Source organism: Cebidichthys violaceus, unplaced genomic scaffold (genome assembly GCF_023349555.1).
Source record: "Cebidichthys violaceus isolate CVI_PGR_0920_01 unplaced genomic scaffold, fCebVio1.0.p SCAF_15, whole genome shotgun sequence".
Classification (NCBI taxonomy): domain Eukaryota; kingdom Metazoa; phylum Chordata; class Actinopteri; order Perciformes; family Stichaeidae; genus Cebidichthys; species Cebidichthys violaceus.
Window position 1 is genome coordinate 11,528,061 of NW_027176318.1, and position 288,358 is coordinate 11,816,418.

At 43.4% G+C, this 288,358-nt stretch overlaps 15 protein-coding genes and 1 non-coding gene across 24 annotated transcripts; 10 read left to right on the forward strand and 6 right to left on the reverse strand.

Moving 5' to 3' along the window:
* Positions 1-1,409: 1,409 nt before the first annotated feature.
* On the reverse strand, positions 1,410-64,991 carry LOC137871938 (uncharacterized). Of its 4 annotated transcripts, none has more exons than XM_068710056.1 (11): positions 64,902-64,991; positions 61,998-62,195; positions 57,995-58,087; positions 56,116-56,297; positions 16,322-16,440; positions 11,549-11,638; positions 8,069-8,207; positions 7,719-7,852; positions 6,441-6,649; positions 3,482-4,550; positions 1,410-2,916 (listed from the first exon to the last, which is right to left on the reverse strand). In XM_068710056.1, exons 2-11 carry the CDS (start codon positions 62,180-62,182, stop codon positions 2,836-2,838), a joined length of 2,301 nt encoding a protein of 766 aa, XP_068566157.1. In that variant the 5' UTR covers positions 62,183-62,195; positions 64,902-64,991; the 3' UTR covers positions 1,410-2,835. The 4 variants fall into 4 exon arrangements, with proteins under 4 accessions (XP_068566157.1, XP_068566158.1, XP_068566160.1 ...); XM_068710057.1 differs by lacking the exon at positions 64,902-64,991 and adding an exon at positions 63,777-63,868; XM_068710059.1 differs by lacking the exons at positions 61,998-62,195; positions 64,902-64,991 and adding an exon at positions 63,777-63,868.
* Positions 64,992-66,058: 1,067 nt separating this feature from the next.
* On the reverse strand, positions 66,059-74,141 carry LOC137871939 (ankyrin repeat and SAM domain-containing protein 6-like). Of its 2 annotated transcripts, none has more exons than XM_068710061.1 (18): positions 73,537-74,141; positions 72,667-72,885; positions 72,348-72,546; positions 71,975-72,125; positions 71,287-71,331; positions 70,910-71,114; positions 70,710-70,816; positions 70,086-70,237; positions 69,717-69,954; positions 69,324-69,373; positions 69,026-69,220; positions 68,752-68,914; positions 68,436-68,656; positions 68,138-68,330; positions 67,865-67,932; positions 67,508-67,624; positions 67,160-67,244; positions 66,059-66,968 (listed from the first exon to the last, which is right to left on the reverse strand). In XM_068710061.1, exons 1-18 carry the CDS (start codon positions 73,863-73,865, stop codon positions 66,919-66,921), a joined length of 2,787 nt encoding a protein of 928 aa, XP_068566162.1. In that variant the 5' UTR covers positions 73,866-74,141; the 3' UTR covers positions 66,059-66,918. The 2 variants fall into 2 exon arrangements, with proteins under 2 accessions (XP_068566162.1, XP_068566161.1); XM_068710060.1 differs by having other exon boundaries at positions 67,148-67,244.
* A 688-nt stretch (positions 74,142-74,829) lies between these two features.
* Positions 74,830-76,690, forward strand: rps20 (ribosomal protein S20). Its single transcript, XM_068710062.1, has 4 exons — positions 74,830-74,939; positions 75,880-75,979; positions 76,157-76,230; positions 76,466-76,690. Exons 1-4 carry the CDS (start codon positions 74,937-74,939, stop codon positions 76,646-76,648), a joined length of 360 nt encoding a protein of 119 aa, XP_068566163.1. The 5' UTR covers positions 74,830-74,936; the 3' UTR covers positions 76,649-76,690.
* LOC137872115 (small nucleolar RNA U54) lies at positions 76,019-76,087 on the forward strand. The gene has a single exon (XR_011102855.1). It is a non-coding gene; the product is annotated as a small nucleolar RNA U54 (small nucleolar RNA).
* A 1,457-nt stretch (positions 76,691-78,147) lies between the features above and the next one.
* zgc:56231 (uncharacterized protein LOC406257 homolog) lies at positions 78,148-84,662 on the forward strand. The gene is made up of 18 exons (XM_068709516.1): positions 78,148-78,362; positions 78,535-78,630; positions 79,202-79,321; positions 79,428-79,566; positions 79,658-79,842; positions 79,945-80,020; positions 80,202-80,378; positions 80,474-80,585; positions 80,662-80,724; positions 81,023-81,169; positions 81,325-81,490; positions 81,580-81,753; positions 82,618-82,757; positions 83,126-83,291; positions 83,510-83,633; positions 83,884-83,954; positions 84,044-84,163; positions 84,258-84,662. Exons 1-18 carry the CDS (start codon positions 78,261-78,263, stop codon positions 84,471-84,473), a joined length of 2,394 nt encoding a protein of 797 aa, XP_068565617.1. The 5' UTR covers positions 78,148-78,260; the 3' UTR covers positions 84,474-84,662.
* A 912-nt stretch (positions 84,663-85,574) lies between these two features.
* rgs9bp (regulator of G protein signaling 9 binding protein) lies at positions 85,575-88,278 on the forward strand. Its single transcript, XM_068709518.1, has 3 exons — positions 85,575-85,670; positions 87,230-87,536; positions 87,902-88,278. Exons 1-3 carry the CDS (start codon positions 85,575-85,577, stop codon positions 88,276-88,278), a joined length of 780 nt encoding a protein of 259 aa, XP_068565619.1.
* A 1,096-nt stretch (positions 88,279-89,374) lies between these two features.
* On the forward strand, positions 89,375-93,531 carry mcur1 (mitochondrial calcium uniporter regulator 1). The gene is made up of 9 exons (XM_068709519.1): positions 89,375-89,698; positions 90,742-90,855; positions 90,964-91,067; positions 91,600-91,701; positions 91,948-91,989; positions 92,131-92,202; positions 92,308-92,361; positions 92,640-92,754; positions 93,081-93,531. Exons 1-9 carry the CDS (start codon positions 89,551-89,553, stop codon positions 93,134-93,136), a joined length of 807 nt encoding a protein of 268 aa, XP_068565620.1. The 5' UTR covers positions 89,375-89,550; the 3' UTR covers positions 93,137-93,531.
* Positions 93,532-93,883: 352 nt separating this feature from the next.
* Positions 93,884-97,117, forward strand: dph2 (diphthamide biosynthesis 2). Its single transcript, XM_068710065.1, has 7 exons — positions 93,884-93,990; positions 94,330-94,496; positions 94,678-94,790; positions 95,063-95,283; positions 95,481-96,170; positions 96,576-96,755; positions 96,888-97,117. Exons 2-7 carry the CDS (start codon positions 94,347-94,349, stop codon positions 97,013-97,015), a joined length of 1,482 nt encoding a protein of 493 aa, XP_068566166.1. The 5' UTR covers positions 93,884-93,990; positions 94,330-94,346; the 3' UTR covers positions 97,016-97,117.
* Positions 96,796-101,683, reverse strand: ncf2 (neutrophil cytosolic factor 2). Its single transcript, XM_068710063.1, has 15 exons — positions 101,480-101,683; positions 101,183-101,265; positions 100,802-100,910; positions 100,339-100,473; positions 99,825-99,932; positions 99,598-99,657; positions 99,419-99,462; positions 99,059-99,200; positions 98,854-98,919; positions 98,545-98,605; positions 98,408-98,451; positions 98,118-98,263; positions 97,915-98,026; positions 97,535-97,652; positions 96,796-97,443 (listed from the first exon to the last, which is right to left on the reverse strand). Exons 1-15 carry the CDS (start codon positions 101,651-101,653, stop codon positions 97,343-97,345), a joined length of 1,503 nt encoding a protein of 500 aa, XP_068566164.1. The 5' UTR covers positions 101,654-101,683; the 3' UTR covers positions 96,796-97,342.
* Positions 101,684-102,150: 467 nt separating this feature from the next.
* garem (GRB2 associated, regulator of MAPK1) lies at positions 102,151-109,970 on the forward strand. 2 transcript variants are annotated; one of them, XM_068710066.1, is made up of 6 exons: positions 102,151-102,522; positions 103,639-103,779; positions 104,063-104,193; positions 104,611-105,810; positions 106,507-106,661; positions 106,903-109,970. In XM_068710066.1, exons 1-6 carry the CDS (start codon positions 102,402-102,404, stop codon positions 107,744-107,746), a joined length of 2,592 nt encoding a protein of 863 aa, XP_068566167.1. In that variant the 5' UTR covers positions 102,151-102,401; the 3' UTR covers positions 107,747-109,970. The 2 variants fall into 2 exon arrangements, with proteins under 2 accessions (XP_068566167.1, XP_068566168.1); XM_068710067.1 differs by having other exon boundaries at positions 106,906-109,970.
* A 1,197-nt stretch (positions 109,971-111,167) lies between these two features.
* On the forward strand, positions 111,168-113,711 carry LOC137871648 (uncharacterized). The gene is made up of 2 exons (XM_068709520.1): positions 111,168-111,227; positions 111,709-113,711. The coding sequence occupies exon 2, from the start codon at positions 111,711-111,713 to the stop codon at positions 113,406-113,408; it is 1,698 nt and encodes a 565-aa protein (XP_068565621.1). The 5' UTR covers positions 111,168-111,227; positions 111,709-111,710; the 3' UTR covers positions 113,409-113,711.
* A 1,144-nt stretch (positions 113,712-114,855) lies between these two features.
* Positions 114,856-142,018, reverse strand: prkdc (protein kinase, DNA-activated, catalytic subunit). Its single transcript, XM_068710068.1, has 86 exons — positions 141,819-142,018; positions 141,019-141,095; positions 140,836-140,940; positions 140,455-140,529; positions 140,220-140,328; positions 140,022-140,134; positions 139,822-139,921; positions 139,651-139,706; positions 139,492-139,522; positions 139,258-139,415; positions 139,004-139,150; positions 138,596-138,760; positions 138,320-138,488; positions 138,041-138,090; positions 137,841-137,948; positions 137,449-137,598; positions 137,134-137,243; positions 136,775-136,934; positions 136,533-136,619; positions 136,309-136,428; positions 135,764-135,920; positions 135,559-135,668; positions 135,003-135,090; positions 134,717-134,880; positions 134,452-134,604; positions 133,995-134,102; positions 133,650-133,876; positions 133,406-133,500; positions 133,052-133,154; positions 132,739-132,872; positions 132,351-132,581; positions 132,012-132,238; positions 131,711-131,919; positions 131,326-131,458; positions 131,021-131,179; positions 130,728-130,931; positions 130,420-130,608; positions 130,115-130,219; positions 129,844-130,011; positions 129,562-129,689; positions 129,226-129,433; positions 128,838-129,016; positions 128,580-128,748; positions 128,349-128,414; positions 128,195-128,258; positions 127,807-127,955; positions 127,559-127,702; positions 127,309-127,428; positions 127,025-127,168; positions 126,648-126,799; positions 126,333-126,464; positions 126,021-126,132; positions 125,675-125,799; positions 125,373-125,522; positions 125,033-125,206; positions 124,816-124,914; positions 124,491-124,701; positions 124,200-124,374; positions 123,893-124,096; positions 123,673-123,788; positions 123,406-123,537; positions 123,138-123,317; positions 122,639-122,850; positions 122,381-122,519; positions 122,081-122,269; positions 121,593-121,817; positions 121,328-121,436; positions 121,150-121,252; positions 120,891-121,053; positions 120,630-120,804; positions 120,238-120,431; positions 119,951-120,134; positions 119,704-119,864; positions 119,069-119,280; positions 118,861-118,948; positions 118,633-118,776; positions 118,321-118,528; positions 117,816-117,883; positions 117,485-117,705; positions 117,144-117,236; positions 116,959-117,039; positions 116,709-116,780; positions 116,414-116,615; positions 115,989-116,177; positions 115,621-115,760; positions 114,856-115,448 (listed from the first exon to the last, which is right to left on the reverse strand). The coding sequence occupies exons 1-86, from the start codon at positions 141,979-141,981 to the stop codon at positions 115,244-115,246; spliced, it is 12,327 nt and encodes a 4,108-aa protein (XP_068566169.1). The 5' UTR covers positions 141,982-142,018; the 3' UTR covers positions 114,856-115,243.
* Positions 142,019-144,744: 2,726 nt separating this feature from the next.
* On the forward strand, positions 144,745-175,415 carry arhgap29a (Rho GTPase activating protein 29a). 3 transcript variants are annotated; one of them, XM_068710072.1, is made up of 23 exons: positions 144,745-144,995; positions 146,168-146,598; positions 158,807-158,950; positions 161,753-161,849; positions 162,582-162,654; positions 163,131-163,191; positions 163,469-163,615; positions 164,850-164,914; positions 165,011-165,121; positions 165,244-165,324; positions 165,481-165,663; positions 166,370-166,507; positions 166,644-166,834; positions 168,476-168,645; positions 169,252-169,380; positions 170,337-170,435; positions 170,537-170,700; positions 171,498-171,686; positions 172,134-172,271; positions 172,570-172,805; positions 172,948-173,251; positions 173,347-173,452; positions 173,585-175,415. In XM_068710072.1, the coding sequence occupies exons 2-23, from the start codon at positions 146,268-146,270 to the stop codon at positions 174,532-174,534; spliced, it is 4,107 nt and encodes a 1,368-aa protein (XP_068566173.1). In that variant the 5' UTR covers positions 144,745-144,995; positions 146,168-146,267; the 3' UTR covers positions 174,535-175,415. The 3 variants fall into 3 exon arrangements, with proteins under 3 accessions (XP_068566173.1, XP_068566172.1, XP_068566174.1); XM_068710071.1 differs by having other exon boundaries at positions 144,746-144,995; positions 173,344-173,452; XM_068710073.1 differs by lacking the exons at positions 144,745-144,995; positions 146,168-146,598; positions 158,807-158,950 and adding an exon at positions 158,964-160,870 and having other exon boundaries at positions 173,344-173,452.
* An 853-nt stretch (positions 175,416-176,268) lies between these two features.
* Positions 176,269-206,455, forward strand: abca4a (ATP-binding cassette, sub-family A (ABC1), member 4a). Of its 2 annotated transcripts, XM_068710069.1 has the most exons (50): positions 176,269-176,334; positions 176,769-176,862; positions 176,975-177,116; positions 177,339-177,478; positions 179,295-179,422; positions 180,393-180,590; positions 183,066-183,155; positions 184,274-184,508; positions 185,602-185,741; positions 187,434-187,550; positions 188,267-188,464; positions 190,224-190,429; positions 190,509-190,685; positions 190,889-191,111; positions 192,197-192,418; positions 192,807-193,011; positions 193,104-193,181; positions 193,328-193,552; positions 194,094-194,271; positions 194,361-194,492; positions 194,583-194,722; positions 194,864-195,001; positions 195,609-195,787; positions 195,931-196,033; positions 196,613-196,818; positions 197,207-197,261; positions 197,404-197,484; positions 198,425-198,600; positions 198,716-198,840; positions 198,969-199,067; positions 199,162-199,351; positions 199,597-199,691; positions 200,005-200,037; positions 200,229-200,334; positions 200,442-200,516; positions 200,649-200,818; positions 200,988-201,165; positions 201,267-201,382; positions 201,753-201,900; positions 201,988-202,111; positions 202,459-202,588; positions 202,719-202,839; positions 202,942-203,004; positions 203,167-203,273; positions 203,393-203,534; positions 203,835-203,969; positions 204,077-204,180; positions 204,259-204,351; positions 204,508-204,757; positions 205,429-206,455. In XM_068710069.1, exons 1-50 carry the CDS (start codon positions 176,269-176,271, stop codon positions 205,546-205,548), a joined length of 6,996 nt encoding a protein of 2,331 aa, XP_068566170.1. In that variant the 3' UTR covers positions 205,549-206,455. The 2 variants fall into 2 exon arrangements, with proteins under 2 accessions (XP_068566170.1, XP_068566171.1); XM_068710070.1 differs by lacking the exon at positions 197,404-197,484.
* Positions 206,456-206,585: 130 nt separating this feature from the next.
* Positions 206,586-214,937, reverse strand: tecrl2a (trans-2,3-enoyl-CoA reductase-like 2a). Its single transcript, XM_068709521.1, is given in 13 exon segments — positions 206,586-207,440; positions 207,526-207,571; positions 207,670-207,758; positions 208,053-208,107; positions 208,199-208,242; positions 208,328-208,400; positions 208,730-208,835; positions 209,762-209,877; positions 210,259-210,362; positions 211,762-211,806; positions 212,393-212,444; positions 212,749-212,799; positions 214,857-214,937. Coding segments are annotated over 13 exon segments (990 nt in total). The 3' UTR covers positions 206,586-207,312.
* A 37,324-nt stretch (positions 214,938-252,261) lies between these two features.
* olfm3a (olfactomedin 3a) lies at positions 252,262-271,064 on the reverse strand. Its single transcript, XM_068709522.1, has 6 exons — positions 270,764-271,064; positions 258,130-258,273; positions 255,824-255,979; positions 254,434-254,653; positions 253,751-253,857; positions 252,262-253,491 (listed from the first exon to the last, which is right to left on the reverse strand). Exons 1-6 carry the CDS (start codon positions 270,881-270,883, stop codon positions 252,814-252,816), a joined length of 1,425 nt encoding a protein of 474 aa, XP_068565623.1. The 5' UTR covers positions 270,884-271,064; the 3' UTR covers positions 252,262-252,813.
* Between the last annotated feature and the right edge of the window lie 17,294 nt (positions 271,065-288,358).

Below are 288,358 nucleotides of genomic sequence, written 5' to 3' on the forward strand. Positions count from 1 at the left end.
ATTGTGGTCATTTAAAGAGCAATTATTGAGTGTGTGATTGTGTTTCCTGGTGTTACAGTTGCATTAAAGCAAAATAGAAAGATTCACAGCGTCGTATAAGCTGAGGCTTTGGATGTGGCCGCCGTGCCGAATAGTGCTGCACAAGAGAACACTCCTCCTGTTTCTCATATTAATGCATACGTTTCCATGTTCCAGTGTTGTAATTATAGGTCGCCCACCATTTGCTTTATATTTTGTGCTCTACTATCTGCAACCGCATCACCCGAGAAGTTTCCTTTGACCCACTTTACATCTAATAGAAGCAAGTCAGATGTCACTGACTTTAGGAAAGGAAAGTATTATTTGTTGATGAGTGATGTTTTGTGGGGCTTTTAGAGCCAATATAATCCACAGTATTTAATGCACGTAATGATGAATGATCGGATCCTCTCTTTGATATGAAAGATGAGCTGCTCCTCTGTCCAGAGCGAGGAGCACTGGGTAAAGTAGACAGTGAATGTTCCAAGTGAACACAATGAACTACCTACAGGATAGAATTCCCTGGACCAGGACTTAACCACGGCTCTCAGGCCACGTCTCTGCCTCCTCTCGCTCCGCTCTCGCCCTACACCTCTCCGTGGATGCCAACATTCCCCTGGCTGTAGCGCTCGTCCTAGACAGCGGTGAGAGACCGGTGTTGAGTTCCTCAGATCGTGTGAAGGAGCTGTCATGCCAACTTTACAGCACATTAATCATACAGCCAATGTGGCTAGAGATACTCAGTATCCTGTTCTGCTGAGTATTCATTATTAATAGAGACACAAATCTGAAGGATGAGACCACATTTGGTGTGCGTGAAAAATTCAAAAGCTGCTAAAGAGACACGGCTGTTCACTGAACCGTAGAATTTGGCAATTTTTTTAATTCTGGAGAGCGTTAATGAGAGCAGGAAACCATAATGTTATTTCACATTACATGATTTGAGCTCCATGCTTTTCATTTGGCATTGTGAAGGAAATATCATGTATATTTGTACTATGAAGACATTGTACCATCTTCTGCAGAGGACCGTTTCGTTCACTCATCTATTGTAAATCCTAAAAGATTAGTGAGCTTGTCATTCACAGCTGTGTAATATTCACACAGGCCGTTCTCAGCAAGAGAAGCACAGGTGTCACTAACGATGAGAGTGAGGCGGCACACAGCACAAACCTGAACTCACAGCCGTCATTCATTATATTTACACCAAGTCAAAATGTCTTCTGTGAAAAAGGTCTAAGTGACTAACTATGTGTAATCTGATTACTGTGGCTTTAGTCCAGAATGCCGGCCGTGTTGATGTTACTCGCCCACCATGCTAGCAGTGATCGATCCGCCTCAAAAGAACAACGCTTCACTCAGAGTTTACATATAAAGAGAAAGTCTTTTAATAGAGAAGCCCCATTTGCAAAAACACGTAGAAACATTGGAAGACATTGCATATGTACACTGTGTTCGCTACCTTGCAGCTACCTCCTCCATGAGACAAGTATGACTTTTATAACAATTATCAAAAAAAGATAGCAAGAAAAACAAAAAGGCATATTTATTTACCTTAGTGAAACAGAAAAGCCTTCAAAACTGTAGTTTTTTTAAATTATACACGTTTGCCTCTTACAATAAATACGAATTATCAAACATTTATTGAAATGAACACACACAAAGAGAAACAGACAAAGTCCAAACAGTGACACCGTGTACAGTTGTGCGTGTTGACTCAAACAGCTGTCTGGGTAGGCGGAGCTTCAACTGAACTACTCCCAGCAGTGCAATGTAGAAACTACAACAGTAGCTCCACAGAACTGAGACTCTAACAGCCAATCAATTTGGTGCTTTTTAATTCATCTTGTGCAAAAACATTGATTGTGGCGAAAAGGTCGGATGTGTTGGGACTCAAACGACGACGTGAAAAGTGAATATTCATTTCAAAAGGAAATGTGTGAGACAGGCTGTGGAGTTGAAATGCTGAGCTTGCCATAAACACTAATCCAAACTGTACAACATTAGCTATGACATAAATTAATTCATTATTTGTATGCTCAACAGGTTGCATGACTTAATATGCTAAAAACGATTGTGTGCGTTGGAAGAATAATCAACATCAAAACCTATTCACAAAAGACTTCTTTTCCTTCAGTTCAAACACTTCCACCTCGTCCACAGTGACCTTCACTGATTCATTGTGGGTCACGTAAGCGGTGCAGACCGTCGTTCTTAGGTCCGAGTTCACCTCAGGTCCTGCAACTTAAAAGGTCAATTCAAGTGTGATCGTTTATCTCGGAGCCAAGGATCGTTTGACCCACAGGTGGTGGAGCTTCATCCGCCCCCTTATGTATTCAGTTTCTAGTTTAATAAACAGATGTAGTGAATATACCTAAAGCTTTGGCCAATAGTTCTACATGTTTCTGTCTGTGAACTAAAACGTTTCCAAAGCTTTCTGCATTTGCAAAGAGAAACATTTGTTGTTGTTGAACTGTCCTCTGTGGCGTGTTCATGGGCGCTCTGACAGAAGCTTTGTACGCTATGATCCTGGAAAATCAAATTCAGGACATGAATCTTGAGTGAACAAAGTGGTTGTGAATACGATGTCAATCTGGTTGTCATGCATTGAAAAAAACTGCTTTTCTGTAGCTGCAGGAATGCATGAATGAGGAGGAACCAAACTTTGTTTTTTTTACTGAAATTGATGAAGTTTAAGTCTCTGCGAGTTGATTTAAGTCTAAAATGCATAGAAACCACTAGATTCCATTCAAACGGCACTGGGGGCCTTCATGAAAAAGGTTTATAGTCGAAGCACTAACACATGCAGACCCACCATCACAGCGGATCATCCTGTAAGTCGTCACTGACTGTGTGCCATCTCCCGTGATGAGCCCAGCAGCAGGTGGAAGTCATCTCCTGTGCACAACGTTTAACAAACAAAAGTCTCTTTTTACAGCAAAATCTTTGTTCCTCCCACAAAAGCCAGGTGCACACAACACATACGACAAAATTAACTGGTGTCTCTAGACAAAAATTGTCTCACTGTCACTAAATCCAAAAGTGCTAGGAAGCAACTACAAAATGTGTCCCTTAAAAACTACATCGCCGATCCACGAACTGGATTCAAGGATTGACTTCTGATTGTCACAACACGAACACTAGAACCTGAGCCTGGTTTGAGACCTCTTCATCGAACTGAAGAAGAAGTCATTTAAATGTTAACATCCTGGGAATCCTGTTGTAATGCTGGTGCATTTGGCGCAAAACAAAGTACTTTAAGGTTAATGCACACTGATTGTGTGTGTGTGTGTGTGTGTGTGTGTGTGTGTGTGTGTGTGTGTGTGTGTGAGTGTGTGTGAGAGAGAGAGAGAGAAATGATCTGCCGTGTTTGCTCCAATCACTCTTATGGCATATAAATGTAGGGACTGGACTTGTGGTGACCCGTGCTCATAACACATGGCATAATGTTCCTTGGACCAACCATCATGGCCTGGCTTATGTTGTGAGCGTTCTCAGACCACGGCGGGGAGTCCATGGGCTCCCGCTTGATGGAATGGACCAGGCCGTGACCTTTGAACTCGTAAGTGCCGTGCTTGTTGTAGTCCGGGTGCATGTAGGCCTTGTGAGGGTCCTGTGGGTAGACGTGTGAGTCCATGAGGTTGACCGATTGGTTGCTGCATAGAGAGTCAGAGTGAGAGAGTCTCTGAGGACTGAACTGGCTGTTGTCGTTGTGATTGCCCAAGTCTTTGTCACATTTTAACAGACGTCCGGTTGCGTTGCCGCCGTTGTTGACTGCATAGTTCTGATAGTTGCCGTTGTTGTACGGTGGGCTGATTCCTGCTTTCCCTCGCTGGCAGGGCGAGTACTGCGGATCGTAGTATTCCGCCTCCGATTTGAGATGGAGGCCCGAGCTCTGGTCGTACACCCCGTTGCCGTAGCGGCGGTCGATGGCCTCTGGGTCGCGGCACGCCCAGGGTCGCCCGTAGGCATCGCAGCCGTTCTCGGAGTCCGAGTCGTGCTCCACCTTGATGGGCTGCATTTCGGGCATCAGGTGGCCATCGTAGCACTCCCCGTAGCCGTTCTCGTTCTTCACCAGGTCCACGCAGTACGCATCCGGGTCTGTGGGGATCTGGACGTTCCCGTAGAGCTTAGAGACAAACACCTCGCCGCCTCTGCCGCTGTGGCAGCTCGGGGAAAGGCGGTACGGCTTCCCGTACTGGCCGGCCTTGTTCATGCGGTTAGAGGGGATGTAGCTGACGCCCTGGCCCGCTCTGAGGGGACCGGAGTTCGGCCGCAGGGGCCAGCCGCAGCCCAGGCCTGGGCTAACACCTTTATGGGACGCCATGGTGGACTTGCAGTAGTTGAGGGGCTCCTCCTGGTTGTAGTAACCCTCAGGGCGGTACTTGAGGTTGTCTTTGGAGAGCGGGGTCCAGGGAGTGTGGTGACCCCGCTGGGTTGCGCCAGGAGTAGGACAGGGGAGGAGGACGGGGTCTGCTATGTCGCCCATTCCTCCGCCGAAGGAATGCCTCCGGAGGTGTTCCCCTCGCTCACTGCGAGGGAGAGGAGAGAACAGAGGGGTGGGGAGGAGAGAGGGATGAAAGAAGGAGATCATTAGTCACGAAACAAGATGACAAACCAATTAGAGTAGATCATACAACGTTTCTGTAGTCCTTGAGGGCATTCAAGAAGAGGTGGTCTCTTGAAATATCACTGATCCGCCCAGAAATCCTTATGGGTTCGTCCACAAACCGACTGTTTATTCCACTGATTGATGAGTGACTCAAAGCCCAAATATCTAGGTTTGGTTCACTCAAGTTCACGAGAGAATCATTCCAAAAGTGACTCATCTTTTCCAGGATTCATCTCGTCTGAAAATTGAGAACAGAGTGAACATCCATAGCCCAACGATCAGTGATGGCCCGCAATCCAAGTGAACAGGCAGGACAACGCAGTACATCTGCATTTCCTCTTAAAACAGAGTATTCAGCGAATACAACCTAGAAACACACTACGTTTCTGATCTTACAAATCAACTTTGTTAGCGATGAGACATCCATCAGTGGTGTCTGCTGATTATTGTAGAAGAAGAAGAAGACATTTTTCAGCAACGTGACCGAACCTGTTGCTGAGGTCATCGACGCTTTCTGATCACTACATGTTAGGAAATACTATACTGCTTGATATGGAGAAATGTCCATTTCAAACGTCTGATTATAACGGCAAACATTTGACTTTAAAACATGTTTTTTCTTTCACGAACCAGACTCTGACTGTCTTCTCTCAACAGGAGCGGTTCGCAGCGGGGCAGACACAGGTGTAACTGATCAAAGTGATTATGCCCTCGTTCTATTTAGTGTGTCACAGCATGCACAGCACCAGGGCTCTGGCCCACCTGAATGGAACAGGGCCATAATTGATTAAACACACCTGTGTTTACCCTGCAGTTACATGTCGAAACTAAATGATTGCTGTGAAACGGGCCAACTGGATCACATACCGCTGCGATGATAAAGATAAGGCAGTGGAGTAGTAGTACCTCTTTGGACCCGGGCAGCACACATCTTCTATACACGTTTTCATATGAGAAGATGCTCTTCATAGTAGCTAACCTGCGATACTTTTCCTTTAAATCAGCTGCTATGTATTCACACTGAAGACCCGACCCTGTGAGCTGCACGGCCTTGTGATCCAGCCAACACGCCGTCCACTCAGAAGTAATTGGTCTGTTTCTCAAGAAACCTGGATGATGCTTAGAAGGAATGAACAGCAGAGGGGGTGGTGGGGCTCTGCTCCCTGACTACAGCTCAACTCTTGGCCTCTCTGCCTCCCAACGTTGTTAATGATGCGTGAAGCGCAGAGGGCCTCATCCAAGCTGGGACATGTATTTGCTCCTAATTGGCCACAGGTAAGGCATCCAGCACTCGTATGGTTTGGTGTCAGAGCCCGCTGGGCGTGGAAAGGGCTTATGTCTGTGTTCATGCAGCTGTTGCTGGGCAATACGCTGGTATATCTTGAAAATAAATTGAAGAATGAATAACACACAACGACTGATGCCCGTTTTCCATCAGAGTGTTTGAATATGTTTGTGTTCCGTTGCCTCGTGGATCTTACTCAAGGCAGTCACAAAGTTTTTACATATTTACCAAAGTAAACATATTGGCCCTTATGAATTATGTTTCAAGGCCTTTCAAGGTTTGTAGTTTTGACCTTTACTTCTAGCGCCCCCATCAGGCAAATCAGTGTAATCTCAAGAGGAGATAACAAGCTGCCAAAATGCACCAAAGGTGTCTGAGACATCAAGTTTGTGTTAAAAAGCTTGACCTTTAATTAGAGTCTAGCGCCGCCATTAAAACAATCAGAGGCTTTACACTAAGACAGTGTGAACATTCAGCATCCCTCTAACTGTGGTTAACGCTCACGGACTGTACGGGTTCTCTCACCCATGCTCCAGTGCAGAGATCATCCCTCCACCTCCTCCCTTGTTCTTTCCCCGCATTAACATGTTCTTCATTTTCATCTCAGTGATGGAGGGCAGTAGGAGGGGTACACCTATGCAGAATAAAGCCAGCTGGGGAGGCACCAGAGCCCCGGAGGCGGACTTCTTTTTCTGACCGTGGAGGAACTTCAACCGACCCTGGAACTGCATAGTCTGTGAGAGAAGAGAAGCGGAGTTTACTGGTTTGAACACGTGATCTTCAGGCTGTGCTCCTCCAGACGTCTTGCATGTTGTTTGTCTGTGCGTGTCCACACATGCATTAAAATAGAACTGAGTTAGAGGCAATTAGTTTTTTCTTTATTCATGTCTTCTTTTGCATTTTTGATTTATATTTGTATTTAAACATTAGGATGTGTCAACTTGTCCTGAACCACAGTGTACTATACAGTCGGGACACTGTGTCTTTATGTCGTATTTAATAAAAAGACACACACACACACACACACACACACACACACACACACACACACACACACACACACACACACACACACACACACACACACAAGACTAAGCTTTGAGCTAAATGCAAACCTCATCATGCTAACATGTTTAGCACATAATTGGCCTATTTAGCAGATCATTTAAGATCTTTCAGTCTGGACCAGAGACTCACCGCCATCTATTAAGCTCCTGTGGCTTCTGTAGCTTTTCAATAAAGCTCATTTATTTTCCTTCTTTTAACAGGAAAGGAAGATTCTCTGGCATACATTACGTTCATATTTTTTTGTGCCTGATCAGGAAAGCGTCTCACCAGTATTTGCTCACTACTTGGCTATTAGGGCTTCCAGAATAAAACGGCTTGGTGACAGTGAACTTTAATGACCTTGATGAAATGGTCCAAACCCGAATGCTTATTGCTCTGTCACCAAGGCCCTGAACTTTTCCACCGCTGGTCTCCAAACCGCTCTAGTCACAGCCATGAGGGATGAACCAGGCTGCCATTCTGCTGCTGTGTCCAGGCACCCAATTACCTCATAACGCATTGCAATACAACTATAAATAACTGTACGCACTACAATTAAAAAAAAAAATACGTTTAGCTGTACCGACGGGGTTGTAACACTTTTTATAGGCCTGGTTCTTCTCCCAGAAAGTGGGCATCATTTACTCCATGGTTTAATTTTTATTGCATCTCTGCACTTTTCTACGTGAACGTTAATGCATTTCAAACTAATGTCGCCGTTCAAGTTCAGCTGGCAGTTTAATTCCGACCACTCACCAAGAATCCGGAGGTGCTGTCCAAGAGGCATCGCACTCTGGCAATGAAACACCTGTTGAGAAAGCAGGAGAGCTCAGGAGGAATTCCCCCTGCCTCCGGAGAATGGAACAGGCTGCTCACTACGAAGTCCTCTCCTGAAATGTAAGGGAGAGAGACGGAGGAGGTGAAGAAGAATAATTTTAATTTCAACTGCAAATTTTGTGGCAAACCGACAATGTGAGATAGATGTACTCTAGATCTCAAGAGTAACTAGCAGAACAAAGAACATCTGTGATCAAACCCACATCCACATTTCAATCAAACAGTCTCCCCAAGGGACCTGGTTCATCCCTTCCCAGTAAGCTACCCACCGGTCCCTGCAGCTAGCTGGCTGTCCTGGTGTGCCGAATTCCCCTGGGGTGGACACATGGCCCAGTGGAGCTGGCGCCTGAACTCCTGGCGGTCGTCTACGTGGATGTAGTCAAACACATTCTGGTGCATCACGTCAGTCTGCCGGGGAAAATTGAGCGCCATTTAGTACGTCTTCAGGAACATGAGAGTGCAGCAGACTGACTTTGGACTGCGTTGTGCAGCTGGTGGACGCTGTTTAGACAGGGGATTCCTGCTATTGCTGCTCCGATACACTCATAAGGACCATACTGCACACACACAAAGTCTACAGAAACATACAATACATGCACACTGCATCAATAGATATGTGTGTTGCACACACACACACACACACACACACACACACACACACACACACACACACACACACACACACACACACACACACACACACACACACAGGAGCGTTTACTTGGTACTGTAACAGTCTAAAGGCTGCTGTAGGGCCAGCGAGGGCAGCTGTGTTTGTCAAACATCGCGTGACACCGGCTCTCCAAGAGCAGGCCAACTTGCCCTCCCCATCCACACACACACATAAACACACTCTCTCTCACACACACACACACACACACACACACACACACACACACACACACACACACACACAGAGTGAGCGGGGTTCCAGCCCACTCTCGTCATGCCTCTCGCTCTTTTCCAGCAATAGCTTTGCTTTCTGTCATTCCATGACAGATTCCTCACTAAAACGTTCAACCTTCTCCTCTTCCCTCCTCCCTGCACTCTCTCCATAATTTCCACACTGGTGGCACGCGAGGGTTTTTGATCGCCTGCCTCTGAAAACACAATCTGTTCCCACCATCTTCGGCGGGCTCTTCGTCCTGCGGTTTTGGTTCCCTACCGGCATTCAGGCAGACAGACGGATCGAGTGACTATTGTTTATGTTTCTCGTAAAAAAGCGCAGGGAGGAAAAGAAGAGGGGGAAAAGAAAAGAGAAGAAGTGATATTTTCGCTGACCTTCAAAGGCTAACAAATGGGATCAAAGGCCAGTGGAGGTTTCTGCGCTCCTCTCCGGGGCTTTCTTGTGGTGCTACTTAGTGAAGCGTTCTCGGTTCCTTTTTTCCTGTGGTATATTAAGGATAAGTGTCCTTCTGACTACAATTGTGGGCTCAAAATTATGTGACATGTTGTCAAGGCCCTAGAGGCAAACTATGTGACTTAAAAACAACCAACAGCTAATTTGCGAGAAATGTGGGAAAGACTAAGAGAATGTTTTGGGGACAGTCTCTGAATAACAACACGGTGATTTTTGAGTACTTCTTTTATGTACTGTCAACCACTCATTCATGCTTAGGTTTCTCATATAGAACAGTCACCTGTATCCTGGCCCATAGTTCTCAATGTTAACAGAGAACTACATGATTTGAATTTGATGTACAGATAAACAGTGACCGTCTGCCTCTGGTCAAACATCACCGTATCACACAAACTGCTTCGGCTCTTTCTCTTGAGCATGTAAAGGATGTTTCTGCATTTGTCGACTCAAAAACATTGATGAACAATAGGCAGTATGACCAGAACTTACATTACCGTCGCTGCTCTGTTCTGTAAAATAAAAGGACATTGTGTGGTTGTGTTGGCGTGCTTAAGGTGAATTTGATTGTTTGGTTCACACCGAAATATCTCAAGAAATATTGGATGGATGGATTGCCATGAAATTTTGTACATAAATAAAAAAAAATTTCATCCAGCACCACCAGCTCAGAACTTCACTTCGTCCAGTACCTCCAGATTTATAACACAGCCTCAGCTGTACTTAGCATGCTAACACGCTGCACTAAGATGGTGAACACTGTAAACACTTGACCTGCTTATCTTCACCATGTTAGCATTGCCATTGGGAGCATGTTAGCATGCTGATGTTAGCGTTTAGCTCAAAGCCCAGCTGTGCCCGTGTGCAGCCTCGCAGAGCCGTTAGCACAGGTCAGCTCGTAGTCTTGTATGTATGAAGTATATTGATATTTTTACACATGCATACACACACATATTATGCACTTTACAGTTTTAATTTCCTTTGTCTGTCTCCACTTGCTCCCGTGCCACCCTGCACACACACACACACACACACACACACACACACACACACACACACACACACACACACACACACACACACACACACACACACACACACACACACACACGTGTGCACAGACACACGCTGTGGCAGGATCTTTCAGACCACTGTGGTTCGCATGTCGATTTCATGGCGCTGGGTTGCTGCCCCTGTCTGCTTGTAAGCCAAGTGGGAGCGCTGTAGCAGAATGATTTCCACCCCCAAAGTGTCAATGTATCGTGTGTGTGTGTGTATGTGTGTGTGTGTGTGTGTGTGTGTGTGTGAGCAGAAACGAGGGCGAAGGAGGGATTTTAACAGTGAAAAGCACTTTATGCATGGTTTTGAAGGAGGAAGATGATTTTAGCATCGCAGTACAGGCAAGCCTGTGTTGATATCATCCATAATTAATGACTGGCTGGGTATAGCCGCCGGAGAGGAAGGAAGCTAAACCGTTGGTGACTTATCAGTGCCCGCACACACACCGACACCCACAGTGTGCATCTCAGGGTGAAACGGAGGTCTTCACCTTCCTGTGGCCCCTTAGCTGTGACTTAGCGGGTTCAGTCTGCCCCTCTAGATAGACTGAACGAGAGACCTTTACTCTGACTCATTAGCCGTAGCATGGGAAGGAAAGAAAGTAGAACGGGATGATGGAAGAGAAAACAGAAATGGTAAACCCTCTGAATGATGGCGGAGACCTCTGACACTTGTTGACTCTGAGAAGGGGCGACGTCAGAGGCTTCCCAGCAGTGGATTTATTAGCTTGCCTTTGGAAAAATGGATATAAATAGGTGTTCTCATCTCCAATATAATGTAAATGACGACACCATGAAGCTAGCAGCTGCTTAGCTTAGCTTAAAGACTTGAAACATGTGGAAACATTAAAATCCACCTACCAGCACCTCTGAAGCTCACTAATGAACATGTAGTGTCTCATGTGTTTTATCTGCACAAAAACACAACTATTTGACATTTTACGGTAATGTGCCGGACAGAACATCTCTTTGAGGGGAGCAGTAACTTCCTGTCCAAACAGCAAAGGTTGAAATACAATATATTCATTTGTATGATTATTATATCAATATTACCTGAACTGTATATTCATCAGCAACAAGAAATAGATCATTCATACTGGCTGTGTTTGCTGTCAGGTGCCTAAATTCCTGAAATAGTTTCATGGATTCAGGTAACCTCGGCCTCAGGCGGGAGGACGTCGGATGACTGACGATTAGTCAAAAACATGAGAAGTTCGACTCGTAAATGCCACCGGCTGAGTGCAGACGGAGGAACAACACACAACACTCATTCAGTTGACACACGTTCTGTTCAGCTTTGTATGTGTAAGATATATTTGAGATGTTCAACTCACCTGATGAAATCCCAGATAGTCCACAATGGTTGAAGAGGCATAAAACACCATCCCATCACTGCTCACCACCAAGGCGAAGCCTGTAAGAGACTACACACACACACACACACACACACACACACACACACACACACACACACACACACACACACACACACACACACACACACACACACACACACACACACACAGAGAGACAGGAATAAGCAGTGACTCAGGGCAACTCATGCAGCAAATAAACTCAAGTGCAACAAATACATAATTGACAAACACAAACAACTGGATTTAATCGTTGCCGTCTTTGCAAAGCTAGCTTTAGATGGCGTGATTGCACCCAGCAGAAGCACAGTGCAACACAGTCAAATGATTTTTATTTACCATTACTGTACATTCATTTTACGCAGCCAGAGTTTGACTCTAGCCAGACTTTTTATAGCACATTTATATCATTCTTTCCATAATTATCAGAACAGCAAATCACAGTAAAAATGGAACAAAAGACTGAATAATACTGGAGCAGGAATGAAAGACAGATGGCTGTGGATGTGAGTGGGCCAAATAAAACGTGCTGATTTGCAATGCAAAATATTGCTTTTGATAGAGTTTTTAGAATATTTTCTGGCGGTATTTCAATTCATGGTATTTTTAAAGCAGTCAACTTGAGGATGACATACACACCAATTTGCTCCCCTTTTAAATTTATGTATTTCATCAGAAACTTTGATAATTAAGTCTGTTTGACTGCTAACATGCTTTGATTTGTGATACCAAACACGTTGATTAAAAGCAGAGAAACTCCAGACACACACACACACACACACACACACACACACACACACACACACACAGACACACAGACACACACACACAAGCACAAATAATGTGTTTGGCCAGCACAGCAAAGTGTTGATTAAAGAGAAAATTTCAATAAATACATAACTGGCTTCAGTCAAACGAGGAGGGGAGGACAGACGGAGCTGGAGAGGGAAGAAAAAGAAGGAAAACAAGGGAAGGAGACGAGGAAGAGTCTTTCAGTGTGCATGTGTGTTGTGCACAGCTGTGATAGCGTGACAACTGCAAGGCTACTTGACTTGCGTGACTGCTGCTGCCAGAGTCTGTCATCTCTATTTTACTGCGAGACTATGCAGGTCTTCCCCTTGTGTGTGTGTGTGTGTGTGTGTGTGTGTGTGTGTGTGTGTGTGTGTGTGTGTGTTCTATGTGGCATATCTCCCTGTGGCCTCTACATTCACACTCACTCCCTCACTTTCTCCTAACATTGATCCGATTGCCTTAGCGAGCAGAGCAATGCTCAGCTCACTGCATGCACGCTCCATCACAACCGCACAGCAGACTGAGATACCTGTCCGTCAGTCTGTCCACGAGGTATCTGAGTCAAAGCGTGACGAAGCCGCGCTGTGACAGAACGATATCTGGACTATGATACGACAATATGTGGAAAGCATATATGATGGGGAGGCAGAGACAGGAGGATGACTCAGGGTCTTGGTGGTGTAGATGCAGATGTTGTTTGACAAGTTCAACTGGCACATGTTCATAACATCCAGGGGAGGGGGGGGGGTCAGATAGACACACAGCTCTCTGCAGCAAGCACTCAAACACAAATGACGCTGCCACTTGAGTGACAAAAATATAATAACAAGCACTTTTCCTTTCCTGATTTTTTTAATCTGACTCAGCACTTGCTAAGCATGATTCGTCTATCAAAGATCTGTGTGTAAAATAAACACAGCTCAATATAGCTCAATATAGTTTCCAAAATGGACATGAATATAGTCGGATGTGACGTTGGTCAACATTTACATGTTGCGTTCGCCTTCCTACATTCCTCGTCAAAGCCATTGAAATGCCACAGTCAATTTCTGCAACACATTTTCTTTCCAAAGAAAAAACAAACCTTGGACTTGAAACCTGACTGGCAAATATATTATAGATAAATACAGAGCACTTATTTTTCACATGCCCAATACATGCTGTACTATGAACAAGTGTCTTGCTCAAGACATGAGAAGATTAGGGTAGGAGCTGGGGATCGAACCACCAACTCTCTGATTGAAAGGCAGCCCTGCTTGCCACTTAGCCACGGACACCCCAGACACAACCATATGTTGAAAAAAGTCATAGGATAGTATGCTGAAAAAAAGTCATAGTATAGCATGTCTAAAAAAAGTCATAATATAGCATGTCTAAAAAAAGTCATAGTATAGTATGTTGAAAAAAGTCATAGTATAGTATGTCTAAAAAAAGTCATAGTATAGCATGTCTGAAAAAAGTCATAGTATAGTATGTCTGAAAAAAAGTCATGTATAGCATGTCTAAAAAAAGTCATAGTATAGTATGTTGAAAAAGTCATAGTATAGTACATTACATTACAGTCATTTAGACTATTTTATCCTATTATGGGAACTCCCATCATTTATGTTGGAATAAGATGTAATTTACAAGCTTAAATAATCATTATTCTAATTTCTTTTATGAAAAACAACCAAGCTAAAGACCAAGAGGGAGACCTTACATCTCTATTTTGAAATAAGAAAATAGTTATACTGAAGAAAGAAGCGCTGTACTCGTACTCATGCTGTTTGTGTGTTTTCTACATTCACATTTCCCTCACTTCCTCCATGCTGAAGCTTTTAGGTAATGGAAACAGGCACCTGCTGCTGGCCTGCTCCGCCACATATCTGCAACTACGACGCCCCCGGCTCCCGTAACCGCCCCAGGGAGACTAAAAGCTTTGACTTACAAATCATAAGAGGCGCTTTGCACGCAGAGCCCAAAATAAAATATTAGTTCACTGGATTTGGAAGCAAAGGAGAGGAGGGGAGGAGGCGGTGGTGATGGCGGTGGGGTTCCTTTGGTTGTTCCTTCTGTCCCGCCGTCACAGCCAGATGAAAGCAGTGACGATGAGGTCATGACAAACATGCAGACCTTCTGCCATCAGGAAGCCACATCCTTCACACACGTACGAAGGTTAGCATAATACGGGGTTCTGATATATTGAATGATGTCTGGAAAAAAAACATGCTGGATATCAGCCAATGAGTGAGACCGCAGTCACACATCAGAAACACATTACAGCTAGCTGTGTGGCTCTGTAAGGCAGATATCGCAACGAGCACCGCGTGAACTGCCGTGGAAATTGGTAGAAATGCGTATGGTCCCCAGAGGATGATCCCTCCTGACTTTGGTGATTCCCTGACTTCTCCTCTAGCGCCACAATGAGGCTGACATGTTTGGTTCTGACTTAAATGTCTCGACAACTATTAGATGGATTGCATCAGTTAGTTGGCTCTTGAAATTTAGATATTCAACATTTTATATAACATATATTGTATAAACATAAAAAATACAATGTTCTAAATACAATATAGGCAATACAACATACGGTATGATGTATGTTTTTATGAGAATCAACCTCCAAAATGCATACGCGTGCAACATGCATAAGCATGACAAAATGTACGTGTCAAACAAATATATACCGAAGGACACGTCCTCACACACACAAAGACGTGCGATCCCACTAACCAAACACACACAAACACACACAAACACACACACACATATCCGCCCAGCCCTCTCTTGGGATCCCATCCCTGAAACAACTAATGCACAGTTTGCTGTGAGGCCCCGGTGCAGGTCGAGTCACGCAACGGGAGGCGGCGCATCGCTACGGTCAATCTATCCTTTTGTTTACCGCCCCATTGAGACAACCCAACACGTTAACAGAAGCATCAGTGGATCGGCTCGCCCCTGTGCGTGTGCGCACGCAGTTGTTGGCCGGCGATCAGTGTGGTTTGTTGTTCGACAGATAGCCATTAAGGTATCGAGTGCGTAGCAATGATCTGATGCTGAATGAAACTCCCACGTAGCGTGCTGCTGCGTGCGTCCGACTACGACATCCCGTCTGCTCGGATACCTTCAAGAGAAACATTCGCCTCTCTAGGAAACAACGTATCTTCAACTTCTATATAAAATACATTCAAAACATGCACCGTGTGCGTTATTGGTCATCGACAAGTTTGACTGGGTGTCCTGGGATCATCTAAAAAAAAACAAGACATGCCGTGTCATAGCCTGAAATATATGCACGTATGATAATCTCATTCTGTCTGATTAAAGGTCTGAGGTCAACTGACAAAAAACAAATCTCTGATTTGCTCTGATTAATGTTGACAGGCTTGGTGTGTTCTTCTCACTCTCTTCTGCTCACTTTCACACACGACTACATGCATCCAGACAGAGATGCACTCACGCACACACACACACACACACACACACACACACACACACACACACACACACACACACACACACACACACACACACACACACACACACACACACACACACACACACTTGACTGGCTGCTAAAGCCGCCAGCATGTGTGAGTCCCCACCTCCTTCATCAGCTCTGACACTGCCGCCTCACCCGTATGTCACGCAACACCACAGCTCTGCAAAGGAGGTCAGGGCAAAGGGCGAAGGGCACACACGCATGCACACACAAAAGAAAAGACCCCCCCCCCCCCCCCCCCCTCCCCAACTCACACCCACTCAGTCACACTCAGACACAAATGCTCTCCTGACTGATGCGAACGCAAGCTAGCGAGTATTTAATCGCGGGTACAACGGTTTGAAGGCAGCGTGGTGAAAAGTGATATCATTCAAATATACTTAGGACGCCATACGTACGCACACGTAATACTTCCTGTTCACAGAGTTACTCCACACATACAGACAACGGTTTCTTACTTCCAGGAGCAGGCTGCTTTCATTGACTGTGGTGGCCAGTGGAAGGCTCTCTTTCCTGGGTTCAGGGTTTGAGGATGCTGTGCTGATGCTCTGCTTCCTGGAGGGCTTCTCATGGTTTGCTGTGAAAAAGACAAAGAAAAGGGTCAGTTGGCTGGAACCAGGGGCATACTTATGTTGAAACAACAAAAGCTAAAAGCAAACCCGTTGGTTTAAGGAATGTAAAATGCTAATAAAGGTGTGTTAACTCAACAAAACCAGTCCTTCATTTCATTAACCTTATACATGCAGGGACATGTGCTCATATCTGCTGCGTTCAAGGTCTGGAAAATGAAATCAAGCACACGTCTAACTCTTGACTTTCCATGTCAACACAGGAAAAGTTGAGGACGATAACAACAACGATTGCAGTTTCTAAAGCTTCTAAATCCTCCAAAAAGCCCGTCTGATGCGGCAGCGATAAGACTTGGACCGGCACGCAGACATGTGGCCGACACATTAACTGCATCAGTCTCCTCTTGCACTGCGCGATCGCCAGGTATTAGTCTGTGCGGCGGGGCCGTCTAACGAGGCTAAACAGAGGATTTCATGACTTTACAGGATTCTTCTCACACGATACGGCCGCACGCACACGCAGAGGCTCACTGGCACACTGAGCGTGAGGCAGAGCGCGGCATTTAGTGCTTTTGGGACGTCTGGTGGATTTCAAAATGGACTGAAACAAGGCTGTGAGATGTTCTTTATTCGGTACAAAGCTCATCAAAAAAGTAGGAACATCTACTTAAGTTATAAAAATATCACAAGTGAGTCACGCTCCATCAATCGCTGTACGCATGCTCTCTCCGCTGCAGAGTGAAGGCCTACCTACTGCCATGCCAGAGTGTGTACACATGCAATTAGCCTACACGGCTGTGGCGTGCAGAAATGTCACATGTGCATCGGTGACGTGTGCGTTGCGTGTCGGAGGCATGTTTGCGTGTTTCTCTTATGGGCGTGCTGTCAGTGGGCATGTGGCTCACTCCAAGAGATCAGCCCTTCGCTCCGTCACTCATTGTAGCAGGCACAGATTAGTCACGCAACACACACACATACACACACACACACACACACACACACACACACACACACACACACACCCCATAGCCTCATTACAAAAAACTATCTAAGTATGTATGTATGTATCTTCCGATGCTTCGTACAGTCCCCACCCCCACCGAATAAGCCCATCACGGCTTCCATTCCTCCCCCTTTAACCTTCTACCGTCTCCTGTCCTCTGTCCATCCCTCCCCCATGAACCCCCTTCCTCCTCCTCCTTCTCCTCCTCCTCATCTCTCCACCCTTTCTTTGTTCAACTCGGCATCGCAGGCGATCGACAACCGATTTCGTGATGCTGAAAGAGTTCCCCTTCTCTTAATTCCACCCAGAAGCACGCAACGCTAATGCGCCCGTTTCTTCTTCCATCTATACATTTTGAATGGATTAACTTCTTTCATTCGTTCAATCATTCATTCCCTCCGGTTTCAACATGAGGTTTAATAAAGGCCGCAATGTGAATGCTGGAAATCAGTGAAGCGCTGATGACTGCATTGACAGTCGCTCAGTAAACTCATAAATGCCAGTAATAAGTAAGTAAGTATTTTGTCATCACCTCCTTCAGGTGCAAACACACACAAACAAACAGACTCAGACAGCCACACACACACACACACACACACACACACACACACACACACACCATTCTCTTCAATCATCGCAATATCATCCAACCGGTGGAAACTAGCAGAGGGAAATGGATCTAATAAGCCTCTTTATTTCCCTCCTTCAGCGCCTCATGTGTTTTTGTTTTCTCTCTTACGGCAGCTTTTGGAGAGGATGCAGCGTCAGGAAAGACAAACACGCGGGATGATTAATTAACGGCACAGGCACTTCCTCTGCGGACAATACGGGCTTTATTCACCGCCGCTCGTGTCTTCGGGTTTGCTTTTCTTTGCCTCCATTTTCTCCCCAGCATATGAAGGAAAACAGAGCGGGTAATGGCGAGGCGTTTACGTGCTCTGTGTGAGGACGGGTTGTCAAGTAAAAAGTGACAAGTAGCGGGATGTCGATGCTGCCAAGGGGCGAGGCTGAAAGTGTCTCGCTCCTCTAGTCGGCCCCGGTCTGTCTTTCCACTTCCACTGAGTACACAAAACGTTAAGACCACCCGCCAGACATCAAGCTACATTGAGATTCAATTTGCACAATTCGAGTCACGACTGTCTCGGAGGACACCTTCTATGATTTGTTGAAATGAAAAAATAATCAGATTTTAGGAACAGGGGCTGTGATAGAAAGAGATGCTGAAAGTGAGAACAGACTTGTAAAATGTGATGTGATTTAGACTGCTGCGTAGTGTGTGTATGTGTGAGTTTAGGACACAGTCCACATCAATCAGGTGCTTCTGCACCCTCTAGGGGGCGAGGGGAGTCTGGCCGTGGGGCAGCAAAGTCTCGGTTTGTTCTTCTGTATTCTCCTCTACAGTCACTTCCTCCCACACTGCCAATAACAGCCGACACAAAAAGAAATACGAAGAGGAAGCAGAGGAGAGAAAGAAGAGGGGGGGGTGTGGATGTCTCTGTGGACCCATAGTGTCACCGACATGCTCTTATTCTGGAGATAATGGAGGTCAAACACAAAGGAATGTCTCGCAAAATGACGAGAAATGCAGCGATGAATATTTCAATGCGGTGCTGTGCATTAGATTCATGGCATGACATCATGCTGGAGAGGGTCACACGACTCAAAGCGCTTCACAAATCCCGAGTACAAGAGCGGCGTGTGCGCTTTGAACTGAATGGTAGGCGATACGCCGGCTCACGCTGCCATCCAGAGCAATATGCAGCGAGGAGCAGGTAAGTGTTCATACATGGCTGCTCATAGACACAACACCAGCTGCCGCACGGCTTTAACCTGGGACCCACGAGCTGCATGCACGCCGCTCCAAACCCAGTCCAACAGGTGGCTACTGCTGCTTCTTTGGGTGTTCTTTAGACATTTCATCACTTTGTACTCAGCTTAATGCCAGTTTAGTTCATATGTAATAAGTAGTGGAGGACCGTCCTGAACATTCATTCGACAGCTATAGTTACTGTGATGTATCATATATAACATATGACGTTATAGACTAAACTCAGTGTGTAAAATACTTTAAATTATTGGTAGAATGCTCCTTAAACATTAATGCAGTCATCGCAGATGTGATATTTTCCCCACCACTGGTAAGATGTAATCTTAACTTATTTGTGTTTTTTCTCTGTCAGAGGGTTGATGTTTTGCTAATATATGAGTGAGGCCCCACCACATCCACTACCTATGTCTGCATGCCTCTCTCATCCGGGTGCCATCTCTTGGCAGCCGATACTCTGCTGTGGTTTTTGGCTCGTAAAAGAAGAGCTCCGGACCTGAACATGCGGAACGCTGTGCTGCACAGCAGTCCCTCCCCTTCCACAAGGCTTGCGTGAGTAGAGAGAACCGTGCGCGCGTGTGTGTGTGCGTGTGTGTGTGTGCGTTGAGGTCGGGTTGGCTTACAGCCACTTCCTTTGCCTATTCCCGCCCCCTTCCCTCAGCGCTCTTCTTCTCTCTCTCTCTCTCTCTCTCTCTCTCTCCGCAGGCACAGGAAATCCACAGCAGAGAGAGCACCAACACACACACACACACACACACACACACAGAGAGGGAGAGAGAGAGAAGTTGGCCGATCAAGGGCTGGTTGTCACGCGAGCGAGCCGTCTGTCAATCTCCCCCCCTCCTCCTGACAGGGGGCTGGCGGCCGGCCAAGGCCTTGCGTGCAAGCCGGCGAGCCACATTAGCCCATAAAGAATTTCATAATAGCAACAGCTGTTAAATATTGATGACTGCTGGCAAGCGCTCAATGGTGCTCCGCAAAAAGGTTAAGCCTGCGCTGTAATGGAAGCTAATACTTCATTATGCCACAGATCAGATGTCCGGATCTCGGCCTGTCCAAATCCAACCCTTACCATTTCAGCTTTTTGGTTTCTTGTTGTTTTGCATTGTGGCAAAGAGAAGAAAAGTGACAGAACGTTTTTGGCGCTTTCATATATTTCTGAAGATAAACAGCAGCTTTCTCCACAGTTCCACTTGATGGATAGAAACAGTATGCATTCACATTTCAATCACCCTTGATACCAGTATTCATTTTGGATTGAGGTCTCTAATCTTCCCCGATACTGTTTTGGATGACAGTGTTTTCCGCTGTGACATGTAAGATTACAGTTGGAGGGAGGGACTGCCAGGATTTAAAGCAGTTCCCTTTTGTTCACAAAACCACATTTACAAAACGGACTTTTCTCGTCGGCCCGTCGTGAATCACAAAAATGCATCTTTTAGGGGCGATCGTAACGCGAGGGAGAAATTTTTGAGAGTAGTGAGCACGTCTATCTCTGAGGAAGGAGGAAATCAATAAAAAATAGACATAAACAACAGCCTAGACGCTGAAGTCTAAGTCTAATCCTGACCGAGGATCACACAGATTGGAGGTTGGGATGCAAAACTCAATTGTTTCCACTTCTCTGTTTCGGTTGGCAAACAAACACTCGACTGTTGTACAGGAGTGATCCGTCTCCACGCACGAGCCCTCGGGCAGACTCGTATGGCAACTGTGTGTAGTGCTACTGTATGTGGCTTGTATACACGGGCGCATCATAAAAACTGGCGCCACACATGCTCCACACACACACACACTGCTTCTATAAATAGAGAACATGACTGATTGTGGCGCACATGTTTTATGTGAGCGTGGTGTTTGTCAGCGGAGAACTTTTTCTTTTCTTCTGATGAAGCCATTGAAAGAGCGGCACACGAATGTGTTGCCGGCTACAGTGCCGTCTAAACACTCCTAAATCTGCACCACAACATAAGGCCAACGTGGTACAATATTTATACAAACAATTAGAAAAACTAACAGGATGCAAATGGATGAAGGCCCGGGGAGAATGTGCCTCAGCGTGAAATTATGTGCTCTCCTCTCTCACACACACGCACGCACGCACGCACGCACACACACACACACACACACACACACACACACACACACACACACACACACACACACACACACACACACACACACACACACACACACACACACACACACACACAGGCTGCATTCAGGCATGTGTTGCGTGAGATGAGCCAGTTACGCAGGAAAGCTTTTAATTTGACTGTACCCAAATGAATGCAACAGTGTAGTTTTTAATTGAAGACAACAAGACGCTACAGTTTGCCTGCCGTTGCCAGGGATCCGGACCAAGCATCGGCCCCGGCCTTCAGTCTGCTCAGCGGGGGTGAACTCAGGATACGGACTCCCTCGTGAGTCACACACACACACACACATCGGAGCAGCAATCCGGCCCGGAGGTCGAATGACAACACACGTGCACAATCACATTTACAGTTCAAACAAGACAAACACAAGGGAGTCAGGGGGGGGGGACTCCATTGTTAGGCCTATTCTCCACTCTCCTGTGTGTCTATATTTATCACAAACTTCCTCTGATTGGCTCATTCAAACAGAGATAGAATTAACCTCTGTGTCCAGGCAACTATTGACGCGCTTTCTACCAAGCTAAAGCCCAAAGAGCATCGTTCTTCTTCTTCTTCTGGTCAGCCAGCTGTACAACTGATAGAAGGAACTGATGCATTTCTCAAGCAGAAAGGTGACAAAATGATGAAATCTCTGTGCCATGTGTGCACATCTGAGACACACACTGCATCATGTGTGTGCGTGTGTTTGGCGTGGTTACTCTATAAATAGCTTTTCTTGTGGATTCCTGTTTTGATGAGGATGGCTGTTGCTCTCTCAAGGAGCTGGCGGTTCATAAACTCTGCATTCAGGAACTCCACCTGGCCACAATAAAGCACAAGCCTTCTATTTCTGTGCTCGCACACAATCTCCATTTTCACGAGCGGCCTGAGATTCGAGGGCTGGACGTGAATGCGCAGCGCGTCTCTTCTCAAACTGTAACGTTTATGTGAACATTCGCTGCTTGCTGTCAAGCCCATCTTCCACATTTTGAGTTTAACTAGAGATGCATTTGAAAGGAAAACCTCTCGTGCTTCATGAACAAACAAGGAGCATGGAAACAGATGTGCCATGAGAGGTGAATTCAACATGCTTTTGAATTAGTTAAATATGATTGGAATTGAAGAGTGAGAAAGAGGAGGAGTGAAAGAGAGAAAAGGCATCAAGTAAAACAAAAAGTCTACTTCATCAAAATCTAGACTGGAACAAAGGTACTGCAGAGCATACACAATGTATAGAATAAACTACCATAAAGTGTTTATTATAAGCTCACTCATTCCACACTGAGTTCTTCATAAACGCACCAGTGCCTCTGCTAATTCATACGGAACAAGGGAATTCTTAACAACAACTCAGGGAATAATTATGAGTTCTCCAGCCCTGTACTTCAGTCTGCATTCCTGCATGAGAGGGGAGGAGGGCAAAAGAAAGACGGAGCGCAGAGCGAAGGTTTCAGTCTGCAGCTCTGCTGGTTCCTTGTGTTGCGTGCCAACTAGTGTCACTGGCATTATTCACAATAACAGGGAGAGAGAAGCGCCACCAGCCTTAGATTATCCCCTCGTATTCTCCTCCCCGCTGGCCAGTCCAAAGCAATCATCACTCGCTTTGCGGTCTTCAACAAGTCCTCTGAAGAACCACACCTTTCATTATTTCATTTTTGATCCTGTTAGCGTTTTTATTCTTTTTTGTTTTTAATCCATGCAGCCTCTCCATAACTAGAAGGTAATCTGTTAAAAAGATTATGGCGCTGTTTCGCCCCATTGAGGCAAATAATAATGGACAGATGGTCCCTCAGGCTGAATCCATATGGGCAGGGAAACTACGCTAATGCTGCTGCAGCACGCAATGCTAAACGAATGCTAACCACGGAGCACTTTTACGACATCAACAAGTTGTGCTCATTTGCTGGGCTTGAACTCAAGAGAGGCTTTGTTTTAGTGGAGGAAACGTGAGTACAAAGTGGCTGACATAATGCACTAATGAGGACAGTTGTACTGAGTTAAATACACGGACGGAAAGAAAAGAGTATAAAAGTTATTTTATGGCACTTTGCTGAAACTCTGCGGGAGCTAAATGTAGCTGTCCCTAGAAAAAAAAACATTGTCTTTTAAGCTTCGTGACAATACATTTTAACGACAACAATGAGATGTTAAATGCTTCATTTAGTCTGAGAGGAAGCAGAAGTTTCTCAACCCATGAAGCGACACGCAATCCTTCCGTGAAACAAATCAAAAACACACAATGTGACGATACGAGATTTCTCCTTCAACGGGAACAATAAGGTAAAAGATGTACATACTGACACACTGGATACTACAAGTGTGAACAGTGTGTCGCTTGCAGAGCCCTCACCAAAACGCCACACACACATGCGCCAACACACAGGAAGGAACCGATGTGTAATTAAATTGATGTGAGGTGGTTAATTAATGTGTGCAGGGGTCAAGTGATAGCCACGATGCCGACCATGCTTTATGCATGAAAGCCATTAACTGTCAGTATGTCGACACTATCAGAGGTGTTCAGTATCCGAGTGTGAGTGTGTGCGTGTGAGTGTGTGTGTGTGTGTGTGTGTGTGTGTGTGAGACCAGGGCCAATCTGTGAGGCAGGTAATCTAGATCAATAGCATAATGCAGTATTTAATGTCTCTCTCTCCACATACAAACAGTCGCATTTCACTTTAAGGTCGTCGCCTCACCAAAAGCTGATTTTTCAGTAATAAAAATAAAAATCCAAAGACAGTATTTTTGGTAGAGTTTCTGCCTGATTTGATCTTCCATCAGCTTCGCTTTAATGTGAGTGACCCGTCTCCTGCGTCTCTCACCGACAATATCACACAACAATTTGGCCTCCGACAGAGCTGATTCATTAAGCGACACGCTAACCCAACAGTAATCTGATTATCCTTCTCCTAACACCTCGTCCCTGGGTTGCAGGGTATTAGATCCGGGGCGGCAGGCAAACACCGGCCCAGAGGCATCTCAGCATCAACACATCACACACGATGACAATAGACAACAATGTGAGTACAGATTTATAACCACGTACAGCAAAAACATCCGTCATAAGTAGCGTTAATATCGTCTTTTAATACTCGTGTGTAAAAGTACCGAACAAGAGGACAAAGTGTCAGCTACTGGCAACATCAGCTTTCCAAAAAGTCAGACGTGCGCTCTGGGAGCAGTCTAGAAGAAGGCGAGGTGAGCACAGCGAGATGTCCTCGGTCAGGTCTGGACGTATCGTGACTGTCCACTTCACATCCTCCCATCTGTGCCCCTTGCATGTCACCACAACACTCTAATCTAAGCTTGTTTATACTAACAGCGTTTGCTCCGATCACTTCATTTGGCTCAGGGAGGGAGAGGACACATACCCCCCCCCGCGCTATCGCCCAGCAGGCGATATACTCGTGTTTGTGTGTGAGGGCAGGATACAGAGGGGGGCGGGGGGGGCATGATGTGGGAGTGATGGTGGGATCACGCAAGCTTGCTAAAAGAGGAAAAGTCAGAAGAGAGTCACGCATGGCGGGGCTTTGCTGTGGATGCCACTCAGTCGCCACTGTACTTCCTGGCATCTGGTGTTGGCGTGATGCTACGAGTGTATGTATGTATGTGTGTGTGTGTGTGTGTGTGTGTGTGTGTGTGTGTGTGTGTGTGTGTGTGTGTGTGTGTGTGTTGTGTTTAATTCCCAAACAACCGACGCGATTTTCTAGGGGTAAACAAACACCGACTTGTCTGCCCTCTCCAAACTCTGAATAGCTCTGAATAGGAAGACTATTTTTCTCACTTTGCACGCAGAGCTGCCGACTGAAGCCCCCCCCCCCACACACACACACACACACTTGAGGAAATATTCAACACGCTGCTCAACCTGTAAAACAGTTACTTCTGGAGGAGAAAACCCTGATGATGTCACAGTGATGACAAAAAGCCTGCATTCCATACTGGAGGAGTAGATTTGGACGGACGGGCCTATGTGAGAAAGGTCTCACAAAAAGATGCAATTCAACTGCATTATGGGAAATGTAGGACTCGGTGTTGTGAAGCTTGACGCACTGATTGACCCAATTGTGTCTTTAAATGTGTCTCTTCAGAGTGCCTGAGTTCCTGTAATCAGAATGGTTGGTGTGGTTTGGTGAGTCCTCATTTGTGTCAAAGGTGGTCCAGCCTTTTTTTCTTTTTGAGCTGATGACACATCTTTGTTTGTGTGTTTCACCCTGGAGATGATCTCATCAACATGTGTTTAAAGACGGGACTCTGCTTGTCACGGCAGCAAAGTCGGAAGCAGCGGTCAGTCCAATTTACATATATAACCTTCGGTTTTGGCCACTTTCATGGAAAATAAAGGTTCCTGCTTCTTCTAACGTCTGATTGCTGCAGGACACTCGATGTTAACTTTGCAGAAAGCTGCAGATGGTGAAGAGCAACACTGTGATGCCGAGGCGAGGCGAGGGATAAATGTGGAAAAAGTTTCAGGGGAAGATTCGCAGGCTAATTTGATTTATGTAAATAGTAGGTACCATCCAGTCATTTTGTAATTTGATTTGTTAGGATTTAGGTTACCGACAAAGACAGCTGCTTACAAAAAGCATGGATGAAATGCAAGATGAGATCATGTGCATCTGATATTTGTTTTCAAGCTGGAGATAGAAATGTAATCAAACAGGAACGCATGCATGTATCCGTCAACTCTTCAGAACCAGCAGCGGTTAGAGTCCTGATGTGACTAATGGAGGTTTTCTTCTGCAGGATATTCAGTTTAACAAGCGAGGGAATCTAAAAGGACCAGGTTCACAAAGGCTTTAGGCTGAACACCAGGGCCTAACGCGCGGCACACTTCTCAAACTACCCAGCGCAATTATCGGCTCCACGCTAATGAACCTCACATTACACCGTGTGTCAGTAAACCACCATTTGGGCCTAGCAGCATATAAACTTCCACTTGGGCTCTTGTATCGCCCTGCAGCTGAGACCTGTGGGCAACACCGCTGGACCCGGGCCCAGAGCCGCAGATCTGAGCCTCCAGCTCTGTTTCCATGCTGACACTTCATTTAAAGCGTCACTCTGCATCTAAGAAGGTCTCTTTCCCCTCAAGTGCCCTGACATTAAACTAGAATCGAGGCTGTTTCATATAACACCGTTTTACTTTAGTAGTGGAGAAGTATCTCTACGACTTGTGCACCTAACAAAGTGGCATCTGCTTCCAAACATCTACTCGGGTGTTTGTATTTGATCTCTTCCGATTCTCTGATGCTGCAATGACCAGATTAAAATCCTCAAAGTTTCATCTAATCACATCTAACTGCTGCGTTGTGTGAGACGTGAGGTGGCAGCTTTTACGTGACGGAGACACCTCAAACCAAACGCGTCTGAGGTAGAAGAGCAGAACATGTGTTCCTGGAGCTGCGCTGTGTTCCACTATGCAGGCCAGTCCTCCAGTACTTTCTGCTTGCAGCCGGAGTCTGATTTATGAGCGGGACCACAGAAATTCCTCCGCAATAGCTTCAGGATGTCTCCGGAATAACAGTAATATCTCTGATTTGGGAAAGTATGAGCAGCTCAAAAACACTGCTGTGTCACTGTGAGCGACTCACGCGAGGCGAGGCGTGCCTCTTCCCCTCTGTTGCATAAGGGCTTCTAAACTGTGGCTCGTGTTCTGTTGTTCTGCTCAACGGTTCTGTTGAGCAGAATCGCGGTGGGATGACATTCCAGCTGAATAAACAAAACCATGACCAGAAGTTGCATGATGTATCAATTTAAAAATTACACATTATTAATATATCATTTGAATTGATTCTAAAAGGATAAAAAGTAAGAGTGACTGATTCTTTATGTTGTTTCTTATGCAAAGAGTTGCTGATCCTGATCCACTTACAGTTAAGAATGCGCACACGCACACGCACACACACACACACACACACAAAAACACAAGGTAAAAACATGGAGACATATCCAATTTAGTCAGTGAGCGATGTGGTGTCTTGCTCAAGGACACTCCAACAGGACACACAGCTGCTGCTGGTTTTGGACCGTCCATTTGAGGGCCAGTCTCCCGTTACACACACTCTGCGTGCGCACACACACACACACACACACACACACACACACACACACACACACACACACACACACACACACACACACACACACACACACACAAAATAAACACAGCAAATACCCACATCCTCCTCACCCGACAACAGTGCTGCAACTGTTCCTCATGTGACAGAAGGGGGGTGAGCTGCTGAGCCGAGGGAGTGGCGAGGAATAGCGTGCGAAGACCTAATACGATGTTTCAACCCCAGATGGGTCACATCAGTAGCCCGCAATCAACCAATTTAACCCTGCCAAGTTTACACGCCGTACATGTCAGAAGGGACGGGACGGGGGAAAGAGAGAAACCTGTTTCTTCTCCCCCCCCCCCCCCCTTTATTGCCTGCCACAGCTTATAATTATTAATTACTGTGACTGTTTTTTCCGTTGTGGAGGAGAAGAGGAGAGGAGGGAAAAGGAGAGGAGACAAAGGAGAGGAAGAGAGAAGAGAAAAAAGGATGTTAAGGACAACAGGGACAGAAAAGTGGAACCCAGCGGTGTGAATGCAGAACATAACAGAGCTGGTTCCTGACACCAGGGCATTTCATGGAAACTCAGGTTAACTGCAGAGATGTTCAGGGTCATGGGACACCCTCAAGCTTTGTCTTCCCTCCCAATCCACATTTCAGTACAGCGGGAAGCGCTCTGCAAAAGCACCGCGATGAGCCGATTCATTTCCTCTCTGACACCACCGATTATAAACCAGCACCACAGAGCCATTCGGGGGCCGGCGGGACACCGTCGTCTCCGCCCAAAGAGGTCAGGACGAGCCGAGGGGACACCTGGAGAGCGACTTTACACGGGGAGCTCCTCTAACGCGTTCACAGCAGGGACGTTTAAATGAGGCTGATGATATCAATGTCTCTGGAGAAGTAAAGCTCCAGATGACACGAGTTTCAGCATTCTGCGCCAAATTATCAGCGGCAAATCACACACACAGTACCAGGCATACCCTTGTATAAGAGATAGCTATCTCTCACACACACACACACACACACACACACACACACACACACACACACACACACACACACACACACACACACACACACACACACACAGAGCTTTCCCATGGCAGTGTGTGGTCTTGTCATTCAGGCTTTGTTTCCACCGTGGCCTCTCATCTTTAAATAGCCTGCTATAATCTGTCCATTCTACTTTCAGACCAAATTTTTACAGAGCGCTGTGCAGTTTGGAATCAGAGCAGACAGTAAGATCTGAGCCCAGATCGGCTGCAGGGTTGTGCACACGATGACGGAGGCTTAACATCGGTGGAAAGGGAGCCAAGTGGTGTGAAAGTATATCGAAAAGGTTTCCACTGTTTCCTAAAAGATCAACAGCAATATAATGAAAGATCTCAAATGGACTGGTGTCAGCATGATGAAGGAATACCGCCTTCAGCTTCACACTTTAGCTTTGTGTGTTGTGGCTCAGAGCAGAATGCTTTCAATTGATGCTACTCACGCATAATGACTTGACTAACAGTCATCATCAACTTGTTTAAAGAAGGACACAGAGTTTGAACTTAAGGTGGCTCTATATGGTGTTCAAGCACCGATTCCCAGGCGACTGTCTCAAACGCTCACTAACAAAGAAGAGGTGGGAGGAAAAAAAAAGAATGGAATCCTTTTTGCACGTTAAAAAAAAAAAAAAAAAAAAAGGCAGAAAGAGAGGAAAAGATAAAGAGAGGCCGGGGTGGGAACTGTCATAAAATGAACAGAGAATGAGATTCAAAGTCTTTTTTCCCACCGGACAATAAAACATGAACAAGTACGTGTTAGGAGGATGGAGAAATGCTTCCCTGGCTCCGCTGTGCTGTGAAGGAGAGTCAGAGAGCGCTCCAGATGTGTCTCAAACATGCCTCGAGTTTCACTGTGATACTTAGTGGGTCTTAGTGAAGCGGACCCGGGGTTTTGTATTAAAGTCTGGCCCAACACCAGGGCCAGATGGTTAGCACATGAGAGATAGAGAGCAACAGCTTTGACCTTCACTGTACAGTTATCTTTAAGGTGGTTGCACACAGCACCCACCAAATGACTTCATAGTTTTGGTTTATTTAACACCATTCCTCTGCAGCAGCACCACTCTCTGGACTGATCCACCTGGAGTGCTTGGGGCCTCTTTGGAGGCTTTGAGTCCTCATCATTGCTGCATGTTTAAGAGTGATAATCACATGGACTTTGTGCTGTGCCTGCAGGCTTTGTCTTGCACTTTTTTTCGGGTTACCTGCAGGTGCGGATCCTGAAAAGGAAAAAGCTGGTGTTGTGTGTATTTGTTTGCTATATGATAGTGCCATTTAGGTACATGTATATTTGAGGAAGAAACGGTTATGACAAATGCAAAGGATATTATAACATCTGCCTCATTTCAACATTGAGGTGATAAGTCACGGCTGACATCACCTTTCCTTTCCTGTCACTTCCCCTTGCTCTACGGTCACCACTTCTCTATGCATTTATGCTAATCATGCCACAACGGAGAAATTGTCCTCCAATCACCAGCGGTGAATCACTGGGGAGATAAAGAAAGACAGCGGTGAGACCGTGTTGGTGCTATTTCTGGGGGAGAATGTTGACTAATCACTGCCGATTTTAAAAATCAAAATCAGTGTTTCCATCTTTAGAAAATGACAATCCATCGCAACCCAAATCACACCAGGCCTTCCTGATCATCTTTATTGCCATTTATGCATCATTGTACGTCATCTTGAATATAAACCAGAATAGATTTTATTTTACGTGGGTGTTATTGAAAACAATCTCATTTTAATACATCCTTAGACTTAAGATAGACGACACTAAACGCAGTTCAGACTTCATCTCTTTAGATTCATATTCTACTAATTGTTTCTCTGGTGTGTCAAACATTTGCTTCAAGGAGCTCGACAGTTAGATGGAAGCGCTGCTATAGCTAACATGCCACACCGGCTTTCTGCATCTCAAATTCATATTTTCTTGACTCGGAGCCAAACAAGCTGGTTGATATGCTGCCAACTGGAACATAAACTGTTATGCTTCTGGCTTCTTTCATGTAGTATTTGTTTTGGTTTTCTTATTACTCTACATATGAGCCGAGTGTACATTTTGAACCTGGCGTCATGAGCTCCAGTGTTTTCATGAAGAGCAGAATAAAAGAGCACAGGAGGAGGTGAAGCCCTGCGTCTGATTGGCCGGTTCAGGTGCAGATTTGTGCGAGCATTTCTGTGGACTGGCGGTCGTTGAGTGTGATCTCATCTGATCAGTGTCAGGTATGACAGCTCAGCATCCTGAAGGCGTTTGGGGGAAGCGTGTGCACGTGTGCAGCACGAGTGTCGCGTTCACGTGTGTGACTGCACAGCATCAGTGCTTTGTATCCAAGTGGTGTGTGTGTGTGTGTGTGTGTGTGTGTGTGTGTGTGTGTGTGTGTGTGTGCGCATGAAAACCATTTTTATGAGTGATTCCACCTGATCAGTGTTAACTATGTCAGCTCTATATCCTAAAGGTGTGTGTGTGTGTGTGTGTGTGTGTGGGAGGGAGAGAGCTGGGATTCCCTAAAGCGTGTTTAGTAAATCCTCAACCGGCACGATTCCCAGGCATCGCGTGCAGCAGGGTGGGACTCCCGAGCTAAACCACGCCTCTGCACACATACATACACACACGTACACACTCTCTCTCACACACTCACACTCACACACACACACACACACACACACACACACACACACACACACACACACACACACACACAGTAGACAACAGCTCCTAGCTGAGGCCAGTGTAATGTTAGGTGCAGGGCTTAAGCTGGTGTCGTGGGAGGGTTAATGGATTTCAACCATTTATTCACCTGTCATCCCCATTAAATCCATAGCTGGTCCTTCCGTGACCAAATGAGACCTCTTATCTCCATAACAACCCTCATCTGGTTAACCTCAACCCCGCTTGCTCTCCACGGTGTGTGTGTGTGTGTATGTCAGTGGAAATGCACATCCCCTGTATGCTCGCGGCAGCACTAGTGGAAACACAGAATGATACTTATCTCATGTAAATAGGAAAGCGATGATCCAACGTACCTTCAGATTAACCCTCGGCGTGTCCGTGCTCTTTGCCACGGCTGCCACACCTTGAGACATGTGCGGTTTTGAAGTTAAAGAGCAGGTTTGTCCGATGGGTCTCACGTGTCGATGAGGTTTCGGTCTCACTGTGGGTGGTCAGTGCACAGTAGATCAGAGCGCTGATTGCTGCTGACTGGTTGTGTGTGCGTGTGTCGTGGTGGTGGATGCGTTCGAGGGAGAGCGCAGCTTATTATGGTCGACTGGGCCCAAAACATGTCTTTGTTGAGAAGTGGTTGGCTCTCCACCGCCAAACTATTTTCAGTGAAACGCTTTTCATTTTGAACATTATTGTAATTATACTGTAAAAGTGCAGAGAAACAAAGTCTGCCTGCTCCTTGGATTGCTGAAATATTTACAGGTGATTTGGAGAGTGTTCAGATTTGAATCCCAGTAAGAGTGTTTTTGGTGGGAGTGGTCCTGTGCGTGGGTGGACTATTTGGCATCAAGGTGACCTATACTGTGTAGAAGAACCATCTTTCAACAGGGGGACAATGAAACCCTACAAGCTCCAGCTTTACTGGGCGAGACGTCTGATCAGCAGCTCGTTGTGCTTTTGGCACAAAGAATACAGTCGCTCACAAATGTTGCTTTGCTCATTGGAGTCAGGCAAGTCTCAAGCACAAGCACACTCCCAAATCTAGAAGATCCCAACTACACAAATGCACCACTTGCTGGTCTTCGCCTCAGGTTGTAAATCTCGACGAACATGGCAGCTGTTCTGGAAACAAGCCTTTAAATGTCAACATATTTCTTGTCATGTCTGAAATACTGTGGTTGAGCATTTCTTTTTTTGGGATGGGTCACTCGGACCAACTGATGACAGTCCCCTGAGAAACATTATGACTGATCTCTGGTGTATAACACCTGAACAAGAGCTCCAGATCAGCGACCTGGCATTTATACTGATTCCAATTCAGGCCCGATGTCAATTTATCATGTGAAAACCTTCAGAATAAAAGCCCTTCTGTTGTGCAGTAGCTGTGTTACAAACCAGAGAGCTTGTAATCTGGCGACCTGTACCCTTAAAATGTGGATGTATAACGTGGTGGACATACTCCCTTATCTGTTCAACTACACAGTAACAGGAAGAAGTCTCTGGACAGATTGACTACCTCATGTAGAAGCTTGTTTTGCTCTGCAGTTCACAGTCAGTGAACTGCTGAAGTGGAACATCTCAGAGATGTTTAGTTGATCGCTTTGACTGATTCGGTAACCAGTAAGTGTCGAAGAACTCCCGCTTGGAAATGAACTCTATTAAGGAAAAATAAATGATGCTGTTTACAGCTCGCAACCAGCCTCTTTTCAGTGTGTGCACACAAGTGTACAGCGCATACGGGCTAATGCGTGTCCATGTGTGCAGCCTTGATGCGTAAACCTGACACCATTACAACATGTGATGCACACCACCTGTGCAAACAGCACTACAAAGACTTCCCTGTTTTCATGGACTGGCCCTTTAATTGGCCTTTAATTGGGCCAGAGCCTCGCACAGTTAGGACAGTGAGACAGAACCAGACAGCTGTGGAACGAACAGGAGCAGAGGACGGGAGATTAACTACGGCTGGAAAATGACTTTTCCCGACATCAACCGGTCGGTAATCTGTTATTTTCAATGGTGTGATCAGCAGCTCTGACAACGGCGCGCATTATGACGCAGGATCTTTTATTAATAAAGGATATTTACATGAAGATAAATAAGGTTAAGCTGTTAGGTAAGGTGGCTGTCAGCACACACACACACACACACACACACACACACACACACACACACACACACACACACACACCTCTATAGCCCAAAAATACTTGGTGATTTACAAACCACATCTGAGGAGTTATGCAATGTTCAAACATGTGGCCAGTTCTGAAAAAACAAACCATGGCACGCAACGGCAGCGAGGTCATTTTCTACACTGGAGAGTCTTACTCTGTGCTCTCTCTCCTCTCTCTGAGGCTCTCTCAACCCCTCTCCCTTACTCCCAAAGGAGCACTTGTGAAGCTAACAGGGAAAGCGGTCAGACATTATTAGCTCAGCAACATGCCACTGAGTCTTTCCTGACATAGGTTGAAGCCCTTAAATAGACTTCACACTGCAGCAGGGACACGCAATGTCTTCTACCGTCAGAGCCGTCGATCCTGAAGCGGGTCGGGATGAACTGGAACCGAGAATGACAACGTAACAAAACAAAATGACGGGGTGATGATCCGAGACGAGTCAACTAAAGCGTGTACTTGACGCTTGATAAGAAACATGTGACGGCTTCTTTGAGGTACCGCGTGATCTGTAATTTTCATGTAACCGTTACCACGCCGGAGTGGCAGGAAGCCAGACAGAAGGTTGACTTGCACATTTTATAACCTCCCCATCATCAACCGATGGGACTTCAGACAGAGACAACAATGTCTTTGTCCAAAGTCATCTTTAGACATGCACAAATCCCCCCCCCCCAAATATTATTTACCAATAACGTGCCAAAATACATCATATTTAAGCACCTGTACTGTTTACTGTTAAGTACGGTTAAAAACCCGGAACAAAGAGCTGTTTATAGTGAAAATGTGTTTCCATGATTTGATTACACTAATCTTAGGAATCCAGTACCGTGATGTAGTTCAGGTTTTATAGGTCTTACTTCTTGAATGTGGCCGGAATGACGACACTAAAATACCCAGAAGACGGTAACTAGAAGAATAAGGTGTGAAGTTTGGTTCTGGGATGGGATGATTCAGAGTGAAATAAATACGTATCGAGTAAAGTGTAAAACTCACTGAATGGAGGTCATATGGAAACACTTTGAAATGTCTATAAAGTACAGGAAGAACAAAAACTGGAGCAGATACGAACATATTGGAGATGAAAGAAGTGTGAAGACACTGTGAAAAGCCAAGATTCCTCCTCTTGTGTGCCATATCGTGATTCAACAGGTGATCGGATCTTCTTTCTACAAGAAGACTCAGCAGTTGTAAATCAACTGAAGGCAGCGCGTGTGGATCCGCTGTTCTTTGTTCGTTTATGTGTGTATTGCACATGTCTGTTGATGTAGGCAGCATCCTGTGAAGAAGCGGAGGGAAATCATGCCATTGTGTTGGTGTATGTCGACACCTCCTTCCTACTACCCCCCCGCCTCACCAGCCCTTCGACTGAAACAGACGCACAGCAATAGAGAGTGGGTTCTCTTTTGAAGGCCTATGCTCTGTAATGCTCATATAATGTTCAAAATAGTTCATTTAAAGTATTAACTGTTCAAAATAAGTAGCTAAACGTTATAAATGGCAGAAAGAGTTAAAAAGCTAGAAGTAGCAGATAAATGGTGAAACTAGTAAGCTAGAGGAAATAGAGAAACGGTCGAAATTGTTTGCTAAAATGAAGTATAAGTAATAAATGATGAAATAGTTAGCTTGATGTAATCGATATGTGGTGGAAATAGTTAACTAAAAGTGATAAATGGTCGTAATAGTTAGGTAAAATGACGTGCAGGCATCACAATGCCAGGTGTTCCTAATGTTAAATGTTGGATATTTTTCTTTGGAGCCAAATTCATCTCAGGCGACTTTCATATGTATTCTTCTACAAAACCCAGGGAGAAAATCTACAAAAGGTGCAACTGCATCAGGTCTGGTCACCAGATCCACTCACTGTCGTGCAAGACATGGAACACAAGAATCCTCTTTGGAAAAGCATGAGTGGGGAACTGAACATCCTCTAGGAAGCCCCAGGACATGAGAGAAACGCATATATGTACATAACGGATGACACGCCCTTAAAGTCACATTTACCAACATTCAAACTGGATGCAACAGCTGTGTGGAGAATGAATTACTACATGTAGTACTAGCACGAGAGATGGTGAGACGGAGGGGAAGATACGCATATGGAGAGAGGGATGAAGTGGCACGAGTTGCCTGTAATGTATTGCTTCCACAGGATGCCCTGCACGCTAAAGGAAGCCATGATTGGCCTTGATCACGCTCAGCCATTGAGACATATAGTACATGTGACTGGCAGTGGAGAGATAGGGAGAGAGAGATAGGGGGAGAGGGAGAGATAGGGGGAGAGAGAGAGAGAGGGAGAGAGAGGGAGAGAGGAAAGGGGAGATGGTAAGGCAGTGTGACAGAGTGATTTTTCAGAAGAGGATGAACTGTAAATATTGACCCTGCAGAGGAGGACAATATGTGTGTGCAAGATGCGTGTGTGATATTGTTTCCCTGCTGGTGCACAGAAATGATATCACGATAGCGACTAACTCACACTCACACACACACACACACACACACACACACACACACACACACACACACACACACACAATTCAAGTTCTTCACTGGTCTGGAAAATGCAGTAGCTATGAATCTTATTGAGACGAGATGAATTGTTCCAGTGGTTTACGTGTATAGTTTTAGAACTGGGAACTTTTTAAACGTGGAAGATTCTCTCAAGACGTTACAGTACAAACCCTTAAACCACACGCGAGAAGGTGAGATGTTTTTTGTTCCTCATCATATGACGTAGGAGAGTTTAAAATTCTTCTCCTAAGCCGTCCAATGCACAGTGTTTATGAAAATGCGGCTGCTCACCTGAAAGAACTTCTTAGCCCCAAATCTCCCAAACTCCACAGAGTGAAATCAGATGACCCCTTGCCCCTTTGCACCCCGTGACTAATCCTCACAGCAGACCGGGCCTTCAGCTCAACTACCCCCCATCTTTGGAATGCACTTCCCCACCATCTACGAGCGCTGCAAACCTCCGTGTCCTTCAAAAGAGGCCTCAAAACCTTTTAGCTCGGGAAGGCTTTCATTCATTCATCTTTTTAAATTGTAGCACTTTACCTTTTGGTGAAATGTATGATAAAATGAATTAGTACAATCTGTATCGACTATGTATTTATAGTGAGTTATCGGTTATTACTTTTTTTATTTGCCAAGATACTCACAGCTGCCCAGGATTTAACGAGCGCTGAGCTACTTTTCACTTCACTCACAAATTCATCATGAAGCAATTTATACTGTAAGGGTTCATGAACAGGGTCTGTATTTTTCATTACAGATCCTGGGATAGGGTTTTAACTTTTATTTATTTATATATATATATATATATATATATATATATATATATATATATATATATATATATATATATATATGTGTGTGTGTGTATTTATGTGTGCATTTATGTGTTTTTACTATACGCTGCTTGAAACCTGCAAGCTACGAAAAAGAATAATAGAATGTTTTTTCACAGCCCAGCTTTGCTTTTACACTGTCCTTGATTGTAGACCGGTACGCGGAGCCTCGGACTGTGGGACAGAGCGTAAAAGCAAGTATCTCACGCCAAAAGCGTGAGAGCTGGCAACCCTGCTCACAACAAAGATCACAATTGTCATGACAGACTCGCTCGCCCTTCTTCTCTCCCTCTTCCTGCATCTCTCTCCCGGCCCTTGTCCTGGTATGCCCTCCCTCCCTCCCTCCCTCCGTCACGCCGCTGTCCCTGTTGAGCGACTCATGCATGGATACAATGTGCTCCACTGTGCTCTTTGAAGGCTAGCATTACTGTTCACACGCAATCTGCACCGAACACCGATATGTTTCTCCCTCTTTCTCGCTTTGTTGTTTTCCTCTCTTCCCTTCTTTATTTTTCTGTTTCAAGACACAGCTGGGGAAACTGGTAAACCGTCAGACATATTTAGGATCGTATCGCAAATTCCCACTTTTACTCAAGTGAAGGTAATAGCAAATTCCCTTAGTGTAACAAATTAAACTCATCGCGTAATATTTTTTACAGATTCACACATTCTCAGGCACATTTACCCTCATTTACCCTGAAAGCTCGGATCCCAAAATACGCAGTATCTGCTGAAAATTAACAGCTTGCATCTTTCTTCGATTACAGCTTCACAAACAGCCACTGGTCTCACCACAATCGCATTATGGAAACTAACTGACGCTCTTCCTCTAATTATTTCAAGTGCACCAGAAACTTAAATCACGTTACGTCTGTAGAAAAACAAAAGTTGAACCTTTAAATGAACGTGATGTAGGTTCACAATTACTGTGTCCTAGCAATTACATTTACATTCATTTGTATAAAGATGTTGATGACCGAGTTATTCATTTCAAGAAGAAATATTCAAACATACAGGCTATCAATAAGTACTTCAAAAGTAAGCTCTGAGTCCTTCCTCTCATCTGTCAATTGTTTCCATGTGCTCGACCTCAGGAATCTCTCCTGGATATTCAGAGCATGCCGGAGGGAATATGATACCTGACTTTCTTTCTCCACCTCTCCCCTTGTTTTCCCCACTCTGAGTCTCAGTGGCAAAAATATTCCCTCTCTCTCTTTTTTATCTCACCTCCTGCTCCCCTGTGTGGACTGACTGTTAGTGCTCAGCTATAAGCACAGTACGGTGTGTGTGAGATTTAATGTATGTGCATTGAATACCTTCAGGAATATGTGTGTGTGGCAGGTCTCCAGTGTCATTCAGTGATAGCGTAGTATAGGAAGTAAATTAACTCATTGCTGCAGGGCTGCTCTCCCCTTTCCTCTCTCTCTCTCTCTCTCTGACAGATCATTTTCATAACCACTTTTCTGAGGTCACAGCCTCGTCTGCAGTAGTCACGCAACCCCTCGCCTGCTCAGTCAGCTTTACATGCGCGCGCGCACGCACACACACACACACACACACACACACACACACACACACAGTAAATGTACACGTATGCACACATGTGCACACACATTACTACAGCAATACTACACTACACAAAAGCCCGTCTTAAAGAGACAGCGGCTCTCTCCCGGCAGCCACAACATGTTAGAGACTCTGCGTTTAAAGGGTCAGCGTGTCTATTTTTGGCTCTCTGCGCTCAAAGCATTCCTCCACGGCTGGCGACACACATGCAACCTGTGGCTGCGGAGTGGTAATGCAACACGAGCTGAAGCTGATTTTTAGATTAACATCTTGACTTTTGGAAAATTTCAAAATTGTAACCATATTTTTACTGGGCAGAAAACATAAACAGGGAATTAATGGCGGTGATGCTCCTGTTGTTCTTGCAGCATTCTGCTTCTGGGGATTCATAAGAACGATCTCTTTATGCGGTCGGTGCATACATAGGAAGCAATCGCTTTACCTCACATGTGACTCAATGATGCCAGTTGCTAGTGCAGGTGAGAGTCAACTCCTCAGTGATAATGTCTCTCTATCCTTGACGGTCTCTGTCTCTGAGTGGAAGACTTCCTTCTCTGTGTGAAGCAATGAGATGGAACCTCACTGTCCTGTCCTGACCGGGTGTATCCGTCCGTCTGTCTCCTCCTCTCCATCCTCTTGTTTCTGTCTCGCTGCCTCTCCCAACACCTCTCCATCCTCTCATCACCTCTCTACCACCAGGATAGCCCACGGAGGACTATACGGTAACTGGGGATGACAGCGAACCAAAGACGGCGAGCAGGGATGAAAGTGAGTGCCAGTGATTGGACCGGGTTCAGTGAAGACGGTGAAACAAAGGGATCGTTCATATAGCCGGCCCCCTAACATACATGTAGATTCCTACAAAGGTCTGGTTTGTTGGACGAAGGATGTGTCTGAGACCGGATACCAATATTAACTAACAAGGATGTTGAAAAGATGCGCACAAAAATAACATTGCATCCCTTTTACATTCACACGCTTTTGTGATTTAATCAAATAGAGGCGTCTCCTCAAACATTCGTCAAGATGGTACTTGTCTTTCCATTGCTCAGCCAAACTGTCAAGTACGTCAGAGGTGTTTGTACATACGTTCAGAGTCTCTCGCTACCGAGGGCTTCTTGACATTTGCCGCCAGCCGTCCTCATCACTTGAACATATGTCGGGGTGATTAGGAAGACACAAATGAACAGCGGTAGACTTTTAATCCATTATTCTGCTGCCAGGCCCCCTTCGTTACTGCTGCTAAGCCTGTTAAGCTTTCTGTTCCTGCACGACGCATGTAGTTCACAATGACGGTCCTAGCTTTGTCTTAAAGGCTCAGCGTTCACTTGAAGCACACGAGCGTATATATATGCCTGAATGTACTGTAAATATGTGCGAGCACACACACAAACCTAGCTGCTCTCAAATAGTATTACCTGCGCTCTAGCTGCATAACCAAAGTGGACATTTTGACATTTAGGCTACACAGAGAGGATAATAATTCTTTACAAGCTGAAATGAGATTTTCTAGCTCATCAAATCTCAGTTTGTGTTTTTTTGTCATGACATCACCAGCAGGGGAGGGGAGGCCGTGAAACAGCCTCAATAAGGCCTGGAAATTGACTGAGAATTTGGCTGGGAGAGGTTGCATGAGAAGGAGAAGGACTTGAAGTAGCAGGGAGGAGAGGCCTGCCAACAGTAAAGGCTCAGGCCTGAAGGCTTTTGGCAGGTGTTTTGACTCTGCTATCCATCCAGCTGCTGACTTAAAACATGGGAATCTATTAGCCGTACAGACAGCCTGTAATCTCCGCAATCTTCTGTGCTTTTACTAATTTCTAAGAATCCTGCAAATGTACAAAAAACGCTTCTCTGACTAGTAGATGAAGAGATATGCAATCGTGCAACAAGATGACTATTTTTCTGGAAAATCTGAATCATAGTTAATTGTCTACCACAGCAGCCTCAGCCTCACCAACCATCATATGGGTCTGCCAATTAGGTCAAGGTCTGAGCGTTTTCTACATGAATTGGCCCATCTGACATTTTAACAAAGATGCTGGTCCAAGGATGGATGGATGGAGAATTGGTATTGTGATGGCCCAATGAATTATGCAATAGGGTTCCTCTCCTTTTATTTTACGCCTCCCTTCTGCCTTTTTGCAACCCCCATCCAGCCCTCTCGAACACGGGCCTGTGTTGTAAAATCATTCATTCATCATCTCTCGCGACACGTTGACCTCATTGTCAAAGCCTTCTGATTGAGCAGCGGCAACCCTCATCTCCATCGAGTCTAAGCCGCGGTCAGGGTGAAGGGACAGGTGAGAGCAACAAAAGTAAAGAATCGACGGCCTTAGTCACAAAAGGCGAAAACAATGAAAAGTGAGTGAGTGTGGGAGGCGGGCCAAAGCCGCACCAGCAGGCAGACAGGTTGAGGTTGTGCAGGCCTCCAGGCAAAGGAGTGGTGGCACCACAAGAGAGGAAGGATTAAATGGAAGATTAACAAAGCAGAGGACAAAGAAGACAGCTGCCTTGACGTAGGAATAAAATGACAATGAAAGTGATACGTCAAGAAAATCATGTACGATAAAAGGAGCCCCAATGATTTAAGGGGCATTAAATAAATACGTCTACACTACTGCTATATATTCAACACCACCAGTGTAAACTCACTGAGGGAGGCTGCCCTGTTGTGACTTTTACATTTTTCTGTAGTTAGTTCTTTGGACTCGTTTCCCAGAAGAAGCCACAGATAACTCCTTTGTTTTAAGCCAACGCCAAAGACAAAGGATTTAAAATATGAGCAGATGGTGGATGATCTGCTCACTTTTACAGAGATCCAAACGGCACATCTGATCGAGCAAGAACACCACTGACAGGCACAGGACGATCTGCGTCCGCCGCTCCTGTGTGTGTGCATGAGAGCGGATATTTATAAAACTATCACCACATTATCATGCCCGAGACATGTGAGCGGGTGCGGCATCTTCATCCTTAACTCGTTTAGGACATATTGAGGTCATTTTCCCCGGGTTTACACAACATTGCGTGAGAAGGGAAGGGTATCCGGTGGATCCAATTGCCCTCTGTGAGGGCGGCAGCGCCTCTATGAATGTGGCCTTTGAGTGGCGAGAGGCCAGTAGACATGCAGACAGCCTGTACTTACTGTAACTGGGAAATAGGCCTGATGCGACTTCAAACAGCCACAATGATGTTATTATGGTCCCCCCCCCCCCCACCCCACCCCCCCTGCTCCTTCCCAAGCCTGTCTCTCTCTACTTTCTGAGAACTTGTTGCTCATGAGTCACAAGGAAGGAGTCTCCAGCGATCTGTTGTTTACCCTCACATTACCCACGGTAGAACAAATCACTGAGCTTTTTGTTATCACCCCCTCTAAGAGAGACTGAAGTGGATTTATCCAAAAGCTGTCATCATCTCCATTTACCCCGGAGAAACTGAAGCGGACAAAAGTGCTTTCACACTTCTAACTTAAATTTATTGAGCAAAAGAAGGACAAGAACGTTGGACGGCATGCAGTAACAGAAGAGGAAAAACAAGGATATTATTTTAATAACTTGTAACGGAGGTCAAAGAGGATCATTCTGATGACTCTTCCACTATAGTGATAAGCAATGCACTAATATAACTTCTGAAGTGACAATGCTACACTGACTTTGCTCCTAGCTTTGGGCAAACAAGGACCACACACTCCTTCCTTCCTTCTAAACTGGGTTATCCATGTCTTTAAGCCGAGATTTGCTGTTTTCCCCCCCGAAAAATCAAACGAGGCCTCCCAGCAGACGTTTGACAGGCAAGAGGTAGAAAAGTTCAACATCATCCCAAGCAAAGCAACAATATGATGGCATACAGTAGCAAGTGAAAACAGCTTCAACTCATATCAGACAGATATGGAAGTCCTGGTTTCACAAAATGACGCAGGTGGAAGCGACGGACGGCGAGTGGATGTGACTCAGTGTTGACTTTGGTGCTATATTTACCCGTTCTTTCAACGCTGGTGGAGGCTGTCATATCAGCATCTCCTCAGTGTCACCGTGTTTGCTGGGCCTGGCTAACTTTTGATGGTGAGAAACTGGGTTAGACTTCAGAGTGACAATTCTATCACATTTAATTCGTCATAAGTCACCCCTTAAAAAAAAATCACAATAACACAAACTTTGTTCTGAGAGTTTTTGTAATGCAAATGGAGGTTGTGGTACTTTATTCTGCTCCAAGTTAACACTATCACACTGTATCGACGCTAATGGTAGATATATAAATATACACCTTATACATTCTTAAAAACAGGTGAAAGTGCATTTAAAATAAAAACTATTTTATCTCGTTCTGCTGATTTTGTTTTCAGTAAATAAAGATGTATAAGAATCAATAATATACTAAAAGCCTTTGTGGTACCTTGAAGTCTAAAGGGCTGAATATGTGAACGCTCTATATTTCAGGCTGTATAGTCAATATTTAAACATGGTCCCTCTTTAATCTCCCTGCTCTCAAGCTAATTGTTATCCCGCGGTGTGAAAAGCTCTTGCATGTGTTAATCTGGAGGCAGAGCCAGGGAAAGCACTGAGATCCATTACAGGGCAAGAAATACTGCGTAGGAAATAAAGAATGATTGAAAAATGATGGGAGTGGTTTATGAAAAATAAACATGGGTGGAAGCCACTTCCATCTCTTCATTTGACACATGACACTGTACGAAAACAGGGATTAGACTGTCAATGCTCTGACTGGATAAATGTGGGTATGTGTGTGTGTGTGTGTGTGTGTGTGTGTGTGTGTGTGTGTGCGTGTGTGTGCGTGCGTTTGCGTGCGTGATGCATATTTAAAACATTTGCAATTTGATGACGAAAACAAACCCTGGCACATTAGCATGGAGAATTTCCCAGCTCCGCACGCAAACCTAGAGATGGGGAGGGCCCCGGAGTGTGTGTGCGTTGCTGTGGGTGAAGCCGGCAGCTGTTTAAATTCAGTCTGCAGTCTTACAGCGCACCATGCCAATTTAAACACGATCCTCAGGGACAGAAACAGAGTCAGACACTTCTCTCCACCACCTCTTTCTGTCTCTCCCTCCTTCTTCTTTCTTTCTTTAACAACCACCACGATATCTACGACCCCGGCCTGCCGTGCACTCAGACCTCACTTATCTCGCTGCATTAGCCATTAGCTCCTGCACCTTATACGATGATCCTACTTGATCCCTTTGCTCTCTGTCATGTACCATCTTGGAGGGGTCGTGTCATCGCTGCCTGATGAATAAGTCATTAGATCAACGCTGTGCTCATCCTGAAAGGTCCAGAAGCTTGGTGCCCGTGGCTCCATTTCAAATGAGGTCACAAAAACAAAGGAACCTCCGTGACAGACAACAGCTCTGCCACAATCGAATAAAACTGAAACACTGTGGAAGATAAAAATGTCACACGCTACGAGAAAAGGAACCATTTTATGCTCTTGCCGGTGATATTCTGCAACTGAAACGTTTTATTTGAAATTTCTGACGTCAAAATGCAAATACTGAAAGAAGTTGAACTGTAAATTTAGCGCCGAGTGAAGTTTAAGCGCCGAAGGGAGTTAAAAAAAAGCCAGCCGAGGTGTACGGGATGAAGTCAAAGTGAACGCCTAAACAGAGACTAGTGCCAGCTCCAGTCTATAAATTGAAAGATGATGTCAGTTGAAATGTTAGCGCTGGATGTGTCAGTTAAAGTGAAAGCCTAAAGACAGATAGTGCCCGCTAAAGCGTGTACATTGAAAGATGATGCCAGTTGAAGTGTAAGCCCCCACTAAGGCCTGAAAGCAGTTGCACTAAATCTGCAAACAATCTAAGAGCAGTGCAAGGGTTAATAGCGTCGGTCCGAGTGTGTAAGGAGTTAACGTGTCCGTAGAGAAGAGAAGAGAGGACGCAATCAAAGTGGACATGTTGGTGGTACAAGCAGTTCAAATAAGAGATAAAACAGGAGAAATGAAACTCTAATTACAGATTACCAACTGCTTCTCACCAACACTATGTCAAACCCAAACTAGTGCAACTCTGACAGCCTTTACAAGTGTGTGTGTGTGTGTGTGTGTGTGTGTGTGTGTGTGTGTGTGTGTGTGTCAATTAGGGCTGCAGCAGGAACGACTTTTCTTTCATTTGATCAGATTAGATAACCTTTGATCCACTGATAGTAGCTATGAACTACTACGATGCATTCATAGCTGCTGCTCTGAATGTAGATTAGTACGATGCTTCATAATGGAACAGTTACATTTCCTATTTCCAAGATGTGTGATTTCAACAATCCAAAGAATGTCATGAACGGAAAAAAACAACCTGCAACACAACGTTTAAAAATAGCATTCTTCTCCTCTATTATTCACTCACTACTTCTTTCACTCCTTTTTTCTTCCCTTCTTCAGTTGAAATTACAGTTTAAGGAACTCAGAAAGCCTCAGAGAGCTTTCACCATAAACTCCCCCAGTGGGGCCTGAGTGTCGGAGATGTTAGTGAAACCAGCATTCAGACACACACACACACACACACACACACACACACACACACACACACACACACACACACACACACACACACACACAGAAAAACAACAGGAAAACTTAGCTGGTTTCAAGTTTTTCAGTAGAATTAACAATTGATAACACACATTTATAAATAAAGGAAACGCTTCTAAAATAAGAGTCTTGAGTCAATAGCATGTTTTTGTAGTGCGTAAGTGTGTGTGTACACGTCTGTGATTATGCTAAATCATCACTTCCCACTGGAGCTTTTCCTCATTGGCTTTAACAGCGTGAGGACATTTCAAGTGAGGTTGATAAACGATCGGACACCAGATGAAATCCTTTGCCCTGCCCGTCATTCTTTTTTTTCTTTTTTTTTTGCAGCGCACACATGCACAAACACACACACACACACATCTCAAATAAATCCCAGTGAGCTTTCGGGCCTCTCCACGGCTCTGTTTACTGTTGAACACTTAAGATATACCCTTCTTTCTCCGAGCTAACAAATAACGCCTGGGGGGCTGGAGGGCTGAGCCAAGCACAAGTCACGCAACTGCCTCGCTCTGTCTGTCTCTCTCAGTCACACACACACACACACACACACACACACACACACACTCTGGCCATCCTGACTCACTGGATACCTGGCTGCCTGGGTGAGACATTTGCCCCTGCAGATCTGTCCCTCTTTAACAACGCGCCTGGACGCTGTCAAGTCAGAGACCATCCCGCTGCCGCTAACTGATGTTTGACTTCACCTTGTCTTCCTTTGCGGCGCCCAAGTGAAAGTGTACGTGTGTGTGTGTGTGTGTGTGTGTGTGCGTGTGTGATGAGATTGTCTTCATCCGCTGCTCCTCCAGCTGTACCCTCTGCTTGCGTCTCTCTCCACCCTAAAAATATTTTGTCAGGCTCACTCATTCGGTCATAATTCAGCAGAGAGCAGGAGTTCATGCAGAGTTCAGACTGCTATGGGTGCACAGAGTGCAGCGGAGGCCTGCCAGCCAACAACAACAAAAAAAACACAAGCACAAACCCTTTTAAACATCCTCGTGCATCGCATTCTTCACCTTCAAATAGCCCTCAATGTGGCCATTTCTCACTGAAATACATGTTTTTCCATGTACAGGATGCACAGCAATATGTCCTGGTTCAGTGTCAGTTACATTGTGTGTGGTGGGCTTACAACACACTCAAAAAACGCTATTCCCCACCGAAGCTTCTCCAAGTGACCCTAACTTTACATGACATGATCTGAAGGACTATTTTTACTCGGGCGAGTTACGTGCTCCTGTTTTCCCGTATCAGATGCTGATGAAAGGGGACCTCATCTGGCTGATGGTAGTTAGCGTATGGAGCTGTACCGGGTCAGATGCCACCTTTGCTTAGTGATCTTTCCAACCGCATGGAAACATATCGATTTACATTAGGGAACAACAGCAGGGACCGGGCCACTGTTGCACACTGAAGCATGCTTCAATTAAGATAAATGGAGGTGACAGACAAAACAAACGGTCTGGTGTACAGTGCGCCCGGGCACAACCTGGTGACATGTAGTACTTGTGGAAGTCATGCCACGCGAGTCTTCAGAGAACAAACGCAGCAGGTGACTCTGCTTATAACAGGCTTACGCTTTGGTTTTCCTTTGCATTAATTCCATCACTCGACTAAGCGTTGGCGTTTACACTGAATGTATGCAGGTTTAAGCCATCGTGTCTTCAGGATTTAACAAGCTGACAGTGTCACAGTCCAGGATCAGGATGCATTCAGGTGAGGGTTGCAGAACGTAGACACAAATGTGACGCAGTTTGTGAAATTCATACAGCACTTTCCTGTGATTTCTCCCTTTCGCACCACTTGGCTGCGCCACGGCGTCGTCCCTGTGAGACGTTGATCAGCGTCGTGCCAGAGCCGCGGTGTCGCCGAGTTCACTCATCAGCCACTGTGAATAGACTCTCCATCCGCTCGGTTTAGCTATCAACAGATCGCATTACTGACACCAGTGAGCTTTTTATGCGGGTGGCCATGTTAAATTGGTTGTGCTGCAGCTAATAGGCCTTTGGTGTTCACTCGGAGGCATCGGGGGAGTGAATCTATGTCGTGTCATCAATCAGTTCATTGTGGACTGCCTCCGAAGCATGCGAACGGGACAACAGAGGGACACAGACAAGCTCGGCAATAACAAAATCCGATTCTTGGATTCTACTATTGATTTGGTTACTTGTACAATTGTAATCCCAATTAAGGCCACAAGTAGGCCTTTTTTTATTTGGTCATATTAGGCATTCCAGCAGAATTGATTCAGTTTTCAAATTCAGTCGTCTTACAATAAACAGTCACAAAACTTTGTTCCCTAAACGCAGGAAGCGGTTTCTGAGCAGAAGTGCTCCCATGCCACAACAAATAAGAAAAGGACTGTTCCGAGGCTTAATGACTTATCAAATCTCTCAAAGCTCTCAAGATGTGGCTTTGGGTGGGGCCGAATCTGTTCGCCATATTGCATGTTTGCATGGAAATCAACAAAGTCTATTTGTTTGCTGTGTGGGGGATGAATATAAATTGGCAATGTGAAATGAGTTAATCTAAGCCAAAAGGGCTGTAGTTGGGGTTACGCATGCTAGAGTGGCGTGCCTACAAAAATAGAACAGAGTCGCTGCAAACCAACAGCAGAACAAATTTTTGCGATAAGAAATGCGTCTACCAATAACAGGCCGAGGACTAACTACAGTCTGCACACCCTACGAACTTAAAAATATACTCGCAGCATGTGAGCTTTCTAATTGAATGCCATGATATAATAAACCATGTAAGACAACAGCTGGGATTTGTCAGCTTGTTTGTAGCGCCGCTGCATGCTTAAAATGCTTCCATAATATAATTATCAAGCGGAGCTCCGGGGGCTTTCGGTGCGCTGGTTGCTTCCCTCCTTGTCCCTCTGAGCCGTCCTTGCTCAGGCAGAGCGGCGCGCTAGGCGGTAGCTGTGGCAGTAATTACACAAGACAGCTTCCAACAATAGTGTTGGGCCAACAAAGGCTTCTGCTCACTCTGCATGAGTCCTGGCTGTCTATTCACACTCACTCAAACTCAAACACACACTCTACCCGTCTGTTTGCACACACACACACACACACACACACACACACACACACACACACACACACACACACACACACACACACACACACACACACACACACACACACACACACACACACTCGCACTCGCACAAAAACACACCTCCCACTGCTGCACGGCCGCCACTAGCTGTTACAGTTCTCGTCTAACGGGGGGCCCCCCCTCGGCACTGATTTGAGTAATTCACTTATGGCCTTTTGTGATCCCAGGGGGCTCCGTTGGGCCCCCCCAGGACCACAGAGCCCAGCTCCACTCAAGCGAGTTCAGTGTCTGTGGCACGAGAGGCCAGGCAGGGACAAAGCCAGTGTCATGCCTTTGATTCAAGCAACTAATGAGTTAGCTGTGAGGATCCTAAACGCATAAGGCGGCTTCTCCATTCACGGTTCTCGACACATACAAGGGATTAGCGTGGCTGGCCTGTCGCACTAGTTAACAGCTATTGTGTGGCTGATTACTGCAGAGCGGGCAAACATACATGCAAGAGGGTGGGAGAGTGAGCCGACATGCAACTGATGTGCAATTTAGCATGGAACCATTGGGCGGGTAATGACTATATGTTAGCCGCAAGAAAGGAAATAAATATACATATGGTCAAAGCTCAAATTGTATCTTAAAACTATATATATATAAATATATATATATATATATATATATATATATATATATATATATTATTATTATTATATATGTTGTATAACATATATATTGTACCAAATCACAGGTATGAAAATGGCCAAATTATTAATTAAAGTGTTGCACAAAAATGTTTCTGTATCTAAATGTTATTTGTCATTATTGTAAGTATATTACTTTAGCATATAAACCTATTTCTGTGTCACACTCACAACAAATGAACAGGGCTTTAGCATGCCAAAATAAAGGACAGGAATGATAAGACCCTGAGCACTGATATTAGGTTAGTCATAACAGTGAGAACACGTTAACATTTACACTGGGAACGTAATAAGTGGCCATACATCTACGCTTGTGTATAGAACCCGTAGCACGGAATTACAGACATCGCATGTGGAGGAAAGAGGAAGGAGAAAAGCCTGAGCACTGGCATTTAGCCTGATCACGCACTCCTCACCAAGCACATGGAGATGAGAGGTGATTTTCTTTCACAGAGGTCAGTGAAACAAACAGAAGAGCAGAAGCCCATAGGGAGTGAAAGGAGGAGAAGAGAGACACAGGAGCGTTAGTCACAGGAAGAAGGAGAGAGAATCGACACGTAATGAATGAAACACAGTAGACAGAAATGGGGTGACAGGGTGAATCTGTTCCCCAATCTGATGATGATAATCACACGTAAGAGCAAATCGTCTCTGCTTCAACAGCAGATGAGGATGTGGTTATCTATTATCAACCTGGACGCTCTTAATCAATACACATCACGAGGTCTTATGAGGGTTTAGTGACGTGAAGCTCCATTAAATGATCTAATGAACTGCTGGCAGTAATGCTGCTTTAGAAAAAGAATATCACGAGAGCTCAAATACCTCCTTTTTGTCCGCTTAGCATCACCTTTCATTGCTCATAATGTAAAAGGGTTGTAATGTACCAGCCCCGGGTGAACTGGAGATATCGTGCCACCACCAGAACAGCGCTGGCCAGTCTACTTGTGTCTGTCTTCAAGCTTGTTGTGACATGTGACATTCAACTGATATGATGGGCTGACGGGTTAAAGTCCTCGCATCCTTTGGGCTTTGAAGCGTTGCGTGTTGGAGGACTCAAACGCGCAATCGCCCTACGCAACTACGGCATCGAGAAATCTGCACGTCAGCATCGACTCGCAGCTCGTCAAGTTGATACCAATTACCCAAGAAGTCCAACTGATTCCCGGTGTCATCTCTCTCCTAATCCCTCCAGAACAGTGTGATCGGGTCAAACAACGGGGGAGAATGAAGAGGTCAATGGCTTTGGCCTTCAGTGAGTTTGAGTGTTCACTTCAAAAAAGGTATGGACAGATGTAACAAATGGGTTAATGAGCTGTGCACTCGCAACCTGAGAGCGCATGATACTAGTGCTACAGGTCAACCGAACAGGTCGCTTGCAAGTTAAATTATTCGGATTCTCGTGAAATGGTCGGTAAACAAGTGTCTACAGCCACGTTAAAGAAAAGAAGAAATCATTCTTCATTTCACAAAAAGCAATGTACACAAATATTTAAACAGTGAATCTTAGATTTACGGCGATGGACCCATCCAAGGTGTTGTACATGCTGGGTCGGCTGCATGCCAACGTAACACTGAGAGCGTGTACTCTCAGTGGAGAACGAAAATGAAACGAATAGTTTCACATTTTGGAAAATAACCGTATTTGTTTTGTTAATTGGCTAACTCTCTGTCCCGTACGTACAATGCAGCTAGTTAGCTCATCTTAGTTTAGTATATAAGTAACTAGATCTGCCTACTAGCACCTCTAAAACTCACTCATTAACATGTTGTATCTCATTTGAATACCCATATGAAAACATAAGTGTAAATACGTCTTTGTGCTAAGCTAAGCTAACTGGCTGCTGCATGAAGCCTGTGATATGTGGTATTAATCTACTCTTCTAACTCTCAGTGAGGAGGTGAATAACCCTATTTTTTTTAAATGTTTAACTACAGTATTGTTTTAATGATCAAACAACATGTGTCTGGCTCAAGCATGAATTGTGGTAATAACATGCACAAATCTCAGATCTGTACTGGAACAGACGTAAAGAGTCTAAGAGAAGGTGAACAAGCGGCAATATTTAGCAATGCGAACAACCGCGGGTTGCAGTCTACGACTCACCAGAGATTTCCAGAGCTGAGCTTTTTGTTTGAAGAACGAGAAACAACAGTGAACTGACCACATCCTGACCTTTCTAGTGCTGAACCTTTTCACTTCATTTCTTGTCCACGCGGCTTGCCGATTTGTCTCGGCCTCTGGCCGACAGTCTCGTCTGCCTTTGGGTTAGGGAAGGAAAAAGTGGGGGGTCACCGAGAGTTTAGTAAACACGAAGTCCGTCCATAATGTGACCTGATACACATTTCACCCCCTGAGCAAAGACTCAGAAACAGCACATCACGCTGCAGCACTTCCCTTTTTGGGAAAAGCGGATGATGTGCACACGTATTGACTGGATTTGACACAGATTCGACATGGAAAAGGATTAACACACATTTGAGGGGCCGTGCGACCGTGATATTCTCTTAAAATTGGTAGATGGATCCAGACCGATTGCTTTGTCTTGTTCCCTCCTTCCTCTATTGCACGATGGCGGGCCGGTTACAAAACCGTGTCCTGTCTGCTGGCTGACGTCACAAGTGGCTTGTGCCTGCCGTGAGTCTGCGGGCTCTGTGGGCTTCCTCTTCCTCTTTTATAAAAGCTCACCCAGCATTTAGAGGCAGACGTACACACGTACCGAAACTCACTGCCACGCGTTCCAGAGACTGTAGCGACACAGAAACACGCCGCAGATCTGAACGCTGTATGGATTTCATGTAGCAGTGAGGCGATCACCATGCCAAGCTACCAAACTTGGTATTGATGGGTATACTCGAGTCGCTCATCAAATGTTGTGTGGCTATGTGTGTGTGTGTGTGTGTGTGTGTCTGTGTGTGTGTGTGTGTGTGTGTGTGTGTGTGTGTGTGTTTCCATACCCTGTTAACACCCAGACTGGACTGACAGCTATGAGGGAAGGTGGGGCTTTAATTGCGTGGGCTTCCAGACACACACACACACACACACACACACACACACACACACTTATAAATACACCTTGCTGTGATGTGGATACATTTACACCACAGGCATTTATATTTGGGCATGAAATTGTTTTGGTGGTAACTTCAGGGGTTGTTGTGATGTAGTGCAAGACAGTAATGGTTTTCAGGGCGGATCATTGACTGAAAGCAGAGGAGCAGCCCTGGAGTCAAACCGACTGTTTAACAGGTTGTGTGTGTCACTGAGGTCAGTGTGTAGGTCTACTGTGAGATTTAAAAAATACAAAAATAAACATGCAGGAGAGAGTATAAATGAAGGGAAAAACAGTGGATATTTGAGTCTGTTGTGGAATGATTTGGGTTCATGTATTATTTTGCAGTGGATGCATAGGATGGATTTTAGCTACAGTACAGGAAATACAGCAAAGGAAGGCCACACAGTGATTGCTGCTATCAGATATCAGTACCACGAGGGTCAAGAGCTCGGATGGTGACAGACGGAGTCAAAATAAAAGTCTATCACACTTCATCGCACACAGTCACAACAACCGCCACGTTCACACGTCTAACACATTGTCCGGGGTTCCACGTCAACGTGAAGCCGCGCTCTGCTCCGAAAACAAACAGCGGAAACCGTTCCGGCCATTCCGGGGATATGAACCTCTGATCGTCTTGGTCACAAGCTTACATGCTTCACAATCTGCTTTTCCTCAAAGATTTCTTGTTTGAAAGTGCTCTGCGTTATCAGAGACACGGGGAGTGTGTCTGTGACCACATTACACACACACACACACACACACACACACACACACACACACAACCTACGACAGGAGCGCCAACATCGCGTTAGATCTCATGAGATGCATATCATGCCAGCAGCTAACATTAATGCATTGGCATGGGTTACATTAGCTGATCTCAAGCCTAGAGCAGTGCAACACACTAGGCTGAACGTTAGGGAAGAGGGCCTGTCCTTTATTATGTGGTCTCCAGGTCCTCCCATCTGATTCTCATCACAAGCCCCGTTGACTTCTGCTCTCTCTGTTAGAGTCACTTTCACTTCATATTAGTGCACACAGGAAAAGAGAGGGACGGAAGGAGTAAAGGTGCACTTCTTTGACAAACTCATGATTGTTTTTATGCCACTGAAATAAAAAAAAAGTCATAACAGTAATACAAATTAATTAAAAAGGAAAGATTTTGCCTTTAGTTACCTGATCCCTTCTGAAAGTACGGCCGCAACCTGAATAAATATTCAAAACAAAGCAAAATTAAAATAATGAGGGAAAAAAAAGGAGCCAAACAGAGTGGAGGAGAATTAAAGACAAAGGAGGAGGGATAGATAATCCTTAGGGTAAATATTTAACAAACTCAGCAATTACAGAGACCGAACATGGAAGAGAAGGGAACTGCAGCCTGCTGACTGTCAACACACACACACACACACACACACACACACACACACACACACACACACACACACACACACACACACACACACACACACACACACACACACACACGATCCTACTCGCTTGGGCATCTGCCTAGAAATGCTGAGAATAAAGATTCCCTGACCTAAAATGAAAATTAAACAAAAAAACATGGGACAAAGCCCGTAGGCTATGAACTGATGATTTGGATTCTTTAAAATGATTTATTTGTTTGAAGGGGCCCCTGGACTTGTGGCCCACTTCTTCAACTGGGGATAACTGAGGCAGCTGCATCACTATACACTAATAATGGACGAATGTTTGTCCAGGCTGTCCATTAAAAGTCAGCTTTAATGTTAAAGTGTATGACCGTTTGAAGCTGAACCCTAGAGTTGTGGAATATAAATATCTTTTTATAGCCAAATATATCCGTCACACATCCTCGTGACACGGGTATTTTACGAGTGGACATTTGCGCCCTGCAGGCAGAATAAACAAAATTCCATTCAAAAATAAAAAGGGAAATTACATTTTATTAATCAATGTGAAAGTGCATGAAATAGAAATAGCACAGGGAGTTCGTCTCAGGTCCCGTATCTCATTGTGCCCGTAAGCACATCGCAGCTGAATCTCATGGAATATGATGAATAAGGGAAACTGGATGAAGTGATTCTCTGTCTGCTGTCGCTGTTTATTTACTCACACACACACACACACACACACACACACACACACACACACACACACACAGCCTGGAGGTGTATTTGCATGAAGTGCATAGGTACATACTGTTCACTTTGCTCCACCCTTGAGCAGTCACGCAACAGAGACGACCGGTAGAATCTCAGTGTGCTCCTGAAACCACCTGCCACACGACTCTCTTCTTCTCCTCTGTCTGTAAACCTTCAACCGTCTCACAATGCAGTCGATCAAGTCAGTGAATCTATGTTTTAAAATGAGAAGAACAAATGACACCGTCCCGACATGCAGCCACTCGATCACCACTAACTGAACCAAACATCAGCGATGACTGGGTAGCAGCTTCCCACAGTCCCCCCGGTGGACAGAAAGGAGAACTGCATCAGTGTGAGCAGGAGAATCTTCATTCCTCCTCTATGAAAGAGTTTGTCAATGCAAACAAAACTCAAGGCGGTTTCACCGCGTGTTTTCAGTGAGTGACTCAGTGTTTGAAAGAGAAGGGGAATAAAGAGGTTATGGCTGTTGTTCCAAGCCACAGGAAGGATGTGGATATGTACTTGTTGCTCATCTTAGATTCATCTGGAGGAGCTCTGGCCACGCTCCATGTTGAAATATCAGCGGACAAAGCTGCGGCTCTGAGAGTCCAGTGAGAGAGGGAGGGCAGAGCTGCATACAGAACCAAAGCCATCGTGTTCCACTCTGATTAATCTCATTAGTGCAGCATTAAAAGCCAGCTAAGCTGCTCACTACTGCCGCTGATAACAAGGCACCCAGCAGTGTTGGAGCAAACAAACAGAGGCTTTTGCTCTAATGCATGTTCACAGAGTTCGGAATATAAATAATTCCTGATAAATGCCGCCTTCGCCACAAATGCTGGTGCCGTCACCGCTTCGGAAGATGAGCACAGAAAGCTATTAGCAGGCAAATACGCACACGACTCATTCACAACACACCTTTCAACACTTTCCACACACGTGACTGAACCGCCTCCGTTCTCTCTCGCGCGCTCCTGCGGTTGTGGTCTTTATCTCTGCGTGATCTCTTATCCGGGAAAGGCACCCTTGATAAGTCCAATTAGCACCTGTACTGAAACTTTGCGTGATGGCTAAGCTACATGAGCATTCGGGGTAAAACAAGTAACTGTGTGTGTGTGTGTGTGTGTGTGTAAAGTTACATGACTCTGGCCAACAGGATGCCAGTTGTTGGGTGCCATGCCAAACCAAGGCAGCAGATGATGGAGATTAAGGGCGCCGCAAGGATCAGAGGAGCAGAAGGTGAAAGAGGAGAGCCGCATGTGTCGAAGAGGTGATGGCTGAAAAACTTTCAGCTGGTCAGAACTGTACAAAGCCCTTCCCATGAGGACTTTCATTCCGGACCAGGACCAGGAACACAGTGAGCCTGACAGGACCTCTCTATGCTGCCTCCTCTCCTCTGCCCTACGCTTCCCTTCATCCTCCGTCTACTTTGTCACGAGCATTTTCCCTTTCAATACAGAGGGACGATGCTTATTCTTTGCTCTTTATGTATAAAAGGCTACCCCTTGTCTTAGAGCTGTCGCATCCAGCTGTGGCAGCAGCCTCTGAGTTGATATGGCAGTCGCCGAGGCCACCGGCAACGGAATGCGTTCTGAAGCGGCCCATGAATATTTGAAGTGGATTGTGGAGCGACACGAGGAGAGGACGGGAGGCATTCGGTGGAGGGTGGGGAAACGAGAGTGTGTCTCAATATACCGTTTAATTACATGCTGCGACAACACACACGAAGGGTTGACGGGGATTTGGGGAAAACGATGCATCTATGGAGACGCTGCCTTCCTCAAATCATCAGAAATCATCCTCGCTACGTCAGCACGGGAGGATGAGACAACACAAGAGACGCGTTCTCTGTCTGTTAACGCATGACATGACGTGTTTCCTAAAAGACAACGCAGAACAGAACAGCTCCTAATGCAGAGGCCGAGGGGCTTCTTCCCCACTCAGCACACGTGTTTCACTAATATGGTTTGGGGTTAAGGAATATATTTTTTTAATCTTTATAAGGCAATATTTATTAAATGATACAGAATATCTTTAAAGTGACATTTTCCATAATTTTACAAAAATAGTATTTATATTTATTTTCCACTGAAACCAGGATAGTATTATATAATAATAATAATAATAATAATAATAATAATTTTCTAACAGTATAGATGTTTATGTATCATTTGTTTGTGGGTCAGTTGTATAATAAAAATGTATCAGAGGTGAACAACATTGACCCATATGCCAATATGCAAATATGACATTATTAACCCCGTGAATCCAATCACAACTCCCTCTGAACCCAGAGACAGACACACGAGAACCACACACCCCGGCCCCTCCACCTGCCGCTGCACAAACGTCGTTTTTCAACCTCCTTTACCTTGGAAGCAGCTCTTGACGCGGAGGTAGGAGACCGCAAGGCGCAGCACGGACAGCTTGTCCAGCTTGGAGATGACGTCCGGGGGGAACGGCAGCAGGCTGGCCAGCCGGTCCAGCTCGGCGTTCAGCCTGTCTCTGTGCCGCTTGGACGGGTTGGTTTTCTCATTGGCAGAGGACGGCTTCCTGATGGTGAGACGGACAGAGGGGAGAGAGGGAGACGGGGTTAAATGGGCATCGGGGACTCGTGTGGGGACGGACCCGAAACCAACCAAACGTCACGCTGAAAAATAACAACAGCTTCCACTAAATCACGTTGGGACAAACTTGAAAATCTTTACACAAACAAAAACAAGTGGAGCGATGCCTGACTCGTGAAAAACAGGGCACCAAACCATTAAAGGGAGCATTGGAATGAATGTATTTTTAAGAAATGCTTTCTGGCATTTACTGTTTAATATTCCTTCCTCCGTATAATCACTGCACAGCAAGTAGAGCCATATGATCAAATGAACCACACTAGTCTGCACACGTCTGTCTCTTAACTGTATTTCCTTTAGAATCAGTCCACAATGATTTGTGTTTACTCAAATGACAAGTGTCTTAATTTGGCAGTAAAATGTGTTTCCTTACAAATGAGTTGTGTTTCTCTATCTCTCCACGCTGACATAAATCCTGTGGGTCTACTTTATAGTAATATATCTGTATTTACCTAAATCCACTGTGGCTCTTCCACTCTTCAAATCAACTCCTGATGTTAAAGGTTTTGGACTTATTGCACTATTCCTCTCGGTGCCGCACAGCGCATGAAATGCTCCTTAGGCACAGAGTTATTTGTGTGTTCTAGGATGGGGTGCCGCGGCGCTACGAGCCGAGCTTCACACGATCCGCGTATGTAATGGTCAGCTGACAGTTTCTGATCAGACGGACGGAGTAATGTTACATGAATGCCTGGACTCTGTTTCATTCTGGCGGATGAATATAAAAATCACACACCCTCCACGAGGTCCTATCGGAATCTATACAGAAGAACACGAGAATGTGCCGTTTTGATCGTGTTATTCAACCAAACTTAAGTTTACTTCACTGCTCACTTGTGAGTTCTACAATATTCATGAGGAACTAAAAGAACCAAAACAGCCTTATTATTTCAATATTAAACAAAGTCCTAAAATACCTTGTGGCATGACTAGCAGACTACACATTCAAGTGTAGTTCTGTCCAGTGCACAAACAGTATTGATTTGATGTGGCAAAGACTTCCTCTCAAATCAGCAGCAGAGGCAGAGCAAAACATGAAAACTTTATAAATGCCACAGGCCTTGTTAAATTACCACTTCCCTCCTCTAAAACTTATATAACCTACTCACTATTCATGACATCAGCTGACAAGATGGCCCAAAAACTACTGTCCTCTGCATTTAAAAAGCCAGGACACCTAAAGCACACGATTGACTCCTCTGCCTGTGGGTAACAGACACGCTGCATTTAAAGCAAGAAAGAAAACACTATATATTATGAATCTTACTCCACTCACAATAATTAGGATTCAAAACGGACGCAAATACTTATAGACTTGGAATATTAAGCTATATGAGTATAAGAGGCTTATAATTAAATGACCACGGTGTAATAAGTGCTTTATTATTAATATTATGCGTGCTATGATCGCTAGTCTGCTAGTTATGTGATTAATACATGTCATTCCGCGCTACAACGATATAAAAAAATACCAACAGCAGCTGAAGCTGAAAATACATGTACACCTCCGTGGTGTTGCTGCTCTGTAACTTCCGAATCATAAGAGTGACGCCACCCTGCACGTTAGCAGGAAAGTGCACCAACAAAATGTTATTGTCACAATATTCGAGCTTGCTCCTTAACTGTTTCTGGACGGGCTTCCTCCTCTTTCTGCCCGCGTACATGCAGTCTCCCGGAGGTATCATGATCTCGCGCTCCGTGGAGGTAACAGGTGCGCTGCGGAGGAGACAGAGAGGACGTTAACTTAACTTAACAGGTGACACAGTTAGAATTAAGGGAAATGCAGTGAATCCCGGCATGCATACAAATAAAGCATATTAAATCAATTTAAGCTGTAAAACCTAAATGTGTTAATTAGCGCCGCAATATTTGTAGCAGATGAACGGTTAATAGCGCACTAACAATTGCTTTATAGTTAACTACAACACACCGGTGCAACTCGTGCAATCAATATTTAGCAAAGTCAGATCCTTAAAAATAAAGAGTAAAATAAAAACGCTTTGAAGGAAAGTAAAATCATGCAAGAGACGTGCAAGAATAAAAGCACTGACCCCAAATCCCTCGGGATATCGGTTAATTCCAGTATAGTGATGGCTGGGGAGTCACATTCACTTAAAGTGCAGAAAAGAGGAGACGCGTCTCCCTGGGTGCACCGACTCGGTAACGCCAAATGATAAATCCAAGAGAAATGAAATGAGTCGGAGAGGTCCTGTGTGAGCTCCGAGCTGATGTTTTCATCAGCTTTGCACTGCTCGGGGCAGATGTTGGCTGATGCTTTATACCCAATTGAGTCGCCTTCACTTCCTCGCGTTTCAGGTGGCGGATTCCTCTGAATGACATGTCGAGCTCTTCGCACGCAACTCTGTGCCTCACAAACAGAGCGCGAGAACACACACACATACGTGCGCGCACATACACACGCGAGGCTTAGCCTGCGCCGCTTTCAGGGACTGTCTGCATATGTGAAGTACGAGCTTTCAATCTTTATATGGCCTCCTATATTTGTGGCAATCGCTTTTATATATACATATATATAATATATAATATATAAAACCTGAATGACTATTTTTGTTCTCACGGTGGCTATTCATCTGTGCATACTTTAGTAAGAAGGTTAGCGTCCTATGCAACATTAAGAAGTAGTGGCTACAAGTATTTTCTCTTTATTCTGTGGCCACAAATTATTTGGTTTAGGCTACTAAAATCATTTTAAAACGCCACCGACAATACCACTTTGCTCTCTGTATTAAATTGTGTTTATTTTCGACTTAAATACGTGTTAATGCGTGTACAGTTTGCATATTTACGAGGAGCACGTGAAAGCAGCAGCGGTCCAACCCGACCCGAGCCTGTAGCCGCGCGCAGCGCACACACATCTCCAGAGCAGCGCGAGGGGAGGGATCACACGCGAGGGGCAGCGGCAGAAGCGCGAATCTTCAGATTCACGCGGAAGCTAACCGGGGATAGACGGCGGTTACGGACCGGAGGGTTTTGCTACAGCGGCCCATTAAAGACAAACACACATTTTTTTACTTGACTATAACACTACGTTGGATGGGACTGGTCTTCTTTTAACGAATAATGAATTCAGAGGACGTAGCTTTCAGGGTCAAGGCTCTCCGGGATTGATTTGGCAGCTGCGTCAGGTTTACACCGGAAATAAGATGACTACACCTTCAAAAGAAAAGCATTACTGTGTCACGGATGTGACAGTGTAGTGGGGTTCACCTGTAGAGTCTCAGCTACCACTTTGCGCGTGAAAGGACTGATCGCGTGCATTATTATGTAATTTTGAGTGTCGCTGGGCCAGATAGAAATGACTGTAACGTCTCACGATGTATATCTGTATGTACGGCTTTATTATTACCGGAAGTGCTCCTACAATCTGCTCGTCTTCACAGCGGATCAATGTATGTCCGTTTTGGATTCGGGATTTAATTATTAATTGATCTATAAAACGATGAGTCAGTCCAAAAGACACGGGCCACGAGGGAGGCTTGTGGGCTTAATATTTCTAAATCTCTGGTGTCCTAGAAGAAGCTCTTGTCACGCCATGGCAGGATTCCCTTCACGTGGTCACATGACCACACGTGTGGTGTTGTAATTAAAGGATGCCTGACGTGTAAAACCAGCTGCATTTAGAGGAGAGAAATGAGCAACCATCACAACTGAGTTTCAGTCTGTAAAGGAATTATTTGTATTAAATGTTGATTTTTGTTTTCATGGTTGCTTGTAACACTTTACCCAAATAAAGTATATGCCACTGTCTTATGTCATGTGTTGTCACTGACAGAAACAAAAGCAGGGATAGTCAGAATGATTGCAGCATGTAGTTTGTGTGTCCGTCTACTGTGCTGCACCCTAGTGTACAAAGTCATACACCGCTGGAGCACACGCTGCTTTTTGTGTATTTATGTGGAGTAAATCATGCAAGCTTCTCACTGAGATACACGTTTAGTCTTTAAATAAAGATGACATAGAGGAGGATCCCCGTGGTGGTGTTGTGCCACATGTGATCACACATACGAGTATAGGGAGGCGGGGGGAGGGGGGGACTGTTCACATACATTTATTCTTCTGCTGATTGAGTTGTTGCCTGACAAACAAACAATAAGAGTAACTAATACTAATAATACTACTGACAGTAATATCTAGAAGGGCTGCATTAGGACTGAATGGTCAAAGGTAAACTTGATCTTGCATTAAATTCAATTCTGATCATATCTAGCATTGCAATTTTACAGACTATACGTTAAGATGCAACGCCTGGATGAATAAAAAACGTTTTCCTTAATTTGACAAATCACATTCAGCATATATCTGTAAAATGTATATATTCAAAGATAGCAGGACAGTCTAAAGTCACATGGTGAGAGGTAAATTATCCATGTAGCCATCAGGGGTGATGTTTTATTTGTTGTGACAGGTGGAACTGGGGATCTGAAGAGGTCCTAAGGTCCTATTACCACTCTCAGTGGCTGCCATTGAAGCTACAGGGAGCTTTAGTATCAATGCAAATCCACTATCCAACACTATCCAAGCTGCCTTCCAGATTAGCTCAGGCTTAAAGCTCTGTTGATGCTGCTGGGACAGACCTCTGCACGCGACAGTGTGTGTGTGTGTGTGTGTGTGTGTGTGTGTGTGTGTGTGTGTGTGTGTGTGTGTGTGTGTGAGTGAACGCATGTATGTGTGCGTGTGTGTGTGTGGTTTAATACACATTTCAGAACAATGACCACAGAGACAAATAGGACTTACTGAAAGCCATCTGCCAGCTGCAGTAGTGTATCTTTCATTGATTAAGATGTCTGCATTAGCATCACCGTGGGACTCCAGGAGACATGCAGAGCTGTGACATGACAAGTCTGATCGTAATGGACATCCATAATTGATGGGACGGTCGATATCGGAAAGACAACTCAAAGCGTAATTAACACACAGCCCAGCTGACAATTCTAATTAGTGGAAATAAGTTTGAAATAGGCGGTTGTACTCTTGTGAGAAGACTATCTGACAAAATATGGTGGAATTTGTCGCTCTAAGTTTTGTTCATTTGTTCCAGCGGGAGGGGCCAACAAAGGTGACGACCTCAGCCACGGAAGACCCCGAACTGAGCGCAGGAGGAAGAGTTCACGGTCTGACAACTGCTGTCCCAAAGCTGGAACGGTGTTGTCAGGATTTGTGGAGCCAGAGTTTAATCCATGACAGCAGATAATTGTTAATGGACATGACCAGCTCAAGAGGTCCTGTTAGGTTAAACAGGACGCATGTTCTGACCCTTACTGTGCAGATATCCATGCACACACACACACACACACACACACACACACACACACACACACACACACACACACACACACACACACACACACACACACACACACGCGTATTCCATCATGCAAAAACATTAGTGCAGTTTCAACTCTTTGAATCCATTCACTTTCACTAATGCTGGACTAAACAATCACACACTGACCTCAAAGTGTTTAATACCACATTTGAACGGATGGAAGGCTTTTTGGGGACAAGGAGTGGATCTGCTTTGATCTCATGAGGCCATGAAATTGAAATTAGTCACTTGACTTGAAATGCCTGAGATGCCCCAAATCATTTGACAAAATAGAACTACCATAAAAGTGTAGAAATGCACGACTTATCGTCCGGGAAGCATCTCGGGTGTCGGAGTAGATCTCGTGAATGATCCGGCGGTGACGCAGCTGTGACATTCTGACACCGAACGGGCTGAAAGGCGTGGAGCTCAAAGAACTTCTCAGCTGAACTTGTGCCAACGGGAAGCCAAATGTGACGCACCATTGTGTGCACACTCCTAGAAGCAAATCAAGCAACAAACAAACCGTGACACTTTCAAATACAATTGCTGTGAGACTCCTCTTCAGTAACATAAATTATGTATTCACACTCTGGATGGTAATGAGGTTGTATGTCATGCAGGTACAAATCAAGACTCCATTCATTTCCTGATCATATTAGCTTCATTCCATTCGAGCTTACGGTAACATCAAAGAGTGTGGAGTTACATTTCAGCGTTTTTGAGCATTTACGTGTTTTGCTGGTGAAACACCAACCAGGCAACGTCACCCAGTGGAGCCGAAAGCCACAAAAAAGAACTTCAAACTCGTGCTTTGGCGTCACATGTGCGTCAGTCCGCGCATCAAGAGCCGTGTCAATCGGGTTGAGAGGCAGGACTGTGTTACGGGACTCTGTGGGGATAATCTTTTGTTGACATTTGGATTTGGATTCTGCAAAGTTCATTCCATGGTCAGAACAAGGGTCAGATGGAGGGAGGCTGCGTTGCTTCTCCGCTCTTCGTAATCTGCTCCGCCCTGGTTCTGTGGATCTGTTTTCTGTCTGCGTGTGTGAGGTGCACAGAAACAGAGGGGGGGGGGGGGGGGTCGTGCGACGCCTAGGATGCTGGGAGTTACTCGGAGCAAAATGAGTTCGCAGGGATGAATGTTGACAGTGGACCGCTCATGTGAAGTCAGGCAGCCCACTGTTCGCTCGGACAAACAATAGACGAGGCCTGTGACCGCTGCTTATTGGATGAACTCTCACGTTGATTAACAATGTTTAAACGGAGCTCCAGAGGCCTCAATCCTGAAATCCCTGTTCACCACTAAATCACAGAGTCTGAGGGACCAATCATCTCACACTCACACACACACACACACACACACACACACACACACACACACACACACACAGAGTGTAGTAAAGCAATTGCCCTAGGTGATGCACATATAAAAACCGCACTGGCTTGTACAGCCAGAGGCCGATGGCCACAAAGAGAATTTCATAGTAATGGGACCCAAGCTTTTAAAGAAGACCCCCCCCCCCCCCACCCCCCCACCCCAAACGCCTAGAAACTGTCTATATCTGGCAACTTGTGCAAAATGTGTCACTGCTGGCAGAGAGCAAGTCACTTCTTTTACATTTCTCCACGCGCTCACTAGGTTTAGTACTCAATCTAAACATCGTGTGGTTCTTTCTACAGGTGACATGGATTGGGAGTTTGCTTGTTTCTGTATTCTACTTTGTACGAGGATAATTTCATTTGTTCCAGTACTTTTAAAAACAGATGAAATGACGGTTTTTATGTAAATCATCTAAAGCAACTGACTTGTCAATATCTCTGCATTTGTGAGATGTTTCTTAATATTTGACAGTATTGACAATATAATAAATGTTATTATTTCTTTCATTAAGACTAACTCCTGAGTATAATATGTCTTATAACCACATATCATTAGTTTTATATGAGGACAGTCGTGCAGACTGTCCTCACATAAAACTAATGATGATGATGTGATAGGGAAGCTGCTGGCACTTTCAAAATAAAAGAACAAAAATAAGGAAAAACATAAAATGTATGTTTTCTGTGGATCTTAACCTCTGCTTTCCTTCAGTCAGCCCGCTTTACCACAGACAGGGGAACACGTTCAGCCGATGAGGCAGACATCGTGTCTCAGGCTGTGGATAGTGAAAAATAGAAGTCAATGTGAAAGAACTTCATGTATTCATCACAGAAATCATCTTCTACCTCACCTCTACAACGCACCAGTGACCCGTGTCCGCTGTGCCCCGCACTACTGCATGACTACTGTGCTGACATCTACAAACAGCTTTATTAAATGGTATTCAATCAAATCAAATCCGTATGCGAATTAAATCAATTGGGAGGAAATTGAATGAGTCACTCCATTTGCTGCGCACATGCCACAGCGACGTTAATATATTCCAAATGGACTTTTCTCTGCTAGTCTCTGAACACTGAGTGATGCTTTTCATTAAACTACAGGAACCCCGTCGCCTGCCTGTCGGGCCGGTCTCCATCCAGCTCATAAATCAGGGTTTCAACAGCGGGACAGCGTGGTGCTGTTTGGTCGTGTTTTGGGGACGGCCTGCTTCTGGACTTTGGGTGAAAGTGATTTGAACCACTCGTCATTTTAAACCGACACATTTCTCAGCTGATCTCGCTCACATGGTAACGGAAGCTTTAAGAAACAAAACACTACAGCGAACGTGGACGATGGTGTGTTATGATGAACACGTATTTCATTAAAGTGGATGTTTGAGCATCACTGCAGAACGTGTCGACACTAAAGGGACCAAACGACACTTCTTATGTATCGCTTCAATTGACTACATTTACCATCACAACCTATTCGACATCGACATTAAGTTTAACATGTGTACTTACGATGGTGATTATGTGACGTCATAAAGTTTTTGGTCCAGTACCAGTGACGTGCGGTGAGGTTCGTGGCTGGTGAGGCACTGACACTACATACGTCAGATTTATAAATATATGAACCCAATAGAGCAGCTTAAATCACCATTCAATTAGCAGCCTGCACATTGACTACTGGTTGTTTTACATATCTCTCTCTCACTCACTCACACACACACACACACACACACACACGAGCGCTTCAGAAGCGGAGCCCGCGAATCCGTGATTGTAACAACCACGGATGAATAAAGAGAAGAACAAACACATAAAAGGTTACTTTACCTGTCCGACGTTGAATTGCTGTTGATTTGGTCACATTTCTGTTTGTTGAGACATTTTTAAGCTTAGATATTGAATCTTACATGTTTGCGGTCAAAGCAAAATATAAGAAGAAGAAAAGTGTAGAAGAAGAGCAACGACAGAACAAGCATCAACCCGACCCGTGGGCTCTCGCTCGCCCCCTTCAGTGAGGCAGAGGTACTGTTTGCCTCTCTGTGTTTTTTCACTGCAGTTTAATGTCAGATCAACGACACTAAACATGTTCTACACAGACGTGAAATACATTACCTATTCTATGTAAAGAAAGGACATCTAATAAAAGAGTCTACAGATATTACAGTGGTGACAAACAATGAGAAAGAAAAAGACACGTTAGTGAGGATTCAGTCTGAGGTGAGGAACAGCTCGTCACTGCCTCACCTCACTGTCTCCTCTGTTTGAACAGGACATGCGCTGATTCAGAGATTCTGATTATAACAATGATTGAAATGATTGGAATCATACAGGAATTACATTTATAGCACAGATCAGTAGAGAAATATTAATATTTATTTTATCATTATTTGTTTTTTACTTTTCATGATGTCAGGTGACCTCCCCTGATCGCACGTCCCTGTCCAGTACGCAACTTCAAACCTCCAATGCAGATACACAGAGGAGAGATGTATCAGTAGGCGACATCATGTGTCCAGTAGTATATTTGCATATTTATATATCTGGATTTTTTAATGAAGAAAGAGTTTACAATAATACCATTCAAGACTCAAGTTATGCTTGAAAGTGGAGTAGTTGTCAGTGTCTTAAACTTATCTGGAGGGGGTCTTTGAGTTGTAAGAAACATATGTTGAGCTCCTAGAGTCTAGGACCTCGACAGACCACCTGAAGCTACTGGTCCTGCCAGACCAGGTGAGGCTGGAGAAGCGAAGTTTTACTGCTGATCTAAGGTTGCTATAATGTGACTGCTAAAGCTCAGAATCAGAGAGCTAAACTTCACGGAACAGTTCATTCCAGCTGGAGAAGAACCTCTGATCATGTATCGCACCAATGGAAGGTCACTGCCATCTTGTGGAGGGACGATCAGCTTTCATTTGGTCTGAGTAAAGATTTTACACAAGCAAAGCTATTAAACCCGAGCACCGATGAATAGAGTTTGTATTCAGTTTATTTTTCGTTTTGATTTTATTCATGTTTTTCATTGATTTGATTCATCGTACAGTATGTTCCCTTCGCTGCCAGACGCAGTGCATCAGTGAACAGGATATGATGTCTGAAGCTTTTGGATAACAGACATGGATCAAAAGTACCTCATATTTAGGAATGATAGAGCACTCCATCAGACCAACTGTATTCACGGAGCCAGACTCAATGGAAAATATGAATGTATGCGGCTCATAAAATGCTCCCAAATGTACATAAACATAAAAAAATCATTGTGATGTTTATTTATTCATGATGGCACGTTCGTATAATGTCCCTTTCTCTCTCATATTCTCTCCTCGTCTGCTCCTTCTTGGTCATTACTGCTGTGAAGTCTCAGTATCACTGGATAATACCTGTTTTATTGCATTTTATTGTCGCTCTCTTTTCTCCTGACTTACCGTGGCATCTCTACAATACATCATGCTGTATGCTTCACATTAGTTTGGCTATAATAACAATCTCTCCCTGCGCTGTGTATTTGATCTCCTCGTCTTTTAGACCCTCTGCGCTCTAACCTCTCACGCCACGCGCTTCGTCAAACTGCAGCAGGGCACCGGACTCAGCCGGCCCCGTCACCCCTCTCCTGCTTTAGGATCCACGGGAGGAACACTTATAATGCCGTTTGATCCTGGAGGGTTCTACAAAGGCAGGTCATCAGGGTCTATTTGGTGGTTTTGCTGCAGCATCGCCGCTAGTGGTCTGGAACACCGGCGTCCAGTAGACTCCTTATTATTGGTGCCGTGGCTAGAGCTCACCGGCATTATTACTCTCATCTGAAGTACCTTTGGTGTACTTCCTGGCTGGCGTCAGGGCTGCTGGGTTATCTTTTGTTGGAGGAACGAACCTGGTGTCTCATCCAACCCGTTGGTGCTGATAAAGAAAGGGGGAGAGAGGGAGAGGGACAGGGAGAGAGACACAGAGAGAGAGACAGACACAGAGAGAGAGAGAGAGAGAGAGAAATGGATAAAGAGAAAGAGAGACAGATTATGATGTTGTCTTTGTGTTAATAGTGCTCCAGTTCAAGTTCCTGTTCAGGTTTTGACACTCACAGCGTGGTTCACCTGGCTGTCTCTGGTTACTGGCGCTGCTGCCAAAGGACGACTGGAAGTTGTGGATGGTCTCTTGAAGGATCTGCCTCTCTCGGCCCTAATGACAGCCGACAATGGCCCCAATAAATCAGTTAACATTGTCAGGCAAAGAGGACATAGCTCTCGCTGGACTTTCACATATCTCGTCCCTCTGGTACCAAATGTAAGCAGCTCCCTTTAGCACTTCTACCTATCTCTGCTGGCCCACAGTGTTGACAACTAGAAGTGGAAACAAATGTAACCTAAGCCCCGAGAGATCCCTGGATACACACATGTGGAAGGTTCCTTAGAGATGCGTAACGTATGTTCAATCACATGCACCTTTCCAGCATTGAGCTCCGATATGGCCGCTAAGATCTGCTGTCTGGGTCCGTCCGTTTTAATGCCAAGCTCCCTCAGGTCTCCATCGGTGAGAGTCAGGAAAGCCTCCATATCCACCTAGAAGAAGAGAAAGGAGAAACACGATTGAAAACACCGTATAAAACATATTAAATTAAACGTATACAATTGTGTTTTCTAATACGAGTACAGAACTGTGCTATTCTCTCAAGCGATGCAGTGATGCAGTGATGGGAAAGCAGCTTCCATCACATTGAGAACTCGTGAATTGAAAAGACAGACAATATGTCTGAAGGAAGATGTTTTGGGGACTCCCTTTTGACGTAAAAGATGGAATACCTCCTGCTCCTCAAAAATTGGCTGGTATTTCTCGAGGGACAGTTTCTTCAATATACCAGACAGCTCATCTGAAACAGACACCAGCAACACATTGTGTGAAGACACTCACGGCCCAGTAGATCTAGTTTGTATGATTTCATGTGTGTCGATTACAATAACACCAATCGTTGTATTAATAATTACTACAGTCAATAATTGTGGATTTGATGCTCGTGAACACTGTAGTGTAGGGAAGAAGGTTTTCACTTTGTGAATAGATCAACACGTCATCACCTTCATCGGTTATGGTTCCGCTGCTGGAGCCCCCGCTGCTCTTGGAGCGAGGATGGGAAGAGGCTGAGGACAGAGAGTCTCCCGGCCCGGCGGGAGGCTTCGGCGTCGGGGAAGGAGACGGAGTCAGAGTGGGCGACGTGCTCTTGGATGTGGAAGAATTCCCCGACTGAGGTCTCTTCTTCAACTCCATCGTCTACAAACAGAATGAGGAGCGCCAGTTCACTGACGTTAGAGGAGGCACTACCTTTACGTTGGCTGTGTTACACAGCAACCACAAAAAGGGAAGCACAACACGGACCCTTCTGGAGTGGACGTCGGGAGCCACCAGGCTGGGGTGGGAGTGGATCTCCGGAAGGTTAATATCAGGAAGCGGCATGCCGGGTGCTGAGGGTGGCAGAGATGGTGGACTCTGAGTCTGGCTGGGCTGCTTCTCTGGAGCCGGGGCCTTCGGGTCCATCAGGCCTGCTGCTCTCTTCCTTTGGGCCGCTATCTGGGAGAGAACGCTGTCTGCACTGCCCCCTGGTGGAAGAAAGAGGCAAGAGCGGGTAATTTGGTTTGCTTGCATTCCCATTGTGACGGTGTATGTTCGTATCGGTCTGTGGTTTTGCGTGAACCTGAACGGTTATGAGAGTCCCGGTTGATCCCTGCCACTCCGTTGGAGCCTCCTGAGGAGTGGGGGGAGTGGTAGTGACCGGAGTTTGAAGGAGAGGAGGAGGAGGGCCCCTTGGGGATGCTGGGAAACTTAATAGACCTGCTAACCACGCGACTGATAGATGTCTGACATTCAGAGGAGAGAGAAGGAGAGAAAACAGCAAAAGACTTGTGAATGATGACGAACATGCAGAAAGGGTTTCACCAGCACCGCACCTCTCGCCCTCAAACACTCACGATGTCGGAGTTTCCACTGCTGTTCAGCTTCCTCTGGGGCGGCATGGGCAGGCGGGGCGCTTCGCTCTTTCCTTCCCCGAGGAGACGCGAGCGGTCCGAGTTCCACGGTTCAAAGTTGGACGGAGGAAGGAAGGGAGGGATCACCGCCTTCAGCTTGTCATTGGGCAGCCGGGTCAGGGGCGCACCGCTTCTGAGCTGGAGGACACGGAAGTACATACGGACTACTACAAACAACAACAAGCGTATACTTTGTGAATACAGCTGTCATTACAAGCTAGTTCACATCAAACACTCCTACCATCGTGGTTATAAGGAAGTCCTCCTTTTCTGAGTTCGTCCTGCAAAGACCTGCAAAAGGAACATCAGTCACATTGACACGTTCCCTCATCACACACTCTCATGCATTACATCTTTCTAAATTCAAGGATCGACATGCACACATGTATGGACAGTAACTAAGTACATTTACTCAAGCGCTGTACTTAAGTACAGTAGGACTTGTACTTAAATAGTATACTCTGGTATTGCTTGGTAGTGGTACTTCCCACTCACACATGCAGTAGCACTCCCCTGAAACATGTGTACACAGACTGGTAGGAGTTCCCCTTTAATCTACAGATCTCATGTATCACTGACTGCAGTAATATTGCTCCAACAATGACAATGAAACAATGTCATTGCTGAGTCTCACCGGTATCGTTGCTCTTGCCGGCCCAGGCGGTGCTGATGTCATTCCCCCCCGGGCCAGGAGCCGGTGCCAGTGCTCCATTAGACCCGGCAGCCGGCTTCCTGTTTGCCTTCATCGTGGCGTCCAATGACGTTTCAGCGTCGTCTGGAAATGGAGCCAGGCGGTTGGACGAGAGGCCGTGTCTCAGGGTGTGAGTCAACTTCAGCCGTCGGAACCGATTGGACATCCGACTCCACCAGGACTGGACGGGGGGGGGTGGAGAGTTATAATATTTATGACATCCAGTTATTTTATTAATAATAATAATTGATCAAAACAACACGATATGGGTTCATAACAGAACATTAAAAAGGAACAGGGCTTCTCCTTCACCTTGAGGCCTCCCTTGTCGTCGGGCGGCACCGGGACGTTGTTGAGCGACTGGCGGCTCTTGGAGCGGGTCAGCGAGGCTCTGCTGCGCTGCTTCGACTTGTCCTTGTCTACTTGCATGCACACCGACGCCAACAGACGCACCAGCTCAGTGTCTGTGAAAGTCCAGAGTAGACGCGTAGAAAATGAAACAATGATGAACAAACATCGTGGAAACTACCTCGCGTGGTCTGTGTCGAGAGCTACTTACTCAGACATAACTTCACTTCAATATGCATTCAGCTTTAAAGCTGATGTTAGCAGGCATCTCTCATAACATTCCACAAACACAATATCCTTTGACAATAAGGACCAACAGTCCAAAAGCCAAAGATATCACTTACTATTGAAGAACACTATGAAAACATTATTAAACATCAGCCAGACTGTCAGCTGAGAAGACCATGAGATGCAGTTGAAAGCTAGGAAGTGGACCTTGAGTTGTTATTTCCACTATTTTCACAAATGGTGTAAACCTGACTTTATTAATCCTGCTATTGATCACAGTTTATTAAGGAGGAGTCGTTCGTTTAGCCTGAGCACATTCTCCCAAAGGGCTTTAAAACAAAGAGACGGTAGTGCGGGTACCTGGGTCGTTCAGCAGCATCACCAAATCAAACGCCGTGTATCCATTCTTAGCTCGGAGGTTGACGTCGGCCCCTTGACTCAACAGGTACTTGACGATGTCTTTATTACTGAAAGAAGGAGACAGAAACCTAAAGAAAGGGTCGACGACAGCGCCAACGTTCACGGCGCATGTCAACGCTACACCAGCATGTCCTCCTTACCCGTGATAGGTGGCCTGCATCAAAGCGGTCCACCCATGGACCGCATCTTGCTTGTCTATGTCGGCATTCTTCTCCACCATCAGCTGCACCACTTCCAGCTGACCGCTCACTGCCGCGATCATGAGAGGTGACGCTCCCTCCTGATTGGATGAATTCACCTGAGTGGGATCCTCCTCCAAGATCTCCTTGACTAGCTGGGAGTTTCCTGAGAACACACACACACACACACACACACACACACACACACACACACACATACATAAATAAGCAAATCGATCGACTCTGTTGTGTTTCTTTGCATCACCTGTTAATCTAACAACCTAAATGCAGTTTACTTGTAGTTTCGCTGCATCTTTAAAGTATTCAGTTGAACTCACCTAACTTGAGGGCACTGAACACGTCCGGTCTTCTCCTTTCATCGTCTGTGGAGAAAAGAGCGCCGCTGAGAACAGGAGAAGGTTCTGATGTACTCTGAAACAACAGCAGTACTTCACCATACAACAGCAGTAGTACTTCACCATACTCCACGAAGCTCAGCGTCACCTGCTGATGCCGGGGTGGAGGAGGTTTATGTAAAGAAATACTTATCACTGCTGGATTCACACTCACACAAATTAAAGTGAACTTCAACAACAAGAAAAAAAAAAACAAGTCAAACTACAGATACGTAAATAGAATACGTCTTCTGTAACTGGAACACACTGAATGCTTCCAAAAGTTCAGCTAAAATGATTTTAAAAATCACACACTTGCCTGTATTTCAGCCCAGAAAATGGCCACATAGAACATCACTGGCTCATCATTCATGCATGAGCTGGATTTATCGTAACACATTGATCAAACGTTGTCACCGCAACTGAGCTCTGGTTTGAGGTTTAGGTTTGACTTCAGAAGTTCAGGTCACATGAAATGTTCTGTACAGGAAAACTGAGCTACTGGTGAGGAGAGCGATCAGACACCAAAGACTCTGAGAGCTACCACTGCTCTCACATCCGTGTTAACTGCAGTTCAAGACAGCAACACACACACACACACACACACACACACACACACTGATTGCCTCACCGGTCTGGGGTCGGACGGTGGTGATGGAGTCCAGGTAGGCCTTGATGTCTCTCTGTTTCAACTGCATGGCTAGTTCAAAGGCCGTCTTGGACAGAACATTAACCCTGTCTGGGTCAGCGCCGCGCTCCACCAGCTGCTGAGTCACAGCCACCTTCAAAACACAACCACGTCATCGGTCAGCTGCTCCAGTTACTCAAAACAAAGACAGCTACAACTTCACAAGCATCCGTGCTGCAACTGTGTTTTAAACAAAGTCACATGTATGAAGATGTAAACACAGCTCAAGCGGCACATGCTATAAAAGACAACACATGACGTGTTGTCCGTCCATCTCGTCTATCTATCCGACCAGCCATCGATCCGTTGAACCCACCTTCCCACCCAGGGTGGCCACCATGAGGGGTCCCCAGCCAGTGGTCTTCTGGGAAAAGTTGACATCAGAGCCCCATTCTAGCAGCAGGCGCACCGAGGCCTCGTGGCCATGCTGAGACGCCACCATCAGGGCGATGATGTCCATGAATTCTCTGCCGCCGGCTCCTGGACAGCCTTCCCCACCTCCGAAACCAGCCGCGCTGTGGAGACAGAAAGAGCCGCTCAGAGGATGAACAGCAGCTGGACTACAGGTGTCACTCTACAGGTAAACTGAACTGAGCTGTGTTTCAGCGGTAGCCTGACAGAATAAGAGCCCACACCTGCAGCTGTTGTTGTTGTTGCCGTTGGACACCCCCTCCGCAGCAACAGCCAGGTGATCGTAGTCGTCGACGTAGGCCCCGCTCTCCAGGAGCAGCTTCACTACGTGAGCGTGTCCCCCGCGGGCCGCCATAGTAAGAACACTCGCACCCAGCCTGTTGCGTCCGTTGATCTCTGCCCCGTTCTCCAACAGGATGTGGGCGACGGTCAGGTGACCAAACCTGGGGGAATGAGATAGAGAGCGTGACGTAACGATCTGTAGCGCCTTAAGTTTAAGAAAGCTCCTCAGACGATGGCCCTTTTCTCTGAGCTGAATCAACTTGGGATGGGAGGGCGTGTCCAAGATATGTCACACTTAATGATTCCTTTGGGGAAGTCCTCCTAAAGTTGATACCTAATGTAATAAAGTCTACAGAAACAGGCCCCAGGCAGGTGTTGAAGTCCAGACCCTTGCTGTGACCTTCCTCCCCACCTGTGTGGTCGATCATCTGAGTGGAGGTCGCATCACAATCAGTGTTAGTAGATGCTTTTGTGGATTATTGTGGAATGTCCAAAGCACAAGCCAGTGATTGTCATCAAATTAATGATTTCTCAAAAGTTATTTGTCAAAGTTTCAAGACACTTATACCATATTTTAATTAAATAAACATGAATACACCTACATCAATATGAACCCATGAAGCTGGTTTCTCCACCAAACTCCATGCTAGAATGTGCATGTAACTGGCAAGACTAAACAAAGGAGTAAAGCACTTTTATAAAAGTCTCTCAATGATGCTCTTAAAATAATCACCATCACCGACATGTACTGTCACATAACGATGTTTTAATGGAGTTTGCATTCTCTTTATACTTTAGAACATGAGCCCCACCTCGCAGCCTGCATCAGCGGGGTCCAGCCGTAGTTGTTGCGGCTGTCCACCGAGGTCCCCTTTCGTAACAAAAACCGGACCAGGTTCTCGTGACCACTGGCCGACGCAAACTGCAAGGCGGTGTTCCCCTCCTCGTCCGTGGAGTCCACCGGTACCAGAGACAACATGTCCGCGGTGTTGCACTCGGACCCCGCTTCTGACCGCAGCCTGCTCTGCCGCCCCGACTCCTTCGGGGCACCGGGCTCCAGGATCCCCCGGGCGGTTTCATAGTCCCCCTCGTCGCAGGCGCGGAAAAGCAGCAGCGAATTAGCGGGGACGCCGAAATTCATCTCCTCACTAACAGTCAGTCCGTCTCCATTCAGCTGCAGTCAAGTCTCATCGTCAGTAGCTGTTCCTCTGTCACTCGGCGGCCTGTGGGTGAGAATCATGACGCACACAAAATATAACGTAGTCTCCAATAATGAACTTCTATTGTTCTTCTCAAACACTACAACAATGGAATCATCTTCTACCACCGGGACACATCCGTAGCATCCTAACGGGTTTCGACAAAACAACTTTTTGGCAACCGGGCCGGTCCCGTTACTTGTTTAGGAACCTGACTAGCATGAACGACACTGCACTTCCGCTTTCACCTTTCAAAATAAAACGAGTGTTCTCTGCACTCGAGTTGGTTGTCACATACGGGAACTCACACTACCCTCACTCTATTGCAATAATATGGATATTAATCGTGATCATTCTTGTTTTTTATGGTTACATCATGTTTGTATTTGTGTTTCCGTTTTGTACTCATGTTAATATATTTGTTTTATTCTTTCTAAATACTTGCCGGATGTCATAGTATGTTATCGTGTGTACTGGTGGAGCGGGTAGTACTACCCCCGGTGGTCACATGTCTCTGTATTCTTCACAGGCATCATACTTCTGAATAGTATTAATAGTATTAATTTTCAGATGTGTGATGTACCAGTAGTGGTATTCATTATCATGCGTGTACTTGTCATACATACAATTACCAGTATAAATATAATAACCAAACAATATGAACGTCTTTTCCATCAAATTTGAGTAAATTGAATACATCTCTGCAAAAATACAATGTCCATGAGATCTTTTTGATAGTTAAATGTATTGTATTTGTTTACATTGTTGTCAGGTGTCTACGGTGTTGTGTGAACGTGTTTTCAATTAGCAGCGTAGCCACGAGATGACGCTGTTGAGGTAGCCTAAACACCAACGAAGAAGTATTAGAGACCCGGATGAGCGGTACATAACCCGGAAACGGGCCTTCGCTCGCTCTCTTTTTCTCAACAGCTAACCACGTTGGTAGCTACTCTTCCTGGCTCACCGCTGTTCGCTTGAATTTTTCCCGAATAAGTCGGTCAGGGACAATTGAAATGGTACGTGTCGCTTGAATGTAACTGTTACTCATGTAATGAAGTTTATTCTGTTGTGATTTTGTAATTTAATAGCTTTACTCTGACGGAGTCTGTTGGCTAACGGTAGCGCCCACAGCTCATGTCGTGTGAATTAACGTTAATGTCCCGCCAGAAAGCATTCACAAACTGGACTCTTAAATCATACCATGCATATTTACAAAGTTATAAACCTTTCAGTTTATGCACTTTATATTTATAAAGTCCTATAGATACTATTTATAATTCGGCATACTTTAAAGTGAACTAACAGCCTTTGTTTGAAGGGGAAGCGTTAAGATAGTCTCTTGCTCCTAGTGCGTCTTCAGTAGTCGCGTAACGTAAGGTAGTTCTTAAAGTGAAATCAGACAAACTTGTGAGCTTTGGATGCTTTACAGTGATGTTAGACGGGACACATTTGCCAATGCGCCAAAACGATAACTTCACCGTAATTTGCTCTATTTATAAAACTATCATCGAGCAGATAGACGGCTGTCCAACATCAGCTGACGGCGTTTAAATTGCAAATTTGACAGATTACGTGGAGACACTTTTCTGTTGTGAAGCCGGTTCATTTCAACACTAGCCGCTCCACGTGCTAACTCAGCTCAAGCTATCCAGCTAGTGCTGGGTTCAAGTGCTCCCCGGAAAACTCCAGCGTGTCGGACGTTCAATCCATAAATGAGATTACTATCCTTTACTTTCAGTTCGAAACGTACAATTGAAATCATTTTTTTTTGAACGGCATCGCAGAGTGGGCTTCTTTAGTTTAGGGATAGTATTAAATGACTACATTTATATCATATTGATGTGACGTAACGGTAAACAGTGTTTCAGGTGATGTAAGCAGAGAGGGTTGTGTTACTGTGTAATCCAGGAGAAGTAGTTTATATCATGTTGATGACTGTTGGTTCCAAACTTGCAGGCTTTCAAGGACACTGGCAAGGCACCCGTTGAGACCGAGGTCGCCATTCACCGCATTCGCATCACGCTCACCAGCCGCAATGTGAAATCTCTGGAGAAAGGTAACGATGCTCAAAGTGGTTCATCTTGTGAATAGAATGTGAGCAATGAGGACAATTTCCATCTGATAAACAGTGACGACTGGATATACGCTATTCTGAGCCACAGCTTTTTAAGTGTCATGAAGTAACTGCTGGTTGCTTGTGGTCTTAAACATTTTGTCTCTTTATGATCCTCAGTCTGCGCAGACTTGATCCGTGGGGCTAAGGAGAAGAACCTCAAGGTGAAGGGACCGGTCCGCATGCCAACCAAGGTACAGTAGTCCATGAGCTAGATTTAAGGTTTAAAATGTGGCTTTGCTCTTATGTGCATTGAGGACAGACAGGAACCCATCGTGCTCATGCGATGCACTCTGTAAAAGATGTTGATGGAGAATAGACATGACATTAACCGTATAGTGTCTGCCATGCCAAGAGTCCTGGTAGGATAAGTTGGATGTGGTGTTCTTGGTTTGGTCAAGCTAAATCATTTTTTTCTGCCCTTTCCAGACTCTGCGTATCACTACCAGGAAAACTCCCTGTGGTGAAGGATCCAAAACCTGGGATCGCTTCCAGATGAGGATCCACAAGCGCCTGATCGATCTGCACAGCCCATCTGAAATCGTCAAGCAGATCACCTCCATCAGCATCGAACCCGGTGTAGAGGTCGAAGTCACCATCGCGGATGCGTAAACGATGCCAATCGTTCAATAAAGAAATGAATAAGGAAACTGATGTGGTGTTGGTGTGTGCTCTTTGTCTGAAGAAGTGTGGAACAAGGATCATACATTTACCATGAACCAGCAAACTTCTTTATGTGATATTTCCTCAAGGCTAAAAGGAGTAGTGTGGTAGCAGTGCATGTCTCCTACAGCAGAGGACATAACTGAAGGAAAATCATTCATAGAGGTGATGACTGGAGCACTGAGGCAACACTACACTCTAGTTGATAAACTTGGTTTTAGGTAATGCTTGCTGCTAAACATTGAGTTTTTTTCTGGAGCAGTTCAATAACTATTCAGATGTGACACATTCACATAGAGCCAAAATCATCTCACTGGAGACGGTATATATTTTAATCTATGGTGCTGTTTTTAGCCGATCACAGCAACGTAAAGATGGTTTGTGTTGAGATGGATGACAGTTGTAGACTGTGCAGTCTTTTAAAGTAGTTAAAAATCATTTGGAGTTTGTCTACTTTGAAGCTACTCCAGAAAACTAAAATTACATAAATGTAGTCAGGCATGCTTTATAAAACTAATTTAAATAAATGGACTTATTTATACCCATCCGTTTCAAATGGGTATCTAAACTCATTTACCCGCGCAATCTTCACTTAAACAATTAAGGGCTCATTTACTTTTTTTTTGGTGACTTGGTACCTACCCAGAAACACTGAATTGACTTTAAAGAAATAAAACTTCACTTTAGAAACCACTGAGTTACAGGATGATGGTGAACACCAAAACATGATGTAATGTCAGTTACAGTCAAACCTATCTTTAGTTCAAATGAGTCGAGCTTCTGGTCCTTTTATGAGATCAAGTAAAGATGTAAACAAAACACCTGAGTCTATGGAGCACACCTTTCACACAGCGGACTGACTTGTCATAGATGGTAAAGCACAGTTATTCATAACACTAATGCCGTGTTACATCAGGACTGACGGTCAGCCAGCATGCACGATACCACCTGATATTAGAGCAGCTAAGTGGAACCCAGCCATCATTCATTTCATTATTTACACCTGTGTATTTACACCTGTGCTTTCTAAGTCTGAATGTCCTCCATGGAAAAGGATGATTAAACAAGGATATGTTTTAATGGGTTTAAATGTAACTCAGAGGAATGTTATTTCAGCGTTTCATACTCTGTCTTTCTGATCCTCTTTACAAACAGTCTACAAACAGCTGTGACTGATGGAAAACAAGTCTTGGTATTGTTTTGGTATCAAATAAAAAAAGAAAAGCTAAGGCCTCTACATTTACTCTTTAGTAGTATTATAACTTTAAATATGAGGCGACTGATCCTCAGACAGTGGTTTTATAAGTCTCTGTTGAAGCTCTCAGCTGGTTGGTGGTTCCTGGTGATTTGCTTGACTTCACGCCTGCTTTCAATTAATACAAATTACAAACTCCCTCAGTGGAGAACATCGTCAGACTCACGGTCAGCGGAAACAAGTCATTCTTCAGGCCACGCTCTCTTGTGACTTGTCTTCCACAGAGTCAGGGGACTGTAAGATCTCCATTTACCAAGGCTTTGTTTAATGCATGTCGTGAATGAACACATTAATTGATAGATCGACATGAGTACAGTTAAACTGACGGGTGAAGACAGCATCAACATGCAGCTTGTTGACATGGACATGACTTGTAACGTTTCCCCTGCCGGCACTTCATCCCAGCAGGTAATGTGTTTTAATGGAACAGTACTACAGTCCAGATTCTCTTTCACTTTGAGTTTTATCAACTCTGACCACGGATGCCTGTTCCTTGGCCAGACGGACTGAAATAAACCCGAGGACTCTGCTTGTCTGCATGAGGTTTAGTTCCTGGTCTGACTGTCTTCTTTGCTTGTAGACTGAGCTGCCAGGTGGTGCTGAGCAGCAGACCATGAGAGTTTACCTCAGAGTCCGGCCCTTCTCTAAAGAGGAACTCTGTGACCAGGAGGATCAGGTACAGTGCAGAGCCGGCTGTAAACGGTGTCAACCGGTCTGCCTCGTGCTCCATACGGTAGATAATAATCATGTCAATGAATGTGACCAGAAGGGAGCACTAGTCCATCATGCTACACAGACCATGTTTACATGTAATGAAGCTGAGACATTACTCTGTAGCCTAATTTATTATTCCTGCAAGTGTTGCAGATCATTCATATTATGTGTCTGCTTTCCACTGAGGTACGGAAATTATTTAAATATCGATATTAATTTGATGTAAAATCAAGATCCTCCCCAACATTATTGGCTTAAGTGTAATGTACTTCACCAGTGTCCCTGTCTTCATTTAAATGCACTAACATTATATAATGGGTTAACTTGATGTAACGCATTTTAGGTTTTTGCAGTGCTTTCTATGTTAATACAGAATAAAGTGGAGGTGTGAGCTGAGAGATGATTGCTCCATTACTAATTATAACGATCCATGTGTTTCTCAAACATGACATATTGACTAGACTGTAGTCGTCTGCACAAACACACCTTCTGTGAGCCATGGCCCACATGAATGAACCGTGTCTTCTCCTCAGGGCTGTGTAGTGATTGAAAACAACCAGACGGTGACCCTGAAGGCACCAAAGGGTTCTGCCACCATGAAGAGCAGTGAGAAAGGCGTCGGCACGTCGCTCCACAAATTCTCCTTCTCACAGGTCTGTGATATTGGAGATTGGAGCGCTGTTCACACATCTGCCTGAAATATATTGTGGATGAGCTTTGAGCTGTGTCAGACCAACCATCTTTCTGTTGGCTTTCTAGATTTTTGGACAAGAGATGACACAGTCTGACCTTTATGAGGACACCGTCAAAAGCCAAATGTCTGGTTTCTTGGACGGGAAGAATGCACTGATATTTAGCTATGGGGTAACCAACGCAGGGAAAACTTACACAATCCAAGGTAAAGATGGAAGCTCAGCAGCTTCTGAATGAGCGTTAGTCCCCCTTAGAAGTTGTTCTGCCCGTCTTGAGTGCGTTGTGAAATGTTTTAGGAACTCCAAAAGAGCCGGGCATACTCCCTCGAGTGCTGGACGCCACCTTTCACTACATCGGAGGCCGTCTGTATGAGGGGATGGACCTGAAGCCCTACCTCAGGACCGACGCACAGCATCTGGATCCTGACCAAGTCAAGCAGGAGAGAAGCGCTAAAGCTTCCATCTTAGCTTCAGTCAAAGATGTGAGAGGATTCTCGTCAACTTGAGATGTTTTCTTCAGAAATATCACTGCGAATGTTTTGATTGATAAATAACCATAATGCTCTCCATTTGCTCCCCTCTAGGAGTGTGATCCTATCAGAGCCAGTGGTCGTTTGTCTTCTTCTTCTACCCGTTTCTCTTTGTCCTACAATCAAACCGGTAGCTCTCACAAACCAAACTCTACACACAACATACAGTATATTGCATTTAAAGAAACAGTTTGAGCTTGAACATGAAGTGATGAAGTGTCACTACACTCAGGATGTCATCATGTCTGATCCTTAGATGTTTCTGCTTCACTCTATGTATTCATCTCTTTTTTTTATTTTTTATTTTTTAGTGTTGGCAAGCGACCCAACCAAAGCAGGCAGCGGCCAGTTCGCCTTATGGGTGGCATTCTTTGAAATCTACAACGAGTGTGTGTACGATTTGCTTCAACCTTCTTTTTGCTCAAAGTCTAAGAAACGTGCTGCTCTTCGAGTTTGTGACGACGGTGCTGGAAATGCTTATGTTAAAGGTGAGCGTGACTTCACCAGGTGTTCTCCAGGTGGTAGAAATAAGCGGCAGTAGTCTTCACGTTGCTCAAGGCTTATGTGTGCTTTTGACATTCAGATCTCAGGTGGATTAACATCCAGACCGTGGGAGAAGCCTCTAAACTGCTTCAGTTTGGAAACAAAAACCGAAGCGCTGCTGCCACAAAGATGAACCAGTCGTCGAGCAGAAGGCAAACTTTTCCTTTCATCGTATCTGTGCTTGGTGCCATTTTCTCTTTTCAAAACTCAACCCTGCTTTCCTTACAGCCACAGCACATTCACCATGAAGTTACTGAAGATCGATGGCAGCACAGTTGAAAGGATCTCAGAGTATGTATCTGCCAGAGACGTCATGAACATCCAAACAATGCTTGTGTTTCTGTGTGGCCGCAGTTGTGAGAGGAATCGTAGGCTCATCTACTTACGATACAAATAAGAAAGCAGACAATTTAAACTCTTAAGATGCATCCAAAGAGGTAGGAATAAACGCAAGACTGAGACAGATGACTGGATCAGAGCCTTGTTGCTTAGGAGTTATTGGACCAGATTTTAAGTTTGTACTTTATTTGTCTCTCTCCAGCACCATGAAAGGAGCTACTTAATACATAACTTTATTTGGGTTTCTCAGGTTTTCTTTGTGTGACCTGGCCGGCTCAGAACGATGCAACAAAACCAAGACATTCGGGGAGAGGCTGAAGGAGGCCGGGAACATCAACAACTCCCTGCTCATTCTGGGGAAGTGCATCAGTGCCCTACGGAACCATCAGACCGACAGGTGCAGTTGGTTCTTAATGTGTCACCAGCTACAAAAACCTGTTTAACAAGTGAAGCAATGACTCTAAATCATTTGGATATTGTTGCATTGTTAAAACCCTGCAGCATGTGCTTTAGCTTTGTTAAAGTCTGTTCTTCTTCTGTGCCGTTTACTAGAATGAAGAGCAGCTACATTCCTTTCAGGGAGAGTAAGCTCACCAAGCTCTTCCAGGCTGTTTTCTGCGGCAAAGGAAAAGCGTCGATGATCGTCAACATCAACCAGTGTGCTTCCACCTACGATGAGACTCTCCATGTTATGAAATTCTCTGCTGTTGCCAAACAGGTTAGTCTTGAGTACCAAATGGTGTGAGAGGAAGCGGCGCAGTGAGGCGGACCTTAAAACGCCTCTGCTCTTGCCTGTGCCGTCTGTAGGTGGTGCAGCTGATCCCAGACAAGTCTCTGGAGTCTCCTTGTTTGGTCGGCCGTGACGGCAAGCCTCTGGTGAGGAACGGGGCGATCGCCGGCCGGGCCCTGGAGAGCTACCTGTCTGAGGAGGAGCTGCTGGATGAGGAAGACGAGGCGGACATGTCTTTGCTGCCACAGGATGTAAAACTGCTTCTCCATGTCACAGTCCTTGTTTCAAAAATGTACCAGAGATGGTTTGTTCTCCAATTGTGTTTTTGGTATCAGAATCGGTCCCATGTATCTAGTGCCTTCAGGTTTTTATGTCAGAAAGCTCTTTCTTCCAGAAGTCTCTTAGGTTAAGGCAGCAAACATGCTTGGTTAGACAAGAGGTCGTGGTTTGTGTTGAAGACAAACTTCTCCCGTATATAGAAATATACTATTTTTGGTTTGTGCAGACATTCATGGTCCCTGCAGGATATAGCCTACTGACTGTAGTGGTCCCCTGTCTTTTCCTCAAGCGCCATCACAAAGTTCAAATTTTTTGCTTTTAGTGAAATGTCTCAATAAGTATTGAATCGGTTGCTGTGACATTTTGTGCCGACATTCATTGTGCCGAGAGGATGAATCTTAAAGACTCCCTGACCTTTCCTGTAGCGCCACCATGAGGTTGACACTTGTTTTTCGCTATGGGATGGATTGCCATCTGGAACACGTGTTCACGTTCCCCAAAGGATGAATTGTAATAACTTTATTTTTCATCTAGCTTCATCATCAGGTCACGTCAGCTTTACTCCCCGTTTAGTGCGACTTGGCAAACATTAGCGAGCTAACACGCTAAACTAAGATGAAGGCCGTATCACCTGCTGAATACCAGCATGTTGTCATTGTGAACGTGTTGACGTTGGCATTTAGCTCAAAGCACTGCTGTGCCCAAATACTGTAGTCGACCGTAGATTCTAAACGTTTTGTCAAATGCAGCAGTTGGGGAATATTTAACTTCAGTCATTCTAAGATTAACTGCAGATCAAAGTTTTCTCCACTAATGTTTTACTCTCACCCTCCTAGGACCTTGTGAATATAATCGAGAGCCTGCGAACAAAACTCCTGGCAGAGCGAAGAAGAAACCTGGTTCAGGAAATGGAGATCCGGAAGGAAATGGGAGATGCCATGTTACAACAGCTCATGGAGAGCGAAGAACTCCGCATGCAAGTTACTCTTTGTTTTGCAAGAGGAGGCTAGTCATGCAGATCTTTGCTATTGTATGCCTGCAGTCTTCATTTTTGTTATTTCTAATTAATTATTTTTATGAATATTGGCACTTGACGCATAACCTTAATATATATATTGTACATAGTCGTTAAATGTGTATGCTTCCATCTGTTCTGCTCTTTTGTTGTCCTTGTCCTGTCTTTATTTTTAAAACACTGGGGTCAAATTCCTTGTATGCATACACGGCCAATAATGCTGATTCTGATAAAGATTTTTAACAAAGGTTTTAGTTCGGGATGTTGTTGCTGACCCCTAGCTAAACCCATTGTTAAAAATCTAAATGACGTTTGCGTTGACTGTTTAGTCGACAGATAGCAGAGCAGAAGGAGAGCAACCAGGAAAAGCTGGAGAACACCTTTGAGATGTACAAGGATGCTATCAAAGAGCACGCCTACCAGTGTGCTATGAACAATCTGGAGGATGACTACGTACCTCTTGACGAGTTCATTGCTGAACAGGAGAAGGTGGAGGTCTGTCATTTGATCAGCTAACAAAACCCATTCAAACCTCTTTTAAAATGTTTATGTCTCACTGAAATGTTCTGCAGTAACACACTGTTCAAATCCCCATTGCTATCTTCAGTTGTTGAATTGTGAATAGCCAAATTGGCTTCACAGTAATCTGTTAAGCTACCAAACCAAGCAGTCAGACCACTGGTTCGTCATTAAAACGTAACGTCTGTGTGAAGGCCCTGAAACGTAAAGTGTCAGAGTTGGACACCTTAACGTCCAGTGTTGGCCGGGTATTGTGTGCAGTTCTAACAGTGGACCAGTCGTGCCAGACTCAACCATCCGAAGCGACAGAAGCAGCAGGTTGGAATGCACGCGGCTGAGCAGCTTCCTCTTTCCTCTTGGTTGAATGTAGATAACTTGGTTTTAAATGGGAGTGGTTTAAGAGAAGTACACTCCATGAAAGTTTAAGATGCATATTTATAGTTTGTTTCCTTCTTTGAATTCAGTGTATTTTTTATCAGTATATTCTCCTTTCAGTCGTGTTTCATCGAGCTCACCAGCTTCTGTTATAATGGCTATAAACGTCACTCGGCTCACTTCCTCCCCACAGGGGAAGATCGCTGCAAACGGCTGAACAAAGAGAAATGTGCCATAGAGAAGATGTGTGAGGATAAACAACAGGTAACGAGGGCAACATTTAAATTCTGTAGTTCAATTAAACTTTGGTTATGCGACCACTTGCTCAGTTTTACATTTAATGTTGGGTTCAGTTGATTTTGTCCCTGGAGAAAAGGCTGATGGAGCTCAGCGAAACGCTTCAGAAGATCAGAGACGGCTTCCTGGAGAAATCTGCTGATCTGGAGGTTTTACAGAGGAAGTGGGACGATCAGGTGAGATAATGCAAAGTGGGACAGATCATACTCATAATGGCTTTAATAAATAATACAATTTGAGCTGTTTGACCTGATGACCTCACCTGTATAGACACAATCTATGGACGACATCCTACGGCAGAGCGTCGAAAAGGACCGGGAGATTGCGTCACTGAAGGCAGAACTTGCCAAGCACTCCCAGAAGTCTCCTGTGCAGCCCAAAACCAAGCGAGGCCTGCTGGCTAACATCAGGGAAGCGGTGACTTCTCCACGGAATAGTTCTCCTGGACGAAAGCTGAGGAAGACGGTGAAGACTGCACACAACTGAACAGCATCTGGAAGAAAGGAGACAGATTCCTTATGTGTTTTAACAACTTAGACATGGACAGTTTTAGCGTGCCTGTAAATGAAAGCGCAATTGTGACTTATTCTTTATTCTATTCAGGTGTAGTGTTTCTTATGATGGCATTTCCTGTGTTTTTGTGTTTTTAATCAAATTAAATTGCTCAAACATCTAGCTGTGAAGTCATTTCTCTTGATCATTTACAGTATCGATAGTTCATTTGTGGATAACTCAAATGTAAAGCGTCATTCGTATGATGCATTTGATGGCCACATGCACACAGTTTCATTGTGTGCTGTATACACAAAGAAGCTCACGCACGCTTCTATAGAACTATCACGCGGGGGAATAAATGCTTTGAACACGCTGACCCTTGTATCAATCTGGTCAAACAAGCCCATCCATTATCTAGAGCCCGAGGAGAAGCGGACCACAAAAGACCGTGATCGGACAAAGACGCCGTGTACAATGTTCAATTCCTTAAGTGCATCGATATTTAATTTGTTCTTTGCACCCAACCACTGAGATCCCTTCATTCTTAACCAATTCAATACAAGAAACGTGACTAATATTCCACCATGCTAATAGAAATGTGTTGTGTATTGATGTTTACAGTTGAGTGACTGAGGTACAGAGTGCAGGCTCCTCAGTCAGTGAAAGGACCGCTGTGGTAGACGGCCAGCTGCTCGTCTGTCTCTCTGGTCTCAGTGGTGGTTAATGAGATTAGCTGTTCGTCTTGGCCTGCGTCAGTCCAAAGGGGTCAATCACAGGATTAGCACCTTGCTGAGGAGTTACATCAGTTTATTACACTTTTTTTTTTTTTCCTCATTACTTTAGACTTTCTTTTTAGACACTTCTGGCTCTTTGTGAGATATTCTTTGACCCACCAAAGCATGTTTGGCACCCGTAATTACAATTTAGTCATTGGAGTGGAATTTTGCAATGCGTCGTGCGGCTCTGGGACCGAGTCCGTCTCAACCCTCAGCCACTGAATGAAGCATCTTCCAGGGGAAGAAGAGGAGCAGGGGCAGCCAGAAAAGTGAAGGGCAGCTGGGCAGAGTCTGAGACTCTGGACAAGTCCTCCTCATGCCACTGGTAAATAACAAAGTAGGTGATGACTGCACAGTTGGCACGGACGAGGCTTTGGCTGACGGAAAGGCTCTGGTGGAGTCTTTGATTAAGGTAAGCTGCTTCAAGTTTTACGCTTCCTTTATTTATGCCATGACCATTTAGGAATTAAAAGAATGTGGTGTAATACTAACATATAGATATTATAGTGTCAGTCTGTTTATTTCACAATTGAACAAGCAGAAAGAAGAAATGTCAGAAAATGAGGTTGATTTAAATATTTTCACACAGCATTTTATGTGACAAAAAGTTGCTTTGTTTGTCATCAGCAATTATTCCATCTTCACTATCATTTTTTAAATATATTTATATCAGTATTTCAAAGACTAAACTTACACAATACATCCAAGCATCATTTCCCCCCGTGGCTAAAGAAGCACTCTCACTGAAAAGGGTTTCTTGGTCCACTGCGTCTTTGTTAGATATGTCTTTGTTAGGTAATGTCACTGCCTTGCCTGGCATTCAGTCTGTTGTTGACATGCATGTAGTTGTATTAACCATCATTTACTATCATATTGTTGCTGTTTATGGCATGTAGTTCATTTATATAATGGAAATATTTGTTGCGCAGTGAGAAAAAATGTGTCCGATCCTAAATTTATCTCCTCAGCGAATATTTGCTCGATATGCAGTTGATGTATTTCTTAATACTTGGAGCGTTCACTTACAGTAAACGTACTGTGTAAAACGTGCTGGAATAGTTTAATAAAACATAGTTTAAAGCTCTGCGTGCATTGAGACAATGTGAGCAAACACACTTTATATGGTAAAAGAAAATGAACTACTGGAACATTACTAAGGTTTAAGTTTAATCAAATACTGTATGGAGAGGCAGACATGCCAATGAATTCATACAGGAAAAAAAATCTAAAAAATAACACAGCATATGTGTTGATCATTGCTTTATTCCCTCTCATCTATCCGCGCTCTGAATGCACAAGGTTGTTTTGGCTTATCTAGAAATAGATCAGTGATAATGAGATTAATTGTAATATTTTTCATTGAAACCTGCTAATCCTCTGCGGCTAAGCTAATGCCTATTAATAAAACATCGTGTTGGGATATGATTGAGATCATAAAAGAGGAATTGTCCCATTTGACACAGTTATTGTTCAAGCTTCAGATAACTAAAGGATGTTTATCAGAATTGTTTCTTACCAATCCAAAGACCAGTATTTATCTCCCTCATGAAGCACTGACTTTACCCAATGTGTCTTATAACACTGAACATATTTGTATTTAGGATATTAATGTGTTCACTAGAGGAGGGCTGTTATAATATCTATCTATAACAAGGATCAGTGATCTACTGTACACTGGGTCGGTTGATGTGCACAGCTGGAGCGTGTATTGATAGAAAGCACGTTGGACGTTGCTGTTTTAAACTTTGAGTTGCAGGAGGAACTGAGTATCAGACAGTTTTCAGGTCTGAGTTGTTGAAGTCCAGCAGCCCCAGAATACCAGGAAGTAATCACACTATGAAACACATTCTCTCCGAGCATCTACAGCGGTGTGCTGGTTGGTAGCACACACCTTCAGGTTCCCCTAATTTCCCACCAAGGCTTGCATATCAATTAGCACATTAAAATCTGTATTTCTTTTTCTCCACACAGGTGGTGGCATGTTACCGGCACTTGGCCTCGTGTGTCGGTGGGTGCACCGACAGCCTGCAGCTGCGGGATGAGTTGCGACAAACGCGAGAAAAAGCCCAAATGTTGGCCGTGTCCGCCTGCAGTCATCTGACCTCGCATCTCCGAAACAAGAGCCTGCCTGAGGGGCAGCGCAAGGAGATGGAGCTCCTCTGGGTGGCCTTCTCCTCCAGCCTAGAGCTCCTCCATGTTGACATGTGCAAAGTTTTCAACGTGGCTGAAATCTTCTCTCTGGCCAACACCGACACCCTGGTGCAAACTGGCCTACAAGGTAAACTACAGCCCTGCACCTCTTACTGTAGATGTGAGTAGTACTTCAGAGATTAGTCAAGGGCAGCACATCGGCTACATTATGTAACACAAGATTTAACCAGGGACTACATTTAGGAAATAATTACAACAAATATTATTATAATATTCAAAATCATTTCAGAGATAAATAGGAGCAAAATGAACATTTGTGTTAAAATGTTGTAGTGATTCTAATTCTGATGATATGAATGGTAGTAAATGATAGAAACACTTGAAAATTGTAACCTCCACGAGGTTAAAAGGTATTGCGGGACTGTTGCAGGCTGCATTAGAATCACTTAAATCATGTTTGACTGGATACAAAGCTTCATTTGACTAATGCAGGAGGAGGCAGCGAGGTGGCAGCCCGGGCCCTCAGTCTGCCAGACCTGAACCAAGCTCAGAGTCCAACGCTCACTGCCGGGCTAGAGAGCCAGGAGCGCAGCACCATGGAGCAGGACATCAGCCAAATTGATCACATGATCGATGACATGGAGATGAAGGTCAACGTGATGCGCTGGATGGTGGAGCCCCACGGGCCACAGTACGCAGACCCGCTCAGCAGCACCGACAGCGCCTCCCTGGCTCTGGTCTCCGTCGACGAGGAGCAGCCTGGACGCCAGCCTCTATGCCAGCGCAGTCAAGTCTTTGTGCTCTTATTGATGTTCGCTGTTGTTTTGGTGGCAGCCACTTTATCCGTCTGTATTGTCTTTTTCTCATGAGCAAAACCTTAATGCACTCAACGTATTATATTTCTTTAATGCTCAGTAACTCTGTCCATACTTAAACATAGCAGCTACATGACCTACTAATGCATCAGATGACTTGTCTAAAGATACACTGAAATAAATCTGGATGCAAACCGGTTTGCCATTTACTGCGGTGAATCTAACGTAATGCATATACTTTAAACTGTCCTTGTTCAGCAAAGTGACAATACAAATACATGGTTACCAGTTAGAACTGGTTTAAAAAAAAATAACGGATACAATATAGGACAGGTGATCAACTTTACTTCACCTAATTGTAAAAATGATAGAGCTTATATCTCCCATTGTTCTGTACAGTACATTGTCCTTTCCTAAAACAAAACATCAGAGAGACACTTGTCACATTTTATTCCTCGTTGCCATTGAGAAGACATAGGTGCTGATGCTTTGTAGTTAATATACTGTAATAGGCTGAAGATTCACTTCCAATGAGTGTTACTGATTATGTACATCATCTTTGCAGTATAGTTATGCATTGTAGAAGTATCAACTTTGATATGCCACTGTGTTGTTTTCCATTCATTTCACTGACTAGCACCTTGGTGAAGCACCACAGACTTGTATGCAAAGCAACAGGAAATGTACAGAATTCAAACGGCATTAAATTACACATTCTACTATTGTTTCTGTTCTGTTGTTTTTTTACTTTGAAAAAGGTGAATACAATACAAACACAGCAGAGTGTACAGAAGTGTGTGACGCTTATACTGTAACTGTGGGACTTATTATGAAGAAACAGAATGTATTATGGTGAGATGAATACAAACTGACCCATCAAATGCAATAACACAGACATCATTAAAGACTCTAGTTACTATTTTATGATATTATGCAAAAACAAAATGTACACCAAGGGTCTGACTCTACAGTTAAAACTCTAAATGAATAGATGATAGAGAGCCTTTAACATTTAAACCAGCCACTGTAACTTCTGCTGCCGCCCCAACACAATAAACATACAAGTAACGCATTTACGACACACGTGAGCTTTATTTTGAAGGGTGTGACCGGACATGGGGACGTTTCTTGTCTAAGGTGACAATCGCGCGCCAGTAAGTGGGTGAAAAGTTTCAACTCAGTCTCAACAGAGGGCAGGTCCAGAGCAGGTCCACGCTTGGGACTTCCGCGAGCCTCGACACTGGCGCTCTAGCGGCGTCCTCCTCGACTCAACCATCTGTTAACCAGAAACCTTTTAATCACAACACAGCGACCATTTCCCCAAACATGTCGGCTATGACAGCTGTCAACAGGTCTCCGCGTGTCCGGTGCGTCGTCCTTCCGCCTCTGAGGAGCTCTGAGAAGCCGCTCTGGAGAGGGAGACGAGCCGGTCTGAAGATGGACCACGTCTCTGCAGTGACGCAGACCTCCAGAGGTAACGACGTTCGGTTGCTCTCTTTAGCAGAAGCGTAAATGAAGCTAACGTTAGTTGTAATCGTCAGATAGCTCCGCTCTAAACCCGCTCACAGACTGATGTCACAGCCCCAGTGTGTGCGTGAATGACCTTAAACGACACTTTGTTGCATCTATAGACAGTGACGTGCCCTTTCTGATCCCTCACGCGACACAAACCTGTCCTAAATTCGTGACTTTTTGGTTGAGTGTCAAAATAAAAGTCCTCTAATTGCACTGATTTCATGGATAAGATGTAAAAACATTGTAACCGAGTGATTGTTTTCTAGATATCTAAAGCCACACCCTGATGCTACATCTGCAGTGCTTTCAGTAGAAACATCCCCACGCTGTATTTACACAACATGCCACATGGTGGCATCAGGTGCGTCACCAGCACAGACTGCTGAGTGTGGTGTTTTTAAACTTTTTATATAAATGCTTCATCGATGAACTATCGTCACATTTGGTAAGAACAATAAGAATTTGGTCCAACCTGGTTATTGTTGTTGTAATGGACGTAATACAACAATACAATAAGTGACAGAGAATGTATCATGGGAACAATAGCACAGCACAATGACAACATATATAAAATATGCAAATTAAACAGCTATCAATTCTTTCACATACGAATAAGTGCTGGAGTATTCAACATGTTCTTCATCCAATATGAAACACTGAATGTGAACTCTGGGCTATAAGATGATACACATGATGCTGCATAATATGAAATAAAATGACCGATTTTAAGTAAATGTGTAATCCATTATATGTGCTGTTCATAATGTGAATAGGCACAATCTGTCTTAAGAACACGTTGTGTTATTAGTGTTATTGCCTACATAATATGTGGAACATGTTCTGTTTACGTTGCTTCATTAAAAAGCTTCAGGTGGAAGTTGCATGAATACAAAGACCTGTGTAGTGTTAAAACATGCAGTGATGTACAGTGTCTGATACAGTTGTGGTATCCGGTGATGCTTCATTTCCCGTCTAATCACTTCTTCATGTCATTGATTTCAGAGATGAGTACCTCCATCAAAGGCCCCCAGTATCTGAGGCAAGACGTTCCAAAGTCTGAGGGCGGGAAGCTGTTTTTCGATACCCATGCGGTGGTGCGAATCTTTGAGGAAAACGGTTCGGCTTTATTTGTCACTTTCCAAAAAAACCCCGTCACAATGTTACTCTGCTTCGTCACAAACCAGCTGCTGACTTTCCTCGTGAACACACACTTTGGTTGAACAGGCTTCACGACTCAGCAGGCCGAGGTGATGGTGGGAGTGCTGGTGAGGATGACCAACTCTAACATGGACGTCATCTATAATGACATGGTGACCAAAGTGCACCAGGTGAGACTGGAGGAGGTTGTGTCTTGAACCTTTACTGTAAACACAGACGTAAACACGACGTCACCGTCTGTTTGGTTCTGCTCTGATGGATCACTGAAGAAGCCTCAAGTCCCGTAAAGGTCTCTGAACCAGGACCATTGTGTTCATCTTCCACAGCGCGTTCATTAAATCCAAACACATGGTTCCTTTAGGAGTTCAATGTGTGCTTGTTCATGTCAAAGTGTAATGGAGTAGAAACACCTGCATAGAGAGTTCATATTTCCTCTTTTTTGAAAGAAACCAGAACAATATGTTACACATGGCTAGGTAGCTTATCATTGCAATTAAGTTAAAATATATTCTCTGTATTTTTATTGAAAAAGCCCATCAATAACCTGGAAAACTGTGAATCTTTTGCTTGCAAATCCATAGCAGGATGTTAGAACGATAAAAACAACGATATGATCACATGTTTGAATATGATCATATATTTGAATATGACTCAGTGCGATTATTTTTTTTCGTTTTTAACTTTTGCCGCACATTGTGGCAGGAGATCATGCTGCAGCGCGTGATGTCTCAAATAGCGTCGGTGAAGAAGGACATGATAATCCTGGAGAAGAGCGAGTTCACTACTCTGCTGGCGGAGAACGAGGTACGTGTGTTTATTAGCGAGGGATTGGTTGCACTGCGCCTGTGAAGATGGAATGTATTCATGTTGGACAATTGAAGGGTCAAATCAATAATCTGAATTAACAATAGAAAGCACAACAATAAGAATTTAAATATATGACAATCAGTTATGCCAGCTAATAACGTACGTTGACATGAATAGCTCTGTGTACAGTGTGTATGTTCTGATTCGTATGATTTAAGATTCTCTGTTTCACATTTATTCCAGAAACTCAAGATCCAGTTGTTGCAGCTCAAGGTCCAGCTGGCTGTAAGTGGTCGTTCTGATTTACTCTGATCACTTGATGTCTGATGTTTGATGGTAGAAACATTCATTTCATCATCTTTTCTCTTCAAGATGTCTGTATTTACGTTTAGATGTGACTTTGTGTCTCTCCACTGCCCCCCGCAGGATGTCATGAATAAAGTGCGCTCTGACTCTATCATGGACATGAATTTGGAGAAAAGTCGTGCAAAAGAATTGGTAAGTGCTTGAGAGCATTAAAGATGCGTTTGGAGATCGCGTGCCGAGTGCCTTTTTTCGTCTTTCTATTTCTCTTCTAAATACACCATTGTTTATCATTTTCAGAAAGTAGAGCATGAGAAGATGCTTCTAGAAACGAGAACTGAGATTATGGAAATGGTTTGTATATGTGCACTACACCGTCCGTACACGTTCACGCCTATCTTAAATTCATGGTTATCTCCATAACGGACGACCCGGTCAGACGATGAGACAGTAGACGGTGTCGGGTACACTTATGACACTTACACGTGTTCTTAGATAAACGACAGCCTACATAGCCTAATATACTAACAGCTTTTACAATGTAGGTCTTTGGTCTTTAATGTTCACGTCTTATCTGTAATGTTCACGTCTTATCTTTAATGTTCACGTCTTATCTGCTCTCCTTTTTACAGACAGCAGAGCAAGATCGTCATTTAACTCAGACCAACATGAAAATAGACACCGAAGTGGCCGGTTTGAAAACCATGTTAGAATCTCATAAGCTGGATACTATAAAATACCTTGCAGGTAGGACATTGTGCATTGTTGTTATGTGGAATCAGAGATCGTAGCATTGAGAGCTTGGGCTGTGAAATAATTCATATTTAATGGAAACTGTTCAGAGTCTGTATTGCAGTGGGGAAGAAACAGTCTTGTAATGTAGCTACAACTATTGCAATTTAAACATTAAGCGTTATTCATTTAAAACATATTCAACACAATAAAGTGCTCTTTTTGAGTGTCTAAGCTTAAAGTTCCTGGAAACAGAGTTTTCAATGTAAACCGTTTGGCAGAATAAAGATGAAGTAAATGACTGTGACTTAATGGTTGACCGATGCTTTCTTCTCTGTTAGGTTCAGTGTTCACCTGTCTCACGGTGGTCTTGGGTTTCTATCGTATTTGGATGTAAACAGGTATATGATTATGATTTTTAACTTTCAAATCCCCTGAGTCTACCAAATGTCTTTTATGATAGAAGGTTTGCATTCATTGGTGCAATCTTATTCTTTTTTTTTTTTTTTTTATAATAATGAAATGTTGACTCTTATTATTGATTAGTAACCCCCTCAGAGACGATGATGCTTTAACTATACCGTGGTCATCTTATTGTTTTTTGAAATGGTTTTATTTATTTTGTATGTATATATCCATCTGTATAAAGAAGATTAGAAGAAGAATGGGTCACTGTGACTCTATATTATCACAGATATATAACCTCTATCTTTATGGTTTGTGGTCTCAGAATTGTTTTAACATGATTGATTATTTTAATAAAATGAATTGTCAATAAACGTAAACTTTTTGCCAACAAATAAAGTGTTTCTTTTAATTAAATTTTGTGTAGGGATGTATTTGATGGTGCTGTTGTTGGGTAACTGGCTTTAACATAAGACTCAAGTCTTCTGTAAACACGTTGATTTACTGTCTTCTGTGTTTTAATTGATTATTGTTATATTGATCATCCTTACAGTGACCGAACATGTGATATGTGTGTACTGCAACTCCGTAATCTGGAATAGTGAGCAAATTTTAGTAGTGGTAGTAATACTTCTTTAATGAGGGGTGAGCTTGATAATGACAGGAAAATACACAGCTGACAAGGGACGTCATTGTCAGTGTACCCTGTCTCTTATTTTGAAAAACGTGTGAACCGGAAGTGCTTTTCCTCGAGGAACTGCGTAATGAAAGAAGTGTTCCCCACTGCCGACACGTGTGTAGACGTCAAAGACCGGCCGTCAACAAATGCCCACATGACATGAACATGTAAGTTTACATGAATGCGATGTAAATGTAACTTGTGAATGAAAGTAGTGACTCGTAGTTTAGAGACAGACCAGCTAGCGGCTAAGTTAGCGGCTAAGCTAGCAGGCGGAACCAAAGGAACGCCATAACTGGCAGGTGACGGGTGGTTTGTGTACATTTTGCACGAGTGGGTTAACGTAACTATAACGTTACTTTACTCCACTTTAGTTCACTACTTTCGCTGGCACAGTAAACCTTAAGGATTTAGGAAATGTTAGTTCTATTTTCAACAGCTTGGCTGCTTTGTCACCAACTGATGTGATGCATTATGGGTTATTGTGGTGGTTTTTTTTTTTACAGATGTTTCCTATGCAGCAATGGCTGACGCGTTTAGCAGCAGCTCGGAAACCGTAATCCAGCGTGCGGTGGACGTTACGGTGAAGACCAGTACGCCTCTGGAGAAACTTGAAGAGCTGTATCAGATTAAGGACACGTGCGACTTCATCACTGAGCATCAGTTTGAAAAAGTGAGGACATGCCTTCTACATTTAGTCAATAAATGAGCTCAATTGTGTATAAAAGCATGACAGGACAACACCATTCTAGTTAAACACCTGTGTAATGTTTTCACTTCAACAGCTGAGTCACTTGCAGGAATGCCAGATGCACGTTTTCGAGGCTTATTTGTCTGAATGGTTTACGTCACAGGTTGCACTGCAGTTCCCTGATGAGCTGCTGGTGGACTCGGTGGCAGTAGCTGTGGAGATCGAGAGGAGCAGTAACGCCAAGACGTTCATTTTGGGAGACACATCCTATGGCAGGTACCTCACCAGGTTTAGCTGAGACGAGTCTCACTTGGTTCAGTTATGCATTGCCTGCACACTGCTTATGTCATTGTTAGTGCTTTGATTCTTCATGCTAAGGGAAGAGAACAAGCAGTGACCAGTTTTACCTTTACTGTGTATCTGCAAAAGACACTTTAAGCTTTACAACTTTTGATCCAAATTGGCTTGTTGAGCTTTTTCATCTGCTCTACTGTGAGTGTAAATGAGTCGAACGCTGTGATGAAGGTGTCTGATTCTCTCTCGAGCAGCTGCTGTGTGGACGAGGTGGCTGCGGAACACGTCGGAGCCGACTGCATCGTGCACTACGGCGGCGCCTGCCTCAGCCCGTCTGAGAGGCTGCCGCTGATGTACGTCTTTGAGCGGAGACCGGTGGATCTTGAGAAGTGCACCTCCGCCTTCAGAGAGCTCCACCCTGACGCCCAGAGTCACATCGTCATCCTCTATGATGTCAACTATGTTCATGCTAGAAGTAAGTATCTGATGTATGGAAGGGAGAATTTATATTGAGTAGATATTCATGTTTATCTAACCAGTCATCTTTCAAATCCTGATGTGTAATTCTTTAAGGAAATAGGACAGCTTTTAGAAGAAGATGAATAGTAGGACAGTTTTCATTCATATAACTATCAGCGTCCTCAAAAACTGAATATCGTTTACATTTTTCAGATGATCTTCTGACACTGCTGTCGCCAGAGTATCCAAACGTAGTCGTTTCAGAGCTAGTTGTGGAAGGGGAGCAGTGCTACAGTCACGGCCGGATTAAGAGACAACGTGACGACTCCCGTCCGTCGGAGCTAGACACCAGCCGGGTTGTTTGTCAGTTTGGAAGGCGGTTCTCCTTGAAAGGCGGTTCAAGCGTCACGGATTACAGAATGTTCTATGTCGGCCAAGAGGGAGCGACGCTGACAAACTTCATGATGACGTGGAACCGCTGCTCGTTTACTTCTTTTGACCCCATGAAAGGAACGGGCCGGACTGAGTCGGTGAGTGTCAACCGCGCTCTGATGAAGCGATATTACGCTATAGAAAGGGCCAAAGATGCCGATGTGGTCGGCATCCTAGTTGGCACGCTCGGGGTGGCCGACTACCTCGGCATCATCCAGCAGCTGAAGGAGACCGTCAAGGGAGCGGGCAAGAAGAGCTACGTGTTCGCCATGGGGAAGCTGAACGTGCCCAAACTAGCAAACTTTCTTGAAATTGACATTTTTGTTTTAATTGCGTGTCCCGAGAACTCCCTGCTAGACTCCAGTGAGTTCTATAAACCGGTAGTAACGCCATTTGAGATGGAGGTGGCCTGCAACAAGAAGAGGGAGTGGTCGGAGGAATACGTCACGGACTTCAGATGTCTCCTGCCAGGTGAGATCACGATCTGTCTTCGATCCACTCCTCTGTTAAAGAGCCTGATTATTGTGATGAAATGTTGGATATATGTATGCGTATGTTTGCCTGTTATAATTCAGGTTCAGTCTTTTATAGAGGCTTTATTTAATAATAGATGTGAACTTTCTAATTCCTCTTGTAAAATGTGTATTGGTGACTACAGTTATTATTATTCCATTAATATGTTGGGTTTTTTTTAGGGGGAGGATTTTGCATTTTGTCTAAATCAAGAACTAAAAATATCAAAGTTAAACACAAAAGTCTGCCTCCTCTCATAATATGAACACCGGTCTATATCTTTATTATCCAGACATGTGATCACCAGTAGCCCAGTGAAGGCTGTAGCAGTATTTATTCTTTTTTATTTCAAACTTTCACCAGGTGGACAGAGCCACGTTCCTCTGTCCGACCAGCAGCAGGACGATGAAACGGACGTGTCTTTAATCACAGGAGCTCTGCGGAGCCACAGTCTGCTGAGCAGCGAGCCTGCAGCGTCTTCATTCGGCTCCTCCGTGGTCCTCAGGAACCAGACGCTGACCGTGGCCAACGCAAACTCAGCTGGTACGAGGCGGTCACAAAGTCTGCTGCACACAAGACACCGTTTGATTTCCATACATCTGAGTTTATTGAAGAGTTCTGCACACATACAGTAATTGTTCAATCAGTCAAAGACATTTTGCGTTCTCTTTTCAGCCTCGTTTCTGGCAGAACGAAGCTGGCGTGGCTTAGAGAAGAAGCTGGGAGAGACGCCTGTGGTGAAGGCAGTAGAGGGCAGGAGAGGAATAGCTATAGCCTATGAAGAGGAAGGAGCGCCTCCGTGAACATCATTTAATCATGCCTGCAGATATCAAATGTACATTGTTTTTAATTACTGGAAGCTGTAAGTAATGATCAAGTTTTCATAAAACCAGTATCAGATATCACTCTTTGTTTGTATCTCATTACTGAATCACAGAATGTATCCTATGATTATGCTTCACACTGTACAATGTATTCATTGTGAAACGGATTTCATTTACTGAAAGTGTTGAAAGGTTGCATTAATGAACTTGTGGACCCCGATTAATCAAATGTAGTTGGTTCTGAAATGGTTCTGGTAGGGGTTCCACGTCACTGTATTACTGGTTCTAGTATCCGTTCACATGCATTCATATTAATGACTGGCCATTGACAGGAACTTCTTCCACAAAGGAGGCAGGAAATATACCAGTGTTCCCATTACATCGCCCTTCCAACCAGTCCTGATTAACTAAAACAAAAAGAAGAAATTGTGGATTAAAATCCTGTTTCTCAGACAGATCCCATATTTTTTAAGATTTTTAAGATATTTGGAGCCTCACCTCTAGAGAGTAATGTGATGGTGTCTCCTTCATGGAAGCTGAGGTCCTCTGGGTTTGACGACTCGTAGGAATGAAGTGCCACCAAGGGAAGCTCGCTCCGTGGGTTTCCATCAGTTTGCTGAAAACACAAATTGCATATAGATAATTTGCTGCTCAATTTCATAATAACTGAAGTGGAAAATTACAATCTTGTTTTGCACTGGCTTCATGATGCATGGTAGAATTTTCACTTAGTGGATACAGGAAGATATAGTGGCCCATAACCTAATATGGAGAATGAAATGCTCCTATGATACATTCATATATAACATATAAAAACTAAAATGAACTGCTCAGAACCACCATGAGAACAGGAGGCACAGCCATGGGCCACTACTCGCCTCTTTGGCGTGACACCACAAGGTGATGCGTTGACCTCTGGCTCGACGCCACACACTCTCCATATCTGTGCCGGAGGTGATGACACTTTGTTCCGTTAACTCGGAGCTCAAACTAAATCACACAAGAAAGAATTGAATTTAGCGCTCTATCAGTAATGACATGTTTCAATTGAACTGGAAGATCTTTTAAATGTGCACCTTACCTCAAAGTGACGGCAGCAGTCGGGAGATTCAGTTTCTTGCTGATTTTCTCGATCAGTACTGCATAGGGAGACCCAAGAGGTACTGACACAGCAAAGTTGAATGTGAAATGGACTTTGACAATACACAAGTTGTCAGACGGTTCATCCTGGCAAATAACGAAAGGGCACATTGATGGTATTAAATCAACCTGAAACACTTGAATCCTTCCCTTGTTGCCCCATTGTTTGGTCTACAGGTGCATCCTACTCATGGGCAGGTCTGGACAAGTCAAGGATTTGACTCGGCGTACCTTTTGTTGTGTGCCTCCACTGCTTCTACCACTAGGAGTCAGACCTTAAACACAGAGGAGGAGTTGGTCAAAGGGAATGATATCCAGCACCAATCAGAGAATGGTGCCTGTCGTTATTAACGTTTACTGTAGTTCACCTTGCTTCCTCTCAGGTCTGGTGGGGGGTTCTCGAGGTGGAGGCTGAGATATTCCCTGTCCCTGATTGATACCATCCAAATAATACCATTCAAAGGAGAAAATAAATAAAGAAAACATGAACAAACACCACGTTTGCACCATTTGCCACTATAGTAAACTTCAGAGTAAGTAAAACTAGACGACCGATGATGTATTTAACAAACACTTAAAGTCTCAGAGCAAACCGTTTGACTATTAGAGACTACACGGCTTTTAAAAACAATAAGCAATCTACGAAACAAGAAACGATCCTCTGAAAAATGTCTCACCTCGTTCTGTTTGGAAGACAAGGAGATCTCCAACCGCTCCAGGTAATTGTAAGGAACGAGTCCTCTCTGTAATTGACATGATAATGATGAATAGAAAGTGACATGAAGAATGGTTTCATGTGCATATTTCATGAAACCAGAGGTATTGAGGGACACACTAGCACAGTGGCTGCAGACGTAGAGATTCTGCACGTAGTGGCCTTACTCTTTCGTTGAAGATCACAGATGCCCAGTTGTCGGCACCCTTCTGCAGTACAAACACAATATTGCCCGGCACTACGGCCAACTCATCACTGGTCTCAGGAACAAACTTGAAGAGGACGGTGTGGGGCTCTCCTTCTAAAGCCCTGTGAAGACAGCAGACATCCACATGGCTTCAAGAGCTCTGCTGGAACACGGTCTTCAGTTGACGGAACAACGACACAGTTCTATCACAAATACACAATGAGGTCATCTGCAATCCTGCAACAAGGCTGAACTGGAACAACTGTAAACAAATCATATCTTTAAATATTAAAATGAATTAACATATTTTAAATATGTGTCCTTATGTGGACTGTTGTACCTCAAAACTTCAGGTTCTTTTGGACGAGTTGGACCATCTTCAACCTGTCAGAGGTAAACAAAAACACAGCATCCAATCAGTAGAGCTCGAGGCTCTGTAACATAAGCTTATAGTAACCAATCTCTATGTCATAAGATTGTATTGAATCTGTTTTCTTTTTATGGCCATATATATGTCACCTGTGGCTGTAAGGGGGCAAATCCAGAGAAGGCATCCTGAGGAACGACTGAGGCAACAACCTGAAGATATCAGAGGAGAAACGTAGGTTATGTATGGAAAACATTTGTAGTTTTAAGTGATTAAAGTGATTTAAAGACATTTCAGTGACTTAGACGAGCTGCTCTCAGGTGACGTTTAATGGAGCTGATATCACATTGAATGTGAATGATGGAGCACCAACTGTTACCTTTGCTTTGCCCAGGTAGTCCTTCTTCTCCAGCTCAGCAACATAGTGCTTATTCGGTTTAAACAGCACTTTTGATGGGAACTCGACTGGCTTGAAAAGTTTCTGCTTCTGTTGGTTGCAATGGAGACGATAACATCCGTGAAGTATTTCTGACATGACAGAAAATTCTGATTCAACAGAGTATCACTTTGAGCAACACCGATCTAAGCTAATAGCACCCTCCATGCCTCATCGTTGACTCATATTAATGTACATTCATTTGCAAATACACTGGATGATATAGGGCTTTTATTAGTAAATGTTCACTGGCAAGAGAATGTGAAGCAAAGCCTCTTTAAAAAGCCTCGTCTGATTTGTGGGCAGGTGCATCACATTGCCATCTCACCCAGAGACTTGATAAATCTGGGTTTGTTTTAATCTGAACCAGTCTGACAGCTGAATACACATCATTCTTTGTCATGAATATGATCACATATAGAGATATCGACTAACTGGCTATTGCATGTTAACTGACCAGGGTGGAGTCCAGAGCTCTGTCGATGATGGTGAGCTTGGTGTCTGTCTTGTAGTTCAGAGCCTTCACAAGGTGTTCGTGGGCTTTGTCCCAGTGACCCAGCTGGGCCTCAGACAGAGCCATATTGAGGAGAACCTGTGGCGGGAAACATTGATATCGTATTAGATGTTTATATTTATTGTCACTGTTTTAATTTGAAACATTTGAAATCCACTCGTCATGAAGGAGTGAAAGTGTGTCAAACTGTACTTTGACAGAATGACAACAGTGTCAGATGAAAGCAGACAAACTATCCAGCCTATAATATAAGTATATTATACAAGCCATCAGGGCAGGTTAGAAAATGAATGCACTGTTTGACAGTAGTAGACCGAATAGAGAAGAACAGTCTAATGTTACATTTATATAATAATGAGGCTTTACAAGAACATATCAGAATGATTGGATGATTTTTAATACTTACCTCACATGCATATAGTTTGTATCTGAGACCAAGTGCTTTGTAGTCTATCAGCTGGTTGCCTCTTAGTGCTTTGAAGGCTTGCTGGAAATCAGCTAAACTCTCTTCGAACCTTTGAATACAAACAATGCAGTTCATTGATTTAGCATGTAATAAACCACAAAAAGATATTTAAAAGAATAGAGTAGTGACTAAGAAATGTCATGATCGTCAAAGCATACTGTGTTTGGTATTCTTTAAATGACAATGTTATGAATGAAGAATGAATGTGGTCGTTGTCTTGTAGGTGACTGGTGCGTCTTGTAGGTGACTGGTGTGTCTTGTAGGTGACTGGTGTGTCTTGTAGGTGACTGGTGCGTCTTGTAGGTGACTGGTGCGTCTTGCCTCTTCTTTCTGTAAAACGTCATTCCTCTTTGAAAGAAGGCAACAGCAAGATGTTCATCCTTTCCTATGCTGCAATCAAAGGCCTGAGAAACACAAGACAACAGTAACTTCCTCAAGAAGAAAAGAGAAATGGTGAACTCCACTTCTTCTTTCTGAGTGACTCGTGCTTTCAGACTGCAAATACATCAAAGCATTTCATCTCGGCTTTATCAGCTTTATCAGAAACTAGATTGCGCTGTTTGATGAATAAAGTGATGTTTTTTGTCTCTCATTTCACCAACACAACGTCACACGTACCTTCTCAGCAGCATCCAGGTCTTGGTTCAGAAGATGGAGACAGCCAATGTCAAAATAAATTTTGGAGTTCGGCTCCTGGATAGCCAGGAAGATCCTGAGCGCCTCCGTCAAATCCTGACTGTCAACGCAAGTGACAGCCTTGTCCCACTGGCGCAAAGTGTCCACGAAAGTCATCGCGGCTGGTTTGGAGTCCACTGAGCTGTAGAGCAAATTCAGGAAGCTCTTCTGATTTGTACCAACTGGTTCAGGAAGTGTGATGAAATGTTAGTGCATTTGCATCTGCACCTGCACCACTACCAGTGGTTGCTGTCATGACTTTGACATATATTTACGAGTGTCATTATTAGTACACAGACAAAGATTAGGTGAACTGTTGTCCTTCATTGTGATTTAAAAGCCCTACATCTGATCCCCTATGTGGAGCTTTATTTTTGGATTCTTTGTTCTTTCTTTTATTTTAGTTATCAACGTCAGTGTCAAAACTATAACTTCTGGGAAAGAACTTAAAAATACATCGCTCGTGAAAGCAATTAAACAATTCCGCTGAGAAAGGACGGGACGTGTTGAGTGTTGTTGCCCGTGTTCACTCTCTCGCGTGTCCCAAATGTAAACGGTGCTTTTATTTTTAAAAGAATAAAAACGTATTTCCGTTATTCGTCGGTCTAGCTTGACACCAGTTGCCGTGATGCAGTCGTTGCGAGCTAAACAAACATGTCTCTGCAACATAATGAGACGACGGACCTCAATGATACGTAGGCCAATGCAAAGAGGAATATGCGACGATTTATAAGAAACGCGCCAGACATTGAGCTGTAGATGGCGAGTCGATCTACTCTTCAGTGGGTTAGCTTCGTGTAGCCCTTTGTGACCGTGTTTACACATTGCTAGCTAGCTCCACAGTTGGCTAATGTAAGCTAGCAACATGGACCTTGGAACAATGTTGTACAACAAATTAAAAGATGTTACGTGGAGCACGACGTCTCTGCCATTAGATCAACTGGTCAGCGCTTATAGGTTGCCTCAAATTGCCAAGCTGGATAACGGTTAGTAACCCGCTGTCACTACTAAGCTTTCTTTTGCTAGCTGCTAGTCGCTAGTTAGCAGCTAAGGTAAACTAACGTGCGTTAAAGCTAAACTCAACCAACTTTTTCAGAGGCTGATTTTGTCAGCGTGTCGTATTACTTCCCAGCAAAAGTGTCACGTTAACGTTGGTTAACGATTGCGGTTGCGTCACTGTATCTGAACCCTTGTATCTGTCGTGGAAATCTCACCAAATATTCACGTTTGGTGAGTTAGTGAGTGTTGGCTCGCTGCTTTCTCTCTGTAGCCATGTCAGTCACAATACAACCAACTGCTGCTGTAATAGTATTTCTAGTCAGGGACAACACACTGAGGGAACAGAAGACTGTTGATATGTGCATATCATTGTACTGTAAAGGCGCATGTGCAGTGTGTCCTGGTTCAATGAAAGACTCATTTAGGCAAAACCAGATGATGCAGTGAACTCACATGAAGGTAGAACGACCCTACAGATCAGGGAATTTACCTCTCCATCAGTTGTGTAATAACACAAACATGTGTGTTGTGTTATGTACTATGAAGTGAAGCTATTATGAGACCATCAACATGTATTTGATCTCTATGGTGGTGGTGTATTGTGCTTCTTAAATTGGAGTGCTTGTTTCTAGAGGTGTGGATTGAGGCGTTTGTCATCGTCTGTAGAGGACTTCAGTGTGCTGAGTAATCCAGAGGAGCAGCCTGAGGGAGTAATCATTTCTCAGGATACTGACTTCATTGTTTGGGATACTCATTAAAGTTTGTGTCAACCATGGATGGTAAAAGAGTGATCTTGCTGCTGTGACCCACATTAATCAGGCCGATTCATTCATAAGTGCTGAAACACAGTGACATCAGTGTCTGAGTCATCATACTTTATATTTTAACATGTTACTGTTTGCAGGTGTAATGACGGAACGTGTTACATGACGGTTATGTTTTATGAGTTCAGATTTTGATTTTGCAGTGAGTACATCAGACGTTACTGACGGTTACATTTAGTGATGTACAGTTTGATGTTTTCTCCACTGTACCGTGCGGTGTTACAATATTTCTTTGAAAGGTGAAATCTGTGTTCTGCTTGTTGTTTTTCGTTCCTCCAGGCCAGCTGGTTGACGGGCTCAGAGACAGCGACTACCTCTTGATTCATTCCTGCCGTCAGTGGACGACTATTACTGCTCACAGTCTGGAGGAGGGACACTATGTCATTGGGCCCAAAATAGAGATCCCAGTACACTATGAAGGTGAGCTACAGCTGCATGGACGCTCAATGCTCGTGACATTATCTTCTCATGATGTCTCTTTGTATATATTAAAACAAAAGGTGCTTACACTGACAGCATGGTGTTCCTCTAATAATGAGTCAAATCTGTGATCTCTGTGCTGCAGCGCTAGATAACACAGAAGACATGTTGAGAGGAGTTTTGGTGTATCATCATAGGAACAATGTGACATTCTTTTTATTGATTCTTGCACAATCTATGCTCGACCCCGTCCGTTGCATTGAGACCTCTTTTCCTGCTTCAGGTCAGTTTAAGCTCCTGGAGCAGGACCGAGATGTCAAGGAACCTGTGCAGTACTTCAACAGCGTGGAGGAGGTGGCCAAAGCGTTCCCTGAGAGGGTCTACGTCATGGAAGAAATCACTTTCAATGTTAAGGTACGTCAAACGTGTTATCGGGATTATTAGGGTTGCTCCTGGATTCTGTAGCGCTAAGTAACATTTGTATATTTATACCATGTTATATATCTGACTTCAGACTCATTTGATAAACTAAGAGCTCCATTAAAGACTAGATATACTTTTTTCCCGTAAATTTAGCTCCACAAAGTAGATTTAAGTTAGGACACCATTAATATTCATAAAGGTTTATTACATGATCTTTGTTGTGGTCAATGTCTACTTTGATGTTTCTTGATACGACCACACTAATAAGTAATATTAAGGGAAACAAAGCCATTATTTATAAATTGCTTGTATAACCTAATATAACCTAATGTCTACTGACGGGATGTTACTTGAAACATGCTCTCGTTCAGTTCTTCAGTACTTACGCCATGTGTTGTCTTTTCACAGATGGCTTCAGGAGAATGCAATGAAGACACTGAAGTGTATAACATAACACTCAGCACCGGTGATGAACTGACATTAATGGGCCAGGCTGAGATCCTATACGCCAAGACCTCCAAAGAAAAATCGAGGTTCAACACAATTTTTAAGAAGATTGGGAAGCTGAACTCCATCAGCAAGATCGGTCGAAGCAAGATGCCCTGCTTGATCTGCATGAACCATCGCACCAACGAGAGCATCAGCCTGCCTTTCCAGTGCAAAGGCAGGTTCAGCACCTGCAGTCCGCTGGAGCTCCAGATGCAGGACGGCGAGCACATCATCAGGAACATCGTGGAGAAAACCCGTCTCCCCGTCAATGTCACAGTACCCAGCAGTCCACCCCGCAACCAGCATGACCTCCACCTCATCCGGGAGGGACACCGCTACAAGCTGGTCAACATTCAGACGAAGACGGTGGTCGTGTGCTGCGTCCTGCGAAGCAACAAAATTATCCCCATCCATTTTCCCTTTCATATGGCCATGCCTAGATTTATTATCCCAGAAGAACTGCTGCAAGGAGAGTTGTGGCTAGAAACTATGGTGCATCGCTGGTTCTCCTTCTGCCAGGAGCAGTTTGACATAGACGACTATTCTCGCGCCGTCCGGGATGTGCGGACCGACTGGAACGACGATGGGAAGAGCCCGAAGAAAAGCAGTGGCAACGGCAGTTGCAGCGGAAGCAGCGGCAGCTCCAACGGTTGTCCCAACCACATGCAGATTCCCAGCTCTCTGACTTACGCCCGGGAGGAGCTCACCCAGTCCTTCCACCGACTCTCTGTGTGCGTGTACGGCAGCAACTTGCACGGCAACAGCGAGGTCAATTTGCAGGGCTGCATGACGCTATGTGGAGACTGGGCCCTTCTTCCCTCTGACAGCATCCCTTCAGACTCGGGAGAAAATGAACACTTTTTCCCCGAACTGATGGACAGCACAAGCCAGCAGCCAGCCCTCAACAAGTCGGACGTTCCCTATGAGGAGCTGTGGTTGGATCACCTGAGAGGTCAGATCCCAAAACCTTCTGTCAGCGAAGGAACTCGAGGCGTCAACAACGGCTGCTGTACCGCTACAGCAGCAGCCCTGTCATACCCGGTGACCTGTCCTCTTGGTGCAACACCTGGTTTAGATGCGTCTCTTACTCCACCACCAGTTCCACCTAAGTCTGAAGCTGTGAGTATAATCTACCAGACTTAAAGTTGATTCTGTGACTCCCAGAGTTACTGTGGGAACGGCAAGTGCAGTTTAACAGTAGCGTCTTTGTCAGAAATGCAACTGAGACAGCTGCTGTATTAGATTACGGTGCAGCTACACAAACTCACATTGTTAGAAAGAAGTCATTCAAAATGTAATAATGATTTCATGATTTCTGATAAAAGGTTGCCATGTGTGCCATGTTGCCAGGTTGCCGTGTAGCATTGATTGTGGTGACGGATGCATTGTTTCCTGTGGCTGCTTCACAATAAAAGTGACCCCGTTGAAAGCTTTTCTCATGAAGCAGTAGGATGTTCAGTTTGTGACTCAACACAGCGCTGAGAGAGTTCTAAAGAGGGACTGTGAGGCTGCTGCCAACGAGGTTAGAGTGCTCTGGATTTCACGGAGACGTCGTTCCCTTTAGATGTCTCGTGCTTAGGAAGGCAATCTGATCTAATCTCTGCCACTACCAATGAAAACTCCAGAATTACTCAATGTAAATACATGAATGGCAATTGCAGATCAACTGCAGACCATGAATAGTAAAACACAGGGTTTGATTTCATGCTATTTTAAGGATTGTAATTCAAAGCGGTGTCTGACCCCTTTCAGCTCTACAGAAATGAATGAATGAGTTGAATTTGTCGTCAGTTTGAAAGTTCCTTTCCTCTCCAGGTGAAGGAAGAATGCCGTCTTTTGAACGCTCCGCCAATTCCTCCACGAAGTTTGAAACAGATGCCGTCTGTGCCCATCCCGTCTAAACCACGGCAGCAGGAGACTCGGTCTCCAAGTCCGACCCTCTCCTATTATTCCTCTGGTCTCCACAACATGTGAGAATTATCAACGTTTAAACATTTAAAAAAAGCACATTTCATAGTGCTAGAGAACAATGTTGTGATGTTATTTTTATTTCTGAAATCCATCTAGATCTGAGTAATGATGTTGTATATTTAGCTGTTATAACACACTTCTTTCTTTACTCCAGTCAGTCGGTAACAGACTGAAATGTTAAATACATGATGAGGTCTCCTTGCTCTTATACCACACATTAATTTTCTACTTTTCCATCAGTAGTGGAGCATCCGAGCAAGAGGCGGCCGACCCTCATGAGCCGAGCCGGGTGTGCTACCCCTGTACCTGGGTTAAATCCCACAGCACTGAGCCAAATGCTGCCTTGCCCAGCAGCAGCCTGCCTTCAGACGGGATGTCCTCCAGGTTGTCGTGGCCGAATAATTTCAGTGGAGGACAGTCGCACAGCATGGAGGAATTTCAACCGGCCAGCTGTCGAAGTTACTACAGTTACCCCAGAAAAAGATCCCCGAGCGCCCCGAAAACCTGCACAACCAGCCTGGTGGACTTTGACGGCCGAGAGCACGCACGCGGCAGGAAGAACTCCGGGTCGCAGACGGCTTCTCTGAATCAGTTCTGCTCCAAATCTTCAAGTTTCAACTCAGAGATGTACAGAGACAAGCCCATAGAAGAGTCTAACACCAAGCAGAGCCTCTCCTGCCCCATCCTACCGCCGAGGACACCAAAGGCGAACGCCGCGCAGAAGAGCGCGGATTTACCGTCGGACTCCGTCTGTGACAGCGAGCGGGAAACCTCCGACTGCTCACTCGCTCACCATGAGCAGACCACAAACGACTCGTTAACCCCCATCTGTCCATCCTCCCCCCCCACCGCGCAGTGGCAGCCCCCGGCCAGTCTGGCTGGCCTTTGTATTGAGGAGGTGTCCAGATCTCTGAGGTTCATCGGCCTGCCGGAGGACGTCGTTTCTCTTTTCGTGTCCGAGAAGATTGACGGGAATCTACTCCTGCAGCTCACCGAGGAGATTCTGTCAGAGGACTTCAAGCTAAGCAAACTGCAGGTAAAGAAACTCATGCAGTTCATTAACGGGTGGAGGCCCAAGATATAACGAACAGTGTACGACACTACGCTCTGTCACAAAGCAGAGTCATGCCTTCAGTATATATGCTATGCACACAAAGAGGTTCTTTTTGTATGATATGAATTTATGTCTTTGTTACTTTATTGCGGGGAAAGACTTAAAGTCTGTGACTGCTCTTTGCTAACTGATGAAACCATTTGGCACTTTCATGGAGACATTTCCGCGTCGGCTACTTTTGCCCACAGCCTACTAGTGGACATGTCGTCACATGAATCCTAATTCAAGCCAACAGATGTAGAAGAAGACACCGACGTGATGAGAGATCAATGAGGACGTTGTACCGCTCTGTCCTTAAAGTGGAATATCACAAGCTGTGAATCAATCAAGGGTTTATAAAAGAGCACAGAGGACGATGGTACATGTCGCTTATTTACCATATTCAAAAACATTTTGTAGGTGATAGTAAATTGGACATTTGGCTGAATTTGGTAACCGCCAAAAAAAGCTCGCTTTCCAAACTTGCAGTTCTATAGTTATGAGGTGTTTTTACGAGGTCAGGGATGTGACGGAGGATTGTGTTTAAGTGCACTTCTAAACATCCAGAACAGTGGATTTAATACGACCCGCCCTCTGCTAACAGGTACTAAGAAGTACGTGAGTCTGTGCATGGATCTGGTCTCAGGTGGTGTTGGCTTCCTGTCTAGTTTTAGGAGACAAAGTTGACCCTAACCCCTAATCACGTCTGCATTCTTGGTGTGATATTCTACTTTACTGAACTATGAGTCAAATCAAATGATTATGATCATTCATGTGCAACAACATGTCCCATCTATGAACTCTCCTCATGCAAGCTCTTATTAATACTTTCTTCATTTAAAGTTGTATTCAACTATATTGCTAATTGCTTTGAATTTAAACACCTCTGCTAAAAAAAAATACTTTTTAGAGATTATCTATTGCAGAAGAAGACTGACAAACAACATGTCATTCTATACAAAATGATATCCTTCCTCTAAAACGTACATGGAAATAACAGATGCGATGACGTCCTACACAAAATACAAATTATGCATCATGCACTTTGGTGGATTTCAGCCTTATTAATTGCAGTTAAGGTCATTAAATATAAACTATGAAAGAAAAGAGTGAATGCACTACACGCTTTTTCAACACTAATGGTACTTCTCTTTGGTCTCGTTGTATTGTAAGTGTGCTCTAGTGCTAGAAACTATTACATGTTAGCTTGTCTGCGCCTTAACCCATAGACCTTAAAATACATCATGTTTCTCTTCGTCGTGACGTTTTCCTTCAGTCTCGTTGAGAATAGACGTCTCGACATGAACATGTGGAGCATGTGGAGCATGTGTTCCCATGCCCTGAGAGGCTGAAGCTGAACATGAGCAGCCTAAATGAAACATTGGTTTCTATTGGTACCAAACCTTTTGTCTGTAGCCTTAAATCAGAGTTGATTTATTTATGCAGTATTTAACATAATGCAGAATATGCAGATAGTTATTTTCAGACTGTTGGTGTGTCTGATGTATGAAGGCGCCTCAGCAGCAGCAGCTGTTCATTTCTTCCCCTGACACTTCCTGCAGTGTGTTGTTACATATTCTACTTGATATATTGTTTATGTAAATGCAAATTTAATGTGATTTTTTTTTTTTCTTTCTTTTTTTTTTAAGAAAGTTATTACTAATGTTGAAATGATTGTTATTAAGAAAAACAGCTCATGTTCAAATCTCTATTTTTGTTTAACATTGTGTTAATAAATCCATGAATGGTCAGGAGGTGAGAGGAGCCTCGGTCACACTACAGAGACAGTTCTAATGTTAATAAGACGTGCTCAGGTCACTTTACATATCGGCCCAGTGTCCACGTCTTTCATGCTGTGATACGCTGATATGTCCTCTGCAGCAGACGTGGCGATCCAAAGAGACCACGAGGAAGAACAACTCCGAGTGATAGAGAAGCGTTCTGCACGTTGAAATGACCACAAATAGAAAAGAGTGCATGCCAAAGGAATCTTTAATTCAGTGACTCTACATGGATACCTCTGAGATCTGAACTGTGAACGCACAACGACATGACTTCACCGTCAACACCGGTGACGTCTGTCAACCCGCGTTAACAATCAGCATCTGTGTGACTGTGACACTGGGTCTGATCGCGTTATTGAAATCTTGACTTGTGGACATCTTTCAGTTAACTTTTGTTTCTTTTTGATGGTATTAAAAACGGATTAACTGGTGTTTGTGTTTTATCTTTTCTTGTAGCAGTTCAGGGCTGTTCATGTGAAATCAGGAATAAGGTCAAGTTTTCACATTGAATAAGTTGCACAACAATGTCACAAGAGGTCTGTAGTTCAGCAACATGATACAACAGGTGATGGAAATGATTAACCCGAACATGTTTCAATGTAGCAAGACGCACAGATCAGAGATGAACATGAGGTCTTCGGGCACTCGGTGGCAGGTGGTCGAATATGGTTAGTACTGCCCCACTAGTTTAGTTATTAGGTGTATATGTGTACTCTGTAGATTCATTGATTTAATATAGTTGCATTCCAAATGACCCTGAAATATTACAAAACCAGTCAGCAAATTGCAGAAGTCCTCAGTAGAGGTTTGCAGATCCAATCTGAAGCATTTTGGGAACCAGTAAGTGTTTCATCAGTTCTGCTTCAGTGAGACCTTGTGGTCCGTTTCTTGCCTTACATCACAGGTTAACATCTCAGTTCAAAGGGAACTGCACTTCTGCTTTTTATGCCTCAATATATATTTATAATTATTATTTTAAAAAGCCAGTATGTGTTCCAGTGATTAGATGTTTGAATATCATCTCTGAGGACACAAGTATCATTTAATACTTTATAATCAAGGTCATATCACTTGGACACAAACAAATGGAGGAAAATGTAGATTTAAAAAAAAACAAAAACTACCACCAACAATAAATAAAAAGTGAATACAAATGTTATTTTGCAGCTCAGTTTTAGTTTAAGTGTCGAAGCCCGAACCTAACTTTAGTCTGAACATTCAGCTGCTGAACTGAACCATAAGACGTTTTGATCAACGTTGACCTGCAATCGTTTTTATTGTTATTATACATAATCTGTCATTGTGAGGGCATGTCTTCTGTCGGTTACCCTGACATGATTCGATGTCCTGTAGCTCATAAAGCAGGTGTTTATTAGATTGTAACCCAGACACACTTTAGTCTAACCCCCTTACTGTAACCAACCAACCAGGATGCTCTGGGTCTTTAGTCTCCACTCTACAAGGTGAAGCCACCCCTCCAACTCTGTGAGGCCAAATATGGATGAAAAGTCCACTATCAAGTAGGTGGGCCGAGTCGGCTTTTTATAAAGCCTCCAGATATGAAACGTTCTCCAAGACTCAATTCAGCTGAACTCTGCTCTCTGACCAGTTCAAGGGCCGGACGCCGGACCAGCCCACCAGCCTCCTGAGCCTCCACGGGCAGGTCAGCTCTCCAGGTCTGCCTCCAGGTCTGCTGTCTCAGTTGATAGATTTAATGGAGATGCACTTATGACTTCTGGTGACTAGTAGTTTTCTTGAATACTTATGTTGAATGCACTTATTGTAAGTTGCTTTGGATGAAAGCATCTGCTAGATGACTGTAATGTAATGTAACTATGGGCAACTTTTTTGGGGGTTGGAGAAAGACAATGAATAAACCAAACTATCAGTGAGCGGTGCATTTGTTCCCAGATTCCCACCCTCCATTACTGTACATTTCATTGCAGTTTATATCTATATAGGATTATGGTGCAATAAGATACCAAATGAACATATTCCCATTTATGGTAGCTCTACCAACGGAACATCCAGCGAATGATTGCACAACACATAACAAGTATCCACCACACACTGTGGTAACAAACCAGCCTTTCTTCACCTGGATGTGTTTGGTAAACTGCTCTACTGTGAGTGTAAAGTGAGTAACTGTGATGTTGTGTGTGTTGTCAGTCATGTCGACTCCAGGCCTGCTGCTCCTGCTGTTCATGTCCTCCTGCCTTTCAGTCTTAAGCGCTCCGGGAGGCACTTCGATGGGGACTTCTGAGGAGGGACAACTGAAGCACGAAAATCATGAACATCCAATTTATTCCTTCCTTAAGAAAAATCGTTGGGTGATTGCAGGGTTAGTTGCTGAAAATATTGGCTACATACCAAAAGCTGGGCCATACCTTGCTGGAATTTCGAAAAACCTGCTACTGCTAAAGCCAGAATCAGAGGCACTGGAAGCTATCAGCTCTGAAATTAAAGGTCTTGATTTTAAGATTGATGACTTTCGTGCAGAAATGAAATGGGATGCCTGGGCAGCCGGTGCCTACCAAGTTACAGTGAACAACATAGAGAGAGCCTGGATTAAATACACAGAGCTAGAGCGTAGTTATCCTAAAAGCACTAACACAGAAAACGAGGCACTCAAAAATCTTTTTTTCACATTCTACAGCCAGTATGTCGACAGCACCTTAGTCCTGCACCAATTCTTGACCGCTAAACCAGCATCTATAACACAGAACCTCGGAGACGTGCTGGCAGCTAGATTAAGATGTCATGAAAAAGATGTCAAAGAACAGTTTTTATATTTGAATAAACTTATGTGTAAAGGCAACGTACTCAATGAAAAGTACTACGAATTCAAAGGCACAAACACTCACGCCAGCGTTAACACCGCCGTACAGATCGCGTCCCAATCTGCCTCAGCTTTGATAAAATCACACCAGAGATGCTTATCTCACAGCTCTGCGTACATAGAGAGGGACATTTTTGAGCGCATTGATGACACCAAAAAACATAGAGAAATAGAAGACAGTGTCAGGGAGTTTTTGGTCAAAACATATGACCGGTATGACTGGATGGTTGTTGCATTTACAACCAAATACTCAAAGCGTGACCTACCATTCCTAAACTTGCATACTTTTTCAGGGTTTACTGAGGTACAGAGAGGAACAGTGACAGTGGCTGCAGCCAAACAGGTGAAAGGGCATCACACCAAGGCTGCTGCTGTTAAAAGAGCTGTTAAGAAGTGTTTACCGGAGGAGGCTAAATGCTGTTTAAATGTAGTAAAGAAACTAGAGAAATGTCAGGAGACCATTTTTGGAAAACCCTTGTTTCAGACATTCACAGCAGTGCATGGCTATAAATTGAAAAATCACGCTTCCACCAATGATGTGGAAGCACCAGATGATTACGACTTTCCAGAAAGTTCATCTCTCCCCTTTCTCTTTATGGGGAAATGTGGGGTTCTCTCGAAGTACATGGTCTTTATTAAGAGTGACGAAGAGCTGAGGGGCAAAGAGCATCTCTGCTCCAATGTAAACTGTGGGGAAAATGGCAAGTGTGTTGTTGTGCCAGAAACGTTCATAGCAATGTGTGAGTGCCGGTACCCATACTTTGGTGAGCGCTGTGACATGAGCTTAGAGAGTTATAAGAGACTCCTCCAGCAAGAACCAAAGCGCAGAACCCAAACCCCAGAACAATTTCGCAAAAGCAAATCAGTGCCTCCTGCTAATCGTAGATCCAAGTGTTCTAGTCGTAGACCTCTACAGAAGGCCTTCATACTTCCTGCTTACCGCAGGACCCCAGAGCGCCCTGCACAAGGACATAACATCAGGTCGTTGTGTGGTTCTCTGTGCAAAGATGCAACCACTAAATCTCACTAATGTTTTCTGTCTCCCTAAAACACCACAACTTAGTCTACAGCCATGCTAACACTGCACATGCTTTGAGCTAAATGCAGCATTTCTTCAATGACTGAACGTTAACATGCTGATGTATGATCACCACGCTAACCATGCTAACAGTTAACAATGATAAAGGTTTAGAGCTAAATGCACATGTGTGCTATTGACACGTGTAAACCCTTTTGATTATTCACTTCTACAATGTAATAGAAAGTGTACACTTTTGTGTGACATCACCTATTGTTCATGAAAATATTGTCCAGCCTCGACCTTTGAGGCATAAGTTGCTACGCTAATAAAATGTTCTTTCAAAGTAACTGCTGTCTCTGCTTCTTTAAAATAAATGCTTTAAAGATAAAAGGTTCAAGTATTTGCTACAATGAAGAAAGAATGATTTGAATCAATGGGACTGGATACGTCTCAGTGACATACTGTACATGTACACACCGCTCATATTATTGTTTCTAGGATAGTGACCCCCACTGGTCTGTCTGGGCGCCTGCATGCACAACAGCTTCCCAATGAAGCTATCACAGTTCACACTTCATGCTCACCATAGTGTAGCATGTCTAGCATGTCTTCATGCTAGCATGTGCAAACAGAGCTAAACACAAAGAACAGCTGAGGCTGATGTTAAGTCAAAGTGGGACAAATCGTACAAATGAATGAAATGTTAGAGGATGACCAAAGTTATTACACATCATTCTCTAATTAAAATATATATCGGTTCCAAATTTCACGGCAATCCATCCGCCAAGTATAGAGATATTATTCTACAAATGGAGACGTCAGAACCAGAACCGCTAAAGGAAAAGTCAGACCATCACTGAAGCCATTCAGATCTATCCTCTGAGGACCATGAATGTGTCTACGGGCCAAAGTGATGGACTGACGCTACCACACCTTGAGCTGCTAGTGTGGCTTCAAACTGATGTTTGTAATTTTTAAGTCAAATAACAAGTCTGCACGTTTCATATGAAATTGGGTAATATTACAGGATAGAACAAACTCAAACAGCTCAGAGCCCGAATGTGATCCATGCTTCAGCAGAATATAATAAACTGATAATGAAAGTAATCATTGGTTGATGAGGTGGCTTGTTTAAGTCAGCCATGTACACAGAAACTACAAATGTATAATACATCACAGTATTATCACAACAGCGGTTCAATATGCAAAACTCCTGCATCCATGTGGACATGAATCAGCTGACCACAGCGGTGGGGATCGGTGGAGGATCTCTGTATTGAGGCAAGATTTGCCATCTCTGCGTCATAGTGGACAACTTACATATTTAAATTATTTCATTTTTTAAAGAGATCTGATTCTAAAAAGTGATCTTTAAATGAAACTCCCCCTCTCCTTCATTTGGCTTTGAGTCAACGGATATTTCAAAAACAATGAATTTGTGCAAAGTGGCAATAAGTCAAAGTGTTCATACCATCAGCCTCTCAAGCGTCTTTATTTCAAACTGAAGTTACAAGACATTAATAAATGATGGGAGCAGTTCTCTTCAAGTAGAATCTAAATATTTTCACCAAAGATGCTTCCAGACTTAAGACTTCTTGATTTTAAGTGAACTATGAGATAATCTGCTGATCCTGCCCTACAAACTCTGCCATAACACGATATATGAAAATGATCTGTCACATCTAACATTACAGGGAACTTCTTAACACCACTAAAACACACATCTTCTCAAACGTATCTTCCCTTTCTTCACATTTCCCGACCCACGGCTGCTCACCTTTGATACGATTTCTTTCCCAGTTATTGTGAATGACTATTTTAGAAATAGTTCACATATCAAAGAATCAGAACCATGGTTCCCAGCCCACCCAAGCTCTGCCAAGCACATTTGGATCCATGGCTTGGTCAAGCAGACAGTCCACCTGCTTCTCCACCGACAAGCCGGAAGCCGGAAGCTTAGCACGAACGTTGTGCTCCTCGGTGCCCAGAGCCACAGACTGCATCCCCGCGAAGGCAGCGTCTTTCTCAAAGCCCAGCTTCAGCTCCTCACTGACCAACACAGAGCAGCATCCAATCACACGCAAGAACAATTCAGACAATGCCAATGAAGACCAGGTACAGTGTTTCAGATTGAAACTGACAGCTGATTGTAAACTCCTCAGTGTGGTGTGACATGAATGAAATCCTGTTGGTTGGTCGGCCATGAGATTTGACGACATACCTGGTTATAGTCGCTGGATTTGCTCCTTCTAGTTTTCTTCTGGCAAAGTTCACCTTCTGAAGGGGATACCAGTTGATTTCTTTGGTGTCTACGCTGTCCGTCCACGTGCCTCCTTTCTTCATCTGTTTCAGCTCAAAGTTCTGTTCAGAGCAATGGGAAACATCGTCATACAGTTTATTGACAGTTTACCGGAGAGCGAAGGTCTTAGCTTCAAGCTACCGTCACGCATTTGAAAAACCCTGAAGACGAATCAGATTCACACATGACATTCTGCAACACATTTAAAACCTCTTTTATCTGTAGTTCAAACACCGACAGTCACACATTCAATGTTAAGTGGGATCTCTGCTGCAGGAGCGATTGGTTACCTTCCAATCCAACGAGGGCTCCTTGACGAACACGTCCATGGTGTTCAGCAAGAGGTCCGGCTCGGCACTGTAAGCTCGGAGGGAGTGGACCATGATGCTCTGGATCAAACCAGACTCCCTCAAGGGTTGCATTAGATTCACAAACTGCTGGGTCAGCCGGAAAGGCATGAGCTCAGGCACAGGGAGGAACTGTGAGGAAGCACAAGAGTGAACGGAGAGGGAAGTATTTACACAAGTGACGGTAACAGTAACACCTAAGAACCTCACGGTCTTCTGTCTGCTACATTTCATCCATGCTAGAGGAACGTCTCTATGGACGCCGACGTCGGTCTGTCCATCGGTCAGACCACCACGTTGGTCCGGACTGAATTATCTCAACATTTAGTTAAAACACAGAGTTTTCACTGTAAACAAGCACGACCAACCTGTGTGGCTGAGCCGAACGCATGACCGAAGTCGATGCCAATCATGCCTCCCGTTTCCATGTTGATCATGAAGTTGGAGAGATGGCGGTCACCGATTCCGAGAATCCACTGGCTGACACACAGCAAGGCATGGGAGCTGATGAAGTGGGAGCGCAGGGAGAGAAAAGCCTCAGGGCTGTTGCACATCTTCAGAAAAGCTCTCCTAGACATTGAAAGAAAAAAAGAAGAGAAGAAGTCGTTTCACTGCAAGTGTTGACCTTCATCAGCAGTTTGATAATACAGAGATCCAACTCACTTCAGGAGATCACTGGGCACATGCTGCAGCACTTTAGAAAAGTTGTTGACCGTCTCGGTACGTTCCGCTTTCCTGGAAAAGGATAAACACGCTGTAACTCACATTTTACTAAACAGTAGTTCCCCCTGTGGCATTGCCTAATGTTAAAACAGACTAGAACAGATCATAAATGCTGTGAATATTAAACTACAATCAACAAAAGTCAGCTGAAACAGTTAAAAGGAACAAAAAGGAACATTCATAGACTTACTGGTAAGCCCATCCGTACAGAGCAAAGCCCTTGAGCTTTGTGGTCAACTTTTGGAGCCAGTTGTTGTGGTCTTCAGCACACCTTTAAGAAAGAAATCCATGTTTACAGACAGCGCTTTCACTAGCTCTGAAGAGGACATAACCTCACCACTGGACAGTGGGCTGACACATGAACATGAACTGTACCTCCCTGCCCTTTGCCGTTCCTCGTCAGTCATTGTGTTGTTCAGGAACTCCTTCAGTGTGCAGGTGTTCTCCATCCATTCAATCAGACCGATTCTGTAAAGGCAGTGAAAGTGGTCAACTATGTTACCTTACAGTCTATCATCCCCAATCCCTAACAACTCATTTAAAGAATGAATAATAATCAAATCATGATCATAAAACAAGAATCTGTGTGGTGTTTTACATCTTATTTGCTGGATGCTAAGACGACAGGAAACACGTGTGTTGTAGTTCCACTTGGACTCGTGTAATCAGTGCATGCATTAGGTTTAACTGGAGGACATAATGATGGCTGGACAGACCTCGTGGTTATGGGAATGACTTGATAGGTGCGCAGCTGCATGCCTCTGTGTGTGCATGCGGCGTCATGACTCAGCACAATGTTCATGACAGCAAAGAGCTGCTCAATGCGCTGGTCCTGGCGGAGGTCCTCTCCACCCTTCACCAGGAAGGGGTGGTCCCGTTCATCGTCCCCGCGGATGATCAGACGTTTGGGCCGACGGATAGACGACATCACCTTCACCTGCGGAGCACGAATCCACACCAATATACTGAGCAGCCCACAGCGGGATCTCACACGTACATAGGGCTGCTACTAGAACATCTAAATGACAGTAAACAATAAAAACAAACCCTCTCATCGAAGCCCGTTATCTTTGCATGATATTCTGGCAAAGGTTTGGATCTGCCATCATATTGTCCTACGAGAGGAAGGAAAACACCTTCAACACCTTCATATACACACACACACACGTATGTATATATACACACATACATATATATATACATATATATATATATATATATATACATATATATATACATATATATATACATATATATATACATATATATATACATATATATATATATATATATATATATACACACACATATATATATATATATATATATATATATATATATATATATATACATATACATATATATATATATATATATACATATATATATATATATACATATATATATACATATATATATATATATATATATATATATATATATATATATATATATTTTTAATTTCAAATTAGTTGAGCTACTCTTGATGCCTATAAAGAATTGATCAAAACCAGCAATGTGCAACATCTAAAGAGTGTCCAGCCGCGCTGACCTGGGATCTCCAGCTCGTTGCCGAATGCGTCTGCTTTAAATCCACTCAGCCAGGGCGAGTACTCCTTAAGGTTCCCTGGTTCCTTCTGAAACCCACGCATGGATGTTGCCAGTTCATCCACCTGCCGCACAAAGCTTTTCTCTTTCCTCTTGTCAAACAGCTTGCTGCCTTTAGACCCCAGCAGTTTCTCCACATCTTTAGCGAACTTCTGTTAAATACAATAGAAAGAAAAAAGTAGATTGAGAAGTGACGTTCTTTTTGTACATGACACATGCATTTGCAATAAAACAAGCATAAAAGCAAACTACAAACTTTGATGAATTTCTTGCGAAACATCCCATGACCGGCTGTGTTACTATCCCCAAGAGAAGAGAGCATCTCCTTGTACACAGCGCCCATCCGCGTCTTGTCAAAGCCTGGTTTCTCCATTTCATTCTTCACACAATCCCACCAATCCTGTGTGGCCCAAACGACAACAATCAATGCCAGGCCAGTAACCAGAGAGCTGCAGCGTGGTTAATTCACGGCTGAACTTATTACCTTGAAAAGCATTTCAGGGTTCGTCAGCTGCTGCAGTGCATCCACAAAGTTCTTCACAGGTCCTCCCTTATCCAGCATGCTCCTGAGCCTGTTGAAGCACACAATACAATCACTTTCTATCTATCTATCTATCTATCTATCTATCTATCTATCTATCTCTCATGTTGTCATTTTCCTTTCCTCCCAAAGGAGACATTAGGCAGTTTACCTGTTGACAAATTCCTGCTGCTGGTGGCCTGTAGCAGAGTCCTCAAACTGGTAGCTCTCGTTGCTGATCATGAGAGCGTAAACCAGAGCTTGAGGGTAGCGCTCCGCTATCTGCTCAACGCAGCGCTGTACGGCCACAGCTTCCGGCTTGTCCAGGAGGGCGACCATTTGACTGATCCAGCCAATCAGCAGCCAGCAGGGAACTGACACCATCTACAGGAACGGCACGACACACACTTTTGATGTAGTGCTTCACTTCCAAAGCTTGTACCTGTTGTTCAGTTTTACATTGTTGTGTAATTATTTTCAGTCACAGCAGGGAGAATGGATGGATGGAACTGATGGAAGTGCGATAAACTGTATTAATGTGGCCTTAGCTTCCACAACAGCCACGGCCTTCACGGGGTGACCGTGGCTAAGTGGGGAGCCGCTTTTCAATCAGAGGGTCGGCGGTTCGATCCCCGGTTCCTGCTCTACTAGTCTCATGTCAATGTGTCCTTGAGCAAGACACTTAACCCCAAAATTGCTCCCGTAGCTGCGTCTACGGTGTGTAGATAGATACTGAATTGTAAGTCGCTTTGGATAAAAGCGTCTGCTAAATGACCGTTATGTAATGTAATGTCTTCACACACTAACCTCTTTGATCATGAGGTCCAGTGTCTCAGAGGGGTACAACTCAATGATCTGCAGCAGACGAGGGAACTTGAGGCGAGCTTCCTCCGAGTTCATCTTCAGTGCTTTAAACATGCTCTCTAACACATGAACAGGCATCGCCGACAGCTCTGGAAATTGGTTTTCTGTAACAAAACGCGCAAGGCATCAAGTTAGATCACCGGGTTTCTGGTGCAACAAAGGCCCACAGTCGGTCAGTGTGGTTACTCACCAGCATCACTCTGCTCCTCCTCTCGCAGCCGTTTGTCACAGAAGTTGGCCAGAGTCATGTACGTCTCAATGACGCTGCTGCTTTCCACGAAGTCCTGAGTATAAGACTGGAGCTCTTCATCAGCCTTTCTGGTAGCGTCGCACAGCAACGCCAATGCTTTCAGCTGCAGCCCCACTTCCACTTTCTGCAGGAAAAGAGATCCCTCATTTACAGAGACCGTTTGCACATGCTCCAGAACACTATGCAGTATTTCATAAATGACTTTGAAAGTAATACAACTAGAGTACCTTTGGATTTTCATCGGGCCAAGCAGCTCCAGACAGCTTTGCAACTCTCTCTGCTTTCTCAGCGTCAATGGTTCCCAGGACCGAGGGGCTCCGGCCTACAGCTGTGGACAGGATGTGGAAGGACGAACCCTGCAGGATCTGTTGGTTTCTGAATACTTTAGCTGTGGCACTCTGACAGTCAGCCTGAAGGTCCTCTGCAGAGAGATGAGAGCCGACATGAAACACCTCAACAGCAGACAAGAGCAGCTGAACTCACACTTATCTGTGATGATCTGTAATGATCACCTGATACCTAAAGAGGATTTTACTTAAGCTTCACATTATTACAGTAATCAGTGAGGCCGTCTATCATTCCCTGTCTTGTAATCCTCAAGAGTCTCTCCCCTGCTTACCCAGGAGTGGGATAGTCTTCAGCATGGCACTGACTTGATCAACGGGACTCTGGGTCTGGCTGCGTTTCTGGTTGTAGCGGCTAAAAGTGTGGACCCACCGCAGCAGCCAGCCTCGGTTTGTTTTGGCTTCTTTGTGAAGTTCCTTCAGCAGCTTGGTGGCCACAGGAAAGTTATTCTGAAAACAACATTTGTGTTCCGAGGTGAGTTTGTGGTCGACGTGGGACAGCACAAAATAAGTAACTTCCACGGCTGTTTCTTCACCTGCTTCCAAGCGCTGTCGGCCATTTGTAGCTTCATGTTGAACTTGCAGTCATTTACTAATGAGTCAATGTCTCCCGCTGGCTCTTCTGAGTTGTCCACCTCCATGCTGTCAGTGGGAGCGTGGCCTCTTAGCTTCACTCTGATCTTGTCCAAGAAGAAACATCTGGAACGTAGAGATCAAACATGACACCGCATCACAATTTGTTATGTGATCATTTAAAAGATTTGTAAGAAGCATATTCTATAGATTTATTCTGACCGAGATGTGATGATGTCATCCCATATATTCACCGGATCCGCTTTAGCGTCAGGATACCGCTCGGTCCATAGTCTGATGAGCCGCCGGAGCGAGCTCACAGACACTAGTGAATGAAACACAATGAAAGTCACTAAATGTTGTGTTTGTAGTATTACACAAAGACAACGTCAGTGCTCACCCTCTCCTTTCATGAACAGCAGGAAGTCTTGGATTTCAGTCAAGGCCTGCACCGACTGCAGGATGGTCAGTCGACTTTGAGTCAACAACGTGTCCACACTGGAGTAGTTCTATGAGGCAAGAACAGTACGAGTGCAAGCTGGAGTTGATTAGCAGGATGAATATAATTATGTCTACTTTTATATGCACAACATACTACACATTCACTGTTGTTTGCTTTTAAAGTAAGAAAGAATGAATAACGATCTTTGATGTTTACAGCAGACCTGCATAAAGAGCTGCATGGCATAGTTGGTGTAGTACGTCGCGCGGTCATAGTCCTCCTGCAGGATGTAGAGCAAGCTGAGCTCTTGGCTGTAATGACTTTCCAGCAGCTTCTTGCGCTCCTCCACCCTCATGGCTTTGTCAATGAAGCTGAGAAGAGTTTGGTCCACCTCACCCAGCTGCAGCTGCTTCAGCATGCTGCGAATCATGTGCTGCAGGTACATTTCCTGGCACAAATGCAAAAGACTGGCGTGAGAAAAGCACTACAATCACAATAGGACTTATATCAGGCTATGACATGCTACACCATTCTTTAACTTTTTGGTCCAATTTAAGCGAAAATGAAAAGGTGACTGAAGAGTCTGGGAGGGGCGTTTGCATGCCATGGTGGCCTGGGATAATGTTCACTCAACACAACATGAAGAATGTGGAATCAGAACCTGCGGGACATCAGTTCTCCCTGGTGCATGAGAAAGGTGAGATCTAGTACCTGGTAGAGCGGCTCCGACCACATCCTCTCGAGGTCGGGAGGGGAGTTTTCATCTATGTTCACGGTGGAGCAGTACTGAAGAGACTTCCACTCAGTCAGATGACTGTAGGCCTCCATGGCAGCTATTTCCCAGAAGTCCTTCTCAGAGTCTGTGGGCTCGCCATCACTCCAATGCTCAGTGTTCAGGGCCTGCCAGTATGGAAGAGAGTAAGCAGTTTGACACCATTGATAGAACTACACCAATCCACGTGCATCAACATGCTACCTAAGCGCTACGCTAGGTTTACTGTAAACCTATACCTCATTGTAAAGCTTCACAGCATCTGCAAAGTCAGTGTTGGCTTCAGCCTGAAGCGCAGCGCAGGTGATCAACTTGGTCCCAACTTTACCACCAAAGATGCCGCGCACGACATCGTAATCCTCCAAAGATCTGTAAAGCCTGAAGGAGACGGGGAACACAGACCACACTGACTAACCAGTGAAAAGATAAAGCTCCTAACGTTCAATTAACAGCCAGCACTGATAGAACCAGTACCACGGTCAACAAAGTTCTAAAACCTTGCTAGGTGGATCCATTTATTGGTGTCCGGGGGGATTTCTTTGCGTCCTCGTGACCGCTTGGCAGAAGGCTCACCCTGGCCACCGGCATGCGACAACAAGCCCTCTTCCAGCAGCAGGATGCCCGACGGCTGCTGGAGACTCATCAGGCAGGTGGAGCTGATGGCCGCTGGATCGAGCTGATGCAGCTCCTTCTGCTGCTGGCACATGTCCTAGCAACACAACCAGCAGAGCATCAACTCAACCAGCAGAGCATCAACTCAACCAGCAGAGCATCAACTCAACCAGCAGAGCATCAACTCAACCAGCAGAGCATCAACTCAACCAGCAGAGCATCAACTCAACCAGCAGAGCATCAACTCAACCAGCAGAGCATCAACTCAACCAGCAGAGCATCAACTCAACCAGCAGAGCATCAACTCAACCAGCAGAGTATAAACTCAACCAAGCAGTTATCACATTCAAGACTTTGCAAGCAAAACATTAAAATAGTTTCTACCTGAACACATGCTATGAATGGAGGGAAGCAGAGGGTGCTCTTGCTCAGGAATGTATTCATGCTGCAGCGCAGTTCCTTTTTAATCCTCCTGCTCTCCTCTCTGGTTTTGTGCGTTTCCATTTCTTGGAGGATTCCAGCAAACAGGGAGCTGAACAGCTGTTTGGCTAGAATTGGATCTCTCTGAAGGAACATGCATAGGGGGAAAATCCATTAGCTGCTTGTTATATGTAGGGTATATGCATTCATTTATATTGAGAGGCGGAGTTACCTGGGCTAGTGCTTGAAGGGGGGCGATGAGGCTACTGTATGGGATCTGGATGTCTGGGAAGTCTCCCACTCTGTAGCTACGATAGAGAGTCACCTGAGCCTCTTTTCGCAGCCTTTGATCAGCTTTGTCCACCTGTGGGACACAGAACAGATCCACAGACAGTGAGTAAGACTTCGCTCTTAACATCGTCTGTGCTCCAGACTTTCACAAGGTAATGTCACATAGGATGAATGTGGATCAGCACATTGCTTGTTGCGTGTTTGATACCTTCTTCTGTCTTTGCTGTTGGATCTCTTTATGCGCATAAGTCAAGCTGACTTTCTCCTGGTCCTTGAGAAACCGGCGTCTCAATCTCAGGATGTTATTGCGTTGCTCATTTGCCGCTGTTGACGTAGAAACAACAAATCACATTAACAGAATTACAATCCATCTGAAACACCGTTTCTCTCTTGGAACATACGCAACATGAAGCCAAGAGAAAACCAACCTCTAGTGCGACTGTCCACCTCATCGGTTGATGCAGTGAGGCGCCTGAGCCCAAAGCCTTCTCCCACGGGTCTCCTCGCTGTACTTTGCCTCTCTTGTTTCTTATCAAACGCCAACAATGACGACAGAGACTCAGAGCTGGGCGTGTACTCTGCTAGCGTGTCCACACTGCTGCCCGTCAGCCAGTTATATGCTGTACGTCGACCTGGGAAACAAAACAAGGTAAATATACACATGTTCACTTACAAAGTCTCTGACCAAATGCTTCCATCTTCAGTGCTTCAGCACCATGATCTTTACAGCAGTACCTGCTGTTTGGGTTTGGCTGAACTCTAATGAACTCTGAGTGGCCCGGAGTTTCCCCTTAATGCTTCCAGACTGCGAAGCCGCCACGCTCTGCGGGCCTTGAGAGCTTTGGGTTTCAACAAACATGGGAGTCATCACCGTGCTCCTGAAGCGCCAGTTGGAGTCGATCACATAGTCCTAGAGAGCGGAGGAATATAATGAACACAGCGAGCTCATCAGTGACATTCAAATACAACGTCTGAAGACTTTGAAGCTCATTTTTCACAGACCTCCTGAGAGAAATAAATGCTGACCTGGAAGGTACACTCTGACAGCGGGTACTCAAAAATGTTTCGTATGAAGTCGGGACTCTGGCTGGTCATTTCCAGCAGGAGATTGGTAGCCAAGCTTAAGAAACACTTTTCAATTTGACAGGAGTACAGAGAACGAAGCACCGTCAACATTCGTTCAAGGGTCGCAGCTGGGAGGCGCTTCTCCTGACTCCAGAAGTTACGAACGTAAAGCCTGCAACAGAAAACGGACAGGGATGTTTCTTCAGTCAAAACACTGAATATTGTAGTGTGCATTGTTCAGATTACCTTGAATATGAGAAAGGATAAAATAAATAATGCTTCTTACTGAAGGCCTTGGTTTTCTTCAGACAGTCCCTGAAGCAGTGCTTCTTTAGCTGCGTTCAGAACCTCTACTGAGGTGTTGTCCTCCATGCTCTCTGCATCACTGCAAAAATAACATTAAAGTTCATACCAGAGACAGTCAGCCCCCCGAGTCAAATTAGAGGAAAGTGACTCAAATCAATGCATCGTGTGAGAACAGACGCCAACATGGCTCACAGTACCTGTAGTTGTCCTGGATCCACATGAGGATGTCATACATCCTCTCTCTGCACACCGGTGAAGGATGGGACACGAAAGCCGTCACGGCTCCCAGGAGCTCCTGAAGCTGAACCGGACTCAGGCAGGCGATAATCTTGTGGATGATATCCAGACACATTCTCTGCTGGGCTTCATCCCTGAAGAGGAACATGCAGAAACACGGTTGAGCACTGAAATGTGTTATTCATTTACATACGAGACAACACCACTTTAAACCCTCTGCAGCTACCTGCAGCAGAGTTTTGTCAATCCGGAAAGACAAACAGCATGCAGATCACAAAGAGCTGCCTGGTCAGGACTTACCTGTGGCCCATCATCTGAATGAAGCCTGTGGTCTTCAGATGCAGGAAGATGTCTGGGATGACATCAGCACGGCTCAGCACGCACTCCAAACAAAGGGTCTTCAAGACGCCGTGCAGCTTTGGCAGGAGGGAGAACACGTGGTTGACAAACCTGAAGAATGAAACACACAGCTGCAGTTACAATAAGACTGAGACGGGTTAGAGCCACGGATCAGGTCACAGGAAACGTACACAGTAAGATTCATGAAGTGATTCATACGAGAGGGGAATCACATTCAACATGAAGCAGAACTACACACTCACCGATCCATGAATGGAGGAAAGTGCTTTGAAACTTTGTTCAAGCAGATGATGAACTTGTCATCCATGTCTTTTTTCTTCAGATTCGTTATCTTACTAGCAGCCAGATTGAGAAGCTCCTGACGATGCTGAAACAAGAAACAAGAATGACACAAAATCTGAATAAATAACACGAGTTGAATGGAAGAGTATTGCAGATTGAAGAGCGATATATATATATATATATATCTACTGACTTTACCAAGGCCGTAACTTCTGAAAATAAATGTTCTTTTTCAATATGAGCTCTTTGAGCTCTGCTCAGACATAAACATAAATGAAGTGTCGCTGGAATTCAAAGGTCTCATACGTCGTCCGTTTCGGTCATGTTCTTCAGGATGAGGCCGATGATCTCAGCAGCAGCTGCGTAGACATCTTTGTATCTCACGAAGGACACGTTGTTGGTGAGAGACTGGATGTACCTGAAAAAAACAAGATGGCGGTATCTGAGCAACAACACACGTTGAAGAAACCATCAATGTCTGAATATACTGCTCTCTATCGCTCTTCCTGGTTGTTCATTTCCTTCATTGATTGATTTCTTTCCCTGGAACTTGCAGCTTGGATAAATGACAGACGTGTTAAACAGTAAAGCTGTCAGCTGACACGTTGTATATTTTACCCGTCGTATTCAATTCCACATGAGACGTTGTAAGCAGGGAGGTTGTTGGCCAGGATGATTCCCAGCAGCTGAAGTCCAACAGAGTTGTCTTTGCTATTTGGGTCGATGCCACAAAACCGCTCGTATATCAGACTACGAGGACAAGGACAAGATAAAGTCAAGGACAATACAATTTACAGAATTACACACGACAACACATTTCTATTATTCATAATTAACTTCAGTCAATTTTCCATCTGGCTTTGAAATCATGACTTTGTGTGTCTGTGTCCTGACCTGAACGTTCCCAATGAGCTACAGGCATTTGAGAACTACCTGTAAGGCACATGCAGACAGTCTTTCCAGCACTCAACCAGCGTACGAATGATCTCCAGATTGTGCCGGAAAACGGCCCTCTTGGAGTGGAAGCTATGCTTCATCAGGAACTCTAACAGCCGGTTGGCGAGCACTTCATCTCTGGGGTTCCCCTAGAACAAAAGAAGCCTGTTACTGACAGTAATCACCAGTGTTGAAAACACAGCAATGGCTAAAGGAAAACGTGGGGATACTCCCGCTCATTAAAAACTAATTTATATGATTCTTATACCCCTTAAACTGGAAATTCATATGCAATATGTTGAGAACTGCACAGCAATGCCAAAGATGTAATAATGATTTATATTTGCGGCCTTTAAAATGTAATTATTATCAACCTTGGGGCTGACCAGGCTCGTCCAAGAGAGCACTGTGACGATGATCTCCACCACCATGAAGTGGATCCCCTCTCCTCCGTTGTTTCCAGACACGACGAGCTGCAGCAGCGGCCCCAGCCAGTACTTGGCATACGGTCGGAACACCTGGAAGGGTCAACGGCAGAGGTTGAATCCACAGACTGATAGTGAACACAGGAGGAGCAGCAGTAGGAGGCGTCACACCCGGGTAGACACAGCATCACCGTCTCAACTCCTGAATGAATTCACACCGAGGGGACATTTACCTCCTCCGTGTTGATGAGCAGCTTTGAGATGAACAGTCGAATGTTCAGAGCTGTAGCTGGATTTGATAGTTTTCCATGTAGAAATTTCATCCATGGAGGAAGTTCACTCGGCAGGTTCCCCTGTTTCATTAACAAAGAAGAGAGCAGTTCATGATCATATTCATAAGAGAAAGGGACTGAATCACTTTATCTGATGTAAAAAAGGCATGCGGTTCTGTTTCCTGCTGTACTCTTCCTGGGTGCCACTCACCTGGTCAACTTTGGGGGTTATGTTGGTCCGTAGCATGTGTCCAATAAGAGCAGTCATGGTCGCCATGCATTCATGCTGATTCAGCTCATCCATTTCTAGCTCCACCATTGCATCCTGGGAGGGACTTGTCTCCTCTGTATGTTTCTACATCAAGGAGACAGACACTGTTGAGACCTTCATGTGACACTAAAGCATGTCACAAGCTCGGTGCAGTTCATGAAGGGAAACACAAAAGACTATTGACGCACTCTTTTTGCAGCAGTGCGTCTTTGTCCTTCAGGCTTCTGGGAGCTGAAGGAAAAGCTTTGGACTCCGGTGGAGAAGTCAAACTGGCTCATCTCCTCACTCAGGCTGCTGTCGGCCATGTAAGACTGGGAGGACAGATACACTGGCGCTTCTGTGGGAACCAGAACGTAGATCTCATGAACGTCCTCTACTGGAGAGGCACTGACCTCTAAGGCCACCTGTTGGTCTTTGTTAGACCCATCGCATCACATTTCATTTTAAATCAGACTTAAGGAAAGTCTAATAATTAAGCCTCGAGACATAGCAGTCAGGTAAAAACTAAATCAACTAGTCTGTGGTAATGATTCCTAAATTCCAACAGTTCAAAAACATTGTTGTAGCAGAACATACCTCCATTCTCCTCGCTCACTTCTTTACGAATCATCACGTATTTCTTCTTTCTCTCAAGTGGGACCTACAGTGATATATAAATATATATATGAATAAACCACGACTGCAACTCTGAGTATAGTGTTAAACAAACAGGCATGTTAAAAACACATACCTCAATTTCAATTGGAAAGTTGTAGGTCCTTTCAACGTCAATGATGTTCTCCAGAATGAACTGATTCTGGAGAAGGAAAGAAAACCAGAACCAGTGAAGTCCTCAGTCACTACGCCGTTCATCTCTTATGATGGATTACACACACACACACACACACACACATCAGTTGTAGAGCATGGCTCCAACATGAAAGAAGGCTGCAGTGATATACTTATACAAGCCAGTCAGTACCTTCTCTGGCTTCTCACTGAAGAGGAAGCCGTGGTAGAACTTGGGCTCACTGAAGCTGCAGCTGATGGCTGCGATGGCACAGTTGTACGCAGCGCAGTGATAGTGTCTCCTGAGATCAAGGAGCTGAGTTTCACCCGCCATGTTCTCAGTGAACGTTTCAAAACACGACCTGATGAAAATGAAATCAGCGTTCATTCATGGAACAACAGGGACACGTTACATCGCCGTGTCACTTCCTGAATGGTGAACGGGTCCTACTTGATCAAGGTCTTGGACAGCTCGTTCCCCTCCGTTCTGTCTGAACGGCAGTAGGCTTGATTAATGCGGGACTCCTTGGAGTACACCTCTTCTTTGGGAAGCTGAGAATACAGGAGCTCCATCAGCTTGTAGCAGCCGCTCTTCTTCATCAGCTGGATCTCAAAATCCATTTCATTTGACTGAAAGTGAGAAATAAATGAGCCTGAAAACCATTTTCAATGTGCTCCTCTGACCAAAACGATTCAGCACTAGCTCTGGCCCGTGAGGACTAAAACACAACAGTTTGATTAAAAGCTAAACATGCCGTATAAATGAACACATATCTCTAAAAAAACCAACATTAAAATAATACGGTGAAATAACAAACACAAAATGTTAGGAAGCAAACCTTTGTGCAGCGGCTGAGCAGCAACACTATAATGTCAGACACATTCGCCACAAAGAAGTCATTCAGGGCCTTGGTGCTACAGTGAGAGGCGAGAGGCAGCAGGACCCTCTCCGTCATGGCCTGCAGCATGGAGCTCATCGGCACATCCCCCTGCTGGATCACCCGGTGTACTGCACACAGTAGCTGCAGCTGCCGCTCACTGCTCGACCTACATGTGGTAAGACATTGACACACAATGAGAGGCTCCTCTACCTTCCAATACACAATAATATAACGGCCCTGCTTCAACCCACCATGTGCAACCTTACCGTCTCCCTTGACTGAGGCTTTACTAACCGTCTAGCAATTCTTTGGAAACACGTTTGGAAGGCCTCCTCCATGATGTGCTTTCTATCGCGACACAGAATCCCGGCCATCAGCTTGAGAAGAAGTGGGCTCTGAGAGAGCTCTAGAGCATCCAGCAACTAAAAGACAGAAAGAGACGATTGGTCCAACATCACAACACAAGAGGTTGTGGAGACAGCTGAGTCTGCTTGTTCTTAAGAGAACAACATCTATCAATGATGTTCCACCCTTAATCTGCGTTATCCTCCTTAATCTCCACAACCCTGACTTCACCTTTCGGATACAGTCCATGTAGTTGTTGCGGTGCAGCGAACCCTTAGCGAACTCGTCGGACTGCATGGGGAAGTGGGACGCGACCAGGGAGTCCAGGGCTCTCTGCAGCTCAGCAAGTGGCTCCTCTGGGAGGGTTGTGAAGAAGGGCAACACCAGCAGAGCCTGACTCTGAGGAGTTGAGGGAATCCAAGAAAATCAAAACACACACACAGATTCCTGTATGGTGATTTGAAGCTACACCGACTCTCAACACGTAAACCATCCCCAGTACCTTGAGATTCAGGGGCAGGTTCATGTCGACCAGCAGCATGGTGAAGGTGGAAAACACCGGTCTGAACGCTTCGTGGTCGGTATCGGAGCAGACAGAGGAGTCAATCTGACGACATGGAGGACAATAAAGAACATTAGAAAACACAACGGGTAAGCTTGTATTGTACTGCATTGTGTAGACCTTTCCAGGCCTTTGGCACATACATGACGATGATTATTATTATTACTTATTCACAAAGCTGGCGGGTACAGTTCCTAGTTAACGAGATTAAGGATGTGTTTCTATGAACTGCAGATTCATAATACCTGTAGGAGCTTGGAGAGCAGCAGAAGAGTGGCAGTTTTGCTCTCTGGAGTGGAGGAGAGTCCTTCCCACCACGACTGCAGACTATTCCATCTCCTCAGCACCTCTTCGACCAGCTGTTTCCCCTGAGTCTTCCTCACAGAGCGCTCTCTAAAGCTGTGGTCCAGCATGCCGTTCAGCAACACGCTCACCTGGTGAACAACAATTCAACACCAGAAAAAAAAAAAAATCACCTTACATGAAGAAGCACGATAATGTTCCTTTACAGGTGCATGTCTGAAGAATGAGAAAGAAAAGGAGGGACAGCTACCATGCTGGGGTTTAGAGAGGACGCCTTCATGAGGCGAGGCACTGTGGTGTTCAGACTTCTCAGCAGCTCAGTGTTGATGGTCACCTGGAAGAGGCTGTAGAAGTACTCGCCGTGCGAGAAGCTCAGGAAGTTATGGCTGTGACTTCCAGAGATCGGCACAGAGAGCATGATGGTGTTCAACAGCAGGTCCACCAGCTGCTCACTCTGCAGAGAAACAGCAAAACACAAGAGGGAAGGTGTCCAATACATCCACTATCAATATACCATTGAATCCACAGAGAGGGAGCACTGACCTGCTGATTTAGAGAAAAGGCAAGCTGAAGCAGGCCGTCCGCCAGAGTCTTGGTATTTATGTCCAAGGACGGGAGAGCCTTCCGGTCCTCACCCGGAGCGATTCCTTTATACACCGTCATGAGAAGTCGGGAGCCGAGGGATTTGGCATAGGTGTCATCCTTTAAGACACAAAACACAAACAAAATGCGTGTGACAAAAACACTGTAGTATCATTTAATAATTATGAAAACAGTGCTGCAAACATAACGCTTATTGTGGGTTAACGGTCCCACAATCCCATTTAACAACGTCCCAGGACGAATACCTGGCTGTGCAGAATGGAGCTGAGGAAGTCGGCTTTGTGGATCTGCTTACAGGACGACAGAACCATGTTCATCTGGTCATGGCGGCTCAGACTGCTCGAGGAACAGAGGTCCACAGCACACAACTCCTCCACACTAGAGACCAAGAGAAATACACGATCATCAAGGTCTCAACGAACGCAATCAGAAGAATATTTGTTACAATTTAATACAACTGATATGCTATCAACTGTACTACTGTATATGTATTCAGGTCTCAGTGAGCTCAATTCAGGTTTGTCATTTTGTTTCCATACATACACAATAACAGAACACAATGCACGTGGCTCGTCTTGTTCTCTACTAGTGAACTTAAATCAGAGCACTACTCACAGATGATCTACATACCTTTTATGGGAGAGTTTTGTCCGCAGACTGCTTTCAAGGCGCGTGCGGTACGGTGAGGCCAGCAGCGCCTTCAGTAAAGGAACGCACACTTCTGGCAGGTTCCTCATGACCTCCACGTCTGCCATGTTGAAGCCCACAGTGGATGGCTCACACACCACCAGAGCAGTCAGCTCAAAGAAATCAGAGACAAAAATGTCTTGTTCCAGAAGCTGTGAATGAAGGAAGAAGAAGTGAGCAAAACATGAAGAAAAGGAGACTAAGAAGACTCATGGCTTCCTTAGTGTTGTAAATCCAGTGATACCTTCCAAAACTCTTGGTCTCCTTTGACAAGAATCATGGTGGCAAACTCCAGTAGGCGGACAATGATGGTGCACTTGCTGAAGTTGTACTGCTCCACCTCTCTTGGGCTGAAGTGAGAGGTCCTCTTGCCAAAGGGGAAGCAGCTCTCTGCTGCTGCCAGTTCGTGAGTTGCCAGTTCCGTCAAAAAGAAACAAATCGCTTTCAGAAAGCTTGACTTCTCTTCAGGGCCTTGAAAATGAAGGAGGAAGCAAACAGTTTAATGCGATCACTGGGGCCAACAAGTTCTTTTTTCCATTCGGTAATGTTACCTGGACACGTCCACTAGTCACTGATGACTTACTGAGCATGAGGTGAGGCTTGATTATGTGCAAGTGGATGAAGGTGTTGTAGCAGTCCAGGGCAGCCAGCAGTACATCCATCCACTGCAGGGTGGCTCTGACACTGAAAGGCCCCGTCAGGTCCCTGAGAGTCGGCTGAGAGAGGAGACCTCCGCCCTCGAAACGTGAGATCAGAAAACCTTTGCCGTGATCCTTCAGCATGCCGTCTACCCACTGAGAAGGAGACTCCTTTCCTAAGGTCACACACATCAGACAATGTCTTCACATGTAAGTGAATGAAACATGAATGAATGAATCACTGCTGCGTTAAAATAAGAGTTTGGTTGATAATTGTATTTATTTGTTCTTCCTGGGTCATGTGATCAAGGCTACCATGGTAGCATGGCTCACCTGGGAGGAGAGGTACGAACTCATAGAACAGCTCCATGCATTTGTGTCGACACTCAGTCTGAGGTCGACCACATTGTTCCAGAAGCCATGAAACCACATCAGAGAGGCACAGCTTCCTGTCAGCTGGAAAGCCCCTTTATGAACAGAAGGAAAACAAGACATTTATCTACACATATAATCTCTAATGTCGCATCTTTTCATAAACATTACTGAAACTCTGCCTCCTGCACAAACAAGGAGAGTGCACACATACTTACACTTTATGTAGTTATGAGATATAATGCTTAATATACACGATGTAAAGATTACCAACCGTGGGATGCGTGTCTTAGCACTGTGCTGATTGAGGCTGGAGCTCTTTTGATTGATGATTCTTTTCAGATGATCAACGGCGCTGCAAGACTGCTGCACTGTACCTGAGCACGGAAGAGTGGCAGAAACACATGCAGACCTTTTTAATGAAACTATAAGTTTCCTTTAATGTGAAATGGAACCTTGTTTAACCCAACATGACAGCATTAGAATATATATATATATATATATATATATATTTTTTTTTAATTACTAGCATGTGGATTAAAATAAATAGTGCTGAAACATCGCAGGAAAATAAACACATTATCATCCGAATGTCCCGTCTGTAAAGCTGAAGTGGAGGAACAGTTACCCATCGATCGCTCATCTGAGTGTGCAAGAGCCAGACTCTCCACAAAAATGACGAGAACTTCAAAGATGAACTGCTCCACCAAGGACTTCTCCTCCCTGCAGAGACACACACAGGCAGCAGCATTGAGAGAATACGGTTAACTCAGTCACTCTGTCAAGAACACAAATCAGTCAAACCGTGAATATGAAACAAGATGCAGCTCTTCTGGGTGTCACGTGTCAAAACAGCGAGAACAGCCTCGTACCTGAATTGTCTGTAGATGCTGTTGAAGGCTAAGGCCGCCCCGAGTCTTTTGAAGCCATTGGGGTGGAGAGCCAAGCTGTAGATGCGCTTAAACAAGGACTTCATGTTGGTAGGACTCTTCTCCTGCTGCTTCGGGGTGGTTTGTTTGATTGACCATTTGACGAACTCTTCAATGCAGCGGCCACAGAAGTCTCTGAGGGTGCTGTCCATCGGGTCAACCACACCGTCCTGAGGAGGAAACAAACAGCGATGGGAGTACTTCACATGGAGTCTTCATGTATTCATAACCTCAGGCCTGGTTTGAACACCTAGCCTGTAAAGCCCTTCATAGAACACAAACACTTACCATGATGGCCTCCAGAACAGCTACTGTGTCTTGGCTCTCAAACTTCTTGTTGTTTGTGAACCAATGAATCAGCTGCATGACCAGCGGCTCAAAGAGCTGTCTGGTGACCTGTAAAGACATTTCAATTCATAAACATTACAGTAGAACCAGCTTCTGTGTGTTTCCTCACAGCGCTGAATCAGGCTGATAATAACATCAGGAGTCAATATGAAACCATGAACCAACCGGAGGCTGGTTCACTGTGCATGAGACGTGACATATGACACATGACACATGCAACTGTAGCAGCTAAGTCAATGAAAGCACTACAACAGCACTGAATACTACCAACCAAATAACTCATCCAAACTTCATCTTTAAACTCCCATCAAGCATCTGTAACACTTCCTGATAATCTCTTCTTTCTGAGAGATAATGAACACATGTCGGGGTGACCATCTTGTTGGAGCGCACGTACCTGATCCACGTCGCAGGCTAGACGCAGCAGCACAGGAAACAGCCTCTTGTGCAGCTTGTACATGGGCGGCAGACTATTGTCTCCCTCCACCATCTGAGCGCTCTTCCCAACCATGTAGACCACCAAGCTGTGGAGGAGCTCACAAGCTGCCACCTGCGGCACAAAAGACACCGGAGGACTCATTTCTATTGGGTGAAACCATCGTCGTCACGCAGACGTTTGCATCAAATTCTTTTGGGAAACGCTTTGACGTTGGAGGACGTACTTTGGTTTGCCTGTCACTCGTGGACAGCGCCAGTTCACTGATGTGAGGCAGAAATGGGTCGAGGTAGATGACGGGCTTCATGTCGGCGAACGGCACCGCAAAGCTGAGCCTTTTCTCAGAATCCCAGGCGACAAATTTCTTCATCGTTTCCTCCGATGAGACCACTAAATGTGAAAATAGAGAACTACGATCAACGAAAACAGCACACTTCTCACAGTCAGGTGTTCTCCAACCATCGCAGTGGAGCGTGGCCCAAGGAGACACATTTGTTACAATGAATTCTTACCAGTCACAAGGTTCCTGTTCAGCTTTCCTCCCAGGTGACCGAGCAGCTTCACCACTCGGAGCCTCACCGTGACCAGAGGAGCGTCTTCCTGCAGTCACAGGAGAAACCAGTGAGCTCCAGACGGGACTCCTCATGAACGGGGAGCAGCTCCACTCACCAGTAACAGGTGATTCATCAGCACAGTTCTGAAGTAACTCATCTTTATAAGACATTGAAATATTATTATATAAAATTAAATGACTCCTATAACAAGACTTTGTGGGGGTCTGTGAATTCTGGCACACATCACACACACACACACACACACACACACACACACACACACACACACACACACACACACACACACACACACACACACACACACACACACACACACACACACACAGCATGTTCTCCTCTTGTGACGATAATAGACTAAAAACAGGACTTCTTACATGAACTATACTCTGACTTGTTGGGCAGTGAGGGACTACAGAGAAGTGGACATGTTATGTTATTAAGACTGAAGCCACAGTAAGAACTGAGAGATGTCTTCCTCTTTCCCATCCAGTACCGTGGAGAGCTGCTTAGACTTCTTCAGGAGCCTCGTCATCACCCGGCTGTACCCTTTGTCACTTCTCGAAGACAAAGAAGACGTCACCTCCCAGTTGCTGTCGTCTTTGTCTGAAGTCAACAACATCGGAACACATTTTGGTACTTTCATTGATAATCTTCATCTACTGAACTGAGATCTCCCCCTGACGCTACCCCGGGCTCACCATTGGTGGTGGTCTTCAGGTACCCGTCCAGAAGAGGAAGGATGCTCGTGTAGCAGTGCTGCATGGTCTCCAGAGGAATGTGGGAGGACCAGTCCTCGAGAGCATCAAGGGCCACGTTGGCCAAAGGAACATGGCTCAGACCCAACTTCAGAGCCGCCTAGACAGACAGACAGACAGACAGACAGACAGACAGACAGACAGACACACACACACACACACACACAATTAAGCTCCCCCTCCTTCAGCACCACCCGTCATGTTCCACATGCGTTCATTTGAATTTGGTTAGTTAGCACTTTATCCATGACTTTCAGCTATCTATTCATCCATTGCTTTTAGCTACTGGTTTCTATTTCCTTGTAACTTCTTTTTATCAGTACATGATCTGACTCCAGAATGTTTCCATGTATTAATAACTGGTAATTGTGAATTACTGCACTAAAGCCCCTACCGTACATCTGCATACTATGTATTTGTTTGAAGCTGTATTCATCCATCCTCATCTAGGTGACAAAAACAGAATGAACCCGGTTCAAGGACCCCACCTCGAGAGCTGGGCAGTAGGCCTTGATGTCCAGAGCTATGACGTTGTGGTGCAGCGAGAGGACGAACGTCAAGCAGGACGCCAGCAGCTCATCTTTGTACTGCTTCATCCTCACACACACCTGCAAGGAAGCCACACGTCACTGACACGCCCTGCATATTGAGGTTTTCTGCAGCAACATTTCAGATGACGGCATTCCCACGACGTATTGCGAAGAGAAGCTACCTCTTTTCCAAACTTAGAGAAGAGGGCGAAACAAGCACTCTTCACCGTGTCACTCTGAGGGGATGTCGAGCTCCTCGGGCCAACGCCCTGATCAACAACAGAGACAAAGAGAAAAGTAATCACGTTCAATACATACGAGTAAAAGTTTGCACAACACTGCTATCATACTGAGCTTACAGGACGTGATCACAAACCCACAGCCTTGATACAGTACTCATGTGTACTCGTGTGTATAATATTACCTGGTAGTACTTGATTCTCTTTGCGATGTTCATGGTGACAGAGAGCAGCTTGTAAAAGCCACTGACGAGTGGATTCCGTATGGAGTGGAGGATGAGTTCATGGCTCAAGGGATACATCCAGGACTGAAAATACTCCAGGTGCTTAGTCAGCAGCAGCTCGCTGCAAAGAAGGGAAAACCGTGTGAGGCTGTGGTGGAATACACAGTATCTTCAATTTAATAATAATAATAATACATTTTATTCGTTAGCGCTTTAAAAGGTTACTCAAAAAGGTACAATAAGGGCGTCTGCTTGTCTCGCTGTTAACTTTTAAAGAGCCTCATGACGTCGGCTAGACCGATCTGGACCGTCTCCAGTACCTGCAGAAGTCCACCAGGTTGATAAAGGCCGTGAAGTCTTTGATCTTATTGGGCAGCAGATGAGCTGTGGGGTCGGAGGACGGCAGGACGTGGGCCGCATCATCTGGAGCCTGATGGACAAGCCATGGATTAGGGTTCAGAGTACACAAAAGGAATGAAAGGGAAACGGACATACCGTATGTTTAACCGATACCGCCAATACCAAGTATACCAAAGCTTTTACCCTTTCACACATCGACAGGGGACATAATCAAATGGACTGAAACGATATCTACACGTCTCGTGTCAAAGTGAGGCCTGAGAGGGAGAGCTCACCTCCTCTCCAGTCGTCACTTTCTGCACAGACAAGTCCAACTTCTCCACAATTTTGAGAATTGATTTCACCAACTCGTCATAAAGCAGACGGCTCAAAGACACGAGGGCGGCGTTCTGACTTTCAAACGCTCCATCCAAAAATCCTGAATCCTGCAGAGGACGACACGAAGCAACAAGGGCATGAAATAAAACGTGCTGCTGATTGTGCACACCAGCAGTGTGGAGGAGAGCACGCTGGTCAGTACATGTAATGCATCTCATGACACAATGTAACGAAATATTAGCTATTCACAACTCTACATGCTGGATGTCCTTAAAAAAGGGACGCCAAGAGGCCACATGTTATGTAAAATGAATAAAAGTCTGCGTCATGAATTAAAACAGAGCTGTACCTTCAGCAGGTCACAGTCCAGAAGGCTTTTAAACAGGGCCAGGTAGTTGTGACTAGATGGAACTTTCCATTTTCCAGTACGAACTTGGGAAGACTCGCCCTCTTTGTCCTGAGGACAAAAGGACATTTTGATTTAAGGAAAATGAATTGAACTGAATTGAGTGAACATATACATGTGTGTGTGTAAACATGTAATCTGACCTCAGAAAGCATGATGGGTTTTGAACAGACCCGGATCAAGCCCTGGTGTACTGAAACAATGAGCAGAAGTGACAGTTTGAGCAGATGACAGTCACACAGAAGCAGCAGGTTTAAAATAACACTGTAGTGTATTTAAGGGGCCCTGTACCACCATGACCGTCTCTCCTCTCATTCCTGAGAGACGATGAAGACTGTGAAAGCCGTACCTGACGAACGCCAGGGTTTTATTTCCACACATCACGATGGCCTTTAGTTGCAGTGTGCTCATGAGCAACCTACCCACAGAGCTAATGAACCCCCAGAGGACAGGTCCTTTAGAGGCCACGGCCACCAGCACCTTCAGGATGGACCTGCAACAAGCGGTCTGCATTCTCTCGCTGTACTGGGGGAAGCTGTCGATCTGCACCACGAGCAGACGCTCCAGCAGCGGTGTGTACACCTCTGGGATCTGAGACCGGGGACAAAAAGCAGAAGCTCAAGTTAACCGTTGGGGTGAATTAGTGTCTCTACTGAAGGACGCAGTGGTCCAAGTGACTTGACGATGAGCGTGGTTACCTTGTCCAGGTGAACCAGGACACAGGCTATGGAGTCCAGGAAGCTGGGCAGCTGGTAGAAGCTGTCGTCCTCCCCGTCAGACTCCGTCAGATACATCTGCTTACAGCGCTGAATCAGCTCCGTGTACATCAAGTCCACGTCTTGTGGACACACTTTCTTGCATGGCTGCAAAATAAAAATGCAAGCTTATTTTTTTTTTTTTTTTTGTATTAAGAAAAGTCAAGATTGTTCACAAACATCAGAAGAAGATCTAATGGATCACACAGGAAACCAAACGTGAAGCAATGGGAACACAGAATATCAGTAAGAAGAAACTGATGGAAATGCAGATCACAACAACTCAAGCAGCAAACGTGCACGTCTGAAATGCACGTGCACACTATTTCTACAGCTGTGGTGAAAACGTACGGCGGCAAAGAATCCATATCCTCGTATAGCAATGGACAGCTCCTTGTGTGTGGAGTCCATGGTTCTAATGATGCCGCAGAACTTCTGCATGAAGAACTTCAACTTGCTTTTGTGCTCCTCAATGTTGTCTGCCACCAGCATTGCAACCTTAAAACAACAAAGAACATGAATGATGAGCAGTGAATCACAGGGTTCCCATCACGCTGCTAACCCGGGCTGACTTTGTTCTGCATGGAATGCCTCAGAGCGTCTACCTGTTTGAGGAAGGCCTCGAGCGCGTAGTAACTCGTCTTCTTCATCTCAGCGTTGATGTGTCCACAGAGCCTGGACATGACATCGAACAGAGCTCTGTAGTGGTCCATGAGGCAGCTGCTGAACTGGGACGCATGTCTGGCGATTAATCTGAGCCCGGCTGTGCAAGAGACGGAGACGAAGTGAGTTTTCAGAGAGTCTCGCCTTCATGTTGATATGGAAAGAACAGGCCTTACCAAATGTGACTGCGTAGCGCGACATTGACATCTACAGCAGAGACAAGAAAACAACATCAGTCCATTTCAGTCTGGACGTCATGTTTACAACCTACAGTGACACATTCCGCCGCTCCCACCATTGACTAATAAAGACTGAGCCATGACGACAGACGGTACCTGAGGGCTGACGGCCTTCAGGGCGTACTGAAAGATGTCTTTAGACGTCGCCGGGTCTGCAAGTCAGAGACGCACACTGATCACGCACTAATCACAGAAACAGCATGTTCTGTTGAAAACATGAGACAGACAGAGAGAGAGAGAGAGAGAGAGAGAGAGAGAGCGTCCCACCTTCCTTCATTGTTTTAGTGAAGTTCACCATCAGAGCGGTGAGGCCTCTCAAACATCCAGCTACAACAAAAAGTTTTGGTTCCTTCGTTGAAGAGGTCATCTGAAACAAACCGGTGGACAGACACAACATGTGAAAACACAGTAAGTCCAGAGGATCGCGGTTCTACCCAAAACGCCCGGTACCGTCCCCGTTAACAAACCTGTTCTTTGAGCTCTCCCAGATAGGCTTTGTACAGTTTGTCAGAGTTGTTGACCATCTCGCTGGGGTGAACCTCTGCGAGAACTCCCAGCAGCTCGTAGATTTTGCCGAGGACTAAAACAAAATTGACATTTTCATTTCCTGTTTGAATCCCTTTCATCTCCATTACAGCGTTGAACCAAACAAAAGGAAGACTCACCTGAATCTGGCAGTTTGCTCCTCTGACAGAGCTCGCCGTAATATCTGTTGAAAATGTCGCAGACTCGCAGCTCTGCCACCACACTGGAAGCCTTGGTTGTTTGGAGAACCTGAGCAGAGAACGAACCCACATAATCACTAATATGACAAAACAGTCGACAGTGGATCTTGTCCTTCGCTCAGTTCACACAGCCAACGCACTTGGCTGATGTCAAAGAACATCAACAGAAACCGACCTTGATGAGGAGCTCCAGCACCAGAGTCCTGCACTTGGCTGCTTTCTCCTTTGTGTACACAGCCATGCATGTGTCCTGCACAGAGAGAGAGATGGAGAAAAACAACATGATTCATTTGATACATGTACACATAACAAAGTGTGATTATTAACCTGGTGGTACGGTTCACTTGTGTCGTACTGAGAGCTGTTTGTAGATATTAGTATGAATATTCATATAGAGGCTACTTTGTGTCAGGGTCAGTTTCAGTCGGACACTGAAGCAGCATTATTCCGTTTCACTGCTGTCACAGCCACCACTGTGTGTGCTCATGCACACATGTGAGACTGAGATGAATCCACACATCACACCGGCTGTAGAACGGTTCTAAAGGGAACGTACTCTTATGTCTGTGGCGTAAGTCTTCTCCCAACCCTTGACTCTTGGTGAGATCCTGTCCAAGAACTTCTCCAAAAAACCCAAGGTCTCAACTCGGGTGTCCCGGAACTGGAAAACAGATGTTTCTGTCAACGGGAGAACTTTTCAGAGTACTGACATCATTGATCACCAGATGTTCCTTGATACCTCATCTGATGCCAGGGACTTCCTGAGGAAGCTGAGCAGTCCGTAGTCCTTTGAGAACAACAAGGACGTCTGTAGAGCTTCAGGACGGAATCAGAAGGAAATGTTAACATTTCTTTTCATTTGTTGTTACCAAACACTAAACGCTGCACATTCAGGAGCACCGTAAACTTTGATACATTAACACATCTGTGCAATATTAAAGCCTCTATCATCAGACGTGTTCTTCTGCCTCCAAAGACTAAACAACAACTGCATTAGTAATGTGCAATAACTTCACAAAAACATGATCAGTTTAAAAAGTTTAATCTAGATATGAGGAAGGACAGAGAACACACGTTGGATGAACAGAGTTAGGATGGATGGATGGATAGATATATAATATGAGAATATGGTCATAATGTTATGTTTTGCATGAGGTAAGAACTAGAGGGTGAGTCCTCCTGAGGAAAGGAGTCATGCATGGAACTTGCAGACTTTTGGATCCGCATTAAAGTATTTGAATACTGCCACACTTCATGCTCGGAGACAGGTTTAATATTGCAGACTTCTAATGAAGTTATGGGAGTAGCCTCCTCCACGCTTCGCTTGTTGTCACGTGGTATTTATATTCATTCCGCAGGGAGTTTATGCAAACTAAACAAAAAGAAGTAAAGGCGCAATTATTGAATTCGTTGTAGCTTCTACAGACGCACACATCACGTCACCCTACAAGGTGTTCACGGCTCGTCCAAAGCAGACGCGGCGTCAACATTAAACCGACAGATCGTTCTTGGAGTGTTTGGCGGACTTTACGGTCTTACCGAGCTCGTTCTCGGTCGGCGTTAGCATGCACTCCTGTCCCAGGTCTCCGATGATATCGTGACATCTCAGGGCTGCGGTTCGCGTGTCTTCGTCCGAGAGAGACTCGTGAAGTTTGAGAAGAAGCACTTGGATGCCTCCAGCGGGGTTCCTCTCGGAGGACATGGCTGCAGAGCGGGGCTATGCTAACATTAGCATCACATTAGACACGTTACTTCCTCTGTTAAGTACTCGATCAGACACAAACACACACACACACACACTCTCTGTCAGACGTGCTAGGGAAGAGCCATTCAACTCAAACAGTCATGCGCACATCAGGAAGAGTCGGGATGGGGTGCATCTGTTTCAAAATAAAAGCCCTGATGGTGAAGGTCCCGGGACCTTCTGGGGACATAAAGTATCCTCAAGTGGCCGTAAAACGCGTTTAGTGTAACGTCATGGTGTCAATGATTGTCTTACATTTGAATTCTACAGCACTGAGTGTGTCACTGTAGCTTCTTCTTTCTATGTAACATAAATACATGTGCTTTAAAAACTACTCAGTGGTGCCTCTGCTCACTTAACACCAATTTAGAAATTAATTTGCGACTAAACTACTACACCGACAGACCAGGGACGTGCGGCTCTGCCTCACCTGACATCATGAAAAGTAAAAAACAAATAATGATAAAATAAATATTAATATTAATATGTATCTACTGATCTGTACTATAAATGTAATTCCTGTATGATTCCAATCATTTCAATCATTGTTATAATCAGAATCTCTGAATTATCTCATGTCCTGTTCAAACAGAGGAGACAGTGAGGTGAGGCAGTGACGAGCTGTTCCTCACCTCAGACTGTGAATCCTCACTAACGTGTCTTTTTCTTTCTCATTGTTTGTCACCACTGTAATATCTGTAGACTCTTTTATTAGATGTCCTTTCTTTACATAGAATAGGTAATGTATTTCACGTGTGTGTAGAACATGTTTAGTGTTGCTGATCTGACATTAAACTGCAGTGAAAAAACACAGAGAGGCAAACACTACCTCTGCTTCACTGAAGGCGGCGAGCGAGAGCCCACGGGTCGGGTTGATGCTTGTTCTGTTGTTGCTCTTCTTCTACATTTCTCTTCTTCTACACTTCTCTTCTTCTTCTTATATTTTGCTTTGACCACAGAATTATAAGATTCAATATCCAAGCTTAAAAATGTGTCAAAACCAGTGAAATATGAACAAATCAACAGCAAGTCAACGTCGGACAGGTAAAGTAACCTTTTATGTGTTTGTTCTTCTCTTTATTCATCCGTGGTTGTTACACAGATTATCGAGGAATCTCACGATTTTCGCGGGCTCCGCTTCTGAAACGGAATCAAATATGTACCTTACGTGTGTGTGTGTGTGTGTGTGTGTGTGTGTGTGTGTGTGTGTGTGTGTGTGTGTGTGTGTGTGTGTGCAGGCTGCCAGTTGAATGGTGATTGAAGCTACTCTACTGGGTTCATATATTTATAAATCTGACTTATGTCAGTGCCTCACCAGCCACGAACCTTACCGCACGTCACTGACAGACTAGTTTTAGGAAGACGGCATCTTTCCTGCGGTGAACTAAAAGCCCATCGTCGCAGTACAGCAACTTATTGACCACAACTACAGTTTTACTTTGAAATGTACCCCGGAAATCGTCTGTTACCATACATCTGTGTATTGTTGACGGCTGAGAATCAAAGCTTATTAACGTGGTCATTAGTGTACACTGCCCCCCCAGTGGTCATAGTGTACAACTTCAGCGTTGTTTGTTATTGTATTTATTATTAGTGTGGTATTATATGTACTCACTGTAACCCTAAAAGGCAGGGGCAATCCTTTCAGGGCTGCTTATTGCACTAATTTTAATTATTATATTTCTTTATTTTGTCTGATAATACACAGTTTTGTAACATGTAGCGGTGGTATCTGCACTATCAACACTAATGGATACTTCTAAAGAATATAAATAAGTAATGATAGCATAACCGGTATCAATATCTATATAATTTACACTGAAGAATGTGTAATTGTATTATCTAACTGTGACTACTGTCAAGAAGCAGTTAACGTTGTCGTTTTATCATAATTTGTTAGTTCATTTCTGATTGATTCAGTTTGACAACTATGTTTTGAAAATATTCACCAGAAGTACTATTACGTAATCCTGTCAGCGTTGACGCTAGCTTGACGAATTTATTTTACTGCAGCTTTACACTTTGGCCGCTGGAGGGCACTAGACACTCATCATTTCACAATCATGACGAGTACAGAGTCAGTGATGAGCACTGCGTTACTTAAAACCTCCAGATTCATTTTCAGTGCAACTGAATAAAAGACTGAACGACTAAATAACTAATAAAGGAAGATATACAAATAAAAAGCCACACAATGACACATGTCATTCCTTTGTATTATTTAGAAAGGACAGAGAGTTGTGAGTCTTGTCCTCATATCTAACGTGTCCTGCGCTTCCGCTCCAAACAAACGCAGTACAGGCGGCAGAGCGGTGCAGACTGCGGCTGCAGCACAGACTTGCTATTCAAGCAGTCCTCTATATAAATTGCAGGGATTCACAACCAAGGCAATCAGCAGCCTGCAGCCTCTGTAGCAGTAGTGCAAGCATCTCTATCTCTGCGCTGTAAAGTAAATGCTGATCCGGCTACTAAATGCATATTATTGTATGTTATCGAGTCTGCTCTCTTTCAGTGAGGTACCGATATTTAATCGTTCTCACATTTCAGGTTTGTCGAATAGAGTCTCTGACATCGACACATTGGCATGCAGCGTTGTTGCTGTAAGTTTATTTTGAAAGGCCTAACCGGATGTTCAACGCTGTAATGCTGTTGGATGACACTTAAAAAATCCAGACACCTGTTGTTCAGAGAGGACGTCGCACGAAAATCTCTCCAACACACACACACACACACACACACACACACACACACACACACACACACACACACACAGAGTCAGAGTTACCGCCTACATCACACGCAGAGAGGAGGCAATTGAACCCGGTGGAGGCAGCAGGACAGAGAGGTTCGGGACGGCAGCGCGGAGGTTGTGGAATAAATTAGTCTTTTTCGAGACCGGCCGGCAGACACATTGAAGGACTTTTAAGGACCAAGACTTATTTGAGCTGAAATGTTTCAGGATCCGGCTGCAGGTGTGTAATTGTGTCTGATCATTTGTTTGTGTTGCTACAGAACAAACAGCTGTTGACGAGCACACGTTGAGGACAGAGGAGACGTTCCTCTAACGTTAGTCTGTGTGAGTTAGTTACGTTACGTTACTTTTTCACCACAACTCCGTCCACGTTTAGTAGCCTAACGGAACTTTTCACCGGCACACAGATGCTCTATATGTATAGATAGCGACGTTACGTTGTCCTCCAGTCCGAGCTACGTGAAGCACAGACGGTCACGTTCACCGAGCTCCAGTTCACCGAGCTCCAGTCAGACTGGTGGCAGAATATTTATTATAATAAATGTATATATATTATAATAATTATATTTATTATAATGAATGTATGTATTACAATAAATGTGTATATATATTATAATATTTATTATAATGATTGTACATAATATAATAAATGTGTATATATATATTATAATAATTATATTTATTATAATAAATGTATATATATACATTATAATAATTATGTGTATTATAATAAATGTGTATATATATTATAATAAACATTTATTATAATAAATGTATATATTTCATGACTTGCTTGGTAGAATGCGTTGATCGGACCTTCCTGACCTGCAGGTTTTAATGTCTCTGTATTCAACAACAATGAATAAATCATTCTATATTCATATTAACAGCAGTGTGGTGTTGGTTATTTAACGTGAGACTCAGTAGTGTAGAGGAGAGAATGTATTGAAGTCATTTCATCTTCTGTTTATTCATCGAGCTCTATAGAAACATTGATTTTGAGTTTGGCTTGTATTTTAATTATAATGTAATTATTGTTCTCATCAGTTACATAAACACGTTCACAGACTTTAGATGAATGCTTCATGTCCTAATTGAATATTTGATGTATTATAAGCCACACAGGCCCGGTGTTGATGTGGGTTACTCACAGTTAAAGACTGGTTCTGTCACATTGTAATTGGTGTCATTGTATTAAGATAGCTGTTAAGCAGAACAACAACTACTTGACTGAACTGTCCAGCAGACAGCAGCTCTGGTGAGGGTCTGCTGTTAACAGTGAAGCGGGTTACAGCAGTCCAGCTGTGCTCGTCTAGTCTGTCCTGCTAGAAACACATCTGGAGCCGCGTCACGCCCGCTGCGGTCAGTAATGGTCTTCTCTCTCTTTGGCAGACGCCTTCGTCCCTGTGGTGGTGCAGCGCTGGGTCTGAGAACGGGAGCTGAACTGCAGGATAACGGTCTCCAGGCCTAAGGGCCCCTGGACCAACAAGACATGCTGGCTGCCATGCTGCGCCAGAGTTCTGGTGGAGGATCGGGAGGCGGCAGCAGCAGCAACAGCGGCGGTGATGGCGGCGGCGGCGGTGGTGGTGGTGGAACCAAACTCTCTCTAGGCATCTCCCAACTCTCCAACTCCAGCTTGGGTTCTGCAGGCCCCGCCGGCGCGGGCCCCCGGGGGCCGGGCCGGGCCTCCAAGGGCGGCTCGGGGAGCTCGGACAGCCCAGATGTCGCCGCCTCGGACCCGATCTACATCATGCAGCTGGTCAGCGATGTGCGCAAGTTCGCTGACGTGCTTCTACAACTCAAAGAGGTGTTCAACTCCAAAGGTACGTAAAGGAGTGAACGCTGCAGTAACCCGCACCGCTTCATGTCATGTTCTGCTTATTTACTCTTCCTGCTGATGATCAAAAGAGGCCAACGCAACGTGCTCTTCTAACCAAGAACTCACTTACCTAACTTATCTAACACTCACCGCTGCTGTTGGATAATTACACCTGAAACATCCTGAGTTCTTGTTTCTCTGTTGCTTGTGATGATATGAACACACCAGTGTGGTTAAACCCTGCCCTCTCTGCTCTGTAGTTATTATTTCTGACTCATGAATAAGATGTGTAGTCTCTCACTATCTGAACGGGGTTGTACTGTCAGCACAGGCAGCAGGGATCTGTAGCGGGGCACAGCTATATATATATATATATATATATATATATATATATATATATATATATATATATATATATATATTGTGTACTCAGGCTCAGGTCTCTGCCAGCTCCGTCCCGCTGCGTCCTTGGCTGAGCGGTCAGTCACCGGTCTTATCTCCCTGTCAGTTTGGTTTTGTCCCTCCGTGTTTCTGTCCCTCACCGTGAAACATTCCCAACGTTTACCAAGTCTCTCTAAAAGCTGATAAATCTCTGCGCAGTCAGAATTCTCAATATTCTGGTGAGCTTTTTCCGGTCAACGTCGGCAGTAAATGCCCCTGAGAAGACGTGTTAATGTGACGTGATGAGGTTTACACTGTGTATGTGTGTGTATAACATTCTCTTTGACATGTTCAGAGCTACACAGAAGCCTCATTAAACAGCAGCAGGAACATTTAACTCCTGAAGCTCTTTCTACAGGATGAACCCTGTAAGGCTCTGACTAACAGGCTTCTCGTCATCGGTGATGAAATCGTTTCCAAACCGTAGTGGAGCTTAGAGACTCACTTGTGTTTGTGTGGGTGAGTATCACATTCCTGAATTTACATGTTCAGCGTTTGGCTTTTGGATCAGACCCAGATCTGTTAATCCCCAGACCTGGTAAGGCACGTCTAAATAGGAGTGGGTGAAGATGCATGCGGTGGTGCTGGTGGTACCTTTTTATCCCCCCCCATTACCACCGCGCCATGACTCCCTAACCCTGAAAGTAGGAGGAGTCCCGGGCTTTTGTTTTTAGCCTGGAGAGGTCAGTAAAGGTGCTTGACCCGGCTGGACTCGTCGGCGTTGCAGAGAATAGCACTTTCTTTTTCTCTTTAAGCTCCAGAGACTTTTCAGTGACCCGTCGGCACGCCGGGGATCAAAGCGGCAAGTCATCATGTGCAAGAGATCCACGTCTGCAGCTCTACGGGGACAGAAGCAGGCTTGATCCAAGCAAGACGCTTCCCCGGCTCCAGACTCAGTCGAGCGTTGAAGAACCTCAGATACAGTTGTTCTTTTGCTCTGTTCAAAGTGATCGACACCAGCATGGACACACACAGGTTGTTGTTATGTGCCACGGCTGCATAGCTGTCATACTCAACACTTTGCCCTCTGCTCGTTACTAAGAAACCGGTTTTATAATCTCTCTTCAAATAACAGCTTCAGAACATCACACCTTAAATGGGCTAAAAGAGAATTAACTCGGGACAAAGAGTTCAGCGACTGTCCGCTGCACACAATTATGTTGTTCGCTCAATTATGCAAATGCGGTGGCTGAGATGCCGACGCATGATTGTGAGAGTGTTTCCATTAGCGGGCTAATTTTGGCTAAATACAGGAAAGGGCAGATTTGGGGAAACGGGCTGATTACGTTGTAGAAAACAGAGGAAAGCAGCAAAGAGACCGTTGTGTCTCCAAGGAATCTCAAAACGGCACAGGATGTTTGAGAAGCCTCTGATGTTGACACTGGGACTCCCTTGATCCCATGCAGACCTCGTGTGGAGATCTGTGGATCTCATCTTCTGTGGTCCGGATCGAGGAGGTCCGTGCTTGTCGTCGATGAGCGTCTTCAAAGTGTCTGTTGAGGGAGAACCTCTCTTCAGCGGAGCCTGCTAGCAGATTGTTGGGAGTCACTGGCTTGTGCTGTGATTAGATGTGATTTAAATCCTCTAATTTATGAGCGTATTGTCTCTGCAGCGCTTCACAATAGCTCAAACCTCTCATTACCCCGGCCGCTCACCGGGCCCTGTTTTACAACGCGGGGCCGATGGTCGAGCTCAATATTCAGCTTGGATTCTCGCAGCGGTGTGAGTCACGCTCCCATTGTCCCAGGCTTCTGCACACTGGCATGCTGCTGCTAACCGGCAGCTCTTGCAGAAATGATTCTTTCCCAAGTCGAGAATAGCTGTGGCCTGTGGGATTCCTCCCTGTGTGAGGGGGGGGGGGGGGGGCAGCAATGCATCAACCTTAAATGGCAATTATAGCAGCGTTGCTGCTCATTTGTGGTTTGAGGCAATGACGCATGACTGCACATTGTTTATGCGCTGTCGATGTTTCCCAGATATTTGTGTTCTTGACATTGTGACCTCATGTGGAGGGATTATTATTTATATATATTATTATTATTATTTTTATTATTATTAAGATTGGTCTTAACTGGGGTCACAGCGGACGTTTGGGGACCAGGCGAGCCGTGGACCTGGTCCCTGTGTGGATGAGTCCTCTGAAGCGCCTCCATCACAGATAACAGAAACATCTGGCCCCAGCGTGTCCCCGTTCAACATGGTCTATTTTAGGACCGAGGTTGTGCTGTTGTGTTGGTTTGACTGGGACAGGTGTGTCATCACCCTGCCGAACATAGCGATGGCTGACTGTGTGTGCGTCAGCTGCTTAGGAATGAACACGCATCAATACAGGTGGACAGGGTGTCTCACTTCATGACGACAGGATATTGATATCGAGTTGTAACAGGTCCGATGTGTGACATTCCTGTCAGCTTCATGCTGTTCCTGTTTGTCCTCTCTGTTGTTTTTCTCTTACGTGGATTGCGTTTGGATACATTGTCTCCTCTGTGATCTGCATCTTCCCGGGACATCTTAAGTGAAATTTGCATATTCTCAGCCACAGTTTCACCTCACGGCACCGTCTACCTCCCTCGTCTCAATGCTGTGCAATCCCACCAGGCCTCCTTCCCAGCATGGCTGTGGAGTAAGCATGGGAGCTCCATCATCATTACTCACACTTTTTGTCAGCGTTAATATGTGACTCGTACTTGTATCAGCTGTGTGAGTCACAGCGCACTGACTCATACGTGTCCCCAAGTAGATCAGTACGTCTTTGTGAATGCAGGAATCTGGGTTCTAATGATTAACAGGTTTCTGCTAGAACGGTCCGCAGGTGTCGTGTAATGTTCTTCACTGTAATGCACCTGAGCACTCGCATGAGCTGCAGTCTGATGTCAGAGAGCCAGACATGTTTTCTGTCTTCTTAGTCTTCACATCATTGGCAGTAAAGAAACGGGAACAATGGCTGCATTGATGTTAAACTTTAGTTGCATGTTTGGCTTCATTGTTGAAATGTGCGGTGGGAAACGAGCGCTTTTCCTCTCTTTGGAAGCCTGTTGAGTGTTGTGCAGAGATGCTAAAGCTTTGTGGGAAAGTGATTCTGGTCTGGGTCCTCTGAGAGAATGCCTAAATGCTATTTTAGCGATTTGTATCCTAAATCACCCCTTGTGAAATACCAGCCTAAAATTAGCCCTGCTTGGGCTTTTCACTGACCGTCCCAGGCCTTCTTAATGGCTGTAGCTGTGCTGTGTTTAGACAGTCTGTCCCACTGGGTCTGGGATCCTCTGTAAAGCACTGCAAGCTTCTTCTTTCCTCCACAAAGTTCCTTTTATGGTTCTTTTACTGCGCCCGCATTTAAAGCCTCTGTAAATTACCTCAAGCACAAGACAACCAGCCTTCCTTCCTTTAAAGTCTTCTCTTGAAGATCAAGTTACATTGGGTTTTTTTTTTTTGGAAGTCTTGATTTAATCATACTCTGTACACTTATCTAGCCAACTAAGCTGCCTAACAGGATTTATTACATTACCTTAATTGTTTTGGGCTGATCTCTGTTTAAAAGCGCGGCTATTGTCTTAACATTAGTTGCATTGCTAGGAGTAGATCTTTGGATTGCTGCTGCCTGGGATTAAAGTGCAGAGTGTCGTGACATATGGACATATGGCAGCTCCATGTAATCCCCTCTGACTGAGGGAAGAAACCACGGAATCATAAACTAGCTGAAAATCTTCTTGTCACGCTGCATACAGGTGGCAAAACCATGTTGACATGTCAAGTTTAATTGCCCGACTGCACTCTGAGATTTGCACGTTGTTTTCAAGTTGTAACCCAAGTGAGCTCCCTCTCTGTGTGTTTCTCTCCTTCCTTCCCTCGGGGGAGATTTACGGTTATGGCCACTGTTTTTAGCCGGGACAGCTTTGTTCCAGGAGGCTGTCGATGTCTGCCCCACACTAAGATAAAGCTTCAGGATTCCCACACTGCGAATGAGAAGCCAAGGACTGGGGGCTCTGATGAGGGGCTGTACTTTAGAAAGCCAGCGCTGAAGCGTCTGTGAAGTAACGGGGATGTTGAGTATGGAAGCGCTCTCAGTGTTGGGGATGGCAGATTAACCAACAGCCATTTGGTTGTGTGATCAGAAGACCTCCCCGCGTCCGCCTTGGATTAAGGCTTTGAAACAAAGATCTGAATAAGATTAAATGGCTCTTGAATGTGCAGCCGCTATCCCTGCGTTGGTTTAAAGTCCTCTAGGATTAGACTAGGCAGCCTTTATTAAACAAATAAAGCAAATGATGCATTCTTTTGATTTAGAAACATCCACTGCAAAATGTCCTTAATTTACTTTTGACAATTTTTGTGACTTTTGATAACTCATTTGTCATCAAATCTTTTCTTTTCTGTTGTTGAATCTTTGACAAACTGCTACTCTGACTCTTGTTCTGCTAACTGGCTGTATTAGATTAGGTTTTTGTAGGAGATGCATCTTTCTGTGTATAAAGTAGAGGACTCTAAACATGCATTGCACTTGAAATAAGCCTGACCCGTTCTTAGATCAGCAAACGTGATGTAGATCACAAATCCCTCCATCAAGAAGCAAAACCATGGGCTGCCCTGATCTCCTTGAGTTTATGTGTTTTGTAATGTAAGAGCATATCCATGTTCACTGTCTAGTCACTGTAACTGTCTTTGGTGAGTCAGCTCACCAAAGGGACAATTTGTGCAGAAGCGTCATCAGCCATAGTAAACTGGTTAGCTGGCGTAGTTGACCGTTGCTTTTTTCGGCGAGGTACGTGGTGGGGTTTATCGTGCTCATGTCATGTGGAAAACCACACGGCCAAAGGACACAGACACTAGCCTGACTGTGTTTACTCTGGTCATGACACAGACGTCCCAGCCTCCATATTCACTGGCGTTGGAGTGAGATTTTTGGTAAATAGTTTGTAATGTGCTGTGCGGCGAGGGGCTATTCTGAGCATAATTGGCCTTGTTTTTCACCGCAGCCAACCTTAGGGCATGCTTTTGCATGTGCGCGGGGCAGCCCCACGCTGTGCACGGCTCATCACTCGTTAAAGACCAGTGGAGCTGATGGGGAGGAGAGGAGGATAGCCAACCGCTGTCTTTGTCCACAACATTCTGGATGTTTAGGAACCCAGTGGCTGTGCTCAGTGAAAGGAACAGAGTCCCCCGTTTGATGTGGAGGTAGGCAGACTGAGCGTGAAGCAGAGCCAGGACCAATTGCAGTCTGTCCTATCCTGTGAGGCTCAGATTAGGCCCCATTGGGGCGTAGAAAGGGCAAGCGAGGAAAGTGGACCTATTGGGGTGTGATTGAACTTGCCAAAGCGTACGAAACACACGCAGCAATGCCCTTGTCACTCTCCTGAAGCTGCTTCTCCGGACTGATTATGGCTTCCTGGAACAAACCGTGTCTTTTCATCTAACCAATTGTAAGGACAGAATGTGGGAGCTTCTCAGTCCGCATATTTCATAACTGGCAATGAATGGAGGAAGGGCTCACATACGCAGGAGGCCACATGGCTTTAGATGTTTAGTCCCTTTCACAGGACTAGCAGGCGTCGATCAGCCCTGAATACCTTCACTCCCATGTAAGGCCAGTCTGAAGCTGTTAATTGTAACCATGGTAAGAAACAAAACAGTGCCATGTGCACTAGTTCTTGAATTCTTCATATTCTTCTTTATCTTCCAACTGAACCTATTCTTAAAATGCTGTCCCAATTCCCTTCTTATAAACATATTTCCAAATGAAAGCCGTGACAGTTATGAGAGGAAGTGTTTCTAGTGCAAGCTTTCAATCACACAAAGCCAGTTCTCTCAGGATTAGGACGCAAGTAAAGCTAAACAGTGTCCTCTTGTTCTCAATGTTTGTCCCTCCCAACCTCAGCCCCCTCACCTCCCACTTCTGCCTCTTGACAGGTATACTAAAGGGGCCCATCTTTGTACTTGGTGGACAGCTTTCCTCCCACCTCTCTGGCCTGCTGATGTTCCTTTGCCTGCATTGCACATCTTGGGGAGCAACTGTAGTCTCTTCAGCCTAATGCCTGACCAGTTTGGCTGGCGGCTCGAGGTTTGCGCGGTGGGGGGATTTGCAGTTTCTCTTAAAGAAAGCATAGTTGGAATGCCAACCTTCAGAGCTTTGCATCAACAGTAGGCGCGGCGGCGGTGGTGGCGGTGGTGTAGGTGGTGATGTGGTGATGTGGGGGGGGGGTATCCAGAGAGAGAGGCTGCCTGTCTTTCCTCACTGTGACAGACAGTTCCAAAGAGAAATGAAAGAGGGGGGAAAACAAATGATTCACTCTGCACTGGGCATCTCATTTATATGCGAACAACTAAAGAGAGAAATATCCGAGGGTAACGTGTCTGTTGACTAAACGGAGATCTTGGAACATTTTGGATTTAAGGATGATTGTCAATTCTTTATTGGATCTTTCTTACTGATTTTTGCGATGTGTCGTTATATCTTCCTCTCTCGTAGTCAAACTTGACGTCATGGCTTTTCCTAACTTCAGCCTCCATTATGCATAATTTTTCACTTACTTTGGGTCCTCTGAGCTAACGGCTAACAAGCCTCACAAAGGCAGTGGCCTGCAGAGTGGGAACATAAAAGCCCCCCACCTAGGTGGAAGGTGCTGTGTGTCTAGCCTGGGGCTCTTTTTTTAAACACCAGCTCTTTGTGCATGCAGTCATGGGAAAAAGAGCTTCAAAGGTGAAACAACAGGGAACGCTTCGGCATGAGCATAGCAGTCTGGGAAGGCAAAGTTCTGCTGCCTTTTACCAGCTGCATGTAATCTGCTAATCCGTCGAGTGGACTGCCGGTGGTCTGTCGACAGAGGTGGACCAGGGCCACTGACCACAGGAAGCATGTTGGAGGGATGTGTGGGCCACCCATCGCAGTGACCCTGCCCAAGTGTCAAAGGTTAAGTGGACCCATTTTGCGAGACCCCCTTATAGTCAGGACAATAGGTCAAATTTGGACTGAAACAATAAGGAGTTTTTTAGCAACGCACATCAATGCCTTATTAAAGATGCGGTGCTGGTGAGTGGGTAATATGAAAGAATGTGGCATTTCACCCTGTGCCATTGAAGAAGAATCCATTTGAACAAAGCAGAGGTTATTGAGTCACGTAGTGATTGATTGAAACATTTGGTTGCTTGTCTTTTGAAGAAGGAGCCCCTTGAAACCTAGCCACACCACAGCTTCTGATGAATGCACACTTTCTTAGAAACATCTGCCACTACAGAGTTCTGTTTGGATATTAAGGGGTGAGCAGCTGGAATGTCCAGCTGTGGTCTGACTCAATAGGACACATTGAGAGGTTTTGATTGACACTGGTCATGGCTAGCCTGTCCAACATCCTCTTTAGCCCCCTCTGCCATGAACCGCTTTCATTTGATCGGACCTCCGCAGACCCAGTTGTGACATGTTTAGTGATTTCACACTTGCTTTGTGAAAATAAGCACCCCTCCGTTCCCTCAAATGTTGTGAAGCATTGATAATACATTGCTCCCATGATTTGCAATGCATGACTGAGCATAGCTAGAGCCAGAGCGAGAGGAATGTTGCCAAGTCATATTGTGTCAGGCCCGAGTTGAAGTTCTGTGCCTCAAAGAATCAAGTCAGTGATGCTAAGTCTCCAAACTGAGACGCTTCCTCATGGTGCACATCAACAAAAAGATGTTTCTACACTGAGTGTTCCAAACCTTTTCACATTGAATGCTTGGGTCTAATGTACGTTGTCCTTGCCTAAATACCAAAACAACAGTGTAAAGACTACATGCAACCATGCAGGTTATTATTGGGCCTGCTTAAAGGCTTCTACATGGGTGAGATACCATCTACAATGTACCACTTTAGTGGCCTGTCGTTCAGCGGTGAGGAATATGGAGCTCTGAATAGTACTCTGGCTCCAGGTTTCATGGCTCCAACATCGCCTCCCCACATACTGCATAGACTACATCAACTACCGTGAGTGTATGGCCTTATCTTTGTATATGTGTAGCTCCAGAGTCTCTGCTCCAGAAGAGCATCAGAATGTTTTGGTATTGAGGTGTCATCTCGATGGTGAGCGATCCGACAGTGTTTTCATTATGGATCCCCCTCCACCCCTCGCTCCCGCAACTCCCGTCCCCGCTCCCAAACAAGAGGCTGGAATGTTGGGTTTCCATGACGCTAATGAAGTAAAAACCTGGCAATGTCTTACTGGCAGCCCCAGAGCAGCTCCTGATCCGCGGCCTCCTTCTCATCAGGTCTGATCCCTCTGTAGCCTTCATTCACCAGGGCTTATTATGCCCAGGAATGTCTCTCACTCGCTCCTTCTCTCATAACCCCCACTACAGCAGGGATGTGGGGTGCAGGGGTAAATTTGGGACAAATCCCAAGGGAGCGTACAGCCCCAAATACCCCCCCCCCCCCTCCCCCCTCGATACCAACCAAAACTCCTCCCCTATCACTCTGACCACTAACCATCACACATGGACAAAGACGCACACACACAAACACACACACTCCAATCCCTCTTTCCCGTGAAAAGTGAAAAGCTGCCGTTGTGATTTATTGTTCCATAAATGCTTCATGTGGCAGGCCCATGAGGCGACCAGCCCACTGTTTGCTATTGGCCCCAGGGACAATAGGGAGTTTTCGGCACTTAAACAAGTCCTCATGCAAAACTCGGTGGTCTTCCCAGGGGAACGCAGAGCGATCTTCCCAGCAGTTTGTTTGTTTTCCATTTTTCAGATGGCTGATATTTGCCAATTGAAACATCTTCTGACATTGAAACTTTTTCCACCAAATTTTCCTTTCCAAACTTTATGTTTCCCGGCAACACCGCTGCTGAAACATCAGTCAGACGCTCCGCTAACCGCCCCTCCCCGGTGGGAACGAGTCTTCTTCTTTGTGTCTCGTGCAGAATGGCGGTCGAAGGGTTAAATCATCAGTCTCTGTACATTACCCTGTGTCCTGCTGGGCCGGTGGACGCAACCATAATGTCTTGCTAATTAGCCTTCATTTAGGATGGTCCAATAGGCCACACAACCGCCATTGAAGACTGGAGCCCATGGAGCTTTGCAAAGGAAGACCCTCTGTCTCGTGGGCATTCATGGTTTAGGCTTGTCCTTAATAAACCTCTAGCTGGCCCAGGCTCGGTGCCTCCAGGACTCTGGATTCGGTTACTCGGTCGATGAATGGGGTGTATAGCCTGTGTAGGGATGATTTAGGCCATTGTGTGTTTTTGTCATTGAAAGGATAATGTCCATAAATGGGATCTAAACTGACCAGGACCAATTAAGGGCTTAAGGGTTGAAGCGGCTCATTGTAAACTTTGACCCTCATCAAATTATTGTGGGTCCAGGTCTCTGTGTGAGGCTGTGGGAAGACTGGTTCTGTTACAGTAAAGGATTAACACTGCACAAACAGTACGTTAAAGGAAGTGTATATATGAAATATGTGTTTAATATTAAATATAATACTGTGGAGTCTTTTGTTTTTAAAATGTTGCATTAAACAACAATACAATCTGCTTAATGTGTGTTTCCTGTAAATGCAGACTTCCTGTTAAGTATTTTAAGACTTTGTTTCATTTGAGCCAGTGTACATCATTCAAAAGGTTTGTTTTGGGAGCTGAATACATGTCATACCACTACACAATCACTTGGCACATTCTTTCTCTTTTACACGAGATTGTAATTGGAAAATGTCTGAATCTGTACGTAGTCATGAGGGCCCAATGAGGAGAATGACCTTCTCTGTACGCTCATTTGCATTGATTGTATAGACGACGTTTTGAGTCTCAGTTTGATGTGTGGTTGTGCCAGAAGCACAACGCTGGCCCTTTTCCTGCCTCGTGGGGAGTTGGGCAGCTGAAACAAAAGGACGAGAGGCTTTCATCATCAAAAACCACTAGGTCCTTGGCACTAGAAGGAGCCGTGCACGACATCTGATGAAGATGGATGGAGATGGTCGCTATGGTGAAGGATAGGACTCTCCAGGTCCTGAAGCTTTTGGCAAGCTAGAGGCAATGGGGCATGTTGGCATGGGGTAGTTCATGTGGTAGTGGAACAGTCTGGGATCTGTGCCTGTCTTATGTAATCATTGGGGTGTGTGTGTGTGTGTGTGTGTGTGTGTGTGTGTGTGTGTGTGTGTGTGTGTGTGTGTGTGTGTGTGTGTGTGTGTGGTTACATTGAAGCCACCTTGCAGTGTTGTTTCTCCGAGTCATTGCACCTCACCCACTCACTCCAGCTCGTTGGGTGTATGTTAAGTGGCCCATTGTTGGTTTGCAGGGTGTGCTGACTGAATGCATTGAAGTTGTCAGTAAAGCAGCAACATGTATGGCCATTATCATTCACATTCATTGAGAGAAGAGAGGCTGCCTGCCAGAGTGCTATAAGGAAGTTGAAACACGTAAATATAAGTATATAAGTGTGGCGCTCTGCAGCATTTAGATGACAGTTGGGGGGGATTTTGTACCTGCACATTTCCTGCGCTTCACACTGGTTGTTAGGTTATTGTTGTGACCTGTTGGTCAAATTTGAACTTGTCACCTGCTGGTCAGTTGCTGGTCAGTTGGCTGGATTTCCGGGCCAGGACTCGGCTAGCATTGTCATGGCGGCCACACAGACGCAGCATTATTAGCCCCACTGGCGGCACTATTTGTCCCGCTCCAAAAAAGAGGGCTAATGAATAAAAGACTAAAAGGGAGACAGCTAAAGTCTTTCTGATCCCCCTACCATGAAGGGGTAATCCAGGGGGGATCGTCAGCACAAAATGTGGCTTTGACTGCCTGTGTGTGTGTGTGTGTGTGTGTGTGTGTGTGTGTGTGTGTGTGTGTGTGTGTGTGTGTGTGTGTGTGTGTGATGCCATGCTAGCTGTGACACTACCCTGCAGTGCTCAATATGTTTCTAGTGAGTAGTTAAAACACCTGAACCGTAGTTCCTGTGCTCGTTTTCCTTTCCTCATTCATGACCTCATTCTTCAATGGTATCAAGATTCTTCAATGGTATCAAGAGCACATTATCAAGGTCAGCTGATAGCGTAGTGCTTGTTGTTCCTTTGTGTAAATGAAGGTGACTCACTCACTCACTCACTCACTGTTGCTAAAGTCACATCTACTCCTCACAACCACATACCTGAGATGTTTCCTTTGGTTAACTAACTAACCAACTGCTAATTGCAGACAGATAGCACAGCTATAGCTCTTTGTGTAGGTTTGCTGAGTTGTGTGCAATCCCTACGCCGTCGCTACCATTTGTCTGTGCAGCTCCACCATAAAGCAATCTGTCATGGCTGCCACGGTCACTCTTTCAGCCAACAAAGCTGGAATGTCATGCAGTAATCCTCTTTTCCAATGAGGTTGCACCGTTCATGTAAAGCAGGGAGAGTTCTAAATGGCTGGGTTCTCGGTTCGGTCTGCTCGGGTTTTATAGTCATTGTTAAGTCCCATCATTTTTCAGACTGACGACACAATTCATGGCAGGAGATAGTACATTGAAAGGCCTTTCACGCCGCATGTTCTATAGCATAACAAACCTGGCCAATGGCTCAGTGACGTGTAGCAGAGAAGCACTGGGCGACACTGCTCTCTTATCATCTCATGGGTCAAAGGTTAACCAGGCTAATGGATCATGATGTAGTAGCTGCCAGTGAGGTTTCAGTGGACACTGTCGGACCATATTTTTACTGTCTTCACCAATTCATCATGTTAAACGGTTAATTGACAGCCACACTGTGCTTATTACAAGATGAATGCGACGTATACATTAACACTAAAAGTGTCTTTATAACCTTCCAGAGCACCAGGACTGCCTCCATCAAGCGGCGCACGAGCGTCTCGGGGAGCTGCTGCGAGTTCTGAAGTCCATAATCGGCAAACACCAGAGCCTCAACTCGGTGGACATCCTCAGTACGGCTGGAACAGTCATCGCCACGGTCAAAGGTGAGCTATGAACACCAGATCTCCCTTAAAAACACACACATAACTCACAGCTTTCCTGTAGAACATACCAGCCACTCCTCCGCTCTTCCTTCGGTCTGTTTTCTGTCTCTGCTTATCTAATCCCCCCCCCTCTCTCGTGGCAGTGTTCTCTCCTGGACATTCACTGTTACCGTGTCCTCTCGCTCACACTGTCTTCCAAAGAACTTCCCAGGGAATGTTTCTCAGTAGTTTTCCTATAGCTTCAAAGCAGTGCAGCCCCTCAGAAGTCACTCGAGTGCTCAGAATGCAGCAGCATGCATTTCAAACCCCACACAGAGAGTAAGAAAGTAGTATTTGGGAGTAGGATGCCTCACTCAGGAGGCAGGGAGAAGCGGGTGTCCTTTGTGCTTTGTCTGCCAGTCCAGAGGGAGCGACAGGGAGGAATCCTATTCAGTGTCTCATCCTCTGAGATTATGATCTGGCGTGCAGGTCAATTCTTAACTTGGCCGCCACACAAGAATCCCCCGAGTGTACCTCGTCTCAATTTGCATTGCAAAGAAGGGCATGAGGAGGCTTTTTGAAGAGCTTTCACTTAATGAGGAATGGTGACACGTTGAAGTGAACAAAGCCTGAAGAGGCTCCGTGTGTGATTGAAGCTCACCTTAGCTGAAATATTTGGATTCCGTCCACACACATATGGGTGTGTGCAGGCATGTGTGCCATAAACAATTATTGTGTGCATGCAAGTCTCATTTTTCCTGCAGCGCCGTGACTATTTGTGTGCCATTCAAACGTCAATCATTGACATCTTAATAGGCGTTCTGTAAAGGCTTTAGGTTTCGGCTCTTTGACATCGAATTAAGTAGAGTTAAAATTTTCAAACTTGTCACATTTAATTGCGACTGGTTTAAGGACACAGGTGTTAGTGTTACAATTGAACAAGAGCTTATGGTAAATAGCAAACATTTCCACTCTCTTAAGTCATGATGCTGTGCAGTGAAGCGTGCTGTGACGTCTTTTCTGCCACTAGGTGGCCGAGCCGCTCGCACCTTGACCCTCACACCGGGACACGGTGACACCACACGTACACACCGATACCTTTTCACAGCCGAATCTCAAAGCTGCGGATGTTTCGCAACGTGTTGATGTAAAATGATACGTCACTGTTCATGGAGGAGTGTCATGTGATCAGCAGGCTGTGTTTTGCTTTTCTCTAACATTAAAATCACATCACAACCAGTTCATTTGACGTATAATAGAATCCTGCGATTTGTTTTCGAGTGGAGTATGTCTTGCATTTCTACTTCATCACATTCCAAGGTGCACCTCAACACAAGAGGCCTCCATCCTGTGACTCTTCACATCCAGTCCCAGGCCCAAGTTGCTGCACATTCAGGTTATTCTGCGTTGGAGGAGAATTTTCTCCTGGACCTGAATTCCGCGTAGGACTTTGCAGCTGACGAGCGTTTTCGAGAGCGTTGTGCTGTTCCACTGAAACAATACCATTTTTCCCCGATGATGTAACTTCCACGTTTGGACCACTGGTTGGGGCCTGAGCATTGTATTCCAGCCAGCCTCAGGATGTCCTGTTGGGGGTAGGGGTTGGACAGAAGAGGAGATGTAACGGCACAAGAGAGTAGTGTGCTGTGAATGGTGGTGGCTACCGTACCCATGGACACTGGACCTCCTTTTTGGATCCTTTTTGCCCCCTCCTGACATAATCTTAACACTTCCTGTGCCTCTGAGTGAAGAGTCTTTACACTGGATTTATTTCTGTCGAGTGCTCCTTCTGATGGATAGAGGAACAGCAAACGTTTGGATCCCGTGAAGAAAAATAACTTGTCTGGTGGCGTGTTTAAATCAGCTGGAAGCATTGGTTACTGTTGTGATCGAAGCGTCGTGTTTCTGTTAAACGGGAGAAATGCTGACGAACGTTTTGAGGTGGGTAGTTTTGTCATTTGTAGCACAGTATAAAACTGTTTCCAAGAGAACATGAGTCGATGCGTTTAGGCTACCGAGGAAGCATCCTAGCGTTTGATAGGCGTTGGTAGGCAGGTGCTCTTCAACTTACGAGGACTCTGCAGCATCAGCGCTTAAAGTCTTCACTCTTTAGCAGTCTTCCTCAGATATTTGAGAAACTATTCAAGATGAGTTGGAGGTGGACTCGTCCCAGCTTGAGGTTTCTCAACTGATTCCTTGTTACAAAGACAAGATTCACAACATTGTAAGCTAAGCTAACCGAAGACAGCTGGTCTTCTATTCAACATGTCTGCTCTGTGGGTCTTTTGAACTCTAGAAATCTCCATTGTTCTGTTGGAGAGGAAAGGCTGAGGAAGTCATGGAGGCAGCGGAGTGCTCCGTGACGTCACTGATTTACTGCTTGCTGTTGGGACGCGTTTTCTGAGCATCTCTCTCCTGTTCATGTTCTCTGCTCAGTCAGGACAGGAAGTTTATTGTGAAGACTGATTACAGCTGTATTTACTCTGGTGTTTTTCCCCCATTCTGTCTTCAGTCATCACTGTGTTTAGACTTACAGCAGGAAGCTGCTGCCTCTCCCGATTACAGCCCAATACACACACTTGCTTATCTTTTCTGGTTTAAGGTACAAAGTTGTTTTTGGTTGTCTCTGGGGGGATTTTCAATTTTAAAATGTCTGCACATTGGAGATATGAAGATCTTAGCATGATCTGAAGAAAGTATTTTGCATTGACTCCGTACTACGTCATGTAGAGGTTGATGAATGCGTCATCAGTGGTGCCAGTGCACGACGTCTTCTGAATGTATGTAACCCTACTCACTCACTACTCACTCACTGCTCGACAGGGGTGAATTTTAAGGAGGTGAACGAGGAGAACAAACAGAAGCTTTTCGGAGAGATCTACGCTGCTATTGACACATTGGCGTTCACCTTTGGCAATGTGTAAGTATTGTGTCATAATATTGCATTTACCGTTGCTTGCTTCACTTCTGTGGGCTTCGTATGCAATCAAACTGCAGACAAGTGGTGCTTTCATTGTTAATGTTCCAGAGGTATGTGTTCCCTCTCAATTATGGGATTGCATCATTAATCTAGCTGCATTTACATTCATATAGCTCATTGTAATCCTGGGCAAAACAGTTTACATAACGGCACAAATATTGAACACATAATAGTCACAATAAACTAGAGAGATATAGAGAACAATAAAACTGAGCCTTAATATGCAAACAACAAAGCAGAACAGATTAGAAAACAAAAAAAACAAACTAAAAAAAATAGAAAACTATTCCTGTGTAAATACCAGACTAATGAATATGTTACATGTTACAAGTGGCACTCCAGCGACTTTACACATTGCACTTTTCAAAGTAAAAAGAATAACCTCATGTCATTTGGGATTGGGCTTAAAGTCTTTCATTACAAACTTATTTTATTTAGGATGCAGGGAAGGTCTAAAGATGCTATTGAATGGCATTATGGGAACTGTAGGATCTTGTGTGTGCTAGAGACTAAAAGTCAGGATATCTCAGCCGTTTCCTCTCTTATGTGAGTCCACCTACTTTATCAAAGATCAATGGAGTCCACCTTTAAACTAAAACATAAACGGATTTCTGGAAATCTTTTCGTTTAATCAATTTCATCCATTTGATTTGTGTCTCTGTTTTCCTCCAGAGTGTCTGACTTCCTTATGGGAGATGTAGAGAACGGATCGGTGTTGGGGCTCCCCCTAACTAAGAGAAGCAGGGTAAGAAAAGTACAATATATGTTGTGTAGTTCTGTCCATCACCCCCAAACAAACCGAACCACCTGCCAGAACTCTGCTTCACAGCTCAAAGGCTGATGCTAGTATATTCATATTGGCTTCACACTTGAACATACGTTTGTCGGTTCATTCACTGTCCCACGAACGCCAGGATGTGGCCTACTGCCCCTGAACTGTCATGTGAAATCTATGAAGAACGACCCGGCAGAGTTCAGAGTTTAGGGGTTAAGTGAGCGCTCGCTGGCTGACGCATGTTTCCAAAATGGTCTCGCTGGAATTGATGAATTGACGCTATGAATTGTTGTTTTCCTGTTGTAGGTTTCATGACCTCTCTAAGGAGAGGTCATTGTTCTGATGAGTTGTTTAAAGTATGTTAGCAGAGTGCGTCGTGCTTTGAGTAGGAAATGAATCCTCCTCACTGTTGATTGATTTTTAGTTTTTATCCGTCTTCTTTTCAGTCTTTTGAGAATCTCTCTGCGGAATCTGGAGGATCCGGCCCTGAGAAAGATGATCCGCCAGGTAAGACGGATCTCTATGACACACAGCTTCTGTCCTCTGGCACTGGGTAGGAGCACAATTAACTCTCAACTCAATCACGTATTAATGCATCCAGCAGTCATTGTGCTGTCAGCGTTACCTATCCTCAGATGCTATTAGCTCCTGTCACGCTCACCCAGGGTGACTCGCTGACACGGATGCAGCAGCGGTGATAGTTGCATGAGCGCTGGTCGCTGACCGTCACGCTTAAGTCCAGATGTTACAACGTCCTTGGTGGGGGTCGCGGTGCTTTTCACAGGGCCGTCGCAGCCGGTTCGGGCAGAGGAGGTGGACGGGACGCTGCAGCGGCAGGACGGCGGGGTGGAGTCGGCGCTGCTCTACGCCAAGGCCTGGTCCAAGTACACCAAAGAGCTGCTGGCGTGGGTGGAGAAGCGTCTCAGCATGGGTGAGTTGGGGCACAGCGTGGAGGCAACGGTGAAGTAGCTGCCGTCACACTGACGCACACAAGTCGGCTGTCGTCATGGACCGCGTACTTAACGTTAGCGCGTCATTATAGAAGTCTGAGGAGTCGAGTCAGGGAATCTTCATGAGGTGTGTTCATGTGTAGCTCATGCACAACATCTTAAACACTACAGTAAAAGTAATGAGAGGTTTCTCATCGGTGGGACTAATTAAAAAGATTCTTTTAATGATGGTTACAGATGTGTTTTAGACATAAAAGCATCCTTCTAGTTTTAGACTGTACGTACAGCATTCTGCACCGTGACGCTCACACCTCCAAGTGACGGAACAGTAAGGAACAATAAGCAGCTGTTTGTGGTTCATTTGTTCAGTTAGTCGTTGCTGCTGGCACCAAACGGTCGGCTGAAAATGTCTTAATGGGATGGTTCAGATGTTTTTGCGGCGGGGTTGCGTGAGCTTATCCATAATCTGTGTGTTACCTACAGTAGGTGATTCACTAAAGTCACGAAATAACAAAAAACAACTGCATCAACTACCAGCGCCGCCCGTGTTCTGTGAGGTAAAGTGACTGTTTGTGTTCCTCCTTTGTCTGGTGGCTTTGAATAGAGCACATATAGCGTCTGTCCGCGAGGTAAAGGGGTGAAAATACTCGAAATATTAATATGCTGCTACTCCGACCGCAATCCACTGTAGGCAATCCACTGACGATGGATGAACACCTCATACAACCCCACCTGTCCCTTTTTAAACTAGCCAGAGCCACACATGTGAGAAGTGTTTCTCGATCACCTGAGCTGGACTTAAAGAGTTATCAAGGCTCAAGGTTGAGAGTGAAGTGTGAGGGCTTTTGTTCAACTCTGCGGTTAATGAATGCTCTCAGTCTAATACTTCGTCAGTCAACACCGTGTCACAAAGCCCTCAGTCAAGCCGTACAGGACATTTGTTATCGGGCAAACAGACCTGCTGTTTGTTTAAAGACATCGATGTTGGTTAATGGTTTATATACTGATTCATTATACAGATCGTTATCATGACTCCAGGACCTTGTGTGCTTTAATCTGCAAATGCTTAAATCATTTTCAGATTGTCGTTTTTAAGGAAGCTCCTCTAGTTGATACAATAAAGGAACTTTAGCACACTGCCATTATCTGCACACACATAAACGACCGTTTGTATGCCAGTAGTAATTCAACTAAACTCGTGTGCTCTGTTTGCAGATATCGAGTGTGCAAAGAGTTACGCCAAAATGGCCGAATCTGCCAAGACGCTCGCGAGTCAACAGGTAAGTTGATGATGCAGGTGACAGTGACATCACAGTTTTGCTGCCGCCTTCCAGCTGTCATGGATTCACATTTAGACTTTCTCCTCCTCATTTAAGGAATTCATGCCTTTTCGTGAGCTCTACACGGCTGCCTTCAAGAATGACATTGAATACAGCCAGCTGGTACTTCACACTGCAGCAGTGCTCCAGAGCAACAAATTCATGCAGGTAATCCAGAAGCAGAAGCTGCGTTTCTGAACGGGCACTTGTTGGGCTTGTATAATGGGAACAAGAGGAGAGCCTGACTGTGTGTGTGGTGTGTGGGGGGGGTTGTGCGTTTTTGTTTCCAGCCTCTCCTGGCCAGAAAGAATGAGCTGGACAAACTACGAAAAGAGGTCAAGGAGCAGTGGCAGAGAGGGCAGAAGAAAATGGTGAGTCGATTGCCGTGAAGGCTTTATTCTGTAGAGGGCCACACAGAATCTACATGTTTCCCTGACTCGGTCCACGGTGGCTCTTGAAATGTGTGTGTGTGTGTGTGTGTGTGTGTGTGTGTGTGTGTGTGTGTGTGTGTGTGTGTGTGTGTCCAGAACGAGGCAGACAGTGCTCTGAAGAAGGCCCGGCTGCTGCAGGTCCAGCGGCAGGAGGAGTATGAGAAGGCCAAGGTGTCCACCAGCCGCCTTGAGGAGGAGCAGATCGGAGGAGGAGGAGGAGCAGCGGCGGTCAAACAGCTAGAGAAGAGGCGCAGGCTGGAGGAGGAGGCCCAGCAGAAGGTACAGCCCCGTGGGCCTGCTGATGTGCTCCGTTGTAGATTCTAATGTCCTGAATTCATCTTATAAGCTTCTTTAAACATGTTGTTTCTGAAGAATTAACTTTTTGTTTGTTGAAGTTGTTTTTAATGATTTTATTAGACCTACGTAGCATTAGCCCCTTTTTCTCAGAAGCATAGTGATGTGGCAGGTTCCTTGACAGAACCTGAACACACAAAATAGGAACCCGAGTACTACTCACACATTCATGTTCTGCTGTTCTTTGTTGAAACTTATTCGACGTTGAAAGCACAGAGAGACAGAACAACAAGGATTCTGGGCCAAGCTCCAACATTTAATGCCATTGCCACAAATCAGGCTCTTCAGGCCACAGAGACGATCCCCGTCGCACTACTCTAGTACTTAATGTCAATTAAACTGTTGCTGGCCAGGTCAGAGTTTATATAAGCTGCTGCATTGGTTGTGACCTCATTATCAGCTCTCAGTTTTCCGTTTGGAGCGTAGAGAAATGGATCTGTCTGGTCCAAGGAACTGTTCCCCTGTGACACTAAAGATAGAAGTTCATTCACAAGATCTTTGGTCGTTTATTTGATTCATCCACTTTGGACCATGTGACTTACAGCAGATGGAACTAAACTGGCTCAAGTCAAATCACATGAATGAGGTCGTAGAGTTGAGAATTTAATGATTTGTCTCCGTTTTGTTGAAGGCCGATGAGGCCAGGGAGCACTGCAAAGCATGTCAGGTTGATGTTGGGGACAAGAGAGTGGATCTGGCCAACACCAAGAGTGAGATCATCACTCAGATCCGAGAGATGGTCTCCCAGTGCGACCTCACCCTGAAGGCCGTGAGTTCCCATTTGTTCACTGAGAAAACGTTTGTCACAAATGTTGTTTTTAAAATGTTACACCAACTAACCCCCGCTAACGAGGCGGCACTCCGTACCTCAGGCACGGGTTAATGTTGCACGGTCCTTGTTTCAGATGACGGTGAACTGGTTCCAGCTCCAGCAGGCCCAGGTCGTGTCCCTTCCCGTCAACCACCAGAGTCTGTGTGAGAATGCCAAACTGTACGAGCCGGGCCAGCGCTACATCGACTTTGTCAGGGGTCTCCCCACTGACGGGCCTCGCCTGGAGTCCCACTCGTTTGATTCTGCCGTGACACAAAGCACAGGGTGAGACGTCAAGACCCTGCTGCAACACGCGGTTCAGTGGCGTCACTGTGGGGTTTACAGGCCATTTAAGAGGATAAACTTTCTGTTCCTAAAAGTTAAACCGTGCAGTGCAATGAACCTTTCACTTTGAGAACATAGATGTGTAAACCTAATCACAGTGCGTCATATTATAACGTAGGTAGGTAGGTATACAATAATGAACATAACTGGAATATCAGCTTATAAGTAAGCCCTCTTAGTTATCAGTGTTTATATTTACTTTCTCTGGTTTTATAGAGGAATTAGTTATTTGTGTAAGACAGTTTATTTCATCTCATCTCATCTTCAACCGCTTATCTGGGATCGGGTCGCGGGGGCAACAGCTCCAGCAGGGGACCCCAAACTTCCCTTTCCCGAGCCACATCAGAGATATAGTCCCTCCACCTGGTCCTGGGCCTCCCTCGGGGTCTCCTCCCAGCTGGTCGTGCCTGAGTTTATTTCAATGTAATTTAATTAATTTGAAATGTTCTATCAATTTGAACAGATTTTCAGTATTTTTTTCATATCAACAGCTTAAAGCTTGCGTCTTAGGGAGTTGAGGGAGCATGGTCGACAGTGACACAGTGGAATGTAGCTGGAGTGACGGAGTGAGACAGCTTGTTATTGAAAGCGTTAAACAATCGGGTTGGTCAGGGCTTCCTGCGGAAACGACTGCGGTCACGGGAGAGAGGAGCAGTGGACTTACCATCGCTCTCGCTTCACCTCTGTGAACGTTTTCAGTAGCTGAAGTTAAACACACAACATTGTTTCTGACCACTGTGGAACACATGGTGGTCATGTTTCAGTACCAGTTCTTGTGGTACGTGGTTAAAAATAGCAGTTTGTTTCCTTTTGAGGGAGTTGACACAGATTTGTGGTCTCTCTCTCTGTCTGTCTGTCTCTCTCTCTCACACACACACACACACACACACACACACAGACAGACAGACAGACAGACAGACAGACAGACAGAAATGAGAGAGTGCTTTGTTCTTACTTAGTTTTCTCCCCCCACCCCTCAACTCTGATCCCTCTGATCAAAAGAATTCAGCTTGGCTGAGAGGAAATGAAACTCTCACACACACACACGCACACATGCATCCACAGCATTGGTTTTCAAAAGGTTAATTATAGACCGCTGACCTACATACTCTATATTGTGAGAAGCATTAGGATACTTCGGTAACAATGACTGGCCTGGATTGCACATCGGCCATTCACAAGCCCCTCGGCTAATCATCGTTAAGCGCAAGTTAACGGCTGTCTTTGGTGGTGAGGTGGGGCTGGTCCTCATGATGTCATCGTTGTTCAGTTCTCTGTCATACACTCTGTGATTTGATCACACAGTGTAGGAACTACAGATGCAGTTCTAATTGAAATGAGTGTAGAGAGGGAGCACTTCTAGACTGTTCTAGAGTTATTGCTGGTGTTACATGGGAATGCTGTGGAATGTCAGATACTTTAACATAAAACAGTACGAGATTTGATTGAATTGTACTTTAGATTTCTCCCTTTGTCCTGTTAAGTTGATGTATGATATGTAAATTGACTTATGATTATAGTTAGAATTATTCCATGTAGAATGTCTCACAGAATATAGTTACATCATCGTTTTCCTCCCAGGATGCTGTTCAACAAGCGCTTGCTGAGCGGCAGCCACTCGTCCCACAGCAACCTGTCACAGGCATCTGTGACCTCTGACCTCCTCGGTGCAGATGACATGGAGAGTCCGGTCACTGCCCAGCATGCCAAGATTGCCGAAAGGCACTCCAGCAGTAGCGCTGACATCCAAGGTACGCAGGTCTACATTTAGCCTGATAGCTCCTGCTCTTCTAGAGTCTTGTAATCTTTTAAGCAGCATTGAAGAGAGACAGAGATCATATCTTCTACACTGCCAACATTGACCAACATGTTGTGCAGCCATGTGCAAGACAGTTTGTTTTATGAGTAACTTGCAAACATTTTGAAATAGGAAGTGAAGTGTGAAGACAACCAAACACTCTACTGTGTCGGTTTGCTCGTGTTGTTATCATCCTCCCAGATCTTTAGCTGATCGGTGCATCCGTGGTTAATGGCTCTTGACTTTTAGGTGAACAGATAGCAGTAGTGAGCTACTGACACTCTGGAGGCGTGTTGGTCATGTAGGTGTTGTTTTAGAGATTCTGCACCGATCAAATGAAAGACATTTAGGAACTCTGTTAATAAACCAGATCATTAAAAACAAAGATATGCACATTGCATACCCACTAAAACGAGTCCAGTTATGACTGAAAGTCATTTCAGTAACATTTCTGTTTTGTGTAAAGTCTGTAATGAAGGAAGAGATGCAAAAGTTCCATCTACAACACGAGTGGGCTGTAATATTGTCCGTGACAGTGTTTTGATTGGTCTTCATCCAGGACTCCGGATTCAGGCCTCGTTCCGTCCCTGGGCCTCGGCCAGCCAGGGTGGAGGTATGTGCAGCGACTCTGAGAGTGCCGGAGGGAGCAGTGAGTCCCGGTCTATGGACTCACCCACTGCGAGCCCAGGTAGGGCCGTTCAGGGCGGCAGCTTCAGTTTAAGTTTACCTCAAAATGTCATCTTAATCTACCTACAAGTTAAATGAGACTAATTATTAACTACATTGATCTTCTGCATGAATCTTTACATGCTGATAATGAAAACACATTTACCGCCTAGCCAAGAAAGCCACATCTCTCGCTTTGCCCCGGCTGTTGCACAACACTTATCTCTACGTTTGGCGGTAGAGTCGGCCTTGTGTAATTGCCAAAGACGCCACACATTGCAGAAGACAGACGGGATGAGCATTCCTCAGCGCTGACTGTCTCAAGTTGCCCCCAGGGCTCGCACACATTTTTTTTCCTTATGAACTTGATGTTCACCCAACTCTGTTAGTATGTTATCTCAGAGTCGAGCGGCTTAGCAACCACTGACAGAGTGCCTCTTTGTTGAACAGTAAGCAGCAAACACGAGAAATCTTTTCCTCTGTTGCTGTGCGACAGTTCGTATGCTTCACAGACAGTTTAATGACCGTGGACAGATCTGCTTCCTAAACATCGGGACGTGTTTGCAGAGGAGTCTGTTCACATAGATTATGTGTTCCCTATCAGCTGACACTTCCACTGATTCAATATAAAGTAAATAAATTATCAATACATCAAGAATCCCTGATGAGCCTTCTTATTGGGCTCATTAGAAAATCAACCACATTATTAAAATGGAGCGTATTTGAAGTGACCACTCAATGGAGGTGTGAATCACCAGCCATCCCTACTGGTGATGTGATCATCAACAACGTGAAGCTGACCACACCTCTTCTTTTGGCACTTTAAAGTCAGGAAGGTTGTCCCAGTCCAGCTCTCAGTAGTTCTCACTCCCAGTCCCACCACTGCACCGTAGACCACGTGAGACAGGAACTAGTAGAACGGACTTTATATAGCAGTGAAGATGCTGACTTACTGGTGTGTCCTGCCTTACTGCTCAGGAGACTTCAAGAGGAGATTACCCAGAACCCCCTCCACCGGCACCATGTCGTCTGCTGATGACCTGGACGACAGAGAGCCTCCTTCGCCCTCTGATAACGGTCAGTCAAACGGGAGGCTTTCAATGTGTTCCTACACTGAATACAAGAAGAAAGGAACTTGGCTTCTACTGATTGGTTCTTTCTCTCCCTCCACTCTGCAGGTTTGAGTGAGATGGCGATCGAAACAGCCAGCTCCCCGGGTCCCTTTAGAAACACCCAGATGTCCAAGGCGGCTCAAACCCACAAGCTGAGGAAGCTCAGAGCGCCGTCCAAGTGTCGAGAGTGCGACGGCCTGGTGGTGTTTCATGGAGCAGAGTGTGAGGAGGTAACCCTGGTGTTCTTTCTTTTGGTTTTTGTTTTGGAACTAATGGAACAAAACACCAACCATGAGCCCTCTCTGGACCCTCACTGAATGAGTCCACAGCATTCAGAGTTCTTCCAGTTCAACAGGAACATTGCCAACGTTTCACAATGGCGTCTTTATCGCTCATGGTGAGCAAAAATCAAACAAAAACAAAAGAGCAAGACCACCTCGTCCCTCATCAAAACTCTTGAATAGAGGGAGACTTTGAAAGTGGCCCCAGGCTCTCTTCAGAGACCAAGTCCACCAACTGGTCTCGGTCGAGGTCGGGCAGTGGAAACTGAAGACTTTCTGTTGGTCCCCTGTGCCCCCCTGTTCACTTTAGATCCAGTTTCTTTCCATATTTACTGGATACACTGATACAAAGAGCATAACAGAACTCACTGGACACGTCTTTATTTAAGTGGGTTATTGATGCTGGGAGACGTAAGAATAAGACTCTGTGGTGCTTTGGAATCATTCCATCGGTTCAGTGAGTTACCAGACATGAAGCTTTCCTTGTCTTCATGCTGAGGCGTAGTTAAAAACACATGAAGCTATAAAGAGTAGAGATGTAGACATTTTATTTGAGTTGCATTTACAGTAAGTGGTTGTTTCTGATTGGTTGTGTAACTGTTAACTTCAAACTCGATCCTGCTTTTATGCTTCTATAATGATCAAGCTTCAGTTCCACCCTCTGTTTTCATCTCTGCCCGTCAGCGGTGTGAGAAAGTCGTTCACTTTCAACCAACGTGCTTTTCACTACGTTTATGTATATGCAGTGTTCCTTGGCCTGCCATAAGAAGTGTCTGGAAACGCTGGCCATCCAGTGCGGCCATAAGAAGCTCCAGGGGAAGCTACACCTCTTCGGCATTGACTTCACTCAGGCAGCGAAGAACTGTCAGGACTGCATCCCCTTCATCATCAGGAAGTGCACATCAGAAATAGAGAACCGAGCTCTCAACATAAAGGTAGCTTCAGTCAAATATGAGCGATAATAACATGTGTGAATATCCTGTTGTTAGGGTGTGGCTTCTTCTCTTTGGCTTCCCTGAAAAGGATACAATACTGTGGCCAATGCATTAATGTCAGTGATCATGATAATGTTTCAAGATGAATGTTGTTTTAATGATGACATACTAGTTACATTTGGCACCAGTTTGCTGTTTGCACCAAATGAATGCTGTTAAAACTGAAAATTCATCCTCAATTCAACTTATCTTGTATAATTCTTTGACCCACATCGCATTCTTAAACCTAAAGTTTGCTCCATTTGCTGTTAACCCATGAACTGAATAATGCACAGTGTGTGTGGTATTAATAATGAGCCGCAGTGATAACCCGGTTGTGCCGTGGTGATCCTAGAAGTTGCGTCTCATTCTCCTGCGTTGACTGACGTTTGTTTTTGTGCCGTGAAGGGAATCTACCGAGTGAACGGAGCCAAGTCTCGGGTGGAGAAGCTGTGCCAGGCCTTCGAGAATGGAAAGGACCTGGTGGAGCTCTCCGAGCTTTATCCCCACGACATCAGCAACGTCCTCAAACTCTACCTGAGACAGGTGGGCTGCTTCTGAAACCTTCTCCGTAGCATAATACATACTGGGCTATTGTAAATCTACTTACACCCACAAAGAGGGTCATCCAGAAGAGGATAGGAGCTGGTTAAATGTGTGCTCTACAGAACAGAACCACTGCGGTGGTGTTTATTTCTCTTTATTTATTTTGGTACATAACTCCCCCTCTTGTCCCCCAGCTGCTTATCTTTTTTCTAATTCCGTCCCACTTGTCTATTTACTCAAACGATTCAATTGTTTCTGTTTATTATTAACATCCTTGTTTCATTTGTTTCCTCTGCAGCTTCCAGAGCCGCTCATCCTGTTCCGATATTATAACGACTTCATCGGCCTGGCCAAGGAGAGTCAGAGTGTCATTGTGGAGGAACTGGAAGCATTGAGACTCAGTCCCATTCCGGTGACCCCGGCCCAGGTCAGCGTGGACCTCAACCGGGTCCTCTTCAAGATCAAGGACCTACTGAGGCAGCTGCCACCAGTTCATTACAAGACCCTGCAGTTCCTGATCGAGCATCTGCATCGGTACAGCGGCCTCAGTCATATATCACTTTATGCTTAAATCTCAGTATGTAATACGCTGTTCAATAGAGAACCGATGACTTTGAACGGGTCAGGACTTTAAAGTCTAACGTGATCTAAATCTAATAACCCGTCCTCTCTCCAGGGTGACGGAGCAATCGGAGGAGAACAAGATGACCGCCAGCAACCTGGGCATCATCTTTGGCCCGACGTTGATCAAACCGAGGCAGGCGGACGCCGAAGTCTCCCTCTCCTCACTGGTGGACTACCCGTATCAGGCGCTCGTGGTTGAACTTCTGATCAGACACTACCAGATGATCTTTGACACGCCGCTCAGTCCGCTGAGTCGCACCTCGCCTACAGAGGCTGACGCTCAAGCCCGCCACGCCGACCAGGAGAAGGAGCAGCAGCTGAGCAGGCACTCAAAGTCGCTGGGAGACATTAAGGAGGTAATTTGTTTTTGTGTTTCCACATTAATATCATATACGGCACATTAAACATGAAGTGATAGGTTAACCTTGTTTCCTGTCTTTTCTTACAGCAGAGCTCTAAGGTGTATAAGAGGCATTCCTCCATGATTCCTTCCTCCCATTTGTTTGCTGAGGTTCAGGAGACCGTGCCCCGCCTCAATGGGAGCGACTTTGAACCAGGTCAGTATTGTTACAAAGATAGGTAGCCCAATAATTCACTAAGGTCACTGGCTGCTGGATGTTGTCTGTATGTCCACAGCATTTGACTGGATATGTTAATGTTTGACCTGTTGTTGATCTCTCTATTCAAAGTCGATGAAGTGGACTTGGAGCCCTTCAATGGGGTTTTGTCATCGGGCGTCCCAGAGGTCCCCAAACCCGGAGAGACAGGCCTCAGTCGTTCTCAGCATAGCACGGTCGCCAGGGTCCTGCTCCGACACCCTCGCAGCAAACTGTCGTCCCGGCCGGTGAGCCTGCCGGCTGAACGTGTCCTCAGCCGAGGCCAAGTAGACGAGAACAACACGCGGAACAGCACCGAGCAGGATGACCGGAAGGGAGGCAGCTTCGACCAATCCATCGAAGAGGTGGACGAAACTGAGAATACAAAATTGCGAGTGGGTACACATTACCGGGGTACGTTCATTGACACCCAGACGTTACGCAGAACTTGGGACAAACAGTACAAGCATGACTCCAGGACTGTCAGAATTGTGGCCAGTTCTCCCACAGAGAGTGCAGCAGTGGATGCCGGCAACGTGACGGCTTCTGTATCTTCATCATCTTTCTCCCTGGGAACCACCGGGAGCATTAGCACCATCTTCCCTAACAGACCCTACACTGTTGCGGTGCGACCTAGCAGGACTTTAAGAAGGGAGGACAATGTAATCAAGTACAATCCTGTCGCAACAGCTTTCAGGGCTGCCAGAACTCTACAGCCCCCCCCAGGGACCTTCTACAAGCCCCCGTCGGGGAGCAAAGTCAAAGAGCTGCAGAACTGTGCATTAGCTAACAGCGCAGAGGAAGAGGATGATGAGGAGGAGGAGGAGGAGGAGGAGGATGATGATGAGGAGTTGGGGATTGAGATAGAGGTGTCTGTAGATGAGCCTCTTGAGGAAGACGATGAGGCCGAGCAGGGAGCCATGTCTCAGTCTCCCAGCTCTAGTCCCGAGGAACTGAGCCCGAACCAGGCCAAACCAGTGTACCAGAGACTAAGGCCCAGGCGCCTCCAGGAGGTCGAGCATCGAGAGGCTCACTTTGTGTGATCGCCTGAGAGTCAGCAGAGGTCTACAAGAACACTGCTCCAACACTGTGTGCCATATTGTAATATACAGAGAGTAAGAAACATCTGCAAGTCCCAGATGTGCTTTGACGGTGGACACCTTCGGTCCTCAACAGACAAGATGCACTTAAAATGCTGTATATTAACATGATTCACCGACGTGTCATTTAGCCCGGTATACTCTGGCACCTGGTCAGAATATTTATAAAAAAATTAAACTGTGCAATTACGTTTTTATTTGAATATTTTGTACCACGTTCTTACAGGCTCACTATGTTTATATACCAAAAAACTCTGTTTCAATCGTTACAGTAGTGCATGTATTCACAGCATGGTGCACTTATCAACACTCACATCCCTGAGTCTCTGCTCAGTCAGAATGTTACATTTCGGTTGTAGTTAATAATGTCACAATAGCTTGTGTATAAAGCAACGTAACGCCCTCTGTTAAATGCTGTACTGGGTACCTGCATTGGCATTTGGTAATGTGATGAAGCACCAGTTGCAAAGGGTGTGATGCACTTGTTTTTATACTGTTGACTTGTATGGTGTCGACACACACTGATCTGAAAAGCTTTTAGGAATGCCACTGGACTGTATCATGGTGTTCTCTTTCTTATTTTGATATAACTTTTACATTTCTTAATAGCCAAAGCTGTTTTTTCTTTTTACACCTGAATTAGTTTGATCAGTGACCTAAACCTTACAGCGTCTCTGCAACAGGAGTGCATCATGTATTTAAATGGTATCTGTTTTTCATGGTAATGTACACGGTTGACAGAATGTTGAAAGGTTCAGTGTAAAAAAAACAACAGGTACATGAAACACCCTTTTGTAACTTATTAAAATATATCTGACAAATTCCATGATGGTCCGTCTTCTTCCTTCAGAAACGTTCAACTTTTTAATTCCATGATTAGAAGTTATGCAGTCGTATTGTTTATTGTTCTACAGTAAAGTCATTAACCGAGCCGCATGGCAGCCTGTGGATCTAGAGAGATGTTCAAATGAAAAGTTGCATATTAATTGTTTACCAGTTGTGGGATTATGCAGTACAGCGTAGGCCAGGTGGTTAGGTCATGCAGGCCTCTGCTAATGCTCTCGTCTGTTTGTAGTCTCCCAGCACTGAGAAAGCAGATTAAAATCAATCTGCTTAACTGTTCACAAGCTCTGGGTTCTAGCTGTGGAGCAGCACTCGGTAGAATATGCGGCGCTGCGCTTTGTGTATTGGGTTTCTCTCTACAGTGCAAGTGTTCTTCTGAGGTAAGTGATGTCCTTCTGAGCTGTAGCCATGCTTTATTCAACACATATATTTAATAGTAATGTGGCAGCCGTAGCATTGCACAGTAGTTGTTCCTGACGGAGGTTAAAGGTCATTCTGCTACATGTACTGAGGCTGATGTTCAGTGCAGTGACTTTAACCATGACTAGAGCTGAGAACGTCTGGAGCATGAGGAACGCTCTATTCTTGTTCTGCTGACCATGTGGAGAGTCTTGAGCTCGTTGACCTCATTACGGAGCTGAGCACTCAGGATGAACGGACGACACAGGACTTCATCCACAAAATCCAGCTTTCCAAATGCAAATGATTGTTTAAGTCCTAAATCTTCTTCTAGATCTTGGGAGTAGCTTCGTTGAGCTTGTGAGAGTAATGTGGACCGGTTGAATACAGGTTTGTTGTCTGGTGCCGGCCCCCAAGGGGTAAAGAAGAGGCGCCATGGGGGCAGGAGAAGAGGTCAAACTCCTGCTGTGGAAGAACTGGACCGTCCGCAGGAGGCAGAGGGTAAAATCCACTCCGCCATCAATTCTACACTCCAGCTGAATGCTTGAACTATAGGAACTACTTCTTAGATATGTTTTAAAGGCCACTAATATCCTTTGTGCTTAAAACTAAGCACAAAGGAAGCAATATTTGGCTTCCAAAATGTATGTGACGTGAAAATATCTCATAGACCTACACATGTGATCTATTAAATAACTTTGTCAGTTTATGTTGTTGCTTGTCATCATATCATGTAGCATACTTTCTATTGTAGCTACTCATCTGTTTGTTTTATTTGTTCAGCTATTTCTTAGTGCTGGGGCATTATTGACCTATCGGACCAGTTTACTAATCATTAAAATATATATAGTGTCCAGGTCAATTCTTTGCATTTCTTCATCCAACAAACACATCTGTTTGACTACCTTCAAACTTACCTTCATCCTCTCCACCAGGTGCGTTTCTTCATGGAGATCATGTGGCCCGTTATGCTGGTCATGGGGCTCGTGTGGCTGAGACGAGTGAATCCACTCTACCGTCAACATGAATGTATGCAAACGTATTTTTACCAGAAAATAACACAAACATTTGATGTCTTATTCACATATATTCATAAATGACTTGTGTAAAGCTCTGAAAGCCAACAGTGTCTCCTCTGCAGGCCACTTCCCCAACAAGGCCATGCCCTCCACGGGGGTCCTGCCATGGATCCAGGGAATCTTCTGTAATGCCAACAACCCTTGCTTTCAATACCCCACCCGGGGGGAATCTCCCGGCCTGGTGTCCAACTACAACAACTCCATGTAAGCGTCAGCCTGGGCTGGTAGAGGGAGGCTGTTTTAAACCGGAGGTGTTGAATTCCTTTTGATCTGAGATGAAAGGGCAGAAATATGTAGTGAAGTCAATGAGAATATGTTTAAATGTCTCTGGATTATGATCCGTGTGTGCATTCGATCATGTGTGACGGTGTATGCTGTTAATCTGCTGTTCAACGAGCAATACGTGTGGTTTGTTACTGACCTCAGATTGGCTCGTTTCTACACGGATGCCCAGGAGCTTCTTTTTAGCGACCCGGCGTTTCTGCAGCTCGGGCGCCTCTGGACAGAACTGAATGCTATGAGTAACTTCATGGACACACTGCGCACCCATCCCGAACAGATGTCAGGTCAGTGCTCCAGCCGTTCATCAACACATTGTCTGCAGAGGCAAACCCAACGTCCTTCTGGTTAGATGGTTCACTGGAGGAGATGTGACTTCTGGATTACCCAGTAAAGTTTTTCAGTTGGAAGTTTGTATAAATCTTAATTTACAGCATGACTCAGCATTGCAAGCCGCTCTTAGTCTCCTGCTCCTGGAAGAACATACTTTGATATCATTAAACTTCTGGGTTTTTGTGGGCTAATGGTGAGGAGAATGGACAGGAAATATCAAGTCATGGAAGCATCATCTGGTCAACAGCAGCATCACAGTCTACGTCATGTTGTACACATGTTCCCATCAGTCATAGCTGTGCAGCCTGTAGCAGGATCACATGACATGAGTTAAAGAGAGGTCCATAATGTAAGCTGCTTACGTTCACCACTGGTGTGTTGTTCACGCGCCCTCTGTCCGTGCTCCTCTCATGAAAAGCATACTGTAGAAACACAGGTGCATGCAAACCATTCTGTTCATGTCAACATATCAAATATACGTCATATAACACTGTGTACATCTACACTGTCTACACAGTGTGTTACCCAGCAAAACAAACCTTTATGATGGGATTGGAATGAGTGCATTCCAGCCTGTGGATGACTGCGTCTGGTTGCTCCCTCTGCTGCCACTCTCACAGAGAAGTATGCAGATGGACCAACAGAGCTAACAGAGATATGGATCCACATTCCACACAAGTTCCCATGAGGCCCAGGACAGAAAACTGAATTTGGTTGAGAACCAAGTTATGTAACTGTTGAAAAAAGACTGGTATTAAACAGGAAGTGTTTGAGTGAACATGTGTGTTGTATGTGCAAGGCCCTTGACTGTGAGCAAGTGTGTGTGTGTGTGTGTGTGTGTGTGTGTGTGTGTGTATGTGCACCTTTGTCCGTCTATAGTTGTATTCCCCATAATGACCTGTACCTAAAGAAAGCATGCTGTCTGACGGCCAGTGATGTCACTTTGGATATTCTTAGAGTAATAGATTGTTTTGGAAGTTATTTGCTTTCTGGTGGAGAGTTTTATGACAAGAACAATAACCTCTTTGTCCCGTAAATATGAAGCTTAGCTTAGCTTAGCTTAGTTTAGCACAAAGACGGAAGCAGAGGGAGACTGCTAGCCTGCCAGCAGCTGATCAGTCCACTAATTAACAGTTTTATCTTGTTTGTTTAATCCACATGAGAATCAAAGTGTACAAATGACAGTAAAGGGACTTTTGTTTTAGTGATCAGTGCGTCATACATTTTCACTTGGTGTGCACAACCTCACCACAAAAACAACTAGTTTGCATCAATTGAGCAGATATCATTTTGTCATTTGTCGTGCGGGCTAGCTGGTCTGTCAGGTCACTTTGTCCACCACCTCTCGGACAGGAACAGGACTTCAAACATTCTTCTGGGCTTTCCTCTCTCTTTCTGGCTTCTTGGTTTCTTTGTGGTTTCAAGTGGGCGAATGAAAGCTTCAACAGAAACTAGCGTCTGTGTAGGGCTGAACCTGGATGCAGCCCACACCAGCACTTTGCATGACAGAGTGACGTTTATTCATGCACAGACAGGCCGCTGAATAATGAGGCGGTGCAGAGGTAGTGTCCTCATCCTATGTTCATAACCTTTTAATACAACAGATTTGTCAAAACTTGCCCAAAATTTGTTATCCAGCATCCACTGCCTGATGATGGAGTTTGCTTCTGTCGAGCACAGACAACAATAGTTAGGGTGAATTGTTATAGTAGTGACAGGTCTCCTGTTGGGTCATTTTCATTCATGAACTCCCTCTGTCTCTCTATGTAGGCCGAGGAGTAAAGGTGGAGACCATCCTGAAGGACGATGAGACTCTGACATCATTCCTGCTCAGAGACATTCCTCTGACGGAGTCTGTGGTGTATCAGCTAGTCAATGCCCAGATCAGGCCTGAACAGGTACACAGCCACGCACACACACACACACACACACACACACACACACACACACACACACACACGCACGACAGGGCTCAGTAGCTCGGGGTACATGTGTCGCGCTTCAATGAGATGTTTGTGTAGTGTTGGAAACACAACCGATGAAGAGAAGACTGTCACCATCCGCCAGCCTCGACCCAACATGTACCTTACACACCACACTCTAGACTCTAGATTCCTGTGACTAAGTCTCCTGCAAGTACAGACTCGCTCCCTTTGTAGTGCCTCTGGGAACATGTTCTCTCTGATTCAATGGTGTCAGTGATGCTGTCTGAAGCTGTTCTGTATACATTCAATATGCCAAGCTGAACACCTGTGTGTTTACGTCTCCATGCTTCCACTGGTAACACCGTATTTAATGTCACGTTGCTATGAATTGTGGGTAATTCATTTTACGATGGGGAACTAAACTAAACTGAAACTTGACTGTTTCTGTGAAAGGAGTCTTCATTGAAGAGAGCAATACGTTTTAGTTCAGCCTGACAGCAAGATGAAGCGGTAAAAATATTCTAAATACAGTTTAAACTTAAACTTAAGTTGTTCTTTAAGTGAGCTTTTCATCCAGCAGCTAAAAGTAGCTCTGCTGCTGCCCCAGTCCAGAGCAGCTCTTTGTTGTACTCCAGTGCTGGAGGCGTTCAGGGACACCTAGTCTACTATGGCAATACATTGACTATGGATACACCAACCAACTTCAAAACACCCAAACCAACACACGTACCACATGAATAGTGACAGTGTAAAGGAAACAAAAACACATACACACCTATATCAACATATTCATTGAGGTGAAGCAGGAAACAACAGAATAGAAGATACTGACCTGTGAAGCTCCATAATAGATGATATTATATCACTGATGTCAGAATGTAATGCTTCAGTCCTTGCAGTGTAAACTAACGCACGTCTCCTGTCCACTTCCACTTCTTTGCAGTTTGTCTTTGGGGTTCCGGCCTTGCATTTGAAGGACATTGCCTGCAGCCTGACGCTGCTGGAGCGCTTCCTCGTCTTCCCCAGCCGCAGAGGGCTCTACGCCGTTCGCAATGCCATGTGCATCCTCACCCCTCAACGGCTGCAGATCATTGAGGACAGATTCTATGCTAACGTTGACTTCTTTAAGCTCTTCAGACTGGTCAGTGTTGGCTGTGGTTTGACCTAAATATGTGCCGAGGTTTATTGCTAAGAGCTACAGCCTGTTATTTAATGTTTCATCATTGTTATTAAGAACAATCACAATGTAATTGAGAACCCGTTTCCACTCTTACACACGGCTCACACCAGTCACAGCCGTCCACTGTGGTCCTGACTGTGTGAAGTTCATAGAAACATCACTCTAAATGAGTGCAATGCATACATTTTGACAGACGTTATCTATTTAGTTTATGGATCAAAAAGGCCAGTTTAGAGCTGTGGTTGGACTGTCGCCATGTTTTTGAGCTCATTTGCAAAGATTTTCAAAGGCTGTTCACTGACGACTGAGCCAACTGTCTGAATGACTTGAGGTGAAGCTGTCATGATATGTAGTGTTGGGCAGGATGTGACAAAATAGGATCAAGCAGTGCCATGTAAGCGTTAACGTATGTGTCTAATTAATGAATTAATATCTTGATGACAAGTTAATAGAGCATTTGTTTTGTGAGTGATGGAACAGAGCCATGGACATAAATCACATCCCTGTGTTAGGAATTGAAGATGCTTCGTGTAAAATAGGAAACCTGTTTAGGTTCCTGATTGACAACATTATATTCTCATCATCCACATTTTAAAGCGACTCTTTTAAAGATGAACATCTACTATTTTAGAGTCATCATAATTTAACGATGTCGCTTATTGCTGTCACACAGCTTTAACCCCGGATCAGAACATGCCGCTCATCTTTAGTACATTCACTGGTTTAAACGCTTGAAGTCTGACTTCACACTGGCAGTTTGTGGTCAAATCACAACTGAAGTGAAACCTAACAAGTCCACACAGGCCCATCATACTGCAATTATGTTCATTCCCAGTCGATAAACAGATGGTAATATTTTCACAAGGATTCTGACTCACAGGGTGGGACAAACAGTTCTCAGAGACATGCAGGTTGGCATGCATATCAAGTAAATGCAGTCTATATGCTGCAGGAACGTTAGAGAACTTTGCTTTACAAGAACCCAAATGTGTCCATTAGAGACAAGCATGAAATATGCACTTCAAGTGACAATATTTTAATATTTGAAAAAGGATGGAATATTTAAAACATAAGTAAAGTAAGTAAAATACACAACCAGATTCTTTTACTACAAATATAAGATACTAGTGGGGTGACTACGGGGGTGACCGTGGCTAAGTGGAGAGCAGGGTCGGCGGTTCGATCCCCGGCTCCTGCTCTACTAGTCTCGTGTCAATGTGTCCTTGAGCAAGACACTTAACCCCAGAATGTCTCCCGTAGCTGCGTCTACGGTGTGTAGATAGATATTGAATTGTAAGTCGCTTTGGATAAAAGCGTCTGATAAATGACCGTAATGTAATGTAATGTAATGTAGCAATAAATATGTGGGAATTTAAACTGAAAAAATAAAAATATCAATAATAATTCAGATAATAATTCAGATACTGAGTGCAGGTCGAACTCGTTTACCTGTGATTTCAATCTTCAAACATGATTGAATCAACATCACATTGCTGTGAAGACCTTCTCACATTCAAGCAGGGCCTCCTTGAACTGCTGGTGGCTCAATGAAGACTGTGCTGAAGTTCTGCCAACATGCTTCCAACAGGTCCGGGTGATATGAACAGCCATGAGCATGAGCTGAGCAGGCTGTCTGTAATTAGCTTAGTGAGGAGACACTCCTCTCTTCAGTAATCACAGGCCACTTTAAGTAAACCCAGGACACAATGAGACAGACAGCCGACCTCTGCCTCAGCTTCATCAGGCACACTCACATGAGACCGGCTCAAACTGTCTGTCTCTGTCTGTCTCTGTCTTTAGTCTTCTGTCTGTCTCTGTCTTTAGTCTTCTGTCTTTAGTCTTCTGTCTGTCTTCTGTCTGTCTCTGTCTTCTGTCTTTAGTCTTCTGTCTGTCTCTGTCTTCTGCTACAGCAGCGAAAGGCTAAAGTGCGTTTTGCCATCATTTCATGCCATCTTCTTCCCAATATAAATACATTTTCCTCATTTAATCTCAATTACAGCTTTCTCTGTGGACACAGTTTGTTTACAATTTTCTCTGGTCCACTAAAACATGTTCATGTCACTACATATTTCATCACCTAATTTCACTTATTCTAGTAAAATAGTTTGTTTATAAATCTGTTTATTATAAAAATAATTATAATTTTATGACATTTGACATAAAACAAACAAGATCGTCACTTAGATCAATATGTCTCTTCACTGCATCAGTTTCTATTGACTTACAAGACAGAACTTTTAATAACACTACGTATGTATCCGAATACTTCAGTCTGTCTTCAAGCGCCAGGATCATCCTTTCCTTTTTCATCTTGAAAACAAACAAAGTGAGGCCACGGAGGAGATATAGCAACTTCCTCTGTGTCAGGAAGAAGTTGTGTTTAGGAGAAACAGAAAAGTACTCATGTTCAAAGAATGCGTCTGTGTTTCTCTGCAGCTTCCTCTTGTGCTGGATAATCACTCTGAAGGCATTGAAATTCAGCTCTGGGTGCAGGTCGTCTCTGCTGTCTCCGTAAAGCTGCGAGAGGTAAAGCTTGGTCCAGTGCACCATTAGAAGTTCACCGCCTGCTATGTTTAGCTGTCAGGAAACAGTGGCTTCCCCTGCTGGCCTTTTCATGCAGACAGACAGTAGGGGATATCGTGTAGTGCGTAATAGGAAGGCTAAATCCAGAAAAGGCCTGTTCAGCCTAAAAAAACAGATACATCACCATCATGGAGCATCCCAATGGAAACAACACGGGGGCTGCACAGGTGAAGCCTCTATTCATGGAAAAGGTTAAACGTTAAGGTGATTGAGGGATCTGTTTGTGTGCGTATATACAGTATATTTATATATATATATATATATATATATATATATATATATATATATATATATATATACTGTATATACATTTATATATATGTATATTTGGTTGTATCCATGTAAGTTGTGGTGTACTCGTAGTCTTAATCATGCAGTGGGTGTGTCTATGAACGTTGTTTTGTTTGTTGCATGTTTCCATGGGATAGTTGGTGTAGCTGACAGTCTGACATCCTGTTGGCGCGACACTCTTCTTTGTCTGGACCACAGACCGTCGATAGTGGAGACACAACGTGAAACTGTGTTACCGAAGTGTTGCTAAGTGAACATAACTGTATTTATGTGTCAACAACAACAACTACTCATTTTCAGCTCTGTGATGGTGTGTTTCAGATAAGTGGGGCGTAGTGATGAATTAAGTGAGGTTAAGACTTGATAACTGCTAAAGGAACATGTCATGCTTCTGTTTATCTACAAATAGAACATATAGATTAAAAAAGGCATAGCATCAGGGTGATGTCTTTGTTACTTGCACATCTGATCATTCCTATGCATACATTGTGTTCCTTTATCTGGTAAACAGGTAGTCGTGTGTGTTCTGTGATCAGCCAGAGGTGACAAACACACCCGTGACAAGTTGCACAACATTGAGTTGTTGCATCAGAGACTGCGATCAGGAACAAAACACTGCACTGTAATTAATCATTTTTATCAATGAAGCAGATTTTTGTCCACACAGTTGCTTATTGTCTGTATCGATCAGTCCACTGGGATTGCTCCTCACACATCTTTAACTCTTATCTTGTCTTATTCACGCTCTGTTTTACCTTCTCATCCTCCAGTTGTACCAGAGGAACAGCTCCAGGGAGCTTCTCCAGGTCATGACTCCTCTCTTCCAGAGCAGTCTGTCCTTCAGGGAGGCGATGGCCACGGCCTCCAGCCTGGTGTGTGGCTACACTGAGGGCGCTTTCTCCCGAGTCACCTCCTTTAACTGGTACGAGGACAATAACTACAAAGCTTTCCTGGGCATCAGCGGCCACAGGGCACAGGGCCACTACACGTACGACAACAGCACCAGTGAGTGGACACATGTATTAGTATGATGACAGATGTTAGAGTAACACTTATATTAGTATGATAATATGACAGATGTTAGAGTAACTCGTATATTAGTATGATAGTATGACAGATGTTAGAGTAACTCGTATATTAGTATGATAGTATGACAGATGTTAGAGTAACTCGTATATTAGTATGATAGTATGACAGATGTTAGAGTAACTCGTATATTAGTATGATAGTATGACAGATGTTAGAGTAACACGTATATTAGTATGATAGTATGACAGATGTTAGAGTAACACGTATATTAGTATGATAGTATGACAGATGTTAGAGTAACTCGTATATTAGTATGATAGTATGACAGATGTTAGAGTAACACTTATATTAGTATGATAGTATGACAGATGTTAGAGTAACACTTATATTAGTATGATAGTATGACAGATGTTAGAGTAACACTTATATTAGTATGATAGTATGACAGATGTTAGAGTAACACTTATATTAGTATGATAGTATGACAGATGTTAGAGTAACTCGTATATTAGTATGATAGTATGACAGATGTTAGAGTAACTCGTATATTAGTATGATAGTATGACAGATGTTAGAGTAACACTTATATTAGTATGATAGTATGACAGATGTTAGAGTAACACTTATATTAGTATGATAGTATGACAGATGTTAGAGTAACACGTATATTAGTATGATAGTATGACAGATGTTAGAGTAACACTTATATTAGTATGATAGTATGACAGATGTTAGAGTAACACTTATATTAGTATGATAGTATGACAGATGTTAGAGTAACACGTATATTAGTATGATAGTATGACAGATGTTAGAGTAAGGCTATAAACCTAAGATCAAGTAGGATCACGATGAGGGCATTTCTGAGTCCTGTTGTGACTCAACATGTTGTAGGAACATTTCTTTATTCCTTCTTTCAAGATTGACGGCTATTAGTATTTTTTCAAAAACAGTTTATTCATCCGATCTTCACACTGTATATTATGATACATAGTTATAGTATATCTGGATGATTTATCCACTTCCCATAGAACGTATTCATTATATAATACATAAACTTTCCCTGCAGCTCCTTTCTGCAACGATCTGATGAAAGAGCTGGAGTCCAACCCCGCCACCAAGATTGTGTGGAACTCTGTGAAGCCGATGCTGATGGGACGGATCCTCTACGCTCCGGACTCGCAGGCTGTCCGGCAGATCCTACGAAATGTAATCAGTAACTCTGTGGATGCATTTCATGGTGTAGAACCATGGTTTCATACACTTCACTCACTTTGGCAGGACTCTGCAGGCCTTTGGGTATTATTTTCAATAGATGCTAGATAGTTGATGGTATTATTGAACAAATAAAAGGTGGCATCTAATCAGTCACAAAGATGGAGAGCTAATGACAAATGTGTAGAGATAGAAACAGATTCCCATGACATCCGTAGCTTTGATTGTTTTGTGTGTGCAGGCAAGCCCACCGCAGTAAACAATGCACTACCCTCAGAAGGGGATCAGCTTCCCTCATGTCATGTCCAGCCCTTTGTGTCTAGATGTAGATACGTGCTGGTCAAAGCCCTTCGGGGGGGCGGCAGTCATGGATGGCTCGGTTGCAATGGAAGAACACGGGCTGATCGGCTGTGGTGACTGCCACACAGTCCACTGGCGCCACAGCGTTTTCAGTGTTGTGTAAGCAGAACGAGTCTGTCCTTAAAGACGTGTGTGACGCACACAAAGAGAGACACACACACTTGTGTTTCCTCTTTCCTGACCTTTAATGCTCTCTTTGTTTTCCTCTTCCCTCAGATTGGGATCTTAATTGCACTCAGAAAGTAACGACTGAGAGGTTAATCCATTACTTTACGAGACCAAAAACACGGCCTCTACTAGCTCTTTGTTATCGTCCTGTTAACGCCGTCCTGCTTTGTTTCAGTAGAAACTCAAAGTAAAGCATTTAAAGAGATAATAGTAGTAGATAGAATTAGTAGATAATACTTGACAAACTAAACTTGTTGCACCATCTGTATGTACTGTAGGTATATGTGCTACGTTAGGTACAAAATACAGGCAGAAAATACCACACATCTTGGCCAACTACGAGATTCCTCCACTGCCCCCTTTAGGAAACCACCTCGAGGAAGCCCAGTCCTCCTCCTGCTTGCTGTTTTTAAACGGCCCCGGGGAATGAGGAAGCACTCACTTGTGGGAAACTGACTGGGATTCACTGGGCAGGCTGAATGCATTCGGCCAGTTGTCACCAACAGCCTCCATTGTCACCCCGGCTCCATTGTCCCCATTGTCACCCAAAATCAGACACACACAAGAGGAAGGCGTTTAATTGGGTGTACTCTTGAGCGCTTTCATCCCCCACTGCACATGACTGAATACTGAAGTAGCCAGCCTTTGGTATTTTCCACACAAGGCACTGTACCCACACACAGCCAGGGTTTTAATGATAAGCGTGCAGTAAATATTTGACGATTTGTCACAGAGCACATTTGTTGCACAGTTGCTGGTTATCTGAGCAGGCCCGCGGGAATTATTTGTGTGAGAATGTGTGTGTTGTCTTTGCAAAGCCTGTTTTCACAGAGAGTTTAATGTGGGAATGGTATGTAGCAGGAGATTAGGAGAACAGTGACAGTGTGTGTTTTTGAGTTTCTAAATGCTGTGTAGGCCTACATGTACATGCGTATACACAAGTCCCCCCCCCAGCATGTTCTTCTGTACATGTGTTCCCATATTTCTGAATGTTGTGCACCCAGATACGGGCATTTGTGACTAGTTGTGTGTGCATGTTTATTTTTGATAATTTCCTGTCCTTCCAATGTTGAGACACCAACCACTCACACACACCCACACACACACACACACCCATGCACACACCCATGCACACACACGTTTCTATCTGTCCTGCAGGCAAACACAACATTTGAGGAGCTGGAGAGGCTGAGGACGATGGGGAAGGCCTGGGAGGAAGTGGCTCCTCAGATCTGGGCTTTTTTCCAAGATGGAGTCCAAGTCAACATGATCCGGGTAGGACTGCAATACAACGTGACTGAATAGTTTAAACAGAACACCATGAAACAAGGACACATACAGTGTGTTTGTTGTAAAAACCTCTTCAAAATGCAACTGAATGTAAAAAGAATCAATGATCAAATCGCTGGATTTGACTTTCTTAAAAGGGACAGCTGATTGTAACATGGTGTAACATGACATGCATGTACCAGTCCTACTGCCCGTTACAGTAGATGTGATCAGAATCTACCATTGTGTTTCCATTCAGCTGACATCCATTCACAAACACTTTTCCCTTTGAATAAGGTGATTGATGATGTTGTTATCCTCATCGTTTCCTCTCTGAACATTTTTGCTGAGGTCTCATCAGTTCACAATGTTCCCTGCTTAAATATAGAACCTCATCTTACTCTTTAAGTGTCGATCACTCCTCTTATGTTTTCCTCTCAGCCTCCCTGTAAACCCCATCGACTGTCCTTATTCACCTCACATTAACTATAACTGTTGTGTTTAATCAGTTACCCTTCTCTTTCCTTTTCTAGCCTTTAATGTGAAAGAAAAATCTCATAACAATGTTAATGCCTTAAATAAGTTCTTTCACTTTTCCTCTTGGTTTAGCTTTGTTGTGTTTGTACCGGTGTCTCAGAAAAACCATCCTTAAAAACAAAGTCTTGCTCTTAATGGTAACTAGGGTGAATAAAGCCTATTCCCCGACCTCCATTTGTGTTTAGGACACCATCCGCAATCCATCGGTGATGGATTTCATTGACAGGAGTCTGGAGGAGCCCATGTTCTCCTCCAAACACATCCTCAACTTCCTGCACAACGGCCCACCAGAGGACCGTCCGGCCGACGTGCCTGACTTTGACTGGCGAGACATCTTCAACCTCACTGACCGGTTCATTCGGATGCTCAACCAACACGGGGATGTGAGTGAAACACAGCTATCGTTTCAGCAGTGCCTTGTCTTGTAGCAGGCGCTACCTGCCTCTTTAAAATGACGCTGCCTGGATTTTGAGGAATGTGTCAGAATGCAGAATCAAAATCGGATCCACGTTTCCAGATGAGAATAAGGTGTCAGGATTGTTTTTAAGCCAACTTCTCCCATTGGGCTCTGAAGGCTAGAACGTGGGCTGTTTCCACATTTCACTCCACCTGAGATGTCCAGATTTAGGACAGGCCTATTCACGAAATAAGCCAATTAAGCCAAGTGTTGTCCCTTGTTAATTTCAACACCCTGGTTGGCTAACCACTCTGTGCTCAATACACTTCTCGGTGTTATGTAAGCATTTAGACGAGCTGTCTTCGGGCTCTGCCCGGTCAGAGACTGGTGAATCTACCCAGGTGGGCGAGAGCCACAGCAGCACACTAGCTGTCGAGTCTCTTTTGTTTCCCGCTGATGGAGTGGAGGATTAAAGAAAAACAGAAACACATCACAAACCTCCTCTTGTGAGTGCCCTCCACATTTAGTGGACCAATGCATCTGAAGCAAAGTTTAAATCACTCCTCTCCTTGTGGAGGCTAATCGGGATGAGGGGCCTATCACACTGGGGGGTGACATGGGGGGCACCTTGGGGCATTGCTGGGTGGATGGTTGGTGCTCTTTGTTTTTGTCCAAGTTGAAGCTTACAGCACTTGAGTGTGACAGGGAGAGTGGGAACGATTGAGGCCGATTAGCTACAGCTGTCACTCCAGCCACCATCCATTATAAAGCGACAACAATGACCGTGGGCTGGATGGCTGGCTGGCTGCACGTTGGTGGTATGCATGCGTAACAGTGTTAGTCGATGAATGCTTGGGCAAATTAAGGGACAGTCTTTGAGATTTGAATAATTAGTTGGGTGTGTTTAGTGTACATTGTGTCTGTGAATGCATATACGCATGCATTTTGGATGCATGTCTGTTTGTTCAAAGCGAATGTGTGTTTTGGTTTTGGTGGGTTTTGTCCATGGAATCTCAAGGGTGAGTTGTTGTTTGGAGTGTTTCTTTTTGGATCACGGCCCTCCCTGTTGGCATTAGGCTACAGTGAATGGCTATATCAGACACGCTTTGCAGGGAAGAGACAACCATTGCTGAAGTTTCTTTTCTTAGTGTAGCTCACAGTGACTCGAGCCAAACACCGACAGTTCTCAGCGTTTCACCTTCTTAGCCACGCTAGCAGCATGATTTTTAATATCTCAAAAACAATTAAATAGATTGCCGTTTCATTTCCTACAAACATTCGTGGTCCCCAGGTGATGAATCCAGGATGCCTTTGGTGATCCCCTGACCTTTCTGTACCTCCACCAGCAAGTCAATGTCCACTTATCACATAGTGCAACATCTCCTGGATCTATGTGCACACACATTTGTAGACATTCATATTTTTTCTATTGACTTTGGTGTTCTTGAAATATTTTGGCAACTGTTGGATGCATAAGTAATATAACATCTGGTACGTGTTAGCATTGTCATTGTCAGTTTCTTATCATGCTGAAGTAGCATTTAGCTCAAAGCACCTCTATATCACCTATAATAAGTACAGCCTCACAAAGATGCTAGCATGGCTGTTTAGACACTTCATGGCTACAATTTTGAGACAGTGTACGTAAAACTCAAGTAAGTGACCGAAAGGGAAACTTTAAAGTAAAATCCAATATTCTTAAACAGATATGACCATCTCTGTGTTGTTCCTGCTCCCTCACTCAGTGTGTGCTGCTGGATAAGTTTGTGGCTGTGCCTGACGAGGACACCGTCACTTATTGGGCCTTGGACTTGTTGAAGGACAGCAAGTTCTGGGCAGGTCTCGTCTTTGTAAACATGCACCCTTGGACCACCGATGTCCCATCTCATGTCAAGTTCAAGATTCGTATGGATATTGATGCAGTGGAGCGCACCAATAAGGTCAAAGACAGGTTAGAATCAAAGTGAAATGGAAATGATGGGTTCAGTCTAATGATAAGCGTAAAGACTAACTATGTGTGTGTTGCTCAGGTATTGGGATCCTGGCCCCAGAGCTGATCCTATGGATGACTTCCGCTACGTTTGGGGCGGCTTTGCTTACCTCCAGGACATAATAGAACACGGGATCATCAGGACTCAGACGGGAAAGGAGTGGCCACTAGGTGTCTACCTGCAGCAGATGCCCTACCCTTGTTATGTGGATGATCTGTAAGTGGAAAAGTTGATCATTTAGTATTTTAAACAAAATGTAATGACATTTAACAGTCATTGCAGATGTTTTGTTGACTTTACAGTCAGGACTCTTTTATACTGAACCTGATAGATTTAGAGAATCACACATTTGTGGTTCCTCACCTCAGTAACTGTGTCCCTCTCCTTCATCTTGTTTCTCTTTCTTCTTCTTCATCCAGCTTCATGCTGACGTTGAACCGCTGTTTCCCCATCTTTATGGTACTGGCCTGGGTCTACTCTGTGTCCATGATTGTCAAGAGTATTGTCCTGGAGAAGGAACTCCGGCTGAAGGAGACCATGAAGGCCATGGGGGTCACCAACAGCGTCATCTGGTCCACCTGGTTTATTGACAGCTTCCTTATGATGGGCACTAGCACCGCTCTCCTCACCGCCATCATCATGGTGAGGAAGAATATTCCACGATCCTCATTCCTGCTCCATCTAATTAGTTCCACACAGACACTGTGTGTTTGGGCAGAAGACCTGATGCCACTGTGAGTGGAACACTGATAATGCAAAGTAAGCAGTCTATGAATGGAGCTCCTAGTGCAGGCGATCCTCTACTCTGTCCTGTCACATTTCTGATTACCTTCAGTTTCACTTTAGTTGACATTTTTGCTATTACATTTTGGACTACAATCCATGTTTTGGCAGAAACGTCTAACCTTCCTGTGAAGCTAATGAGTCTGTTAAAATAATGTCTCTGACCATGACGACGATCACCCAGCTTTACTCTGAGGCACTACGAGATCTTTCTCTTACTGATCCATACATATAAATCATTGATGGAAACACTGTGAATACCATGACATCATGGGAATTCTGTCAACTGCTTTGGAAGAATGTGAGTCAATGATTAACTCCTCTCTGTTGTTCACAAGTCACCTCTTGTTGCCAGCCAGTGGCTCAGCTGACACACTGTTGTGAGACGGGCTGTTGTGCCCTCTAGTGGACGATATGTGTTAAGCAACGTTTTAAGTTTACCCAACTAATGTATATTTGTGTGTTACCATTATGGTATTAATTATCCCTGATTTCACATGGCAATTACTCCTACAAAACTGTTAAATATTTCATATAGAAACTAAAGATGAGTTTGAGATGATGATGTAGAAACACTGTAGATTACTCCATGTTTTTCTGGACTGGAATATTTTACTCTGTTTTGTACATAATAATAACAAAATATGTTGTATTATATTTTCATCTAATGTTGAAGAACCAATCCATTACAACTTTCTTCAAAGCAATCAAATCTGTTTTTGCTAAAATTGAGTCTCATTCAAGAAACAAAACAACAACATTTATCATTTATAAAAGATCAGTTATATATAATGTATATAGTATAACATATATATAATGTTTGGTTCCCAACATTAATCCCTGGGCCTTCAAATACATCTACAGTTTGTATGTTTGGTATAATTCATATGCAGATTCAGGGAATGCAACTGAAAACCCTATTTCTCTCCGTCTCCGGCCTAAAGGGAGGAAGGGTCCTGAACTACAGCAACGGCGTCATCCTCTTCCTTTTCCTGCTCACCTTCACTACGGCTACCATCATGCAATGCTTCCTCCTCAGTGTCTTCTTCAACCAGGCCAACCTAGCAGCAGCCTGCTGCGGCATCATCTACTTTGCACTTTACCTCCCACACGTCTTCTGCTTCGCCTGGCAAGACCACATCACCAAGGACATGAAGATCTTGGTGGTGGGTGTTCCATCTCAGCATCTCTCTCTAAAGGAACATGCTTCAGTTGAACACATGTGAATACCATGTATACAGTAATTAATCACAGGATTGAACTGCTCAGAACCTTCAGTTCTTGACTCTTCTTGTATATTATTAATACAGGATGTTGAGATTTAGAACATTTTACTAGTTGTTCCTTAATTGTATCACAGACTTATTAGATCCCAAGGCATTATAACTATGCCAAACTCAAGACTAAGGAGTGATTTAGAGGCCCTTCACACAGTCTAAACTTCTTGGTCACAGTCTTAGATTAAACGCAGAATTAATTCATTTTAGGCGGTTGGTAGTAGTACGAGCCTTAAATGTAGGAGAAAGCTGAGTTTACCGTTGCCTCTCCTCGCAGAGTCTGTTGTCTCAAGTGGCGTTTGGCTTTGGGACGGAGTACCTGTCGCGGTATGAAGAGCAGGGCCTGGGTCTGCAGTGGGACAACATCCAGACCAGCCCTCTGGAGGGGGACGAGTTCTCCTTTCTCACCTCCATCTGCATGATGGGCTTGGATGCTGTGCTGTATGCTGCGCTGGCCTGGTACCTGGACAATGTCTTCCCTGGTCAGTGTATAAGAGAGAAGTGAAGGGTTAGATTCTATTTTGATTTATTTACTGTAGCTATATATCATGTTTTATATATTTTTCTGTCACAGGCCAGTATGGAATTGGTCGACCATTTTACTTCCCCCTCCTGCCCTGTTATTGGCTCAACAGTGTGGCTCCTGCTTCAGGTAAGCTCACTTGTTTACCATTTTCCCTGTTCATGTACTGTGTGTAATAAAACATGTATGCTTAGAGGAGAGACTGTTATCTTGTGACATAATGTACCGAGCTCCGTCCCAAGTCTGCTTTAAAATCTTTTACTTTGTCTCCAAAGACAACAGCAAGCTGGATATGGATAAAAAAGGCTTTGATAAGCTGACCAACAAAAAACAAGGAGAGCAGCAGAAGCAAGAGGAGGAGGACAACCAAGACCAGGAGAAAGACCAGGAGGAAGACCAGGAGAAAGACCAGACTCTGGAAGAGACGGCGTCATGTGATCACCAGGATCAGGGTGAGAGGCCGGTGGAGAGCCGGGCTGAGGAGAACCAGACCAAAGACGGTGTGTACGAAGCTGGGTTTGTTACACAGAGAGGTGTGTTGAATGAAACACTTTCACATTGTGACGTCCTGTGAGAGCTTCTACCCCAGGGTATAATAGACACACAGCTACATCACAACTGTATTATTGCACATTACAGCTACATTGTATTGCCTATCAGCATCTCTGAAAAAGCAGTTACAGCATCCTTCCATATATAATTAATTACGTAACGTATTGATTATGTAGATGTAGTATCTCACAGGGATTGAAGCCCTCTCTCTATTTGCTCTCACTTTCCCTCTCTGCCAGTCAGGGTCATTGTGGGAACTCAGTGTCCTTGTGTGTGTGTGTAAACACACACGCTGCTAACTTCTCAGTTCCATGCTTAGTTAATAAGTGATTGAAACTTTTCTATAAACTGTTATTTCATTCCAGTCCCCTGATCTCATATGTGTCTTTCAGAAACATTTTACTTTTACAAAAGGGACAGAAATATGACGTGTTGATTGTAGTATGGCTTGGTTGTGGTCGGTGATCTGGTTGTCTTTGCTTTATGCAGGTCAGCCCTTCTTTGAAGCAGAGCCGGTCGACCTGGTGAAGGGCGTCTGTGTCCAGAACCTGGTCAAGGTGTTCGGCGGTAGCTCCACACCGGCCGTGGACGGCCTTAGCATCAGCTTCTACGAGAGCCAGATTACTGCCCTTCTGGGCCAAAATGGTGCTGGGAAGACCACCACCATGTATGTCACACATACTCACACACAATAACTACAAGGCCTGAACATTTTTAAAGTAGTCTTCATTTACTCTTTCTGTCTCCTCATCCTAGGTCCATCTTGACCGGTATGTTCCCTCCCACCTCAGGGACAGCCACCGTCTATGGCAAAGACATCCGCACAGACATGGACCACATCCGTCTGTCTCTGGGAATGTGCCCTCAATACAACATCCTTTTCCAGCAGTATGTAGCTCTCAACACATTGCGATAAAAAATAAAAACATTGTATAGTTGTAATTATTGTTTCCCCGTCTTTCATTTGTGTTCTCTCAGTATGACTGTAGCGGAACACATCCTCTTCTACTCGCTGTTGAAAGGCCGTCCAATAGCAGAGGCCCAGGAGGAGGTGGAGAACATGCTGCAGGATCTGGGTCTTCCCCACAAGAGAGATGAACTGACCCAGAACCTCTCAGGTCTGTAAAGGTGCTTCTTCATCCCCCCGTAAGCTGGTGTGCGGGATGCAGGTGTATGTACAGGTGTATTTATACTCACTACCACACAAACCACACACTATGACATGTGCGCTGTCAGTACTTTATGATGTTCTAATGCAGGGGGCATGCAGAGGAAGTTATCTGTTGCCTTGGCGTTTGTTGGTGGGGCCAAGGTGGTGATCCTGGATGAGCCCACTTCAGGGGTTGACCCCTACTCCAGGCGCTCCATTTGGGACCTGCTGCTCAAATACCGTGCAGGTAAGTCTGATCCTTGCTGGCTAGAAGAAGGTACAGAAGCCTAATGTCATGGTGCTGTGCAGGCCTTGCCCCCTCAGATAGACACACACACGTGTTTATTATTATTATTATGCTCTATATGAAGTCATTATGCACTTACAGTTAGACATTTAAACCTTGTATATAAACCGATTAGAAGAGATCTGGGTTGAAAACAATTATAACCAAAGTAGCAGTGTAGCTTGTCATGCTGTATTACATGACATGTGGAGCTGATGATGAACAGACCTGACAGGTTTGTCTAGTCAGGCCAAACATAATCCAACCTGGGCACCACACCATTGATGACACTATGGACAACATGTCGACATGATATCTAAAGTTCTGAACTTAATCTGTTACGTACACAATAAAAGACTCTGTGTTTGTGAAAGACGCGTTCAGTTTAACTACAGCAATGATGTCATATATTCTTTGGCCTTCTGAATTTAAGATTCCACATTCAGGCCAGCTCATCAAACATCAATCCTTCTTCCACGTGTTTCTGTTTTCCCGTCCCTCGTCGTCCCTCGTCGTCCCTCGTCGTCCCTCGTCGTCCCTCGTCGTCCCTCTCTGTCTCACGTTGCAGGACGCACAGTGATCATGTCCACCCACCACATGGACGAAGCTGACCTGCTCAGCGACAGGGTGGCCATCATGTCTCAGGGCCGCCTCTACTGCTGCGGTTCCCCCATCTTCCTCAAGAACTGTTTTGGCGCTGGCTTCTACCTCACTCTTGTACGACGAATGAAACACAATGCTCCAAAGGTGCGAGCTTGGAGCCTTGTGTGTGTAGTTCTTGTCTGGCTAGAAGAGTATCTGAAACAGCATTCAGTGATTTGTATGTTACCGAGTCCAGAAATACACGAGTACTTACACATTATGGTTTCTGATAACATTCTGTTCTGCAGGCCAGCTGTGATCGTACAGATGATTGCTCCTGTACATGTTCAAAGTGTTCAAAGTTTAAAGTGGAGCAGGAAGAGATCCAGCCTCAAGACAGACAGATGGATGGTATGCTCCATTACTTTGTTACTGTAACTTTAGAGATCACTGTGTTATGAGTTCACAAGTTCAATCTCCTGAAACCTGTTTTTAGTCGTGTCAGCTTCTAAATTAATACTGCATGGATACAATCCCTTTGTCTCTTTTGCGCTGGATTGTAGTCGGCCTACTTCTTGAAGCTGCTGCCATCACACCTAGAAACACAGTGACTGTACTCAATGTACTGCTGCAGGCCTTTTAAAGGTCAAACCAGTGCTCTATTGTTTCTAATGCTTTCTCTGTCAAAGCACTTTGAGAACTCTATTTTTAAAGGTGCTCTATAAAGAAAGTTATTATTATTATTATTATTATTATTAATAATGTAATGCGTTTTTCTTCCTTCACTGCTGTGATTTTGGACACTCTTAATTTTCTTACACCACATTGTTTCTCGTCAGTTGTCAGATATTCTGTTTTCTTGGTTGCCTACTTAACATGTTCATTATAAGAGAGGTAAAGGGCAGGCAATATGATATTAACCGAAACAATCAAAGCCATCACTGTGTGCTGGAAGTTGAAACAAAATCATCTCCTACCTCTCATCTCCAGGTAACATGGAAAACATCACCGCCCTGATCCACCATCACGTGCCAGAGGCTCGTCTCATCGAGGCAATTGGCCAGGAGCTGACCTACTTGCTACCAAACCAGAACTTCCAGCCCAGGGCGTATGCCAGCCTCTTCAGGGAGCTGGAGGAAACCCTGCTGGACATCGGCCTCAGCAGCTTCGGTGTGTCCGACACATCGCTGGAGGAGGTGCGTGGAGATAATAACAGATGAAATGGGAGCAGCTGTAGTAATCACACCGCTTTGTATTTAACAACTACGTGCAATTGTGATTCATTAGGAAAATGAAAAAAGGTTATTTATGCTTATAAATGTACACTTCAGTCCCAGGAATAAAATAAATGAGGCAATAGATCTAACTGAATAACACATTATGATTTATATTACAAGTACAGCTACATTTACATTTCTAGTGCTAAACGGCGATTTGATAGCAAGGAGAGTTTCATTGGGACAATCTGTCAAACAGACGCTTCCTGACATTCACGTTACAGTGACTGGGCTCCGTTACATCAGGCTTTGTACTGAAGAGCATCTGTTAATCTCAGATCCTGACAATATATATATTTCTTTGTAGATTTTCCTAAAGGTCACTGCTAATGGGAATGCAACCACCAGGAAATGTGTACCAGGTAAGAAAGAAATCTACGAAGTTTTCCTGAAGTTGTCTTTCTGGTGCTGTTGATTTGTTGTGTGTCTGAATGTGTAGTCCTAGATCTCGTAGCCCCCTAACGTGGACTACATCCTTTGTTTTCCATTCTCTAACTTTCTTAGACAAGACATCATTGCGACAGATCTGTCGAGCTAGTCTCTGTGGATTCAACAGAGCGGCAGTTGATATGGAACCACCAAAAGGTGACATTCAGCTTTCAGCTAACAGCTCTGCACAAATGCTGTTGTGGGAAAAGCAAAGTGATTTAAGAGGGCTTATGAACATAATGTGTCATAAAATTAAACCAGTCGACCTTCCTTCCTTGAAAAACGAGAATAAATGAAGATCAACTGAGAAGTTAACGGAACAGTTCGACACTTTTGCAAACGCCCTCTAATTTCAACTTGCATGTGTTAGATGAGAAGATTGACACCACTCACTTCTTCAGTCTTTACAGTCAATATGAGGATACAGCCAGCAGCTGGTTAGTTCAGCTGGTCTAGTTCCTTCCTTAATCTCAGCATTGGGTCTTGTAAAGTTATTATTCCACCTGTAAAGGTACAACGTAACGTTTCTGCACTTCTTTTTTTGTTGTTGAATGTATTTAACAAATGCAATAAAACAGAATGAGTAAGAGCTGCTAGCTAGTTTTTTGGGGTTACCTTTCGATAGAGCAAGGCTAGCTGTCTTCTCCTGTTTCCAGTTTTTGTGGTAAGCTAAGATAACCGACTGCTGGCACTAGCTTCATATCTATTCTACCGACACAATGTGCAATCAATCTTTTCATCGAACCCACCGCAAGAAAATGAACGAGCGTATTTCCCAAAAGGTCAAACTATTGCTTTAAACATTAATTTTAAACCGGCAAAAGTGTTTTTCCTGACAACAGTGCAATGCAGAGAACTCATGCTTGGTGATGTAGGCTATTCATCATACATATATATTTTGTTCCGGAGCTTTCACTGGCGCACTAGTAGCATGTTAAGATGATGAACCACATCCCTGAGGCTAGTAGAACACTGCTGGTAAATGCCTTTTGATCACTGTTCACAGAAGTCGTGCTTGGCTTGCTGGCTGGCCTCTTTAATCTAGCATGTACGCTCCCTGTGCAACTTGACTTGAGCTCTATATTCTATTTTCCAGAGACAGATGGGGCTTTGCACACCGATGGCCAGGGCCCGTGTGATGTCCCAGAAGGTGCTGCAGGCAGGGGATCCCACCAGGTCAGAGGGCTGTGTCTCACCATCAAACAGTTCTTTGCTCTGCTGATTAAGAGGTTGCATCACGCAACACGCTCCTACAAAGACTTCTTTGCCCAGGTAACCTTGCTATAATGTATCAAACCATGGTGTAATGCAGCACTGTAAGTACTCTTGATAGCGTGTCATGTTTTAAGAGTTGCTACGTGGGAAGTTATGTGTCTGTCGTTGGTAGATTGTGCTACCAGCCAGCTTTGTTTTCCTGGCGCTGACCTTCACGCTGATCGTTCCTCCTTTCGGAGAATATCAAAGTCTGACTCTCAGTCCCTGGATGTATGGGAGACAGTACACCTTCTTCAGGTGGGTATAGTGGACATGAGGTCACCTAGCACTATTTAGCTTTCCCATTTATTGAGATCAGTACAATACTTTCTATTGAATTGGACAACAATGTTTCCAGATACACCTTCTGATTTTGTCCGTTGCAGTAATGAGCGTCCAGCGGATGCTCACATGAGATACTTTGGTGAGGTGCTGTTGAACAAGCCTGGCTTTGGGACTCGTTGCATGGCGGAGGAACCACTGGAGTGAGTATCCTTCACAAATGTAGATCCTCTTTTACCCAGACTGTGCTCTTTGCTGTCTTGTTTAACTACATCAGTCATTTTCTCCCACTGGTAGAGATTTCCCATGCAACAACATCACCACGGAGTGGGAGATGCCCCTGGTAAACCCTGTCCTGATCGACATGCTGGCCAGCCCGACATGGAGCTTCCTCCACCCATCTCCAACCTGTCAGTGCAGCACACCCAGGAAACTCACCATGCTCCCTGTGTGTCCTGCAGGAGCTGGAGGCCTGCCACCTCCACAGGTAGGTGGTTGGGTCACTAATATTGAAAACACACACACACACACACACACACACACACACACACACACACACACACACACACACACACACACACACACACACACACACTATCAATCCTCGCAGTGCACTATTAAAGTCTGTATTGTGCATTGAACCGCTGTATCTGAAGTCATACATTTGGAGGTCCACCATTGCTGATGAGTTTCTCATGTTAAATGTACTCTGTGTGTTATTTGGTGTATTAGAGGATCCAGTCAACAGGAGATGTTCTCATGGACCTAACAGGCAGAAACATCTCTGACTACCTGGTGAAGACCTACCCCAGCCTCATCAGAACCAGGTATGAGATTCTGTGCACCGATACTCTCTTGTCCACAAAGTAAAAACTGAATGCAAACTGAGATGAAGTTACTTTATCAAAAATCACAGATTTACTAAACATTCTCTGCTCCATATTGATCTTAACTTTTAGAATGTTGAAATAAATTATAGTTGCATAAAAATAGAAAAACTATAATTCTTTGACATCAAAGGTTTATTCAAGATGTGTACATGTAACAAAAACATTTACAGTATTTCAATGTAAAAATACAAAAGTGTTCACTTTAGTGGCTAAAGTATTTTTCTAAAGTTGAAATGTTAATCTCTTTCAGCTTGAAGAGCAAATATTGGGTGAACGAACAAAGGTAATTTCACATTTTTATCTAGCTTATTGTTGGATTACAGTTAGGTCCAATAAGGGCTGAATACAGTAGATTACATGACGGATGTGTTATGTGTGGTGGAGCAGTTCTCCCTCCAGTGGTTGTTATGGTCTGGTGCAGCTTTGGGCTTGAGTAGCTGTAGATGTCAGCAGGGTTTCCTCTGTGATGTCCAGGTATGGAGGTATATCAGTGGGAGGACAGCTTCCTGTTTTAGAGCTGCAGCCAAAGACCATCCAGGATCTAGCAGCACAGCTGGGACGACTGCTCAATGTCACAGGGGTATGGCTTTAAAATGTTGTCTTTGTGCTCTTTTACCCTGGTCTCTGTGTGTTCTGGCTTTTCTGTGATTTGTTTTTTGTAACTGGGCCTTCAATTGTTGGTTGCAGGGCAATTGCTCCAAACAAACGCTGGAGGACATCGGGACGTTCCTCAGGTACCTGGAGACTGAAGACAGTGTCAAGGTCAGTCCAACAAAGCCTCACCATCACTGTGATCCGTCTGCCTCATTCACTGTTCACAGACATGTCATCTATATGACTATAGATGACATGTCTGTGTTATTAACAGTATGCATGTGTTTAATCTTTCAACAGGTTTGGTACAACAATAAGGGATGGCATGCCATGGTTTCTTTCATGAATGTGGCCAACAACGCCATCCTCCGAGCAAACCTGCCCAAAGGAGCGAACCTGGACGAGTATGGAATCACTGCCATCAACCACCCTCTCAACCTCACCAAGGAGCAGCTCTCTGAGATCACTGTGTGAGTGACCAGTGGACATGTATCCAATTACAGTTCAAAGTCTGGAACTTTTCCAGGAGATTGTAAGGAAACGTGAGGAGTTTCTAATAAGTAGTGTCACAAGGTGTGACACCTAGATCAGCTCCTAGTGATTCACTCAGGTTTTAAATGTTCCTCTGTCCTTCCCCAGCCTGACCACCTCCGTGGATGCAGTGGTGGCCATCTGCGTCATCTTCGCCATGTCCTTTGTTCCAGCCAGCTTCGTCCTCTACTTAATTCAGGAGCGGGTCACCCAGGCCAAGCACCTGCAGTTTGTCAGTGGTGTCAGTCCATTGGTTTACTGGATGGCCAACTTCCTCTGGGACATGGTACAGTAACCCTATTACATGAAACAACGATGTTCAAGACACCCACATGTCAAAAGGCTTTCTGTTCTTCACGAGCATTGTTTCTACTGTTGTTTCTCCAGTTGAATTACTCCATCAGTGCAGCGATGGTGGTGGAAATATTCATCTTTTTTGATAAGAAGTGCTACACCTCTCCAACCAACCTCCAGCCACTTATTTCCCTGCTTATGCTTTACGGGTAGGCATTTGTCTTTCTAAAGCTCTATCTGTGTTCAGTCTGTTTCTAACAGCGAAGGACATACAATCCTAAAACTATGAAGCTGAATTCAAATATTCAAGCCTGGCTTCTGAGTTGACACTGTCGATAACCTTTGCCAATAAATATTGCATGTTTTGTGCCAATATGCAATATCTTCACATATATATATATATATATATATATATATATATATATATATATATATATATATATATATATATATATATATAATTTTTTTTACAATAATGCTCAGAGCTGGTTTGCAAAAAACAAGTGTGTCTAGCATACCATTGTGTAATGAATCATGACATCATTGTGCTTAACTGATGCTCTCTTTGATCTCTTGTAGATGGTCTGTGACGCCCATGATGTACCCCATGTCCTTCATCTTCAGTGTCCCCAGCACAGCCTACGTCTCTTTGTCATGCATCAACCTCTTCATTGGCATCAACAGCAGCGCCATCACCTTCATCCTGGACCTTTTTGAAGGCACCACAGTAAGACCACAGGGCGTGTCTCTGTAAATCCCGTCTGCCATGCCTCTTCCATATCACCACATCACCCTAATTTGGATTTCTGTCCAGGCTCTGTACAAGTTCAACCAGCTGTTAAAGGCCGTGCTGCTCATCTTCCCCCATTACTGCCTGGGCCGAGGTCTCATCGACATGGCCATGAACCAGGCTGTAACCGATATCTATGCTCGTTTTGGTATGTACACACAGCTACACCTCACGGACCGGCCTCCAGCTGTCCGCCACCATGTCAACACTGTGAATGAGTGCTGAGTCACTGGCTGCATCACATGTCTGATTGCTTACATGTGCCACCAAGGCCCAACTGCAGAGTTGTAGCACACTCAAGACTCCACTTTTACACCATACAACGCTCTGCAATAGATTATGTAACAGTGAAGGATAACTCTCGGAAGATATGAATGAATACAATCACCAATGAACTGAAAGATATATTCAAGATAAACTATTCTACGATTGTATTGAAACTTCATTGTGTAAATGAAGAAGCGTGACTGAGAGGTATGTTCTGTGCTTCATCAGGCGAGGACTACAGTCCAGACCCCTATAACTGGGACTTCATTGGGAAGAACCTGTGTTGCATGGCTGTGGAGGGATTTGTCTATTTCATCCTGAACATTTTGTTCCAGTATCGCTTCTTCATGGATCACTGGTAGGTGTAGTAGTGCTCGGATTAAAAATGACAATGTGTGTAATAAAATTGCAAGATGACACATTCTAATTGTGATGTGACTGCTGCAGAGAATGACTACATGTTGATTTACTGAATCTATCATTGGCAGGATATCAGATCGCCCGAATCCTCCTATTTTGGAGGAAGATGTAGATGTGGCAGAAGAGAGAGAACGACTCTATAGGAGTGAAAAAACAAATGACATTTTACGCATACGAGACCTGTCCAAGGTGAGACATTTGTCTTTGGACAAAATGTTGAAATTGATGATCAAAAAAAGATTTCACACCGAAGAATATACTTACATATTTGTTTTCATCTCGCCTTACTAGACATACATGGGAACAATCATCCCTGCAGTGGACCAAATCTGTGTTGCAGTATCACCTGGAGAGGTGTGTGTGGTTACACCGACATCATTTACTCCACAGAGGAAGCATTCTGGGCCCTCCATTGTTCATCTGTTATAACATATGTGTTCTCTCCATTGTTCATCTGTTATATATATATATAACACATGTCTTCTCTCCATTGTTTTCTCTCCTGACCCTCTGCAGTGCTTTGGTCTACTGGGGGTGAATGGAGCAGGGAAGACCACGACATTTAAAATGTTGACTGGAGACATTGACGTCACCTCAGGAGCGGCATCAGTTGCTGGTCACAGGTTAGTAATATATTATTTTGACATATAGCAACTAACAAATATGTAATTTGATAGACATTTTGACGCCTGTGATCAGCATTCTCTTTGTTTACTGTGAGTGTTTTCCTCTAAATCTTCAGCATTTTATCCAACATCCTGGACGTCCACCAGAACATGGGCTACTGCCCACAGTTTGACGCCATAGATGAGCTGCTGACAGGCAGAGAACATCTGCACCTCTACGCCCGCCTCCGTGGAGTTCCTGAGTCGGAGATCAGCCGGGTGAGATGCAGCTTTTGCCAGGAAATAACATTTGTACCGAGCACTGTGAAACGATCAATGTGATGACTGCATCTTATATAGTGTACATGATGTTTGTGTGTAAAATGAACACAGTCCACGAGCCTAACTTGTTAACTATTGGCCTCCCCTTGTGATTAAAAAGGACACATTTGGGTTGACTTAATTATAACATATATATATATATATATATATATATATATATATATATATATATATATATATATATATATATATATATACATATCCTCCTCATACTTACAGTATCCTCCTCATGCTCAGGTTGCAGAGTGGGCCATCCAGAAGCTGGGTCTGTCAGAGTATGTAGGCCAAAGTGCTGGAACCTACAGTGGAGGCAACAAGAGGAAGCTCTCCACAGCCATCGCCATGATAGGCTGCCCTGCACTGGTGCTCCTGGTGAGGCGCACACTCGTGACGGTGCTCGGTTTGGACTAGAGGTTTAGGATGGGTGATGTTTCTGTGTGTATGTTCATGTCTTTGTTGTTACTGTTACTGTGTATTAGGATGAGCCCACCACAGGTATGGACCCTCTGTCCAGACGCTTTCTGTGGAACTCCATCATGAGTGTTATCCAGGATGGGCGAGCTGTGGTCCTCACCTCACACAGGTAAACTCTCTGGTGTGTGTGTGACTGTGTGTGATCATGCATATTCATGAGCTCTAATTTCACCATCTGACTTTACAGCATGGAGGAATGTGAGGCGCTGTGTACCCGCTTAGCAATCATGGTTAATGGATCCTTTAAGTGTTTGGGAACCATTCAGCACCTTAAGTACAAGTAAGTGATTTTACTTTATCACCTATCACATTTCTAAATATATTTAAATTTCTGGAACATTCATGTAACAATTAAACACAAATCCAATCATATTAGCGTTCTACGAAATTGCCGATCTTTGATTATTTCTTTTGTCTCACATCAACGTTAACGTAGGTTTGGTGACGGTTACGTGGTGACCATGAAGATCAGGGCAGCTAAGCCCGGGTGCGCTCCAGACCTGAACCCTGCCGAAGCCTTCATGGAGAGCACCTTCCCTGGCTGCATCCAGAGAGAGAAACACTACAACACTCTGCAGTACAAGATCTCCTCCTCCTCCCTCGGGAGGGTCTTTCAAATGGTCCTGGCTAACAAAGACAAGCTCAAGATAGAGGACTACTCAGTGTCACAGACCACTCTGGACCAGGTAGATATAGGAACATGACCAATTATGAAATTTAACATGTATTCCTTTCATGCTTCTGTCAGGATGTTCAGATGGCTCAGTTTAAAACCAGTCAAATTGTGAATAAGTCACTACTTCTTTACTTTTAGCCGTGCTAACTTGGCTCTACGCTTTTAGGTGAAACAGCCTCACAGAGCCGCTTGCATCATATTTCATTTCATTTGTTTTTTGATTTGCTCTTTTACGTGATAGATCTTGAGAATTTCTCATTATACGTCATCTTCCAACTTAGTTCAAACTAATTTTACTACGTCTGCAACAGGCGTGTCCGGAGGCATTATGTTTTAGGGTTGTCCTTCCGGTCTTTTCCCGTTAAAATAATGAGAAACGCCGAGCTGGAACTTCTTCAAACCTGGACTCAGATGAACATTGTCTTGGTCAAAGGCCACTGTGAAGCCAGAACTAAAGTAAACCAAGGCTTCGAATATCTTTGAATATCTTTGAATATCTTCGAATATCTTTGAATATCTTTGAATATCTTTGAATATTTCTCACTGAAGCTTCAAAGGCCTCACAATGGTTTTAGGAACAGTCCTATAGTTTACTGTGTCATAAAAAATGTCATAATATAGTATGTCATACAAATATTATAGTAAAGCTTGATCCTAATGTTTCTATGTACTTACTTGTAGGTTTTTGTGAATTTCGCCAAGCAACAGTCCAGAGAGGACGACGCCATCGTGTTGCATCCCAAAGCTGCAGGAGCGCAGCGGTATATTGAAGCCACACCCTTCAAGTCTGTGGAGAAGTGAACTTATCTCAATGAAGACTCTCTTTGGTTTTCATTTCATTCTAGAAGCCGCTCTGTTTAAAGATTGCGCCCTATGCGGTATGTATGTCTGCTTCCAAGGACGGAAAGTTAGTCGGCAAAACTTTCTCCTAAAATGAAACAAAGTATCAGATTCTCCACAGCGTCATCATGAGTCCTGCCCGGTAGAGACAAGCGAGTGCTGCGAGATCAGTTTGGGGATCCTAACAACCCATAGGAGGAACAGGTTTCCTCCTCTGGGTTTGGAGGAGCCTTGGGAATGGGCCGGTCTTTGTTGATCTGGTGTGTGGTCTTAGGCCTTGGAAGGCGGTCTGTGAATGAGGCAGCAGACGGGACGTGACACACGTCGTGTTTGACTGATGATTCGAGTGGCAATACTTTGCTTTTCTAGTAAATGGGGGTAGTGGGCTTTGAATTTGGAAAGTGTGAAGCGCTTGTGTGCCTGCTGTATGTTCCTCGCTCTGCTCACCTTGTAGGCCTTGCAAACTAAATGAAACAGCTTGAGATGTAGGACCATGACTTTGATTGATGACGTGTCAAAAACGTTCTATATCGGGTTTTAATGGAACGTGAAGAAAGCATAGGTCCTGTGTGTTTTGCTTCAGATGCCAAGCATGATGCTCTTTTTTGTTGCCTTCTGTAAATCGGTGTGATAGAAGCATCGCCGCAGCACGTTATTGAGGCAGCTTTAACTGAAGCTTCATGACTCTAATGAAGATGTTCTGCTAGTGCAATACAACTAATGATTTTTACAAAGTCCTCCTGCTGCTATTGAATCATTTTCATATTGTGTGATATTGTCTTTTCAGTCTATGCGCTTTATCATATATATGTTCAACTTGTTCAACCTGGTGTCATTAGAGGACGTGATGTTTCTGAGAGGGCATCGCGTCAAATAAAGTACGATCTCTACGTAAGATGTGGGCCTTTTTCACAAGACGTTCTGTTTGATTTGTTTTATAGGATTACTCACATTCACATTTGTACAAAACAGTTTTTGACAGTTTAATAAAACCTGAGATCAGACAGTAAGGGCTGGAGAACAACAGCAATGATCACCGACTACTTGATAAGCCCTCTACACATTAATGACAGAAGTTACACTTTTACAGTTCCCTTTTCTCTGAAGAACACAGTCTGAGACGTACAGTGGAGAAGCTTAATATCTGCATTATTAAATCTCCTACTGCCTCCTGAGAGCTTAGAAGTGATGCTACACTTTCTATTGGATGCCACGACATCTTACATTCTAATCTGTTAGATTGCTTGGACAGGCACTTTATTATGACCTGGAGTATGTTTTATTTCTTTCAGGGTTAGGGTTAGTGTATCAGCGCTGTAAGCATTCATAATTGAGAAGAAGTGGTACAACCTGCAGATTAATAAATCAGCTTGCAATGAGAACTATTCACTTGTTTGAATAAGGGTTGCTAAAAAGGCTGAGGTGCCATTTTTAACCTTAAGTCACGTCCTGAAAGAGCCGAATAGAAAAACACAATGTGTAACCAACGTTAACACAAAGTAGTCTATGGCAGCAGTGAAGATACAATATCATTAACTTCACATCACACTCCCATTGTTTCAAATGAACAAAGGACCCCAGCTATGTCTAATTACTCCAGGATATTGCTATAATATTATCACTCGTAGTCCTCAGTTCATAGATATAAAAGACTTGCATAATGCTGGCCTCAGCAGCAGTGAACACACACGCGGTGTCTGCTGCAGTAGCTCCTGTTTTGATCTGTCACAGAATCAGGGGGACGATGGCCATCCGGAGGCCGGGGTAGTCCTTGAACTCTCTGTTGTAGGCTCGGTGTTTCCCTTTGGCCCAGATGGTCATCTGAATGAAGCCCAGCAATGTGTACAACGCCACTGGAATACAAACCGTTGCAGTATGAACACAAACACATGTTTGTAAGTGGATTTACATCAACAGAACGTAGTGTGCTGGACATACCTGGCAGACACTGGGTCATGATGGAAAAGCCCACCCAAGCTCCGACCTACGGTGTGTCCAATCAACAGGCAGGCAGAGAGGTAAACACACGAGTGTGGTTGTCGTTCATTGCCACGATGAATGACTGTACATGCTTTCTATTACCTCATACGTGTAGTTGGGACAGGACACAAAGAAAAACAGCCATGTGAAGGGGTTCTTTGTTGGCTCAGGAAACCGTCTGACCCTGGATCCTGAGAAATGAAGAGATTCAGTTAATAATACAACTTACGTTTCATTTGAAGTAGCAGTTCTTATAATGATTTAAATATATTGTAGACACCATATCCATGTTTCCATGATGGATCAACCAAACTAGTGTTAGCATGGGGTACTGAGCAAATGATCAAACGGGAACAAGTGAATGGTTGAAGATGGTCTTAGTAAACTCATCACACAGCATCTAAACTCATCGATTGGACAATGTCTGCACAACGTGGTGCATTCCTCCTTTAAGTAGTGTGGAAGTAATCAGAATCACAACTCACCCTCTCTCACATTATTCAGAGTCAGGTGAATGGAGAAGTTTCCCAGCTCACACATCTGGATCAGAAATAAGCATTTCACACCTTACCGTCATACATGCATGTGCTCTTAATGTAAGTCGGTGCTGAGTGAATACCGCTCTACGTACCACAAATATGAGTAACGCATAGTTGACTTGTAGTTCTCCATATGCTGTGAAGAGAGATAGGCTGGTGTTGATACGCTGCAGAATATTGTGTGTGTGTGTGTGTGTGTGTGTGTGTGTGGGCTGACTTACATGGCGGTGTGTAAAGAGGGTGGTTGATATAGTAAGCCAACCAAGCTGAGAAACTCCAGTAATAGACACAATTCTAAGAGAGGAAACAAACACATGTATAAATATATGAAAATGAAAAAGTGATATGACGTACAACGAACCTGTCAATTGAACTTAACACGTTCCTACTTTGATACAATTTCTATTTTTGAATGACTAAGACAAACACTAGAAGACGTATAGTGACCCTCCTCATCAGGACACTGCACTGAGACAGCGCTCTGAATCAGAGGTTGTCCTGAGGCTAAACTCAGCACCACAACAGCTGCATAGGAAAAGGGAAGAGGTAAAAGGTGTACACATTGAGAAAGAGTTGAACACATCAGCAGAGGCTCTTCTCTTCAAGGGCAGTCATGTCCTCACCCTGACTATTGTCCTGAGAGGCATGGTCCCATGGGAGAAACGATGCACAAAGACAGTCTCTATCAACCTCTTCATATAGTGGAAGGTGTGACAGGCAAAGGCTAGTCTGAGACACAGAGAGGTGAGGATGAGGTACATTTAACTCAGGCGCTTACATTCCTGTTGTACTGTGCAACTTCACCACACTATGTGATGCAGCAGATTTAAAAGATGAAATGAGAAAAGATCAAATTTAAATTATCGATGAGCGACAAAGTGGGTCACTGCTGCTTTTGTGATTCAGAAAGAAAAAGAAAATGCAACCTACATTAAATAATAGAACACCTTAATAATATATATAATAGAAACATGTTGAGAATAATTGTCGAAATGACTGAGGAGTTATGATACAGTATAGAAGATGTCAAAACAAACATTAATGGATGACAATAGTTAAAACTCCTTTTTTCTAAGGTTTCCTTGCTACAATAAATTGACGAACCCTCGGGGAGAGAGTGTAGATCGATAACACATCAACATGAATAGAAGAGATCGTCCAAACCGTCCTGTAACAGCAGCATCACATATTGATTTCTTTAAAAAGTTATATTATCTCGTGTCAGTGTAGACGGTACACTGACACGAGATAGCGCAGTTAGTTTTCAGATGCTGATTTCATTGTGCAGAGACCTTTACTCCACAATAGATGTGATTCCATATGTAGTGAAGCATGCAGTAAAACACACAACATCAAAGACTTCATGAATAATTATTATTAAAGAATAGGTCCACTTTTTGGAAAATACGCTCATTCCAGTTTCCAATCTTTCTGCTAAGCTTAAGCTAAGCGGCTATAAAAGGGTATTAATCTTCTCATCTGTCCTGACAAGAAAGAATGTGAATATGTATATTTTCTAAACACATGGAACTATTCCTTTAAATGTGGTCATTGTTCGTAAACATTACATCCAAGTAGACTTGCCTACTGTCTGCAGGTTGAAACCCACAGCCTGTAAAAACCTGCGCCGCTGTTGGTCTATTTGTTCCACTTACCTGACAACGGGATGAGGACTAGAGGTAAAGGCATACTTGTATGAGTAAATGCACGGCACTCGAAAGTAGAAGAGGAGGTAGGTGAGAAGTGGCCCAATGCACTCTGCAAGAAACACCTGGAAACACGAGGAGAGACAACATGAACACTTCATATCTACATACTATATATATATATATATATATATATATATATATATATATATATATATATATATATATATACTACTGTGGAGCCCATATACACAGTGCATACACATATTCTCTCCATGACACTTTACACTCTGTACTCTGTACTTTACTGATGTTTTTATACCTTGAGATATCTTGAACCAATAATGAATCCCTTGATTGATATACTAGTCTTCTCATCACAACCAAGAAGTCAGCCAGCTGCTCCAGAATAAACTCTCAGCCGACTCTACAGTCCAGACGCTGATGTCTCTGTTCAGCTGTCTCAGTACTGATACATCAGTAATATTTGGGTGTACTCTTCTCACCATGGTCCAACCGAACTGTGGCCCAAGATCTCTGAAGTACATGGTGGCAGTAGTCCCAACAGGTAGATTATGCAAGACGTCCTCGTCTCTGAGCAATTTTTCCTCTAAAAAGAAGAAAACAAAAAACACTGGCAAATATTGTATGTACAAATTCAACTTGAACAGAAATTGTGCCATAAATACTTCTGCTATCATATCACAAATCATTGTCTTCAGACTATCAAGCTGTGTAGAATTGAGAAATCACCGTATTGACAGAATTCCCAATAGCATTTCATTATGAATATGTACATTTAAGCAGTCGAGTGCAGAGCATAAGCATTAAACTGAGTGTGTGATCAGTTCTTCAGCACACGTTCTCTCTACCTGCAGCTCACAGGGGCACGGCACAGATAATATATTGTGCTAATTGGATGACATTTTTAGAATATCATTGGGGGGAAAGTGGCCCAGATGGCTTTTAACCAAAGTCTGTGCTTTTTATTGACAAGATAACCTCATAGTCCATTTCAAAGCCCCGCCACATTAAGGGCTCTCTTCATGTACTTAATGTGCTGCGTTTGCCTTTACCGTTTTAATTAACATGAATGAAAGAAGGGTTAGCATCAAGCAGTCGACCTTTAGTGAAGTAAAGGAAGAGCAGGCCGTGTTTCCAAGGTGACGGTGATGTAATGACTCTCTTGACTCCACACTGAAGGTTATTGTAAATGTTGTTGAACATTCTGAGTGGTTTCATCTCAAAATCTCTTTCAGTTGATCACATCTCGGTTCCAGATGATCAACATCAGGCCTGAGGTTACAGAGGATGCTGGATCTCTGAACTCTGCTGCGCCGGTGTAGGAGCTCAACATGTCTCAACAGCATCAGTGTCACATGACAAAACAGAAGCACTTTGTCCGGTGGGACATATACACTTCTCAAAACATGCCGTTTCATTTCTGCACACCTTTTCCACAGTCGACTCTCTACAAACAACATAAGTGTAACTGTCCCTGTTTCTCTTTATGAACAACATACGCTGGTCCATTAGTACTCTAAACCACTCAATGCCTGCGCTTACTTCAGGTTTCTCTAGTGATTATTACAGCTGCATAGAAACAAGACATTTATTGCTGCGTTTTGAAGAAAAGAAAAATCTAACATCATAATTGTTTTTAAGTCAAAGTATAAACACACTAAAGACTATAAACACGATGTTGGAATCATGATGCTAAATCACATTATGTGAGTACAACAGCATCATACTCTCACACAATAGATCCTCTCCTGGTGAAATGAGTAAAAGCCTAGAACAAAACATAGACTGTACTCTAAATAGTACTAAGAACACTCCCCTTGCTGTCTGCGTTTTACTGAAACACCATGACGTGTTTGTGGCTGACGAAGTCCACATTGTTCAGTATTAAACATAAATAGATACCAAACACTGCAACAAGCTTCAATGTAGTTTATGCGACACTAATACAAAGAAATATAGTAAATGATCACAATACGGATACTTACTGGCATCAAGCATCAGGGCCTGTCTTGCTGGATACCAGTGAGAATCTGAGCAGAACACACATACACACACACACACACACACACACACACACACACACACACACACACACACGCACACACACAGGGTTGGATAGAGCTGGCATTGCACACACAGATTTTGGCCTCAAGCCCAATAATAATTGATCACGACGGGATAACGTTGAGCTCTGCTGCTCTGATCTCTGATGGCCTCAGGCTTGGCAAACGTTCGGTGACTTTTGTGACCAGACCCACTGGTGACAGAAGCACTGCCAGCTTCAGAGAAGCACTGCAGGCTTCAGAGGAAGACGTCTTTAAGAAGAGGGCCTCTCTCTCTCTCTCCGGTGGTGTGATGTGATTTATTGTAAGATGATTCACTCAATAGTCTGGCAAGTTTGTCAATTTTATCTAAGAAGCATATTCAAGTTGTAGTTTAGAGTAAATGTGCAATAATAGAACAAACAAACAAACAATGCAGTAATATATCAATTCAAACTGATATCTCGGATAATGAGTTGATGCACCAGAGTACTTTACCAGATAGTCTCACTATCAGGGGTCGAGATAAAACACTGAACATATCATAGAACCAGAAGCTACTGTGAACACTCACATGACTTGTGGAAGAGGCTCTTGATGTCTCCTATTGTTGAATGGGGATCCACCTAAATAGGACACCAAATATTAGACCCTTGTTGTGTTTTCACTGAAGACGAAAACTGTTCCAACCCAAATAGTTTGATTTCAACTTCTAGTGGAGACCACAAGGTGTCCAACAACACCACGTACGTCAGGCTGACATGTATCTCAGAAGATGCCAGAAAGCATTAATCTGGGGATGGAATATTTCACTAAACGTAATTAAACTAACGTTTTATCAAGAGTTGCAAGATGATACAGAATATGTATTGTCGTGAATCATGTTTCCAACCTTAAGGCTACCTGAGGAGAAACCAGACGTCAGCATACCTTATCTAAAAAACAAAGCTGCTCTTTGGTCTTGGCATCCAGGACCCTCACCTGAAGGAAACACAAGATGCAGCGCCTTCAGAAAGCACAGCAGCAGGTAGAGTTCACACAAACATTTCAGAGATTCACTGAATATCCAGAATGTGCTAAACCTGATGATGATCTGTCTACTCTACATGTCCCCTCAGCAACAATGCCGCAGGCAATGAAAGCTTGACTTTCACCTTGCTCTCAGAATAAGTTGTAAAGAAATACATGTATGTATATGTATGTAAAGAATATGTATCTCTATCACAGCTTTGATGATTTATACAATCACTTTTTCTCATAATCCAAAACTTCATCTTCTCTTATAAAGCCTCCATATTTTAACACAAACTTTCTTCATATTGACACAAATATTTAATTAAAAATCTCTAAATGTTGTCACTTAAGAACATACACGGGTTGAGCTACATGCTAACTACACATTCACTGTTCTTTAGATTGATTCTTTCAAGCGATAAGGATGACAGGAAACTCTGAATCAACTCACAGCCCCTTTGAATCAAACATGGACGGTTGAACAGAGAACTGGTCCCTGCATGAGATACTTGTTTCTAAAAGAAATACGATTCCTCACTATTCTCGAATCAACCGAGGAAATATGAATGAAATATGATTTGGCTCAGTACAGTAGGCTCAATATGAATGATGAGGCTGTTTGTGTTGTCTGGCCGCTCTCTCGCACACATCTTTTTCATCTTAATTAGACCGTGTCAGCGGTGATGTACAGCATATGCAAGGAGGATGGTGGGTGGCGGCCCACAATTTGCCCTGAAAGCACTCCATACTGTGCTGCTCAGCAGAGCTGTCCTAGCTAAATTGGTTCCCTTACTGGACAGTGTAATAACCCGCTAATGGATACCTAAAGATTTGCTGAGTGCACAGTTGAGAAAGAGAGCATGAGAAAGAGAGAAAGAGCTCTATACCGTCTGCTGTTTGCATTGCAAAAAACACAAGTCTGGTAATTCGTTTAATCTTGTGCCAGGATTCATTTTACAATATTCTACTCATTCGTTGTTTCTTGATTCTGAAAAACACCCTGCAATGCGCCTAGAGATCTGTGAGATGAGCGTGACATCTTGTCGCTCTTTGCGGTGTGTGTTCACTCTTTGCATGCTGACGTCTCGGTAAAGGGCATCCTGGGAGACGGCTTTGTTGTGCTCTCCCTCCGCTAACCTTCCCGTTCTAGAGGCACACGTTGATGCATCGAGGGCGTCGTTAGGGCTCTGTGCTGTGTAACGGTGTGCACTCGTTTGTGCCGTGCCCTTGTAAATGGGATTATCAGACGCCCCCGGGCCTCCCTCAGGAACACAGGGCTGTGCTGACAGCATGTAACAGCACAGGTCATACGGAACACTTGAAAAGTTCTTGCCTGTCCGCACACATTCACGTTCAATGGAGAGTTCGATGAGAAGACCAGACATGACTGGCATCCGTTTTCTCATTTAAACTTATGAGATCAGATTATCTTTGGAAACATAAATCTATATCTTAATCTAAATATTTGATAATTTGTCATGCAGCCTTGATGTGACAGTCACTGAGAGCACGGCACACATCCAGAGCATGTTGTACATTAACCTGAATTCAAAGGCCTGCTGCACACAGTGCCTCGTCTACTTCTCCAGTGGCTGCTCATAAGGCCTTGAGAGACTAGAAGACAGTAGATGTATCATGAAAGTTAAGTTTACTCTTGACACAGAACTGTATCGATGGAGGATTGCTCTCATATCATTAAACGTCACGACGTTAGCTCTTCACTGTTAGTACCCCTCCATGTGTTGTCCTCAGTGTCTGATCAGATGAGTCGACATCATTCGTTACCATGCTCAGAGTCTACCTGACAGAACAGTGTTTGCACCTCAATTATAAATGCTACCTCATTAATGATTTCACAAATTCTGCTTGATCTCCCTACCAAACACTGCTCAGAGTGACTGTCATAGTCGAGTGAGGCCTTGTGAAGCAAAGTAAACTCAAACTCAGAAAGTGGCAATTAAAAGTTTCACTTCATTTAAAAGCATTCTGCGGCACGAAGCTTTAAACCGAACATTTAGACTTACCTCAAAAAAGGTGGTCCGGCTCATGGTGGTGGATTATTATAAAGGTCCTCTGTGTACAGGGTGAAAGATGACCGTAAACATCAGCACGCACACAACACACACACACACACACACACACACACAAACTCAGTCCTCACACACACACAAGTAGTTCCTCTCCTATCGAGGACAATCCCTGGACTGACCCCTTATTCTCCACAGCCTCCTTTCCTCCCTCTCTCTCTCTCTCTCTCTCTCTCTCTCTCTCTCTCTCTCTCTCTCTCTCTCTCTCTCTGTGTCTCTCTCTCTCTCTCTCTCTCTCTCTCTCTCTCTCTCTCTCTCTCTCACTGTCTCTCTCTGTCTCTCTCTCTGTGTCTCTCTCTCTCTCTCTCTGTGTCTCTCTGTCTCTCTCTCTCTCTCTCTCTCTCTCTCTCTCTCTCTCTCTCTGTCTCTGTCTCTCTCTCTCTCTCTCTCTCTGTCTCTCTCTCTCTCTCTCTCTCTCTCTCTCTCTCTCTCTCTCTCTCTCTCTCTCTCTCTCTCTCTCTCTCTCTCTCTCTCTATAGTGCTGGGACACAGAATCACTAGAGGCTCTCCAGAAACCCTGCACAGTCTCTCCCCCTGCTTTTTCTTTCCTGCTGCTTCCTGCTATCTCTTTCTCTTCAGTTTGTATCTTTGGATCAGAGTCCAACTCAGCTCCAGTGATCAGATACTTACCTGAAATTGAGGCAGAAAAGTAGAAGATAGATGGCACAAAAGTTTAAAATCTCTTTCGGACGAGAAACCTTTAGTAACACAAGTGTAGCAAATGGATTCCTTGTTTAAATCCACTTGTGAAAAATGCAAAAAAACAACATTTAATATATATATGTAAATTGCATGAATGTAATCCTGGACTGTGAACCACCTTCGTCCTCAGCTGCAGTGCTTAGTAGTGTCAGCAGAAGATGAGCCCACCAGGGCTGGACTGAGCACCAAAATACCCCACCCGAGAGAGGTGGAACTACTGGGGTCAAACTGTAAATGTATACTTTGCATAAGCATGCTTGAAGTTAAAGTTGCAGTATGCAGTTTATGAAAGACGGCAAACTGCGCTGTAAACAACAAGTACATCAATGTTCTTCTATTAACGGGATTACAGGACTGAAGTAGTCTGTGGCTCATGAGGAGGCACTCTGGGGATTTAACGATAAGCTGACCATTAGCGTCTAATAACCTGTCATGGGAGTCACCTACCTGTCTGTATTTGGACTCTCTAGTTCAGCCTGCTGGTGTTTTGTGTACCTCAGGGTGGATCACATATCCCATCATTCCTCATTCCAGCGATGACCCTCTGTTGGTTTTATTTCACTGTTTTCTCATGTGTGCAGCGTTTCACCTTGAAAGCGTTTATTAATAGACTGTGTGGGTTCAGCTTTGTTCTAGGAGGTTTAACAGGAGCTTATTATACTTGCTGTTTGATGCAATGTGTTCAATACATATTTAGTTTGGACTGAATAAAAGAAGAGGTGGGATTTTTTGCTGCAGTACATTTTCAGACGCCTCTATCTCCATTTCAGTGCATCTAACATCTACACAGTCTGTTCTATACACAGTGTGTGTGTGTGTGTGTGTGTGTGTGTGTGTGTGTGTGTGTGTGTGTGTGTGTGTGTGTGTGTGTGTGTGCGCACAGCTAGAACCAGGCTGAACCTGTATTGAGTGTTTGTGGTCTAATGACTTTATATGAGATGTATTTAGAGCTGAGATATGAGTAGACACCAACAAATGACTGAATTATGAATGACTGAAGCTGTTTTGTCTCAGAGACAAATGCCTTGATGAGAAATGTCTTCAAGTTGCATTTCATGTTTTTATCACCTGCGTGGCGAGCTTTTCTTTTCTTTTGCCCTCGAGTCTTTCACCTGTGCTCGCTCAGCTGTGATTTTTCTCCACTTGTCCCCTTCAAAAGTGGATTCATACCATGAAAATCAAGTTCAGCATGTATTCACTCTGTCATCGTGCTGCCTGAGGGGATTCAATTTGTGGGAAAAAGGGAAGATACAGAGCTGGACGGAAGCCTGAAGGACTCAGGCAAATGTGAACCAGGCAGGATAGCTGAAGAATGAGTCGGAGAGACAGATGGCAAGGAGACGCAATAAAAACACCACAATGAAAGGCAGCAGCAGTTTCACAGAGCAAAAATATATCTTTCTGTGGACTCTGTGTGAAAGGAATCAACGTTATATTTCAGACGCGCTTGTAAATTAGAGACCACACCCTTTTAAAATGAGAACTAAAATGTTAACTCTTTCAGGACCTCACACCTGAGCGACTGCTAAGGGAATGTCGATTCTGACTGTTTGGGTTAAATCTCTGCAGTGGCCTCTTTGATCTTTTGTCTCACACCATCAGATCAAAGTTCCCCCTTAAGTTGACCAACGTTTCCTTCTATGAGCCCCGACCTTTCCTCCAGCAACACAATCATGACAAATATCAAAATCCAACATTTAGGCTTCCCAGAGGATGCAACGTGTTTCAGATTCCATGTGCATTGCTTGCATGGCGTGAGAGCGTCAGTTAAATCCGTACAGTAATGGAGGTTAGCTGCGGATACGCCTCCAGGTTTCCACCCTGTGGGTTGACACTGTCCTCTGCTGGTCAGTAGGACCGGTTCCACTGATCATTATCTACCACTGTCTCCTTCCAATTTGCCGTCACATAAAAGCTTGAGCCACTAAGCTAATGACCAAGTACTGGGATCATTAATTTTTGGGTTGCTTTCAAGGCAAATGCATAAGTCTTTAGAATAAAGGCACCGCAAGCACGTCTTTGCCTTTTTATTGTCCGTTTTTTGGTATTTTTAAATATGTAATTCAATCAGGAGGGATTGTGTGATATTTAAAGATTGTTGTGTCCTTTAATGTAGTTTAATAGTTTAATATTCTTGTAGCTTTGTGGATTAATAACTTTGTAAATGAGGAGAACGTTTTAGGGAAACGTTTGTGTGACTCAGCATAATGTTTCTCAGCAGTTCACTGCTCAGTTGCCTTCTATGAGCAGAAGTTGCAGTCAACAGCCAGAACAGAGCTGCTGGTCCGGTGGGTCATTATTGACTTTTCCCTCATCGTACCTCTGTGGATGCCGTCTCATTGTAGTTTGTTGTTGTTGGCCCTCTAAATGAGCAACCCACAGTGTGGTCTCATGCTGACTGGAAGCTACAACTAAATACAATCTGCACACTGCAGGACGTCTCCTCTCACTTTCCCTGCAGAGATCTGAGGCTATGCAGGAAGAATCTGTGTGTAAAGTACATATAGGACATTATATAAATATTACTTATCCCTTAGCCCCTGAAGATACACGTAGGGGAGACTGTTGAACATGCACTGTGTACGAGGCGTGTGTGTGCATTGATGTTTATGTACAAGGTATCACAGAGTGGGCACCTTTAAGTGTTTTACATTTATTCCTCAAGGGTTCATGAAGGCACCACTCTAATTTGCCACCATGGAGACTAATCAAATTAGGGACTTACATCTCAATAGACCTCATAATGTGCACAACCAATGCACTCAATATAAACCCTGGTTCAGCACAGACACATAACTATCTGCCTGTGGCTAAGCGCACCTTTATGAACCAAAGCAGTCTTTTTGATGAAGCTGTTTCTGTCACTATTAAATGTGTGGCAAATAAAAAAGAAGATATTTAAATAGAAATCACATCCTTACATGCACATCATTAACTCCCCTCTCCTCCCTTAATAATTATAGTCTTACAAGCTTCAATTTGTATTCCCAGGAAACATGAATAATTAAAAACCTGTAACTTATTCCTGACCTGGACTGCAATCTACCCACTTTGTGACATAGAAAGGTCAGAGGTCCAGCAGCAGTTCTCCCACCTGGTCCCATGTGAGCTTCATCTGCCAGATTTTGAAGGGTTACAGAGGCTCTGACTGGAATACAAATAAACCCACTAGTCGCTGATGTGTAACAGTCTGTATCGCATTAAAACTGGTGCAAACTTTAAGTAATTTATTTATACATTTTATTGTCCAACAATTTAGCTGTTCAACCTCTTTACACTGCAGTGTGCCTGCTGCAAATTGCAATCTATAAAGTAATCTACAGTAGAGAGACTATATATTAGTCTCGTATGGTCCACTGCACATTATTTGATCGTGTTCTCAAGTACAGATGGTGTTTCTCCAGTAGGGGGAGATGGTAACTAGCACTAGCCTGTACAGGTGTCCTGTAGAATCACTTACTGGATAGACCTCTTAAATTCTTAAATTGCTCTCTTTCATGTATTTCTGTTTGATCGTCTTTCATAAGGAATCTAACTCGTGAGGGCAACTCTCCTGCCAACCTTCTCCTTCTGTTCTTCTTCATGTTGGGATTGAGTGAAGTGGACTGAAGTGAAACGTCTGCAGCCGGTGAAGTGAATTTGACCAGAATGATTATTGATGGAGGACAATTTACACTTTGGCTGCTGTGAACCAAGTTACATCATTACATCATTACACAAAATACAAGTGAGTAATATCAAAAGAGGTAATGGTAGAACATATACCAAGAGAGAATAATACAAGATGAAATAAATTAGACACTCATGGCTTGTTGTTATATACTTTATATATTACTAATGTCTGTCTGAGAAGAAATGTGACATGTTAGAATAAAGATGCATAACAGTCAAGTATGAAGTGTAAACATTGCAGTTTTGACTCCATCAATGCATAGATTAGTAATGCATAAATAAGGAGGTAGAATCATCAAAGGAGTTTGGATTATATGTAATATTTTGAAAGTATTTCCATATGTTCTTGTTTCCACAGCGTAGCGCATCACTTCTGTTCATTTTTTCTCCATGTCACCAGTGAGGAACTAAAGAAAGTGTCAAGACACTAATGCAATTATAAAAGCAACCTTTCATTCAAGCTTCTAGAACACTAATGGGTCGTTAAAAAGAAATCTGAGAAACACTCTTCATCAAAACCCATTTGCATGGAAAATATCAATGTAAGCCAATCACCGCAATGTCAGAGTGATTCATTTGTGTTCAGTCTGCAAAACATATCGCAGATGAAAATAATTAAAGTACGCTGATCCAACACCATCTAATGCAGACCAAATCAATTCCATATCAGCCAAAACAGTGTTGCTTCTTGCAGAAGAAGCAATACTGTTGCTGCTCTGACCCGATCCAACGATAAGAAAGAGGCCAGTATTGAATATGTTTGATGAAGCTGCTGCACTATGTTTGCTCATTCACTTGATATGCATTCTTTATGATTACATAAAGAATAAAAAACATACTCTCCAATATCATAAATAATCACCAGGAGAAGGCTGCAGTGGGTAAACAATAGAGTCTGCGACGATACTGTCTGTTGCTCACAACAGTGAAGTCTGCGTCACAACAAAGACAAAGTGAATGTTTCGCCACATTAACTGCAGATGTGAGGCTCTCATAAGAGGGATGCTGTCGCTGCTTCGTGCTGCCGTGTCAGAGCTACAGGGGAAAGATATTACTGTCGCTGCGCAAGAGATCCCAAGTAATCAGTCGACATATTACGACGCGTCGCCGCAAACTCACACATCATTGTTTTCATTTGTTTTACTCCCGTAATGTCATCTTCATTTTCCAGACATATGGTAAAGTAATCAGTTGCAGTGGCGGCCGTTATGAACGTTTTACTGCAGCCCAGACTGTGGAGGAGGACCAGCGTAACCCCCCCCCCCCCCACCACTGAGTCCACCTTCATCCTTTTGTACCAGCGTTTCATGATCATGTGGTTTTGTCTGTGATTTGGGCCTGTGTGTGTCTTCACTGTGTACACACAACCTCAGTCAAGTGTTGCTTTGTAGTGTATTTACTTATTTAGTATTGTTAACACAAAGGGCACACTTTAAATCCCAGTCATCGTTGTTGGCTGTGAATGTAGTTCTTCTTTCTTGTGTTTAGTGAGTGAAGTGAGTAGAGTGTGAGTGATCGAACAGCGTCTCTATTTTTAAAGAGGCCTCGACTTCCCATGTTTCTGCCTCACTAGAGTGGATATAGGACAAAGCACCTGACAGCCTCTGGACCCCAGGATATATATGTATTAACTTTAACTAGTAATGAACTTGCTTTGGACAAAATGGAGGTGATCTCCAGCATACAGGGTAAAGAGGTTGCGAGTCATTCTTTACTATTCGGATTATTCATACATTATTTGGTAAATTACATGTTACATGTCCAGTTGTATTTTTTGCAAGATTTATTTGAATATATCATTTACACCGTCCAATATGAATCAACATCTTATGAATTCATTCTTTAGCTGTCAGAACATTGTCTCAACATTACAAACGTCCTGGACTTCAGTCTGCAGTGTTCTTTCAGACACAAAGAGCTCGTGCCATGCTGTCAAGAATACAGCAGTGTGCCACTGAATGCTTGATTCATTTATTTGGTCTTGATTTATTTCAAACAATTTCTGCTTGAGATGAAATCTAATCACATCATCTTTAATAAGTGCACACTATTAAGACAGAAGGGAGCAGAACATGAGAGACGGAAGAGACAGAAATCAAGCACCTCGATGTCTCGATGTTGGTTTGTTGGAGCCGGTCAAGTGACGGCATCACTTCATGTCAAACAGCATTATCTACACTTCTTCATGCTTATCCTTAATAATTCCAATTTCAGTAACAGTAGATATGGTTTTTACTGTACAGAGTGATCATAATGTATATGTGTGGGTTTGATAGAAGTCTGACTTTGTTTTGGGGGATTGTGTCTTCATCTTATTAATCATTTTCAACCGTTCAACAATGCTGTTCCTCCATTTTCAAGCAAAAGAAAGTAAATGAGAAAACTGTATTGCCAGCCAGTAAGTATTCCCACTCACACGTCTTCATGGAGCTCTGGGGGAGTATTAGCTTGCTAGCTTGCCTGAGTCTGGTTAGTGGTCTGTGACTTTCAGTTTATCAGCCAAGACAACTACCAGGAATTTATAGATACAGCAGTTCCTTAATCACCTTTACAGGTACTAGCAGCCACGTATGCATGTCACATTACTGGGATGAGTAGAGTTTAAATTATTCAACAGGACTAAAATTATCTGTGACATCTGCAGCAGTAAGACAGATATTGTTTCTGATTTCTGGGCCGAGCTGAGATCAGCGTGTCGGTAGATGAGTCTGAAGGAGACACGTCAGCGCTGACCTCGTGGAGCGGTGGAACAACGGCTTTTTACCGGACTCTTTGTCTGTGAACACAAACACACCTCTGAGGCCTGCTCTCCTTCTGGTGAGCTGTTCTCTGCCTGCAGCATACACTGGTGAAGTCAAATGACGCTTTGGTCAATTGTTACATTGACAACTGTAATTCTTACTGTAATTAGGACTTTCTGAAGTACCTCCAACAACAATGAGTAGCTCTACTGGTAGCATGTATTATCACTAATACGCACAGGAATTAAATTGATATTGTTCTCATGTTGTTTTCATTCTCTAAATTATTAATGGTTCAATGGGAACTTTAATCAGTAATTGAAATTACCAACAGTAAGAAAAACATGTACATAAATGCTCAGACCATTATGAGTCTGATACATTTGTTGCTGAATCAAATCCAATACACAACAATAATTGCATTATTTAAAACCAATGTATGATTGTGTGCATAATTGATGTATACTTACAGTAAGAGCTGCATGACAACAAATAAGCATTCATTTGATATCCCCTACCTCTCCCAGTTATCATGTTGTGGGTTAAACTATGATATAATATTCATCTATAATATGTAGATGAATGAAGTATTGTGACGTGTTTCACGTGGTAACCAGAGCTGACTGTTGGCACTCTAAAATGATTTCTTAAACCAGCAATGATTGTTTTTTTTGGCCCCTTTGGTGCAATATAATAACCTATAAACACAGTGTGACATAATATCACCTCACAGAAGGATTGTGATGAATTCATGGAGTCACGTTTCAATAAGCTGGAGGATGATGAAACGCGTCACAGAGCTGAGGGAATCACACACTACGCATTTGATCCATAATACAAATAGATATGGACTGGTGAAGCTGCAAACCTTCATAAATATATCAATTTAAAATCCATGTCTTTGAAACAATTAGCTTTTGGTACCTACCTTGGATAGCAATATCCAAGAGTGATTCCCACATAAAGTAGAAAAAGGTTTTTTTACAAACTGTAAATGTTAATAAATATTCTCCTACATCTATAATTAATTTGAATAAAGATATTTTTCGACATCTTTACTCCTCTGTTGAAGTGATATTTTGTGTATGTCACTGCAAATCTGAACATATTACTCCAGAGCTTCAATCAAGTCACTAGCTCCCAGTGGAAATCAGAATCAACGTATTTAATGCACTTCTTGAATATAAACGTGTGTACTAATGTGTATTAATGTGTACTAATGTGTACTAATGTGTATTAATGTGTACTAATGTGTATTAATGTGTATTAATGTGTACTAATGTGTACTAATATGTATTAATGTGTATTAATGTGTACTAATGTGTACTAATATGTATTAATGTGTACTAATGTGTATTAATGTGTACTAATGTGTACTAATGTGTATTAATGTGTACTAATGTGGATTAATTTGTACTAATGTGTACTAATGTGTATTAATGTGTACTAATGTGTATTAATTTGTACTAATGTGTACTAATGTGTACTAATGTGTATTAATGTGTATTAATGTGTACTAATGTGTATTAATGTGTACTAATGTGTATTAATGTGTGGATGCTTTGGGTTGCTGTCTTTGTGTCTTCGTCCACCTTTATAGAACCGAGGGAGGAACTCCTTCTTCTTCTTCAGGCTCTGCTGCTGTTGTCTGCTCTGTAACTATCTCTGCAGAGAAGACCTCCTCCCTGGCTTCTGCTTTCTTCTTCTGCAGACACATCTTCAGCTCCTTTGACTTTCCTTCTGCCTCCGTTTCTTCTCTTTTGATGGGGATGGTCAGGTTGTATGGAGTCCATTCTCCAGGTTTGGTGTCTGCAGCAATGCAGACACCAAACTTGAGAAGGTTTATATCTGTGTGGCTATGAGGCTGCAGGCCACCAAGGCAATCTCAGCATCCTCCATCAGACCCACAGTCAGCCAGGTGTGAGGAGGAGCCTCCCCCAGCGTGACTTTCAATGGCTGGCACCGTTCCCAGATCAGTTTGCAGCAGCAGCTTGTATTTCAGAGGGGACTGACTATTCAACTGAAGGAATAGTTTAACATTCAATACTACTCATGTGTCTGAACATCATGTATGAAGATAGAGCCAAGCTTAGCTTAGAATAAAGATCAGCTGATGATCAGCTCTATGTACATACACAGCAAACATGGACTTTACATTGTACATTGTAGGGTGCAGGAAAATTGCACAGGACATGGGAAATATACATATATATAAATATACATGTATAAATATACATACACATATATAAATATACATGGGAAATATAGTAGTCGATGTATACATTATACATAAATAGGGATACCAGTTTAAAGTATGTGGGAAATGTTTTCATTGGATTTTATTTTGTTCTTGCAGCAAACACAGACTACAGCCTACAGTAGATTCTGCAATGTACACAAGCAGGGCCGCTGGGGACTCCTGTCAACAGAAAGATGATGCTACTGATGCATGAAAGGTACGGTACCAATGCAAGAGACAGAGAGCTCTCCTGGAAGACATAAAGCAGCATATTTATTACCAACACGATGTCACTTTATGCCGTTCTATCAACATGTGCCATTTCAATCAGCAGAGACTTCATTTGGATGAACAGTAATGTACAAGAAATGAAGAGGGAGAAGTCTTTGGTGATAGGACTCCACCGTGAAGTAGTACAACAGAGGGTAGTGATGAGGTCACATAGAGTCCAGACACTGGTGGTGGTGGTAATGAAGGGAGCATGACTGTGATGCCGTCTGGAGGTGAGTGGGCTGGAGGAGGGTCGCATTTGATTGTGCTGCAACGACAGCTGACAGCAGCAGAGAGAGCTTTCTTAAAGGTTGACAGCAACAATGTGATTGGATAAAGGAAATTGCAAAATGTGGTTGGTTAACTTAAAGTGAACGGCCACAGTCAGCTGATAGAATAGTCACAGGGAGAGACTGAGAGACGACGAAAGAAAAGAAGTGTAAAGAAGCTAAGAGTCATAAACATGTTTGATACCTTATGAATCTGTTTACATCACAGTGGGACATGATTAGAACACTCAGATTACACACACCTAAATATACATGAACACATTACTGTCATCAGTTTGTGATCTCACAGCGTTCAGATCCCGGAATACATACGATTAGAGGAACAATGAAACTTTATGAAACCTGCCAAAACATGTATTATTTATGTCCATTCATGAACTCCACGTCCTCACTGAACCGGCCTCACTCACAGGATTCACATTAGATCACCACGTATAACTGGTATTTAACAGGAACGTGTGTTACAGGGGTGTCCTGGCCAAACAGCAGCAGAACAGAAGACAGAACATAGCGATTCTGAATTATTGCATCACAGACTTAATAGAGAATATGTACACTTTAAATAGAGTAATCAATAATCAGTAAAGTTCCAGAAACCCAAAACAATGAGCTGAAAGAGGCGAAGTGACACTGAGAGCCGAGGAAACAATACTACTATTCTGTGGCTTTGACATCACTCATAATCATTTTTCATTGTTAATATATAAATATTGATTAGTATTAAGTAACTCTATGAAATGGTTGAATAAAGACCATGAAACAGGTTTGAACTGTTTTCAGGTGTTCCTGAAGGATCAGTAACAGGTGCATCTTAATGACAGCCTGTTCACACAGCAGGAGACGCATCATTCTGTTCAGAACAAGGCACAGATGTGTGGCTGCTCATGCTGAGAGCAAGCTGTACAATATCATAAAATACCACGTGAAGCAAATAACAGGAGCACTAGTCTGTCTACGCCATAGATGTGAACAACAGCTCACTCACAATAGTTTTAAAAAATAAAATGAAAGAAAAACAGAAAGTCAGTACAATAATAATGACATTTATTTAAATCAAACACATATATTTTCAGTCACTTCAGAATGCTTCAGAATGCTTCAGAATGCTCAGTGGGACTTTGAGATAAGATCAAATCTTTGACCTGTGGCTTCCCGTGCGTGTTAGCAGGCCACGAGGTCCTCTGACTGCTTGTTAACAGAGCCACTGGGAGGAAATCTATAGGTGTTAAACTGCAAGAAAGGAATCAAAATGAGGAAAGAGAAACGGCCTTCTGGGTAATAACCTGCTGCATGCGGTAAAGGTCAGAATCAGGCGAGCAGGAAAATGGAACAGCAAAGACGGAAATGGGAAAAGCCACCGGCACAAGATGTTCAGGCACACAGAGAAAGCAGAAACTGAAGGCTAGTCATTATGTCAAGCAAATAGAAAGCTAACAGATAGCTGAGAGAGAATAACAAGCCACTTATGGAAGCAGATTAGGAAAGAGTGAAGCACATGGGAAGGTAGGGAAGGAGGCAGCAAGAGACATCAGATGAGAGTATGCTATAAAATAATCCAGAATTATTTCAGAGGAGAAACAATAACGCTGAAGAGATAAGACAAGGCAGGACGAGGACAAAGTACTGAAGACAAAGACAATTAGCAGATACAATGTGTTAATTGTGCACAGAGGAGATTGTAGTGGAGAGTAAAGAACACCTGAGAAACAAGTGAAGGAACAACCGGATGAATTAAAATAAACAAAGCCTCCCAGAAATACTGTCAGCTGGAAGGAAACAAGAAAGGACATTCTTAATAGCACAATAACTATAGTAATAATAGTGATACTTGTTGTTGTTATTTTCATTATTATTATTATCTATAGCACATCAGAGGGAGAAGAAGGGGATGTGAGCTATGGGTGGACTACGGTCAGACTGCATGGTTACCCGACTCTTCCTTCATCATGGATTTGATTTTCAAGACATGATGTGATTTTACACCACGGGCTCATTGAACCAGCTGATGGTGAGTTCTCTTTCTATTGACTGAAGAAAGAAATCATCATCTCAATCTGTTCTATTGTACAGCCGTAGGTAAATGCAAGATAACCACGGCTTCACCCGACTTCATGAACAAATAATAAAACGCTTAAACTGGTGGAATAGATATCCACACACTTAAATCTGTGCACAGAACCGATATTACAATCTAAAAGGTTTTGATTTAAAGAATATACGTTCTTTTAAGGGACATCTCTCAGTTATAATACATGTTCCAGCACTGTTCAGCCCACTAACGGTCAAAGATTTATTCATTTATGTTTTGTTCACAACGTGCATTCTCATCCTCAGAGAGCAAATGCAAACTGCTGACTAAAGATTTCATAGAGATGTCAACACATCCTGATGCTGTGGCGGTGTTGTTTTCACTAATACTGGATCAGCCAGGTGGATTTAAAGGACTGCACCGGTGGTTTTGCATGTTTTGGACCATTAACCACAAATTGCATATACTTTACATTGCTGTCAACCATTTTTCAAAGCACACCCCAAGTTTCTAAATTTATTTTCTACCTGCCAGACAGCCATTAGTTTCAGTTAATTTCAACATCCAAAAAAACCCAATTTGCTTTAGAAAGGCAATCCATCACAGTAAACAACTTACTTACTTCGTTTCTGTGTAAAAGTTAGTTAGTTGCAGTTGTGAACCGAGACTTTTTTGAAAGCTAATCCCCACTGAACACTGCATTGTAACTAATCGTTTCTACAGCAGCACACTGATTGTTACAAGCTTGCCTGAAGCAGCTGATCAGCACATGGCGATAACAATAAGATACGACAAAAATATGACGTGTCCTATCTGAGTGTTAATAATCATTGTGCACTGAAATAAACAGAACAATGGTGGCAGCCTGGACGCTATTTCATTCATGTTTAGTTCAACAATGAGAACAACTTCAACCATTATGGTTTCACTAGTTATCTGTTAACTCACTAAAACACCACGACAATGACAGTGTCATGTAATGTGACAAGCGATGCAACAAATTGACTTCCAGTCTGCAACGAGTTGCTTGCTCTTTCTGTGACTGAGCCGCTCTTATGTTCTGCAGTGTCACTGATGGTCGCTTGTTTGATGCAGAGTTTCAGGAGTGACTCTGCATTTAACTGGGCCTTCATATGACGCTGACTTCTGAGCTGTGTTTCTTCTGGTTCTCATTTGATCTCTATTGCTGCATTAGAGTCGTTTCCCTGGCGCCCTCATTATAAACTTCAAAAATACTTTGGATTGGAAAAAAAGGCAGCAGATGAACTATCCACCACATTTTGTGAACATGCATAAGACTGCTCTCAAGATTTCTCTGGATTTCATCACACTTTCCCCAAAAAGTCAACATGCAATTAAGGCACTATATTAAAATCCATAAATCTTGCTTAGAGCATGCTCACTGCAGTGTAGGTGCACAAATGTGTGGGGTGCTGCCGACATGAGTATTTAAAAAGTGATGCTCAATCCGTCAACATTTAGCCGGGCATCTGATTCAAGTTGCTGGAGCACCGTTGTCAGCACTGTTGCTCCTCTCCATAAAACAGCCTGAGGCTGTCCCGTGCCTGGGGGGATCGATTCAACACGCCTGTCCCAAGCCATGACAGAAAGAATGTCCACACGTTTAGACTCATCTATGGTTTATTCAGCAAGCTACTACCTTGCAGCAGAGGCACATTGTGTTTTTCCCCTATCAGATGAAAGGACAGCGATACCTCTGTGGGATATGGGAGTTCATCTTATAGGTTTGTCTACTTGACACACCGTCAAAGTGTTTGACATTCCTCTTCCGGTCAGGATATGGTTATGAATATTAACTCAGGTGCATAGGTGGCTTCCAATATGTGCCTCAAATGCATCATTGCTATAAAAGCTTGCCTGACTTATTATGCTAAAACTATCATATTCATATAATTGCAATGATCAATATTTGTATTGCAACAATGGAGCACACTGCTACATCTACTACTATACTTGTATGCAGAAGGAGTTGCACACAGTGATGAACCTCCAGAGAACGATCACTGCAGCTCCCCTCAGATCCTCAGCCCTCATTGCACCAAACATCAGGCAAAGTGAGCAACCAGCCGGTAAACATTCAACATAGTGGAGCATTTAGCAGCTAAAGAGACAGATACTTCACTCAGCTGTTTGTGAAACCCAGAAACAGAGCTGAAAGGAGAGTGACTATTGGATTCTACTGGATGTGTATGCTAACACAGTTCAATGTCAGTGTTGTGTCCAGCAATTGTTTCTGCTGCCTCCAAGTGGCCGAGAAGTCGCTATTGTAAAAACGCCTTTCCTCTCCCGCCTTTCTGATCTACTTAAAACAAGTCACGTCTTCCGAACTGCTTCCTCATCTCACGTTTAAAGACTTGGTGTTGCCTCTCATGAATGGAGAAACAAATAAAAAAGAGCTTTTGTAGGTGGGACCATATATATACAGTAGTTATAGTTATAGAGGCTATAGCTCATTTGTAGACAGCATCCAAACTGGAGTGAATCACTGTAGCTGTTAAGACTGTTGTGAATGAACTCTCTGAAGTAGCAGCTCTTGAATCACACTGTACATTGAATGCTCTATGCTTAGAAGAAAGGACTCTGGTGTTCTCTCCTCTTGCCTCTCTGGTAGGACATAGGTTGGGAGAGTTCTATGCACTATGGACATCATGTAATCAAATGATCTTAGCATAGAGGACAACGCTCATGATGACGATGTTTCTGTACTTCAGTCTGAATATCAAGCTACAGTATTACATGAATCTTTTTATTGCTGTCTATTAGTTTGTCTTTCACATTTGTTCTACAGGTATTTAGCACAGAACCAAGCATCAGAGATAATGTCTTAATACAGAAGCAACTGGTTGATGCAGTGAGCAGAGCTTCAAAAAAGATTTTAAAAACAACCAAACATTCAAATCATTTTTTTTTTATCAATTTGAAACAATGAAAATCAGTAAAGTAGCTGCCAGTCTGAGACTGCATTGAATGTATCTTGTGACTCAAATCTGTCTCTGAGATTGTTGCCTTAGATACTGGCAGACAATGAATGTTAGCTTTGCTCTCAAATTTCAAATGTGATTATGAAATGCTTAAATTATTTAAACTTTATGTGCTTTGATGTGTCATCAAACCAAACTCCTCTCAACATTATTCCAGCATTAAAGAGAGGCTGACAGTAGAGGTGACCTGAAGGCTCTTGTTCTTCCAGTGCAGTCAGATTAAAGCTTTAGGTGTATGGGATGGATGTGACCTAGCCTCGGGCTGAATGATCTGTGTGTGTCCCAAAAGTGATTGTTATCCAGCGGTGAGGGGAACCCGTGGTTGAACTTTCATTTCACGTGACTTTTCAAACTGATCCACTGAGCAAAGTTGCAGCTATCGTGGGACCTACAATGAACACTCTTCCCTGGTGTTTTTAAGTATTGATTTATTGGCAGCTATTGACAAAGGTGAAGATGGAAATAGCTTATATATACCGCCACAACCAAAGTTCCATTCCCGGAGCTGCTGTCGATAGCGAATGGGGCGCAGTGAATCCATAATGATACCCTCTGTTGTAGAATGCTATTATAGCCGTATCCTTATGTTTTATCACAAATAGAACTATCCTGCTGTTCTCGCACAGCTGCTGTATGTTAGTGTCTGTCAGAGATGCTGTAGGCATAGCAGCATCCTATAAGTTCAATCACTTTCTTACTTTCTCATCCACACCAACCCCAGAGGATTGTCAGAAGTAAGAGAGCAGGAGGCAAAGACAAAGCGTAGCCTAAAGGCAAAGCCAAGCCTTCCTCAGAAAACAACGATGGAAGAAACTCTTTCTTGCATGTATTTTTCACATGCTCCTAGCTGGGTAGCAAACAGTGTGGAGGGGCTGGGCATGGAACGGGTGATTAGCTTCGAAGACATGAAGCTGACTCTTTGAAGACCATGACTGTGTGATCTACCAACTCCTGAGCCCTCTGATTAATACATACATGCCTCATGTTGATGTGTCTCGAAGGGTAACTTTGGTATTTTTCAACTTGGACCCTATTTTCCAATTTTTTGTGTCTAAGTGACTAATGGGTGAATACGTTGGGCCAGTACTGAAGGAGAGCACAGCAGCTGGCAGCCGCTCAACAGGCTGCGACGTGATTAAGTTGGGCAATTACACATCGTCAGTTTACGTCAACGAAGAGTTGGAAGTCAGTGTTTGTCAGTGTTTGTTGTGTTTGTCTACAGAAAGTGTTATTGAATTATCTGAATCAACAATATGCAACAGGATATTTCAATTATTCACAATAACAAGCAGACCAAGCAAAAGTGAAAGGAAAATGCTTTTTTCCATGATGTTGTCATACACTTACAACAATCTGAGCCTGTCAGTGGCAAAAACAAGCACTTTTATTGGACGTGCATTGGCGTTGCCCATCTAGAAGGATTACATCGCAGCCTGTTTTGCAGCTGCAGCACTCTGGCTCAATACTGGACCAATTTCAAAAATTGTTGTCTCCATTAGCCACTTAAACACAAAAAGACGGGACAGTAGGCTCTCAGGTTAAAAAAATATTGAAGTCACCTTCTATCTTAAAGGTGTCTGTTCTAAAACATTACTGATGCACATTTCATTTAAATAATCTCCTAAGAAAGGTATTTTTGGAATTAAAATAGGGTCAAAGGTATTGTTGCTGTGTATCAGTTTTCAAATGTGTGAATGTGTAAAAATGTTCGAAACTAATTAATTCAAATGTATAACAAATGTTTTTTTAATCCAAAAGGAGATGTGTAGCTGTGCATAAAATTGTGTGAGCAAATGAAACAGATTAGTACAAATAATTTCCTATGTGTGATTTGTATTTTCAGATTTTCTGTAACAAAACGGAATCAAATCTACAGGTACAAATGACGAGTTCAAGTATGTATGACCCTATTGTAACGCTTCCTGCTAAATGGCCAATGGATGCTCAGACTAACATATCATTTCACCATCCAATCACAGAGGCAAGAGGGCGCACATCCTGTGCTTTGAGTTTGGCTAGCAAAATGGCATTCCCCTGTTTTTCGCGATGCCTGCTAAATGTTCATATATATACCAAGAATAATGTCAACGACGTACACAGAATTGTCGATGTACTTTAACCAGCAAACGTTGAATATTAATTGAATCTGTACTAGATTGTGACTTTCTTCAACACACTTTTCTATGACTTTTTTATTTTTCTTTCTTTCGACATACTATACAATGACTTTTGTTTTTACATGACTTTTAAATTACTTTTTAAAACCTTTTTGACATACTCTACTGACTTTAAAGACTTGGATTTTTACTTTTGTTACTTATTATACTCTTCATTTATTCAACATACTATACTAGGAATTTTTTTAGACATGCTATACTATGACTTTTTTCAACATACTATACTATGACTTTTTTCAACATACTAAACTATGACATTTTTTAGACATGCTATACTATGACTTTTTTCAACATTCTAAACTATGACTTTTTTTAGACATACTATACTATGACTTTTTTTAGACATGCTATACTATGACTTTTTTCAACATACTATACTATGACTTTTTTCAATATGTCACTGTACCTGAGGTGTTTGTGGATAAGAGCAGGGCAGTCTTTAAGTCTGAGGGATGGTGGTTCGATCTCCGGTTCCTTCTCTGCTAGTCTGTATGTCTTTTTTTAGACATGCTATACTATGACTTTTTTCAACATACTATACTATGACTTTTTTCAACATACTAAACTATGACTTTTTTTAGACATAATATACTATGACTTTTTTTAGACATACTATACTATGACTTTTTTTAGACATGCTATACTATGACTTTTTTCAACATACTATACTATGACTTTTTTCAATATGTCACTGTACCTGAGGTGTTTGTGGATAAGAGCAGGGCAGTCTTTAAGTCTGAGGGATGGTGGTTCGATCTCCGGTTCCTTCTCTGCTAGTCTGTATGTCTTTTTTTAGACATACTATACTATGACTTTTTTCAACATACTATTACATGACTTTTTTCAACGCACTATACAATGACTTTTTTTAGACATGTTATACTATCACTTTTTTCAACATACTAAACTATGACTTTTTTAGACATACTATACTATGACTTTTTCAACATACTATGACTTTTTTTAGACATACTATAGTTTGACTTTTTTCAACATACTATACTATGACTTTTTCAACATACTATGACTTTTTTTAGACATACTATAGTTTGACTTTTTTCAACATACTATACTATGACTTTTTTCAACATGCTATACCATGACTTTTTTAAACATACTATACTATGACTTTTTTCAACATGCTATACTATGACTTTTTTCAACATGCTATACTCTGACTTTTTCAACATACTAAACTATGACTTTTTTTAGACATACTATACTATGACTTTTTTCAACATACTATACTATGACTTTTTTCAACATACTAAACTATGACATTTTTTAGACATGCTATACTATGACTTTTTTCAACATTCTAAACTATGACTTTTTTTAGACATACTATACTATGACTTTTTTTAGACATGCTATACTATGACTTTTTTCAACATACTATACTATGACTTTTTTCAATATGTCACTGTACCTGAGGTGTTTGTGGATAAGAGCAGGGCAGTCTTTAAGTCTGAGGGATGGTGGTTCGATCTCCGGTTCCTTCTCTGCTAGTCTGTATGTCTTTTTTTAGACATACTATACTATGACTTTTTTCAACATGCTATACTCTGACTTTTTTCAACATACCACTGTGTCCGGGGTGTTCATGGCTAAATTGAGAGCAGCGCAGTCTTTAAGTCTGAGGGACGGTGGTTCAATCCCCAGTTCCTTCTCTACTAATCTGTATGTCTTTTTTTTCAACATACTATACTATGACTTTTTTTAGACATACTATACTATGACTTTTTTCAACATACTATTATACGACTTTTTCAACATACTATACAATAACTTTTTTTAGACATGCTATACTATGACTTTTTTCAACATACTATACTATGACTTTTTTCAACAAACTATATTATGACTTTTTTCAACATACTATACTATGACTTTTATCAGCATACGGGGTGTTCGTGTCTAAGTGGAGAGCAGCGCTCCCTTTAAGTCATAGGGGCGGTGGTTCGATCTCCTGCTCTGCTACTCTGTATGTCTTTTTTTAGACATACTATACTATGACTTTTTCAACATACTATTACATGACTTTTTTCAACGTACTATACAATTACTTTTTTTAGACATGCTATACTATGACTTTTTTCAACATACTATACTATGACATTTTTTAGACATGCTATACTATGACTTTTTTTAGACATACTATACTATGACTTTTTTCAACATACTATACTATGACTTTTTTCAACCTACCTTGTGTCTGGGGTGTTCGTGTCTAAGTGGAGAGCAGCGCTGCTTTTAAGTAGGAGGGGTGGTGGTTCGATCCCTGACTCCTCCTCTGCTAATCTGTATGTCTTTTTTTAGACATACTATACTATGACTTTTTTCAACATACTATTACATGACTTTTTTCAACGTACTATACTATGACTTTTTTCAACATACTATACTATGTCTTTTTTTAGACATGCTATACTGTGACTTTTTTAGACATGCTATACTGTGACTTTTTTTAGACATACTATACTATGACATTTTTCAACATACTATACGATGACTTTTTTCAACATACTGTAGTGTCCGGGATGTTCGTGGCTAAGTGGAGAGCAGGGCTGCCTTTAAGTCAGAGGGATGGCGGTGTGATCCCCAGCTCCTAGTCTCTACGTCTTTTTTTTAGACATACTATACTATGACTTTTTTAAAAAAAGTCATAGTATAGCATTTTTTGAAAAAGTCATAGTATAGTATGTCTAAATAAGTCATAGTACAGTATGTCTAAAAAAAGTCATAGTATAGTATGTTGAAAAAAGTCATAGAATAGTATGTCTAAATAAGTCATAGTATAGTATGTCTAAAAAAAGTCATAGTATAGTATGTTGAAAAAGTCATAGTATAGTATGTTGAAAAAAGTCATAGTATAGTATGTTGAAAAAAGTCATTGTATAGTATTTTGAAAAAAGTCATTGTAGCCACGAACACCCTGGACACAACGGTATGTTGAAAAAAGTCAGAGTATAGTATGTAGAAAAAGTCATAGTATAGCATGTTGAAAAAAGTCATAGTTTAGTATGTTGAAAAAAGTCATAGTATAGCATGTCTAAAAAAAGTCATACAGATTAGCAGAGCAGGAGCCAGGTATCGAACAACAATCCCTCAGACTTAATGGCAGCCCTGCCCTCCACTTAGCCATGAACACCCCGGACACAATGGTATGTTGAAAAAAGTCAGAGTATAGTATGTTGAAAAAAGTCAGAGTATAGCTTGTTGAAAAAGTCATAGTATAGCATGTTGAAAAAGTCATAGTATAGTATGTCTAAAAAACTCATAGTATAGTATGTCTAAAAAAAGTCATAGTATAGTATGTTGAAAAAAGTCATAGTATAGTATGTCTAAAAAAAGTCATAGCATAGTATGTCAAAAAAGTCATAGTATAGTATGTTGAAAAAGTCACAGTATAGTATGTCTAAAAAAGTCATAGTATAGTATGTTGAAAAAAGTCATAGTATAGTATGTTGAAAAAAGTCATAGTATAGTATGTTGAAAAAGTCATAGTATAGTATGTCTAAAAAAGTCATAGTATAGTATGTCTAAAAAAAGTCATAGTATAGTATGTTGAAAAAAGTCATAGTATAGTATATCTAAAAAAAGTCATAGCATAGTACGTCAAAAAAGTCATAGTATAGTATGTTGAAAAAAGTCATAGTATAGTATGTCTAAAAAAAGTCATAGTATAGTATGTTGAAAAAGTCATAGTATAGTATGTCTAAAAAAAGTCATAGTATAGTATGTTGAAAGAAGTCATAGTATAGTATGTCTAAAAAAAGTCATAGCATAGTATGTCAAAAAAGTCATATTATAGTATGTTGAAAAAAGTCATAGTATAGTATGTCTAAAAAAGTCATAGTATAGTATGTTGAAAAAGTCATAGTATAGTATGTCTAAAAAAGTCATAGTATAGTATGTCTAAAAAAAGTCATAGAGATTAGCAGAGCAGGAGCCAGGTATTGAACCCCCATCCCTCAGACTTAAAGGCAGCCCTGCTCTCCACTTAGTCACGAACACCCCGGACACAAGAGCATGTTGAAAAAAGTCAGAGTATAGTATGTTGAAAAAAGTCAGAGTATAGTATGTTGAAAAAAGTCATAGTATAGCATGTTGAAAAAGTCATAGTATAGTATGTCTAAAAAAGTCATAGTATAGTATGTCTAAAAAAAGTCATAGTATAGTATGTTGAAAAAAATCATAGTATAGTATGTCTAAAAAAGTCATAGTATAGTATGTCTAAAAATAGTCATAGTATAGCATGTTGAAAAAGTCATAGTATAGTATGTCTAAAAAAGTCATAGTATAGTATGTCTAAAAAAAGTCATAGTATAGTATGTTGAAAAAAATCATAGTATAGTATGTCTAAAAAAAGTCATAGCATAGTATGTCAAAAAAGTCATAGTATAGTATGTCTAAAAAAGTCATAGTATAGTATGTCTAAAAAAAGTCATAGCATAGTATGTCAAAAAAGTCATAGTATAGTATGTTGAAAAAAGTCATAGTATAGCATGTCTAAAAAAAGTCATAGAGATTAGCAGAGCCGGAGCCAGGTATCGAACCCCCATCTCTCAGACTTAAAGGCAGCCCTGCTCTCCACTTAGTCACGAACACCCCGGACACAATAGCATGTTGAAAAAAGTCAGAGTATAGTATGTTGAAAAAAGTCAGAGTATAGCATGTTGAAAAAGTCATAGTATAGCATGTTGAAAAAAGTCATAGTATGGTATGTTGAAAAAAGTCAAACTATAGTATGTCTAAAAAAAGTCATAATATAGTATGTCTAAAAAAAGTCATTGTATAGCATGTTGAAAAAAGTCATAGTATAGCATGTCTAAAACAAGTTACAGTATAGTATGTTGAAAAAAGTCATAGTATAGCGTGTCTAAAAAAAGGCATACAGATTATCAGAGCAGGAACCGAATCACCATCCTTCAGACTTACAGGCAGCCCTGCTCTCCATTTAGCCACGAACACCCTGGACACAACAGTATGTTGAAAAAAGTCAGAGTATAGTATGTTGAAAAAAGTCATTGTATAGCATGTTGAAAAAAGTCATAGTATAGCATGTTGAAAAAAGTCATAGTATAGCATGTTGAAAAAAGTCATAGTATAGTATGTTGAAAAAAGTCATAGTATAGCATGTCCAAAAAAAGTCATACAGATCAGCAGCCAGGTATCGAACAACCATCCCTCAGACTTAAAGGCAGCCCTTCTCTCCACTTAGCCACAAACACACCGGACACAATGGTATGTTGAAAAAAGTCATAGTATAGTATGTTGAAAAAATACATAGTATAGCATGTCTAAAAAAGTCATAGTATAGCATGTCTAAAAAAAGTCATAGTATAGTCTTTTATTAAAAAGAAAACTATGACTTTTCCATTACATTTTTGACACAATACTCTGATCTTTAAATCACTTTTCATTACATAATATTCAATGACTCTTTCATTACTTACTATACGGTGGCATTTTCCTGAATTTAAATGACACAGTATATGATGCTTTTTTAAAATTTGTTATGACTATTAAATTACAACTTTTGGCATATTATACTATGGCTCTTTTACAACTTTTTGAAATACCTTTTTTTGACATAATTTAGTATGTTTTTTGCGTACTATACTATGGCTTTGTCTGACATTTCTTTGACATACTTCTCTAGGCCTTTTATCACATACTAAATTCACTTTTTATCATAGACAACTATGAATTTTCCATGACTTTTGTGACATTTATATGGCATGTTTATGAATTTGTTGACACACTACACTTTATGTTATTTGACATAATCCATACAATGATTTTTTTACACAAAGATACTTCACTATATTGTTTTTCATTTAATTTCCATTAATTTGTTGTATGAGAGTGGCATTCAGGAAACACTAAATTACCTATTTCTGCAACCATTATACGATTAATAGTCACACATTTTTTTGAAAACAACAGATATGCTCACAGTATTTGCAGCCTCTGAATCACTTCGAGATGAATGACACACACACACACATGACTATGACTTTTTTAGACATGCTATACTATGGCTTTTTTCAACATACTATACTATGACTTTGTTGCATTTTTACAAATTAATAAAGCTTGTAGATTTAATTCGTAACTGTTAAGTTGAGATCCACACATAGGCCTACAATCAAATTCTGTGTGAACTTTCTCCATGAAAAAACAGATAGATGTGTAACTGAACACCTGTGTTGTAACTAAAAACCTGTGTTGTAACTGAACACCTGTGTTGTAACTGAACACCTGTGTTGTAACTGAACACCTGTGTTGTAACTAAAAACCTGTGTTGTAACTGAACACCTGTGTTGTAACTGAACACCTGTGTTGTAACTAAAAACCTGTGTTGTAACTGAACACCTTTGTTTTTCACATGATGAAAATGATTTGTGCAAATCTTCCATTTGTTCACCACATGTCATGCACAACCACACATCTCCTTTTGGATTCAAAAATCAAACCTCTTTGTTCAGATATCTTTTACTGATTCAAAGTTTTGAAATGATTTGTTTAGAAAGTTTTTACACATTCAGCTACAATACTTCTGACCCCATGGTGATTTACTAATGGCAGTTAAAAATGTGACACATTTCCTGCGGTGTGATTCATTTTCTTTCAGCCGGATGTATCAGTGCTATCAGATTTATTTTCCTGCGCTGGCAGCCTCCAAGTTTTTGGTTTGAGTGTGTAATTTATGTTTGCAGTGGGAGTGATGAGATGGAATTTGTGTTGCAGCCTCAACACCTGACGTGCATAAAAACACAAGAATATTCTCTCTCCAGCGCTCTGCATATGCTTCTTTCTCTTTTCAGGCTTTGGCTGTTGGAGCACGATAAGGAGGGTTAAACAAGCAGAGTAATGACTTTCCTCCCCCTCATATGTTCCTCGTCTTTTTATGGTTGACCCGTAAAATTGTAGCTGCAGCCCACAGCTGCGGTCATGTCATTTCAATCCACAGCGTATAGATTATTTCATTGAGAGAAGTCTTCCTTCCTTATTGTGCACCATCAGGCAGAAGTGGATTTCCATTGAGGGAAGCGGGGGGGCACATTCAGATGACGCCCATGCTGACTCGATTGACAGTTCGATTTAACACTGTCCCCTGCTTCTGACCACACCTTCTTTGCTCCTTGTGCAAAGTCACCAGCGTAGTGAGATCTGTCAGTGTTCCATTTGTATGATACAAATATACACATATTGTAGTTTTCTTCCCCATGAGCTATAAACACAAATGCATGCTTACAAAATAAGCATGCATTAAGGGTCTTTATCAACAGATAGACTACCGAAGAGAGAGAAGTGGCCAGACTGAGCAAATGGGGGAAAGGCTGAGAAATGCAACACTCTAAAGATAAAGTTGACTTTCTTGACACATGGCATGGAATGGTGCTGTGGGCTCACTAGTTTGTGTTCACTGCCCTTTATTTGTGTTAATTAACACATCTGCTCGTTCTGCCTGCAGGTACAACTCCCTCACTGCACTCTTGTACATCAATATGTATGGTTAATGCATGGAGCACACAATGAAAGTTCAGTGTAGGCTGGATGTTATTATTGACATCCGTTATTCAAAATGATGTCTGTATGCTGTTTCATATTGTTAAATGTCACTAACTATTGCAGGGAGGAAGTATACAGACTACTGTAGCCCAACACTTTGCCCAGGGCGACTTACCATGAGAGGGGTCAGTTGCTCACTGATACCTGCTCAGGACACGCGTCTGTCGATTGACATTGATGGTTTAAGATTAAACCAGGAACCTTCAGGTTACAGGACTGTCTGTCTACCCACAAGCTGCTGAATAAATGATGTGGGAACAGCAGCAGAAAGATGAAAAGCATGGGTAGTAGTAACCTGAAACATGTGCTTTACAAATGGTTTATTTTAGAAATAAAAGTGATCAACTTACCTTGAGCTGATGAGGTCTTTCAGAGGACTGAGACTTCACGAGACCTCATCCACTTTGGTTTTCAGCCATAACTGGGAAAGTACCGATGCATTTCAACAGCGTGCTGTCCTGCTGATCAGAAGCACCTTACAGTATAAAGAAAAACTGCAAAGTAATCCCAATAAGTAAATCACATTTTGATTGGTACTTAACTGTACCTGAAATACATTATGTATAATATATTCCTACTGAAACTGAAACATCAGACAGCAAGGAGGGTTAGGGACACCAGAACAAATCCTTCAAATCACACAGTGGTAGTAAATTGTGATATTACAAGAGTCTATTTGAGCCATTTATTGAAAAGCTCATTGTATCATTGTACTGTATCTCACCAGCTGTCTTGATTCTAGAGTCGGTATGACGTTTCACAAACCTGTGATTATCACAGAGTTCATAGCAGTCATTTCCTCCAGCTATGTTAAACGATCAAACTAACATCGTCAGGCTCAAAGAACTGATAAACCCACTCACATTCCCACATCAGAGTCACAAACATTTTCCCCACCAAGCACAATGGGCACACAGGCAAATAAACATGGTTAATTGGAGGCGCATGCTGACACGTTGGAGGACACTTACAGCACTGAAACACAGAACACATAAACAGCCTCCTATGCAGCGTGGTGCAGACATGATGTTCTGTTTAAGAGCAGAGAATTAACTACAAAACCCCAACACTTTAGGAAGGATCAGTTAGCGTTGTGGTGTTGTCGTGAATGGTCCATAACGGGGCATAAAAAGATGCTTAAAATGAATTTTGTCGGAGTGCATGTAAACTGAGCATGGATGTAGTCTTTTTAGTTCCTATGGATACCTGCCAACATCCAGGTCAACTCCTCTACAGCAGCGATACATTAGCAGAGAATATTCCAACTACTCATAAACACTATGTGTTGGTGTCAGCCATTGCTCATTTTGCACCGAATGTATTAGATACATTTTTAACAACATTGTACAAAAGGCATTTTCTCCACAAACAGTGAGCTAGACAGAGCCTTCTGAAGGGACTGGTGGGATAGAAGATGAAAAGCACTGAGTAAGTCGGTTTTTGGATGTTTGTGCTTGTTGTGAGTAGTAAATATAGTTTTTTTCCCACTTGGATGAAAACGGGATTGTTAAATGTCTGTGAATAAACTGTGCAGCCATGAAATGCATCTCTGTGGATCTGTTATCAGCAGTATGTGGAAAACAAAATACTCTTCATCATCTTTTTTGCAGTTTTTGCAGTTTGAACAACACTGAGCATTTTCTTATCTTCACTCTCACTTTTTTCTCACTTGCCATCACTCTCTATCACAGAGACCTGCACAGTAATTTGAGAGAATATATAAAATCAGGAGCTGAAATAGAAATAGACCGGATAGTTGGAGTAGAACATGTGGCTACACTGAGAAAGTAAATTACTCCACTTTATCACAAGAAAGTCCTGGAATGCACAGAAGGGCCAGACTGGTGACACATGCATGAGACTCAGTCGGGGTGTTTGGCCCACCTCTCTTTGTAGATGGATTCATAATCGTCCATCCTCACATCCAGCCTGTCATGAAGTCCATAATCAAGTGATGGAGGCTGGGGGGATGGGGGCAGTCGATGTATTGAACAGGATAAGAAGAGTGACGTTGTTTTAACACTAAAGCTATATTATCAATGTATTGTCACAAAGAATGTAGAGGCATTTCTACTGTACCATGCACATTAGCATGCATTCTAGCAGTGTGGTAATAGTAATTCTAACCCATGTTAAACTGCACCTGTTCTTTTCATCTTCACTATGTCATGCACAGTCAGGATGCACACAGTGGGATTGTGGTGGAAGATGTCAGAATCTCATATATTGCAAAATGGTTCCTAGCATAAATTAATAAAAAGTTTCCCTCCAAGAACCAAAGTCTGTGTGTAGCAGCTTCCTCTTATTAGACGGTCTGGTTACAGATCCCCCCACAGCTGTCAGCGCAGCACATCGACTGCACAATGAGCTGTAGATAGAGCAACATAGATGAATGGAGAATATGGAATATGTTGCAGCACAAGATACAAGCTCATTAAAACAACCGTTTACATCTACACAGTGATGAAATCAATTAATTTTGAGTCAACATCAACAGTGTGATTAGCAGTAATGATAGGGGGAGACACTCTGACCGTGCCTGATCACTAAGGTTGTTCAGGAGCCAGAGACTAAAACAAGCTGTGTGCTTATGGTAATAGAAACATGCTTCTGAATCTGTCATAAACACTAAACATCACTGTGTTATGTACATGTGACATCCCGAACCAGTACAGAACACGATTCACATACTTGTATCATAAAGAATATTCACTGTTTGAATTCAAAGGGCCTGTGTATTATTTTTGCTGAATAGTGCAGCCGTAGCCTACATAGCATGGACTAACTAGCTCCTTCAAGTGAGGCCTGCAGGTAGAGCCTGTGGCCTGAATCAGGCAGAGAAGAGTCCAACATGTCCTCACGTCCTTGTTTCCTCGTTGGACTGTTCCTTCGCTGCTCTGCATTCCTCTCTATGTTCTGCCTCAATGTATCTCCCTCGCCTGAGCTCTTTAGTAAACCATGGCTTGTTGCTGTTGCACACATGAATGCAAATCAGCTCTCTGAAACCACAGACGTTTCCTACCTTACTCTGTTTGTAATACTGCCATGGATTATACATCTCATGGCAAGCCAATGTATACTACTCTTCAATATCCAGACATGCATCTAAAGAGCTAACAGTGTCTGAAATGTGCACTAGCTGCAGGATCAACGCATGAGAGGGCAGATCAGAGCCTCCATGTGTCCATTTCAGCTGGAAATCCAAGTGTGAACGTGATAGTACTATACAGTATATTCATTTACAGTAGTGTACAAAATACAAAAACATACAAAATGGAAGAGTCCCTCTTCCTCTGTGGTAGTTATCAGAGCTTCTTTTTGCTTTGCTCGTGCCCCACTGGTTAATTAGTTAACTAGTTAGCGGTAACTAGTTAACTAATTACAGCTCATAACGCCGTCCCATTGACAGCGTCATCGTGAAAGGCAAACATTTCCTGCTGCTGCTCCACATTAAAAGCATTCAGACGGGGTGGACTTTATTGTTATGGCGCTACAGGAAATGAAATACATTAGTCATTTGTTCACAAAACAATGACAGCGATTGTGAAGTAATATACGACTAAACCTCTCACATGTAGAGTTAATGCATGAAGCTTGATATGTTGATACAGGTAGTTATGGAATATCTGGCATGTACAGTCCTATTCTTTGTTTGTTTCAATCCTATAGCAATAAGAACATTGTATATGACATTAAACAATAAATACTCAGTTATACTGCCCTATTTTTACTGGCAGCATGATCCCGTTTTAACGGTGGCATCAGCCGCTGCTTTGGTGCACCTTTGTGTTGTCACTGCAATGTGTTGCCTTTTGAACTTAATTCTGTGCCCTGCATGTGTTATCGTTCTGTTGCGTTTGTATATCTGTGGGGTCGTTAATAACACTAAAGTGTTATAATCGTGCTCTGGCTGACGGTTGGTGTTGGCACAGTGAGTTGATGGAGTTCTGGATCAAGAGGAGTCGCTGCCATTCAGTCATGTTCTGAATGCTAAACGGAATATATCCGGAATATAAAGTGGAATATATCAGGGCTACTGGGTGAGATGTGTAAGAACATTTCAAATAGCCTTTATCTGCACTTTGTTCCACTTGTTCCAATGGAAATTAAAACTGGACAAGTGCTTTCTGCTGGAGACGGAGGACACTGTGAAGACAGAGCGTTTTCTTAGGCCCTCCTGACAGCTTCTAGAGCTGGTGGAGAAAAGTGGCATCAACAGGCCTCTCGGGTGATTGACACATTTTGGCTAGAAGTCAAAGCATTTACAGATTCTGGGGAATATAAGTACTTTAAAGAATCAGCACAGGGTGCCATCTGGCCACTCTGTCTCCATCCAATACTGAGAGAGAAATTTAACCCGTACATTGCTGTTCTCCATGATGTTACACAGCAGCAGTGTTCAAGCCTTGAACAGTCACTGTGGGAGTGTAATCAATCACCATCAGGGAACACAGCGGGTGTTGAGTTCACAGTGAATAGTGCATATGAGGAAGTCCAAAGGTTTTCTTTCTAATAGACAATCAACAGTGTGAACAACGTTCTGTACAGGAGTAGATAGGTAGGACCAGCATGAGATGGCACCTGGACTACAAGCTCTTGTCTGGTATAATATCTATAGCAACAGTCATGTGTCAGGAAAAGGACACGAGGAAATGTGTAAGGAAAAGGACACAAGGAGATGTGTCAGGAAAAGGACACAAGGAGATGTGTAAGGAAGGTCCTTTATGTTCTCCAGTTTGACCTTTTGGTTTCTTTCAGTTAGAGGAGAAACAATGTGAGACCTCCCTTCCAATTAAAAGAGAAACGAGTCATTTTATGGCTTTTAACATGCAAAAGAATCAATATTTGCATTTCAGCTTTCCACATTTTAATTTATAGAGTTTCAGTAAGCTTGTTTAGCTGTGTGTTTCATCAGTAGGGATATTTAGAGGAAAGAAGGGCCTCATTAGACTCTTTTCTTAAGTCTGGTATCAATACAGTTGGCTTTTTATGGAGGTGAACATGAAATGGGGAAACATCTCTCCACTCAAAGTTTGAAGAGGTTAAGTTCATATCCAAACTGGAGAGTCTCCAGGATTAGTGAGATTTATGACAATCATTTGGCTGATACAACTGTGGACACATTGGATGTAAATAACAGCTGCAATGATTAATTTACTCCAAAAAGTGACACAATGAGCAGCGAGTGTGCGGAATGACAAGTAGGGCGGTGAATATCTTGAGTCAGATTTCATTATCAATGGAATTACTCTCTGCTCTATTATTACAAGTGTGATGAAGAGCAGCCACAAGGCCGCTGACCTCATCCACCGCCCACTTTTTAATCAGATGGCTGAATTAATAGTGTAGGCAGTCGCTCTGTGTATAACACAGATAAGTTTAAAACACAAGCACATGATGATTTTAACATAAATTACATAGCTTCATTGACATGATTATTTTAACATGCATTGAATTTCAAATCTCTAAAACAAATTATACATTAATAATTTGGCTAATAAACTCACAGCATTGCAGTGAGAATGAATTACACTTTTGTGCAAAACACCGTCATAATTCTTTTGCAATATTGTAAAAGACGTCTTTTCTCAGGTCCTCTGGCTTCCTCCCACACACAGACATGTGAGTGTGAGTGGTTGTCTGTCTCTATGTGTCAGCAATGTGACTGACTGGTAATCTGGAGTGATCCAGTGGATCCAGCCCCCCCGTAAAGACGAAGCGCTTACAGAAGATGGATGCAGAGAGAGGCTTCCTGCCACCATAGATCAATACTTCTACAGACAATGACTACAGGACACGATACACAATATTATAGGAAATGATGTGGAAAGCGTGTAATGGCCGAGCACATTACCAATCAGGGATGTGCTACAATGTGGGTGACTGCACGCGTACTGTACTATAAGTCAGGGTTGTATAGAAAGCAGCTCTTTGTTCGTAATCACAGTGTAATTATGAGGTAAAAAGTTATGGCTTTAAGATGAAGCAGTCTCTTGGTCACTCCTCTGTCTAGTCATGCTGTTACATGCAATTCAGGTGTAATAACACAGTATAGTTTTACACAATCCTCAACAGGATCAGGGCTTAGATACTGCATCCCCAGTTGTACACGATTCATTCTCCAAGGAGACATTTTTATTAGCGTAGCTGTAATAAGTACTGTAATAATTTGTTAGGTTAGGTTATTCTTTTCCACCTCAACACAGGTCTTCATTTCAGCAGCCGTTTCCCTGGTGTTGTCATGCGCCCTTGATGGTGGTCCAATAAGCTGAGTCCAATCCACAGAGAGACTCCCCTGGGGTTCCTTTCATCTGCACATGATTTGGGTGTCAATCATTCTGCGGCGTCTTGTCTGTGAGAAGGCAGACGGGCTGACATTAAAGCTTCGGAGCAGTGACTGCTCCACGCCCTGGAAACCATTAAGGTGAAGACAAAGTTAAAGTCCTTCGGGGGAGATCCTGCAAGATGCTATGATGTGTCATTGTAATGAAACCTACTGTATATGCGTGCTGCATGATAAGCAGGGTTATTATTCATATTCGTATGTTCAGTGATAATTCTGTTCAAGCTTCCATAATGTAGCTAATTAACTGTTTTAAGGGTTTCTGTGCACAAGCCTTTTAAAAGTCCCCCGACACACAACGTATAGGAACTGATCTGATCTGGGGCTTAAAGAGGGGTCCCTGAGCATTTTACCAACATTAATTTATGACTAAACCATGACTAACCTGTGCAACCCCTCTGCTCATAGAACACACACACACACACACACACACACACACACACACACACACACACAATCCCTAAAGCTTAATAAAAGAAAAAGACTGAAATCTTCTGAAACGTAATCACCGAGCTCCCCTGTAATTCCGTCTGGAAGCGGCTCCACAGATGAAGTTCCAACTCTGTGACAGACAAAGTGAAGCTACAGTAAGTGACAGTGACATTGACTGCAGGCTTACCCTTCCACAAATCCAATAGAGATGAATGTAACAGAAGCAGAGTCGTAGCTGAGACAGCAAAGGAAGAAGGAATCCGATGAGGACGTCTCAATACGAAGCATATCGACGTGTGTAGTTAATATCTGGCAGCGTGCCATGAAAGAGCACTGGCTCTGAAACTAATGCACACCTGTGGGAATAAATCAATGACAGACACTCTTTTTTTTTTTATGGAATTGAATTGTAAAATAATACCATGACAGTTGAATCCCTGGATACATCTCATTAGGCGCTGTCTTCCTTCAAATCTCTTTAAGCAGGATCCTAAATGATTCAGCAAACCTTCCAGTTCTTCTGTTTCTGCACAGAGGCCCTCAGACGGCTCTGTGTACTCAGTGATTCACTCTTCAGTCTACACCAATTACTTTGATTCAAACCGTCGAACTAACAATATCATGCTGAACAGAAAAGAGCGGCGGATTAAAACTCAGTGAAAGCTGTGACGCGGTCATAGTATAGCCTGTCTTTAAGTGAGACATGTTTCACATCGATGAAAGACGTTCTTCCATGAAGCAAATGAAAACAGCTTCAATAAATCTCTCTGCTGTCGGGAGCATGTGTGATACACAAGCCATGCAACACAGGTGCTTTGATTTGTGTCCTCGGTTGTTTGTGATAATTCATTTCCCTCCTCTGGCTCGGCTGTGATCTGCGTGTGCCAGCAGTATATCTTGCTGTGCCACGGTCCTGATGTGGAAGCCATTCATCCCCGACGGTGAGGTCACTACACCTGGTAGAACAGCACTGGTGTGGTTTGAGTTTATGTCATTACTCAGGACGGTCACATTAATAATTGTCAATCTATATTCCAGAGGGAAACACAGACTGAACAAGTGATGCAATGAAGGATTAATATCTGGAGTTATCCTGAGGAATTAATTATGAAAGAGCGTGCAGCTATTTTCTGAGAATAAAGACAAACTGAGCTTCATAATTGATAACAACCACGCTGAAAGATGAATCATTTTATTATGATAGAGCTGTTCTCTGGTGCTTGGCTTCAGGAGAGGCTGCTTATTCAGGAGATACTTTAGATTTCACTCATCGGTTTAAAATGAAACGCCTCCAGGTGAAGAATTATCTGTAACTGTTTTTAATTTAGGCCAATAACACCAATCCATGTTGTCTAATTAGTTTCCTGTTGTAGCCCAGCTTTGTGATGTTATTTGGATGTATTTCTAAAATCCAAGCAGGATGTTTTGCTTATTGTTTCTTTATTTGGGTGTTTGAGCTTCTGCGTGATGATGCATGGACAGAGTTTGACTCCAGTCGGACGTTCTCCTCTGCTTTAAACGTGACTTTAAGAGCCGGTAAGTACGAGCATCATTTTGTGACCTCACCAGTGGAAGCCAATCATGATTCTGGTAAAATGAACAAAAGAGAGTTTTGATAACAAAAAAAGCCACCAAAAAGCGTAACCGAGGACCTCCCTGTACGTCACGAGGAACACCAGTAAGAACGCAGACGAGCCGACACTGAAACCAGCACAGAGTGAGGACACAAGGAGAGCATGGTGGTCATACACAAGAGGAACAAATCAGGGCTGAGCAGACGATCATAAAGACAGGAAGCAAAACCACACAAGACACATGAGCAGAGTGAACATTCAAAAATGATGCAGGAAACACACAAAGCTAAAGCCCAGGACCATGACAGACCCAGTATGCAACTTACATAAGTGTGGAAACGCACTCGTGGAATGGATTCTTCAGAGAAGTAGAAAACATCTTGTGCAGTTAAACTGATGCATTCAACAACATTTGCATGTTCATGCATTCTGGAAGTTTAAAATTACATTTTAAGGAATTTAACAAGGTCATTCACTTTTTTTTGTAATAAAACACAAGGTATTACTGCATTACAGAGTATTTTCATAAACACTAAATATTTGGTGCCACTTTTCTTGTCACCTAAAAGTTAAGTTGGAGCAGTAGTGATGCAGTAAATGTTGAGTCACTCTGAGGAATGAATGCATTATGAAACCCACGTATAGACGTATCAAATACTCTCATACAGCCTTTGATAAACATGCAAGTCGATGCAGTTATGCATTGTGTAAATGCATGGGTAGGCCTACCTACTGTACCCGGTGACATCAACTGTCATGTCAAACACAAAGGAGCATACCGTGTGCACCACCAGCCGCTGTACAGGCAAACCAAGAAACACTAAATAACAAAGCGCGTCTATAATCAATATGGACATCAGATCAAGACCTGGACTTTGCAACATGAAGTGAAGATTGACTTGAGGTTTCACTCACTTTTGTTTTGGTGACCATGATTTACACACGAATCCTCTCTCTATGGGCGCAGATGACAGGTAAACACATCTGTATTTCTTCAGCCTGCTAGAGCTGCTGCTTTCATTCATTTCTACTTTGTAAAGTATGTTTTCAGGCTGCACTTTAAAAACAAAAGAAGAAGAACTAAATGAACTTAGCTTTTTTTTCTCATTGAGTGAGCTTTTCAAATCGCACTTTGCATCGAGCCAAAGATTTATAAAAGATAATAATAAAAAAGATTACAAAAGATTAAACTGAATCATCTCTCGCAACCTTGTGTCCGTACTTTCAAACCCACCGTGAACTTTGCTGTGCTCTTTGAGACGTAATGCATCACTCCCAAAGGACTTGACTCATTAGATCGATAAAGGATTGTAATGAATGCTTTCTGTGAGTTTATTTACATGACCGTAGGATTAACTTACATACATCCTCATGTCTTAATCAGAAATACCACCGCAGAGACGGAACGAGGACTCACACAAACACTAAGAGCAAGGGCGATGCAGCAATGTAGAATATGATCATTTGTCCGGTTTTTCATTCAACCTTTCGGCCCTCTATAAGCGACAGATACGCTCTGGCTTCATTACAAGGCATGTCAAAGCAGTCATGTTAAGAGCCGCAGCGCTTACTCGGGGTGACATGATCATTATCTATGCTATGGGCTCATTCACAGCCTCTGGCCATGAAACTCCAAAATATGTGAGAAAGAGAGCGAGAGATCAAAAGAAAGAGAGAGAAAGAGAGCATTCGACGAGACACAGATGAGCATTTTATTTGGACTGTACCTCAACTCTCACTTTGCTGAAGTGGCTCTGGATGTCTCTCATGAAACCTATATTACATTAGGGCTTTGAAGAGTTGACGGGGAGGATTTCACAATACAATTAGAATTCATCAGAGAAACTTCGGTCTCTTCTGTTGATGTGTCAGTCCAGATAGAAGTTGTGTTTTGTTGCGAGACTGTAAAATAGTTCTGGCAGATGTTTGCTGCCCCCTTTCCTTGACTTCAAGCAAATTACCTAAAAGTGCAGCAGACATTCACTTTTGTTGTAGCTTCCCATCTTCAGAGGGAATTAAAATACCTCATAAGGCCCTGAGCAGTCACATCTGGACAGATGACACAGAAAACGAAATAACGCAGAAAAGTGAGTCTGAGCACAAAACAAGTTTTAAAAAGAACTGAAGGAACACCCTGGTTTGTAGTCCTAATCCAGGATGAGGTGAATTTGAAATCAATTGAACTCAGTAGGATTATTGACAGAAACCACCTAGTCATTACAGCGTGTGAACAAAACGACTTTTCTTGGGAACTTCCATTAATTTAGCTGAAATGGAACAGTGTGCAGCGGTCCTGCAGAGCCATGTCTGGATCAATGAAAAGGAACCACAGAACAATCCCAATTGATCCCCTCTGCTGAAATACAGCAGAAGGCTCTGCTATGGTACAGAACGTGTTCCATTAGATTCCACAAATCCTTCAAACTAGAGAGAGCAGCAGAGAGCATGTGTAACCAACATGAACGCTCCACTGGCATTCCTCAATTTACTGTGGAGGAATAGGATGCTGTGTGTGTGTGTTTGTGTGTGTGTGTGTGTGTGTGTGTGTGTGTGTGTGTGTGTGTGTGTGTGTGTGTGTGTGAATACATGGAATTTGTATTTGTAATAAGAAGTGATTTCTGTAGATGCGTTTTAAAGGTTTAAAGGGTGATGAGGTGGACTGAATATTGTTTCTCAGAGTAGCTCTCTAATACACCAGTGAACATGCAGATCAGAACGCACAACTTCAAAGAATGATGCCATGTTATCGCTGACTATCATACTGACTGACTGCATGGTACGTTGTGGAATCCTTCATGGTTCCAAAGACCAGCACACCTGTGTTTACATTAGACCATGATCTATGGCCTTAACATCTTTTCTCCTGTCTGACAGAAATGTAAATGACCGTTTGTTGTATTTAGGAAATAGAGAACGGTTCTGCCACTTCCCACTATCGTGGTTTCTGTGTTTGTCAGTTTCCCACTTGGCACGGCTGCTTCTTCAGCTTTTGACGATAAAAGAATCCAAATGAGCCCAATAATAAAAGAAACACATCACAGGTGAGGCCAGCAGGCTGCTCTGATTCAGTCTGATGTATCAACCACTGGAGCGGATCCAGCCTGTGTTGTGTATCCTGTGACAGCCGCTGAGCACAGATACAGATGTGGTCAAACATGCAGACTGTGATCCGATGCTCCAGCCATCCAAACAGTGGAGAGATCAATGCTGATAAAGCTCTCTGCATGAGCCATTTTATATTTAATAAAGATCCCCCGATGAAGATTTTGGTCATTTTTTCCATCGCTGTCTATCGTTGTAGCCTGGATCTCAAGATGGGGAATCACTAAATGAGGAAGAAGAGCAGAACGGGCTGCTTGAGACCCTGATCACATAGTCAGGTGGTTCTGTAAACCCATAGACCACACTGAGGCTAAACACATCTCCATCCTCAAACCAAAAACAGATCACTACACAGCTGCATTTGAATTACACATTACATCACCTCTAGTCTCCAGACATTTTGTTTAATCTCCTCTCTAATTAGCTAACATACTTTTAATAAAGAAAACTTTTTGAGTTTGAATTCAAAGCCATTGGAGGCTGTGTCAGAGGCCAGTCACTGATGTTGCAGTTCCCTGTGATTCCTGAGGGCTGATCAAATTAACAGATTACCTCCAACCGTGTGCCTGTGTGAGTGAGTGTGCATGCAAATGTGCTCTGCCTCAGGCGTGTTTCATTATATGTGCGTGAAGACGTGACTGTGTTTACCCATAAAAACATCATCAAAACCCACCATCAGGTACCATGACGCACACGTCTCCGTGTTGTTGAAGATACTGTGGAGACACGATGATGAGAAGTAACTTCTAGTGAACGCTGTGAATCATCTCAGCGGTTTATTGCCACTTCATGCTGATTGAAATGCTAAAGGATGACTCTCAATGCCACACGTTGAGGAAGAAAAGCTCTTCCTTCTTGAGAGACAGTGGGAGCTGATGACTATCTATTCAAATGTGTCCTTATATTGAAAAATATAAAGAAGGGGTATTTATTACGTATGTCCACGTCATCCTTAGCACCATAATAACCTCCTTAAATCAAGGGGCGTGACTCCGGTTCATTCCTTTCAGTGAAGCTGACGTATGATGAATTCATCAAAAACACCAAAAAAACCGTGAAAGACAGATGAATGTTTCAGTGTTGGAATCATATTTCCTGATTGGAATCGGCTAGATAAGATAGACATGTTGCCAGCCAAAACCATTTTAATGAAATGTACAATATTTTAATTTGAATGAAAATGCACAGATATTCTCATATGGTTTTCTTTTATAAAAAATACAAATGTTCTTACAGTTACATACATGACAACAATATCTTAAAGGCCCATCTTTAAAGAGTGGCTACTACATTTCATAATTGGCTAGCTTAATGTGGTAGCAAATATGAAGGAGAGGTTGGTTGCCTTTCATTTTTAAATAGTTTTAAATAGACTTTTAAATAGACAGAAATGCAAACACTTTTAGCTGAACAAATTTGCAACAGAACAGCAATATAATAGGAAATCACTGCAGACAAAATGTGGACATTCATGCAAAAGCTTTCTAGAGTGTTTAGTTGGCAACAAAGCAAATAAGGCATTCCAGTCGGATCAGCAGCAAAGAAAAAGTCTAAAATAATGTTCATCCAGTAAGGTGTCAAGTCATTGGTGTCCATGCTCAGTTCATCCAAGAAGCCAGAGCCAAATTAGAAAAGTTCAAGTAGTGGCAAGTAAAGACACCAGAGTCCATTTTGACAAAAGAAAATTTGGTTAGTTAAGAGGTCCTCGTATCACAAATGGTGCTTTAGTTGTGATCGTGTTTAAGAGTCATCATCGGTTTTGATGACATGGAACAGGGTGACGTTAAATATGACCTGGTGTCCGTTATTCCAGGCATACAGTGCTCTCTCTCTGGCGTTGTAGTCGAGCATGGAGATATGAAAGTACTGGTTGTGGAAAGGGATGTCTATGTATTCGTAGCTTGAAGTCTTGGTAGAGTAAGAGTAGTAAACCTTTGCCCCTGACAGGTGAGAGTTAGTGATATAGAGCGTCCCACAGATCATGAAGGATTCGCCCGCATTCCTTTTGGAGTATTCGGTGTTCCAAGTCTTCAGCACCTGCAGGGTGTCAGGATCCATCTGGGAGACGACGACATTTCCGGCGTTTTGATTGGTCGCGTAAACGACCCACATTCCCAGTTCGTCGGCCATGACATCGATGTCGGAGTACCCCCCCCATGTATACGGGTACATGTTGTGGAAGCCGGCGAACTCCAAAGCCCGCTGAGCCAGCACGCTGCCTGTCTCGAAGCTGTACTTCACAATGATGTTGCTCTGGTACTTGTTGTAGTAAAGCGATCCGTTGTAGACAATGTGATTGGTTCCCTCCCATTTAAATGGGAGGCTGTAGGTTCGGGAGACCACACCTGTTACAAAATCGTCCATTGTTTTGTACTCGCGCACAATCTTGCTGTTAGTGTAACTGTCCATGTACCAAACCTACACCAGAGCAGAGGAAGAGAACGGGCGGTGAGAATCAGCCGACATCTCATACAACCGTCGAAATAATCTATTTACAACCTCTTCTTAAATTATATTGTTGTTTTATAATTCTCTTGCATAATGTAGAAATGTTAGAATGTGGAACATCATTATAGATCAGCTGAGATCAAACCCGCTCCATGATAACACAACTAGATACACAACACACATACATACTGTACACACTGCACAGCCCCAGGAAGCTTTCATCACTCACCCTGTTGTTTCTGGTTGATGCTGCAGGATCAGTCATCCATGCCCCAAACCGGGTTCCAGATGTCTTTATCGTAACTGGTCCAGTGATTTTCATTAATTTCCCACATGCTGTTAATAAAGAAATGCAGCGATAAGATGTGCTGTGGTGGTTTTGGTCTCGAACTAGAATTCTCAAGCCAATTTCATGCCTGTGCCACCAGAGAGTGTGCCCTCTGTGCATACTAAGATGGCGCCGGCAGCGAGCGGCTTTATTTAACTTGAAGCATAACGGTGCAACTGCTGTTTGTAGTTTCAAGCAGCACAGCTTCTTCTTTTCTTCACTGGCATGGGATGGAGGTGAACACACAATGCCATTAAACACATTTAACACATTTAACACATTTCAACAGAGAAAAGCAACTGGGATTGTAATAGTCACCTGCTGTACACAGGTGCAGTCCTAACTACTAGGAAACCAGGCGACAGAGTTGTCTCTTAAGATCTACGTTTGTCCTTTGGTTGTTTTCAGCCGTGTACAATGAGGACAACAGACTATTATGATAGTGATGTAGTCTTTTCAATTCATGAAATCATGCAACCACTATTGTAATGCCACTAGTAATATTTATTCACCAGTACCAGCACTATCCCTAATCAGACAGTAGAAATCACTGCACACTTACACAGGCAGCGTTCATCACTTACTCAGTTTGCCCATACAGCTGCGGAGCCTGCTGTCCAGTCGTAGGACTCGCTGATAGAGCTCATCGTAGTCAAAGGCCCCAAGCTCCTCCTGGATACCTGTCAGCACTGCCGATAGGTTCCTGATCTCCTCCTTGAACTGGGAAATGAGCGCAGCATCCATCTTGTACTGCTCCAGTACAGGGATCAAGGGCTTCAGCTCGTCCATCTTGTCCTTAAGCTCCTGCAGAAGTGACGGTGACAGCAGCAACAAATGGAAAACAGGGAGAGGTGGTCCAATGTAAATAGGTGTGATGGTCAGGGACAAACACAACTACACTTTGTTTGACAGAGGAGCAAGCCCTGCCTCAGTACTGCCTCAGTACATCAAGTATTTGTCATCAAAAGAACATAACGGCACACCCACTGGGGAGACTGTGCCACTGGTGACTGATTAGGAATTAAACACGTATCCCTTGTTGCTTCAGTGCTCTATAAATGATGTCAGCATATGTAGTCCCACGAGACAGTAAATGAATAGTGTTATTCATCAGGAGAAAGCAGACTGGCCTTGTGCTGCATGAAGCACCTAATGGAACCATTAGCCAACCATGAAGAGATTAGCTTTTCATTATTTATCCATGCATTTACCCTTTCAACTTGTGATCATACCATGTATTTACAAGGTTAACTAAAACACATCTATTCCTGTGTTTAACTACAATTTGTGTTCTTAAAGCATGGCTTTATCTCATTATAGCCATGGTGGTTGTTCCACACGGTTGAATGAGTCCAACTCATTCAGTGTCTAACTTGCCACATTAGAGATATCCCTACTCTCATACCAGCTGTCCAGCGCAATCCACACAGGACAACTGTAGCAGGAAAACAGCTTCTGAAATAACCAGAGACTGTAAAATAAATTAGAGAGCTTCTTTTGTGGCGTAAGAATTCTTTATTTTCATGTACACACAAAAGGTCTGCATGCTGACAAAGACGTTATATAGGCTCCTCAGCTCTTATCCTGGCTATTCTCAACAACTCAAACAGCAGGGACTATTATTAGCACTGACATAAAGGATGAGGAGACTTGATAACACCATCATGTCAGACCAGTAACTATGGCTCTGTGTGAACACCATTGTTACACAATGGTGTTCACACAGAGCCAGTCTGGTAGTTTCCCCGTTTCCAGTCTTTATGCTGAGCTAAGCTAACCAGCTGCTAGCTGTAGTCTCATATTTACCATTAAGACATTGAGAGAGGTATCGATCCTCTCAAAAAGAAGTGTAATAGCATTTGTGAAATGAATGTCGCATGAAAACGTTTCAGCTAAATATAGAGAAGCTAAATAGAAAAGATCGCTTGAAAATTTGATTGAACCAGGCAGTGATTAAACGAGAATGAAGAATACCTGGAAATTTCTGGCTATGATGGATTTCCTGTCATCCTCAATCTGTCTGAACTTGGTCCTCAGGCCTTTCATCTGGTTTTCCATCTTCATGACATATTGGAAATCCCTCTGAGTGCGCAGGTTCAGCACCTCAATAGACTGAGACATGTTCTGCACCTAGAATAAAACAATGATACAAAATCACCCACACAGGGCTACTATTCACAAATCGACATTAAGTAGTATAGTGTAGTGTAGTATGGTGTAGTGTCGTATAGTATAGTATAGTATAGATTAGTATAGATTAGTATAGTGTAGCATAGTATAGATTAGTATAGTATAGTACAGATTAGTATAATATAGTATGGTATAGTATATATTAGTATAGTATAGATTAGTTAGTATAGTATAGATTAGTTAGTATAGTATAGTATAGATTATTTAGTATAGTATAGTATAGTATAGTACAGTATAGATTAGTATAGTGTAGCATAGTATAGATTAGTATAGTATAGTACAGATTAGTATAATATAGTATAGTATAATATAGTGTAGATTAGTATAGTATAGAATAGTATAGTATAGTATAATATAGTATAGTATAATATAGTAAAGTATAGGATAGTATAGATTGGTATAATATAGTAAAGTATAATATAGTATAGTATAGTATAATATAGTATATTATAGTAAAATATAGTATAGTATAGTATACTATAGTGTATATTAGTATAGTATAGTATAGTATAGAATATAGAATAGTATAGTATAGTATGGTATAGATTAGTACAGTATAGTATAATATAGTGTAGATTAGTATAGTATAGTATGGTATAGTATGGTATAGTATAATATAGTGTAGATTAGTATAGTATAGTATAGTATGGTATAGTATGGTATAGTATAATATAGTGTAGATTAGTATAGTATAGTATAGTATAGTATGGTATAGTATGGTATAGTATAATATAGTGTAGATTAGTATAGTATAGTATAGTATGGTATGGTATAGTATGGTATAATATAATATAGTGTAGATTAGTATAGTATAGTATAGTATGGTATAATATAATATAGTGTAGATTAGTATAGTATAGTATAGTATGGTATAGTATAATATAGTGTAGATTAGTATAGTATAGTATAGTATGGTATGGTATAGTATGGTATAATATAATATAGTGTAGATTAGTATAGTATAGTATAGTATGGTATAGTATGGTATAGTATAATATAGTGTAGATTAGTATAGTATAGTATAGTATGGTATAGTATGGTATAGTGTAGATTAGTATAGTATAGTATAGTATGGTATAATATAATATAGTGTAGATTAGTATAGTATAGTATGGTATGGTATAGTATGGTATAATATAATATAGTGTAGATTAGTATAGTATAGTATAGTATGGTATAGTATAATATAGTGTAGATTAGTATAGTATAGTATAGTATAGTATGGTATAGTATGGTATAATATAATATAGTGTAGATTAGTATAGTATAGTATAGTATGGTATAGTATAATATAGTGTAGATTAGTATAGTATAGTATAGTATGGTATGGTATAGTATGGTATAATATAATATAGTGTAGATTAGTATAGTATAGTATAGTATGGTATAGTATGGTATAGTATAATATAGTGTAGATTAGTATAGTATAGTATAGTATGGTATAGTATGGTATAGTGTAGATTAGTATAGTATAGTATAGTATGGTATAATATAATATAGTGTAGATTAGTATAGTATAGTATGGTATGGTATAGTATGGTATAATATAATATAGTGTAGATTAGTATAGTATAGTATAGTATGGTATAGTATAATATAGTGTAGATTAGTATAGTATAGTATAGTATAGTATGGTATAGTATGGTATAATATAATATAGTGTAGATTAGTATAGTATAGTATAGTATGGTATAGTATAATATAGTGTAGATTAGTATAGTATAGTATGGTATAGTATAATATAGTGTAGATTAGTATAGTATAGTAGAGTAAAGTATACTATAATCTTGACATGTGAAGTGAGGATGACTTCCTCTCGCTTCTTTATTTTTGCTGAACAAATTGAAAGACACTTTGACGGGTGTTCCCTGGTGAGGCTGTGTGTGCCTGAATGTGTGACGGGCTAATTTTGAGAAAGAACAAACGCACATGATAAAACCTGCTTTAAGACGAGTATTACATCCTCAAAAGAACAAAAAAGCTTGCAGAGCTTTATCCCTTCGTAATTCCCATCTTTAACAGAAGAGTGTGTGCTTCTGTGTGCTCGTGCTGCACTGGGGTGGTGTATATCCCCTTTTATATGTGCTTACCTTCTCCAGTAGCTGGCGGAGCTGTCTGCTCTTGGCATCTCTGGAGCACAGGCTCTGTTCTGGTGCCACCACTGTGCAGATGCAGCGCCCATCAGCATCCTGGGCCGAGCTGTACACCTGCCAGCCCTCCTTTGGGCCGATAGTCTGCAAGCACACATTTATACGCACTAAGGTTAGATCGATATTTTAGATCATGTTTTGCATGTATTATCATTGACTTCATAATTATGTGACACCTGTTCTCTTTGGAAAGCTACAAAGATATGGTGCTACATATGCATCCACTTTGAAAAAAACCTATACAGACAATGTGCTAAGAGGGGTGCACAGCTCTACACCTCGCAAGAAACAATGATCATGACCAATTTCAACTTTAATAATATCAAATCATAATAAATTGGATGTTAGATGCTTTTAAGCTGCCATTTCACTATGACTAAACACACTAATTAGTTCCATCCCCAGACTAGTATATCAGGTATTACTTTACTGAGATAATCCCTTTCTTACAAACATTTGGGCATCTGGATTGCTGACAAAGCATATAATTAACAAAAAGTTATGGAAGACTTTTCAGGAGTCAAGCCTTCTCTCAGGTCTGGATCATGGACAGAATGCATAGACATGTGACTGCCTCCACTCTAAACCCCTGCAGGCTGTCTGCCCTTTAACTTGCAGATTTCTAGCAGGTGAAACATTGTGCTTAGTTTTAAATGTGTTGATATGTTGCCTGGTTTTCTGTATGTTAGAAGGGATTGACAAGTGCATGTCTTTGTTAACAAAGTCCTGATCCTCACTGTTCACAGCCTACCTGGACAAGCGAAACAGAGATCCTTCATGTTTTCATGGCTGTAGTCTCAGATTGTACCATGACCTGTAACCCCACAGAGTACGACATGCTCCTTGGCCTTTTAAGTAATGTTAACGGTGGTTACCACTGTAGTTAGTAAGCTATTAGCCAAAGATGCTAACATTTACAGAACGCAGAATCTATATCTATATATATATATATATATCTATATATATATATACCAATCAAAATCTTAGTTTTGTTTATTTATGCGGTTCTTTCTCAAACTCTAGCTTAAGTTATTTTCCTGTTACTGTATTTTACAGCCACACCACGATGTTCAAACTGCCATTCAGAATCAGGTGTTCTCCATTCACATTGCACAGTGCACTTTAAAAACGCCGGACATAAACTTTGAGTAACTTCAAGTATTTTCTCTAGCAATAGAGAGATTTAGCTGACGCTTCAATGGAGCAAAAACAGACAAACAAGCCTGAAGATGCTTTTGTACTCGTATAAATATTCATGTTCTTTGTCACCAAGGACTTTGATGGTAAACCTGGACATCCACTATAACCCGAGTGACACATCTGAAGAAAAAGAAGAAGTAGAATAGTTAAAGAGGTGGTCATGAAGGAAAACAGTAGCTAAAAAAACACCCCCAATGAAAACAGGACAATGCTGACAAACAACAAGAAAGAGGACTTGACTGTCAATTATGGGAAAGAGATGGAGGTAGGAGAGTATGTATGCAGGCGCACCACGACAGAGAAATACGAAGGCAGCAAGCATAGGAAGATGAGACGGGTGAGGAATAAACCAACGTGTGCTGAGGAGGAAATGAAGGGAAACAGACAGAAGTAAAAACAATGACAGAACAGTCTCACCGATGCTTACCGATTAAACATCACTTACTGATGCATGACGGCACATTGTATGGTTCCATACAAGCACCGACAAGCATTAGTTATTAGTTTATCACACACAAGGAGCAACATGTTCTACCTCGTCTAGTTTTATAACATCGCATTTGACTCATGAAACTATGTTGTTGATGAGACAAAGACTAATTTTTCAATAAGCTCTATCTCTCGCTACGTCGGGTAGACGAGGATCAGACCCCGAGGCTACAACGGTTTCACAGAGATTCACGCCAAAGTCTAGTCATTAATCATCCTCACAAAACAGCACACGGCAGCTCAAAGCTCTCCCCAGCTGCTCACAGAAGACTTTTCCTCTCTGCAGGCATGACACACACACACACACACACACACACACACACACACACACACACACACACACACACAGACACAGAACAGGTTGCCAACACACATTTGTGTTTTCTCTGTAGTTCTCTTCTTGATCTCGTCTTTCTCGGCCGTGGTCAGACTAATGGTCATCTGTGCAGTAGTCATCAACAGACAATATCATACAGCCCAATCGGCACTAAGATGCATTAACGCTTTCTATAACTCATACCAGATTTATTACGTCAATCAAGAATTAACATTTATTTTGACCAGGCTGTGAACTAATACTCTCACTTCCTGGTGGTTTATTACACATAATAAGACGCTTCATTGCAACCGACCAGGGTTCCCTTTTTTAAACTAAAGTCATACGAGTAGCAAACTCCTTCAAGGCATCGGTGTGTAGGTTGTGTGTAGCGTAACGTTAGCGAGTGTGCAGCTGAAAGAGAATCGATGAGTACGCAGTACTAACAGCGATTCAATACAAACCAACATTTTGCCCAATTGTTTGTTATGGCATCCACCGACATCCAACGGGGTGATCTGATATTATCATATTCTATCTATTCCCCAATGGTTGAATACAACTTACTGACTAAAAGATTGTAAGACAGCCCAATAGCCACTAATAATGAATGATTATGACTTCATTACTTTTCTTGCTGCACACAAGGTCAGTCTCACTTTCGAGCCTCATTGAAGCCAAGAGTGACATTTACAGTACAGTATATTATGACTGTATCGGCAATCTGGCCAACAGGGAATAACCAGATGACAAGATGTAATAGACATGAAGCAGCATGATTTGTGCTTGGTCCATGGTCATGGTTTGGCCTCAGAGTGAAGAGGCTCTGCATGTCTGGAGGCTAAGATAAGTCCTGTTAGATGTTCCAGAGTCCTCTGTTAAAAGTCTGAACCACGGTTTGCACAACATTGTGTTTCCTCTCCATGGTGGCGTGATTATACATCTATCTATATGACACAGGAGAAAGTAAAAGGCTGAGGAAATGTAATGTCACTTTAAGTTTTTGATATGTCTGTGTCTGTGCATGCTGTACCAACATCTTCTCTGGCCAGATTTGTGTTGTAATAGACTTAGAGATTAAGGACAACTGGTTCATAGAGTTATTCTTTTCCACACAGGACTGGAGGTATTCTTAACACAATGTGACGTACCTGAACAGGCCACAGGTTGTGTTGTGTTGTGTGACTTTTGGTTTATTGCAGGACTAGTTTACTGTGCTTGACTTAGCCTAATATTGCTAAAAGGCTGCCAGTTTTATAAGGTGCTTTTTAATAGTAAAGTATGCCTCTAATAAATAATAATACTACTTAAACTACTTCACGATGTACCTTCATGATGTACCTTCACGATGTACCTTCATGACTTTGAACAGCCCTGACTTCTCCTCTGGAGCTACCATGACGCTGACATTTGTGGTTTTAAATGTCTCTTCAGCTCGTGGATGGATTGCAATGACATTTTGTCGAGACCGTTACGCTGCTCTCAGGATGAATTGTAATAACTTCTGATCACTTAACCTTTCGTTTATGAACGAATACCTACAAAACTTATGTCATTCCCTTAAAAATAAAAAAGATATATGTATATGTATGTATATATATATATATATATATACACAAACAGCTAGCAGCCTGTACTCCACAGGTCTTCCCTTTACTCTGGTGACTCTGTACAGAGAGCAGGTATCTCTTCCATCTGCAGTCTCCATCACAATGATGCACAGCAGCTCTACTAACTTTGTCTTTCTTTACAGCAGCACCAGTCTGAAACGTCTGTTCTATGTGTACATCAAACCAATCATTCTGATTCATAACTGTACAGTGTGTACTGCGGAGTTAAGAGTATGCACGGTTCCATCAATTAACACCATCTCTCTCCGTGAGGACCAGTCCTCCCCCGTCTCCATCCAAACCACCTGGTAACCAGGGCAACGCTGCATACGTCATTTCTTTTTAATGAGTTTGTCCAAAATGTTGCCTGCAGCGCTGCATTTTCAATTGGTAGATATGTGGCTGTGATAGGCAACATAATTAAAAGGAGATTATTTGTGTTACATTTCATAGTATAATTCCAAGAAGCAAAAGATAATTATTTGGAAAAAAGCAATTTATTTGTGGCTCATTATCAGGATCAGGAGATAAAGCAGGCAACATTCAAAGATTGTCAGCAAGTATTTGCTGTTCTAAACACTGAAAATGAAGAATATCATTTATGAAATAAGATCGGTAGACGTGTCAACCTGTTACGACCTGTAAGAGGTTGACTTCCTCAGTAAGTACATTTATTGAAGGTGTTGATTAAAATAGAAGATTTATGTACCTTTTCTTGGAGCGATAAACCTATTTTATTGTCATTTGTTAAGTTGATATGTTCATCTGTACCGTGTCTGCTCACAGCTGACATGCTGCACAGAAAACATGCAGAGTCAACAGCACCCACGAAGCACAAACTAGAAGTTTAATGAATCCTCCATGAGGAAGATTTCACGCTCTTCCCAGCAGACAGGTATCCTGACGATTACACACCTAATTGAATCCATTTTGCTGTTTGTTATTCTGTCATCAACATCTGTTTCACTTTGCCTACTTCACACGTAATCATCTCTTAGTCCTCATCAACCTTTTGTGTGATTGAGGAAAAGTGGGAGCGGGTTGATGAGGGAATGAGACAGGTGGACAGGTGAATACAGGTAAAATGCTTCAGAGCGGGTTAGTGTTGGACTCTAGCAGATGAACTCTTCTGTTGAAGTGAATCTGTTTCAGCCAAGTCAGTCTACTGTAGATGACTGTCTGCACCCTAAATGGATCCCCGCCCTGCTGAGCGTGGCCTCGCTCTCTTAAACTTATTTCTTCGGCTGGTGTCATGATTGCAATTCCGTTTGCTATCCTGCATGGGTCTGGTCCCCAGAGGGGAACCACAGGTGAGGTGAGAGGCTGCAGTGGCAGAAATCAATGTGCTATGAATCCAGTCTAGATAAACAGCTTGAGAGGTATCCACATATCCTCAGCATCATCTGGAGCTGCAGACAGACAACACATGGACACACATACTCTAATTCTAGGTAGCCATTATCATTGTTTTGCCACTGGAGTGTAACATATGGTAGAGCAAGCTGACTCTCAGCAGGCCATTCCTCAAGTGGCCCCTTCCTCCCCACAGCTGTCAGACACACAGCTCTAAGGCGATAGACTGAATACTCGTATAAGTCATTCATGCCTTTACAGCTTCACTCGCTGAGATCATCTGTTTAGATCTTTAAAGCAGTTAGCAGACAGGATCAACAAACGTGTTGGGAATTAGTCCTGCATCTACTTTGCTTTGCATCGACCTGCTTTCGACTCAGCAGGTTAGAATGAGCACTGTGTGATATTAAAACTTAAAGAACAGCCCTATTAATACGTTTAGAGACGGCTCCATGTGTCAGTGATGCCAATAAAGCTGAATCTCATATCAGTTAGTCTGCCGTCCTGCCTGCCACAAGACAGAGAGCTAAACAGATGCTATCTATCCAGTCATCTATCAACCTGTCCAAACAAAAAGCCGCCAGGGTATTGGAGGCAAGTGAAGTGGAATGCGCATGTCAGCTCTGTAACTGATGATCATACTGCTTAAATGAGTTAACATTTTAGCTCTAATGGCAGGGGAAAATCAACTTGCATGTGCAGCCAGCTCTGTAACCAGACTGATGCCGGCATCCCAGACAACTATGACAAACGGTAACTCCGCTAAACGCCGGCAACAGCAATCCTGGCAACTCTGAACCTGAGACCATGGAGGGTCCAGTAAGATACTGACAGAGAGCGGGTGGTACGGAGGGACAGAGGGAGGGGCAAAAGACACAGTGAAAGAAAATGCCATCGCTTCTTTCAAATGTGACGGTGATGAAAGGCGCGCAGGGAGATTCATTTCCTCGAGGTGTTCCACCTTCTTGCCCATTTTGACCCCAGCAAAGAGAAGATGGAATAGATAATTCTGCCCGAGACGGTCTCTGAATGAGCTACGGCATTATCTGGTTCCCACCCTTGTGCTTTCTCCTCTGGGGTGTGCTTCAGTGAGTCTTCTGGCCGAACAAGACGACGTGTCAGTCATGAGCACCACGGAGGACGATGATCAAACAGTATCGGAGTAAAGCCAGTGGACATGTTCGGGCCACACTGACTGCTACATGCATACACGAGCAGAATACCAAGCATCGTTGACGCTGCTCTGACGTAAATCTTTCCTCAATATGCTGAAATGAAGTCAGGGTACAAATGACTCAAATAATGGTGGGTAGTAGAGGCGGTAAATCCGTGTTACCAAAATGAAAACATAGGATTAGTACGGTAAGTATTGATGACATTTTAAGCACCCTCATCTTGAGCATTACTCTTTTGGGGTTCTTTTCACAGGAGGAGGCCCTGTAATTGGGATTTGTACTTATTATGTTGGTAAATCTAGTGGAGCAGAGTGCCGGGATAAGAACCCTTCTTCAATTGAAGCCCAAATCAAATCCACGTCATCAACATGTCTCAGCAGCTGTGCGGGGTAAGTGTGTGTGTAAAGTGAGAGTATGCTCATCAGTACTGCATAAGAAAAAAGAAGTTCTCTGAATCTTGGAAAAGGACATTCCTGCCATACTAATGTCACGGAACCGGCAGACTGTTTAAACTTGATTATTTCTTCTAACCTTTGAATGTTCTGTTCTAATTATGCTCCGCAGTGGTGTCGGTGAGGGATGTCGAGGCTGCGCCTACAGACTCTTCACTTTATCCTCCATTCTGATGTAGAAGCAGAAGACTAAAATAACGTAATGCATAAATTAAGGATGTATGTGTTCACGCTGATTTGGCATCAGGGGGGCAATAAGCAATGATCGCAATTATAGGATCTACCAGGATAAACCGTCAGAGGAAAGCTTTAAACTCTTAGATTCCATCCCATTAGTATGTGCAGAGTATCCATGACGCCCTTTGAACTTATATGGCAATTTATTTGCTGTAATTACATAAACTTATGTCCTATATTTTCACTTCAGTGACTGATTTTACATTTCTTCGCATAGCTTTCATAGCTTTGAGCGTGCCTTGTTGCTTCCAGCTGGCTAACTGGTTTGTGGACTCTTTGATGTCGCTGGAGGCTGCTGCTGCTGTACTGTACGAGTGGTGAACATGTGTGCAAGACAGAGACAAGACAGAAGCACTTCTTTGGTTTTGAAGATCAGACACCAACACCGGATCCTCACAATGAACAGTAAGGCTGGTGTTGACCTGCACTGTGCTGCAGCTGCTCTGGAAATCTACAATGGACCGTTCTCCCCCGAACAATGAGCGTGGCAGGTCTGTCAAGCTTTGGATTTCTCCACATGTTGACGCTGTGTGCATGGGGCCATAGTGACATCGTATAATATATATATATATATATATATATATATATATATATATATATATATATATATTATATACATACACACATTTGTGGAGGGTGGTTTATAGCCTTTCAAAAAACAAAAATACAAGAGTGAAGATGTAAAGAATGGATAGAGAGTGCAGGATAGCAAACGGAATTGCAATCATGACACCAGCCGAAGAAATAAGTTTAAGAGAGCGAGGCCACGCTCAGCAGGGCGGGGATCCATTTAGGGTGCAGACAGTCATCTACAGTAGACTGACTTGGCTGAAACAGATTCACTTAAACAGGAGAGTTCATCTGCTAGAGTTTTTAGAATGCATGGCTTCCAATCTTAATGCCTACATAACCAAGTATTGACTTCTAATGAGCGCATCACGTCAGCTAGTGTGTCAGCTAAGCAGCTAACTGTACAATGTGATATTCAACATCTTCTACAAGCATCATCAGCTGCTGAGGATGCTGACTTCTTGCCCGGTACATGCAGCTTTAGCATCAATTGTTTTATATCATGTACGTAACCATCGACATTATTATGAACACTATTTACAAGATGCTCGTTAACAGGAGTCAGCTACAGCCGAGCAGATCTGCCAAGTTGTCACTTCAGTCGTGAAAACAATAGTTCTGCTATAACAAGAATCAAGTAATATTTTATTCATGTTGAGTGGTACATCTGCCCCAGATGTAAGTGTATATAACATATAAACTGTGCGAGAATGAAAGGCTTAGCAATAGGACTAAGAAAAAAACTAACTTAAGATACAAAATAGACACATTGCAATTATTCTCGTTGTATACTTTGAGTTTTCGGTAACCTACATTAAACTGAGACTCTGCTCTGCTCTGCTCTAGTAATTAAGCGTCAGCCGAGATCTGCCTCTCTGTCTAAAGCTACTTAATAAGTTATATTACATTTTATGTTTGCTAGTAAGAAATTAACAAGCAGGCCCATAATCCTCTCTCCGGTTGAATGAGTCCAGTATAAATTCATTGAGACCACAAACGTCTTCCACTCCTCTCCGGTCCAGCCGCTCAGCTCTCATCCAGCGATACGCACGTGACGCGAGCTCCGCTTGGGCTGTAATTACTGTAATCATGAGGGCAACAGAGGGAGAGGGTCGTAACGGTGCCCCCGGTGGTTTCAACATCATGTCTCAACTCCTGTAATTATGGCTTAGACTAGTATTAACTGCATTCACCCAGAGGAGTGAGAAAGAGCTCAAAACAGGGGAAAGTCACTTTAAAGACAGCGATTCGATTTTAAGCATTTCATAATGACACACATTAGTATAATCTCTGCTCATGTGAATCCTTTTAGAGGGAATCGTCTGGACTAGAAGCCAGAAAAACACAAAACGGCACGAGGCATGCAAGAGCAGAGCACTGTTCAGACGAACCTGGCTTACTGGTCACTGTCAGTACTTGGACATCTTATTACTAATCAACAGGATTAATTCACCTGCCTGACAAAGATAAGCTCAATTGAATTATTATAATAATAATTATATTAATTATTATTATTATTGTTCCTTCCCCACATAGCTAACAACTGACACGTCCTAAAGCACGCATTAAAAGAAAGTGACAGGAAAGTCATTAGAACCTCACGCAGACTCAAACCGTCTGTCCAAGACCGAGCAGAACGCGCCACATATTTACCCTGCTGCTGGGAAGAACAACTCACATCCATCATCAGTGGACTTTCTTTATTTCCAGTCCATCAGCTCTGACTACCCCGCCCCCCTTCTTCAAACATGAAACATGCAGCGTCACAGCTAACGACTGCGCTGGCGGTCTTGTGGCTGGCTGTTTGCTTTGTTTGTGTCGACACAGACATATTTAGAGGGTGTCATCTTTAATTTGGCCCCCGGTGGCAACTGTGATGTGCAATATGAACTGGTTGTGCGCATGTGTAGGTGTTCGCCTACAGCATCTCTCATCTTCTAATCTGGCATCTGTGGCAGACGACTACCGAGCCTGAGCGCAGCATCATCCGCACAAATACTAATGCAGCTGGAAAAGAGTCTCAGACGGCATCAGCTCTACAACACACAGTCATCTCAGAGAACGCCCTTTCATGTTCCATATGATTAATGATCAACATGAGAGGACTAAACATTCTCCCCAACCTTTGCAGCTGTGATCACATTTTATGTATGAATCACACGCGATCAAAACATGAAACATTTCAACAGAAGCCGAGGCTGAAAACTGTCAGGTGGTAAATTGGCAAAAGTTGCATTTAGATTACAAGTGGATCAGACTTTGTGTGTGTGTGTGTGTGTGTGTGTGTGTGTGTGTGTGTGTGTGTGTGCGTGTTTGTCTGCCACCTACTCACAGTGGCTAACACGAAGGGTAAGTGCCTACACAAAGCTCCATCCCACTGGCATTGGAACGTAATCCCCAGAGAAGGTGCTCCCAAACATCCCCATGACTCGCTGTTACTTCGGTGTTGTTCAATGCACATCGTTCACTTTTCATCCAAACATGTTGAGGAGAATTAAGGTTTACTGTTACAAACCAGCTGCTACTTCGTATCCCGGGGAACAACACGGCACCATTGCTGTAAGCGCAACAGCCCTGTCCTGACAATGCATTGGTAGGTTTAGTACAGCAGAAATACATGAAGCCCTTCTACAGTATCTACCGCTCCATTATTATTATTATTCACATTCAGCTGCAAATGTCAAGTCATGACTGCTGGTGTAGCTGAATGTAGAACGAGCGTACTGGAGATACTGTCTGTATGTGATACTGCAGGTACTGTGATACTGCAGGTACTGTGATACTGCAGGTACTGTTATACTGCAGGTACTGTGATACTGGAAATACGACTTATCGTTTAGCCTATCTCAGACTGGCATTACCAGACCATATAAAAGAGTCATAACAAACAAATGAATGTGATTCAACCTAAAATCTCTAAATTGATGTTTTTTCACCATTAGCTGTGAGGATGAAGGAACGCTGGGTCTAGTGAAGTCTAAGTGGGCAGTTGAATTGTGACGTCAGACTCCTGGAGTCTATTAAGTGTCTCTCTCTCTCTCTCTCTCTCTCTCTCTCTCTCTCTCTCTCCTCCAATCAATACGTCCTCCAGGTGCAGGATATAATGTGTAATCATAAAACACAAATTCCAGTCATCATTTTGATCATGATGAGAGGAACACAATGCCGTTAGCAGTCACTGTGTAATTACCCGGCTGGCACAGACCATAAGGGAAAACTAAATATGCAAATATTTCATTTTCTCACAAAGGCTCCTTTGGGATTCCTAGTGTACAATGCAGAGTAATATCTGCCAGCATCAGGCCACACTACAGCAGAGAGGATTCCATACCATTCACCCCAACTTCAGACATTTCATCTGTGTTCAGGTTATTTAAATACAGCATGCTAATAAACTGAGCTAAAAGAGACATTTCCTTACATACAAGGGGCAGAGGCGCCCCTCACTGTAACGAACAAAGCCTTGTGTACAGCGTCTGACCGCCTGTGAGCGACAGCTTAATCATTGCAAGCTTAGCGTATTACTACAAAAGCTTTCCCTTCCCACATCTTTTTAAACACTGAAGCAGAACGCAGCGTGCTAGCAATTTGCATGCAGGTCTTGCTGCAGCCATATCACATATTCCTCAATGGCAGCGGTGTATTCTATTGATTTAATCATAACCGATGAAAGATAGAAAGTGAACCGTAAAGGGGTCGACAGCAGATATCGAGAGCTTTCTGTTAACACAATAACAGAAACTTGAGGACATGTCTGCAAAGAGTATTCTCATCTCTGGTTAATGTATACATCACACTTTCACTGAATTATTTAACCTACAAAGTGTTGAAACAAAACAAACCGACGCATTAAAATGCTTTTTCTGTAAGACCACAAGTCACACAAAAATAAATAATTGGAGATCATCTGAAACTGAAAAAGCAGCAGGACTTCACATCGGAGAAGCTGAACAGAGACATTTGTTATTTCTGCTTTAAATTGATTTATCGCCTCATGGTTTAAGGACACTTTGTATAAAGCAGGATCTGCTGTTGGGTGTACTGTCTCTGCTTAAAAAGGTCCAGAGAACTGCATATGAAATGATAATATAATGATCAAATGAGAATGATAATGTTTTCTCCCATCCTGGGAGAGCCAGACAGCTTGTGTGGTGAAGTTTCAGCACCAGCAAGCGGACAGCTCCACACCCTCACCACCAGACCAGAGACACATTGACTCCTCCATCAGTCAGAAGACACATTGAGCTGTCCTTAAGTCACAGTTATTGTACGAAACTACAAATCACTGCCCATACAATCCCCTCAAATTTACTTTGCACAAAGATAATTAAATAACCAAATTCTGACAGAAGAGAGACCGTCCTTGGTGGACAAAAAGGTTTTTCCTCTGAGACCGAGTCTTTGTCATCACCATGAGTTAAAAACAATCAATAGGCTGTGCTGAAATGACATCGCAACACATATATCTTACAAATAAAAGACGATCCACAAGTGGGCAGGATGGGTCATAATATGCTGAAAGTGATTAGTCACAAAGGTCTCGTGTTTCAGCATGAACCCGACCTCAGACATCACAATTAACGCAATGATATTCAGGGATGTTCTGCATATGATATGCATGATCTTAGAAAGAAATGCAATGAAACGCGGGAGTTAAATGTCTATTCACCAGTTCTCCACACACATGATCCACTAACTAGCGCTGCATGTTCAAAAGTTTCAGAATTGATTCATGCTTCAGCCCACCTTGGTGGAGGAGCGCGGCATGCATACTGATGAGCCTACTCCTATTATATTTTAAATCATTATTATCATGGAAGTACGCGCAGCTCGGTGAATTACACCGACACCGAAGTGAAGTGCATGCTGTGGATTAGTGAAGCTCTTTGTGTCATCGTGTCTAACCGGCTTTATAGTACTGGTGGTAAAAGAAGCAATATTAAACTGAGGGACTTGTGAGTGAAGTTTGGCATGACAGCCTCCGTCAAAGAACCAGTATCGGGGCGAGGTGAGCCCATACACCGTACAGATACGACAGGCTACCGGCTGAAGCCTGTGTCCTAAAACCCGAGTGAAATACAGCCGTAGATAGTGAGCAACGAGTATAGCAATGCTCCGATATGAAACAAGTGTCAATAAGCCATTAAAAAAGACATGCGATAAGAAGCTCACCAGAGAGGGGTATAATCCGAAGATGGTGAGGGAGAGGACGGGGTACAGGACGCTCAACAGGACCCGCATGATTCCGGGCTCCTGGCAGCCACTTTTGTCCAAGGCGCAGTCCTTTACCATAGAGCCTCTGTCCTCTCGTTCACCTCACCGCAGCTCTACTGTAGTCCGGCCGCAGAGAGAGCGCTCCGTCGGCGGCACAGGGTCCACGCGTTCACCGGCATCACACCCGCTGCTCCCCGGCGCTCCGTGTGAAAGCACAGCCGAGAAAAAAAAAGTTTGGAGCGAGAGGGAAATATTCAAATATTTTAGTTCCAGCAGACTGCAGGGGAGGCGCAGCAAGGGTGGATGTGACATCACTCGACGGGTGTATCCACCTACCCACCTACCCACCCATCTATCAAATATCTATCCATCTATCCACCTACCCACCCATCTGTAGCATCTTTCTATAGTATCATCTTTCTCCATCCATCCATTCATCAAAAACATAATATAATATCAAACATACGTGTTTATTTCAGTGTCAATACCTCTTACTATCACTCAAGATTCTGTCAAAAAATACAGGTTTGTGTGTGTGTGTGTGTGTGTGTGTGTGTGTGTCATTTAGCTTCTACTCAAATTACTATGCATAGATGATGATGATGATAATAACACAAAAAAAAACAGCATTGCATCATAAGGAACTGATGGGATAGATTCCAGTATTTGTAATATCAGTAATGATGTGCTGGTGGTGCCGGCCTTTGACTCTTAAAGCGTCTCGTTGATAAAGTGTTGATCATGTTACGATGGACATTGTGCTGGCAGAGATTCAGAGCAGCTGCTTCGTGGATATGAACTTGCTCCACAATTTACTCACAATCTAAGAGGTGTTTTCCCGCTTGTTTCTCTTTCACTTGTCTACAAAGCACCTTTAATGAAATCAGGACCACAACAGATGGGAAAGAGGTGCAGCAACAACACAGACCTGATAAGACTATGGTGTCTCACATGTCCTCCAAACGGAGAGGGAAGCAATCGAGGGAGCCTGGTTCTTTATGACTCTCATTCAGAGCTCGAGCTGAGAGCTTCTTATTTACAATGCCGACGGGTGGGTTCTGCACACATCTGTGGTAACCCTCGCGGTTTCATGAATATCTCATGCCTGAGATATTCATGAAACCATTCATCAGTGGAGCAGCAGTGGGGAGATGAGATGCCAGCGCGAGCTGGTGTGAAGATGCATGCCTCTGGAAAAGCAGCGGTACGATGCCATGAGATGCATTGCTGCTGGCAGTTGTATTCAGTTGAAGTCTCGATAATCTGGTCATCAGCTGTGTCATTTTGTTCTGCGGGTTCTCCCACTGTGTCATGAAGAAGAATTGTGGTCTGGTGGTTCCTCGTGAGATTGTTGACCCATGGGGATCACGAGGAACACAAACAGATTGAAGTAACACACCGACTGAAGACCGTTCTGTTGGTCAGTGGGATTATCCGTGCTTTCTTGTAAACTTCTCATTTTAACATTGCATGGAGTGAGAATAGGCAACTATTTCAAAATGAGAAACTTTGACTCTAAATACAATTTTCAATGACATGCAGCTGTGTGCACCGTATGAAGAAGATTGATAACAATGTACATGAAAACAAAAAGCGGACACATGCCACACACTTTGATAATTGCCCTGACGTTTACTCTCTGGGCCTCCAGCAGGTGAACACTTTTGTCTTTTGGTCTAAAGTCTTTAAAAAAGTATTGACTGGATCGTTAAGAACATGCATGACGTCCAGGTGGAGCTGCTAGTATGACGTAGACTCTTAGTCTTGTTGCATGTGCAGAGAGGGTAGCATGTCAGCGCTCTGCTGGAGGTGTGATGGAGGACTTATTCTGTATAAAGACTGGGGCTTTGCGGAGGACTCTTGTGTTTAGTTGCACTAAGAAACACATTAGAACATTACATTGAGACGGTGGGGGATGTTGTTCCTTAATACTTTAATTAGCCAGATTATTTTCCGTACTTTTTATGTGGTACGTTTAGGGTGGCATGCTGTGTTCAGACTGCAGCGCTGCGTTCCTCCGTGGCAGAAACATTCTGCCGTCATAGTTTAGAGGGAATGAAACTGCTTTTCAACACACCACTTTAAGCACTGCTTACCAATGAGCTCCTCATAGCCAATTGTTTGAAGAGGAAACTTTGGAACTGAACAGGAAGCAGCTTACATCAGTGTTTGCATGTAAATTAGACAAGTGTGACCTCTACTTTTTGGGTGAAATGCCAAAAGGAATTTAAATCTAATCTACAAAGTAGATTAGGAAAGAAGAAACATCCAGGAGTGATGCAATGCCTATTCACACCAGCATAATGGAGCCTTAATGGAGCTAGTTCTAATAGAGCTAGTTCACATGGTTAGGATGGAGTAATTAAAATCAAACAGACCTTCTACTGGAGGAGACAATGTACTTCATTCTATATTCTTTTAGATGATCATGTTTGTGAACTGTGTAATGCTGTTAAAATACAGTAACGTGTGTGTGTGTATGTGTATATATATATATATACATGCATTTGTTTTGTTATTAAAAGCCTTGAAACTGGTCATACCTCTTGTCCTCGTCTCTTTGGGTTTATTTAACAGAATTGAGATGTGTAATGTGACAATTATTTAAACAGATGCGTATACGCAACGTCAGATCCTGGGCACAATGTTTGCAGGTGTCTGAATTTACCAGATTGTCATGTTAAAGGTTAATCATGCGTCACTGAGGGATAAGCATGAGTGTGTGTGTGTGTGTGTGTGTGTGTGTGTGTGTGTGTGTGTGTGTGTGTGTGTGTGTGTGTTGTGGCACGTCTGTCTGCATTTATTTACCCGGAGCTCATTTAATGAGTAGTCTGGGGAGCAAGGAGGCGTCATGTGGTGGTAAATTAGAGTCTTGGTAAACAACATCTACCAACACTAACCACAGCGTTGTCTTGCATGGCTTTAGTCCAAATTGTAGAACTCCCTTTAGCATTAGCTTCCTAAAGCATGAAGGACGACTTTTTATCATCTCATAACAAGAAGTCACAAAGTTGAGGGGAGCCATTAGCAGCAGTTGTTGTCACCGTAACCTTTGGATTCCCATCTCCAACGCGTGTCACTTCTGTTACTACGATGTGTGACACTTTAAAGAGCATTTACATCTCCTGAGGTATCTGTACAGAGACGTACGAGAAGCAAACGGTGAAGACGGCTTCTGAATGGATTTCAGCCACATTCAGCCTGTTGGAGTTAAGGTTAACCTCACCTTCACATCAGACTTTCTGAAGCATGCCTCAGTAACTGAAGGAGAAACGGTGTGATCTGGGGTGTTGACATAATGGTTCACAAACACACTAGAATCAGTTCTGTGTAGCTGTGATTTCATGGCAGAGCTGCAGAAGCATCAGACTTCTTCCAACAAATGTATTTTGAGAAAATCAGCAAAAGAAAAAGTAAATAAATAAATAAAAGCCCACTAAGTGATCATTAGGATTGGTTGAACACGATCATACCGTTGTAGAAGAAGAGGGCGCAACACGACGGCAGAGCTATGAGAGCGCAGTCACATCTGAAACGGTGAAAAACAACGTTGAAAACACAATGGAAGTATCACAATGAGAAATGTTGGTTTTGTGCATTAATGTGAGGAAGGTTGCATCAGATCTGTGTGCATCAATGACGTTTCATTATCTCTTCACCGGAGCTTCCATATCAGTGGATGTTGAAGTCACATGTTTCTGTGTGTCATCATTTATTAGTTAGATCTGTTTCCACTGTCAATTTTTTATGTTGTGTTCAGACGTTTTATGTGTGAATTGAAGATGTGCATAAAAACAGGTGGATGTAAATCCACCTCATGGTGAGACGTAATAAAACCTAGAAACCCTTTTACTGCTAATACTGTTACACTGAAGAATCATCTGCAAAACCAATCCTACAATCAGCAGCAGCACCAATTAAGACCTTCATGATTACAAAAGGTGGAAACATTAAGATCAAACATCAAAGATCAAATGTTCAGAAAATAAAAAAAAGTAAAGGTCCAGAGTGCTCGGAAGTCCAAACAAGTGTAAAGAAGGTGGGCACACTTTAAAAACACTGTAGTCAGAAGGCTTTCTCACGGTGACGCGCTCGTACATGTTGAGATAGAGCTGGGTACGACTCAGGAGAAGCAACACAAACAGACTTATTCAGGGGACTCACACTTAAGACTTTATTAAAATATAAAATATACATCAAAGATGGAAAGTTCACTTTTTAAATGTCTTATTTTCTTCAGTTTTTTGTCCTATTTTCAGTGTGTTTTTCTGTCAAATCGCCAAAACAACTCCAAAACCTCTGAGAGCTTGAGCAATAAGCAACCCGACTGTGCCGTGCAAAGCCTCGACAAAGCTCGGGAAGAAAAAGGAACAATAACTCCAATAATCCTCCCGATCCCAGTCACAATCAAACCACCGCTTATCCAAGCTTTGTTAATATACAGCTCCACAAATTCACAGAAGAACTGACCACTAATGTGAACACACAAAGCCATAGATGAGCTCAATAATATACAACTCAATATCATCCACCCCATACCGCAGATCAGCCCGTCGTAGTGCAGTGACATTTAATAACCCCAAAATGAAGTATAACACTAAAGACAAGCAGTCAATAAGGGTCATGGACAAATGTGTAAACGGGTCAACATTGGGTTGGTGTGCATGCGTGGTGAAACGAGTAGAATGAGTAATGTTCTCATGCAGAGAACTGGACACAAACAAATGTTTCTCGTGACATTATGGCAAAAAAATGCAGCATGAATAAAGAGTGCTTCAGATCAGTGAGGGTCTCATGTGATGTACGCTTTTGGCAAAAGGACACAACAAGGGGGCACTTGTTGAAACCAGAGGGGTATTTGAGGGAACCAAAGAAGCACCAGGGGGGCACTTGGACTTTGATTTGAGGATTGCACTTGAATGGCCTAAGTTTGCTGTGACATGAAGCAAGGCAATGCTCCAATAGGGAACATGCTCTGGGCCAATGAAGGATGTTTAAGGGGCATTTCTGCACAAGAGTCACTTTTCCTCAGAGCAACATTCTAAAGTATTATGCTTCAGTATAAAACCGTGGAACAGAAAGAAAAGCACAGATGAAACTCTACCCGTCACGCGTCCGACGCTCTTCAACAGTAACGCTGACAGCTACAGATACCACAGAATAAAGCAACACAACTTCTCCACAGACAGCTGTCATTACAAACGCATCATAATGGCACTTGGGTCATAAGACAAAAACATCAAGACAATAATGAACAATCATCCACGCAGAAGACCACAGAAGAAGTACAATTAACACAAACACACACACACACACACACACACACAATGTTCCCTACAACGGCAACACCGACCACATCTATATATGCAGCACAAGTATGTGATAGTGTATGTCCTGTTATAACATATATACTTGATTTAGTTAGAGATTCATTGATCATTACAGATATTTATTACATGCACACTTTGGTTTCCTCTGCTACCATGAGAGACACGAGTCTCCTAGAAGAGGATATGCATGTATTTCATGTATTTCATGTGTTTCATGTGTTTCATGTCATATGTTGACAGCATGGACAGACCAATATCCAATCTGAATTCAAAGTGTTCCCATTACTGCTTCCTCTACTTCCCTGTTACCTTCAGAGTTTTCTTCCTGCCCTTTTGCTCTCTTTATGTGCTATTGCTGTATCGTCCTTCCTCTGTCATTCCCTCTGCTGTGTTATTCCGTGTCCCCCCCCCCCCCCTTGTTCTTTTCTGGCATTAGTTGCTCAGCAACATCAGATGCTATTTGGTGGCACAGAAAAAGAAACGGAGGGGAAGAAACAGCGCATTCAACATGAGCGGTTCTGCAGTAGCTGGTGGGTCTGAAAAGCACTTGGACCTGTGAATGGGCCTCTACCACGGCCGCCATTCACTGATTAAACAACTGCTTTCAAAAAATAACACGTCGCATTTTAAATGGAGCTAATTAATGGAGTCAACGCATGGTGCTTATTCTATAGTGCAAGGACGTTCTTACTATGAGCAGCAATCTGTGAAAGGCTGTAAAGCATCATTAAAGAACAACAGAAGACAACTTCCGATGATGATGAGACCTGCTCAGGTTGAAGGTGGGGGGGAGACACGCTGCAACGATTTCATGTTTCCTGACTCCAGATATCAATAAGACACCGGTACATGCCTACTTTGGCCCTGTAGCGTGCAAATCAAATACCACGTCTCCCAGGATCATTAACAATACTGAACAATTCAATACATATTTGTCACGGCTTATTAGAGCAGCTGAACCCAGATGATACGACCGTACCGTCTCTGTCAACACCTGAACGCTGTGAAAGGATTTCACATCATCTTATCACCTGCAGCTTCTAAATCAAAGCCGCTTCCTCAAAAGCTGCTCGTACATTACTTCACTACTTCATTACTTCATTACTTCATGTTTTCATGCCTGTGCTGCTGGACGACAGTCAGGTGGCACACATGGCCACATGGAGGCGGTTAAAAGGTGCCGTGTGTCCTCCCGACAGCTGCAACAAAGCTTACAGGAATGTCAGGGAGACTTCAGACACGTCTTTGAAAAGAGGTCTGATCTGTGCATGCTAATAGCAGTGAGTCCTTCATGTTATTATTTAAATCAGTGCTTTCCCGATTGTGACATAACTGAAGGAGTACTTGCGCAGAATGGGGCTCAACGTGTTTTGGGTTGGTTTTTGATGAAAACTTAAATGAAAGGAATGAACTTCACGATAACTATACAAACATGTTCATGGTGTAGCATGCTAGTATCACTTCACTGCCTTGACTTTTGTATTATTTATTATCACGTTTGGATATAAAATGATCTTGACATGGTGTTGCTTCTTCAAATGAAGCTCAAGACCTGTCAACAACAACAACAACAACAACAACAACAACAACACGTTGATCACAACGTGCAGCTAATTACAACACACAGTTGACCAGTCAGCTCTTCTGTAACGGCCTCTTGGATGCTGGTCGAGTGTCTCCTTTGATTGAACCAGATACAGATCTCTTTATTATGCCTTTGCTTATTAGTCACATTTTGATATCATATTTGAAGAAGTTGTGACTTGGGAGTGTAAAGCATCCTGTCTTTGCATCTCGCACTCACAAGATTATTATGCTGATTTTACCAAAGGGTTAGAGCAACTAACCAAGCTCCAAACAAGTTGTTGTCCTTTCTACTTCAATCTACAGTAATGAATCTATGTTCCTGCAGGACTGAGAGGACCTGGGGAAATGTTAGCATGTCCCTGCTGAACCACGGCTGAAACACGGCTGAAACACGGCTGAACCACGGCTGAAACACGGCTGAACCACGGCTGAAACACGGCTGAACCACGGCTGAACCACGGCAGAACCACGGCTGAACCACTGCTGAACCACGGCAGAACCACGGCAGAACCACGGCTGAAACACGGCTGAAACACGGCTGAAACACGGCTGAACCACGGCTGAAACACGGCTGAAACACGGCTGAACCACGGCTGAACCACGTCTGAACCACGGCAGAACCACGGCTGAACCACGGCAGAACCACTGCTGAACCACGGCAGAACCATCGTGCTCGAGTATGTTCAGGTTCAGCAAAAGTTTATTACCAAACAGTTTAGTATGGAAGCTACTTTCAGCCTTCAATAGCACTCATTGTGACTCTGATTAACTGACTCATAGGCAGCAGCTAATGGCCCAATATTGTAAAAGGTATTAAGGAGGATAACCACCCACACAAATGCTAATTGACTTGTCTGTACTATCGTCACCGGCCCTCATGCTCTCTCCACCTACACTGTTTAAACCAAAGCTGGATGCAACAGGTTGAGGCCTATTCTGTGATGATGAAAGTCTGTCTGGGAGACCAATAACTAGGAAACCAATAACCAAAGAAGAAGAAGACAGAAAGAGGCTAACAACACATGTCATTCTAAAATGACTGCTAGCATATCTTGATTATCACGTGCTGATCAAAGCTTTGCATTAAGACTTAAGCTATTTTTTCAGAGCTGATATTTGTGAATTTATAATAATAATAATAATAATAATACATTTTATTTATAGAGTACTTATCAAGACACTCAGACACTTTACAAACGTTAAAAAGCTATACACTAAAAACAGAACACAACATTGAAAGCAGTTCTGAGAAGGTGAGCAGCTCTTTCATCTTCATGTGGAGATTAAGATCTCAATGGAGAGAACAATGAATCAACAAGGTGGACCTGAACATTGTTATTGACATCTGCTCTTCATGTTAATCAAAACTCGTCTCTTTTGTGTAGTCTGGTGCTGATTTGCTGAATATTTGTTCTGACTCTATTGAATTGTAGTTTGACATAAAATCACTTAACTTTGGTGTTTATCAACCTGGAGCCTGTGTTCCCATGTGTGGTGACCCATAAGTGACTGAAGGGGACAGCAGCTTTTGAAGTTGATCCAGTATTGAGGGAGAACGCTGCCGACAGCAGCCATTTAAACGGGCTGCAATGTCGCTCCGGGCAACTCCTCACCTTCCATTTCCATCCACTGAAAGTGTTTGTTTTTACTACCGACGGGTTCAGATTGTCTGGCAAGATTATGGAAAGCACCCTACAAAGACATACAACGTTTTTCTGGACCTTTTGCTTAATCCGGTCTGTTTGTTGTGTGTGTCTCGCTGGGAGAAGTCTCTGTTGGAAATCTTGTGTTCTGTCCTTGCTAAGTGTCCCCATGAATGCATCCTCAGCTACACAGACAGCTGCACCGATCAAGCTCCAAGCTGATGCGTTGAATTTGGCAGCGTAATAGGATTCAGTGTAGAACGATGGACAAAAGAGCAGGATACACAAAAGAAAATGCTGCATCGCTACACAAAGTAAAATAAAGCTGAACTTTAGGAAATCTAGTATTTATATACAAGTATTAAGGAGTTCATGTAGAATTCATGCTCAAGTTTTAATTGGATCAAGAACAAAAAAGAGACCCGATCACAGCAGCAAATCAACTGAGTGAGGGTGTTTCTCCCACTGTTGATGTTACATTCCTCATTATACTTGTCTATACTGCAAGAAACAGCAACAACACATTGCAAGAGCAATACTGATTCTGTATTTGCATGTCTTCTGCATGGATCATCAACTGCTGAGGATCCTGAATGTCTGCCTATTATATATAGATATATAGATATATACTGTATCCTCAACCTTAGTCTTCTGGCACAATATAACAGCTATGAAGCCATCAGGCTCATATTCAAGACCTCTGGGTTCTTGTCTTAATAGGTAGCTGGAAACATTCAAATGTCAGACAGAGACAGCATCGTCAACCGACTCATTAAGCTTTCCCGATCTAAAGTCGGGCTAGCTGACAAAATCAGCTTGAGGCCGTTGTCATTTCAGCTAACAAAATCAACAGCAGGAAAGAAATGATAAGCCTTCCTTTGTTTGAAATCAACCACCCATTGACTCCAAAATGACTATGAATTTAAGTTGTAAACCACAAATCTACCCAAATGGATTGCATAGAAGTTTCTTAAAGGAACATCGAGTGTGATTCTCAGAGAATGTTGTGTTTGTTGAGTCAGGGTCCGGTGGCCTCATGCGGGTCACTGCAGCTTGATACAGGACACTGACTCGTCATCTTCCCAGTGATTACCCCCGTGTCTCTCCTCCCTTTCAGCCCGCCCTGGCATGCACACAATGGAAGCCTGGTTCAGGAGGATGGAGCGTGCAGTACCTGTCCTCTCTTCATTATGTCACGGCATCGAGCACACGCATTCTCTCTGAGCCTGTGTGATGGAGGCGAAGGTCGATTCATGCTTTTCAAAAGGAGAGACGTGCTGCGACTCCTCCTTCAACACAGCCCTGCAGATGTAGAATGACCCCTGAAACGTGTCATTAAAGAGCAGCCTGGCGGGCTCATGGTCAAATGCTCAATATTGTTCAATTTACTCCTCTGCAGCTGAAGCTTTCAGTTTACCACCGTCCCTGAGCGGTTTCATTTCAGGTCTCAATTGGAATTGCTTCCCTAGTTCTTCACATTTAAAAGCAGAAATATTCTGCTTCTGTCCGCCGTCTTCATTTACTGGAATTTATTGTCAATAAATGCAGTTACAGTCAGAGGTAGAGGGCTCTGCCTTTTTCTACAGTGGCCTTTCATCAGAATGGGCTGAAGTGATTAGGCTGTTCAATGAAAGTCACAATGGATATGGATATGACATGTGAACAAAAATGAGTCCTTATCCCAGAACATAATGTCCTCTATAGTCATTTCTTCTCATCACATAAACAGAAACAGCCTTTTGTGCTGTACATCCAGGATACATTACGTATTCTGAGAGAGAGGCTGAATGAGCATAAAGCTATGATTACCATCATTTAATTATGCATTTCAGAAAAACAACTCATAACTGGTAGTGGACACCAGCAGGCGCCTAACCTTCCAGCTGACTGTAGACACGCCACACACACACACACACACACACACACACACACACACACACACACACACACACATACACATACACATACACATATATATATATATATATAGACAGCATGGGATACCACACAGTCCTGCCTTGGAGAGCTGCTTCAACTCAAAGGATTAGACCACTGATGTGTGACGTCATCAACGTTCAGTACACAAGTATTCCAGCGCTTCAAAGAGAAGAACAATCACCTCTGACCAGGTCTGCTGCCACTACAGACTTCAATATATCTATATATCGATATATCTATATCTATATATATCTATAGCTATATCTATATCTATATAGATATAGATATATCTTCGATATAGATCCTTAATGTGAGCTAGTTTTGAAGATGCAGAGTGAAGCAGCCACAGTAATGTAGTATTGAGCATGTTATTACTTCAGAATTGATGCTGAGGTCACCTGCTCTGCAGATCAACAAGATTTCAAAGAATCAAAAACATGTAGCGGGATCCAGGAATGCTCATCATGTCTGACAGTGGGGAGGAATAGAAGGGGTCTGGACACACTGAGAGCTCCAGCATAACGACAGCACTGTGCAGGCGTATGGTTTCTTCCCAAATGAAAATGCCAATCTCCCAAGTAGAATATTTTCCGTCTCCGAGTGTGACAGGACTTCAAATGGCCGTGCTGCGAGTGAGGCTGAGGAGGAGATGTGGGCTAAATAGCGAATCCATCAGAGGCAGGTCGATAGGTGTGACCTTGTACAGAACAATCTTTCTAACTCGTCTCGAGGGGAACACATTCCTCATGACTGTGACAACAGGGCAGCAGTGGACAGGATGCTCACGGCTTTCCCTTATTCTTATTGGCTACACAGTGGTGCCTTTATCTTGAGTAAACGTGCCAATACTACACCGTACAAATAATCCAGGACGGCTGTATTATCACTCAATTGTTCATACTGATGCATCAAAGCACAGATAGCGTTCTACTGTTGTGCTGTAGCTGGTTGAGGTTCTGATATAGTTCAGTTAGTATGGTGGTTCCAGCAGCTCGGTACAATAGAACTCTCTAAAACCTGAAGAACGTCTAAATTGAGGGAAGAAGCCCGATGACTCAGTTTAACAAAGAATGTGGGAAACACTGGTTTGATCTTCGATTACTATTTATCATATTTACCATATTAAGTTTTTAGGTAAAATTGTCAACTAAAAAGTAACTAGTGACTACAATTGTAAAATAAATATAGTGGAATAAAAACTACAACATTTCCCTCTGAATGGAAGTGGAGTAGAAGTTACATAAAGTACAAATGGTCAAGTAAAGTACCCACATGTGTACAGAGCTTTAGTACAACCAAAGCAGTCCTACTGAACACTTATTAAGAGAAGACCTTAAAGACCTTATGGTGTTGCTGTAGTTAGATGCAGCTATTATCTATTATTGTCACATTTGTCCAACATCACTAATTAATGGATAGTGAACACATGGAGACGTATCCCTCTCTACTGTTGCTTCCTTCTCATCTAGTTCTATTTTCCTGAGATCCACTCGGAACCTTTCGAGTAAAGAAAAGGCTTTTTGAAAAGTCTTCCTGTTAAATGTTTTAACAGGTGCTGCTAAGATCTATTGTGCAGTGTTTTCCCCGCCCTGAGAGATTTGCCTCCCTTGTCCTTGGCTGGTAAACACAATCTTCACGCTTGTCCCTTACCTGCTATTTAAGAGCTCACCGGCTCGCTACCTCCCAGGAGATGCACCAGAATTTATTGGTAGGGAGGTCAGAGCGCCTGTTGTCCTGTTTGGGATTCAATGCCATGCGCGGATACAACATCTCATGCACAGGATGGGAAAGTGTGGACCGGCGCTCATCTGAACTTATTCAAATGAGAGCATGTCTTTGAAGCACTTCACGGGGTGAGCTTTGTTACGGGTCCCTGTGGATGCGCTGTTGACGGTCTCTCAGGGTTTCTAATGAGGGGAGCCTTGGCATGTGCCTCGGGGCTTGTTCACAATCACTTGCTGTGCTTCTCTGATCACTCCCTCCACTTCTTTATGTCCCATTTCAAACATGGCCTTAAAGTCCACTTCAGCATTTTGAGAGGCAAACATGGAGCAAGACCGGATAGGCTTGGTGCCGGTTCAGTGCAACCGCTCCAGTGTCATTCTGTCCACTGAATCATTGCTGTCAGGCCAAGGTTTGTCTACAAGCTTGCTCTGATACTGACTGATGCTGGAGTCCAGTCTGACAAACACCGACAGTCACCATCTGTCACAGGGTTACCACTTCAGGGACTGATCAATATTTCTCGGTGATGTACAGGAAGAGTTGATACCAATGATAAACAATCAGGGAGCCATTACTGCGTAAGCATATTGGTACGCTTTCCTGTGGCTTTCTCCTGAAAGGAATACTTCAACATGTTGGGAAATACGCTCATTGGCTCAATTTACAAGAGTCAGATGAGAAGATTGACACCACTGTGCCTGCCCTTTAAATATGAATGTACAGTGAGAAGCTCAGCGTAGCATGAAGACTAGATTCAGAGGGAAACTAGACCAGACCCACTCCCTGTAAAACAAGTACCCTGACGTATCTACACTGGTTTTTATACAGAATAAACACATGTGATACAACATGCTGATTAGTGAACTTTTAGAGCCAGGCGAGCAGTTCCCCTCGGCTAGTTCTTTAGATAAAAATAAGCTAACAATGATCTTCTCATAACACTATCAAGCGTTGGAGAGCAGGCGCCAGGGGATGGACGCAAATATCCAGCAGAAACTAATGATTTCATTCAAAAATAACTCACGAGCAGGAATCCAACATAACGGCAGGAAACATCAGGCCAACTGGTGCAGAACTGCCAACGTCACTGAAGGCACACCGACAAAGAGCAGGGGACCTGGGCCCTGAGCCTGGGCCCGCATAGTGGGGAGGTGGGAACAGGTGAGCAGGAACACAGGTGAGCAGGAACACAGGTGAGCAGGAACACAGGTGAGCAGGAACACAGGTGAGCAGGAACACAGGTGACTTCCGGGCTGACGACAGACAGGTGACACTAACGAGGGTGGGGCAGACGTCACAAAGGCAGGAAAGCAAACACAGGAAACAAGAGGCGGGAAACTTAAAAATAAAACAGGAAACAAACAAAGATCATGAAAAACACCAAACAAGAAAGCTAACAAGTGAGTTGAGCAAAATGTCAAAGTGTTCTTTTAAGGCTGCACTTCTTTCCCCACAGTCCCTTTAGGAGCAGGGTGTCCAAGAACCAAGACACAAAGACCCACAGAGTACATGAGATAAACCACTATCTACAGAAAACTAAAGAAAACTGTCCGTCACAAAGGTGACAAACTGCTTCAACATACGATGACTGCAAAGACATCTAGTGTTACACACTCACATTATAACATTATTAACGGGTAATTGTTGATCAAAACTCTCATTTCTTTTGTGTACTCTGTGGTGGAAAAAAAATCTTTTTAACCTCCCTGTGAGAAATAACCAGATGACGAACTTCTTAAAGTATTAAATCATATTTAAAGAACAGACAGTTTGAAATAATTCAGCTGAATGGATAGAGCTCTTTCCCCACGGATGGTTCGGAGGTCTAACAACAATGAATAGACAAAACAGAGTATATATACACATTATCTCGTCTCCCTTCACCCCGCCCTTGGCAGATGTCGTCGTCCTCCTCTGTCTGCCGATGCACCCACCAAGGCCAGGTTCTCAGCCTTTTGGCGGGAAGAGGGTTAGGTGATGAGATCAGGATGATGCTATTGCAAGTCAGAAATACTAAAATACCTGTGGTGACATAAGGATAACACTACAGAAAGAAAGAAATGCTAAAATACCTTTGACATGAGATCATTTAAATTAGTCTGGTTGGCCTCGTCTGCATTTCTGCAGGTTTTGAGCAATACAAGTTAACTAAGAGAACAGTATGATAAATTTCTCCAACATACTCTAATACTGGTACTGAGTCTTTGCTCTGACTCTATTGTAGTGTAGAACTATTACTAGTTAACATTACTTTAGTGATTGTTCTACGTGGAACCCTGCTCTTCCATAATGTTTGTGTCTAACTGACCAATGGGGAAAACACTTTTTGAAAGTGGTCCAGTATTGAGGGATGATGCTGCAGATGTCAGCCGGTAAACACGGTGTAATGTAATCGCTCAGGGCAACTCCACACCCTCGATCTACGTCCACTGAAGGAGCTTGTTTTTGTTATTATGAGTGTCTGACAAAGTTATGGAAAACCAGAGAGAAATACAACATTGTTCATTACTATTCGCTTCCTGTTGTGGACTTGTTGACGGAGGACAACGTTGGAGACGGGAGTGTCACTAGTGTTTCCAGAGTGTGTTGTTTTCCAGAACAGAAAGCACTTTTAATGTGACGGCTGAATATATAGCTGATTACAACAATGAGGATGAGATGCGAGATTTCAGTAAGAGACTTTTAAATGAGACAAACAATAACTAATGGATGGGATCAAGTGAAGAAGTAAAGGAATAGGTTTTATTTCCTTCCATGATGTTCTCAGACACTGCTGGACGTGGGCTGAGGTTGAGGAGTTTCCCTGAGCCTGTTCAGCAGCTGCCGTCTGCAGCGTTCTCCCTCAACACTGGACCACTTTCAACACACAGATGTCTCCATCAGTCACTTCAGACACAACAACATGGAGAAAGAGGGCTCAGGTTAAAGTTACCCTTCAACAGTGCAGTTCTTCAGAGTTCTGTTCTGTTTCAGAGGTGTTGAGTGATATTCAGAGATATTACTGACTTCATCTCGGCACGTCCTCGTGGATAAAGCTTTATTTGTTAAAGCTCAGGTAAGTGATTTACTGAGAGGGAGATTGTTTTTGCAGAATTGCATATTCACTTAAATCCTGTAAAGTGTTTGATGGCTTTTATCCACCGTTTAGCTGATGGTGCCCCTGAATGTGAGGGACATGTTAAGGTGACAGGAATGCTGTTGTTGTTGTCGTTTTTCTCTTGGCAGGAGTTCAGAACTTGTTTGGATTCTTTTTTAAGGTTTTGTGAGAAAGGTATATGAAGAAATGCTTTTTCAGTTGCCCGGTTAGAGCCCTGCTCCTACACTCAGTGCCTTAACAGAGCCTGACAGCACAACTCCTGTAAGTCCCAGAGCAGATATGTGGCACTGACGTACACAAATGTACACTTCAGATGTTCTGGAAGTAATTTCCGCTCTCGGGCTCCCGACAGCAGTCGATCGGCCCTTTCTTCTCATTTACAGAGTATACAGTAACACCAGGATGCTGGGGTTGCTAATTAGCTGAATCACGAAAATAGCTTAGAGCGTGTTACATCCACGGTTTGCTAAGAATGGAGTCAAACAGTGAGATCATTCCCTGGTGCTTCCAGTGTGTTGAGCACATTCCCCAGGTTCCTTTCTGAGGACTGCGTGCAGCTGAGAGCCAGGATCGTGCTTTAAAATGATTGCCACTCAATCCCTATCTGTGCTGACCGAGCACTCTGCCTGCATGTTTAATGCGCTGCTTTAGGTCGGAGAGTCTTTTTGGAATAGTGAAAATGAAGTGTACATGTGGAGGCGATAACCCATCTGTCATGGAGAGAAGCTGTGCATGCTCTGCAGCAAATGTGAGGAGAGATCAAGTATGTATGGGTGGTTTTAAATGTGGTGCCGTTCAGTGCATTTGTGATGGGATTATATATTGTTAGTGCTGTGAGGATGGGGAGAGGGGCGGGGTGTTTTAGGCAGCATTAGAGTCTACTAGAGGAGTTAAAATCCACCTTTTTCAAGGCATGTTAGCTCTGTCAGCAGCATTGCAGTGTGTCATTGGCCCTGATTGCCACCAGAACATGTAGCTGGAAAGCCTCCACTCAGCTGGTTTACCTCATTCAAACCAGAGGAGCAACTGCTGCAGTTGACCAATCAGAGCCCATTGAGACTGTTCTGTGACAATCGAAGCATATTCAATTAAAGCCCTTTTAACTAAATTGCATTAATTTATGGAACGTCATAAAGAACATTTTTCTTGCTCTACTTGAAAACAAAATTATGACAATTGAGTACAAAACGTTTAATTTCTTTCTTTTTTGATGTAAGCCATCAAAGGCCAACAGAAGAGCACTCAGTCTGTGTGTGTGTGTGTGTGTGTGTGTGTGTGTGTGTGTGTGTGTGTGTGTGTGTGTGTGTGTGTGTGTGTGTGTGTGCTGCTGACATTTAGGCTTCTTTCAGCTCCTCTTTATCACTAATTGCAAATAGCCAAAATTCCCTCTTGAAAAGGTATAATATGAAATACTGAACAAGAAATAACCTGAAAGAAAAAGCATTCAGGTTCAGTCATTTTAAAGTCAGATATGTAGAAATGTGATCTCACCACTACCTACTGTACATAACAAACCACAGTGGCAACAGAAAATAGACCCAAGAAGACAAAAAAGCCTCTTTCTGCAGAGTGTGAATTATTAACCTGTTTTACCACCAAAAGCAGCCACACATCAACAAAGAACTCTGAACTTTACATATGTATATATATATATATATATGTATATATATATATATATATATATATATATACATATATATATATATATATATATATATATATATATATGTATATATATATATATATATATATATATAAAAGATATATTTAGTTTTTCTCAGTAGTCATGTTTGTAGCTCACCTGTTCTTATGTCAACATCAGACACATTTTGACCTACACACTAAGGGCCGATAAGGTCACATGTACAACCCTAAGTGTGTTGGTGTCAGGTTTGGACTAACTGTCAGGCTCACTGTGATCTGGATGGGAGCCATTGAAGACCGGATACAATAAGACAGCTACCGGAGACACAGAGCTAGATTTAACATGGCTGTTTGCCTCTTGACATTTTAATGCGGCGTCTTTGAAGAAGCCTATCTTTCACATTTGTTGTTAACAGGCTTTTGTTTAGTGTTTATGCATCATACTTCTGAGCAATCTCCAGTCAGTCAAACGGTGGTTTGATGTGTATTTACACTGGTTCACAATTAATAAAGAAGAGAATTCTTTAAGTTGATATCTTTGTCTGTTCAGCCGTGGCTTCTTCTGCTTCTTCTTCTTCTTCTTCTTCTT

Coding starts and splice junctions, on each gene's coding strand:
- LOC137871938 (XM_068710056.1), bottom strand. CDS start 62,182: ATGGTGCGTCACATTTGGCTTCCCGTTGGCACAAGTTCAGCTGAGAAG. Junction 11,639..16,321: donor AAAGCAGCCTGCTCCTGGAA/GTAAGAAACCGT, acceptor GTGTGTGTGTAG/TCTCTTACAGGCTTCGCCTT. Junction 6,650..7,718: donor ACAGCACCTCCGGATTCTTG/GTGAGTGGTCGG, acceptor CTTCTCTCACAG/ACTATGCAGTTCCAGGGTCG.
- LOC137871939 (XM_068710060.1), bottom strand. CDS start 73,865: ATGAATTTCGGCGTCCCCGCTAATTCGCTGCTGCTTTTCCGCGCCTGC. Junction 70,817..70,909: donor ATGCAGGCCACCTATCACGG/GTAAGGAGGACA, acceptor TCCTTCTTTCAG/TAATAAAGACATCGTCAAGT. Junction 68,331..68,435: donor CCGACGTCCACTCCAGAAGG/GTCCGTGTTGTG, acceptor TTCTGTTTGTAG/ACGATGGAGTTGAAGAAGAG.
- rps20 (XM_068710062.1), top strand. Junction 75,980..76,156: donor TGTGAAATCTCTGGAGAAAG/GTAACGATGCTC, acceptor TATGATCCTCAG/TCTGCGCAGACTTGATCCGT. Junction 76,231..76,465: donor CGGTCCGCATGCCAACCAAG/GTACAGTAGTCC, acceptor TGCCCTTTCCAG/ACTCTGCGTATCACTACCAG.
- zgc:56231 (XM_068709516.1), top strand. CDS start 78,261: ATGAGTACAGTTAAACTGACGGGTGAAGACAGCATCAACATGCAGCTT. Junction 81,491..81,579: donor TCTCTGCTGTTGCCAAACAG/GTTAGTCTTGAG, acceptor TGCCGTCTGTAG/GTGGTGCAGCTGATCCCAGA. Junction 84,164..84,257: donor AGAGGAAGTGGGACGATCAG/GTGAGATAATGC, acceptor TCACCTGTATAG/ACACAATCTATGGACGACAT.
- rgs9bp (XM_068709518.1), top strand. CDS start 85,575: ATGCCACTGGTAAATAACAAAGTAGGTGATGACTGCACAGTTGGCACG. Junction 85,671..87,229: donor TGGTGGAGTCTTTGATTAAG/GTAAGCTGCTTC, acceptor TTCTCCACACAG/GTGGTGGCATGTTACCGGCA. Junction 87,537..87,901: donor GGTGCAAACTGGCCTACAAG/GTAAACTACAGC, acceptor TGACTAATGCAG/GAGGAGGCAGCGAGGTGGCA.
- mcur1 (XM_068709519.1), top strand. CDS start 89,551: ATGTCGGCTATGACAGCTGTCAACAGGTCTCCGCGTGTCCGGTGCGTC. Junction 89,699..90,741: donor AGTGACGCAGACCTCCAGAG/GTAACGACGTTC, acceptor CATTGATTTCAG/AGATGAGTACCTCCATCAAA. Junction 91,702..91,947: donor CTCTGCTGGCGGAGAACGAG/GTACGTGTGTTT, acceptor CATTTATTCCAG/AAACTCAAGATCCAGTTGTT.
- dph2 (XM_068710065.1), top strand. CDS start 94,347: ATGGCTGACGCGTTTAGCAGCAGCTCGGAAACCGTAATCCAGCGTGCG. Junction 94,497..94,677: donor CTGAGCATCAGTTTGAAAAA/GTGAGGACATGC, acceptor TTTACGTCACAG/GTTGCACTGCAGTTCCCTGA. Junction 94,791..95,062: donor GGAGACACATCCTATGGCAG/GTACCTCACCAG, acceptor TCTCTCGAGCAG/CTGCTGTGTGGACGAGGTGG.
- ncf2 (XM_068710063.1), bottom strand. CDS start 101,653: ATGACTTTCGTGGACACTTTGCGCCAGTGGGACAAGGCTGTCACTTGC. Junction 100,474..100,801: donor ACAAACTATATGCATGTGAG/GTAAGTATTAAA, acceptor TTCCCGCCACAG/GTTCTCCTCAATATGGCTCT. Junction 99,201..99,418: donor AAAGAACCTGAAGTTTTGAG/GTACAACAGTCC, acceptor CTGTCTTCACAG/GGCTTTAGAAGGAGAGCCCC.
- garem (XM_068710066.1), top strand. CDS start 102,402: ATGGACCTTGGAACAATGTTGTACAACAAATTAAAAGATGTTACGTGG. Junction 105,811..106,506: donor TTCCACCTAAGTCTGAAGCT/GTGAGTATAATC, acceptor TTTCCTCTCCAG/GTGAAGGAAGAATGCCGTCT. Junction 106,662..106,902: donor TCCTCTGGTCTCCACAACAT/GTGAGAATTATC, acceptor CTTTTCCATCAG/TAGTGGAGCATCCGAGCAAG.
- LOC137871648 (XM_068709520.1), top strand. CDS start 111,711: ATGTCGACTCCAGGCCTGCTGCTCCTGCTGTTCATGTCCTCCTGCCTT.
- prkdc (XM_068710068.1), bottom strand. CDS start 141,981: ATGTCCTCCGAGAGGAACCCCGCTGGAGGCATCCAAGTGCTTCTTCTC. Junction 141,096..141,818: donor GCCGACCGAGAACGAGCTCG/GTAAGACCGTAA, acceptor TCCGTCCTGAAG/CTCTACAGACGTCCTTGTTG. Junction 116,781..116,958: donor CTGTACGGATGGGCTTACCA/GTAAGTCTATGA, acceptor ATCCTTTTCCAG/GAAAGCGGAACGTACCGAGA.
- arhgap29a (XM_068710071.1), top strand. CDS start 146,268: ATGCTGGCTGCCATGCTGCGCCAGAGTTCTGGTGGAGGATCGGGAGGC. Junction 158,951..161,752: donor AGTCATCGCCACGGTCAAAG/GTGAGCTATGAA, acceptor ACTGCTCGACAG/GGGTGAATTTTAAGGAGGTG. Junction 166,508..166,643: donor GCGACCTCACCCTGAAGGCC/GTGAGTTCCCAT, acceptor TCCTTGTTTCAG/ATGACGGTGAACTGGTTCCA.
- abca4a (XM_068710069.1), top strand. CDS start 176,269: ATGGGGGCAGGAGAAGAGGTCAAACTCCTGCTGTGGAAGAACTGGACC. Junction 190,430..190,508: donor ACCAATAAGGTCAAAGACAG/GTTAGAATCAAA, acceptor TGTGTTGCTCAG/GTATTGGGATCCTGGCCCCA. Junction 197,262..197,403: donor CACCAGGAAATGTGTACCAG/GTAAGAAAGAAA, acceptor TAACTTTCTTAG/ACAAGACATCATTGCGACAG.
- olfm3a (XM_068709522.1), bottom strand. CDS start 270,883: ATGGTAAAGGACTGCGCCTTGGACAAAAGTGGCTGCCAGGAGCCCGGA. Junction 258,274..270,763: donor TCGGATTATACCCCTCTCTG/GTGAGCTTCTTA, acceptor GTGTGCTTGCAG/ACTATCGGCCCAAAGGAGGG. Junction 253,858..254,433: donor CAGCTGTATGGGCAAACTGA/GTAAGTGATGAA, acceptor CTTTATTAACAG/CATGTGGGAAATTAATGAAA.